Source organism: Aythya ferina (genome assembly GCF_964211825.1).
Source record: "Aythya ferina genome assembly, chromosome: 2".
Lineage (NCBI taxonomy): Eukaryota > Metazoa > Chordata > Aves > Anseriformes > Anatidae > Aythya > Aythya ferina.
The window spans coordinates 66,630,364-66,918,721 of NC_140297.1; the positions used below are offsets into that span (position 1 = coordinate 66,630,364).

Genomic DNA, 288,358 nt, shown 5'->3' on the forward strand with positions numbered 1-288,358 from the left:
AAGATTGTATACCTTTAAACACTGACAAGTATCTGTTCTTCTTCCTTTTCTCTGAGCTCCTCAGCAAACATTTCACATTGTCATCAAACATAACTGTGCTTACAAGCTGTGATTTTTTTTTACGTTTACTTTTGGTAATCACCCTACTCCCCTCCCCCTCCCTCCAGCTACAAGCTAACAGCTTGTGGTAAGAAAAGAAAAAAAAAAAAAGCCATTATTTTTTATAGGCCCTGAATAACAGGCTTTGCTGAGGTTGTACCAGCAAAAGTAAAGAAATTTGTAGTGCAGAAATGAATCTGCGCTGTTGATGCGGGAACCTTCTCCTGTGGATCTGCTCTCCCTGATCTGCTGTTTGTGCAAACACAGTGGGTTCCTGCTTCAGGAGCACAAACCTCAGCAGCCTGATGCAAAGGAAATCCGCAATGCTGCTGGGCAGGCTGTGGAGCAGCAGCAGTCCAAGCTGGCCCCTTGGAGAGCTCAGCTCCGAAGGAAATCATCTGGTTGTCTTTCTGTGGATGGAGGAAGGCTGTAACTGGAACCTTCATCAATTTTACCTCACTGCAAACAGTGAGGTAAAAACTTGTCAATGAGTCATCCTAAAAATCAGTATTTCTTTTGTAGGTTAGAGGAAATGATACAGGGAAGGTGGATGTCCAGCATATCTTTATCTGAGCATGTTCTATACTGGCCTGTTCCCCTGTGTCCTGGGGAAATGCACTTGTGCCTGACCCAGCAAAGCAGTTAGGCAAACTTCAGTGTTAGCACGCTTACCTATGTTGGCACTGTATATTAAAGGACATCTCTTAGACACAAAGTAAAGTTAGAAAACCAGGGAGAGAGTGATCATCTCCTTCTGGAACAAGAGCACAGGAAATGTGGTGAGTCAAATTACTGCTATATTAAGGAAAGACAGAGAACGTTGAGATTTCAGAACACCAGGTGGAGATTCACTGTCACGGTAAGCTGATTGAAGTGCAAGTTGCTGGCTAAAAATGACTGTTTTGAGAGTTATATGGGAAGACAGTTTTTGGCCAGACAGGTTCCTTGGGCTAGCTCACCATGTGGCTGCCCAAAGAGAGAGAAACATGACTGAGGAGGAACATAGTGACAACACCATTTGAATGCAACCTTCACCCAGGCTGACATCTCATTAGCAAGGAACTCCAAACCTCGGAGATATGGTGATGTTTTTACAATATGGTGTGTTCATGACAGTTGTCCCCCATCTTTTTTCATCCTTGGGTTCCATTTTGCTTAGCAGAGAGGAAACTTCACCAACAACTGCGCTTATCACTTGAATGAGGATCAGGATGACAGATCAATCATGGATTCATGATTAACTCTTGTGCTATTGTGTAAATCATCAAGTTCAAATCCCTACAGAGCTGAGGTATTTTAAGAATTATCATAAATATGGCCAGAGCATTGAGGATGTCTATTGTTTTTGTCACTTGCTCATGAACTACTATGGCACATGATTCACTAGTACTGCAAAGAATGAGCTCTGGAAGGACATTATGCTTTCTTTGCTGTCCTACAAATACAAAGGTCAAATTTTAATATGAAAGGTCTTGAAATTTCCTGTTGGAAAGGTTCTGTTTCAGACCAGTAGAGAGAGAAAGTAGGCCAAAGACATAAATAACTGGTTCTCATGAAGATTTATTGTGGAAAAAAAATCTAATTTATCCTCATAGTTAGAATGCAAGAACAGTTGCTCAGTTTACTGCTGGATCCTTTACTGATGTCCTTTATTATTTCATTTATTAAAAAAGTTAATGAATAGTAGGCATATATTTTCCTATCCTGAAAGGGTAAAAAGGATTATTTAATTTGAGGAGCAGACTTTTAGTAGTTGGTAGATGAAAAGTACACTTGAATATTCAGATAGGTGAAAATAAAGTATTTTTACGTATGAAATACTTGCTGCAGTTCAACCAAATTAATTCTCTGAATGGGTGTGTAAGATATAATGTCACAGGAAACCATTTTAAAATCTTCAAAATAATAAAACAATAATAAGCAAAATACTAAATGTAGTCACATAAAAATTTGGAAAGCAATTGGCTCATATTTCCCAATGAAGTTATTTTTGCTATGAAATCACTGGTCTCATCTATTATAGGTCTGGTACAGTATAGGCAGAGGGGTCTCACCAAAAATGACATGTGACTCCTGTGAAATGAGAGTTCACTGTTCACTTGTACTGCCAGCTCTTGAAAATGTCTTTAGAGTATTTTTTCTCCAAACATCTTCACAATTTTATCTTCCTTGTGTTCAGCTTCTCCTAGATAAGCTTATTTCAACAAGTACCTGAACCATGTTGCTGTTGCTTTGTCCTTGTATTGGTAAAGACAACCATTCACTTAACTTTTACTTTAAATAATAAATCTAAGTAATCCTATATATGAATAGTAGTCCTGCAAAGTAACAACAATCACAGCCACACAAAAGGAAGTCAGAAATGTATGAGTTTATTTTCTTACTTTGCTGTCTTCTCTCCCATCACTTACTATATAATCATAGAATCATTCAGGGTGGAAAAGACCTCTAAGATCATCTACTCCAATCTTTAACCTAGTACTAAAGTCCACCACTAAAGGTAGCATTATAAAGTACCGTCTCATAACATGTCCCTTTTCCCTTTTCCTGTGTTCCAGATACATCCTAGATTTGAGATATCAGCTTCCATGCATGTGTGTAGCTGCTTCTTTATAATTTTCTCTATAAGTAGGAAAGGATATTCAGGTACTATAGCTGACCAGAAAAGCTGGTACAAATGTCCTGTTCCTGAATTAGACTTTTTCAACAGGGTAAAGGAATTTTATTTTCGTTTTTCATACAGCTGGTAAAATCCTATGCTTTTCTGTCTTGCTCTTTATCAAGAATTCATCCTTATTCACACCACCTCTCATTCAGAGAACTCACTTCAAAGATGAAGCTGCATCTGGGAGCTACAGGGATCCTGAATATTCTCTGCCTGTCCCTTTGCATTCTCCTTTCACTTCTTCATTGTCAAAATATCCACTTTCATTAAGTGAAGAACCTCAGTAATACCATCAAGGATAGAGCACTTTTCATTTCTTGGTACTTGATCAGGATTTTTTTTTTGTTTGTTTATTTATGAATCCAGTAGAGGTAAGATTAAGTTGCAAGAAAGGGAAATATTGCTGTGAATGAAATGAATGAATATCAGATATAAAAGCTAATGTTTTAGAGCAACATTGAACTAACAACTTATTTGCTGTGCTGTTTATTTTTTTTTGTTAGTGTGTGAAAGAATTATAGCTTGCAGTAAAGCTATTGACATCAAGTACATCAACTGGGATGTGGTATTAAAACTGTAACTGAATCTATTCCTGTTAATGTTGTTTAATATAGACCAATGAATGGTTTAAAAGTAATGAAGTCACGTAATACTTGGGATCTACATTGGGTGACCACTAACAGTTGCTGTGGAAACCTTATTGTCTCTTCTTTTCTACCTTAGCAGTAGATAGTCATAGAGTTGGTTTTTATTTGTTTGTTTGTTTGTTTTCCCAATGATTACATTCCATAACAATTTCAAAGAAGAAGAAAAATTAATGACCTTCACCTAAGACAGCATAATTAAAGGAGAAAAAATTCCTCACTTATCTGCACTTGGGAACAGGAGAGTGGGGCTGTGTTTCAAATTGCATGTCAAGACAACTCCAGCTTCAGTATTCGGACATAAGTACATAGAAGTACAGAGCCAGGAGCACTGAAATCCAAAGGGATGAAGTTTCCAGTATGAGCTGTGTCCCATTTGCTGTTCCAGGAATTAAGCCATCAAGCAATTGAGCTGTAACAGCTTAATTGCTCATGCCCATGGAGGCCTGATCTGGATGGTTTTGCATTCAGGGAGGATCCAGACAACCATGGTTTTTCACTTATTGGGTGGTAGCAATGTGCAGCACATCATTGGTACTGATGCACGGAAAACACCCACCCAGGAAGGCCATTTGCAACAGGCTGCCATATATGGCCATACTACTGCCCATGTGTGTTTAAAGTAATCAGCACTGTTGTTTTTTGTTTGTTCATTTGTTTTGGGGTGGATTTTGTTTTTGTTTTTATTTTCTACACTGTCACGGTCCATGCTCTTTCTCCTAGGACAACCAGCTGTCAGTCCTGCTGTGCCCTGCTATGAGGAGTCACAGGCATCTTTCTGGTCCTTGAGTTGTCTCCTCAGCCAACAGCAAAGACATCTGAGTAATCCTTCATAAGGATGACCACAAGAAATCAGCTGAGGTCCTCCAAAGTAGAAGTCAGGAAAGAAAGGACGATTTTATCAGAAAGACCATTGGATTAAGACTTGGCTGCAGAGCCTTCTAGTCCTGACAGCATCACATGTGAAAAATGAGACAAACATTCTCCATTCTAGACCCTACCTCAGTACACATCATTTTGTATAATTTTTATTGAATTTATTAATACTGCACAGATATCTTATTTGTACTCTTTACTCAGTTTTCTTCATTACCCCATGGCATACAGTAGAGATGTCACTGAGGAGAACGGTAATTGGCACCCATAGGAAATTAAACTATTTGAGCTTTACAATTAGAGACCAGTCTCTCCCCTTAAATTCCTAATTAATTAATAGATGTGGGTATTTCAGATTTTAAAATCTCAGTGACTGTATTTGTATATATTCACCAGGAACTTGAACAAGGAAATGAAGTTCAGTATATAAATATTTGTCTAGAATGACACACCCTGTTAGCTTTAGAGCTGATCAGGGAAAGAGGGTATATTTGATTTGTTCCTGGGTGTACGGAAGTGTTCGTATACTTGTTTCCAAACTGGAAAGGTGGTTCTTATATGAATTATAAAAAATGAGAAACTCTTGAAATCTGTTTTGCAGTAAGATACTGTTAATTTTGGCAAAGTTAAAGGAGGAACAAACCTCGCAGAGAGATTTGTAGCCTTGCACAAGGATGTATTTGTGCCATGTCTGTAGCCCTCAATAAGGACTTAGCTAAGATGAAAAAAACTGGCATTGTCTTGTCAGACGCAATAACTAAAACAAGATGGGAAAGCATAACAGCTAATGTGAGGTCCCAAGGCAGGCAGAAAAACAGAAGAACCTCCTGTGGATCTAGGACAGTCCCAGGATGATCTGATTTGCATAAAACCACACAGTCATTTCAGCAGCTTGCAACAAATATAATCCTGCTCCAGTATGTCCCATGCTATTCTGGGGTTAAGTTAAGTAAGAAGAATTTTTTTTGTGTGAGAAAACACCAAGGAACAAACTGATTATACATAATCCAGCGAGGGGTATTAGAGCATTCATGGGGTAAGCTCTTTGAAACAAAAACAATGTATTTTCTATGGGTTTGTAAAGAGCACAGCACAAAGCATACTGAGAGCATAATCGGGGTATATGAGCAGTTGTGCAAGGGTATGTCAAACAATAGGCTTCACCAATGGGCTGCACCGATGGGCTGAGGTCAACTGCATGAAGTTTAACAAGGCCAAGTGCCGGGTCCTGCACCTGGGGCGCAATAACCCCAAGCAGAGCTACAGGCTGGGAGAGGAATGGTTGGAAAGCTGCCAGGCAGAGAAGGACCTGGGAGTGATGGTGGATAGTCGGCTGAATATGAGCCAGCAGTGTGCTCAGGTGGCCAAGAAGGCCAACGGCATCCTGGCTTGTATCAGGAACAGCGTGACCAGCAGGGCTAGGGAGGTGATCGTCCCCCTGTACTCAGCTCTGGTGAGGCCGCACCTCGAGTACTGTGTTCAGTTTTGGGCCCCTCACTACAAGAAGGACATCGAGGTGCTTGAGCGGGTGCAGAGAAGGGCAACGAAGCTGGTGAGGGGCCTGGAGAACAAGTCCTACGAGGAGCGGCTGAGGGAGCTGGGCTTGTTCAGCCTGGAGAAGAGGAGGCTCAGGGGTGACCTTATCGCTCTTTTTAGGTACCTCAAGGGAGGCTGTAGCGAGGTGGGGGTTGGCCTGTTCTCCCACATGCCTGGTGACAGGACGAGGGGGAATGGGCTTAAGTTGAGCCAGGGGAGTTTTAGGTTGGATGTTAGGAAGAACTTCTTCACTGAAAGGGTTGTGAGGCATTGGAACAGGCTGCCCAGGGAAGTGGTGGAGTCACCATCCCTGGAAGTCTTCAAAAGACGCTTAGATGTAGAGCTTAGGGATATGGTTTAGTGGAGGGCTGTTAGCGTTAGGTTGGAGGTTGGACTCGATGACCTTGAGGTCTCTTCCAACCTAGAAAATTCTGTGATTCTGTGATTCTGTGACAATAATGTCATTACATTACATGTGCTAGCACGTGACACATTTACTTTCATAATACTTTGACTCAATTCTTTTCTGCAAAGGGATTATGGCATGCAACCATCTTTTAATTGACATAACTATTGCTGCTATGTATTTGTCTCTAAACTTTGGGTTTGGTGACAAAGAAGCTAACTAAATGTAAAAGTAATCACAGAAATCATTTTTTCTTGATCATTTTTGTTTTAATAACTCTCTCTGATAGATGCTCTGTGAAGACAAGTTTCTCCGTAGCTGTTGTTAGTACAGCTGGGTAAATCTTACCTCTCAGTGCATCTAATTAATATAGTCTGTGTTCCTAGCTCAGCAACGTTCATAAACTAGACTGTGTTGTTCGAAAAAAGCTTGCCCCACTGTCACCAAGCATTTTTACTGTTTACCAAATCCATTTTCACCAACTACGTGGTAATAATTCTGAAAAGATGAATATCACAGAACACATATATAAGATAGGTACATAAAAGTTTTATAATTGTATAAATACTTGTGTGCATGAAAATGTACCTAATTTCATACAATGGCCTAATGGGAAAGAAAAAAATGAGCAAGGTCACCTTTTCTCTGCATCTGAGAAGTAGTTACATTCTATATAGCCCAAATAAAAGGTTGGAAAACTCTGCTCAGCTGGTTTTATTGACTCTATTCCCACACAGAATTTACTGTCAGGATTAGGCTTTATTTCACACAAGAATTTCTGAAAATTACTCAGCATGTACTAAAATCTAATAAATTAATATATTTTAATTTTCACTAATCTTGCTTAACAGAATTCACTGGTTTTGTACTGTTTAGGATTTTAAGACTGTTGATATGGATTTGGTACATTGCTGCATTGATTTTGCTTGTTAAATATAAACAGGGGATTATACAGTGTATAATCTTTGCATCTGTAGATAGATTGTATGGAGTTACTATATGGGGGAAGAAAATCCTCTAACACCACCACCTACATTTAGCAGCTTTAGCCAAAGGCTGTTGGGATCATGACAGCTTCTAGAATTTCAAATAATTTCAAATAATGAAAAAGCTCCACTTATTTGAATATGAAGAGCATTTAGTATGTCTTTCTACGAAAAATAACCTACTTGACTGTAGTCTGGCTTTGGGCATCAAAGGTGGAAAAAAAAATCTACACTTAAATCAAATGAGCAGTTTGACACTGCTAGAGAATTGAACCAGTAGTCTAGGCAGTCAGGCAAAGAGTTTTTAAATGTTTTTGTTTTGACCCAAAATGTTACAGCCACCTGTTGATTCTGCTACAAAGAAACAAAACAAAATGAAACAAACAAACAAAAAAGGTAGAAAGAAAATACCTATAAGCACAGGAGGAACAATGAGGAGGAACTAATACTGGCTCCCATTTAGTTATTGTTTGACTCTGTGAAGTCAAAGCTGATTTAAGACTTAAGATAAATACAAATATTTTACAAATATTCTCCTGGCTAGCTGAAGACTTTTTTTTTTTTTTCCTTATTCTTCTCCTGGCCACCATGCAGCTTTTTCTCTCTCTCTTTTAAATTGTAAACAAAACAACGCTGAATTGTACAAAAGATTCTACCACACCCTCAGCGCCACTTTGCACAGGCTATAAATTAAGCTCCAAAGAAAAACTTCAGTGGCCCTCTTCCCCTGTGCTGCTGCTTGTCCCTGCATTGATGAGCAAGAGGGAGTTACTGCAGGAAAGGTGGGACTAACTGAAGATAAGGATGAGTATAACAAACCCCTGTGGATGTAGGACACTTGCCTTGTGTATTTCAGCCACCATCACAAAATGAAGTGCATTCTTCAGGGAAATTAGAGAACCCAGCACAACTTTCTAAGAAATTTCTTTTTCAGTTGCAGAAATGTAAGAGCTGAATCTTGTCATCTCCCTTACGCTGGCAGACATAAGGGAAGAGCATTAATGGAGCCTTCATTTCACTGCATGCAACATGTTCCCTCAAGACACCTTCAAGATTTCATTTATACACTCCATATGAATGAGGAAATCTACTGTAACAAAGGTACCATCAGCATTCTGTTCTCTTCCAAAACCTTTTTTCCCATTCTGATTCTTCTTTCCTATAATCATGGGTAGCTCTTACCACCATTTTTGTTGCTCTGCCATCTCTCTTGCTAACTGTGGAGGAATGGTTAAGTGAAATAGGACATGTTGATGTTGGGCAGTTAAGAGGCAATGGGCTAGTGAAGTACCGTACTCAACTCACATGAGTCTGGCACGTACGCAGCTGGCTGAGAGCCAATCAGGATCAAGGACACGATGCCCTTGAGCGATTGGGAAAGTCCCTAAGGCGGGACGGTGGCTAAAAGAAGGAGGAACAAACTGAAAAGAGCGGGAAATGTTAGCCAATGCTGAGCTTAGTTTTTGCAATATGTATGAGTTGATTATGTTCGAACTAGATAAAAGGCGACTGAGCTATCCATTAAAGTTGAAGTTCATTGTTCACTCATATTGAGCGTCTGTGTCTTCCTCCCGTCGACAACAGCTAACTCCTATTCTTGTTGTTAAGTCTTAGCTGACCACAGAGAAAAAACAAAATGACACCATCAAAACCACTCACCTCTTTACACCACTGCTGATCACAACAAATCATTTTGCTCTGTCAGTTACAGCTTGTCTCTTTCTGTTCTCATCCCAGTTTTGAGACTCTGGTATACTTGTTTCTTTTCAAAGTGTTACCTTGCCTAAGTTCTGCTGCTGGTTCAATAGGAAAACTTCTTCAAGCTGTCTTCTTTACTAAAATATATAATTTTAATTCTGTCTTCTCTCATCTTTTCTTTTTCTCTGTTCACACTCACACTGTGAGACTCATAGGGCAGGGAACATGACTGTGGGCATCTCTGAAGAAAAGCCATGGCAAAGTGCCCTATGAAAGTGTATGCTGTATGTATTATGTATTTTTAAAAATTTGTCTATTATTCTAAGCTCTTTCACTTTTTTCCCTATTTGCCCATGGCTTTACTTAAGCCCATGGAATTACTTAACTGGTTTAATTGAATTATCCTAGTACACTGTGTTGCATACTTTATAAAATTATTTGTATTTATGCAGTTCTTAGATACCATAAAGTAAAAGGTTACAATGGTATCCAAGTTATTACTATCAAATTATTGCTCACTATGTTTTACGGAAATACTTTGAGGTCTTAACAGATCTGTTGTAAGCAAGAGTGGCTTAATTACTTATTATTTTATTTATATTCTGCCCTGAGATAGCAATGGGCTATCAAAAATTCATAATTGGTCCCTGTGGCTGACACAGTGACTTGTCCCTGTCTAACAGGTACTGTCCCAATTCCAGTTTCCTTACTCTGTTTGCATAAGAAAGTCTACCTTTGTCACAAAGGCTGGGGACACTCAGAAAGCAAACTTTGCAAGTTTGGGACCCTTTTTCTTATTAGAGATATGAACAATGCCAGGAAGGCCAAAAACCTGGCCCCTGTCTCACTGAAATAAATGCAAATCAGAAAGTTCCTCTGAGGTCAGTGGTCACATGCTGGGCCACAGGTCAGGGCCAGATGCCAATACAGTTCCCTTTCAGTCCCTGAGTTTTTTCATAGGGGACACACAGGAAGAAGACTTTGCTCTGCTCCCAGCTCTTCTCTTCGTGTGGGATGGGGCAAGCTCCTCTTCCTGAATCCAGGAACTGAAGTGCCTTTCCCCTCCAGTTTAGACACAGCCTTTTGGTTTTCAGAACTCTTTGTATGCAATTATTTTTTTTTTTTTTTAATAATAATTTTTTTTTTTTTTCAGAAAAGATACCTTCCTACATGCCTGGAGTATTCTGTGATTGTCAACAAAGTCCTTTATATAATGCAGCGTGAATGCATTTGCTAACACCGTCTTTTTGCATCCCACTGTATATCCTCTGAGTGATACCAGTGCAAATTTTATTCCCTCCTAACCCCATTTATTTGCAGGTTTTGTTATAATCGTATGCTGTTCAACAAAAGATGGACAGCCTGTTGCTCAGGCAGTGCAGCTTGGGGATAGGCTCAGGAATAGTGTGTTGGTCACTGTGGCCCCATGTCCATGTGTAGCTTATGCCAACACCAAACATAGTTCAGAGCTTTCCAAGGAAAAAACAACAGTTTATTTCAATCTACATTTGGATTCCTTTTTTTTTTTCCTTATAAAAAAAGTGTCTGACAGGAGAAACTCACCACCAATAAAATACTTATTTTCTTGTGCTGCACCCCATTATTACTAGATAAACTATTTTTTACAAGATTTTTCCATGCTACAGCTTATACAGATAGCACTGTTGTACTACAACAGTGGTTGTTGTACTACAGATGCATACTGGGGGCTTTGACCACTTCTTCAGTCCTCTCCTTATGGAGGTTATTGTCACTCAAAAGATTGCATGACCTGCAACATAACTCAGTTGTGAAGGTAAGGAGAACTGGGAATTTCAGAGCTATAGAAAGTGATATAAACATACAGTGCATTCCCCTTTCCCTGATGACCACCTCATTGTTTCTGGTATCCCTTGTACCCTTCTATGCCCTGCTCCTCTTTACAGAATTCCCTCTCCTTATCTTCATGTTCCTTCAGTCAGTCATTCTGGGTGCAAAGGGGTGAAACACATTTTGCTCACAGGGCAAAATTCCCCTACTATCACTTGGACCTCATCTTTGGTTTCAGAGATTCTCTTCCTTAGAATTCTGTTTATTTTGTGTCCTTATTTAGATACATATTCTAATTAGTTAATGGCTGCATCTTATATGACTCTAGCAAAAGTCTGGTTTGCTCAGTTTCACTCATCAAACCCTTATAAATTTTTTGTATAAAGGTGAAAAGGTAATTTTATTCAGCAGGTGTTTTTCTTTTTTAACATGACTGACATCTATCAGAAAATGCTTGCTACCAATGCAGAGAAGTTGCTTTCTTTTGAAGTGTGAGACATCAAAACCAGTTTATGAAGACAAACAGGACATCCAACAGGCAGACAAAGAGAGAGGTCCAGCATACCAACCTAAGACTATTACAGTATTCCTTCACTTATGCTTTGCTTTTCTCTTCCCCTTCTCTTAGCTGCATTCTGTCAGTTAACGACTGGTTAAGTGTGGTGTAAGTTAATAACTTCCCAATGGATTAATGTATGGAGTGCATAGAAAAAACCTACTGGTTACTATGCTAGTAGGGAATATATGATCCTCTATTCTAACACTTTGCCTCCAGTGCAGTAGAACATGAAATAGTACAAGTTATAAACTTGCATGTATCTAATTGTACAATACTGAGGCGAGGGTGAAACATTATTCTTGAACTCAACATTAATATTGGCTTACTAGCATGAGTGTGAGGAGTAGTCACAGAGTTTCTCCTGTTTGATCTAATGGTTATATAGTCATGGGCATTATATTTAATTGATGTTAATGGCTGTTTTTAAAACATAGCTATTTCAGTGATTCAGCTAGAAGTATAAGATTGTAGATGGATTTCTACCCAGATATTTTTTCAATTATTAAAAAATGCTTGGTGCATGTTATTGATTACTATTCTGAAAAAGGCAATGACTGACCTTTAGTTTTAGTCAGTTCCTGATTTGTTCCCATGTCATATTGCTCCTGAAAAATGTTATTGTTGAAGATGATTGTTTCCTTTTCTATCTTTTATTCAAAGAAGTAACATTTTTCGTTGTTGTTTTTCTGCTTGGGAAATACCCAAATATGTACTTATTACATTTATGTTTGTGAAATACAAAACACTATTTGATGCAGAACAATTCCTGACATATTTTTACAAGCACTTTTGAAAATGAACGTGGTGTCAGTCTCACAGAGTGGCACTCACTTTACTAACATAGAAGTGTAAGTTAACATAGAAATAAATGTTTGATAAAACAGTCTGTTTATAATACAATGAAATTAATATAAACAAAAATATTCTCCTAGAAAATATTTTCCTTGAAAAACTGCCAAGATTAATTGAATACGTCTTGACAAAGCGCTTCAACTGAGATCAAATAAAAATGTACCTCGCAGTGAACAGCTGCAGCTATTTTAAAATGAAGTTAAGCAAGCATGAAGAACAGGGGTGAAAAATAACACCACAGGAAAAGCAATCAGCCCAATGCAGTGCAATCTGCAGTGATACCAGATGTGTAAAATGCACGGTCGCACTACAGCAGTGACGCACTGATCACTTGAATGGATGACGATGGCATATCTTCATTAGGATTCTCCAGAGCACCGAATCCCTACGGCAGTGCCTCTGGTTTGTACCTCTGGCCTCATTTTCAGAAGATACCTCCACGCACGGCCTGCGTGCGGTACTCACAGAAAGGCTCAAACAAGAACCACCTGGCAGCATCTGCTTGCCTTCCCCTGCTTTATTTGGCGAAGGAGCTCTCTCGCTGCGGGCAAGCCGCCAAGATGACCCTCTGCGGTCATCTCGAACGCCTGTTTGTGGCAGGACAGGGCAAGGGTTGAGAGACCACGCTACGGCACGGCCAGGATCGCTGCTGATCCCTGGGCACACGCTGGAGCTAGAGGGAAGGAACCTTGAGCAACCTGGAAGGTGGGCGCGGTGCGCGGATCCCCCAGCGATGCGGCTCACCGACCCCAGCAGTGCTGCGGCACTTGCGGGGACCCTCCCTGCCCCTCACTCGCGGCCTCCATCCCTGAACCCGGCACCCAGCCCCTCCCTGCGGCGCCCGCTCCCCCCCCTTAGCCCGGTCCCCCCGCCTCCACCCCGCCTCCCGCCCGGCCCCCGCCCGGCCATTGGCGGCGGCGGCGGCCGGGCAGGTGTCGGTGAGCCGCGCGGCCGCACAGCAGCAGCGGCTGCGGCTTCTCCCCGGAGTGGAGTGCCCGTGCCCGTGCCCGTGCCCGTGCCCGTGCCCGTGCCCGTGCCCGGCGATTCCCCATACCCCCCTACAGGGGTCCGCAGCCCCACCGACGTGGCACTGTGCCCGTGTTCCATCTTGCTGCAGCCCCCGGGTGAGTACCGCGGGGCCGGACGCCACCCCAGGGGTCTTTGCCACCGCCCTCCCTTCCTGCGGGCACCGGCGCTCGGGGATGCGCGTACAGGGAAGGAGCCGGCTCGATTGCATCGCCAGCCGGCTGTCCGCGGCGCTCTGCCGGCGGAACGGCTGCTGGAGCGCGGCGTTGTTGTTTTTGTTAACGGGGGATTTTACTCTTCGTTAACTTCTCCGGGAGCACCGACGGTGTGGGTGCGGCGCGGCGGGGGCGCTGTCCCTGCCTCCCCTCCCTGCCGGAGCATCGCGGGACTCCGCGCTGGTAATGTATGCCTCGGGGTGAAGAGCATGCGTTTTCCTAGTATCAAGGTCAGTTTATCGTAACTCCCGAGGAAAATACCATATGGCTTAGGCTGACTGTTTGTGGGGAATCTAATTAAGTAGGGCTACGTGGTATGCTGTGGTTTGTGTTGGGTTTCAGTTTAATGTAACCATGTTCGATCATAAAATGCCTTGGAATGCGCGTGCATCCCTCCTGAAGCATGTTCCCGGGAATGTTAGCCATGTCTGGCGATATATATGTTGACAGATGGTGGGTTTTAGCCTTATATGTACTGTTCCACTGTTTCCTGCTTTTCTGAAGATGTGGGTAGCTGTCATGCTCTGGAGCCTGGAGTTCTTTAGAATAGGCACAGCGAGGATTTGGGAATAAAGGGTTTTACTCATTCCTCTGATAACCCTTTTCTGGAAGGCTAGAGAGAGAAAGGAGGGAAAGATTGCTTGTTTCTTGTATTACCAGACGTTTCTCTGACTTTGAGGGAGCAGTCATCAGGCTAGACAGGTGTTTTGTTTTTTTCCACTCGCTTATTAATGGTGGTAGCGGTTCACTGTGAGTTGCATTGAAACCACTGACTCTGTCCCTGTGGCTAACTGTCAAACCATAGTGCTTGCTGGTCCCTTCTAGCTCTTCACGTAGCTCTGTTACAGCATCATCTGCTTGAGAAGGTTATCTTCTACCGGGTCTTTCAGCCTCCTGCTTTACCCATCATCACTCAGGTACCAGATTGAACACTCAGGCTTAAGGCATCAGTACATGTGTGCTGATACAAAAATGTATGCAGCAATTCCATAGCCTTCCTGTGGAATTTGTTAGATAGCTTGGCACAACGCATGCAGCAGACACAAACAGTAGAGTATCATTTTCAACAGCTGCAATACATGAATTGCCTGTGAGAACTCTCAGAAGTTGATTCCACCCCAGTTGCCCCCATGACGAGAGATGCTTCATGAAGAGCTCTGCCTCTGTTACAGGACTTGCATCTTGAAGCTGCTTCCGATTCATGTGACACAATACCACTCTAGAGCAAGACAAAAGCAAAACTAAAACTTCTATTTATTTTCCTGAGTTCGTTTCCTGCTTCCAGCCTAACCTGAAGAATATAGCTGAGTGTATTGACAGTTGATTACTCAACCAGGCTTTTTGGTTTTATAGGGTGTACCCAACTTTATGAGCATGGTAAGAATTCATCTTTCTGACTTCATAGTCGCAGTAAACAGAACACTTGAAGAACTTGTACTTAAACAAATAAAAAAGTCCCGAACAATGCTTGGCTGATGCTGAAGAAAGGCTGTATATACCAAAAGGGCTATTGTTCATAAACAGCACAACTGTATGACAATGTGACTCCTTTGTGTTGCTGCCAACATTAGCATGACCTATTGTTATCAGATTAGAAACTGCAATTTGGCAGTATAAACTGCCTTAACTTGCCCTCAGAGAGTTGGATAAGTAGAAAGAAACAAGTCAAGCAGAGATCCATTAAAACCATAGGGACAATTTTTCTCTTCAGGAAAACCCACTGATTGAGTGAACGAACTCAACTTTATGTAGAGTGCTGTATTTGCTTTTGTTTTGGGTCCACGTAGGTTAATTACTAAATAAATATGTAGAGATGATAAAGGCTTCCGGCTTACTACTGAACCGCTGAGACAGAAAATAAACCACCCTCAGCCTCAAGCTTTTTATATTTATAGATTTGGAACAGTGTACTTTCAGAAGAAGCTTATTGGACTTGAGGAGGATGGTAACTGCTGCATTGCAATGTGGAGGGAAGCACACTGCATTGTTGCTCAAATTATCAAGGAAATTTGACCTATATATAGTATAAACAGGAAATTTTGTAGAAGGGCTAAAGAAGATTTCAAGCCATGGTCTCATTTTATGCATATCTTTGTGAGATTGGGCAAAGATACATATCTCCAAACTTTATTGAGAGGAGACCTCAATTTGACACCTTGTATGTGACACCCACGCTATTAGGATCTGTCATTCATGTGATGTAAACTGGTGATTATGACCTGTTTGCTAGTTAACTTTCAGTAGAAATTTGTGTTACCATGTTTCTTTGTTTTTTAAGAATGCTTAAAAAAAAAAAAAAAAAAGACAGCATAGTATTTTTCTGTAACTTTATTTTCAGTAAATAAAGTTCTTCAAATTTCTATGTCCTGAAAACAAATGAATAAACACTGTAGTGGAAAGCAGCAATGAATCACCTAACAGCATTAGTGTAGTATTAGTAGAGTATAAGGACCATAATGTCTTGACTGGTCATAGCCTAACTTCAGCATTATTGTAAGCACAGGCTTTTAAATTCTTATAAATATTATTCTAGGAACACATTAATTTTCTGGGCCAATATGCATTACATTTCAACAGCAGGGCAATTCTGATTTCTTTATTTCTTATTTTTAAAATTTATTTCTGAAGAATGTTATGCTAACAAAAACCTTTGTTGTGCAAATTTGTACTGACCCACTAGCTCCTGAGCAAGTTCAAGGAAACAAGACTTCCTTTTACTTCCTATTACCTGTGTGCTTTTTTTTTTTTTTTTTTTTTTTTAACCTATTGATGGTCATAAAAGAAAAACTAACATTGATGTTTGGTGTTCAGATTATTGCAGTTATCTCCTGGTTGTTTTAAGATAAAATATTACTGCAAGAAATTAATTTTGGATTGTCCAATGCAAAGTACACCTTGAAATAAAATATTGCCTACTGAAGTGGATGAAAAAAACACTGTGGAGATTAATCTTTCAAATGAGATGTTTTCATTGGCATTGTCTGAAGTTGACTCATGGTAATCAATTAAGTAGTCTTTTTGACTTCTGCTGATGTTGGCTGGCAGGCAGGGAGGCTCTAGCTTGCCCTACCTGCTGAAGACCCAAGCTCAAGTTGTGCTGCACAGAACTTTTAGAACAGCAGTTCCAAAAAAATCTTCTGTTGCAGGGTAGCATCCAGAAACAAATATTGCTTGTTGATGGAGACAAATAAGCAGGTAACTGACTCGATCCAGAAACTGGCTGCATTAAGTCTGTTCAAAGGGTGCTGAGGTAGTTTACTGTAGGAAATGAGACATGAGTCTCTTGTTGTTGCAGTCTGAAATGTAGAGCCTTGTGCAAAGGTTGTTGAAGTCCATTACGTTCCTACTGGTTTGAATAAGTCCTGAAGCCAGGAAAACACCTGAAATCGTTGTATGCTTTTCTTCTTTAATAACAAAACACTCCCTTACCAACACTGTCAGCCCTCTTGCATGCAGAATATGTAGATCTGCTGTTGTAATCTAACTTTCTGTTCCTGGAGAAGACAGGACATAATCTGTTGTTTTTCTTCTGGAAGGAAAAGAAAGCAAAACATGTTTACAGCTTGAGGAGTAAATTATCTGTTCTGCTCTTGCAATGAGGTGTTTTATCATCTCTGAAACTAATACAAGAAGAACTTCTTTGCTTATTAGGCATTACCTCTGATACAGAAGGTCACTTTAACACAATTTTCTTCTCTCCCTTTTTGGGCTGTGTGAACAGGATGCTGTGGCACAATGCAGTTCAAATAGAAAAGTGCTGGTGGGTTGTGCCATTATTGCTAATTGCTGTGGTATGGATGCTCAGCATATGATTTAAGTGCTGTTGACAGACATATAGGTAATACTGTCCTGGAATACCTCAAGTTGCACAGCATGTGTTCTTTTCTAACCATTGTAAATCTTGCAAGAGGTTTATTCCATGCCCCTCTGCCAAGAGAACCGATCCCTCCCCCCTTCACTGGTCATCCCCAAGACTGCTTAGCGTGCCATTCTTTCAACACTGACAACTAGCAGTCCTAAGTGCTTTGACATCTGTATGACAGACCACAAGTAGGCTTTAAGTTAAAAACTCTTGTGGATGAATTGGAACAACACCAGATTTTAAAAGCAATTGAAAGAGCTTTCAGGAGGATTCTAAAAGATATACTTTGGCTTCTACAATCTATTTCAGGTTTGATCTAAAAGTCAGTGCCAAAACTTGTCTGTATGTTGATTAACAAAAGAATAAAAGTAATAGATTGAGTCCCAAATCATGAAGAAACCAATTCAGCTCTAGAGGAAGGTCAGGCTGATTATCCTTCCACCTTCCCCTTTCTATTCTAACATTTAATGATGAGGCTTTAGATTCCTCTTCCAAGTTAGTAGTTAATATCACAGTTCAAAAAGAGGGCAATCAATGGAGGAAATACTGTGGGCTTGGATTTTATGTGTGATTAAGTGGTCTGCACCTCTTTTGTAGAAATATGCTATGTAGTTGTGGTAGCTGAAAAATACCTAAGAATATGCTTTCAATTGGAAAACTGGTGTCAATGTTTTATCAAGGTCCATAAGACCCATGAAGGATACTGGATAACCTAAAAATTTGGAGAAGCTAACATAGGGGACTAGAAACTGTAATTTTCTAGGTATTTGAAAAGCTGGTGCTCATGTAGAAGTATGCTTTTTCAGTGTACTGGTAATGCTGCTTACAATTTTGAGAGTAGACCTTGATAAAGGGAAAAATAAAAAAAAAAAAAGGGAGGGGTGGGGGGAGTAAAAGAGAAAAAAAGCAATTTAATTGGGTATAGAGGTATCCCAGCTTGCCCCTAAAGGTGGTGGCTTAATAATGTGATTGTTAAGTTGACCAGATAATAGTCACTGTGACACCCAAGAAGGATGGAATAAAGGTGTCTATGTGCTGTCTGGTTGATTCTCTAAGCATGTAAGAGGATGAACACTTTTGGTTCCCTAATCTAAAGAAACAGCATGGCTACTCCAGTTTGGAGTCAAATATGAGTGAGCCAGAAGTCAAAACATGACTGTGAAGTTGGTCTTTGACTCCAGCAAATGCCTGACTGGGTCTTATACTTGAATGTAAATGTTCTTTGTTTGTATAAACTTGAGAAGTTCGGGCTTGTACTTTCTGGCCAGACAACAGGGTAATTCCACATTGTGCCATGTTAATGTGTAAGAGTAGCCAAGCTCACGTCCAAAGCCAATGTCTCTTCTACTCCACGCTGTGCTTAGGTCCCAGTGTCAAATCTGTGGTGACAAACTAAACCATTAATGCTCCCACCTGAAAGATTAACCCAGCCTCCAGTTCAGTTTTCAGAGGCTCTTTACAGCTCTGGTTTTATTTTACTCTTGTTTTATATCTCTTAACAAATGTTTATCTAAAAAATTCAAAGACAGCCTGCTTCTGAAAACCTTTTTTCCACGTGTGGTGCATAAGTTATGTGTCGACCAACTGCAGCTCATCACCAAGTCTCAGTGAACTGGGACATGTGGCTTTACAGATGTCACTCTTTGCTCTGCCATAACTCTTAGCATTCTTGTTTGCTCTAGCATAAATCAGGGCTAGAAGCACTTTGCAGGTGTCAGGGTGAATGCAGAAGGCACAGCCTTATGATGTGTTTTTTTGTTGTTGTTATTTTTTTACTTTGTTCATTTACTTGCTAATCTGTAAAATGCAGTAATTTGCAGTGGGTTTTCCTGTTAGTGGTTTGAATTAGTCATGATTTACTGTATTAAATTTGTTTTCACATCTGGCACTATTAGAGAACACCGTATTACTGTGGCAGCTGCTGCTGGAAGTATTTTCTTACCCCTGAAAACCCAAATTTCTGATTCCAGTCCTACAAAAAGATTCTCTCAGTCAAAGATCAGTTCTTGGTTAAAATTTAAGGATATTCAAATGAATGATATTTAGTAAGAGGGGTGTAAGGTGTCAGTTAAAATAACATATGGTGTGGGGGCAAAATCCATTTTATCATGTAGGATATTCATAGTATACCTGTGGTGTGTTTATTGGTTGGTCTAGATATTTTGGTAGTGAACAATACACTTAATTGTTTACTTTTGTAACTTATATAGGTTTCAAGTTATGATGAGATTCATAATTTATTATAATGATGTTCCTGTTTTATTAAAATGCAAAATTAAATTCCTATGCAGATATGAAATGTGTGGTGCTTCCAGAGCTGTTTGAGGTCTTACAAAAGCTTCACTTTTCCTTTCAGTGTTTCCTTCCCTAGATTAAAGTTATGAATAAATCAGATCAGAGATCTTACCACTGCCTTATATAGTAACGATGGTTTGGTATCTTGAACTTACAAGAATTGCCTTCATGGATCTATGCTTTCTTGGCTAGCTTATTGATTTTTTTTTCTGTAGGTTGCTCGTCTGTATCTGTTTTTTGAAATAGTGATTTCTGTGGTACTAGAGAAAGTGTTTAACTTTAAATTATGTTTTTCACGTGCCACTCTCCAGCTTATATGGTATTGGACCTTCTTTATCATTCAGTTTCCTTAGGCCTTCCAGAAGATGGGATGTTAGCATCTGAAACACGGATCTGCACGGGGATATTCTGACTTGTGTTCTCTCATATGCCTTTCTTCATGAATGAATTTTATATTACTTTTTGCAGAGTTAAAAGCATACAAGGTGGCAAATGCTTCTGTTTAACCTCTCAAGATTAGATATTTATTTCCCTCCCTGTGGAAGAGTATCTATTTGAACATTCCTTGGCTCAATGTGGCATTGAACCTGAGCCTTTTTCCACGTATTACTGTCACACAGATAAGGCAAATTCTCGCATCTTCTCTGTCTGTCTTTTAAAACAAGATACAAACTCCCATCAGTTCTCTGAAGGAACAAAGGAGGATCTACTCTTTCTTTCATCTCCCTGCGATCTCTGTAGCTCACTGCATGGCCATTGATTGTGTGATGCTGAGACTGACAGGTGTCATGGGAGGAGGTTGTGGCATGCATGGTGCAACCCAGGTGGGTAAGTGCATTTCTGCAGTCCTCACTCTAATGCTAATGCTCAGGAGAGAGACAGGAATGTAAATGAGCTGTTTGTTTAGTATTTTTCTCTTGTTAGGTCAAGCTTAGAAAGTGCAGTGTGAAGAGCTGTGTGCTGGTTGTGTTTGTGTGTGCGTGCCCTCATGTGGGTTTTGGTGGGAGGGTAGAAGAAAGGAAACAGCCCCGTTGAGCAGCCTGCTGTTCTCTGTGCAGGGAGCTTAGGGTCCCACTGTGTGGGTCAGGCACCCAGCAGGAAGCTCTTGCTGTCTCCTGCGTAGAGCTGTACAAACATCTAAATGTGTTGGGCTCTTTGAGACCAGTTGCATGCCCTACCTAACTCCGCATGCTGGCTTTCTCCCAGACCTGTGGTTATTCACCTGGGGCTTGTTGACAGTCCGTTAGGGTAATGAGCTGCATTCCATGCTTTGCATGGAAGGCATGAGGAAGAGAGGCCAATCATCTAAGGAACAATTGTGTCTCAGCGCATTACTGCTCCAATTTTGTCTTTCTTGCTAAGCTGTCTTCCTCGTTTTGGGAAAAGTAACAATCTGTCTCTCACAGTCAGAATGCTGACAGACTGATCATCACTACTACACACTCTTTCATAAGACAGTTGCTGCTAACTAGAGAAAATAAGGCTGAATGTTGTTTGCCTAAATTTAACATAAACAGTGGAAGATGAGACTGAAGTGAAATGAGAGTATACAGGAACTAGAAAGCAAATGACAGTGAAATACATGCTAAAAATATATGCCAGGAGAGCTGTGTCTTTCTCAAGTGTAGGGCCACATCTTGGATCAGTCTCTCCTTTAGAAGTTCACTGTTGCCAGTGAGAAGATTATTCTGGTCAAGGAATTTGGCTGTTATATCACATTTGAATTTCCACTGGTGTTTATGCTTGTGTATCAGCTGTAGGCTTGGTTCATAGGTATAAAATGACCATGATTTATTATGAAGATTATCTTTTTTGTAATGGCATTCATCTTTTCTTTTAATCCGTTGAATGTAGATGACAGAAATGAAGTCATCCAATTTAATATTTGGTCTTCATCTTGTAAAAACATTTCTTTACTATTTAAACAAAGTAGTTTTCTAGTTTTTAGAAACAGTTTAATATGCTGTGTTCTGCCTTTGTCTGGCTCTTGCCTACAGGTGAGAGATGCCAGTCTTTTTAAAATAAAATGTGATTTTAGTAGACCTTTTGTACTTCATATTCAGTACTTAAGCTAATGTAAGATACGGGAGCAAGAAGAATATGAAACTCCTATTTATTTCGTAAAAAGGTTGACATATAGAAACACACAGTGCTAACCTTTGACCTTTAAGATTTACTATTTCCCTTACTATAGTATGTTCCAGTACTCTTAAACAAATTACACACAGTTATAGTGATAACTTGCATTAATAGGGAACACTTCTAGGAGGAAACAAAAGAACTTCGTGGTTCTTTTCAAAACCTGCTGCTTTACCCCTATCCCCAGTGAAACAAACCTAACATTGCTCAGGGACTTGCAAGTTCTTCAGTCATCTAAATAATCTCATGTAAGATTACTGCAAGGCTGAAAGGAAGATAATTTTTTAGCTTGGTTATAGACCAGGAAATACGTGCAGTAAATCTGAGTTAAAATCATTTTGGACATAAAGAATAACATCCTCTTTCATGAGATCTTTGTTTTATGTCTGATTTAAGCTGTGGCACACCAGATACAAGTCCTCATGTTGAAGTCAGCTTGACCATACTTTATTTTTCAGCTGAAGAGGTGGCTTTGTATTTCCAATGAGTTTGTTTTCCCATCTCATTATTTTGGGACATTAGTTTGTTTCCAGTGAAAAGGAAAGAATATTCCTAGTGCTGTTTACTGCAGCATCTAGACTTTATTGGAGTCTTAAAAAATTAAGAAATTTCTGATCAATTCTGATTATGCCTCATCTTAGGTTTAATGATGTACTAGCTGTTGTTGAAGTGACTTTGGACAGTAGTGTTCTTTAAATGATTTCTTTTGGATAAAGTCTGTTTTGCTCAATTGTGTTGAGATAATTCCAAAACCAAGAACTTCCTTACACTTTCAACACCTGGGGCTTATTTTTGTCAGCAAATAAAGTGTGTGCCATAATATGCTTTAGATGTTATATATTGTAGGACATTTACATTGTCAGCAAAAGGTTATTATACTACATTTGTTTCAATGTTATTACTTCTTTGGGACGTACATTAAACAAAACTTTTAATATGATTATTTTAAATATGGACTAAAGTGAAGGATCTCTGCTGTGTAGAAAGTGCTTGTCTTCTGTCTTGTACATGTTAAATGGTCAAAATCTTCACCTTTAGGGTTAGAAAAAAGATTTCTTATGGTTCTAGAAGGCTTCTGCAGAAACTGACATAATGCCCAACTATAATGACAAGACAGATTGAGTAGGATTACTTAAGTCCCAACAGTCTACTGTTGTCAGGACTCATAAAGATGTGTCGATTGGTGACAGAGTCAAAGATATAATTGCTAGCATGCAACTTCACAATTTTCTACCTAGAAAAATACCTGAAGTAGTAAAGTAGCTGAGCAAAGTAGGAAAGCTCTAGTGTTCAGTTTGGTGAACTCTAAAACTGAGAACAGGCGAGGGAAAGGTATTTTATGTGAAATACTTCAGTTGCAAGTAGCTGGGTTGAATGAGTTTATGAGATTGGCTCCTCCAGTATCACATTTTATTAATGCATAGGAACAACATCTCAAATCAAAAAGGATACTGCATTGTCAAATTGCTTGAAATCTCAATGCAAATTTGCTCGTAAGTGGAATATGTAGGGCATTCTTGTCTGCAGTGCCAGGGTATTGGAGGGATGTCTTCCAGATGCACACTGTAAGCCCCCTTGAAACATCTCTTCTCCAGGCTGAACAGTCCTGGCACTCCAACCTCTCCTCTCATGTAGGGTGCTTCAGCCCTTCACCGTCTCTGCGGCTATGTGCTGAGTTTGTGCCAATAAGTCCCTATCTTGCTTGTGCTTGGAAGCCCAGAAGTGAACACAGTGTCCAGCTGCAGCCTTGCTAGTGTGGATTTCTTCACTGCAGCATTAAAGTAAAACAGGTATCTCTGTTCTACAATAATCACTATGGCCATTTGTATAATTAACTTTGTAATTTGTCTCTCTGCCATACATAGGATCTGTTTAAAAAAAAAAAGGGGGGGGGGGGAAGGTGGTTTGTGGGTTTTTCCTCCCACCCTCATGTAATGCTAATCTTCTGCTGACTGCAACCCCAAGCAATTTAGCTCTCATATAAGTGACTAGGAAATGTGTTACTTGTCTTCATTTCTTGTGTTGATGCCCTTGTCTGTCTTAAAATGCAGAAATGTTATTTGCACTTCTTAAAAACATTTTATTTTTATTTTATTGTTTGTTTAGAAGGGGATAATTTCAAGAAATGTTTTCAATGTGGAAGTTTTAATTAGATTTAAACCAGACTGTAAGTAGTATTGAGTTTAGAGTATAATACAAACAATACACAATCAAGTATTGTAAGCCTAGGCTTTTTTGTTACAATGTGTTAATTTGTTGAGAAGAAGTTTTCTAGGGAATTATATTATTCACTGTAATTTCTCTGAGTTTTGAACTTTTGAATTCAAACTGATATTTAGTAAAGAAGTACTAGTAATGAAGGCAAACATCTGAACAGCCTCATTCAAGTAATTTCAATTAAGACTAGAAGTTATTTTAGGCTGAGAAACTATTTGGTGGGACTTGTTTTCCTGGTAACTCTTTCTATAGAGAGTTTGCCATTGTATATTTCCATTGCATAATCTGGATCTACTGAAAAAGATATTTGAGCATTGTTTATAAATATTTATATACTCCTGTGATACTCCTAGATTAGAGGTGATTTGACAATGTGAAGAAAAATAATTTCCTGGAGGAAACAAAACAAAGCAAAAAACAAGTTCTTTAGAGGTTAATGGCATATTGGGATGCAGACTGAGTCTTCTATTTACATACTGATTTTCATGTGTTTTATTTATAGTATCTGATAATTCTAAATAGACTTGAGATCAAGTCCTCGCCAACCCATAGAAATCAGAGGTAGAGGGGCTGCACATGTATCGCAGAACTTAGGTGTAAATTTTCCCCATCTAATATATGTTGGCAGTCAGCAGTGACAGGTAAATCAAAGACTGCTAGTCTGTACCAGTAGACTATATTTTGTATATATCACTTTATTATTTGGAACACTTACTTGATGCTAAGTAATATTTACCTCTTTGGTACAGTATAAGAACTTTTATATTTAATTATTATATATATTATATTGTGAGGAACTCATAAAAGAACTATGAAAACTGTGCTGTTTCTGAAACTGTAACTTAATGTGGAGATGGATACCTTTATGATTACTCAAATAACTCTATAAATCAAATTGTAGAAATTAATTCTTAGAGCTGAATTTACTAATTTTCAACACAATTAGATCATGAGAAAATAAATTAGAACAAATTGATGATAATTCATTAATTCATAAATGGACTAAAGCTCTAATTAAAATTTCGTAATACCTTCTATTCACACATAACATTGACCACTATTTTATCCAGTTGCCTTTCACAGGAAGGGGAAATAATGATACTATGGTGCTAGGTACATCTAAATCTTTCCAGTAGCTCTGGGAAAAGTGTTTGAAATATCTACACTTACTCTTTTTTTTTTTTTTTTTTTTTTTTTATGGTGTTTTAAAATAATTCCTGATCCTTGGTAGTACAAAACACTTGTGATTGCTATAGAATAATTTGTTCTTGGTTCATGCGCAGCTTCAGGGGTTGCATTTTGCAAACAGTTTTGCAAACTGCTGACATAAAATCTTAAGAAATTTCTAAACCTAATTTCAGTTCAGTCATTTTAATGTATTTCTCATTGAGGGCAATATTACAGTCTTCTTTCAATATTTAATATCACAAATAATAGATCTCTTGCATTTCATTTTAAAGTTGAGGGTGATTACTTTCAACACATGGGATGTTAAAAAAAAAAAAAAACAGTTCTGCAGTGAATCATTTTCTTCTCTAATATTTATGGCAGAAACTTTGTGTTGCACAAAGTTGTACCTGTGATTTTAACACACTCGGGAAAAATATCAGTACTTTCAATTTATGTTGTGTTTTGTTGCTGGTTTTGTTTTCAGATATTCCTCATAGTTGTTCACATCCAGTGCAGAGTATATAATGGGGAGAAAACTGGATCTTTCTGGCTTGACTGATGAAGAAGCTGAGCATGTGCTGCAGGTGGTTCAGCGAGATTTTAGCCTTCGTAAGAAAGAAGAAGAAAGGCTGAGGTAAGATTTAAAACATGGTTAGAATTATTAGTTGTTCTGGACCATTACAACCTGTTCTGTGGAGAAGCTGGAGAACATAGCTGTTTTGGCATGCTTTTCTTCTATTCAGATACTTTGTCTATATGCAAACATCTGAAGGTGAAGAAACTCAACCCATCTCTTTCCCCAGAAATAAACAGTAGGGTGCTATCCATTATACTGATAACTTAACTTTGCTTTCAGTAAACACAAAAGGATTGCAAGCAGAAACAACCCAAAAGAAAGTAAATGAAACTTATTGCAAGGTAGCTTTTTAGGCCCTGGAACTTCAGTGCGTGACAAAGGGGGCTACTGGCGGAGACAGGAATTGGATGCATTACTTTTCCTGTAGTTTCAACAATATATTCTTGAATTCTCTTTTTTGTTTAATACCTTCTTTGAACACATCGTGGTATTCTATATTTTAGTTAGCAAATACACATTCTCTAATACTACTAATCACAGATACCTGCTTCTTTATTATATACCACCATTCTGAAGTCAGCAGAGCAGGAAGATGACTGAAATTAATGTGAAACTAGGTGAATATGTTATGTGCAATGGTGAATTGAGGGAAATCCTCTCTTTGTTATGTATTTTCTATTATTTTCTGAAACTACTTGGTACATCAGTAACAAGAGAAGACTTGCATCATAGGCCTGATTAATTTTCAGTGTGCTGTAAGACTTCTTGCTTGGATTGGTAGTGCAAGCTTGCTGCTGGGAAGAAAGACTGGATGAAGAAGGCATTCAGAAGGGTTTTCTTGTCTGTTTTGTCATGGGTTGTACTTATTTATTTATTTATTTAAAATTTATGTATTTATTTTTTAGTCCTTCACAATAAAGCAGAGAGATATTATAGAGACAGGTTAAGGAGAGTGAGTACAGGGGCTTTCTCTTGCCTCATTTGTGTGACTTTTTTATCTTACCGGGAGCAAGCATACAGCAGCTAGCAAGCACTGGGCATCTTTCCTATTTTATACAACTAGATCCTCTAGTGAGAGAAGGACAGGGGAGGATGTAAGGCATGCCCACAGAAAGTTGATCAGAAAGCCTTGATAGATGGTCTTGCTTTGCTAGCAGGAGCTGAAGAGTCAAATAACATGCCACAGGAACTGAAGTTTATCTTTACTCCCAGCAGGTGCTTTTAAGGCAGCTGTTTCAGAGCTAGACACCAACGTCTTCTACAGCATTGCAATTGGTTACATGTTCATTTATTTTTATGTATTCTATAAACAAAATGATATAATGAATGTGTGGAGACAATTGCATATTTCTGTCTGAGTACTTTCATAGATGTGCTGCTAATCAAATTTGTGATCTTCCTAAAGCATAGGTAGTAGTTCAGAGCCTGGGGAAGTTTGACTTTATACATCTTTTGAGAAGAACTGAAGCAACACTGCAACTTCATGAGAGTTGAGTTTGAGGGGAGTCAAAGGCCTTTCTTGATTGTTTTTTTTGTTTGTTTGTTTGTTTGTTTTGGTCTTGTTTTTATATTTTTATGAATAAAACCTGTGCACACTGAAGTTCTCCTCCCAGTAATACAGTAATATAAATTTTGTCATCCTTCACATGGGTGCTATGTAAATACTGAAATGAAATAAAACATGCAAGAAGACACACTCATCATTTGCATTTTCTGCTGCAAAGCTGAGTTGTCTCTACAGTGAGAAATTTTAGTAGTGGTTCTCTAATTTAAATATTTCTCCTCACTTTGTGTTGGTGTTACCAGACTGGCTCCTGTATATTTTGTGGAGTAAAAAAAGTAAAAATAGTAAGATAACAATAAGATAACTGCATATAGTTAGTGATTAGTGTGGTTGATTTGTTATGCCTTGCTGTTTTCTGTCAGTGCAAGGTGGGTTTTTTTTGTTTGTTTGTTTTTTCTTTTGTTTTGTTTGTTTTGTTTTGTTTTATCCCCTGTGGCTCTCAGCCTGATATCAGATCAATAATATTTACTATTCTTTGTTGCTTGTTCACCCATAATCTTTCTATTTCAATTGTGATGGTTCTGTTCTTTGGCAGTAGTGCTATGTTTTTATTTACTTCAGTGTTGGTGTAATCATCCACAGTCACTGAGGCTAAAATTATAACACAGTCTTGTAAATAGATGGTCCTGGTTTTCTGTGAATCAGAAGTAGGCAAACCAGGCAGATCTGGCAAAATTAGGTGGGTGATCAGTTGGAGTTGCTTGGCATACATGCTCTTTACTGGGTTGTGGTAGTACAGCTTTGTGTACTTCACCTCTACCGTAGAAGCTCTACAGGCTACTACAGTTGGCTACTGGGATACTAATTATTATAATTTGCTTTTAGAGTAAATTTGCTGCACATGCTAGTGGTTTGTTTTCTCATGGACAATCTATTTTTAATCTTGTATTTCAGACTTCATGTATCTGAGTGAGCAAAGAGGAAGATTGGACTGTTATGAGGGTTGAACCTTTAATGTTTTGCTCTGTATGATTTCTGTGTCATGTCTGCAGTTTGCTTTTTGAAAAGAAACAGCACAGGAGAGCTTATTAGAGCTTAGAAAGCCAAATGTTTGTTTGTGAGATAGGCCTCTTTACACAAACAGTTGTGTAAATGAGATTGAATGCACTAGCAGTAAATGGAAACAAAAAGCAACAATCTTCCAGATCATCCAGGTGCACTATGGTCTCCTCCACTGTGGGCAAAATATATTCCCACATTGGTTTTGTTTTTACAGTACTGTTATATTTATCAATGTGCTAGCCCATTTGTTCCAGGTCAGGACTGCTGTGAAGTAAGAATGTTTTTAAAAGTAAAATAATAATTTACAAGAAAAAAGTGATGGATTTTCTTACTGCTTGGAGCAGTTCCTAACTTGTTATGTTTTGTCCATGTGGACAGATTGAAGGATAGGTGCTGCGCTGATACTGAATTTACTATTCAGAAGAACTGTAAAGGGGGAAAAAAGAAGGGTGGGAAAGCGGGCAGGGGTTGAAAGGGTTCAGTGAGGCAGGAAACTCAGTGCTGATACTCTACCTACTTTGCTTCAGAAGGCCATGGGCTAAGCCACATAAGCAGTATTTCTATAAACATTTAATGACAGAAGTTCCCATCCCCATATTGAATACTAAATCAGCTATGTGTGGGGTGGTATTTTCATGGTAAACTATGGAAACTTGCATGGGGCAGGGGTGGAAAATGTTTCTGTGGGGATGAGGGCATGGGTCTGCCTGGTTTAAACAACTGGTCTTAATCATCTGGGAAAACAGAATTACAAGGAAAAATTACTGACCTTCTGGTACCACATGGACATGTCGTCATGAGCATGTTAAGCAACTAGTACGTTACGTGGGGTCACCAGGACAGCATGAGAGGAGTGTTGTCAGTTGAATGTCACTCACAGGCAGAACACAGTGCCATGTTGTGCCTGATACTGTATGTCATAGCTAGCTGGTGAAAATCAGCTTTGCTGTTACAATGCAGTTACATTTTCAGCTGTGGTAAAGATGAATTTCACTAATCCATGATCAAATCTCCAGTATTGCTTTATTTGCAGAAAACATTACACATATGTGCTTACTGGAAGGCCTTCTATATTCTGGTTGTTCTGATCTCCTTTTACCCATAATTGGTAAGGGCCTAGAATAGAGCCTTGTGTGGAAGAAGATGAAACCTTTTAAATCAGGTGTTGCTTTTTTTTACATACTTTTTCCTCTCTGTCCCTTTCACACTGTAGCTCATTGGAGCATGAGTAGGGCTGTGAAGAGGCTTCTTAGGGTACAGATTCTCATACCTGACAAAACTGAGAAACCAGTTCGATGCTTTTTCTTGTGAGACTACAGTAGGCTTCAGTGTATGCACAGTATGTGTCATGGGTCTTGTAGTGGATAAAATATTATACTCCTCCTAACCTCTGTTAATAGAAATATTGTCCATATGAGTCATATCAAACAGGCAAAATACCAAGTTTGACATTTGGGTAGCTATCTGTTGATTCGGCTTATCAGTTCTTGTTCCTTCTTCCTGTGGCAGATCATCAAATACCTGAATAAAAACAAAACAAAGCTATCCTTCTTCCCTCCTCCCCTCCAGTCCAAACAAAGCCATTTTAAAGCTGTTTTCCTGGGGAGAGGGGAGTAGGAGATTGGTCTCGTCTTCTCCACAGGCTTCAGAGTTCCAGCAAGTGGACTGCTGATCAATACCTGTTGTCAGAAGGGATTTTCTAAGGTCAGTCTGCCTGCCCTTTGCCCCAGTGAACAGCATGGGCAGACCACAAAAAGCATTCCTGTCCAGAATTCTGATATTTTGTAGCAGGTAGTCACAGTTCTGCTTCCTGTGCCTGCTCATTAACTCCTCAAGGGATCTGGTGAAGGAGGCTGTAACATACCACTTCATATCTGTTTCTTCCCATTAGCTCCAAGAGCAAGGCCCCATGCAGTGCTAAGGAAAATGGTTAGCACTTATTTGTGGGCTGTCCTGACAAATGTGTTCTCTACTTATGGTTAAAAAAAAAAAGCTTGGAACAATTTAGTCCTTTGAGGAAGGATGATGATCTTTGCTATTCTCAAGTTAACACAGCTGCACACTTCTCCAATGCAAGGCTGTACTGAGCTGTCACAAGCTTAGCACTCATCTATCTAAATTTATTTTTGAGCACAATGAATGATTCATCAGAATTGTAGCTGCAACTTAATATGTTATTTTGCTACTGCTTTGGCTTTTAAGACAAAATTAAATATATCTAGGGTAGTACCACTGTTTCATGGACGTAAAGGTTCAGTAACGAGATTAAGAGCAAGACATTTTTATTTATAGATTATCACTAAATTTGCTACATAATGTTCCAAAATGCAAAGAAACCTTTTTTCTGAGGTAATGCAGGTTGACAGAGTCATCATTGACTTCATCTGTTTACTAGATGCTATATACTGTTATTTTGTAGCCCTCTCTAAACAGTGATACTTCATGTTTTAACAGAAATCCCTTAACAGTATTCTTGGGTCAGGATAAGTTGCTTATCAAGAAATAGTTAATGACCTGGATGAATTCTGAATAAAAGACAGATAATGGATAATGGTTGCGTTGGCTGCAATGTCAGTAAGGACTTTAAAATGCATTTAGAAACTGGCACTTGTCATTAATTTCAAGAAACATTGATCCCATGTGCTGCTTGCAGTCAAATTATGCTGTATTTGGAATTATGCAAGGAAGTAGGTATCTCAGCAGTGATACAACATGGCTGTTAATGTGCAGTGCAGCGGTGTTGAGTTGGGATTCTGCAGCTCTTCTTTCTGTGGTTTGCTCTAACAAAGCTCTAGCAGCTCCCTGCTCTAACAGCTGATGGTCCTAGTTCAAAGAGCAGATTGGTTCCGCTGGCTCAGCAATGGTACCTGCTCCACCTACAATCAGAGAATGTGACTGCAGCTGACTGCAGGGTAGGATCTAGCCTGTGCTTTACTGAAGAGAAATCAGGGCTCTGGAAAGAGTCTAGAATTAGTAGCAAAGAGCTTTTAGTTGCTGAAGTTACAGGTTTAGGCCCATATTTATGTAGCCTAATTAAGAATTAAATACCACTGTATTTCTAAAAAGAGCAGCTTATGCATAAGTATCTCTAAAAGCAGCTTTGTACCACTCACTTGGACATGCTCACTTGTGCTCTCCATTGCTCTTGACTGTAGTGGTAGCCCACAATGTCTGTTGTTGTTATTTGAATGCCATTTGGTTGCACTAGGGAATGTGTGGCCAGAACTGCTCAACAAGCTGGCAAATACAGGACCTCATTCCCCAAGCTGTCTTTCTTGAATTTTGTGCCAAGTGTTTTAATACAGACAATTCCAAATGGGAATTTTGTATTCTGTTTTAATTGTGTTTACAAATGCAACTTTGTCTGAGAGGAAATGCTAGTGAACAAAGGGTGAATAAATATGAGATGATCTTTATGAAATGGTGCAAAAAGGAAGAAGCCTAATTTTAGTGAATTTTAGAGATGCTTGTTCGATCTGTGCCAAATTTGAATGGTCTGTTGGCATGCATTTAATAAAAAGAGAGTTTTTGCCAAGAGTTTATAAAATTTATTGCAAGCTTTTTGTGGTAATTTGGTCATTGTCACAGGTGATGACTAGTCAAATTAACAGCCATAGTTTAGCTAAAAGGAGTGAGCATGCCTAGTGGTAATGAATGGCAATAATGTAAAACCAATATTTAATCTTCAGTATCTTCTGTATGAGGAGTCTAAGGTGTTAAATGTAACTTAACATTAGGATTAATCTCTCACCTGAGCAGCCCTGCACTGGCAGGCAGGGATGTTCTCTTGAGTATGGAGTATTGTCTATATAATTTCTATACAATCTAATCATGGTGAAAATAGTTGTTGAAAATATTATATATTGTCTTTTGCAGAGAAAGTGTTTCAGGTTTTTTTTCTTAAGAAACAAGATTATTAATCTTTTTTATATGCTACTCAGCTTTTATTTATTGGAAACTTATTTATTAGAGCTCATTGTTAGTTCATGGGATAAATGCACAAATGTTCATGAGATAGTATATGGAATCTGATGAGGGAAGAGGTTGTTGAAGAAGTCACATAATCAGTGTTAAAGGTTTTAAGGATGGGTTATTCAAGGCTCTATCTGAATACCATCAGTTTCTAGATCCCGCTTTGGGCATGAAGATGAACCTTCTGGACCTCTTGAGTTCTGTCTCCCATTGTCCCCTGAACTCCAACCTTTTGATCCCATGGAGGTCTTTAAAAGATGTTTAGATGTAGATCTTAGTGATATGTTTTAGTGGAAGACCGGTTAGTGTTAGGTCAGAGGTTGGACTCGGTGATCTGGGAGGTCTCTTCCAACCTAGATGATTTGGTGATTCTGTGATCCTTTAGAGGTTACCTGGATCTGGGCAAACATTGTGTTGAAAGTTGAGCTTGTCTGCTGTGGGTTTGTCATCTGTTTATCTCTATACTGGAACAAAATGCTAATATGTGAACCAAAAATTATAATTTTCTAGTCTCCACTCAGCACTGCTGGGTGGATAATTTTCCTAAGAGAGGGAAAAACCCATCTTCTAGCATGTAATCACTGGGAACATTCAGCCTTTTGGTAAAGGAAACTTGTTTTCTTAGTAGAAAGATGGAAAGGTTGTCTGACCTCATGGACACTAAATGAAGCAGACTGCTGGAGAATAATTCTTCCAGTGAGATGCCTAATTTTTTTTGAGCAACCAGGGAGGTTATTAGAGAGATGCACCAAATAGCTTGATTAGTGTATGTGTTGGGCTATCTAAAGTAGTAAATAAGGTTTTATGAAAGGGAAATAAGTCACTTATACAGAATCTGATGTTCCTGAAGATGAAAACTGAAAAAGATAGTACTTGCAAAGATGACCTTCTGGGAAATCAGTTGTTACAGTGCTGGGGAGAATGTTGAAGAGCACATGTGTCAGGTCCCAGACAGCTGAATTTCAGGGCTTTTTTCCAGAGGAGGAAGTTCTGGACAAGGCATCTGCACTTTGGAAGGGTGATTAGATCCAAAGCTGGAAAAGCCAAATAAATACTGTGGAGTGGGGATCCAGCTACTGGATCCTCGTAACTTCATGGGCTTGTTTTTTATGATGTCTAATAACTGTTACTGTAGTGCATGAAATAAAATAGAGATTGCTGCTGCAATTACAGAAGTGATTAAAAGGCCTATATCTGGTGTAATGCATCAAGGTTCAGTGGATACATTGTATGAAACCTATGGTTTTTTTGAAGGAGTGTTTTTATCTAGTTCGGGGATAAAACCTGGATTTAAAAAAAAAAAAAAAAAAAGCTTTATGGGTCAAAGTCTTGTTCAACTTACAGTACTTATTTACACGGGACCTAAGTCTACTTTATTTGTTGGTTTCTCTATTCAGGTGTTACTATAGTAATAAAACTTTCAATATTTACTTAAGTTACAGTAAAATATAAATAAACATGAAAACAAGTGACACATATTGTAACTGATTACTTAATCTCCTTACTAGAATTCTTGATACATAAATGCTCAAAATCCATTTCCATGAAATGTTCACCAACTGGAAGCAGCAAGTACCAAGTTTAGTTGTGGAAGAAGTGGTATATTTAAAATGCATTTTTTTTGATGCTAGATGGGACTTTTTTTTTTTTTATGAGTTTCTATAGCAACATGTTGTAGACCTGTCCTGTGGCACATTAATCTGTTTATGGATCTGTCTGAAGCTGTATGGCTTCCTATCTTAAATATACTTGCCTTTGGTTTTCAAGAAAATCAGAAAGTGCTCATCATTATGAAGTTTGTCAATTTGAAATATTTATGAAACCATCATATCTGGAAAAGTAAAAGACTTCCCTCTACCTACAAAACAGTAACCATTCTTAAAAAGTACTTCCATATTTTAGAGATAATATATTTAAGGAAAGTAATATTGTCCTTAAAATGTATTCACTGATGTTTCAGTTCAGAGCAACTACTGTGGTGAATCAAGGGACAATCATTGCCTTTGTTAACTTTTATTTTTTGCAACAATTTGAACTTTTATTATTTTGTGATAAGACTCAAAGAATCTCCATTCTGTTGTTCATAGAAAAGCCCTGGTCTTTTCTTGTGGCCCATTCTTCTGCCTTTGGTTGACAGCAGAACCAAGAACACATGTAAGTAGTCGCCCAGGGAGATGTCAGAGTGGAAGAGACATGATGTTGAGTTGCTTTCATGCACTCAAATCAGAGTAGGGCTGTCTCCTCTTGACAGTGGTCTTAGCTGTGAAAAGATGAATTTTGAATATTTCTTAACATATCCTTTCCAAAGCCTATGAGTAACTGAAAGCCTGTCAGAATGTGCATGGCAAATAAATGAGTAGGGTGTAGAAGAAACACCTAAAGAAGGTAAAAACAGTGTATTAGAATGAGCGAAACAAGTGATTTATATCACTGTTCACTATGCTGAAGATTAGGGAGAGTGTGACAGGATCTTCCCCAAGGTATTGATCAGTGGAGGTGAAAGTGAATTTTAACAAATTTGACATGGTGACTTTGTTTTTGCCTAACACTTCATCCTTCAAGTTCTTTACAACTTTTAGTTGTCACATGCAGCTTCTTACTTAATGCTCTGTGTTAGAAATGAGCTTTGGAATGAATGGAACACCAGTTCTTAGAAACCTGTCCTGATTCTAGGAACCTATGTCATGAGAAGTTCATGGAAAGACAGCTGCTTTGGAAGTTAAAGTTTGATAGAACTGATCGATTCTTCACCATTCTACCACATTTCAAAATGAACTGTTACAAGCTGTGATCTGCTTGCTTTCCAGAAATCTCACAACATTTAGTTATGGGGAAGCTCAATTTTTATTGTTTGTAAACATGTTCTGTGTTTATGTGAGTTTGAAGGACTGCTAGACAACTTTGGGAACAGTACAGAGCTGACCAGAGTAAGGGGTATATTAAAGGGAGATTATCTTTTTTTTTTACAAATGGCAAAATTCTCAGCATTTTCTTTCTAAACAAAATTGGTGAATATTTTTGCCTAAATGAAAAATGTGGCATACATGTTTTGACATTTGTGATTTTCCCACACACTTCAACGCTTTCAAAATGTTGTTTCAGAAATGTCTTCAGAGATGCTTTGTTACTGTAGGTACATTTGTTGGTTGAACACATGAAATAAAATGTATTGGCTTTTGATACCTTTGTGAAAATTATTTTTTTTAAATAGCATAAACTAACACTTTGATCTACACACTTGTAGTATTTTAGACATGCAAACATCAGCTGTTGTATCAGCTGAGGATGGTATGAAAATTAATGTATCACAAAACATTGTTGTAATGGGTACTACCTGAGTATATGTTTCTACCCCATGATAAATGTAAGGTAATTGTAATTTACCCATGAGGGATAAGGTATGGAGCTTCATGTTTACTTTGGGGTAGGAGTATGCATATGGACAGTTACTATAGATTAATACTTCTCATTGTAATTGAACTTAGAGTAATTTGTTAATATACTATTAATCATATTTGCAGATGGTGTGGAACCACAGATGTGGTAACCTCTGTGTCTGAGGCTACAAAAAGTCTTCGAACTGCATATCAAATAAGATTGTGAAACGGCCTGTTCCTTTATATTTGACTGGAATTAATTATTACTGGTCAATATATTTGCTTATGTTTCTGTCTTTATTACTTTCATTCTTTGATTCTCCTGTTAGTTATGACTTATCTGCTTTCAGGAAAACTTTGTGAACTCAAATGGGCTTTATTTTTCTGTTTCCTTTATGGTACTTACTAAAATTTAAAATACTAAAATAATCTTACTATTTTTACTCTTGACTACTATCCAAATTCAATGAAGAAAAATACATAAATCTCTATACAAATAAAAGCAAAAAAATGTATAAAGTCAAAAAGAACATAGCAGAGAAGCTTGTTAGAGGTGGCAGAGATTTAAGCAAACTTTCTGCTGTTCAGAAACACTTTGAGTGAGATGAAACAACAATCTCTATCACTTGGCTTCTGTAACATTGTCAATGATGTTTGCTGATGACATGCCAATGGCATGTTCTCTTCTCCCCCTACACCCGTTATTTTTCATGAATGCATCAAGACTTTTGGGTTTTGCTCTGAGCATAACACTAGAAAGTATGGAACCATTGCATATCAATAGAATGCCTGTTCATTAACAGGAGGGTGGTTCTGTACTATTGCCACTATCATAGTTTTTACGGTTTTGAATCTGCACGAAGTGATGAGTTTCTGATCTCCCTCTTTTTTTCTTACTTTTCTTTATAACTATAATTAAAAAAAAAAAAGTGTGCTTTGAGAAGGAATTTTGAAAATATGTTTAATTTTAAGGTCTTTGTAACTGCATCTAGGCTGTAAAGCATCCTGGAAGGAAACCTGTGGCTATCTTTCTTGGTCACACAGAAGAATGAAACTGTCTTTGGAATTAATGTTGCTTCATTTGATGGGAAGATGTTAACTGTGATTATACATCTTGAAAACTTCATTTTAATGGGTTATGAACTAATAGGAAAACAGACAAATACTTCTATGACAGACGCATAGTATCTCATTAGATAGGAGGCTGTAATCTAAATGATACTGTCACTAGTGAAGAAATCTATTTCAAGCTGTAAGATATCATTTGAAGTTTCTATATGCCTCATAAATATTTAATGTTGCTTTTTGACTATTCTGCTATTACAGGTAGAGGCACTTAGTCGGAGTAGAATGTAAGTTTACATTTCAAGTATAGTTAATTAGACATCTAGATGAAGACAAATTTCATTTTACCATTAATTAAAATTACTGTGAATTTATCATAGTTTCCCCTTTCATATTTTACCCATTCCTGCTCTTGAAAACATTTCTTTAATGATAACATAAAACCTAGTTACCCAGTGAACAGCTTTGTTCTGTGATAGACAGTTAAGTCTGTGTGAAAGCAAGAGTGGATTTAAGTTCAAAACAGAACTCTTAAGCAGTTTATATATCAGTCTAGAGCTAGTGGATTGTCTGTGCTTTACCAGGCACAGTACAGTAGCCTAATGGTTGGTTTTCCTTCTGCTATCTGGACTTTCATTTCTTTTGCCATTTAAAATTTCATTGCTAGTTTTATATCTAACTTTGTATAATCAGCACAACAACACTGTCAAAGTGCCTTCACAACAACACTGTCAGCTAGGGCCTTCAGAGTGCTACAACAGGTAAGAAAATGGAAGAGGACAGACAGCCTTGGGAATAAGAGATTTATAGCAAGTCAAACGTGCACCTTGTTTTGTGTAAACATAGGCTTGACTTTGCATCTTTGGAGAGCTAAAACTTGAAATTTGAAAAACTACTTCAGAGTCTCTCAAGCAGCTCACTTTCAGACAGACATTTAGATTGAGTTAATGTTAGTACACTTAGAATAGTGTAAAATAGTCTTTTGGATGGCACATCGGTGAGCCAGCTATAACAGGTTTTCCTGGCTTAGAGTAATCTAGTAGTCTGTAAGTAACTTCTGGAAAATGTACTTCTAATGTTTTGTATTGGGTTTAAGCAGGAACAATCTTTAAATTCTTCACATTTTCAGTACACTTAATTCAGTTGCAGACTGTTAGTTTTATTTTGTTGTGTTCAGAATATAAATAAGTATGGAAAAGGTGAAAATTGGGTGAGAATTAAGGGCTGGGCTGGAATGGGGGACACTGTTGGGGGGGTGTATTACGGGTCACCAGATCAGGAGGAGGAGGTCGATGAGGCCTTCTACAAGCAGCTGGTAGTAGCCTCACGATCACGAGCACTGGTTCTCACGAGGGACTTCAATTTTCCAGATGTTTGTTGGGTTAGCAACTCGGCCAGGCATGCGCAGTCCAAACAGTTCCTACAATTCATTGAAGATGATTTTCTGACACAGGTGGTGGAGGAGCCAACGAGGCAGGGCGTGCTCCTGGACCTTGTCCTTACTAACAGGGATGGGCTTGTTAGGGATGTGAAGGTTGGGGGCAGCTTGGGATGCAGCAACCATGAGATGGTGGAGTTCAAGATAGAACTTGGTGGAAGAAGTAAGGCTAAAAGCAGGATTGCAACCCTGGACTTTTGGAGAGCCAACTTTGACCTCTTCCAGAACCTGCTTGGGAGTTGCAGGTTCTGGAAGGTTCTTGGGAGAACCTGCATGGGTTAGGTTGCTAGAAAGCAAGGGTGCATGTGAGAGCTGGGCTACATTTAAGCAGCACTTCTTCCAAGCCCAGGATAGGTGCATCCCTAAGAGTAGGAAGTTGGGGAAGGGGGGCAGAAAACCTGCATGGATGAGCAAGGAGCTCATTGATAAGATCAAAAGAAGAGGAAGGTCTATGAAATGTGGAAAAAGGGGCTGTCCTCTTGGGAGGAGTATAGAAATGTTGTCAGGGCCTGCAGGGACACGACAAGGAAAGCTAAAGAGCCCACCTAGAGATGTGGCTTGCAAAAGAGATAAAAGATGATAAGAAGGTTTTTTTAAAGTATGTAAACAGTAAAAGGAAGACTAGGGATAATGTGGGTCCCTTGCTGAACGAGGTGGGTGTCCTGGTAATGGGAGATGCTGAGAAGGCGGAAATGCTGAATGCTTTCTTTGCTTCAGTCTTTGGTTCAAGGACTTCCCCCCGGGACTTCTCGACCCTGGAGGGAGGAGAAAGACTCTGGAAAGTGGAGATATCCCCCCTTGTTGACAAGGGAGTGGTTTGGGAGCATCTGAGTGGGCACAATGCACACAAATGGGTCCCGATGGGATGCATCCACGTGTGCTAAGGGAGTTGGCAGAGGTGATCACTCAACCACTCTCTATCATCTTTGAAAGGTCCTGGAGAACAGGAGAGGTGCCTGAAGATTGGAGGAGAGCCAAGATTGAAGATTGGAGGAGAGCCAAAAAGTCTTCAAGAAGGGCAAGAAGGAGGATCCGAGAAACTACAGAACAGTCAGTCTCACCTCTGTCCCTGGAAAGGTATTGGAACAGCTTGTTCTGGATGCCATCTCCAAGCAATTGGAAGAGAAGAAGGTTATGAGGAGTAGTCAGCATGGATTTACCAAGGGGAAGTCGTGCTCAACCAACCTCGTTGCCTTCTATGATGGCATCTCCAGCTGTGTAGATGGGGGGAGAGTGGTAGATGTCATCTACCTTGACTTTAGCAAGGCTTTTGATACTGTCTCCCATGACATCCTGCTAGCAAAGCTGAGAAAGTGTGGGATAGACAAGTGGACAGCAAGGTGGGTTGAGAACTGGCTGACTAGCCGAGCTCAGAGGGTGGTGATCAGCGGCTCAGAGTCCGGCTGGAGACTTGTGACTAGCGGTATTCCCCAGGGGTTGGTGCTGGGTCCAGTCTTGTTCAACATCTTCATCGACGACCTTGATGAGGGAATAGTGTCTGCCCTCAGCAAGTATACGCCGACGACACAAAACTGGGAGGAGTGGCTGACATGCCAGAAGGCTGTGCTGCCATTCAGCGAGACCTGGACCGGCTGGAGAGATGGGCAGGAAGAAACCAAATGAGATTTAATATGAGCAAGTATAGAGTCCTGCATCTGGGAAGGAACAACCACATGTATCAGTACAGGCTGGGGGACGACCTGCTGGAGAGGAGCTCTGCGGAGAAGGACCTGGGGGTCCTGGTGGACAACAGGTTGACCATGAGCCAGCAGTGTGCCCTGGTGGCCAAGAGGGCTAATGGGATCCTGGCGTGCATTAAAAGGAGCGTGGCCAGCAGGTCAAGGGAAGTGATCCTCCCCCTCTACTCTGCCCTGGTCAGGCCTCACCTGGAGTACTGTGTCCAATTCTGGGCTCCCTGGTACAAGAAAGACTGGCTTCTCCTGGAAAGAGTCCAGCGGAGGGCCACAAAGATGATATGGGGCCTCGAGCATCTTTCTTATGAGGAAATGCTGAGAGACCTGGATCTGTTCAGCCTGGAGAAAAGAAGACTGAGATGGGATCTCAACGTGTATAAATACCTGAGGTGTGGGAGACAGAGGGATTTGGCCAACCTCTTTTCAGTGGTTTGTGGGGACAGGACAAGGAGTAATGGCTGCAAGATAGAGCACAGGAAGTTCCGCACCAACATGCGAAAGAACTTCTTCATGGTGAGAGTGATGGAGCACTGGAACAGGCTGCCCAGGGAGGTTGTGGAGTCTCCTTCTCTGGAGATATTCAAGGCCCATCTGGATGCCTAGCTGGGTAGCCTGCTCTAAGGAACCTGCTTTGGCAGGGGGGTTGGACCCAGTGATTTTTTGAGGTCCCTTCCAACCTCTTCAGTGCTGTGATTTTGTGAAAATACATATTTTGTTTCTTTCAAAAAAACAAACAAACAAAAAACCCCCACACTATTCTAGTTCTTAGCACAGTCCATGAGGCTCTAAGAGCGTTCACCTGGTCAGCAATTCTCTCAAATTTCATTTGTCTTTAATCAGTTGAGGAAGCAGCTCAAGCACTCTAAAGACTTTCTGCCCTTTGGTTATGTAAAAACATGCAGAAGCTTATTTAATCAATTTAGGACTCAGTTTGAAGAAGAAGACAGCAACTGTATCATCATCTGATAAGAGAAATTCACTTTGTTTACTTTTTTTGTAGTGCTTTATTTTGATCTACTTGTCCCTGATTAAGTTGATAGCATTGGCACATTGTATGACATGTATGTTGCTTGAAAATTCCCCCCACTCCCAGGCATGATGTATCTGTGTTAAGTAAGGTGTGCCTCAGAGGCAGTACTGACCTCTACTGGGAATGACAATTGAAGCTGTTGGGGTTCAGCAGTTGTGTTGTCTTGCAGTAGACCACTTAGCAACAACAGCCCAACACCACCTTTGAATAAATCAGCAGAGAGGGCAGTGTTGCAGGAGGAGAATGTGACTGTCTGGTATCATCCCTTTCAGCAGAAATGATGATCTTTGTATGATCAGAAATGATATCTCAGTATTGCAGAGATTGATGTTTTAGCATCAGTAATTAACATGAGCATTAAGTACTACTAGCATGTTGAGCAATGCATAATTGTAGCATGTGTGAACAGGGAGGTATTTTGGAAAAAGCTATGATGCTTTTTTGATTCAGAGGGGGGAAAAAGTCTAATCCCAGTATTTACCAAATGCCGCAGAAGAGTAACTTCAGAAATTTATCAGAACATTTCAGTGTGTCTTTGTCTCCATATTTAACACTGTCAATACGGTAGTGTTTACCCTTGATTTGTAAAATTCTGAAGCAAACAACACTTTCTAATGGTAATTGAGATTATCTGAAACAACGAAGATTAGGAAAAGAGAGGGAATCCTGCAGTAAGAAAGAATGTCACAGAAGCTACTGTTATCCAGTGAAATCAGAGGCTGATGTGCATTTTTTCTTATGTTTTCATGATTTTGCTGCTTCTAGTATGACTTATGAATCTAGCTCAGTTAGCCTTGCATGGATAAAACTTCTCTTCAGTATTATACATTTTTTCTTCACTTATAAGCAAACACCTTCAACTTTAGGTAGCAGCGGATAGCACAGAGGACTTAAAGTCAAGGCTTAGCCTCTGTCTTCTGAATAGTAAAAACTAAATAATGAAGCCCTAAGTCTTCCGCATTTTGGGAACCTGGTCATATTTCCCATCCTACATTGTACATGTGTCATGTAGTAAACCAGATTGACACAGTTTGTTGTTGAGATGCTAATGGATATTAGCTTTTGTGAAGCTGTCAGAAATCATGTGACAGAAATCACAAGCACTGTTTTTTTTTTTTTATTATTTTTTATTTTTTGGTATGCTTCCAATCTTGGAAAAACAAACAGGTTCTCCACAGATAATCTGCAGCTAGAAAATGTGTCACAGATTACCAGCAGTTAAATTTGAATGGTGCCATGTTCTGAGTAAAACATCACCAGATATCTTATGTTTGAATATGTTAAAACCATTTATGATTATGGCTTTTGGGGGGATTCGGGAAGTCAGAAGAAAAGCTTGAGGATACAAAGAGCTTCACAGGCCTCTCTTTTTCTATTTGAGTGATTTTTCTTAGGGGACAGATAAATTCTTGACCTTTATTGTTAGTGAGGGGTCTGGTCTTCCCTGAAAACGTGAAATTTAATAAAGGGTTGAGTAAATAATACCTTTGTTCCTTTACATCTCTTAATAGTTGCCAGTAGAGCTCCTTGGCTATAGATCAAAAACTATGAAACCTATTTCAGAAGGACCCACATTACTTGCACATTTTCTAATGAGTTGTACTGACTTCAGAGGTAACTGTCTGGTAACAGTGGAGCACAGACTTTTTCTGTGTTAATAATAAGCCTGTGACTACATAATAAATTTTACTGGTTCATTTGAACCATTACTTCCATTTAAAATACTCTCTGTAGCAGAGAGAGGAACCTAAATTAGAAAGCTGAGTTAAAAATAAATAAGCATGAAACAGGGAATCATAATGGGATGGTTTGCCTATCCTCTCTCATTGTATAGAGTCATGTAGATCTCAAAATCAAGGTACAGTGGTACATGTCATAAATGTCTTGGAAGATTTTGACTTTAGGGATCTTAGTTCTCTATAGAAGATTTCAGAGGAAGCCTTATCTATTCAAGTGTTGAATAGATGTATGTCCTGATACGTACATGGGTATACATACTGTAACAATTCTCTCTTTTTCAACTCCTTTTGTTTTAAAGTATTTCACTGCTTTGCAAAGCTTTAAACTGTGGTAACATTTTCTTACCTGGCTTGTGAGCTGTTATTGACTAATTTGTATTCATCGCACATAATAGCCTTCCTGGAAAAATATTTAAGGTTTGCTTTAATGGGTAAGCAAATATTTAGAAGATTGTACATACTGTTACAATTTTAGAGCTGGAGACAGTAAATAATCTATTTCTATGGCCATAATAAACCACAGCATTGTTCATTACAGAACATTTGAGTTATATAATTACTGTCTCTGTTATTGATCTCAGAAAAGGCAATGTAAATACATTTTTAAACAAAGCTCACACTTGGCACTGATAGTATGTTAATAAAAGCTGATTGGATTCCTGGCGGGAATCATTTGGTGGAGTGTCTATTTGTTCTCATGATTTTGTGAAAAAAACGCCCTGGAATGGGAACCTGGCACAGTGCACTCCACGAGGAAACAACAACAACAAACACAAAAAACAGAATTCCTGTGTCGGCACCAGCCTCTGAGCCTCTGAGCCACATGTTTATCAAGTGGGTTTTCTGGGTCCTCTCTGTACCTCTCCCTGTACCTCTCCCTGCCACTGTATGCATGGACGAAAATACCACCTGTACTCCCATTCCATCTACTATTCATCCCAGTCCCCTGAAGTCCCGTTTGATAGCCTCCAGGCTTCTCTCTTCAATATCATCTCTGCCAGCCTGGACTATCAAAAGAGGACAGTAGTCAGAGGAGCAAACCAGGTTGAGAAGCTTTCTGGCAATGTCCCTAACCCTGGCCCCAGGGAGGCAGCAGACTTCCGTACGGGTAGGGTCAGGCCCTCTGTTCCCCAGAGAAGGGAGTTCCCACAATGATCACCCTTCGTTCTTTCTTAGTGGAGGCAGTCTTGAGCCATGGAGTTGACTTCGTTGCCCCAGGCATCCTCCTGGGTAGACTTTTCACTTCATCCCTACCCACCAGTCTCTCAAGCTCCAGGTCCTCAAACCTGTTGTGTCAGGGCACCTGAGAAGGCAGGGCTGGTAGGGAGGTGGGTTGCCTGCAACGCCACCTGCTTCCATTCCTTATTTCCTAGGTCCCCTCCCTTTGCTTGACAGGGCAGGGGGTCCACCCCTGTTTGGGGTGTCTCACCCCAGTGTCCTTCCTTCAGGCCTTGCAGGGAATTTCTCCACCAGTCTGTTGCCTACTCACATTCCCTGACGGCCCTCAATCTCTCCACCTCCTCGAGCTCTGCCACCAGGCTGAGCAGGTCATCCACCTGCTCACACCTCACACACGCGGTACCTCTGCCGTCCTCAGATGGCAGCAACAGGCTCAGACACTCCGTGCATCCAGAGATCTGAACTGCCACATTTTTGAGCTAGAACTCCATCTGGGTCACCACAGACTTTCTAGAAAGAGCTCTCCGCCTAGTGGAGACCATGGCAGTTTACCTATAGGTAGACAGCCAGTAGATGAGTTGTTCATGTGAGCAGGGTGGAATGCTCTGCCCTGCCTGAGCGAACTGCCCTGCCATGCCCTGACTGATCCACCATGCCCTGTTTGCCCGCCCTTGTCGCTGCGCTCCACAGGGGCTGCCTTTGTACGTCAGGGAAAGGGGCACTGCTGGCTCTGCCCACACCTCTTCAGCCTCCCTTGCGAGGGCTGCTGGGCCCTGGTGGCTCCCTCGGCTGCCTCGAGTGGCCTCAGTGCCGCAAAAAAGCACTGCCCATGTCGATCACCCACTCTGCTACAGTACACGTCTGCCCCGGAGCCGACTGCCTCAGTAAAATATTTGTTTGCACACTGTGTAATAAATTGCAGTAGAGAAAGTTACAAATGGTGACTTATAGCAGCCTTCTAGTACCTAAAGGGGACCTACAGGAGTGTAACGATTGGACAAGGGATAATGGCTTTAAACTAAAAATGGCTGGTTTAAATTAGATATGAGGGAGAAATTCTTCACTGTGCAGGCAATGAGGCGCTGGAACAGGTTGCCAAGAGAAACTGTGGATGCCCCATCCCTGGAGGTGTTCAAGGCCTGGCTGGATGGGGCTTTGAGCAACGTGGTCTGGTGGGACGTATCCCTGCCTGTGGCAGGGGGGTTGGAATTATACGATCTTTAAGGTCCCATCTAGCCCAAACCATTCTACAATTCTATGACTTGTGGTTGAAAGTGTCTCAATTTATTTACTGTATGAATTTCTCATTTGATCATATATTTTACTTTATGATTAAATTTAGGCTATAAAATAATTCATTTTCCCTTATTTAAGGTTAAGTAGTAAGAGATGGAGGAAGTGCCATGTTTTCATCTTTTTCCTGTTTTTGTAGACCAAAAGAGAATGTTCTTCCTCCTTCCTTTTTCTTCCCACTCCCTTTCTGATATGGAAGGATGGTAGTATTACCTTCCCACTGTTTGCAGTTGAAGGCTTCCTATATTCATGCTTTGGATAAATGTAATGTTTATGTCTCCAGAGTAAACCTCTGACTATTCCAGGAAAAACAAAACAAAACAAAACAAAACAAAAACAAAACAAAACAAAACAAAAAAAAAACTTATTTACCCATAGCAATGCATTATAGTTACTGTATCAGCATCTGGCAGTAAGGCCATGGTTCAACATTCTGTGTAGCTGTTGTCCCCTGTAAATAGATGTCAGTGTACTTACCTGTCTAGGGGATAATATTGTCAAAGCTATATTGCTCATCTATAGAGAGAGAATGTGAAGGAAACTTTAGGAGGCTGAAGTCTTTGTCCTTAACCACAAATAATGTTTGAAGAAGTTTATCTTCTTATATAAAGAAATGGTTCATAACTCAGTACATGGTAGCTAATGTCTCCTTACTGCTCTGGCAGTGCACAAGCATCCACCTGAGTGTTCTTGAAGCATTGCCAGGGCCAATTTTCCATCCTAACAGAAACAGGAGATGGACCAACCTCCTACCCCAAGACACTGTTCCAGAGAGAAATCACAGACCCATCTACTCAAACACATCTTCCTGTAGTTCAAGCCAGTTGATCTGGCATTGGTTCATTAAACCTGAACTCTAAAGAGAACAAAAAATCATAAACAATTTGGGAAAGTAATTCCTAGTAACGAAGATATGGGAGAGTCTGCTTATCTCCTACCTGTCTCTTCCTAGTGACAGCAAGTTGAGAACACTTGCAAAAGAGAGGTTTGCATTAGTTGCCAGATGCTCAGATGTCCTTCCAAGGCTTTTGTTTTTCCTTACAGATCAATACAGATCATCGTCGCTCTGTTGCAGCTGCCTCTCCCTTCGGTGCTTGTAACCTGCTTACATAGAACCTGACCATGGTATCAACCAGGCAGAAAACCGTGGCCTCCGCATCTCGTGCGGCATCTCCAGCCACGGTCGCCAGTGTGGCTACTCAGACGGAGGGCTCGGGGAAACACGCAGCTGTCCAGGTCCTGGGCTGCAGAGTGTGCCCCAGCCTTCTGTCGGTTTCCGACAGCAGTGGTGGGTGTGCCTGTGGGAGGTGTGCCCAGGTTGAAGAACTGCTCAGCCAGGTAGCGGAGCTCTGGGAGGAGGTGAACAGGCTCAGGAGCATCAGGGAATCAGAGAGGGAAATTGACTGGTGGAGGTGCGCTCTACCCTCTCTGAGGCAGGCTCACGAGACTGCCACGGCACAGGCGTCTCCTGTTACGCAGAAGACGGAGGTTCCCTCCTCCTGCCAGGCAGCGGGAGGAGACCTAGATCAAGGGGGGGAATGGAGGCAGGTGCCTATTCGGGGTGGTAGGCGAGCCCTCTCTCTGCCCACCTCACCTTCTCATCTACCCTTAAATAATCGATATGAAGGACTAGAGCAAGACAATCTAAATGACAAAGTAGACAAAAACCCGTCCCAGTTGGAGGGGGCGCCTAAGACAATGCGACCTACACGTCGCATTGCCACATCATCCTTCAAAAAAGAAAGAAGGGCTATTGTTATGGGGGGCTCCCTCCTGAAAGGGACAGAGGGACCGATATGCCGACCGGACCCAACCCGCAGAGAAGTCTGTTGCCTCCCTGGGGCTCAGGTGAGGGACTTTGCCAAGAAAGTCAAGCGCCTGGTACGGCCCACTGACTACTACCCACTACTGGTCTTTCAGGCTGGTAGCGATGAAGTAGCAATGAGAAGTCCGAAGGCGATCAAAAGAGACTTTAGGGATTTGGGGCGACTACTTAGAGGATCAGGGGCGCAGGTGGTGTTTGCCTCTGTCCTTCCGATAGGGGGGATCGAAGCTGAAAGGCGTGCTGTTCACATAAACTCGTGGCTTCGAGACTGGTGTGACCGGCAGAATTTCGGTTTCTTTGATCACGGGAAGGTCTACGCTACACCGGGCCTGATGGCACCGGATGGGATGCGCCTCTCTCGGAGAGGGGTAAGGATCTGTGGTCAGGAGTTGGCAGGGCTGATAGATAGGGCTTTAAACTAGAGTCGAAGGGGGAAGGGGCTAAAACCAGGCACGCCGGTGAAGACCTAAGGGATGGTATGTTAGAATCAGAGGGGCTGTGTGCCAGTGAGGTCCTTCGGTCAGATCCACAAGGTGCTGAGTGTAAGGAGACGCACTTGAAATGCTTTTACACAAACGCACGCAGTATGAGGAATAAAATAGATGAGCTAGAAGTCCTGGCCCAGTCCCGCAACTACGACATCATCGGCATAAGCGAAACCTGGTGGGATGAGTCCTGTGACTGGGGTGTTGCGATAGATGGTTACAGGCTCTTCAGGAGGGACAGGCAGGGTAGGCGAGGTGGTGGGGTGGCGATGTATGTGAAGCAGGGGCTGGACTGTGTGGAACTTCAGGTCGGCGATGGCAAAGTTGAGAGCCTCTGGGTAAGGATCAAGGGACGAACGAATAAAGGGGATGTCGTTGTGGGAGTCTATTACAGACCGCCTGGCCAGGACGATAGCGCCGATAAATTATTCTTTACAGAACTAAGAGAGGCCTCGAGATTAACTCCCCTTGTCCTTATGGGGGACTTCAACTTGCCGGACGTTAACTGGGAGTGCCACACGGCTGACACGAGCAGGTCCAGGAGGTTCATGAAGCACCTAGATGATAACTTCTTGGTGCAGGTGCTAACGGAGCCAACTAGGAAAGGTGTCCTCCTAGACCTGTTGCTAGAAAACAGAGAGGGTCTGGTGGGAGATGTGGTGATTGGTGGCCGCCTTGGTCATAGCGACCATGAAGTGGTTGAGTTCAAAATTTATGGTGACAGAAGGAAAAGTGCCACCAAAACCTCATCCCTAGATATGGGGAAAGCGGACTTCAGGCTGCTCAGGGAACTAGTCAGCAAGGTCCCCTGGGAAACTGCTCTTGAAGGCCTCGATGTCCACCAGTGCTGGTCACTCTTTAAGCGATGCCTCCTAGAAGCACAAGATAAGGCAATTCCAAAATATCGCAAGTCAGGCAGGCGGGGCAGGAGGCCGGCGTGGCTGACCAGGAACGTTCTAATGGAGATTAGGCGGAAACAGAGAGTGTTTCGCTACTGGAAGGAGGGTCAGGCGTCATGGAAAGAATACAGGGATGCTGTTCGTGTTTGTAGGGAGAAAGTTCGTGTGGCCAAAGCACAGCTAGAGCTGAAGCTGGCTGTGTCTGTGAGAGAAAATAAAAAGGTTTTTTTTAGATATGTAAATGGAAAAAGGAGAACTAAAGTATACATAGGGCCGCTCCTTGATAGGGAAGGTCTCCTCACAGACGATGACGTAGGCAAAGCAGAGACGCTTAACGCCTTCTTTGCCTCTGTCTTCAATGCCGATGATGGGCTTCGGGACCCAGGGTGCTCTGAGCTGGAGGACCGGGACGGTGGGGATGACAAACTCCCAGCTGACCCTGAACGTGTGCGGGATTTGCTACTCCACCTGGATCCCTACAAGTCCATGGGTCCGGATGGGATTCATCCCCGGGTGCTGAAAGAGCTGGCGGACGTCATCGCGGAACCTCTTTCAATTATTTTTCAACGATCCTGGGAATTTGGAGAGGTCCCGATAGACTGGAAGCTGGCAAATGTTGTGCCAATTTTCAAGAAGGGTCAGAAAGAAGACCCTAGCAATTACAGGCCTGTCAGTCTCACATCAGTGCCTGGTAAAATCATGGAGAAGTTGGTTCTCGGACTTATTGAGGCGCACCTGGGGGATAAAGCAGTCATTGGTCCCAGCCAGCATGGGTTTGTGAAGGGTAGGTCCTGCCTAACTAACCTGATTTCCTTTTATGATAAGATCACCCGTATGGTGGACCAAGGGAAACCAGCTGATGTGATTTTTTTGGACTTCAGCAAGGCTTTTGACACGGTTTCCCATAGGATCCTACTGGACAAAATGTCCACCATACAGCTAAATAAAAACATCATACGATGGGTGAGCAATTGGCTAACGGGCAGGGCCCAAAGGGTTATGGTAAATGGGGCTGCGTCAGGCTGGCGGGCGGTCACCAGTGGGGTCCCTCAAGGCTCCATTTTAGGGCCGGTACTTTTCAATATTTTTATAAACGATCTGGATGTAGGAATAGAGGGTATTTTGAGCAAGTTTGCTGATGACACCAAACTTGGAGGAGTTGTGGACTCAAATGAGGGCATAAAGGCCTTACAGAGGGATCTGGATAGGTTGGAGAGCTGGGCGATCACCAACCGCATGAAGTTCAATAAGAACAAGTGCCGGGTCCTGCACCTGGGACGGGGAAACCCTGGCTGCATGTACAGACTGGGCGATGAGACGCTGGAGAGCAGCCTAGAAGAGAGGGATCTGGGGGTCGTGGTAGACAGCAAGTTGAATATGAGCCAGCAGTGTGCCCTGGCAGCCAGGAGGGCCAATCGTGTCCTGGGGTGCATCAAGCACGGCATCGCTAGTAGGTCAAGGGAGGTGATTGTCCCGCTCTACTCTGCGCTGGTGCGGCCTCACCTCGAGTACTGTGTGCAGTTCTGGGCACCACAGTATAAAAAGGACATGAAACTGTTGGAAAGTGTCCAGAGGAGGGCTACGAAGATGGTGAAAGGCCTTGAGGGGAAGACGTACGAGGAACGGCTGAGGTCACTGGGCCTGTTCAGCCTGGAGAAGAGGAGGCTGAGGGGAGACCTCATCACAGTCTACAACTTCCTCGTAAGGGGGTGTCGAGAGGCAGGAGACCTTTTCTCCATTAACACTAGTGACAGGACCCGCGGGAACGGGGTTAAGCTGAGGCAGGGGAAATTTAGGCTGGACGTCAGGAGGGGGTTCTTCACAGAGAGGGTGGTTGCACACTGGAACAGGCTCCCCAGGGAAGTGGTCACTGCACCGAGCCTGTCTGAATTTAAGAAGAGATTGGACTGTGCACTTAGGCACATGGTCTGAACTTTTGGGTAGACCTGTGCGGTGTCAAGAGTTGGACTTGATGATCCTTAAGGGTCCCTTCCAACTCAGGATATTCTATGATCCTATGATTCTAATTAATAGTTGCACTGAGTGGAAGATGTGGGTGGTATTAGCTCAGCTAGGCAGCATACTTTGTTGCTCTTGTTTGGGGGAATTCCTCCTCTGGGCACTGAAGCTAGCTGAGCCATGCTGTCAGTAAGGCTGTGCAGTAGTACCAGGCCCTACTGAGTGACATATAGACTCAAGGATGAAAGGAGTATATCTGTCCTCATGGGGCAGTACAAATGTGACTCTATTGATTCTGGAGGTGAGCAGATCTGTTGTTGTATTTTACTGTGCTCCAGAATAGATGCAGTCCTGTCAAGAGCATGTGGAAAGAACTTTAAGAAAGGGGCTTGCAGCTGAGAACCAAACACTTCTGTGTAAATGATGCTTCCCTATAGCTGTTTGGAAGGGAGAAATTCAATCACACATTATTGTCAGCCCAGGTTTTAGAAATATAGCCTGCCCTTCAGTGAATAATTTTTCAAATGCTTCTGGTTAAAATGATAAATACAAACTTCATTTTATTTGTTTTCTGGAAGGCAAGAGTTATTAATCTTTTTCTTTAATTCATATGGTAGCATTCTCTACCCTGTATGTAAAAACCGTGTTACTTGTCCCTTGGACTATTTGGAGCTGTACTTATTGGACATGTCTTTAGGCAAGTCGGCCTGCTTCTTAGGAGTCTTTCTTTCATCTTTAATCTTCATATAAAGCAAGTTTTCCGTCTTGTTATTTGTATTATCTTGTTCTTATGTAAGTAGAAATGTGTCACAATTTTAAGTAACCTAGTCCTGACTTAATCAAAGTGGACATGGGTTTTCTGAATATAAATGGTAAAACATAGCTGATGGTTTTTCAAAATGTTTATCGTTGCAAGCAGTGTATACAAAATTCTGTTGATTAATATAACTAACTCTGACAGCTGTACTCATCTTCTACTCATTCACCTGGAGGGACAAACCTCTGCATTGTATCAGGAAAGTCTTTTAATTTGGTGGACTATGGTTTTACCCCAAGATAATGCAGTGATAAATGGGGTCTAGTGTGTTATAGTAGCCTTTTTTTGTTTGGTTTTGGTTTTTGTTTTTGTTTTGTTTTCAAATGTGCATCACATGTACCTGGCAGGGATAAATTTTTCAGGGTTACATAAGATCTGTAAAATCCCCTGTAATGGGTTTAATACTACTTGAGGGACCACAGGGTACAGAGGCACTAATCTGACAGAATTAAAAAAGGTTACTTTGTTTGGGGGCAATAAGCGTAATCAGAGTTGTGTGATATTTGTTTTCCCCATTCCCCACAACTGATTTTTAAATCAGATTTCTGACAGCATCCCTTCCTATAAAAATCATTCTGGGAGAGTTTTGTACTTGCTGCGGTATAGTATTTCACAAAAAAACGCAACCTGCACACTTTAAAGATGTCAGCATAATTGCTTTTATTTCCATGGAACATTTCTGATTGTTACTACAGCACTACCACTTTGTCTTTATGTCTTTGGATGCTCAGAAGTTCTTCAGAAAAATCATATTTGATTCATATGTCTCACTGTTAGCTGTTTCTGATTAATCTGTGTGTGCTGTTGGTCCGTGCCCCCCTCCTGCTTGCTTTGGGTTTGCAGCTTTTCTTTCTGGTGCTTTTTGGCGTGAGTCAAGGAGCAGAAAGAAAGAGGGCTGAACATGTATCCATGAGCAAGGTGTCCCTTTCTTACTGTAGTGCAAGAGCAGCTCTAATACAGTCTAAAGGGAGTGTTGCACTTCAGTGTGAAGTTGGCTGTTCTGTTAGTTTTCATGTTTTTTGCACCAGTCCAGCATGGTTTGTTTTTGAGGGTCTTTGGTCACGCTCTGATAGTGGCAACTCTGTCTGGCTCTGAACTATGCCGTTCCTTGGAGGTTGCCCATCCAGTTACCTACCCTTCATACAGGAATTTGAAGGTGGACAAGTTTGCAGTAGATTGTGGAGAAGCTGAGAGCCAATTTAAGCACCCTGGGAAATAAAGCTGATCCTTTTCTAATAGACTTGCAAACTTAGCCGAGTGCATACTTGATCTGAGGAAAGCACTGTGATTCGTTCTGTGGGTACAAAGACCGTAGAGGGCAAAGACCTCTGCTTAGAAAGGATTAGCTGTGTACAGTGACCTGATCTCCAGCCTCAGCCTTCCTGAGAGTGTTTCTTTAGCTTCATGGATTTGAGTTGGAATACTGGCATTTCTTGAAATAATCTTGTGTATCTGCTTTAACAAAGGTTTGTTCTTCCATTTGCTGTTTGTAGTATTAATAAAAGCCAGAAGTTTAAGACATGCATTCTCTGGAACCATGTACCCATGGAGATTTGTCAGCTTTAATCCTATATGGACCCCCTCAGCAGAGCACAAGAAGGCTAGTATTGCTGCCTTGGCTCATGCTGTTTTCATGTTACAACAGTGGGCCTAATGCTTTTAAACTTCGTGTTTCTCTTTTATGTGTTAAAGAAATATATGTCAATGAGCTATCAGCTCTATTTTTATTTTAATGAAGTAATACATAAAAAAGTATTTTCTGTGTTCATTGCCAACCTGGATATGCAGCTTAAAAAATAATAAAATCAGAATGGAGGTTACTGGTAGGAAGGGAGAACTTGTCAAGCCAGAACAGTTTCTCTGGGATAATGAGCACAGAAGGACAAATAAGTTTGGCTGTGTTAAGCTATGCAAGGAAAAAACAAGGCAGATCAGGTTAGTGTTGCATACAAATTTATCCCTCAGGAACATCCTGTGTGTCTAGCTTTGACATAGTACTGGTGCTAACAGCTAGAATTTGGGTCAAAAAGTGGGGGTAATACACATAAAGAGGTGTGAAAGTTTTGTGTGTGTGTTTTTTTGTTTTTTGTTTTTTTTTTTCTTTCAGTGTGGTAGTGGTGCTGAGACCAACTATGAACTGAAAGTCATTTTTTGTCTCTTTTGCTACCCTCTTCAGTTCCATCCTATTTTGCTATTGTGATGACTTCTTATATAATATCTTATTGAAAACCATGTATTTAGTTTTTTGATTTTTTTTTTCAGTTTAAACATTTACTGCATCAACATGCTTTCCTGTTTTCAAAATCATAAAGACAGTAAATGGAGCTGGTCTTGCATCATTTCCATTGCGTTATAAAGAAGTCTAAAATCCTAAGATGTCATATTTTGGGGGGTACTGTTCTTGTGTATGTGTACTTCTGATCTCAGTGAGGATTTTATCAGATTTGTCATAGCTCAAGTTGGTCACTGCATTGAACTTGCCGTTTTCCATCTGTCAATTGTGGTATCCTTTTCAAAAAGCAAGGCGTGTGTGTACGTAAATAAAATACATTTGAAGTTCATGTTATCTGTGCTCTGTTTAATGTGGTGTTACATTTTCCATATTGTTTCTAAGGTTTGAAGTTGGTTGCTGACACATACATACCTACAAGTTCACTCCCAACTGGGTTCTATTATTGTTTGCTCAGAAGCATTGATAAAATCTTCCAGAGCTACCTTATCTTCTGTGTTTGACAGACTCCACCCTCAACTAATGGCTTTCAAGTACAGTGTTCTCTGGGCTTGACATGTAGTGTTTCACTGATCCCTATGAACCTGAATCGTCCAGTCCCTGCTTTCAGAACAGATATATTATGAGTGACAGGCTGCCTATAAGTGTATATGTTGTTCTTTTTAAAATCTGCTTGGGACAGGTTCTATGCCTTGGTACAAGTACCTCTGTAAAAGGTAATTACAATTCAGAGCTAAATTAGAAGCTATTGCTGACCAACAGATGGAGGACATGAGTTCTGAGTTTGCTTCATAGCTCTTCCACTAAATTTTGAACCTTTTATTTTTACCATAATGTTTGAAACATGTTTTAAAGGATAGCAAAGACTGTCAGAATAATTTGTAGTCTTTCTAGTAAACTGAAGTGACTGCTGCAGTAATTCACAGCAGGCAGAGGTACAGTAATTTATTTGATGGGAATTTAACCTTCATATACTTCCAGTAGAACATTTATCCGGTCAGTTTGTTAAGCCCTGAGTTGAAAATGCAACCACAGCTCAGTCGGAGGTATAAATAGTTCCCAAGGTAGCTGCTTGGGCAGTAGCTGCCAACCACCTTTTCATAGAGTGGGTTTCATTCCACATTTGTTTCAAGTCTTGCGTTTCTTGTCTTCTTGGTTGTGTCTAGAGCTATTTTTACAGCTTAAGTTAAGGCTAGTTGTTTGTGTGTTCCTACGGTTCTCTCTGACTTGATTCACAGCATCCCTGACCTGTTGCTTCTGTGGTGTAGTAAGACCCAGGTGAAGGCCTGTTTGGGTACAGTGCTGCAGAAACCCTCCTGCCTTGTGCTTTTGAAGGAGTAGCTCTGGCAGCAGAAGCATATCACAGTGGCTTGTGCTGCTTCTTGGCAGTGTTGGCTCAACAAGAGTAGGTGATCTTTCTGGGGTAATCTTTAAATATATGAGCAAATGGCTATCTTTCTGACTGAAAGTATCAGGAAGCAGATCTGAGTACGGATGTGCCTTTTTTCCCTCCTAGAAGTCATTTTTTAGTGAGTAACTGTTCTTTTGTTCTGTCTGAAGCTGGCATGTATTATTCAATAAGGCTAGATTGGTTTTATTAAAGACAATTCTCATCAGATAACAGAAAAAAAAAAAATCTCACTTATTAGGTGCATGTTCCTGGGGCACTGGTCATAAACAATAACTCTGTTATTGCAGATTTTCTCTTTGTGTTGTGCTAAATGTTTTGTTTTGTTTTGTTTTGTTCTTTTCTTTTATTTTTTTTTTTAAACAAAAGCCTTTCCATCTTAAAAAATGTCTTTAGTCCTTCCACCTCCCAGATGCTGGGAAACACTCAAAGTTAAATGAAGGCAGCATGAGGTGGTTAGCCAGCTTGAGAGTTCCATTTTTTTTTTCTCAGGTCCTTGGAGGAGATCTTTAGTTCAGGCTCAAACTCTTCTCTTAAACTAATGAGTGTTGGGAACACTTCTGTTGTAAGCAAAACCGATAACTTAGTGGATATATGTATATATTACTAGGCTATGTAGTGGAATTTAGTCAAGACTTCTGATAGCAATAACTCCTGACAATAGCATGAAAAGTAAGGAAAACTTCATGCTAGAAGTATCTGCTTCAGGATTCAAAAATACCCTGAAGATAAGGACTCTGTATATCTGTGGGAGAACTTAAGAGTATGTTGAAGCCACAGCATGAGATAATGTAATAAAAAGCTGTCTCCTGATACAGTATTTACGACACGTTCTGTATGAATTCATTAGTTTCCTGACACTTGTTTAGCTGTGTAAGCATGACGTGCAAGCAATGCTGCTTTATTTTTTTATTTTTATTTTTTTTTCAATGAAATTCTCAGTCGTTTTGACTCGTGGAAAGCTGACTTCACAATCAGTATGATTGTAAAGTTAGGTATGTTTATTCAGTGCTGGGCAGCACGGGGGGCAGTCCCACCAAAGTTGTGCGCACCTAACGTGGCAACTTGCCATGGTTATATGCAGAAAAGAGTTACATATGCATGAAGTTTCCCAATACACCTATACATATGCATAACCTGTCCCCGCTTAGTATTAAAATTAGCTACAACAAGTCATTTCCATAAATTCCTCTTGTCTGCGCTTGCTCAGTGCCTTGCGGTGGTGGGCGCTGAGGGTCGTGGGGATGAAGTAAGATGTCTTCATCAGGGCTGAACTTTTCACTTCATCTCTTTGCACATGCTCTCTGAGGCGTTGTTCACAATCTGGGCCTTAAGGCTGTTTTGATCTGGTTCTTGGGGTCTGAGGGGCTCCTGTTATCTGGAGGCCTAAGCGCAGCACAGGCGCAGTACATCGCAAATATAGCACATATTCATTCTTAATCAATCACTCTCTAATTTTTAATCCCAATGATTCAGTTTTTAATTGGAAGTAAAAATAAATTTCATTGTCAGAAACAGTTTTCTCATCATCATCTTTTCCATGCATTATGCTCAATAAATGAAGCCAGGGATGCTACCTAGTGTTGAGAGTTGAAAACACACAGTGCCCGAACAACAGATCTGGTGTATGATACTAGCTCAGTGAAGAGAGAGATCCTGTAATTAAAAAAAAACATAAGTGTTGCATACAATCTGAGGCTTCAGAAATATTTCTAACTCTTTTTTTCCTAAAAAATCTTGGGCATTGTAATCAGAGAGCACTTGTAGAATAGTGTATCACATACAAATTGAGATAGATACTAAAGGGTTTGACTGTAAACATGTTTTGGGTGGTCAAACCAAATTTCTCATTAATTTCACATGAAGCCATCCACTAGACATGTTGTGGGGCTGCTCCAAAAGCTTTGATTGAATGCCTCAGAGCATCAGGGAAGATGCTTTGGTACACTTATTTTCAGATTTTTTCCCATAAAAGGTTAATAATTGATGACTTTAAATCAATCTGGAAAGAGCCTGGCTCTGCCTTCTTTGCACCCTCCTTTCAGGTATTTATAGACATTGATGATGTTATATATGGAGTGGTAATTTGTGTCAAGAAGATGGTTGATATTAATAAAGAAGGGGGAGATGTGGGAATGTGGCCATGGGGGTTGGCAAGCCCCGTGGTTAATGACAACATTAGACTCTTAACGATGAGGCCATGAGGAATGTAAAAGAGTTTAGAGGGAATGAAGGGTGATTCAGGAGACTCCATGCAGTCTTGGTTTCTTGTTCTCCAGCCATTAAGGCATGGAAGTTTCTGGGTGTTTGCTGTTGCTGTTATATGCAAAGTTGTTTGACCAATGAGAAATTGTTTTTGAAAAGGACTGCTGTGGAGAGAAGGGTATGAGAGGGGAGCCTGCCCTCAAGATGAAAAAAAAAAAAGACAACACGATGTGATGAAGTTATATCATCAGTAAAGAAGCAGAAAGAAGGAATGAAAAGGAACAAAGGATTTTTGGGAAAGGAACAAAGGATTTTTGCTGTTTCAAAAATCCCTCAACAATTCCCCCTTTTTCTTTTTGAGCAAACCAAGCCCAATGCAACAGTTTTGCAAGTAACCCTTTAACCACATTTATTACAATACAACACGCAATGATGATTAACACCACAACAAACAGAATCCTTAATCCCTCTTTGATTAATCCCAGTAACCATCTATGCATGGTTTCAAACAAATCAGTGAGCCATTGATTGAAAGGATTGATATCATATTGAATCTTTCTCATGTGCTCTTTCAGGAAAGTAATGGATTTGTGAATTGGCTCATTATGATCAGAAAGGTTCAAACAGCACATTCCCTCAAAGTCCTCACACCCATGCCCTTGAGCCAAGAGCAAGAAGTCAATAGCAGCTCAAGTCTGTAAAAGCACATGTAGCAGACTATTTTGATCTGGTAACATCTCCTCAAATATCTCTGTTGTGGCATGGGCTTGCTTCTTGGCCCAGCATACCAATTTTTCTAAGTTGTTAAGTGCGGCCGCAGATGCCACTCCTGGCACGAAAATTGCCAATGCCACTCTAGCTGCAACACCAAGCAATTCAACATTATCATTGCAATCCGATGCGAGCAATGCCCATTTCTTTCTGGTGATCACATGCAAGTGTGACAAGCTAGGAGCAAATATAGTGAGTTTATCTAAGTAACATGGACCTCCAATAGCATTTGCAGGGATACCTTGCCAGGCCCTATCCCCACAAATCAGAAAAACATCAGGAGGTAAGGCCATAGCTGTACGATTGTTCCAAATGCTATAGTTGTTACCCCTTGTCTCCGTGCCATAAGCCCCTAAACTGTGCCTAGCAGTGTCATTGTAATCAAAGGTGTTAATTGTATTTCTGTACCCATATGGCCCTTTCCAAGTTCCTGTAGCAGGATCTCAGTAATTCATTCTTATTTGTGGTAACACATTTGGTGCTGCTATATTTATTGTTTGAAAATGAATACTTGCAGGAGGGTCTTCTCGGTCCCTAGTAAAACATAAGTGATTCAAGACAACCAATGCCTCGGACAATTGCTCATCGCTGTTCTTGTTCTCTTTTAATCTCACTAATAGTTCCTTTAAAACATGATGTGATCGTTCAACCATCACTTGGCCCGTGGAGAATATGGAACACTCGTTTTTGGCTGAATCTGTAGGAAAATCCATTCCAGAACTCGAAAATGCTGCCCTATCATTCCACCCTTGCCATCACCTGTGTCACTTATACTACTCCTATTACCCGTGCTGTTAGTGTCAGTGCATCCTCCTGATACTGTTTCTTTGTCGCCCCTTACTCTCCCCCTTTTCTTTTTGCCACTGACCAATCACCACAAATGGATGAGACACATGATCACTAATTAGGAAAGAGAGTGCAACGTCTGCTATACGTCTGCAAGCAGTGCCAGCTGCAACCTTAGAACCTATTTGTGAAAGAGCCTGGCGTTGGTCATTTGTTAGTGTAATCTGCAGCTCTGCACTCCTGCACCACAATAAAGGTAGTAATATAGCTAAGTCGTCATTAGTAATCTGTACAATGTGGCAACCCCACTGAATATTATCCAGGAACATTCATACATTTATCAATTTATGTAATACCATAGTTATATCACCTGTCTGGGGACGAATAGTAGAGTCTGATATTTTCCATCCCAAGTATAACCATGGCTGTTTCTGTTGAACCTTCTCTGGGGCTATCTTCAACCCTTTTGCTTCCAAAGTATCCCAAATAAACTTTAAATCTGAAACCTGGAAGCATTCTGGCCTACCAAACCAAATGTTATCCATATAACGGTAAATAATTATGTCACACCATGTGTCCAAATTGGTTGTAGTGCCCAGGCCATATATAACTGACATAATGTCGGGGGACTCCTCATCCCCTGTAGAAGCACTAGCCGTTCATAGCGCTTTGCCAGGGCTTGTTTGTTAATGGAGGGTACCGTAAAAGCAAATCTTTGACAGTTCTGTTCCACCACATCTGGTTGCCTGGACTGATTGATAAATTTAGCATATGGTTCCCCAGGGGCCTGTTCTACAGATGTGAATGGAGGTGCTTTCTTTTCCCCCGGGAGACTAAGAAGAGCCCTCAGTGCGAGCAGCACAGCTGTTTGGTGAATAATCGCAGGGAACTGCAACTGAATCTGGGTATTGAGATAAGGACCCGTTCCCTTTTACATCTCTGCAGTAATCCCATACAGGGGGTCCCCCAGCTGATGCAGTTGACCCACTTCCCCCTGTGGTAACTGCAACCATTCCCTTTCAAACAATAACAATGGGGAAGGAGTTAACAATAAGTGCGCCAAGTTTTGATAGTCAAGTGGACACATTGGTTTTGCCTGAAAAATCCATTGAATTATCTGTTGAGCTGCCTGGGATTGTAATCCATAGTCCAAAAGCATTTTTCGAGCTTGTTGTAGAAGTTCGCAATCATGTGGCTGCCACAACCCAGTGCCTTGCACAGGGTCGATAATAGTAGGGCAGGCCAAGGATGTAGCATGCCTATGCCCCTCTATGAAAGCATCACATATGACATCGGAGCACCTGTCCCTCCTTGGACAGATGGAACCTGCTGTAACAGCCGACGTTGACATGGCCAGGGGTGGCCCAGCAGTCTGGAGGGTGCCCTCAAGCATGCTCATTATTTCTCCTGAGGAAGTGGAATCCAGGTGGTGGGAATGGAACCTGGCACTCAGATCATCAGAGGAGCCGGCTCCGTCCAAAGACATTTGTTGCAAGGTGCTCACAGTGCAATGGTTTCCCTCTAGTGAAGACCGGAAAGTCAAAGCCTCAAGGATTTTTGTGGGCTCAGCTGGAGGGTCCAGAGACACAGGATCAGAGCACCCTAACCTGTGTTCAGAGCTTATGGTTGAAAATATGTCTTTCTCTGCAGAGAGATTCCAGCTTGATGGGTCAGACATGAGCTTCAGTGTGTTCTGAGAAAGCAGAGATTTGTCCTCTCCATCCTCAGTGAAGGTTTCATTGGCAAGGACGATGCTTGTTGTAGAGAAGACATGTTTGGTAGGTCTTGTTTGACATAGCTGCCTGAAACCAGGTGCAAGAAGCATAGATTTCTGGTCTATCTTCTCAGGTAAAGAAGCCTGTGGTGCTCTGGACTTCAGACACAGCTCCAAAGAGATTTAAAGGGAGAAATGCTGGTCATACCTTGCAATGTATCCTGAAGGGCTTCAATTTGCTCCGTCAGCCTCTGATTACAGTTTTTCAGGTGGTAGTTTTCTAGCTCAAGCTCTCTCAGCTTAAATGTTACCCACATTTGGCAGCTTTCTCTTGAACAATTTTGACTTCCTCAGTCCTCACCTGTTTCTGTTTTGCTAGCTGAGTCTGCAGTCTGTTAATCAGGTCTTCTTTTCCTTGCACTGTACCCATCAGCTCCTTCAGTGAAGGTCGATTTTCGCAAGCTGCTGCTGCACCTCTCATTGGCGAAGCATCCTGAGTGGATTTATTGCTGCCTGGCAGCGGCACAGATGCTGGCAGCACAGCTTTATCAAGATTTTCCAGAGCGGGGGGTGGGGAGGACAGCCCCCACTTGCCATTAGCACTCTGCTCTGATAGTCCCTCACTTATTTCCGCCACTGATTGATTTATTGGAGAGGTCATACCCCGAACCGGGGTGTGTGCAGCAACCGACGATAAAAATTGTGTCAGCCGCGTTCCTGAGGTCTCAGGTTTCGTACTCAGCGGTCTGTCAGTCCCCGACGGTACTGAGAAAGCTTGCGTCGCTGCCATAGCCAACTGCCGTTCGGTTTTTATACCGCACAGCGTGTTAAGCACCACACGCCAGGTCATACATAGATCTTTATCAAACTTTCCACTTGTGATGGTTGTATCCCTTAAATGATCTTCTACGAGCCGCCACTCATCTGGGCTAAAAATTAGAAGGATTTCCTTTAGCAAACCCTCCTTCTGGGCCCAGTGTACCAAGGATTTGATCTTTTTTACATTGCAAGATACGCCTCTCTTAGAGAGAATGCTAGAGAGAAGCTGCACAGCCGCTTCCTCCTCTATGGTTACATCAGACGGGCTGCAGGGTCGTGATCTCCACCCCTCTGCTATATGCCAACTCGCCACACAGTGAGGGTTGTCTGCTGTTGTTCACTGACGCCTCTGGTCTCCCATAGCAACTCAATCCCAGATGCCCCGCATCTCACCGCGATTATGTCACTTTCCCGCATCTCACCACGATTCCTTTGTTCCCGTGTCTCACCGCGATCCGTATCAATTAGTCAATCTCCGCGTCTCACCGCAATCTCTATCAGTCAATCTCTGCATCTTACTGCAATTCCTTTGTTCCCACATCTCACTGCGATCTCTATCAATCAATCTCCGCGTTTTACCGTGATTCTGTCTGCGTCTCACCACGATTTCTCTCCGCGTCTCACCGCAATTATCTGTGTCTGGGTCGGTGCTTGGAGTTTCTCAGTGTCTCTTAGGTCTTTCAGCTTCTGTCAGGTCTCTCCATGTCTCTCAGGGCTCTCCATGTCTCTGAAGTCTCTCAGGTCTCTCAGCTTCTCTCAGGTCTCTCAGTGTCTCTCAGCCTCTGCGGGTCTCAGCCTGTTCGGGCACCATATGTTGCAGGAAGAACAGCCAAAAACACAACAGACACTAGTATGGTCAGATCATGCTCTTCTTCATTATTGCCCAAATAGTCTGACTTTTATAGCAAACTTAACAGGGGCGGATAGTGTCTCACCCAAGATTATTGGTCAAAAGCACTCAGACAAACAACTGCAAGAAAACAACCTCACCTGCAAGAAAACAACCCCCTTGTGATTAGCAGTCATGTAGAACTTGTCCTTGAAGCCAGCTGCTGGCAACAATATATTTCTAAATTCCTCATTTGGGCGATGTGGGAACACTGTCATGGGAACTTCTCATAGTTGTCCTGGTAGCTTGGTTTGCTCAGCTGCAGCAAGCCAAGGGATCTTTGCTGTTTCAAAAATTCCTCAACAGGTGTCATAAGAATGACCAGAGCTGTGAATTTCTGAAAAGCAAGTCACAGTGATGCAGCTCCTCAGTGAGGACACTAACTTTTCAGGATGATATGGGTAGACAGTCCTTGAGGAATGTTGCTGAGAGGAATTTTTCCTTGAGGAAAAATGTCTGAGAAAATGGAAAAGCTTCCAGACCTCAATTAACTCCTTTTCTTCTTTTATTAAGGACTTCATTTTAAAGAAAAATGTACCAAGAAGCGAGGGGGGGTGGGGGGGAGGAGAGCTTGGGACAGGGCAGACAGGCCTCAGGACACTGCAACATTTCTCCATTCTCCTAAAGTTTTTATATTTTAAGTTTAAGGGTATTAGACAAAAAACAAAAACAACAAAACAAAACAAAAAAGGCAGTCTTTCTGAAACAGCTTCTAGTAATAAACTTGCTAATAAAAACTATTTAGTCCTTTAAGTTAGGACCTTCCTGTTTGAGCAGTTTCTTGGAGAATAGTTCTGTTTTAGGCAGGGATGTTCTAGTGTGCTAAGGAGAGAAGTGTAAGAGGTATTGCACTGGCTCAATGTGCTCTGATATATGATGCACTGTTACAGGAGGATTAAATCAAGGGACCTCTTCGTAAGCACAGCACAAAAAGTCACAGTGAGCTGATGGCAAATATATAGTTCAGTAAATCTGTCTTTCTTTACTAGAAGGAGCTTTTCAGTAGTTGTATATCCTTTGGATTTGTTTTGTTATGCACTTTTTACATTTTTTAATTAAAAAAAATATATTTTCTAGAAAAGATTCCTGTTGCTGCATTCTGGAAAGTGAATGAAAAATATGCTCTTGTCTTTCCCATGAAAGCAGGATCAATGTTTCTTATAAAACCATCCACTCCTGATCGTGTCCAGCATGACATCATAATCCTCTGCATATGACGCTACAATTCTCTTCACAGCAGCTGGCTGTGAAAAATGTTCACATGATACAAAGCATTAATCTAAGTCGCTTTTAGGCCTAATTAATTCAGTGTTAGCAATTATATTTTTATTTATATGGAACAGAATTTTAAGATGTTAGACATCTTAAAATCTGGCAGCAGATCACCCTGAAATATGAATGCACAGTATGAGAAAGACATATTGCAAAAGCTATTATCTACAGAAAGTGAAAATAAGGAAAATGTAGTCCTTGAGTTTGGGTTGGATAGAGTTGTTTATTGTTCACTTTATTATTTCTTGGTCACTAAAAGCAGTTGGGTTCTACTGAGAGTGTCAGAGGAGCTGTCCTTTGGGAGCTATGTCTCCTATGATTTAACAGAACTATTTGTGCCGAACAAGTATTGGGAAGTTTATGGGGCAAGGCTGAGCCCTAGAGATCATAGAAGTAGTAGCAGTAAGAAGGGTGAAGTTTGACCTCAGTGCCAGGAAAGCTCATGGAGCAGATCCTCCTGAGAGTCATCATGCAGCACTTGAAGGGGAAGCAGGCGATCAGGCCCAGTCAGCATGGCTTTATGAAAGGCAGGTCATGCCTGACGAACCTGATCTCCTTCTATGACAGAGTGACGCGCTGGGTGGATGAGGGAAAGGCTGTGGATGTGGTCTACCTTGACTTCAGCAAGGCTTTTGACACCGTCTCCCACAGCATTCTCCTCAAGAAACTGGCTGCTCTTGGCTTGGACTGGCGCACGCTTCGTTGGGTTAGAAACTGGCTGGATAGCCGGGCCCAAAGAGTCGTGGTGAATGGAGCCAAGTCCAGTTGGAGGCCAGTCACTAGTGGCGTCCCCCAGGGCTCGGTGCTGGGGCCGGTCCTCTTTAATATCTTCATCGATGATCTGGACGAGGGCATCGAGTGCACCCTCAGTAAGTTTGCAGATGACACCAAGTTAGGTGCGTGTGTCGATCTGCTTGAGGGTAGGAAAGCTCTGCAGGAGGATCTGGATAGGCTGGACCGATGGGCTGAGGTCAACTGCATGAAGTTTAACAAGGCCAAGTGCCGGGTCCTGCACCTGGGGCGCAATAACCCCAAGCAGAGCTACAGGCTGGGAGAGGAATGGTTGGAAAGCTGCCAGGCAGAGAAGGACCTGGGAGTGATGGTGGACAGTCGGCTGAATATGAGCCAGCAGTGTGCTCAGGTGGCCAAGAAGGCCAACGGCATCCTGGCTTGTATCAGGAACAGCGTGACCAGCAGGGCTAGGGAGGTGATCGTCCCCCTGTACTCAGCTCTGGTGAGGCCGCACCTCGAGTACTGTGTTCAGTTTTGGGCCCCTCGCTACAAGAAGGACATCGAGGTGCTTGAGCGGGTGCAGAGAAGGGCGACGAAGCTGGTGAGGGGCCTGGAGAACAAGTCCTACGAGGAGCGGCTGAGGGAGCTGGGCTTGTTCAGCCTGGAGAAGAGGAGGCTCAGGGGTGACCTTATTGCTCTTTACAGATACCTTAAAGGAGGCTGTAGCGAGGTGGGGGTTGGCCTGTTCTCCCACGTGCCTGGTGACAGGACGAGGGGGAATGGGCTTAAGTTGAGCCAGGGGAGTTTTAGGTTAGATGTTAGGAAGAACTTCTTTACAGAAAGGGTTGTGAGGCATTGGAACAGGCTGCCCAGGGAAGTGGTGGAGTCACCATCCCTGGAAGTCTTCAAAAGACGCTTAGATGTAGAGCTTAGGGATATGGTTTAGTGGAGGGCTGTTAGCGTTAGGTTGGAGGTTGGACTCGATGACCTTGAGGTCTCTTCCAACCTAGAAAATTCTGTGATTCTGTGATTCTGTGATAAGCTGGAAGACTTGATGCAAATATGGAATTCAAAATGGTAAATTAAAGAGACACTGATATGTACATGGTCCCAAACCTTTAATAAATAAGTACAAATTTAGTGTGTAGAAAATGGTCCTCCTGTGTTTTACCTAATGAAGCAAAACACTACCAAGCCTACCTATGTTTGGCTTGCTTACTTGTTTGTTTTTTCTACACAATGACTTACAGTTAGCAATATTTTTTTTTTCAGGCTTTTCAAGGGATTTATTACCAAATTTAGCTACAGAGAAATATACATAATATACTTTTGAAAAGAAAATTGATGCTTGAAACTACCTGTATAATCTTTCTCATTTAGTTCTTAATTTCTTAGTTACATCAACAACTTAAGTGTCTCTGATTTTTACTATTTATTTTTTCCTAGATATCGTGCATCTTTTGCCAGAGACTGAATAATGATAGCTGCTGAACAGAAAGACCTCTTCTTGTTTGCAAAGCAATTTCAACAGAAGAGGTGGTGGCACTGTTGTATCTCTCTTTTGTTGTTTTTGTCTTGTTTTTTGTTTGTTTGTTTGTTTTTGTCTTGTATTCTAGTGTTTTGAAAGACAATAATTATTTTATGGTACAAAACAAAAAGAACAGCTAAAAGTGAAGACCCTTGGAGGCAGGATGAAAGCTATAGCTATATAAGTAAATATGTCCCATCAAGTAAAGGAAAGTCTGAAAAGACCAAAAAATTATTTTAAAAAAAAGGGGGGGGGGGGAGGGGAAGGGCAGAATGAAAGGCATCCTTCAAAAACTGACAGCCACATCCACTGAAGAAAATAAAAAGGAACTTTGCCATTATAAATATAGAAACACAACGATGAAAGCCAAACCAGATTTTTCAAGGCCAACTTTAAAAGTGCATAACAGGTAATACTAAAAACAAACAAACAAACAAAAATATATTCATTTATTTTAATCCATAATAAGCAAGAAGCACTACTGGAGGGCAATGTGATTGCAGCACAGCCATTTTGCCTGTAATATATTTCCATGTAACCTTATTTTTTACAAACTTATCTTCTAAGTCTTCCTTACATTGAACTGATAAGCTCTTCTTCCAGATAGGAAACTTAGTTATTGATGAAGTTTGCATGTTATTAGTATGAATAGCTGTAAAAGTTGTACAATTTCATATAGCTTGTACCAGATTCAGATCTGTATTTATGGCAAATTGTAATCTGGAAAAAGCAAAGATGCCTTCTGGTTATTTAGCATATTTTCTCTGAAAAGAGCTACAGTCAAGTCTGAAGTCTAGACTGTCTCCATTTGATATTGTTTTGGTTTCTGCATAGCATTACTTCATTTTTAAGTGTTCATTTTAGTTTCAAGTATCTTGGTTGATATTTACTGGAATGTTGTTAGATTGTAGTTGCTAAACTGGGGAGCTAAAGAGGAGAAGGAAATGGAAAGAAAGCCTAGTTGAGATGCCCATTTGAAAATACCAGAAGACTATTTTGGATGAGAATTAAAGGAGACATAGTAGTAAGTAGGGTTGTGTCCGAGCCTTTCTACTAGACATAAACTCTTAGTGCATTGAACAGCAGAAGGTTCATCATTGTACTGAATATATCCCTTTGTCCTAGTGTTTTGATGCCCTGTCAAATTTCACTTCGTTCTTGTATTTTTTCTTGGGTCTGTTCTAATCGATTCTGATTTATTTATTTATTTATTTATTTATGACCTTCTAGGCTGTTAATGTTTTCAGTTTTTCCCTTTAATGTTTTCAACTTTTTGACCTGTAGTTGTGTGTGGCTTTCCTTGTTTTGAATTGTACTGTTCTTGTGCTTTACGAGAACTGCTTCTGACTTCTGAAATGCTGTGCCTAAGCATTTCCTTCCTTTAATTGTTTCTTACCTCACTGAGAAGTAAAGAAAACTTCAACTAGAAAGTTATTCAACCCTTTTACTCAATCACAGATCATCATGGTTTAGTAATCAATATTAGGTTGGAATATGACAGCAGCAGTAATTCTTTGTTTACAAAATCATTATGAAGATTTGTCCATCCAGATTGAAACGTGAGTTATAAGCAGTTGGCAACAGTGTTTTGTTTTGTTTTTTTAATGCACTGAATCTTAAATAAACATTCTTATAATCTGAGATAATAAATTTGTGAATTTAACCTTTCTAGTGTAACTTCCCTCCTTGTAACATTGACTTCCTCTGTTCTGGTCTGCTTGCACCTTGAACTCTGCATGGACTGTGTTTTGGAGCAGGGGCTGGTTGAGTGGCAGTTATCACTGCAGGTAGAGACAGAGATCCAACAGCCATTCAGGAGGGTGATTCATGAGAATACAACAAATAACATGCACTGCATCAGGTCAGAAAAGCAAGGAGCAGAACAGGGAGTGTTTGAAGAACTGTTTGGGCATGCAGGCACAATGTTGAGAGCAGGTAGTTGGTTATCTAGTGGTGTGAAATCCATCTTTACAACTAATTCAGGTGGGCATAATTACTTAAAGGGAATTTAGTGTCATCCATTACTGATTAGAAAGAAGAATGAACCCCTCTGTGAGATGGGTACTGTCAGCCAGGATATGCACAACTACCAAGAAGACATGCAGTGTTGCCAGCATTCTCCTTTTCTTTGTGCACTGTGTATAGCCTCACTTTGGTGTTCAGTTACAAACATGTTTTGATTTAATGGCAGCCATAATGTGCTATTAGGGTGATAGGAAGTCAGTTACCTTTTTTCATGCCCAACATTCAGATGAGCTCCTGTTTCTTGATCTCAGGATGTGGATGGCCTCTTTAGAGATGACTGTTTGAATATGAAGATGCTTTAACTAAGGCCAAAAGGGATTCAAGCGGTATCATTGAAGCAATGACCACATTAGAAAAGGCAGGCTTATTTCAGCTGATGCTGTCAACTGAAATATGGGATACTCTAGTGTTTTGTTTAGTTTTCTTGTTACTTGCTTTCATTTCATCTGATTCTCACTTGGAGAGCAGACTGAGTGAAGAGCGAGGCTAAAAATCCTTCATGATTGCTGTGGCTTTGAATAGAGTGGGTTCAGGGTGTGACTTATGCTTGCAAAAGTGTTAGTTGGGGGCTTTCTCTCCTGCCTCTGCCACTGGTGTGGTTATTTCTTTCAGTATTTGGTACATTGAGAAGGTCAGATTATGCGTGTTGCACATCAAACAGCATGGATCTCATTGTAGTCACTTCTTACTCCATTGAACCCATGGGGAAAATGGTGAGTCTGTAATGTGTGAAGCATGAGAATAAGTGAGGAAGTTTCCTTAGCAAGGCACTGAAAGGATCAGTGAACAGCTAGAAATGGTAATGATGGGGGAAAATGTGTGTCTGTGCTCAGAGAGGGCATGGCAGGAGTGCCAGAATCATGTGCAGTGTCTTCAGAAAGCTAAGCCTGGTTGCTCCTTTCCCAAGAGGAGCAGGTGCCCAGTCCCTTCAGATCTGGGAGTGATCTGGGAAACCCACAGAGAGGTCTGAGGAGTTGAGCCCTGATCAGGAGCTAGAGACAACATCAGAGCAGTCCTGCCCAGCACAAAACTTGTCTCTGTGGTCTTTCGTATTTTTCCCCTGTTGTTGCTGCAGTATCCCAAATACAAGGGCTCTAGAGACAACATTTCCTTCAAAATGCTTCAAATTTTTCTTCAAACTGTCTTCTGGGAAATAGGGAACCATCTCTGTTGCTCTCAAAAAGTTGGGGTGTACAGCTGAGTGGAAATACTGGTCCCCAAGAAGATTGGAGATAAAAATACTAAGGCTAAGTGAGTCAGTGGGGAAAGAAGCAGCTAGCATCAGTTGACTACGGTCATATTATGGCCTCTCCCTGGTTATCTTTTCTCCTCCTGCTCCACTCTGTGTGCTTCCTGGGGGCTTCCTTTTTGCTCTCCAGTGCTGTACCCTACTTGGAGACCACTGGACACAAACTGGGTCTGGGAGTCCTAGCAGTCAGCATCACTGTGCAAAGGTTGTGAGGCGCTTGTTTCTAGTTTTATAGATACTATTGAATTGTTTGGGGTTTTTTTGTTTTGTTTTGTTTTTTAAATAAACTTTCAGATGTTACCGTATGATATTGAAAAACACAAGAAGTAACCAGAACACTATATTTAGTTTTAAACATTGGAATTATAAATAGACACAGTGGATGTGTTTAAATGATTGATTAAATATAAATAATGGAGTGGCTTTATTTTTTTCTAAAGGAGAAGAAACAAAGTGCACTAATGCTTGACTCAAATTTTAATTTGAAAAGACACTGTCAGTATGAGAACAACATATTCTACTCTTTATTATGCTACACCGTTATTTCAGGATCAGGATAATTTGTCTAGACTTGACTGGTGAATTCTGTTGGTCTTTAGCTGAATGTCCATAATGCTTCAAAATGTGAGTTATTTCAAAATGCTTTAGAGGTTGGCATGGCTCTGAATGTGGGGCAGCATTCTCTACCTCCCTGCCTCCAGAGACAGTAACCTTTCTGGCATCTTTTCCTGTCTTTTCTGTCTTTAGCAATCTGACCATCAGAGTACTGTCAATCTGAGATTTTTTCAGTCAACTGGAGTACAGCCCGCCAGATGTACCACACCTCCACGCATACACACACACACACACACACACACATACACCCTTCTGTGGATAATTTAAAGTTTCTCATTCTAATTTTACACTGTTGTACTGGTTATAGTGATGTAGTTCTGTATATTAGAAAGCACTGTTGTTGAGCAGTGCAAGGCAAAAAGTTTTAATGGTTTTCCAGTAAATTCATTCAGTGCCTATTCTCAAAGACTTCACCTTTGGGACTAGGTGGCATGATGTTGCACTGAATCCAAATGGAATGAATGGGATCCAAACAGGAAACCTTTCCTGTTAACAGTATTTCGTAGCTCTGCAAGATTTGTTAAATAAGATTCTGAGTACTGAGTCCCTACTCGATCACAAAGTAGCCAGGTGCTGACTGGGGAAAGAAGAAATCCGTGTAAGTGTTTTGTGTAAGAATACAGTTAATTACAGATTTTTTTTTGTTTGTGATAATGACATCTAGTTACTTCTGTATCATGTAAATAAAATGTCTGGGTTAAAATATTACAGGCACACTAACCAATGCTTAAGAAGAAAGAAGAAAAAAATCAGTCACTACGGGGCTAATGGGATGGGGTGGGCAACCACTGTTTTTGGAGCACCAACTTGCTCCCTTAAAAGCCTCACAAGAGGAACACGAGGAAAAGAAGGACAAAGGTAGGAAATGCTCCCATTTCTGCAGCTAATGAGCTAAAGGCAGATGCATGGCATGAGCTCTCTGTGGCCTCTGCCAAGACTTGGAAAGCTTATGTCAAGCTTACCCTGTGAGGAGAGAAAATTTCGGTGGCATTCCTCTGAGGTGTTACCAATAGACACTGTCTCATAACGTCAGGGTTTTTCTCAAGATCATTGGGGTAGGCAATGAATTTAGCTCTGGTAATCAGCGTTTTCCAAGCAAATACTTCTTGCATTCTGTCACAACTCTCATAAACATATGTGTATTTCCAGTAAAACAACTGTGAATCAGCTGTTTTAACTGTGATGTGCTGGTTTATGTACCTGCCTACACTAAACTGGTTTTCCATTATTCTTCCGGCCCAGCAATCAGTGCGTGATCTTCCTGTCATAGTGCTATTTGGAGGTTTAAGTGGTGCAGGCATAGCTGGGATAGCAGCTTATTTTTGGCACTTGGCAGATGGCATAAATTAGGGCATCTGAAATTATGGATATGAATGGAAATTGTGGAGAGGGAATAAGCGGAATGAATTATGTATTCTTGGAATTTATTTTAACCACATCTGTGTCATACATGATATGAAATAGCTAGGAGTATTTTCATGGAAAAAATACAGGCATGAATAGTAGAACACGCAATGAAAAGCCCTTTTGGATAAGAGTATCTTCTCTTAAATCTCTTAAATTAATTTAGTACTGCAACATGCAAAATGATGTTTACAAAAAAAAAAAACAAACTCTTTCTACAGTAATAGTGGGAATTTGTTAGTGTCAGTTTTGAAGAGTGGTTTTAGGATTTGCTTGGCAAATTCTGTGCTGGTTTCCATTTGTTTTGGAGTTAACAGGGAACACTTCTCCAAGGTTTTCAGTAACATATTCATTAATATTTTCATATTTAATGGATGCAAATTACATGTTTTCTGCAAAGTCCTGATATTTTCCATGGTTCTTACAAAAATCAAAGTTTCTGGTTTTGTTTCTTATTACTTACCTAGTTGAATCACACTGCCTTTGAACTTTTGCTGACTCAAAATAATTTTTTTTTGTATGTTTGTTTGCTTTTACTATGCAGTGTGCAGTGTAATGAATTATGTTATTTTTTCAAGGCTGCAGTTTTCACTGTGTTTAGGGTTAAGTGAGGTTACGCATTGAGGTTCATTCCTCAGTGCTTGAATCCAAAACACCGACCATGTGTCTCCTGTAGTGGAGTGAGTATGTGTGTGACTTGACATGACAGTCTGCAGCTTATAGAGGGTTGCTAACACTAACTAGTTTTTTATTTAATCTTATTTTGAGATTTGTAAACTTGCTTTTTTCCTTGGGATGAATGCTTCTTCAAGGGGAACAGTGTGTGGAGTTAGGAAATGGTAAGGAAACTCACAAAAAATGAGTTACTTTGTCTTGTGAATGCATGCATGGGGAAAATGATGCTTAGCTGAGGTGTTTGGTGCCTGGCTGTTTACTAGAGTATTTTAGACCATTGAGCTAGGAAAGGGAACATGTGCACATGTGTACACTGCGATGTATAATACATAGCGTATTATGCTGCTCTTAGCAGCAATAACCACTCTCTGCTTTGTGGCTGGGACCAGCATGGCGTTGGGAGAGCAGAACAGCAGCAATGCCTACTGCAGTGGAAGGCTATGGTGAATGTACTTTGGGGCAGAGTGCCCCATGGATACATCCTCTTACTCCAGTTCATTCAATATTAATTTGGATATGCAGCTAAAAATAGCATCAAAACAACTTCCCCTAGAATGACAAAGGAGTGTACAGAAAGTACTCTGTGAACAGAGGCAGCCTGTCCTCCATCCTGGTAAGTGCAGGTCCCTGCCAGTCTGCCTGTAGCCTGCGCTAGCATGTGCTTACTGCCTGGCCCGCCAATGTTATCAACCAGCTGCAGAATAGGCAAGCTGCAGAATAGGCAAGCTTTCCCTTTTAGCTGAAGAAAACTAATGCTCTCTCAGTGGGAGTCTAACTTTTTTCATCCCCAAACTGCAGCCTAACTCAATGCAATCTCATGATTTTTGCCAAGTCCTTACACTATCTTGAAATGGGCTAAAGCCACATTAAAAATATTGCAGTCTGTGAAAACTGTTTTGTACTGATCTAATAATTGCAGACAGATCCACGTTGTTTCTTATTAATAAGAGAATTCAAATAATCCCAAGACTGGGTGTGTCGAGAGTATGCTGTCTCTCTTGGGAACATTTGTGGATATTGATGCTTCATATCCCATAGCACATTGTTGCTTCTATTGGCAGAAGCTTAGTGGTCTCTTTGTTCTGATTTTACAAAGATAGTTTCTGAATTTTAAAATTAAGTAGGAACAAAGGCTAATTTTAGTATTCCATGCATATAGAAGAAATTTAATATGTATAGGTATAATTTATAGTTTGTGTCACTTGTTTTTGAACTGGAAGCAGTGACAGTGTATTCTTAGTTAATCATTGGACACATCAGACAACGTAATTTTTCTGTTTATCTGGGTGTAAGTGTGTAATGTTATGTTGCAAAGTAATAGATCATTAGCACAGAATCACAGAATTGTCTAGGTTGGAAGAGACCTCAAGATCATCGAGTCCAACCTCTGATCTAACACTAACCAGTCCTCCACTAAACCATATCACTAAGTTCAACATCTAAACATCTTCTAAAGACTTCCAGGGATGGTGACTCCACCACTTCCCTGGGCAGCCCATTCCAATGCCTAGCAACCCTTTCGATAAAGAAGTTCTTCCTAAGATCCAACCTAAAACACCCCTGGCCCAACTTTAGCCCATTCCCCCTTGTCCTGTCACCAGGCACGTGGGAGAATAGACCAACCCCCACCTCGCTACAGCCTCCTTCAATGTACCTATAGAGAGCAATAAGGTCACCCCTGAGCCTTCTCTTCTCCAGGCTGAACAATTCCAGTTCCCTCAGCCACTCCTCATAGGACTTTTTCTCCAGATCCCTCACCAGCTTCGTTGCCCTTCTCTGGACTTGCTTGAGCACCTCGATGTCCTTTTTGTAGTGAGGGGCCCAAAACTGAACACAGTACTCGAGGTGCGGCCTCACCAGAGCTGAGTACAGGGGGACAATCACTTCCCTAGACCTACTGGCCACACTGCTTCTTATACAAGCCAGGATGCCGTTGGCCTTCTTGGCCATCTGAGCACACTGCTGGCTCATATTCAGCTGACTGTCAACCAATACTCCCAGGTCCTTCTCCACCTGGCAGCTTTCCAAGCACTCATTTCCCACTGATGACCGTTCCATAAAGCATCCTGATGTTTTGATAGAAAAGAAAATTAATTAAGCATGGTGTTATATCATGGTGTTTATTCTTCAGTTCTGTTCAGCTGACAGGCTATTTATTTTTTTGTCAGAAGTAACTTGTATTAAATTCCTATGCATGGTCAAGATGACTCTGTAAGACTTCAAAATAATAGGCTCCATGTTTTTTAGAATTGCTGAACGGCTGATGTTGGAAGGGGCCACTAGAGATTGTTTTGTCCATCCCCCTTGTTCAAGCAGAGCCACCTACAGCTGGTGGCTCAAGACCACATCCAGGTGGCTTTTGAAGATCCCCAAGGAGGGAGAGCCCACCACGTCTTTGGGCAACCTGTGTCAGTGCTCCATCATCTACACAGTGAAGTAGTATTATCCTGTAATTGTGGTGTCTGTGGTAGTACCTAAAGGCAGCAGTGTCTTGCAAGGTAATTAGTAAGACTAGTAGACTAGTAAGTAAGTAATGATGCATCATAAGAAAAATATGCAACCCAGTGGAATTTTTTGAGGACCACTGTAGTAGAGGTCAAGCAGCAGTGTTAAATATCTACATGATGTTACACTCTAGATAAGTATCATGGGAAAGTACAAAATTAAAGAGTAGCATCCTATTTTGTAATGCTGTTGCATGTACCATGGTAGAATAAAAGACAGTAATTATACAGGGGGCTACATATGTACTTATGTTCCTTCATTCTGAGAACTGAGTTACATAAAACACGTAATTAAGAACACTGCTTATTAAAATTAATTGCAAAATATAGAAGTTTAGAATAATATAATTTTTCACTCTTTAAGAATGAAACTATTGACAAAACTAAATTGCCATTAATAAAGATATACAATGTTAAAAACAAAACAAAACAAAAACAAAAACACACAGCAATTAAGCAGGATTATACTCCATGATAATAAGTAAAATGAGACATATGTTCTCCTGTCTTGCAAGCCAAAAAAGATAGGTTGTGAACATCACCTGTATTACCCTAAGATGAGAGCAGTGGGTATCACAAGAATATTAACAACAGAGAAGCTGAATAGCTGAAAGGTACAACGTAGTGTGTTAGAAATGTCATGGCAAAGACTTCAGACTCCTTCCTCCATTTTTTTCCTCTGCCTATGTGATTTGCATTAGTGTTCCTGTGTTTAAAAAGCTAAATGATTTTAGGGCATTGCCAGGATATGAAGCTTTTTACCTTGAGATCACAAGTTCAAATTCAGATATAAAAGGCAATGACAAAGTAGTTGCTTTGTGCTCATGCAGTGACTTGCTGGTCTTAGCCTAGAGCCCTGTGGAAATGTGCCCATGTAGCAAATGGCATGGGAGTGATCAAGCTTGCCAGAGGATAAGAACTGAATGGGCATCTGGGCACTTAATTATTCTACAACTCCTACAGAGTATATTTGTTTTTGCAAATATGCAGTCAGAGAGTAGTCAAACCAAAATGGATTGCCTCTGAGCATTTTCTTTGCCCTGAGTTTTTCTGAAGCTGAGACATGATATGAACACAAGCTTAGATATCTGTGTGTGGTTGTTTATGTAATGTATATAGGGATTTATTAAGTTATAGTTTGGAAGGATTAATTTTTCATATGGATTACTTGAACAGAGCTTCTCCAGTGATGTCAACCATTAAGTTGGCCTGTCTCTTACTGTTCATAAATAAAATGTTCTGTTAATTAATATTCATAAATTAAAAACAAACAAACAAACAAACAACACACAGAAACAAATGGTTTCTTGGATTGGAAATAAGCTTTTCTTTTTCCTTTGTAAGAATTAATGAAGAGGTTTTTTGCTTTGGTCAACCCATTCCTGTAACTATTAGTTTGACTGAAATGCATTGCTGTAAATGTCCCTTATACCCCTTTTAATCTGATAAAAAATACTATTTAGCATGATTGAGATCCACAAGAAAAAAATAAATCAGTTTTAAAATGGCCTTTTAGTGCTACAATTAAATCTTTAAAAAGTGTGAGGGGGGGAGGGGAAGGAACAGAAGCATTATAGTGTTACCATTTTTGTGCCACCTTTTGCCTGCATTTCAAACTCTTTATTTGAAGAACAGAAGGTAGAAAGGTTCAAAGGTGTGGGTTCTAGTACGTGCAGGATTAATTGCTTTTTCTTTTTATTATTATAAGCAACACTGTTGCTATATAGTCATTACCTGTATTCTAGGGTTCCATTTTTTCTTGTGCATCCCAGAAGATCTGTTCCTGGATCTTTGATCTGATATGTCTTATTGGAGGATGGCTGTCTTTCTACTGGTAGTGAGTTGATTCATCCTACCCTAGATTTATCTCCTTCTTGGTACAAACTCAACCTCTAGCCTATCTCTCTCTCCCTTTCTCAAGCAAGGGGGATGGAGTTTGGGGGGGTGGTGGTGAAAAACATGGGACTCTTACTACCTATTTGTAGCTAAACTATTTCTCCTAAGCTTTGCTTACCTGGCTTTTTCCACTACCTTTTTCATTGCAGAGGATTAATTCATCATCCTGCCTGTCACTTTGACCCTGCAAGCCAAGTGTCATCCTTGACACCTACCTTTAGGGCCCAGTGACTGGGCTGTAACAAAAGATACAGGCACGTGATGCCACCTGATTGATTTGCCACACTGAATCTTTTTTGTCTATCTGCCTTCAGAACTGTAGTCCTTGCCTTGGTCATTGCATACAGTTTGATTTCAGTCTGTCTAATCTCAATACCTGAATCCTTGCATGCTTCAACCTTTAAGCTGCTCACTTGGCTTGTCACTTCCTTCATCAGTTTGATCTTCTGCAGTCACCTAAGTCAGATTCCTCGTCCTCCATTTTTCAAAGTTTCTAGTAATAGTGCCCCTTACTTACAGCTAACTAGGATTGATTCCTGTTGTAATTCTGCCAATTATGCCAGACTTCATTTCTTAAACTTTTTCTGTTCTGTAAAAAATGTGCTTCACATATCTTCCAAAAGCAGTCTGTCCTGCTGCTCTGAATCAAAGGTGTTGGATATTGCTTTTGCTTCTAAAAGGGTTTGAAATTCTCACACTTTGTTTGCTGATTGCGTTTCATGTCTATTGTATTAACCCCCTTCTTTTGGTCATCTCCAGGTCCGTTCCTGTTTTCTTTGTCTTGTCTTGTTTGGTTTTCCTCCCAGTGCTCTGTAGGATGTCTGGGGAGTGTGGGTAGCAGCTGGAAGGTTACGCATCCTCTGAGGGTGAAGGGGCACAGCTACACCATGTCCAGTTCGGGAGTATGCTGGTAGCCAGTCCTCATGTCAGGAGTGAATGCTTTCCTCTGTCTTCACTGGATTATTGTGAATTTATCACTTTTCTGTCCGCAGACCGGGTATGCTGCCAGTGTTGGATAGGAATCTGTTGCGCTAAATTTCCTGTAGTATATTTCCTTATAGTATGAATCCTTGATATGGATAATTTCTGCATTCTTTGACCTACTCATTCTGCCTTTTATGCTTCCTGATAAGGTCTAGAGGGTAGGTGCTTTTGTTACATGTAGCTTGTCATTCATGTTTTGTTGTGTTTTTGACTTAAGCTAAATGTCTGTTTCATGGCTGCTTATAATTTGATGATTTTTTACATTTACATCCCATTACAATATCTGTCACTGCAATACTCTTAATACTTTTTCTAAAATCTTATCATCAACTTATTTTAAAAAATTAAGATTTCCAATGATCAGATCCTTTCTTATAAACTGTAAACTTTATGTTCTGTTCACAAAAGCAAATTTAAAAGTCCTATGTTTCAGGACAAAGTCCCACCCACCTACCTCCTCACCCCGTTTTGTTGCTTTTCTCTTTAGGCAGCAGTTTCCAGTATATTCTTGTCTTGCATTGCAGACAAGTATGCAGGTACTGGAGAGAAGTGTCGTTCCAACCCCTTGAAATCAGTGTAGATATCAGTGTTCTTGTCTACTATAAATATTGATTTCAAAAGCCCCAGTAGATTGCACTACTCTTTTGTTTCAGATGGATGGATGCTTTTTTTTCTTTTTCTTTTTTTTGGTTATTAAATTTCTGGCAGTTGGAACTGGAGAAGAGAGGTCAGGACTGAAAATTAGCAGAAATTAAAAGTATCAAAGTTAGTTTTGCTTATACCATCAAGCCTCTAAGACACTGACAGCAATGGATAGAAGTTGGGTGTGTAGGGGATTACTTTATTAAGGGGAAGTTATGCTGGAATAAAGAAGTTCAAATGAAATAGCTTATTCAGTGGAGAAACTGATTATTGTGCACAAAAGCCAGAGCTACATAATGGATGTGCTTTAGTCCCTGTTATTTTCAAGGGAGATTTTCAGCATTGCTCATTAGAGAATAGTGCAAGAAAGATGAAATAGCAGAGACTTGTTATTGTATTGTGCTGAATTTTAATTTGATTTGTCAGGGCTGAGCCTAGACTGTTTTTATCTTAGAAGAGAGAAACATTTTAAGTTTACTGCTGGGTCTCAGTTGAATCATCTAATGAAATATGGTTATTTCATTACACTAACCAGGTTTATTTTTGATGGTAGTTAAACTTTGCAGATTTCAAAGACAAAAATACAACTGCATATACAAAATGCACCAAAATACAAATTTTCCAATACCATTATTCCAATGAAAATTAAAGACTAGTCTGACAATTTGATTTCACCTTTTATCTCACTTTTCAGTTATTATACTGAAATAGTTTGTTTTTCTCACAACTGTAACTCACACTAGGAGTAAATTATGCTTCATTTATGAAGTTGGGATAGCTTTTATTATCGCAAAGAGAAGAGTGACCAAGATGAAAGAAAATATTTCTAAACAGACAGGTTTCTGCAAACACATGATTATGTTAACTGCAGTAAACATTATTACAGCCATTTATACATTAGTGTGAAAGAATCTTAAGTGATGAGTCCAAGTCATGCTCGATGTCTTCCATATTTTGAAATCTGGAGGGGGTTCAGAATATAACCTTTAAAATAACTCTATATTATACCATCCTGGAATGTTATTTGAAATTGGTCAACCATATCTTCTGCCACTTCAGCATATTGACAACAAAGCCTCTGAAATGCAAGCAAAATACATTGAAATTATATACTGTGCCATCTGAAAAGCAGGGAAAATCATATGCCCAGTGTAAAGAAGACTGTGCTGCTATTACTTTGCGATGTGTCTGAATTATTAGTAGTGTGAAATGTAAGTAATAAACTTCTTATGTTGCCATTTCAAAAAAGTGGTTGCTTTTCAAATGTAAAAACAAATTTCATTGTTTTACTGTATTCGGTTTTTGTGAAGAACACCCAATGGTTGGTATTGCTGTTTAAAGGCAGCGAATTGAACAAAATTTACCAACCATTTCTGTTTATCTCAGTGTGAGACATTGCCTGTAGTAGTAAGATGATTTCTTTCCTATCTGCTCAATGTTTGTCGCTACTATGTAGTCACAATCCTAATGCTTGTTTGCGCAACTGTTTATTTTTGAAGTGAGATGAAGGCTTTACTTAGGTGCTTATTTTTGAATAGAGAAGAAAACCACTCAGGTGAAGAGGTCAGTGTATGACTGATGTGCTGTGAGGGGCAGAACCCTTCAGATACCTTAAGTCTGTGTATTGCTTGGTTCCTACCTTGCCTATAAAAAGATGAGGGAGCAGCTATATCTTTTTTCCACAATTCCATTTCTTTCACCTTAAAAATGATATACTTTCAGGATGTATGTGCTGAAGAAAAAAACAAAACAAAACAAAACAAAAAACATAGAAATGTTTGGATGTATAATGTTAATTCTGAAGAGCAGTGCTTTCAAAAGCAACAGACCTGTTCAATGAACCTGTTCAATGTTTGTTTCACAATAATGAAAGTTCTTACACTTTTTAAATACTTCTCAGCACATAGAGAAAGTATTATAGAAGTTCATCAGTAGGCCAGGGAATGAATGACAAAAATAAATAGCCTATTTGTGTTTGTCTTTTGTTTTTTGTTTGTTTGTTTGTTTTGTTTTTTTGTTTGTTTGTTTTTCCTACAGGTGACAGTACAGTCTTAAAATTTATAAACATATACACTTTTTTTAATTTTATTTTTATTTTTATTTTTTAATAAAGATGCCTAAACTATTATGGATTGAAGTTTCTTGAAAGAAATATCTGACTTGAGTGTAGTTTAAAATGAAAGCATCCCTTGCAGCGATAAGCAGATATTTCCCATTCACTTTATATTTAGTCAAGAGACATAAATTACAATGACTTAATCATGGAGTCAACTCAGAGCCAGCTAGTATGTAAGTTATTATAGATTGTCCAGATTTTAAAGCAGCAGTTAGTAATGTCAAGAAATATATGGAAGTCTTGGGTCCTTACTTGTTATTTTTGTAATCTTCTCCTAGGCAGCTGAATCTGCTTTTAGGAGGCTAATGAAATATGCATGATATATTTTGATATATACAGCAGAGAAGTTATCCTTTCAGCAGTACAAAACTGACCTGAAGCCAATGCATTTGTGCACTTAAGCATTCAGGCAAAGCCTGTAAAATCTCAGAGCACTTGTTGGACTCCTCTGGTTCATCAGATACCAAAAACTTTTAAGACTTGTTTCTTTTTTTTTTTTGTATCTCCAATTTTGCTGTAGTTACTCCCTGAATTTCATTCAGAGGGTCTCTAAAGGCATGTCGGGGGGCGTGGAGGCTGCTCATCATCTTGTTATAAACAAAGTCTCAACTCAATCTGAATTTAGTAATATTTATAAAAGACAAGTAAACAGCACTGGGTGTGCGGGGAGTCTATGCTCTACCAACACACACACACAAACATCGAACATTCTAAATATATAGAACATTGCTTTTACATACTAAACCCAAGTATGCCTATACATATGTACAATCAGAAAAGGCAACAAACAATCCTTTAAGTCTATTACTATCAATGTCCATGACTGGGAGCATAGTTGGCCTGTTTGAAGTGCTCCCATGTGTTCCATGAGTTATAACAGTCTCCATTTTCCATTCATTTTCCTGATCACAAACACCGGAGAATTCCAGGGCTAGTTGTGGGAACAATTGTCTTGCTCTAAGTTGTTAAGCAACTTGGGCCTTATATATGCTAATCTTCCCAGACCGAAGACAAACATATCTATCTCCCTTTCAAGGCCAATAGGGCCTGGGTCAAAAGGCATGTCCAGGTCAGCAGGGGACAGAACAGCAAAGGCCGCCAATGCAGCAGAGGGGCCGATGGCGTAGCAGTCAGATCAGTAAACAAGCTCGCAGCTCCCTCACTATCTGGCAAACCAGACATTTCTGACTGTGGTCCCACATGGCTCTTTAAGGCCTCAGAGATTGCTTGCCAGGTGCCGAGCAATCCCACTGCAACCTTGTCGTTTTTAGTTGCAGAGTCCCACACCTTGACCTCAGTTAGGTCCCATATTTCAGGCTCATAAACTGTCCGATTGTTAATAAGGAGAATAAGCTGTAAGGTTACCGGGACAGTCTTTGTTCCTAAGGATGTATGATTCCCCATAATGCGCAACTGCTGATCAGTGAGGGGCAGTTGTGTGCGCGGGTCCACTTCTCTCAGCTTGACCTTCTTCCCAGCTCCGGTGTGCCTATTTCCAGTGACATTCTGTATGAGCTTCTCTGAGCAGTTTGCTGATTCTGGCCGAACCTATCTTCATGAGGCGATCAAAGTGCCTGTTCCCGTCCTGGTCTCTGTTCTTCTAGCCTGTCCCTATTCATTCCTTCTTTCTACTTCTTTATTGATGATATAACTTCATGATATTGTGTTGCCTTTTTCATCTTGAGGACAGGCTCTGCTCTTATACCCTTCTCCCCACAGCAGTCCTTTTTAAAAACAACTTTTCATTGGTCAAACAACTTTGCATGTAACAGCAACAGCTAACACCCTGTGGTGGTTTTACCGTGCTGGGCAGCTAAACCCCACAACCGCTCTCTCACTCCCCCTCCTTTAGATAAGGAGGGGGAGAAGTAAAGCAAAGAACAACTCACGGGTTGAGATAAGGATAATTTAATTAAAGGGAAATAATTATAATAATTAAATAAAGACTACCATGAACTAAACAATTTAACTAAGGGGAAATAAAAGGGAAAGGGGAAAAAGGGAGGAAAACAAACAAACAAAATAAATGAAAGCTATATGGAAGTGCAGAGGAAAGAAATTACTCTCTACTTCCCACAAATGAGCGATGATTGACCACGTCCTTGAAGCAAGGCCTCAACGCACGCAGCCGGTGTTCGAGAGGAGGACCGACGTCTTCTCAACAAGAGCCCACCCCTCCCCTCTTCTTCCTGTTTCCACCTTTTATTGCTGAGTGTGACACCACATGGTATGGAATATCCCTTTGATTGGTTTAGGTCAGCTGCCCTAGTGATGTTTCTCTCCTCACTTTTTTGCCCACCCCCTAGGAGGGTTAGAGAAAGGCCCAATGCTGTGCCACTGCTGCTCAGCAGTAGACACAACACTGGTGTGATAACACTGCTGTTCCAGCTACAAGTACAGAGTACGGCACTGAATGGGCTGCTGCCGGGAAAGTTAACATTCCAGCCAGACCCAGTACACACCCAGAAACTTCCAAGCCTTAATGGCTGGAGAACAAGAAACCCAAGACTGCATGGCGTCTCCTGAATCACCGTTCTTCATTCCCTCTAAACTCTTTTACATTCCTCATGGCCTCATCATTAAGAGTCTGATGTTCTCATCAACCACGGGGTTTGCCGACCCCCATGGCCACATTCCCACATCTCCCCCTTCTTTATTAATATCAATCATCTTCTTGATACTAATTATTACTCCATACATCACAATCTCATGTAGTAATTGAAACAGGATTCTCTTAGTACTGATTTCAAGCTTGAGAGATGGAATGCTTCTTGCTATAGAATTAATACTGTCTGTGTTTTAGTAACTGCTCCTTTCCTTAAAGGAGCAGAATCCCCTGTAACTCACCATGCTCATTATACATTGCATTTTCTACCAAGTGATTGCAGCTCTTTTGACTTTGGAGCTAGATTCAAGACCTTCAGTACATTGAATGGTGTTGCCTAGCTGGGTATTCCTCTCTGTTTCAGAGCAAGTGACTTCCATATCCTTAAATCTAGGAGCATCCTCTGGGCTGATCAATGCATTAGAAGAATGAATCGCCTTTTGGTAGCTAGTAGATTGCTAGCAGCCTCATTCCAAGTTTGCATAATTTATAAAAGTCTGGAGTTTCTGTACATGTTGCCTGCAGCTGCAAGGAGGTGAACAGTCGATTTGTTCACCCTTTGCTCTTGCATCCTTCACTATAGCTTGGCCAAAATCCAAGCCTGGGGATCTTGCTTGAAAAATAACTCTTGTTATTTTTAATAACCCTGTACTTCCAGTGAGGCAATGGAGGTTGAAGGTGGTGCTTGAAGGGTTAAGAAGCCTTATTCCAACTGTTTCTTAGAAGGGTCATTGTGACCTCTGCAATTTATAAGAAGCCAGTGTAGCATTAAACATGCTACACTGTGCTGCTGTGCGCTGCAACGTTTAACTGCATGTCCAGAAACTGTGCAGCAATCAAATGCTGTGCAAAATATAATAACCATCTAACAAAGCTGGATGCTAAAGCCAAGTCAGATAATACCACTTTCAGGATTATCCAGACTGTTATCAGTTTCCCAGGTGGAATTCATTTTTGGAGCTGGGCTAGCCTTTTGGAGACCCTGGTAGTTTGTTGGTTAGGAGACCTCATTGGCGTGTATATATGCTGCTGCTAGCTCAGCTGATAGGAAAGAAGTTAATGTGAAAACATTCCCATTTAAAATAGGGAAAGGTTATTGACAGGTGACAGTCTCCATGAATCAAGAGCCTCCTTAATTTCCCTCATCTGCTTTGGTGGTTGGTTGTTGTGCTGCCCTCTCTCTGCAATCTACTTATTCAATGTTTATTCCCGTGTCTGCCTATCACTTTCAGCCTTTTAAAACGATCCCAAATGCAAATCGTGAGCTGTTCATTTAAAATAATAAGTGAACTCATAAAATGAACTAAATGGAACTACTTTAATGGTGCTTTAAGTAAACAATAGCTAAGGGTTCATTTCTGAGAGTTATAGTCTTTGACCAGATGCTATTGATTCTCTGCTAATTTGCATGGAAATTACAGCCTCTGCTGTTTGTCAGCCCCAAATAGTCAGACAACCAGGGTTAGAGTGTATTTTTATTTAAAGAAGACACTTTTAATGCAAGTACAGATTTTCAGAAAAAAATCTGTGTATGCTTGTGAGATATTTGATAAAGGAACACTGTAAAACTGTATCTGGGAGATTATTTATGCAAGCCCTAAGGCTTATTTTTTATTTGTTAAAAGTAAAATATCCTATTTCTTGAAAGTACATTCTCTTATTTTGGTGATGGTAGTGTTGTGGTTTAACCCGGCTGGCAGCTAAACACCATACCTCCACCCTCCCTCTCTGGGATGGGGGAGAGAAATGGGAAAGTGAAGCATGTGAGTTGAGATAAAGACAGTTTATTAAGACAGGAAAAAATAATAATAATAACAACGATAATTATGATAATAGTACTACTACTAATAATGTGTATGAAACAAGTGATGCACAATGCAATTGCTCACCACCCTCTGAAAAATGCCCAGCCTAACCCTGAGCAGCTGCCCCCCCCACCCCGGCTAGCGACTCCTATATATTGTTCAGCATGACATCAGGTGGCCCCTTTGGCCAGTTTGGGTCAGCTATCCTGGGTCTGTCCCCTCCCAGCTCCTGCTGCACCCCCAGCCTGCCCGCGGGCAGGATGGAGTGAGGAGCTGAAAAGTCATTGGCTTGGTGTAAACACTGTTCTGCAACAATTAAAACATCAGCATGTTATCAGCACTCTTCTCATCCTAATCCAAAACATAGCACCCTACCAGCTACTAGGAGGAAAATTAACTGTGTCCTAACTGAATCCAGTTAGGGCAGGTAGGAAGTCTATCCATGAAGTGCTTGTTGGTAGCAAAACAAGACTTGTTTTGCCCAAGCAATTTGAAAAGCAAGAAGTCAGAAGCTCACCAGAAACGCTTCATCTAAACAAATTTGAGAGATTTGTTCATTTCTTTATGACAAAACTGGTCTAGAGCTTCAACCTGGAGCTCCATGAGTCCTGAGTGCCTAGGGAAATAATGGATATGGGAAATAATACTGGATTCTCCAAAAGCAAAACAAACCAAACCTAAAGTCTTAAAGTTCCAAACTCTGCTGTTATTTAAGCAGTAATATTTTTACGCCGCTTCTAAGATGTGGTATTCTATTATATCATAATTAATTTTCCATATTTTGGGGGACTAGAAATCCATACAGCAGAAAAAAATGCAGTTAATTATATTACTGTTTTATCTGCTTCTTTTGACAGAGCAATATGACATTGTATCACATGTCCTTTACATACAAGGTAGAACTATATGTATTGTGTAGTCCTGTTCATTTTTCACTGTGGAACAGGTGATGTCTGAATGAATCTTGATTTTTTTTTTATCCCACTTTATTCACTGGCAGTCAGTATCATAAGACTCTCTTCATGTAGCTGGGCCAAAATGTTGAAAATAATGAACCATAAAATTCTGAAGTCAAATAAAACTTTGAGTATTTTTGTAACTTGCATAAAGGAGCTTATCAATTTAGTTTTCTGTTCAGATTTGTTTGACCCTCAAACTTTTCTAAGTATTCAGGTTTGTTAGAATTTTATGTGTACTGTTGTGTGCTTATGAATGCACTATGCGAATGTATGCTACTTACATGCTTTATTTTTGGATGAAAGTAGAAGAAATCAGTATCTTGAAATCAACCAGTCAGATTCTTTTCAATATAGTATTTAAATAAATCTGTGGCTTTCAAGTATATCCCTTTCATATATTATTTTTTGTTTCTTTGTTCTTTACTTCCAAAAGGTCTGAATTTCATATAGACATTTTCTTCTGTTATAGAAATGAATTCCACTGTATTGTAAAACTAGAAAATGATGAACATTTGTTAAAAATAGCTAGCAATCCTACTCTCACTTGTATATACAGATAAAATATTGAGAATTTTGCTTGAATTAAAAATGAAGATAAACAGAATGGGAAAAATAATAATTTCTTTGCAGATTTTCAACATTCTTGGCTTACTTTTGAACTAGAACTTGATGAAATATTTTGAGTGGGTTCCAACTAGAATGCAAATGTATGCAAAAATTCAATCAATTTAGGTTAACATGTCTTATTTTCATTCTTAATTATTACTTTCAGGTTCTTTAAATCCCCAAGGAGATCTTAGTTTATCCTGCTGAGTATTTTTTAAATTAATTAGGCCTTTATGATTTGACCTTATCTGTTGAAATTCACTTAACTGAAGCTGTCATGAGTAATTACATACCTAAGAAATGAAGGAAGAACACTTCATTTTTGAGAATTTATAGCCAGATGCTTTAGCTCAATTAAAAACAAAATATATTTTTGACTTATATTGTGTACGACAACAATTTACATGTAGGTAGCATTAAGACCATTAAGGCAAGTTTTATTCAAGCTCAGAAGACCAAGAGAGAATACAGGAAAACATGAATTACAAAGAATAAAAGATAAGTTTACTTCATACATCCAAGTGTTAAAGCCTAATTGCGTGTGGTGCAATACAAAACATCATGCTCCAGTTTCATCTGAAGCCATATTCAGGGCAGAAAAAATGGTCCCTCCACTAAAGGGATTTTGAGACTTCTCTTGAATGTAGTAACCTAATGTGGACACATCTTCATATTTTATTTTAATTAGTTAGGATATTACAGCTTTTCCTGAAAACTCTGATTACTTTGAATGAATAGGAATTAGCAGTTTTAGAGAGATCTTTAGCTACTATTTGTGATTATTTAAGACTGTTGATAGTTGTGAGGACTCCATTGCTCTAAGATGGATTTTACATCACTAACTTAAATTGTAATGATTTTGGTTATATCCATTTTCCTGACATTCTCTTCTGCATCAGATTTCAATAACTTGTGGTTGTTTTTACCCATTTTGTTAACCCTAAACTATTTTCTACTTAGATGAAAGCTTTCACATGTACCTGCTCTTTTACACTGAGTTTCTGCAACCTATCCTCTTACACAGCTGTGTTTTTTTTTCTTTCAGTTTGGATGAAATTGTTTCAGAATAATCCAATTTGTGTGATCTACTCAGGAAATGTTTTCATTCTGTGCTCAGAGGCTGATCAAATAAGTGAGTCAGGGGGGTGCATAATGCAAAATGGAAAGCAATACCCTCAGAGTACATAAAAACAGGACAAAGGCTAATTTCACGGTTGTGTAGTAGAATAGTAGAAGTAATGAAGTCTAGTTTTAGAAAGATTTATTGGATTTCAAATAATTTAAGTATTTCTTAATAGTGTAGAAGTATTACATGAATTTGTAGTAGACCATCTCATTTCTTTCTTAAAAAAAGATTAGCCTTGTTAATCTGGGGTTTGTATGTGTATAATATATCATAGAATCATAGAATCATAGAATATCCTGAGTTGGAAGGGACCCTTAAGGATCATCAAGTCCAACTCTTGACACCGCACAGGTCTACCCAAAAGTTCAGACCATGTGCCTAAGTTCACAGTCCAATCTCTTCTTAAATTCAGACAGGCTCGGTGCAGTGACCACTTCCCTGGGGAGCCTGTTCCAGTGTGCAACCACCCTCTCTGTGAAGAATCCCCTCCTGACGTCCAGCCTAAATTTCCCCTGCCTCAGCTTAACCCCGTTCCCGCGGGTCCTGTCACTAGTGTTAATGGAGAAAAGGTCTCCTGCCTCTTGACAACCCCTTACGAGGAAGTTGTAGACTGTGATGAGGTCTCCCCTCAGCCTCCTCTTCTCCAGGCTGAACAGGCCCAGTGACCTCAGCCGTTCCTCGTACGTCTTCCCCTCAAGGCCTTTCACCATCTTCGTAGCCCTCCTCTGGACACTTTCCAACAGTTTCATGTCCTTTTTATACTGTGGTGCCCAGAACTGCACACAGTACTCGAGGTGAGGCCGCACCAGCGCAGAGTAGAGCGGGACAATCACCTCCCTTGACCTACTAGCGATGCCGTGCTTGATGCACCCCAGGATACGATTGGCCCTCCTGGCTGCCAGGGCACACTGCTGGCTCATATTCAACTTGCTGTCTACCACAGCCCCCAGATCCCTCTCTTCTAGGCTGCTCTCCAGCGTCTCATCGCCCAGTCTGTACATGCAGCCAGGGTTTCCCCGTCCCAGGTGCAGGACCCGGCACTTGCTCTTATTGAACTTCATGCGGTTGGTGATCGCCCAGCTCTCCAACCTGTCCAGATCCCTCTGCAAGGCCTTTACGCCCTCATTTGAGTCCACAACTCCTCCAAGTTTGGTGTCATCAGCAAACTTGCTCAAAATACCCTCTATTCCTACATCCAGATCGTTTATAAAAATATTGAAAAGTACCGGCCCTAAAATGGAGCCTTGAGGGACCCCACCGGTGACCGCCCGCCAGCCTGACGCAGCTCCATTTACCATAACCCTTTGGGCCCTGCCCATTAGCCAATTGCTCACCCATCGTATGATGTTTTTATTTAGCTGTATGGTGGACATTTTGTCCAGTAGGATCCTATGGGAAACCGTGTCAAAAGCCTTGCTGAAGTCCAAAAAAATCACATCAGCTGGTTTCCCTTGGTCCACCATACGGGTGATCTTATCATAAAAGGAAATCAGGTTAGTTAGGCAGGACCTACCCTTCACAAACCCATGCTGGCTGGGACCAATGACTGCTTTGTCCCCCAGGTGCGCCTCAATAAGTCCGAGAACCAACTTCTCCATGATTTTACCAGGCACTGATGTGAGACTGACAGGCCTGTAATTGCTAGGGTCTTCTTTCTGACCCTTCTTGAAAATTGGCACAACATTTGCCAGCTTCCAGTCTACTGGGACCTCTCCAAATTCCCAGGATCGTTGAAAAATAATTGATAGAGGTTCCGCGATGACATCCGCCAGCTCTTTCAGCACCCGGGGATGAATCCCATCCGGACCCATGGACTTGTAGGGATCCAGGTGGAGTAGCAAATCCCGCACACGTTCAGGGTCAGTTGGGAGTTTGTCATCCCCACCGTCCCGGTCCTCCAGCTCAGGGCACCCTGGGTCCCGAAGCCCATCATCGGCATTGAAGACAGAGGCAAAGAAGGCGTTAAGCGTCTCTGCTTTGCCTACGTCATCGTCTGTGAGGAGACCTTCCCTATCAAGGAGCGGCCCTATGTATTCTTTAGTTCTCCTTTTTCCATTTACATATCTAAAAAAACCCTTTTTATTTTCTCTCACAGACACAGCCAGCTTCAGCTCTAGCTGTGCTTTGGCCACTCGAACTTTCTCCCTACAAACACGAACAGCATCCCTGTATTCTTTCCATGACGCCTGGCCCTCCTTCCAGTAGCGAAACACTCTCTGTTTCCGCCTAATCTCCATTAGAACATTCCTGGTTAGCCACGCCGGCCTCCTGCCCCGCCTGCCTGACTTGCGATATTTTGGAATTGCCTTATCTTGTGCTTCTAGGAGGCATCGCTTAAAGAGTGACCAGCACTGGTGGACATCGAGGCCTTCAAGAGCAGTTTCCCAGGGGACCTTACTGATTAGTTCCCTGAATATATGCTTGAGTCAAAAAGGTTAAATTGTCCTAATACCAACTACTAAATTGTCCTAATACCAACCACATTAAAATATTTATCATGTACTACTAGCCTTTGTATGGAAAATAAGTGGACTCATATTACTGTGTGTTTACCTTTCCACTGCAGACTTCAATAAGTGGGAGAAAGCCAGGGTGGCATGTTGTAAAGGGTGCATGCATTTTGGATCTAATTATAATTCTAACAGAAATATGGAAAGCACTTATAGTGTGTTAAGCTGGCCTGGGAAACTATCTTGTAAGACATATAAGCTGCTCCTTGCATGTGTCTATTTATTTATTTATTTTATTTATGTATTTTCAGTAGGTAAAAACTTGTTTTAGTTGGTACTTAGAATAAGTGTGAAAGGCTTGAACTTCTCAGAAAAGGATGAATGATCCATAACAGTCACATGAGAAACAGGTGGACTAATGAATGAAGGTCAAAGTCTGTTAAAATAGAAAACAAAGGTGTGTGTGGTCTTCCCATGTCCTCTTATGTGCTCCCCATTTGAAGATCTCTGATGTACTTTGAAAGGCGAGGAAGCTGTCATTCAATAAACATACAGCTCCTCTAGCTGTTATCCTAATCAGCTTATTGACCTGCATTGACAGAGAAACCTGAATTAGGTGAAATAAATATTGCATGCACTAAATTGTGGATTGAGTCTGGAACAGTTTGTAGATATTATACTTCAGAGTTTGGATAGACTAAATTGTACCATATACACTTAAAAAAATAAAAAGGTTTGTGTAAAAAGACAGGGGCTAAACTACTGGATATGAATTAATGGCTTTAAAATGGAGCAAGTGTAAATGTTGTAGAGCCCTTAAACCCTGAGGTAAGTGAGGCCCTGCAATGCTTACTCACAAAGACTGAAGGATCTCCATTTAAGAAAATGTTTTAAGAATAAGGAAGTATTTGCCAGAAGATATATAGATGTATGTCATTTTGCCTTGGGTGTGAAGTATGGTCTAAGTGATCTCATGTGGACCCTTCCCTGCCCAGTTTACCTTGGGTCATCATGTATTACCTAGGTTGTCTGGTCACCTCCATGAAACACATCCTAAAAATTAGAATTTTCTGTCACATGGAGCACTAAGAGAAATATCTCAGGTGTCCAGTTTTCTGCTTTAGTTGCCTGAAACACGTTTTAGTCACCTGGTCTCTTACTGGAACAAAAGACAAGAAGTAGGGCACTGAAGATTACTGAGAAAATTAGTATTAAAAAGTTGTTTTAAATTCTGTGCTTTGAATCTTGAATAAAATGTTTCTTCTAGTTAAAAATAATATATAAATAAATAAAAGTGGGTGAATACAAGGTGCTCAGCTACTGTTTGGCCATATTATCAAAGAAAAAACAATACCCCATTTTCACAACAACTACTTATTCTCTGTTTTTTGTTTTTTTTTTTTTTTTTTTTTTTTTTTTTTTTCTGTCAGCCACAAAGGTTTGGAGTTTAGTTTAATGAAATATGAAGAACTATGAACAAATTAGGAAACATTTAATTTAGTCTGTTTTGTTTCAAATTATCTTTTCATTCTTTGTGCAGCTGCAGCAGCCAAGGTTGCAGGAAATTGCAGCTAAGGCTTCAGTAATAAAATGTCTTGATATTGTAAATTAGCCAGGTGATACTTTGGGGTATCCAGCATGACATGAGTAACAATGTTTTCTCACTTAACCTGTGTTAGAAACAGAAGTATGTCCTGATATTTTCATAATGTTTGTTTAATCTGGGAAGTACAAGCAGTGTTTGCCTGTATTCTGAAACAAAATGATAGGATGTAAATCATGTTTGTTTCATGACAGAACTTCATAGTATCAGTGACTATTGGCCATTTATGTTAGTAATCTGTGGACTGGCCTTTCCCAGGCAGTTGGTCTGTCTAGTCAAAGCAAAGAGCTCACAAAAGTTGTTGTCAACTGACTCTTTATAGGTGCTTTCAACTGTGTTTACATATACCCACTGAATATCTTCACTGACTCACATTACTGAAAGCTCTTTTTTTCCCCCCAGATAAGCAACATTTTGAAAGTTAGAATTGTTCTGATGTTTAAAATATCATCTATTTTATATTAGTTCATATACGTATGTGTATATTAGACTATTTGGAAAAATTCTTATCATCTCATATTTTCCATTTTCTGTTTTCATGCAGAGTTGATACTGTATAAAATCATATTCTGAATCTGCTTGCAGTTTCATGCAAGATGTTATATGTTACAATTCCTCTTGGTCTTTGTGTGTGTGTGTGTGTGTTCTCTGCATTTAAGGATTGTAACTGAGGCCCTGTGCCAAATCCTATATATTTACAAATATTTGATCAGAGCAATTGCATGACTGAGAGCAAAGAAAAGGCATGTGTAAGCACCAAGTCACAACTTCACTGACAACATTTAACTGCAGGAGTTAATGGACACTTCAGTCTGTCCAGAGACTTGTGCTTTGTCCATTTGAATCACCTGTATCTTTCATGTTTGAAGTGAAAGGGAAAAAAGGATCAAGATACTGGTTGGAAATGGCATTAGTTTTTCTTCTCAGACACTGTTCTCTATGAGTTGGCTTTAGTATTTGTTGATGGGTGGTTACAATAATGTCTATCAATTTGTAATCCTGATGTCTGTTAAACACTGTTCTCTGCTGTTGGGAGGGAGATAGAAGAACAGCAACATAAGATACAAGGCCTTTGACAACTTGCATATTATGAGAGAGCATTTTTTTCTAATTCTGCTAGCCCTAGTTGCTCCACCTAAATAAGCAGTCAGTCCTGCCATGCTAGAACATGCCTGCCAACCCAAAGGAATACAGGGTTGAAAAGGTTCGAGCATAACCATAGAATCATGAAGAAGATGGAAGCAGTTTGACTTTTCCCTTCTCTTTAAAAGCTGCTCATCGCGCATCATCTGTTCATTTCCCCCCCTTGGTAAAAGTTGCACTGTATTCATTTGTGTTACATTGCAGGTTCACTCTGAAGGATGTGCGAAGGCTGAGTCTTCATGGGGATTCTGCTCTCTGGGGCTAGAGAAGAGCCTGAGGGCCATCACCTGTATAAACCTGCTTGAGATCTGCAAATGTAGTGAGCAAAATATGAGTGTTTCATTTCATTTCAACCAAGGCAGATGGGATTTCAAGTTAAGAGGGCAAAGAGTCCAGAGTGTTGCTTGTTAACAGTAATTCCTATTAGTCTAAAGTAGATCTTGGTTTCACTGGATGTTTTTCTACTAGCAGGAACCAAAGTGAGTTAGTAATGATTGGTCATCGTTCTCTTCATGCGAACATACTTGAGTTATAAGTGGACTGTGTGGAAAGTTTATCCTACTCAATTTTTCTGTATAATTGGAGTTGCTCTGAGGGTGTGCTTTTATTTAAACTCTTAACACTGCAGAAGATTATAAATAATATGGAAGAAGTGCAGGGAAAACTAACTCTTTCAATGAGTCACTCAGCTGAATTTTTAACTCAAACACACTACTGGCTCAAATTTCCATCTTGTGTGTGTATCAAAGCAGTGAATTTAATTTTCTTACTGCTTTCTAAAATATCCTCATAATATTTCTGAGGATTTGGGAAAAAAAGAGAGGAGTTGTGTTTTTCTGAATCAGGAATGATTCTCTTGTTGGGGAAACCTTGAAATTCACCCTGATGCTCCAGCGGACCTAACCTGAACATTTGATTAACCTGTACTCTGGCCCTTCTTAGGATGCATATCTAGATGCAGCCAGAGTGGTCTTCCCATGCTCAGGTGTTTTTCTTTTTTCTTTTTTTTTTTTTTTCCTTTAATTCTATATTTTATGTTGAATGTAGACTGTTAAATTGACACAAATGCATTGTTTAAAAAATGTTGAAGACAAAGACGTGACTTTGATTCTTAGCTGTGAACTTTTTTCTCTCCCTGGAAATTAATAAACTCAGGATTTTTAGGTATTAGGACATGGAGCCCTGGAGGCTTGGCACTGCTACAGCTACTGTTACTTTTTTCAGCACAATAACTTTCACTGTGTCTTCATAATAAAGATGCCAATAACAAAGTGAATTATTTTATACACATGTGTGTCCTTTCCCCCACATTTTTCTTATATTTTTCCATTTTTGAGAATGTTAGAAATATTCAGTTAATCATATTACAATATATGAGAATAAAAGCCCTTCATAGGTGTAAACACTAAATCTGTTTCAGACAGATAGCTTGTTCTTTGTCATAAAATTATATTAAAATCTCTCATAGAACACTAACTTGAATTCAGTGTGAAGGCACCTTTACTGAACTGCTTTATTGTACTGAGTAAAAGAGGGTATTACAGAAAATAGAGGAAATAATGTGATTTTAAGGATACTGTGTGAGTCAGACAGTTTCACTGACTTTTAGACACCTGGTGTTTTCTAGGATATTACAGGATTTTGTGGTTTACACCTGTTAAGAAATAAAGGATTTACCTGGCTCATCCATAAGAAAACAAATGTATTCAAATCAAGAGACAAGCAAAGCATGACTACTATTTTGTTTGAATTAATAACTTTCATTACAGTGATGCTAAAACTTGGATTTCATTTATCACACAGTTCAAAAGGCTGTAAGAGAGATTGACTAAACTTACTTGCTGGACATTGGTACAGTGTGCTGCCAGGTCTTGAGTGTTTTCTGATCCTCCTTTTCTAAAGGAGGACAGTTCATTTACTTAATCTACAGTAGTAGAGGCCATAGTTTAGATTCACAGCACATATTAAGGAAACTTAATCACATGTGCAGTGACTTGGAGATTTCCTGTGTAAGTATCAAACCATATCAGTGCAAATGTACAAATCCTGTTCTGCTTTTCCAAGAGCTGTTATTAAATTGCCTCTCTTTTATCTGAATTTGTTGAACTTTAGTCTTGCAGTGGTCAATGACATAAATATCAAGAGGCATATGTGAATAAATAACCGTAGCTTTTCTGTCTCGTTGGATGTGGAAAACAAAACAAGATAAAGCAGAAACGCCACACCTTCATTGCAGTTATATCATCTTAGGTGGTTCCTGAATTTAGAGCTAATTCAGGTACACCTGTTTGCAAGGTAGCAGAAACTACATGAAATTTACTCTAGGTGCACCAAAGCATTTACTGGTCTAGCTTCATGGGGGGCTTGAAGTCCTCTTGGTAGGTATTTTGTTGAATGCAAAACAAGTTGTGCAGCCTCCAGCTACCAGCACATTCAATGCTTTTGTGTCCCAGCTCTCTTCACAGGGGGTAAATAATGGCAGGTAAGGGATGTGCTGACATGGCAAGGTATAACATAAAGTGGGACAGTCCTTGTGGAAGTCTGAGGTGAAACTAGGCTTCATCCAGCCATGATTTTTGCTGCTGAGGAATGGTAAAAGTTGTAATATCTTTGAAATGGACACATTGCTCTGGGCTATCCTAGTAATTAAAGAAAAAAAATCCTTTGATACCAGGTATTTAATATAAATTCCTCCTTATAGAAGAAGTTTTTATACTTATTTTATACTGTTATATACTATATTTATGAAAAATGATAATCTGTATCTTGCAAATTTCTGTTTTTGAAAGCCCCTCTGGGCAGCTGTATGCTGCCAGTAGCCTCACATATCTGTCTGGCTAGTAGCCCTTGCTAAGTTAAGAAGGTGCTGCTAGTAGCCCTTGCTAAGTTAAGAAGGTGCTGCTTTTCTCTAGAAGGGTTAGGTTATACTGTTAGTTTACACATCCTCCTGTGTATATTAGAATATACTTCTACTGAGTGCGTGCTCCACAGTTACTCAGCCAAAGCTTGTAGTGCCATCTACTTGATACAGTAACAGATCCTAAATTTTGGAGTTAAAAGCAGAGTCTAGTCAGAGTGAGCCAGAAGTATCACTAGGATGAGGATCTTAGCAGATTCATTGCAGGTTTGCATTGTTAGCCATAAGCCTTGCATTCAAATTTGTCAGGTGACATTTACAAAAGCACTGGAAATCATGGTAAAGCAGTGTGACTAATGTTCTAACTTGAACGTTCAGGGGAAGACAGCAGGACTGTTTGAAAGAGAAGCCATATGCTGCTACGGTGACTTCTGCTCTGCACACCTCTCTTCTTTAACATCATCACTTTGGTGTAGCCCAGAGAAAGCAAATGAAGTTGGGTTGTTCTCAAATTCCTAGCACAACTCTTCCTACTAAAATAGGTGTTTTATGATCAGTTCCTGACAGTTGGCTGTCAAATGATCTAAAGTTTCTCTCAGCAAAGTTAACTTCAATGTAATTTATTTGAATCATCCTAGTTTTATATGGTTAAAAAAATCAACAAAACAAAACCAACAAACTGTCCAAACATTTTTATTTTCTGCATTTTTCTATCTTTAGTATGCAGTAATTGCAAAGAGATGGTGTTACTTACAAATCCAGGGTCATCATCCCACCCTAGGGTGATGGAGGTAAATGCTGCCAGTACACTGCCACAGAGCAGTCTCAAGATGATTACCAAGTAATCAGCCAGACAAGCTGTGCTCTTCTTTTTTTTTCTTGAACTTGTTAGCTCTGTTTCTTTTCTAAGATGCTAAAAGTCTGCTTCTTAGAGTAGAAGTTACAGGTGGTCTGTACTTGCAGAATTTGGATCATACGACTTCTGTCTGTCCTATAGAGGATATAAGTAGCATCTGGGTTAATTTTCTATATATTAAGTTACTGGTTATTTAATTTAACTTATTTATTTAAACACTGTTAAACAAACTGTTACTTTTGCTTACATGGAGAACCTGTAGACATATGAGGAGCAGCTGAGGTCACTGGGCCTGTTCAGCCTGGAGAAGAGGAGGCTGAGGAGGGACCTCATCATAGTCTACAGCTTCCTCATGAGGGGGAGTGGAGAGGCAGGTGACCTATTCTCTGTAAACACCAGTGATAGGACCCGTGGGAGCGATGTTAAGCTGAGGCAGGGGAAATTTAGGCTGGACATCAGGAAGAGGTTCTTCACCGAGAGGGTGGTTGCACACTGGAACAGGCCCCCGAGGGATGTAGTCACTGCACCAAGCCTGTCTGAATTTAAAAAGCAATTGGACTATGCACTTAGTCACATGGTCTAAACGTTTGGGTAGACCTGTGTGGTGCCAGGAGTTGGACTTGATCCTTATGATTACAATATCCCTTCCAACTCGGGATACTCTATGATTCCATGATTCTATGAACCTTTGAGGACTCTTACGAGTTACAAACCATAGTCTGGGGGCACAGTCTCAAAGATTATTTGTTATGTTTTAATGTGTACCACATACTGTAGGATTTGAATGTTTTTCTGATTCTTGAAAGAAAAGTGCATAATCTTTCCTTCTTTACCATTTCTAAGACTTACAGAATGGTTGAGGTTGGAAGGGACTTCTGGAAATCATGTTGTCCAACCTCCCTATTTATAACTGACTGAGTGAAACTCTCCTTGTAAACTATGGTTTGGTGTGAGTAAAAGTCTGACCAGTGCACCAAAAAAGCTGAGCTACACTGAGAGTGTAGGAACTGATGAATTTTTCGCTTTGTTGTGATAGGGTTTGGTACAGTGTTGTTTCTCATGTCATGCAGAAGATATGAGCTCAAGCTGCCTGTCTTTTCCTTTTTCTAGATACTCGCTATTGCACTCAAGAAGCTTACATGTTCAAAATTCAGGAAAAAAAATCTGCAACAGATTGTGTTAAGCTTTGATTTGGCCTAGGTAATGCTTTTCAGTGTTTTTCAGTTATATATATATATTTTTTCTTAATGGGAGAAAGATGGTGGCAGGAAGACACTGCTATTCTTGCAAGACGTCAAGAAAGGGGGACCTGCTGAGGAATGGCTCTCCTTTTTCTTTTGAGAGCTGTGTCAGGAGTGGAATGGGAGGGTCTGCTTCTCAGTGGGTTCCTTATGCTTTTTCTGGCTGGACCTTCAGCTGCGCAGAGGAGATCTGAAGAACTTCAAAGTGAGAAATTTCATGACTGCCTTTTCTCATTTTTGCTCTGATATTAAGGTTTTTCAGATGTAGCTCTTCGTTACAAAGGGACAGGTTAAAAGGTGGATTGTGAGAGGTCTCTTATAGTTCCTGCAGCCTGGGAAACAAAGATTTGGGAAATGTTTTTCTTGTTTCTGGGACAGTAGGTGGAGCTGTTTATTACACACTCAAAAACTCCTTGAAAAATGAAAAATTCAAAAATGTGTCTGAGAACCAGTTTTCATGTTCACTGAATGAGTGCAATGTCCTAGCTTCTCCAATATGCTAATTCTCTAAATGTGAGTCTGTTTAGAAATGAGTTGTCAACTGGTTTTGTAAAAATAAATTAATAATAATTTAAAAACTGCAGCCTTGTCCAACCCTTTTACTGGTATTCGTGTAATTTTCCATACTTCTGAAACGAAGCAGTTCTGTCCTGGTGTGCCACATATGACTTCTCAGTTTTTCTGCCTTCTTTTTGTGAGCTTACACAGACCTTTACAATTCAAACTTCTGTATTTCTAATTTGATTCACTTTGTCATCATATAAGAATTTTATGTCAGGTATGTCACAAGGGGATATCCTGCTATGGAGGATGGTCTGAGAGCTTTTATGTAGAACTCACATTGCTTGCAAAGACCTCCAACTTCCCTGTTTGACGAGCTGCTGTGTACACTGGGCACATACTGTACAAGGCTGCTGGAGCTCTGTAACTGCTCTGCTTGTAAATCTGTTCTAGCAACAATTTCTCAATCCCTCCAGGTGGTGAAGTTTCCTGTAGCATTATAGGAAATCAGTCCAAAATGTACCAGACTGGATTAATGGAAATTGATATTGTAACTGCATTTAAGCCCAAAACTTTAACAAATAAATTAAAAATAATTATGTTGCATGCTTGCAAGCTCAAAAAGCAGAGCAAATATTACTGAATTAAGTCATAGGATACTTAGTAATAATATATACACTTGCTGTTTTATTTTGCTAATTAAAGTCAATAAAACAGTAATTGCAGTATCTTTTGTCAAACTGTGCTTAATTATAACCTTTGATGTAAATAAACTTCTTTCATATAACAGCTTTCCAGTGTTGGCAGGTGAGAAAATTCATTTAGTAAGCACATAATTTAATTTTCTACAGTGGGTAATGTAGCAGAACATTACGGTACACAATCAAGAACACAAGCAAACTGTTGCTTGCAGTCTGTTTTCTTGGTGTTGTACAGGACCTCAGCTAATAAGGTTTATTGGTGAAATGATCAGGTTTAGAGGTGAAATAATAAAGAGCATTACATCATTTGCAGAACCACTGGGTTCTTGCTTAGTTAATTGTATACTCAGTAAAACTATTCTTGGAAACCAGAGGGATCTGTTTTTGCAGAATTGCATAACTACAGGCTGAAGTCAGGAGTCAGAGGCTTACAAAACAGTAGCAGCAGCTCAGCATCTCATTTTAAATAATCTGAAATTGTCTAATGGCTTCTAAAGTGAATTACTTTGTAATGAAAAAATAGCAGTGCAATGTTCAATATTGCTATTATTCATCAGTTCTGGAAGACTTTGGGATGTTTCATGAATACATGGTTGTGTTTTATTCCAGTCATTTGACAGCTCCTGAGTAGATGTCGTTCTGTAAATTAGCGATAGTAGATTCCTTCTTTCTGAAGTACTTTGGGCATTTTATTAGGACGTGAGTATTTTTGTATAAAAATTTCCTGCAGGTATGTCTCCTTCTGATTTTGAAAATCTGAGCAAAACATTTGGATGCTAGTTTAGTAGTTCATACTATCATGGGGAAAAAAAAAAATCTGACTGCATAATGGAAAAAGCTTTGGAAATCATGATTAGAACCTAACCAATTCAGTCATGTTTGCCTGATTTTGCAAAAAACAAAAGCTGAAATTATATTTTGGAGGTGTAAACTATTCCATTAATATCAATTCAGATGGCAGTGATGATATTATTAGTGTTAATGGTTTCTTTGATGAAGGGAATGTGCAGGGAAGAAGAGGAAGTAGCCTATTCTTAAGACTTTAAAAGAACGGGAAGCTTCATTGCAGAATGACTAGTAATCACATTTTGATCATTAGTTTTCTGTTACGTAAGTGACATAACTTGCCAGTGAATTAGGAGATCTAAAGCACATCATAAGGGTAGGGGCAAATAATTTAAAAAAGCAAGTAAAAATTTGTGCAAAGATATCAGAAGGAGGAAGCTTAATGGAGAGTCTTTGTTGGAGTCCTTTGTCTAAAGAGGATGATGGAAAATGAGCAATCCAGGAAGATGAAGTCTGTTAATGAATACAAAATAAATCTTTTGCATTGGCTCTTTTTGGAAGAGTTTAGGAGAGTTTCCTCATCAGTTTCTCACACTGTGAGGGCCTGCCTTAATTGGAAGTGTCAAGAATAAATTCTAGACTAAGTGAATAAAAGGAACAGAGATGAGTCTCTAAAACCAGAAAGCAATTACTCACAGGTTCCAAAGGAACTCAAAAATGATGTCTTTGAATTGTGATATGAAAACAGCCTCCTAAATTGTTCCTGGTACCAGGAGAATGGATGAATTTACTATGGTTTCTGGTTTCTGTAAAGGGAATGCAGTAACAGGGGAACTGCAGACTAGAAGGTTTGGTTTCTGCGACTGAATGAGTGTCAAAGACAATAAACAAAATAATTCTCACACCGGGAATGCTGGAGAGGAATCAATGTGATATTGGAGAGCTAAGGCACTCTTTACAAATGTGGTGGACAGCTATAACGGAGCCAAGAACCACGTGAATTAAGGCGATCAAGCTGCTGTACTGCACATGAGATTTAAAAGTCTCTCGACTTCCCTCACTGAAAGCTCAAGGATACAAACCTGTTGAGCACCAAGAGAATATATTTAATGGATTTATCACAGATTTAAAAAAAGAGGACATAGAAAAAAAAATAGAACAAAATGATTGCTTTCATTAGTGTGAGTTTATTAGTGGATTTCCCATAAAAAAACTATTACTACTATCCTGGCAGAAGAATAAGTAACAAAACAATTAAGTTTGAGTAAGTTGCAAAGAGGCTCCATATCCTTAGTGACAAGGCAGCACATGAGAATAAATATTGATAAGATTAGTTTTTTATACACACATGCACATATATATGCATAGAAATGCACACATATATATTTGCATATAAATGCAAACATGCCAATGTTAATATATGTAACATATGCAAAAATAAAAATGCAGCAGTAGGGTCTCTTGAGAAAAGAGACCTTAAACATCCTGAGAGATATATTTTTATGAAGATAAACTCAGTATTTGGTGGTGATTAAAATACAAGTTGAACATTTTAGTATTAGTGTGAAAGGATTGAGAAATAAGACTGCTGTGTTGCTTTAAGTTTATAGTGTCCCAGCATTTTGGATGGTGTGGGCAGTCCTGAGCAGCTATCTGGAAAAGAATGGTAGAACTGAGAAGGCACAAAGAAGGGTGGTGAATGTGATCAGCGATGCAGAATGGCTTTTGGCAGGGAGATAGAAACAGCACTTTTCAAACCATTTGCTGCGATTTGTAAAGGAGTAATAGAACAGTTTAAAGGTGTTGTGACACTTTATGCTGGCCTGAGAACAGTAAGCAGCGTGCCTTCTAGCAGTGAAGAGGAATCTTTACAGCTAGGCATGGAAATGCTTTCTCCTTTTCCACAGTGTCAGAAAACTCTCATGCTAGGAAGGCCCATCATCACACTGTTTGGATTAAATGCCTGGAAGTTTCCTGAACTGAAGAAGAAATGGGTCTGTGACAGGAGTCAGAAAATTTCCACTGTCTCAAGAGTGCTCATTCAGCTGTGTTAGTTAAACTAGCTGACCTGAAAGTGTCCTGATCTTTTTGTTAGGTTTAAACTGTCTTTTTTAGAAGTATCTGCAAGTCATTGACCTATATGGTGTAGTCATCTGAATTCTGCTTCACAGAGGAATTTCAGCATTTTGTGCTGTAATTTGGCAAAGTGCAGTAAATGTTCACCAGCAAGTCCTGCCTAATATTAGTCCAGTGCTCCATTATGCAGAATTCATAACTCCTTATTTGTGCCTGATGATGCTGATGTCCATCAGCCCTGGTTAGGCAACATGATTGAGCCAGGGATGGTTGATAATTTTAACCTCCATTTAACTGTGAAAAAAGGTTTATCTTACTCTCTATCATTTTGACATCTAATTAAACATGAAGGTAATGAAACTGTTCTGGCTTATACTGGTTGGAAAAGCACTTCAAATTACGTGTTACCCTGGTTATTAATACATGGTTTGGTTACTGCACCTTTACTACACTTCTAGTTTGCACTAAACAGACCTGGCCAGGGATTTTGGAGCATGCAGTCTGTATTAACAAAAGTAATTTTTCAGAGTCCTGATCTCCTGAAATACCGTCTTCCCCAATCCCTGTTCCTGCTCTTCTCTCTAGGCTTTAGTTCCATGATGAATGGTAACCACACTCAACTGTGTTATAAATGAAGTCTCATCTCAATCTGAATTTAGTAATATTTATAAAAGGTATAAAAGGTATAAAAGGCAAGTAAACAGCGCTGGGTGTGCAAGGAGTCTATGCTCCACCAACACGCACACATGAACATCAAACATCCTAAATATATATGTGAGAAACACTCCGTAGCCAATAACTTAGGCTCAGGCGAGGATCTCAGTGAAGTAGTAATTTATTCGCGATTGCAATGGCGGGTGCCCCACAAGCAGGAGAGAGCGCATCTACTAGTTCCAAAACACAGTTTATATACCTTTTGATGGCAGGACCCTCCCCTGTTTCCCCACTGAGTGGGTAATCCAGATTCACAATCTATCTGATGCTTCACAAACAATGCATGGCCTTCAGTCGCCGGCCTGTTAAATTTCAAATTTCTCTTGACATTTTTACTGCTTGAAGTGGTAATGTTTCTTCACTTATCTGACTTGACTTGACACCGTGATTTTCACCTAATTGTCCTAAGGAGTCTGATTGTCTGCATTTTACAAGGTCACCTGCTAAACTTTCTTATCACTGTAAGTATATCTCAGTACCACATTCCCTCCTTCTAAACAATGTAACTCTGCAAAAACAACATTTCTATTCCCACAATTCCCCCCTTTTCTTTTTTTTTATAAACTGTTGATTTTTGCAAAAACTCTTTTTATTTTTATTTATTTATTTATTTGTTTATTTTAAGCGTAATTTGGTAAATATCTTCCTCTTCTTCACTTTCTTTGCTCTCCATTTCCTCTAATATAATCATTTTATCTGAGTAGGGTGGTGGATCTATGGTCATTTTGTGAGAAACACTCCGTAGCCAATAACTTAGGCTCAGGCGAGGATCTCAGTGAAGTAGTAATTTATTCGCGATTGCAATGGCGGGCGCCCCACAAGCAGGAGAGAGCGCATCTACTAGTTCCAAAACACAGTTTATATACCTTTTGATGGCAGGACCCTCCCCTGTTTCCCCACTGAGTGGGTAATCCAGATTCACAATCTATCTGATGCTTCACAAACAATGCATGGCCTTCAGTCGCCGGCCTGTTAAATTTCAAATTTCTTTTGACATTTTTACTGCTTGAAGTGGTAATGTTTCTTCACTTATCTGACTTGACTTGACACCGTGATTTTCACCTAATTGTCCTAAGGAGTCTGATTGTCTGCATTTTACAAGGTCGCCTGCTAAACTTTCTTATCACTGTAAGCATATCTCAGTACCACATTCCCTCCTTCTAAACAATGTAACTCTGCAAAAACAACATTTCTATTCCCACAATTCCCCCCTTTTCTTTTTTTTATAAACTGTTGATTTTTGCAAAAACTCTTTTTATTTTTATTTATTTATTTATTTTAAGTGTAATTTGGTAAATATCTTCCTCTTCTTCACTTTCTTTGCTCTCCATTTCCTCTAATATCATTTTATCTGAGTAGGGTGGTGGATCTATGGTCATTTGTTTCTATAATGTGGTTTCAATTAACCGCTGGACAAGTCCCCTTACACAGGGGATAACGCAACAGCCAATAGCTGTCAAAACTCCTGCTACTATAATCAAGGATATAAATATGGACATTACCATCCCTTTCCATTTACCAAACCAAGATTTCAACCATCCTGTGATGGAAGTGTCTGCTCCCGAATTTTCTGCTAATTCATTGGCAAGGGTGGTAAGCCCTTGCAATGCTCTTGTTACTGTGCCATCCGGGGCAGTATTGTTACGGATAAAAGTACAATGGTTGCCCAGCATCACGCATACACCACCCTTCTCCACAAGTATCATATCTAATGCTATCCTGTTTTCCCAAGCCATTTTGCTGATGGCATCTAGTTGTTCAGCGATTCCTCTCATCACATCCTTGGTATAATTGATGAATCTCTGCTGATTATAATAGAAATAATTAATCCAATCCACATTTTTATTGATTGTTACCCACCAGAACAGTAACTCAAACCCTGCAGCAATTTAATTTCTGGCTTTATATTCATCCCGAACTCCTCTAGGTACCCCAACAGAATCTATGTATACTCTATCATCAAATGATATTCCTAAGCCTCCTTTACTTCTTCTGGGTATTTGTGATGTTTCTCTTTCAAATGCCAGGGTGAAGGGTATAACTGATTGAACAAGTGCACAAGTGCCTTCCCAATTAGATGGTAGGGTGGACCGTAAGATCTTCCCTCCACTGTACCACCAGAGATCTGCCCTGGGGATCTCTAGTCTTGAGCAGTTTCCCATCAAGTCCTTGGTAGCACAAGGCAAATTCTCCCAGATGCCAGGTAGCACTCACACCCTGCCGTGAGAGGCAAGCTGTATGGTTACCTATAGCTGTAGAGAACGCAGGGGGAACTGCGATATTGCTATCATGCAAGAAACAGCAAAGAGAGACTTACAGGCCTCATTTCCCCAGGCAGTCTTTTCTTGGTACAATGCAATCATACATCGCATCCCTTGGGAGTCTTTGGTCCACCCCCATGGGAAGGGCACTATCTGGGCAATCGGTCATCCCGAGGCACAAGCATAGCAGTAGCTACGATTGAGACTCTGGACAGTATATTTGACCCATTCTATCCAGGCATTCACGTCCCCATACCCTGTTTGAATCTCAAATGTTTGAACTGCCACATTTCAGAGGGCCTCCTGTTTACTCTCCTGTTTTCTCCTTGAGTTTCTCCCTTTCTCTGATGGCAATAGAGGATTGTTTCCATACAGCTATTCTCAATCTGGCTGTTGGGTCTCTCCCAGTTATTTGTTCTTTCTGTTCAATTGTCATTGGGCATTTAAATCTCCACAAGCTAACACCTCACAAGCATCAAACGTGGCGGCTTGTGGTTCATAACCCTCTGTCACAGTCACCCATATTTTGATGGGGTATCCCGTTTTTGCTATTATCTGGTCATGCCTTTTCCAAGTTACCAATTGACCAAGGCCTTCTCTGAGGCCTAGAATCACTAAAAACAAAATTAATAATCAATTTTCCCCTGTCATTATTTTTAAACCTTAGGTTTCCAAATAATTATCGATACAAAAATAAGATGTACACTACTACTATAACAACCCCCCCCTTGGGAGCACTGCAGTTCGCTATAGGTCTGTCCTTTCTCTCAATCACAAGTCACACTCGTTAGTTACCTGTGAAAATAAAAGGTTAGTTTACAATTGTAAGCTCTTATCCTGCTCAGAGTCCACTATGAGATTTTTCTCTTCAATTTCAACTTCCAACAAGTCTTTTGTAGGAACAGCTTCCCAGGTACTAGCGTCGACAGATGCTCGAGTATAGTGAGTCCAACCTTTTTCCGCAGTTCTTACGGCTGTTTCAGTGGTCAGTAATTGTCCTTCCCATTCAGGCCGGAGTTGACTCTTTCCAGGTCCGAATCAGGACCCAGTTTCCTGGATGATGGTGGTGAATGGGGAATTCCAAAGGTGGGGTTTGAGCCAACAACCCACAGGTCCTGAGAGATGACAAAGAAGAAGACAACCCCAGAATACAGTTCTTAAGGAAACTCTCTTATTTTGAATTGTGGTATCTCATCCCTTCTGCCCAGATAGGGCAATCTGAACAGCATCTCATATGGTGAAATTCCTATATCCTTTCTTGGTGCTGTTTAAACCTGTAGGAGTAAGCATTTTACCCAAGGAAGTTGGGTTTCTAACACTAGTTTAGTTAATTGCTTCTTTAATGTCTGATTCATTCGCTCCACCTTCCCAGCAGAGGAGGGGTGCCAGGGGCTGTGAAAATCCCACTCAATCTCTAAGGCCTGCTTTAACCCTTGCAGTAAAGCTTACACCCATCTAGTCACGTGGTCAATTAGGACAAACAAGTAACTCAGTAAAATTTACCTGTATACTTTGGAAAGGTCAAACCACTGGCTCCCGTCCCCCTCTAGATGGGTTACAGAACACCTTTTTATTTACCTTTTGACATATGGTACATCCTCTACATATGTGCTTCCCTAAAGTGTATATTCCTACACAGACATACTTTCTTAGCACAACATCACACATTGCTTGCACCTCCTAATGACTCTTCTGATGTAAAACAGTTAATATTTGCCTCATTATCACTTTATTCAGCATTTCTCTCCCATCAGGGAGTATCGATTTTCCTTCAGACTTCATGGCTCCTGATTCCTTAAAAAATATCTTTCTTTTAAAACTTTTTAGTTCTTTCTTAATTTTCAACAATTCCCTGAATCCTCTCTGCATTTATTCTGTTTTCCTTCAGACATTAGATGCCTTAAATACCTGACTTCTCTTTCTCCATATTGTAATTTATTTATTTATTTATTTATTAATACTCCCAAGCCCTGCTTTCCCAGAAAGTTGAATAGCTTGTTAGTAGCTTCCTTCACAACTCTTTTCTCCTGTCCTGACAATAGAAAACGATCCACATATTTGTTAACATTAATACCTCCTTGGGAGGTTGTAATTGCTCCAAAATCTCTTTTTTTTTTTTTTTTTTTTTCTTTTTTTTTTAGATCTTACCCAAATAGATAGGTGTCCCTGTAAACCCCTGAGGTAAAATTGTCCACCTATATTGTTGCTTCCGCCCCCATTTCAGGGTCTTTCCAGTCAGAGGTGAATATACATGTATGTTTGCTCTCAGGGCCAGAGAGCACTCCATTAATAACACTGTTATTCCAGTCTAACAATTTACTATTTGAATGCCCAATTTAATCATCAAATCCCTTCCCAACAAATTAGTCCTTGCCTTGGGTACATACAATAATTACCCAGTGATCATTTTATCCCCTAGTCTCAGCTTGGTATCCCCCCCAAAGTGGCACTGTTATCCCAGCCCCACTTTTTAGGGTTTCATTAGTTAATTTAATCCCTGATACTTTACAGGTCAGTAATGACCTAGCTGTTCCCCAGTGTATTGGGTTTGTTGGCAAGGTTCGGGGGCTGTGAGTAGGGGGGTGGGAAACTGCAGTGGCAGCCCTCGTGAGAAAAACCCAGAAGCCTCCCCGTGGCAGATAAGGGACAATTTCATCTGGCCCCAAAGGGGCCCACTGCTGCCCAGAGCCAAGCCATGAGCAACACAGTCCGTGCCTCTGTGAGAGCACATCCACGAAAACAAACAAACAAAGAAACAAACAAAAACCTGCTGCTCAACAGCAGTTGGGAGAGCGAGAAACCCCCCCGCAGACACCAAAGTCAGTGCAGAAGGAGGGGGAGGAGGCGCTCCAGGGGCTGGAGCCGAAGCGCCCCTGCGGCCGCTGGAGAGGCCCCTGGTGGAGCAGGCTGTTCCCCCCCACCGTCCCCCTCCCCGATGCTTGGGAAACTGAACAAACACCACAGCAAATATGCAAATATACCAAAACTTCTAGACTGTTACTTAGATAATGCCTACATCACCTTTCCCTGCTCATTCAACTTCAGACAGCTCTGTTAAATATTACATGCCACACCTTTAACACCTTCAGCAACCCTTTTAACACTTCCTTCATCTTTCTCCAGACTGTACTTTTCTAATACCAGCACCAAAGGCTCAGTCAGGGTCCAACTTAATTCCATACCTTTTCCCTCCAAGATACTGAAACAACATATCAATATAGCATATTTCATCCCATTTTCCTTCTTTCCTCCTTCTTCCACTCCAGATATTCCTATTCGAAGTGGCCAGCCTGGCCACACTTAAAACATCTTATCAAAGCCTGTCTCTGCTAGGACTCGGGCCACAACACAGGCAGCCTTCTTTGCCTGCCATTCCTTCATCTCTCTTCCTCTCCTTTCCATCCTGGCCCTGACTCCCCCTGAAGATTTTCTTCATCTTTCTCCAACCCTCTGCCTCACTACCCGCTGCACTGTCAATACCATTAGTTTCGCTCTCTGCTTTTCCTTCTCATCTCCCCTCCGGACACACACCTCCAGGGTCTCCCGCGGGAGGGTCCCCCAGTGACTGTTCACTACATCCCCCCACCTTCTGAAGCATTTTCTGCATATTTTGCCAGGCTTTACTCACACAATGAACTTTCAAGAGCCCTTGGGATACTGGGTCCTCAGGTCTCATCCCCAAGTACTTTCTCATTCTGACCCCAAGTCTCTCATATGATTTCTGTGTTGCACACTATTATTCCAGCCAGGATTGGCAAGTGGGTATTTCTGCCCTGCCGGTATTACCCCTGGTCCTGGAGGATGAGCTCTTTCCCATTCTTGTATAACAGCTCTCCTCCTGATCATTCCCATTTCTTTCCCTGTAAACAACATACTTATAGACATAATTCCCTCCCCCAAGAGTATAAATCAGGTCGTAGGAACTGGTCTAATTGTTCAACTAGGCTGTTGGGGTCCTCGAATAAAGACTTCCTCTTCTTCTTAAAAGTCCTAACCTCTCTGCTGGTAAGGAGAAGGGGGTAGTTCACCTAAGAGGATACACAGTTAGTGTTAGTACTGTTAGTATCAGGGAAGGCAAAATTCTCAACATATCTTCTACCTTGTTCTAATTCTTGCCAGAGCCTAGAGTACGATCCTTCTTTAGGGACAGTGTTAATTCCAGTCCCTGTCTCCCTTCCTGGAGTGACTGCTGCTGCCACCAGTTCAATATTAAGATTATAGGGAGCATAACTTGGCTCCTTCTCTGAAAAAGGAATCTTATTGTTTACACATAAATTTAAAGCCTGAATTTTCATCAGACCCATATTTTGGCCAAAATACTGCTGTTTCCTTAATTGTTTTTTTTGTCCAGACTGATACACAATATTTAATCCTTTTTTTTTTTTTTTTTTTAATTACTTTTCTTTTACAATCCCTCTAATTTTGGGATTATGTTTCCAATTTCTTATCATTCTTCAGGAAGAACTATTAGTAGGCACTCCCCCAGGGATATCCCTGTCCCCTGGAACTCATATTTTCCCATTTTTCCTAACCCTCGCCAGTATGTGCTACAGAAATTTCCCTTCTGCAGTGTACCACACACCAACGTACTGAAAGATGGGGGTGTACCGCCAAGCACTTCCCCGTGCCAGCGTTACTGCACACCTGAGTTTACCAGATTCCCTGGTGTACTTCCAAGCACTTCCCCGTGCAAGGATTACCGTACATCAGATTCCCCTGGTGTAGTGCCAGCACTTCCCCGTGCAAGGGCTTACCATACACCAGATCACCCGACCCCCAGGGCAATACTTAATATTTCTTACCTTGGTCTGTGCACAGAGTTACCGGATCGATTCTTAAAAAAAAACAGAGTGCCTACCTTCTTCCTTTCCCCACCACTTCACGGATCCTGCCTCTTTAACCAGTCTCGGGCCCTCTGTCAGCTTTCCGCAGAACCGCCACCGTCGATGCACAGGACTGCTGAAATCAGCGGGGCATGCCTTCCTGCTGCTGCGGCGGTGGGGCTCCCCAGTAGGTGACTGGATCCCGGACGAGCCCCCAAATTGTGAGAAACACTCCGTAGCCAATAACTTAGGCTCAGGCGAGGATCTCAGTGAAGTAGTAATTTATTCGCGATTGCAATGGCGGGCGCCCCACAAGCAGGAGAGAGTGCATCTACTAGTTCCAAAACACAGTTTATATACCTTTTGATGGCAGGACCCTCCCCTGTTTCCCCACTGAGTGGGTAATCCAGATTCACAATCTATCTGATGCTTCACAAACAATGCATGGCCTTCAGTCGCCGGCCTGTTAAACTTCAAATTTCTTTTGACATTTTTACTGCTTGAAGTGGTAATGTTTCTTCACTTATCTGACTTGACTTGACACCGTGATTTTCACCTAATTGTCCTAAGGAGTCTGATTGTCTGCATTTTACAAGGTCACCTGCTAAACTTTCTTATCACTGTAAGTATATCTCAGTACCACATTCCCTCCTTCTAAACAATGTAACTCTGCAAAAACAACATTTCTATTCCCACATATAGAACATTGCTTTTACATACTAAACGCGAGTATGCCTGTACATACGTACAATCAGAAAAGGTAACAAACAATCCTTTAAGTTATACAATCAGGAAAGGTAACAAACAATCCTTTAAGTTCCATGACTTAACAGTTTCCATTTTCCTGATTACAAACAACAGTCTTCATTTTCCGTAATTCCATGGCTAGTAGTGTGAACAATATGTCTCGCTTTAATTTGTCAAGCAACTCGGTCTTCAGGCCTTATGTATCCCGTTCTTCCCGGATCGAAGAAAAGCATATCCATCTCCTTTTCAAGGCCAATGAGGCCTGGGTCAAAAGGCACGTTCAGGTCAACAGAGGGCAGAACAGCAAAAGCCTTTGATGGCTGTAGCAGCAGAGGGGCCCATGGCATAGCAGTCGGATCAGTAAAGGAGCCCGCAACTCCCTCACTATCTGGCAAACCACACATTTCTGACTGTGGTCCCACATGGCTCTTTAAGGCCTCAGAGATTGCTTGCCAGGTGCCGAGCAATCCCACTGCAACCTTGTCGTTTTTAGTTGCAGAGTCCCACACCTTGACCTCAATTTGGTCCCATATTTCAGGATCATAAACTGTCTGATTGTTAATAAGGAGAATAAGCTGTATGGTTACCAGGACAGTCTGTTTCTGTTACCAGGACGGGAACAGGCACATTGATTGCCTCATGAAGATAGGTTTGGCCAGACTCAGCAAACTGCTCAGAGAAGCTCGTACACAAAGTCGCTGGAAATAGGTGCACCGGAGCTGGAAAGTAGCTCAAGCTGAGAGAAGCGGACCTGTGCACACAACTGCTTCTGCCTGGTAAGCAGCTGTGCATTATGGGGAATCATACGTCCTTAGGAACGAAGACTGTCCCAGTACAAAGAGCCATGTGGGACCACAGTCAGAAATGTCTGGTTTGCCAGATAGTGAGGGAGCTGCAGGCTCGTCCACCGATCCTTCTGCTACGCCATGGGCCCCTCTGCTGCTACAGCCATCAAAGGCTTTTGCTGTTCCACCCCCTGTTGACCTGGACATGCCTTTTGACCCAGGCCCTATTGGCCTTGAAAAGGAGATGGAAATGTTTCCCTTCAATCCATGAAGAATAGGATACATAAGGCCTGAAGGCCGAGTTGCTTAACAACTTAAAGCAAGACAATTGTCCCCATGACTAGTCCTGGAATTTTCTGGTGTTTGTAATCAAGAAAATGAATGGAAAATTGAGACTGTATATTATCTGAGAAAAATTAATGTAGTCATTTAGGATATGGGAGCACTTCAATCAGGATTACCAACTCCAACTATGCTCCCCCAGTAATGGACATTAATAGTATTAGACTTAAAGGATTGTTTGTTAAACACTTGCCAGAATTTGGAAAACTTTGCCATGTTTATGTTTCAATTGATATGTTACAATTGATACTTTTTCTGATTGTACATATGTATATGCATGCTTGGGTTTAGTATGTAAAAGCAGTGTTCTGTATATTTAGAAAGTTTGATGTTCATGGGTGTGTGTTGGTAGAGCATAGACTCCCCACGCTCCCAGCGCTGTTTACTTGCCTTTTATAAATATTACTAAATTCAGATTGAGTTGTATCTTCATTTATAACAGGTTGAATGAAGATTAGGTCTTTGGGTAAATACTGCTGTTACTATAGCAATACCTATGTTTTTTAAAGAACTACCTTAAATGCGTGTTTGAATGGTGAGGTGGGGGTGCTGTAGATATTTTCCTGCTCCTCTGCAGAGATTTGTTTGTTTTGTTGTAAAGGACACACTATTACTTCTATAAGGTGTTAATACTGCTACTGTAAAACACTCTGGGGTAATTTATGTTAAACGTAACTTGTTTTCTGTGAGAACAGATTCTTTTGTCTGCCAAAGTACTGTCTTGTGTACAATAGAGGTATATGGTAAATTTAAACTTGCAAGTCTTGGTCTTTAAAACAAATAAAACCCCACATGGCTGTTGCAGGCAATTCCTATACTCAATAAAATCATTATTTATAGGATTAAATTTACTAAAAAATATATATTTAAATTGCAGATCCTATGTAGAATATCTTGCTTTGAGGCTTTTCTTTCTTTTTCTTCTTTCTTTGTCACCTTACTTAGTATGAGCCTGGTGTGCTTCCTAGGACTGCATAGGAGTTTCACCTAAAGGAAATGCCTGCTGTCTGAATGGCCTAGAGCATTTAGTAACACCTGCTTTCTTCTTGTTGCATAGTACAGCTTCTGTGGCTCTTGCAGGAAGTGGAAAAATACTCTGTGGAGTTTTCTGTGGGTAAAACTGCATGGATTTGCCTGTGTTGCATTATGTGCTTCCCAGTGCTGGCAGAGAAAATGTCTCTTCCGGCTCCCATCCCACTAGGTTTCTGGAGTGGCCAGTGGTGCTCTCGGGAGAAGGCAGCAGTCATGATGGGCAGATTTGATCACCAGCCTCTTGAGGCAGAAGACTCCCACATATGAAGTATTACTCATCTCATCTGCATGTGATGTGGTCTTTGTGTTGTTTTCTAACACCACACACACAGCCCTCTGATGTTATCATTTCTCACACTGTAAAGCCTGCTTCTGTAGCAAGCTCTGCTGCTTATTCTGCTACATAGCCTTGTTTATTCTGCTGCACATTCCTTGGGAAGGGTCAAGGAGAACTCCCTTCATTTTCTGATGCAAAGAGCAGTAAATAATATTAACTCAGCAACAACACTGTTTCTAGCACAAATGTTAGTAGGTCTGTGTTGTTTGAAATCCCACCAGGAAAAAGGAATGAAGACTCACGGTGAATACTCTGAGTTTTTCAGAGATGTATGAATTACTGTCCCACTGTACACTAGCCAGGCTATGAATCAGATTTTGTAAGGTTGAACTGGATTACACTGTGAAAGGAGCACTGGAAGAAGAACTGTTTAATGTAGTAGGGGCCTTTCTGTTCTTAAAGAAAATGGTACAAGTGTGATACAGGCTTAAATATGGATGCATATCAAAGGTAGACTCACAGATGCCGTTAGAAATGCAGAGAAGGTATCATGTTTGTGATGGAAAAGTGTGTAAATTTTAATATTTTCATTAATTTTTCTTTGTTCTGTTTACACTGAACAATATTCCAGTCCTAAGAATGCTAGTCTGTATTTATTGTTCAGGTACAACCAAATGGGATACATGAAAGCCATTAACCTCAAATGACTTTCTACTGCAAGTCAGGAGCTGACAGGACAAACATGAAATTTCCTAGTGAGAGAGACAGGCAAGAGGCACAGAGTGACAAATGGCAGGGAGGAGTGTAGATAAATGCTACCACTGTAAAGTATTTGTTTTAATATTTACTTTCTTTTAGTGGTCATGAATACACAATGAAATACTTGAAGAAGGAGGAAGTTGGTCAACATGGTCAGAAATTCAGTTTTTATCCCTTTAAAATTAGATGCACCCAGGAATTAACTCTATTAAACTTTTTTTTTTTTTCCCCACTCAATTGCAACAAGGAGAAAAAAGTCAGTATTAGATATTTGACAAAATGCACTATCCTGACCTTTGAAATGGTAAATAGAGGCAGTGACTGATGTAGAAATAATGTATTTGAGAGGCTTTTAGACATTTGGTCTGCTTAATATGTAGGTTAACCCTTAATGGATGGTAGAGAAGGGATAGCTGCTAGACTGTGGAGTTTAGCAGGACAAATCAATAACTGCTTCCCAAAAGTAGTTTCTGCTGTTGATTGAGTGCAATTCCATAGACTTCTTGATATTTATGTATATGTTTCGCATTTCTAAAATTCTGCCATAATTACCTAAGATATGCAAGAAACATTGACATTCTAGTTATAGAAAGACACCACGTAGGCAGTGAGAAATACACTTTTAGGGAGAGCAAAATGACATTTATTGAGAGGAAATGAGATAGATGGGAATGTAGTAAATGCTTGTATAAATATGAATCACTATATAAGATGTTGGAACTATAAAAAAGAGTAGGAATTTGAGAAAGGTGGTAAAACTAATACAGTTTTGCTAGGTTGTTGACATTTTTCATGGGGTAGTACAATGTAGTGTTACATGTTTGTAATCTAACAGAAAGGTATCGCAAAATAATAAAATATTAATCAAAGCGTAAAGATTGGTAGTCAGATTGGGGAGAATATTATATACAAAGCAGAAATTACGAAATAGATAGATGAAAACTGGCTGGATGAGTAAGCTCAGATAGTAGTGGTCAGTGCCTAACTGGTTACAAGCATTACTTCTTGGGGACTGATAGTGGGATTAATTTGGTTTAATGCCTCCATTAATGTTCTGGGCTTTGAGATGCAGTCCACTTTCTTTAGGTGCACAGATGACACAGAGTTGGTTGGAAGGGTTGACATACTGGTAGATGGGGCTACTCCAGCTTTTCAAGGTCAATCTCGAGAGAAATGGGTTGCTGGGAACTTCCTGAAAAAGCAATACCAATCTAGCATTTTGCAGTAGAATGGGCTTGGGCCTGACTGTCCAGCGATCAGCTCTGCTGAAGGGAACCTTTTGATTCCTGATGGACAGTGAATTTAAAGCAGTCAGTCCTTGTAGCAGTGGTCAGTGGGTTGAGGCAAGTGATCATTCATTTAGTACTTTTGAGTCTGTATCTGGAGTAGTGTGTACAGCGTTAGGTGTCCCAGTACAAGTAAGGCATTGCCAAACTGGAGCATAAGCCTCACCACTATAACCACAGAGATGGTTAGGAACTGGAGCATATGACATGCACCAAAAGGCTGAGGGAGCTGTGTTTCTTCAATGTTATGAAGACTGAGGGAGAATCTACCGGCAGTCTAAAACTGCCTAATGGGTAATTAAGAGAAGATAAAGCCAAAGGGTAATAGACAACCAAACATAGTACTGCTTCTCTGAATACTCTAGGAATCTGCATACCAGGATTTTTCTAATCCAGAGAAGGTATCTCTGTATATATTAACTCAGGACACATTTTTCTTCTATTATTTTTTTCCAGTTGCTCTTTGGATCTGTGTTAACTTTTAACATTCACACTGCCCAGTGGTAAACATTGGTATGGATATAATATAAACCCAGGATTTAACCTGCAGAAGAAGTGCTTGTCCCAAATACTAATGAATCATTTCACCTCAGAACACCCCACCTGCCTGCAAAGCAGTCTCTTAACTGAGCTAGAAGGGCAGAATAGAAAGAAAAGTGAGAAAAAAGTGTTGAAACAGATTTATTTCCATGTGTTCCGTGTGGCAGTATTAGAACAGGAGGACAAAGCAGTCTGTACTCACAGCACTGCTTCTTGGAAAAGATAATTTCAACTTTCACACGGAGATATCTGATGTCATCAGAGCTCCCCAGAATATCTGCTCTGAAATTTCAGACCTGCTTCTCCCTCTCTGCTCCCCTTGCACACAGATTTCAAAGTCTAACAGTTAGATGAAGTACAGTCTGTGCTCCTGTGATATCCAATGTTACAAAAGAAAATGGGGTTAAATACAGTCTCTTGACAATTTACAGGTTTACAGGGTGAGAAAAATTTTTAAAAATACCAGTGTATTTATTTCATTTAACTACACTCTGATATGTCAAGTAATTTCCCATTGATGATAGACACTGATTGACAGCAACAGAAAAGGAAATCTTCCTTAAGAGCCCCTAGTACCGCATCTATAGAATAATAGAGGACAAATCCTTCATGTCCTGAAGTAAGAAAATTATTAACAGATTAGGATAGAGCCTGATACATGAAGCAAGGTATCAGTCCATGGCAAGTGAGCTACATCTGAACTTGGTGCTGATTGACTCTGTTCTCTATGTAGCAAGTTCATTGTCTGATACGTTTTTAAGACAAGGCTAAGTGTCAAGCATGTTGGCATTTTTCTGGTTCTATCAGCAGTGGAATTTGTTCAACTGTGACTAGTATTCAGTTTTCTCAGCTTGTTATTCACCACATTTATTTTATGGTATTTAATAAGAGATACAAAGGTGTTAAAGCAACTCTTTTCCCACTATCAGAACTGTTTGCAAATGTAAAACAAAACAAAACAAAAACAAAAAACAAAGACATTATCACCACAGTTGTGGATTTCTTTCTTTTTAGAAAGAAATTATCATCAGAATCCATGATACTTTTTCGTATAGGTAACCGATTATTTTTCACAATGCTATCCCAGACTGTAGAAGGATAACTTTATTCGTTAAAGGTGAAATATACATCTTTCTTTCAGTGAGAATTTGTTCAGCATCAGTCTAGGCAGGTGTGTATGTTGCTAGGGTAATACAGGATCCATTTAGACTCTACATGCTTGTTGCAAAGCCTTGTTCAAAATAATAATAGTAATGAAGTACTGAAATAGGTTTTTATTCGTGTACCTCACTTAGCCTTACCTATATATAAAAATAAGTTATCCTAAACTCCTAATACATCGTTATCTGATCAGACTGCTGATGGTAGTTGCATGCTACTTGGTTCACTTTACATGTGTCTAATTCTGATGCTATTTTCTTGGTGGTGTTCATACTGACGGTGGCCACATGGTGAGTGCTTCAGATGTAGTGGCTTTCATAGCAGGCTTGCTGTCAGTCAATATTAAAAATTGTTATTGATTTTAGGCAGAACATTGCTACATCAGTTCTGGATGCTTTTTAAAAATCTTATCTGTACGGCCCAATTCCCTCATCTCCCTATGTGTGCATGGATGCTGTTTCTACTTTTTCTAGTGTGCACATCACCCCTGCTATATCCATTCCTGCTTTATAACCATTTAAATAAGAGAAAAGTCAACACTGTTCCTTTTCAGTTTGAATGCACAGTAGTCACTGAATCTTTAACATTGATTTTTGAAGGCAACGCTGTCATTGTAGGCCTTTTGAAATAAGTGGCAAAGGCAAGGTTTGGACAACAATTTAAAACAATTTAATGGGACAATATCATCAGTTAATACATAGGCAGCACCATCTAGCTCTTAGTTTTGAAAAGAGAGGCCAAGAAAAACTACAAAGGAAGATCTGAGGCTATTTTTGTAGAAATGAGTAACTCAAGGGAAAAAAAAAAAAAGAACCTGAAAAATGCTCGTGAGATAGTACATAGAATACAACTACAGCTGCAGTAATTGGACTGTGAAATATTTGTCTTAATTTTTGATACAAGAAGTAGTTTACTCATAACAGTTTATGAGTCTCTTACTACTTGAATGCTGAGGTGTTTCCCCCAGCCTGCCAAAGCTTTGTGCTTTTCTGGTTTTGAGGGATTTTTAATGTTACTTTTTTTTCTTCTTCTTTTTTTCCTCTGATAGACTCCCTGCTGTCTAATTCTCCCTGAAACTCAGCTACTGCTGGTGGATCTATATCCCTGTGCAGATTGAAGGTGTTCTTCAAAGGGTCCCCAACTGCAAGCAGTATGTTTGCACATGTACTAACATGTTTTTGATGTTGTTGTTTTTTTTTTTTTGTTTTGTTTTGTTTTTAACAGCACTAATAATGTGTAGAATACTAATAGACATACTGAGTGTTAAATATACCACAAGGTACAATTGTGACTCATGTTGATAGGAGCCTAGAAAAAAGACACTTTCTAAGATTATGGTGTAACTTGGCATTTGCTCCAAAGGTACCCAGTACAATCCTGTGCTCCACTTTTTGAAAGAGAGGCAAATAGAGTTTCCTCAGGGACAATTTAGCAAAGATGTAAGGAGAAACAAAATGTCTGTAGCAATGGTGTAGCACTGCCTCTAACAAGGGATTTGTGTTAGATGCCCATCCTGATGGAGAAGAATAAACTACCTGAGAAGGAGGCAGCTAAAATAAATTAGTGCTGAATCCATAGAGGGAGGCATATGCCCGCTGGAAGAATTTGGTTCTTACTGTATATAGCAGGGGGAAAAATATATGACCCTGGCAGTATATAGCTTTACCTGTGTGTGCACAATACACTTCATGGTATAGAGACTATGGAACTGATGAAATGCTGAGGAGTTCTCCTTGGCATCTCTGTCTATTTAACTCCAGAGCAGATGTTGGTGAGTGGTGAGGGGCTATAAAACTTACAGTTAGTGTTTTCCCTAAATTTAGTGGCATTGCACTCACCTGGTTGTGCACTTCTAGGCAGAAAAAAAAAAAAAAAAAAAAGGTGAGAAAGCAAAAGCAGAGGTGGGGACCCCCTTTCAGTAATAACAATCTGGGACCTTGAACATCAAGTTCAAAAGGTGTGAATGGAAGAAAAGTTTCAGCAATCAGCCTGTGACTTCTCATGGTAGCCAAGGAGTAAGGGACCGTCAGGTTCTGCACAGATTAAAGGAGCATCTGATACACAGCTGGCAGGTCTACAATTATATTTGTCCATCACCTGAGGAAGTTACATGGAGTATGGCAACCTTACCAGCTGGACTTGGCCTTTTGTAGTGTGCCAGTTTGAAATATAGGCTGGTGTGAGGTGAGTGTCAGCTGGCTGCATCCCATCAGCTGAAGATGCTCCCCCAGAGAGGAGCAGAGGAACAGGTTTGGGGGAAACTGGCAGCAAAATTGTGCCAGGACTCTGTCCTGGAGCTTAACATCCCACATTGTAGTTGATACGTTTCATCTTTTTTAAAGGACTGCTACCAGGTTTCTGCTGGTAATTTTTTCCCTTGTTATACGGAAAGCAGATGGGTTTTTGTAGTTTTATATTTTAATAAAGCTGACTGGGGCCTTCAGCATTGCTGTTTCATGAACTCCTTCCAGAGCAGCTCCCAATGTAGAGGCCTGGAGTTGAATCATCCTAGACTTTTTTTTGTTTTGTTTTGTTTTAACCTGTTTCTCAATCATGTCCTAGTCTTCCCTCTACCTTGTTTTAAACTTCGCAATATGTATGGCGAGTTGCCAATGTGCATTGCTCTTAACTTTGCATTTAGCAGTTACAGCTCCACCTGCCCCCAACCCTTGAGTGTGTAATCACAGCATTACCTCTCGAGGAGAAGCAAGAAAAGTTTTACAGCTTTTTAGAAGGTTTTACAATCTGAACAGAAGTCATAAAGATTATTTACTTGAAACTCTGAAGAATATTTATTCAAGTTCAAGCAGGTGGGCCAAACCTTTATACTGGGGACAAACAACAGAAAAATACATCATTCTAAAGTTTTAAATTTATAATACCAGTATCTGGAATATGGTTAAATATGGCATACATGCAAGTTCAGAAATTACATGCTTTAGATCACTACTGTAATAGCCTTTTAGACTTGAGGTTTAGAATTGACTTGTCAGATTTTAATAAACAGGCTGTTTTTATTTCAAATTGTTCATCTGAGACAGAAATGGCAAATTAGAAGATGTGTAGCCTAGTAAAGTGAGTCTTTTTAACATTCCAGGATTGGCTCATAGCAATGCTTATAGGTTATCTTGGTTGAGTTTCTGAATAAGTATGCAACAAGAATATTCTTTTTTTTTTTTCTTTTTTTTCCTGTACCAAGATATTTAAGCATAAATTTAAATGCAAGTCACCGTGTCACGACTGTCTTCCTGCAGCTTAATCCACCTCTTATGGTACCTCTAGATTTTGTTGGTTTTTTTTTTTTTTATACTTTTCTGTTACTCTAGTCTTATAAGTGGTTCTAATCAGTGCTTAGAAATAATAAGTTAGCTACTACTAACTCAGAAAAACAGAAGAAAATGGATATATTTATAGTTACACTGTTGTTCTAGGCTTTTGCTAACATGTTTTTCATGAATGCTGTTTTCTTTTAATGCAGATACTAGTTGTAAATGCCAGAAACTATCCACTCACACAACTGTTCATTCTGACTTCTTCACTTTTTCATTACTCATATCATGTAATATATTGCTTAATTTGGAAAATATCAAAAGCGCTATAAAATGGGAGATAGCAAATTAATAAATACCACACATAAAATTGTTTTTTTTTTTTTCTTTTTTTTCTCTTTCTCTCTCTCTCTTTTTTTTTTTTTTTAAATAAATGAACTCTTTTGCTGAAATACAGAAAACTCTAGAGGTCTGCAATAGAGGTCTGCAAACCTTGTCACAGGCAGTTGGCAGTTGGCTCAGTATTGGTCCTGGTTTAGTTGTTTGTTTTTTTGTTTGTTTGTTTGTTTAAACTCTGGAAAGAAATGTTCTATTAGCTTCCTTGACTGAGCTCTTATGCATAATATGACTCCATGAATTAGAACTCAGAAAACGTAGCACTTTTGTTTTCAAAACTATTGAACAGAGGTTTTTTTTTTTTATTACTGTACACCAAGTCTTTTGACTTTCATAGCCTGGTTTTTGATTTGCGAAGTGCTCTGAAAGCGAATTGTGAGATGTCACAAGGGAGTGACAGCTGGAGTAGGTAAAGTAGTCTGGTGTTGCAGAGTGTTACTGGAGCTGTGTGAACCGAAATTGTTTGCTCTGACTCACAGCAGAGTTTACATGGACCAGTCACATGTGACTCCAGAGAATATAGGAGCTTTAGCTTCCCAATTCTGGATTTAGAATGTGCATTTCTGACATTTGTTTTACACCTGCAGAAGTTATTTAAATAGTATCACGTGAGCATATTGAAAGAGGAAAAAGGCAAAGAGATTTATATTTGTTCTTTTGTTTTTTGTTCCAGTGAAATGAAGCAGAAGTTGGATGAAGAGGGTAACAAATGCAACATCCTTTCCAAGCAGCAGAAGTTCAATGAGCACTGCTGTATTCGCTGCTGTTCCCCTTTCACCTTTCTTATCAACAGCAAGCGACAGTGCCAAGATTGCAAGTACAACATCTGCAAGAGCTGCAGCTCTTACCAGAAGAAGGAGAAGGCTTGGATTTGCAGTGTCTGCCAGCAAACAAGGTAGGGACCTATTGTTCAACAGCCTGTATAAAGCAGCTGTGGCCTGACCTATGCTTTTTGTCGGTAGGGGACACAAAGTATCTGTTCATGATGAGGTTGATTTGTTCCTGAGACGTGATGTACCTGTTTTTCTAGGGATTAATTTGTTCTAAGAATGTTTGGTTACCTGTTGCATTTCCCAGGTTTGTTTAGTTGATCTGATGAATCAGCAAGCACTAATTGGACTTAGCTTGTACATGTCTGTGATCTTGAATGTGAATGTCTAGGTAACTAACCTAACCTGAGTGTAGTTAGTAATTTTCCAGCAAATCCCGTTGATGGGTGGGGCATGGAAAGAAGAATATTGGTGACTAGACCATCCATCTGTGAATGTGTTTTGGAGTGCTTTTCCAAATGCTGGAATTCTTTGGGCTTACTTTTGCAAATAACTGTACAAAACAGCAGTGCAACCTGTTATAATTCTTAACATTTGTTAAGAATATGCTGTCAGGCCTCTGTTTACAGATGGTATCAGTGGTTTACTTGTTTCACTCTTTTGAGGATAATATAGCCAACACTTTTAAAGACAGCACCAGAAAACCAAAGCTACTCCAAGCAAACATAACAGTGGGAAAGGGAACACTCCTTGGAGGATGACTCTGATAGTCTTTCTTATCCGCTTTGTAGGCCAGGTACCAAAAGCAGCTTCAGCTGCAGTATCATAGTATCATCTCTGACTTCTTTACTTGGATGAGAAGCATAGATGAATTTGATCAATTCCTCATAGTTTAATTTTGAACATTGGTAAGTAAAACAGCTGAGCAAATATGACTGAGATGGCTGGAGCATCAAGGCAAGAGCTGTGTCCTTTTCCAATGTTGTACAATATTTCTGTGCTTACCAGCCACTCCTTCCTGCTTGCTTCTGATCAACACCCACTTGAATCTTAAGTTTTCACATCATATCTGTGAATGAAGTGTGTGCCCTTTTGCATAGGGCTTAAGATCATAGGGATCCCAGGTGAATGACTCTGTTTCCAAATGCCAGCCTTTGAGCTGAAAGGAGAATGTATTCCCCAGGAGCATCTGATCCTCCTCTGACATTTCCGTAGGGAAACCTACTCCAAGCAACCCCTGCCGAGGCAAGAGAAGAATGGCAGGAGTCTCTTTTCCAGCAGCACAGAGCGCTGCAGAGACAGTGTTCAATTCTGCTTTATTTATTTAACCATTTCATGACACCTCTTTCCTCCACTTCTCTCAATTGTAAAGTGTTTACAAACATTTTCCTCATTTATGAAACATGGGACTCAGTTTGAGTTATTTTTCAGTAAATAAATTAACTAACACTGATGCTAATAATTTTATGCCCTGGTTTACTGGACCATGTGACTTACACGTACCTGCAGGGGAAGCTGGGGCGAGAATTCCCTGGAAGCTGCTGAGGTGGTTTGGCTTGTTTTTTTTGTGTGTTTGGTTTATGTGAGGGGGTATTGTTTTGAACTACCACTCAGTATTTCTCCCAGGGAAAAACTTGGGGGGAAATGCCACACTTTGTTGTCAGTTTCAGTCCCTTTCTCAGTGACACAGAAGGAGGGAGCATGGACTATGCCCTCCTATTCCTCCAGATGTTCTCTTTTTCTTATGTCTTTTATTTTTTCCTATAATAAGATAACACTAGTAGTAAACATAGCTCTTTGTTTAGCTGCTACTTCTCTGAATGTCTTACTACACTATTAGATACTGAGCTAGAAACATCTCAGAGGACTGTGCTTTCAGGTTGTTCACTCTCCCCCCTCCTCCCCCCCCCCTATATTTCTTTAATTATGTAAGAATTAATCTCGTAATTCTCTGCTATGTAGAAAGGGCTTAGTTGAACTGGGAAAGTATGAACACTTTCAGTTCAGATTTTCCTTAATGACCTGCTTGTGCTCTTCTCTTCCACTCTAGAGCAGTGCTGGAATACCCTGAGTTTCACTTCTAGCTTTTATTTGGAATATGTCATACAGTTCTCTTATGTTGGAAGCAGTTTCTTACTGTACAAAAGGCTATAAATCATTCCTAGAAGTAATTGTTTTTTTAAAGATGGTTAACCTCATACATTAGAGCTTGAAACTCTAATTAGGTGAATTGAAAGCTGCTTTGTGTCTATATATACATGCAAAAAAAATCTTTAAAATTCCTTTATGATTTGGGAGCCAGGACCAAAGACTTGGGGATGTTTTTTGTTTGTTTTGTTTTATTTTGGAGAGTAATGCATTGCCTAAGAGTCACTTGGGTTTGAATTTAAAACACTTCTGAGAGCTGTGTCCTTACCTTTAGATCATCATTTTCTCTATAAGCTTCCTCTAAAAGAGTCGCATCAACTTCTGCAGGCTGTAAATACTTTACTGGTAGATTTCTACACAGGGGTGGTCTTGACACTGAAGAAAATCTGGTATGTTTAGTTAATCTCTCAAGGCATGACCCTACTGGAGCTACATGTTCGGTGGAAATTGGTATTCATCTTCCAAAATGGAGATCTACATTAAACATTTAGCAGAGAGCAAATAATGCAGGTCAGGATTTGAAACATAAAACATTTGTAGAAAATGGGGCCAGTCTTCGCTTCTTCTAAAGGCAGTAAGCTCATCTGTAAGCCAATGGGGGGTGAAAAAAAAAAAAAAAAAAAGTGTTTGTACTCTTTAAAGCGCATCTCTTCTTTTGATGCATCTTTTAGGTATTACAAAATTCGTCTCAGCATAGAATCTGAATACTTGGAAACGGCTTTCTAGCAATGTTGCTGTGAGGAACTGCAGAACCTTTCTTCATTTTCCCAGTTTTTCAGTTCTGCAACACTTTCTGCTAATACATTCTGGTTTAGATTTATCTCTGAAGGCCTTTATTAACATTCTAGTGTTTTGTTTTTTGTTTGTTTATTTGTTTTGCTCATGTGTATCTTTCTAATTTCTAAGTATGTTATGATAAAATTGTATACTATCGGTGTCAAGTTTTCAATTTGTGTGTAGTGCATTTCTGGTTCTTCAGAAGCTTTGTACAATGTCTTCTAGTTAGACACACATACAATGATGTGTTTGGGCAGCAGTCTGTACATACATGTATTATTAAGTGTTTGTGGCTAAGTAGATTCCAGACACAGTTGCTCTGCCCTCTGGATTAATACTTGGTGCCAGACAGTGGGGTTCTTTGCTCATTTATCAGTAATAGGACATTATTTCCATTTGTGTAGTTTCTATACTCATGGAGATTTATCCTGTTAACTATGAACAGCTAACCAATTATGTGTGGGTGCACTTAGAGCATTATAAATGCTGTGGTTTGCACAAGTTTTCTTTTCCTGGTGATAAAATTGGAAATTCTCCAGATTAGTAGCCACTGGGTCTGAGTGGCAATAATAAATGTGTCTTTTCCGTAGCTAGTGTGCTTTGCTATTAGGAACAGTATCTTAAAAGGTTCTTCTGTTACCAAAGAAGTTAACATGAAAATTTAATTTGTCATTTTTTAAAAGCTCAACGACACCGATAAGTAAATCCCTTATATGCTGTTATTCTTCAGACACACCTCTCACTTGAAATAGATACTCAAGCACATACCACTTATTATCTTCAATATGAATCTGTGAGACTAAGAAATTATGCATTTTGTAAGGCAGTAATTTATCCTGCTTCTGTGACCTAGGTGTAAAGAAAGGTGGAAAATGCAATTGCCATGTCTTTCTGCCAAAGACAAGGAGTGGTTACTAAACTTGTATGCAAAATTAAGTATATGGCTTTTTGTACTTTTTTTGTAGTAGCATATCTTTTCTGCAGTCAGGTGTTTCTAAGGTCTTTCTCCAGATACTGGGACAAGTGTATGGCTATTGGAGTTAATTATGTCTCTTGCATCTTCCACCCTATCTGCTTTCAAAATATGACCCTACAGTTGTTGTAGATGGTGAAATAAGTGGTTATGCCTGTCAAAAGTACCTGTATTGTAAACACGTTTCCTACTTTTTCCTGTTGCACGTAACATCTGCATCTTGTGCTACAGCTATTCAGGCAAACATCATTTTAGCTTAGCAATTAGTAGGCAACCCTTGTGTTTATTTTGGATCCACAAATAAAATAATTTTAATGTAGGGGGAAAACAATCTGTGACCTAAAGCTGTTCTTGAGTTTGCATCTGCCTTTATTTCAGGTCGTTGTATCTTTTTTTGCAGAAACTGCTTTAGAGATGAAGATCGGATATTGACAGAGTGCCTAAATAAAAGTTTTCTAAAAACAAGATACTTTTAAATCCGCTGTTTGATCATAGCAAAAGAAAGCTTCCTGTTCATTTCCATTTTACAGTGTGCTTAAGAACTTCCTTGATGAAATGTTTTCATCAGAAAACTTGTTAGTGAAAAATGGAAGTTCTTCACAGATGGCACACTTGTTTTGTCTGGAAAATTATGAGGTCCAACATGGAAATTTTACAAACGAACAGTCCCCTGAAACATGGGAGCTGAGATTAAAAGCTTTTCTCAGAATCAGGTGGATCAGTTAGTTTCCCAGTATTTAATAGTTTATTTTAAAATATGTCTTTTATTCTCCCCATAGTCCCCCAAAATATTTTAAACTGGTAACTTTCAGGGAATTAATGTGATATGGTTTTATGGTTTGACTTTTGTCTCTGGATTGTTGAATGCCAACAGCAAACTGCTGGCACATTTCTGGAGCTGTTTTAATTGTCCTGTTGTCTAGGGGATGTTCTGTGACCAAGAGATCTTGCTTATTTTGGGGAGGTAAACTTTGTAAGGTAATGAGATGGCCTTTGCTGCTCTGGTTGTAGTAGTGATTGCCCTTATCAATTTGATTTCAAATTTACTATGCAGCAAAGCTTGTTGGAATTTAGTGAGTGATGTCCTTTGGCAACAGCTACAAGCCAGATGTCCTCACTGATTCTTTTAGGTCTCATCTCTGCTTTTGCCCATTGATGTGCAGACTAACAGATACTTTCCAGGCCTCAGCTTGAGAGACACTTCCTTCTCTTTTCATTAGGCTTCCAGGAGATAATTAGCAGTGAATGAAAGAGTTAGTTCATTTAGTAAAGAAATATTCTGTTCCATCGTCTGCTGTAGTCTGAGGTTATACAGGTTAACAGGATAATGAAGACAGCATAGTTCACGCTGCCTTCAATTTGCTGATAACAAAATTGCTTTGTATTTGGTGTTTTGTTGTTGTTGTTGTTTTGTTTGTTTGTCTTAAACTCCATGAACTTTGTCAAAATGCCTGTTTGTGTTTTGCCTCTAGGATCAGAGGTCTGTTGGAAGTAATGGAATTTGAGGTTAATAATTTAGAATTTGTTGGCATTACCTTTGCTCCATGAACTAGTTTCTCAGAGTATAGAAACTAGACCTCTCACATGGAAAAGATACTTAACAAATGAGTTTGTTTCTCCTAAACATAGTGTGTGGCAATACATTTTCTTGTTTCTCATCAATAAAATTATTATTAGAGATTGAAAATTCTCAGGAAACACCAGGTTTCCAAACAGTCTTACGAAGATTTTGAGTAGTGAAGGCTGTTTTTCAGACCTGCAAAAGCATAGATCTCTTGTGTCTGTCCTGTGTAGTACATTTAAGTGCCATATTTTCCACTTTTGATGTTTTTTACTTGTTAACAAAAAGTGAAAAGTGAAAGGAGATTGATAGGATAAGTATGAGGAGGAGGTTGAGGGGAATAGTACAATTATAGTTTGAAAAATTAGTCATGTGATGTGTTGTCGTAATTCCCAACTTGCAATTAAACAGCACAAATCTCCATAAAAGATCAGTAACTCTGGAGAGCAATGTTCAGGATCCTGAACAACACTTCCAGTATATAATTTGCAAATTGTTTGACAGATACCTGCCTCACATGTGCTGTACACTAACATACTCCAATACTTACTATAAATACTTCCAGCAAAACCAGAACTCCAGTTGCATAGCTAGCTGGCTGTGATGATGCAATATGCCAGCTTCATGAATAGCTTAAAATAAAAATAAAAATTGGCGGATGGGGTGTAGCTAGCAGCTATCCAATCAGTATTTCCAATGTTTTCATGTGTTCTCTGCCTCTTGCCTATCCCTGGTCACCTCTGAGGAGAACTTGGTGCTGCCTTCTCCAAGCCCTCTTCTGAGGTTGTTGTGGGCAGCAGTTTGACACCCCAAGCCTTTGATACCCCAAGAGGCCACACAAACGCCTCTCCCCCAGCCTCTCTGAGGCATGATGCTGACTTGTGCTAAATTTGTTGTCCACCAGCATCCCCAAGCCCTTCAGTGCCCAGCCACATCAGTGCCCAACTTGTGCTGTTGCCTGGGTTGTTCCTCCTGAGATGCAAACCCTTGCTCCTGCTCTTCTTGAACAATATGATCTTCCAGTCAGTGCATTTCTCCAGCATGTCCAGGTCCCTCTGAATAGCAAGCCCTGCCATCCCACGTATTTACTGGTTTAGGTTTTGCCTGCAAACTGGCAGAGTGCACATCATCCCATCATTCAAATAAATAAAGACATTTAACATGGTTGGCCTAAATATGAGTCCATGGTAACTGGCTGCCATTTGGACCTTGTACTGCTGCTCACAATTCTTTGAACCCAGGGTTCTACTTGTGAAGTCAACTCACCAGTTTAGATACAGGGAGACTATGCGACGTGACTGGAGCCATATTCTTGGTCTGTCTGAGCTGGTAGCCTATGCCCTGTAGAAGACTGAAAGATGACCACAAACTCTGTGGTATTTAGTTAACTGTAAATGTCTGAAAGCTGGATACTCAAAAGTTATTTCATGCTTTTCTTTGCAAATGAGGATCTTAGGAAAAATGCAGAGATAAACCTGAAGCCATGCACTTTGCTGAGCTCACTGTAGTCATAGTATCACAGAATCACAGAATTTCTAGGTTGGAAGAGACCTCAAGATCATCGAGTCCAACCTCTGACCTAACGCTAACAATCCCCACTAAACCATATCCCTAAGCTCTACATCTAAACGTCTTTTAAAGACTTCCAGGGATGGTGACTCCACCACTTCCCTGGGCAGCCTGTTCCAGTGTCTAACAACCCTTTCGGTAAAGAAGTTCTTCCTAACATCTAACCTAAAACTCCCCTGGCGCAACTTTAGCCCATTCCCCCTCGTCCTGTCACCAGGCACGTGGGAGAACAGGCCAACCCCCACCTCACTACAGCCTCCTTTAAGGTATCTGTAGAGAGCAATAAGGTCGCCCCTGAGCCTCCTCTTCTCCAGGCTGAACAAGCCCAGCTCCCTCAGCTGTTCCTCGTAGGACTTGTTCTCCAGGCCCCTCACCAGCTTCGTCGCCCTTCTCTGGACTCACTCAAGCACCTCCATGTCCTTCTTGTAGCGAGGGGTCCAAATCTGAACACAGTACTCGAGGTGCGGCCTCATCAGAGCCGAGTACAGGGGGACGATCACCTCCCTAGCCCTGCTGGTCACGCTGTTTCTGATACAAGCCAGGATGCCGTTGGCCTTCTTGGCCACCTGAGCACACTGATGGCTCATATTCAGCCGACTATCCACCATCACTCCCAGGTCCTTCTCTGCCTGGCAGCTCTCCAACCACTCATCTCCCAGCCTGTAGCTCTGCTTGGGGTTATTGCGCCCCAGGTGCAGGACCCGGCACTTGGCCTTGTTGAACTTCATGCAGTTGACCTCAGCCCATCGGTGCAGCCTATCCAGATCCTCCTGCAGAGCTTTCCTACCCTCAAGCAGATTGACACACGCACCTAACTTGGTGTCATCTGCAAACTTACTGAGGGTGCAAACGATGCCCTCGTCCAGATCATCAATGAAGATATTAAAGAGGACCGGCCCCAGCACCGAGCCCTGGGGAACGCCACTAGTGACTGGCCTCCAACTGGACTTGACTCCATTTACCACGACTCTTTGGGCCCGGCTATCCAGCCGGTTTCTAACCCAATGAAGCGTGCGGCAGTCCAAGCCAAGAGCAGCCAGTATCACTTTTGTGATACTTGCTGTTAGTGATAGCTCACTTTTGATAGTGGAATTAATGGATACCAAGTGAACTTCTCAAGTGATCAGCCTGGACTAAGCTACAGTAGTAGGATTTCAGGATAGAAATCCTCTTTTATCTGAGGTAGCCAGGACTCTAGCCCTCCAGGCTCTTTGGGGGCTTTATTTAAATCTGCTGACTTCTAAAAGGGATACAGAGCATTATGTTAAATGAGCATATATGTAAATGTTAAATGAGCATATATGTAAACTTTTCAAGGCTTGTTCCAGGTTTGGCAGTGTTTGACATTTCAATTGCTCAGATGCACTTGATGATGCTAAGGAGTCAAATGATGTAATTACCACTTTGAAATTCTGCAAGCCCAGACTTAGCTCCCAGTTTTCCTTCAGACCATCTCTGTCTAAAGGCAGCTGTGTTAAACTTTGTATGCCCTAATTCTTTATTGGGGAAATATAATAGATAATGGTGGCAAATTCATTTATGTTTTAGTATAGAGATTCTCAGGGAAGAACCGCCTCTGAATCATGCCCAAATCTTGGGTACAGATGATGACTGCTACTAGAATCCAAGCAGAAATCAGCACCGTTTCTGAACTCTAGCTTCTTACAACTGTGTGCCTTTCAATACGTAGTTTAGCCTTTGCAAAACCTTAGTTAATTCTTGTCACACAAAGATTATGCTTTTTTCAGTTCAAATGTACTTTTCCATTTTTTAAAAGGACATAGATACACCATGCACACTTCTACCCTTTCTGTATCACAAAGAAAGTTGCTGTCCCAGCATTACTGAGGCTGAAAAGTGTTAGTTCTCAGAATTACTTTTTTTAAAATAGAAAGTGAATTTATGTAATCTTGATTGACAAAGCTTCAGGACTGTGCTGAATCTCGTGAGCTGTCTGATATTTGCACACTTTTCATTTAGGTTATAAAGGCATCATTGTGGCTTCCACAATTATTTGGACACTTCCATTTTGCTGGATAATTGCTGATGCTGATTCTGTGCATTTCAAATGTCTTTAAATAGTTTATGAAGGGCAGAAGAACTTCAAATTCAAAACACAGCTTTAGTGTATATATAAAGGTAGAAAATGAATTCAACAATTTTGCCACAGAGGAAAAGAGTGTTTCTTTCATGTCTTTCCATGTCTTATATAAAAGTCATATAGAAAGGCTTGCAGATTGTTGTTTGGGTTTTTTCTTTGTTTTTGTACAGTGTATAGAGGATTTTTTTTCTTCCTCTCTAGGTGCCTGAATTCATTAGGTGAAGAAGCAGGCAGTGGACCGAGAGCCTGCTTCCTACACATACCTTACTTGCTGCCTGGTGACCAGGCCAACCTGCCTTTGCCTTTTTGGCTTTATTTAGAGAGAGTAATCCCTACCTTGATACAATGTGTATAACCTTCGTATAACTATTGTTCAACTTGAGATTGTACAGACCCGGAGTGTCCAATTAAAACCATTCATGTGAGGGAACTGTATGGGAAACGGAGGTTCTGGAAGGATCTGATAATTTTATGGTGTGTTAGTAAGGAACCGCAGCTATGCCATCCAGACAACCAGGTGAGACTTTTCAAAATTTCTCCTTCTGAGCCCTCAGCAAGAATCAGTTCAGAGTCTCATCTATCAGAATGTAACAGTAAACTTTTCTTTGTTAGCTTTACTGTTTTCATGCTTGCTCTGCAGCCTGTGCAAGAATATGAATTTGAAGAAGGACTTTTCAGGTTAGAAGAGTGTAAGTTACTCAGTTTTGCTGGAGAACTGTGTAATCCCCCAGGTTCATACTGAATCAAAAAGGTAACAAAACGGTTAGAATTTGCTCCCATGTCTGCTGTAACAAGGGGAATCAGATCTGAGGTTTCTGCCATCAGATCCAAACTGGATTTTTACTACTTTTAATTACTGCTGTTACTGCAGTGGTGTTTTTTTCTATGGTCAAGGCAATGCAATTGAACACCAGAGTTCTGTAGGAAAAGCGGCATTTCCTGTCCAAATGATTTTCAAGTGAAATGTGAGGAGAGCTTGCTGGCAAATTCCCTTAGTTGCTAACATAACAGATGGAAAATGGGGTCTTGATCAGAAAGAAATAAAAATGAGCCTTGCATTTAGTGAAGAGGAACACTTCCTCCATACTGTCTTTAGATTCTAGATTTCACGGTTTTATTTTTTTATTTATTTTTAATAGTGAGAAAGAATCTAAACACAGTACTTCTCCTAGTTACCATGTAGACCAGAATTGACATTCATCCCAATTAACAGGCTGGTTAAGATCGGCATCTGATGCTAGCTGATTGGGTTGAAAATGGGCAGCTGATATATAAACTATAAGTATTTTCTTCTAATGAGATTTTCCATGATTAACCTTGTCCATAGAGATGTGATTTCTTAAATCACAGCAAATCCTGTTCATGGAATCAGCTGTGGGCATCCTAATACAAATAGCAGCATCTCCTCACCCTTCTCTGGGTCCAGCTGGAGAGTTTTTCAAGGATGATGATGCATCTGGGGGCAGGAGTAAGAACTTAGTATAAATGAGAACTGGGATTCTGAAAGTCCTTTACATTTAGTAGGAATTGTAGAAAAAAACTGCATGTTACAATTTTCACTGCTAGAAACCACGGAAGATAAAGTCAGTATGTAGCAAAATGAATGATGCCCTTCATTTGTAAGATCTGGATCATTCTGCAACAGTGCTCTGGCAATTGCTAGTTAAGCAGTATAGGCAGCACCTCCCACATTCAGTTATTTATTTATGGCAGAAAAGAAACAATATCTGGTGGGGAAAAAATCAGCTTCTTATGGGAATGCTCTTAACTGTGACTCTCTCCTTAGTAGTAAGAAGTTTCTGTGATGCCAGGCTGGAAAGCTGAACTGTCCTGCCATAGTTCTGTGAAGCTAAAAATGTCTTCTTCCTGCAGTAGCATACTGCAGCAAAACCAAAGAGGGTTGAGGTGGGGAACCAAATGCTAAATAGCATTATTACTGCCCCGTGATTTCTCCTAATCCCTGTAATTTATATGACAGGCAGAAAATCTTCACCTTTCTTCATTTAAAACAAGTAGTTTTGCTAGTGCACTGCCTTCTTAGAAGGAGTCAAATGCTCTGTGGAACCAATTCCAATATACCAAATCTTTAATGCCTCAGGTTGCAAGGCCCTGGCAGACCATCGTTTCCAGAGAGATTTCCCCTCAGATGCGAATCTCATAGGTCTGTTCTGCTTTTAATTCTTGCTAAATAATTGTCTCCAGATGCTTCGACAGATTTATCTCCAGTCTGAACACTGCTCTCAGAATAAATGTAGCAGTTACTGCCTCTGAGTGTCTTCAGAAAGCAAAATGATCTTGATGTTATCAAGTAAAATGATTTTGCCATTATCCCTACTGTTGGGATTTATTGAGAGTGCTGCTTTTATAACTAATAATAAAAAAAAAAAAAAATAAAATAATATAAAAAAAAAGAGCCTGCAGTTTCATGGAATGTTGTGCTGTTTGTGTGGTTTTGCAAAGGAAAAATTCTTTTTTTTTTCAAAGTGATAACAAACTCTTTGAACTCTTCCAGTGAGGGTGTGTTGCCTGGCTTTCTGCTGTTATGCCTTTATTACAATTTCTGAAATTTCTGGTTGTTTTGTCTCAACTTATTCTTGTTCTCATAAGTTTACACTGAAAGTTGGATTATACAATGCTTCCAGTCTTTTACATAGTTCAAAGTCTCTGGGAGAAGTCCTTGCAGGTTCTGCATTTCCTTTGATGCCATGAGTTCAATTGTGTGTAAAAGCTCCACATGTAAATGGCTTTTCTGTGTGTTTACAGACTGTTCGGCCTTGGTACAAAAAGTACACAAGAGATGCTAAATTGGAGTGTTTAAAAATCCACAGTGGTGCTGTCAGAGTCATGGAAAAACACTGAAACCAAATCTGACTTCTACAGTCACTATGCAGATATCTGGTGTTATCATGTGGCCCTGTTTTAGTTTATGTAAATAAATATTCACTAACATCATCTGTGAAATGTTACTTGATGTTATTATGCCAGTGCTATAATAACACTGGCATATTTTAATATTATTGCTTCCATAATTAATATTAAAATTAATTTAATATTTGAAGCAGAGCATCGTAAGAGGGATACTTCACAAGAAGGACACTTCATATTACTCCTAGGACTAACAAATATATTTAGGGATTGAAGTAAATATTCTGAATATTTTATGAGTATCTTGATTAATTTTAATTTAATCTAATTTCTAAATCATTTCTGTCCATAATATAAAGTAATAGCAGAACAAGGTAGGCTGTTTATACTTCCTATTACACTAAATCACTGAAACCATTTGCAGCTGAGTATATTTGGAGAATATACTCTTCAGTCATCGTTTTTCCACCATTCTCTATATCTGAAAGCTGCTTTCTCAACAGGGAATGAAAACATAATCTTTCAGTGTCACAAACTGTTTAAATTCCTTCCCTCTCTCAAGGTGACTTCCACTACTCTTCTGTTCAGCAGGACAGATGTCTTTTAAAAGGCATGTTACTGATCTCTTACAGGGGCTAAATCTTAGCCCTTTGTTGTGAAGACGGTGACCTTGCATTTAAACAATCCCTGAAGTGTGTAGTACAGACATGTTCATGTTGCATTCCCAAATGAACCATAACTTTTGCTGTGTCATAGTACAGTCTGAGTAGAAATGAAAAATGTTCTTTAAAAGTATTTAAAATCTAACCTGGAATTTGCGAACCTTGTGCATTCACCAGAGGTGTACACTTAGCACATGCAATGGTTATAGATTTTAATTGCTTGAGTAATCCTGCTTTGCAGTTGTGTAACTGCATCTATTAGAGATGGAAGTTAATGTCAGTTTTTCTTGTGATAGTTGGCACAAATTTGATTTTTTTGATTTTGTTATGATTTTTTTAGCATGAGTTTACTGCTACAGACTCTCAAATGCAATGTGAGACTAAGGCTGAAGAACTGTAACTATGTATTTAAATTATATCGGGGGAAAAAAAACAAAAACAAAAAACAAACAAACAAACAAACAAACAAAAAACTTCATTTATGGAGATGATTAGTCCTTACACTTGATACCTGCTATTTTAAACTTGAGCCATTTTTCTAGAGCCCTTTGGTGTCAAACATTTCCATGATAACATCACTTTTCTGCTTTCCTGTTTTCTACCTTTACCTTGAAATAAAAGAGGTGGCAATTATTGAGAAAATATACACTTCAGATAGATTGTAGTGGTCTTGGATATTTTTACTGGTGTTGTATTTTATCAGCTAATACAGTAGTTTTATTCTTTGCATTAAAGGTGAATTGGTTCTTCTTAGCTTTTCAGTTCTTTAAATATTTCTAACATTCTGTAAAAGCTTGAAGGCTACCAAAATAAAATAATTGGGATTATTTAAAGACAATCTGATGGTATAGTTACCACAGTGACACACACAGATATTTAAAGTGCATTTAAGTTGCAATGGTAAGCACATAAAAGTTTTGTGATGCAGTGATTAAAGAGACTGTGAAGTGATGGCTCAGACATGACCATTATACATTTCTTCAGTTTGTGATTTCTTACCAGTTTATCCACAGCACATCTGCCTTACTGTGGGAGTAAAAAAGAACTATCTAGTGGATGAAAATTAAACACTTGCTTCATTTGCCTCAGAAGCTGGCAGTAATGTGGTCAATAAGCTGGAGACACAGTTTACGTTCCTGCATGGGATTCCAACTCCAAGCTTCTGTACTCTTTCTGTCAATAAATAAACGAACAAACAAATAAATAAATAAAGTCTTCCCCATGTGCCATTGGACTGAGAGCTATGTGCATCTTTAGCAAGGCCAGCATCTTTCAGCAAATGCTGCATGTCTTTGGCACTCAAGGCAAGAGGAGTAGCAGGCTGTTATCCTTTGGAAGACTACGCGAGAGGGAAATGGGATGCTTTGTCAGTCTGTTTCACAGAGATCTATCAACAGCAAATGACTCAGGCTCCACTCCTGTCTTTGCTTTAGTGAGCATTTAATAAACATGTTTTTTAATTGAAAGTGTGTTCACAAATTGCCTGATTTTTCACTGGTGTAGTATATTCACACATGTAGGTGTGGAGGAGCATGGGGTATCTGAGGGCAGCTAAGTCACACAGCTCTGCTAAGTCTCCTGTAAACTTAACTATGATTTCACAAAATGACATACTTTTGCCAAATTTTGTGAATTTTCATGGTGAAGCACAGAATTCGTTGTGTCCATTTAAGATGTTATCCTCCACTGCATTCAAGTGCCAACCATCTCAAAGATCACAAGATTAATTTTTTCAGATATGTGGAAGGCATGTGATGCTGTTCTTTAGCCTCATTCTTAGAAACTGCAGAATTATTATGATTTTATTTTTTTCAAAATATTTAAACTAAGACAAGTCCATAGCACATGTAATTCAAAGGAGCTCAAGTTTATCCAACTAATGAGCAACAGATGGAGATGTGTCAGGTAATCATAACTGGAACAGCAAATGACAAGCCAGATTATGCTATACTTCAGATCTTGCCTGCCCACCTCCTGACAGTCATGTAATTAGATAACTTAATAGGAATACACTTGCTATCACTGATTAGTACTTCCAGTTATTTCTGTAGCTGATATTAATAAATCTTCTTCTGATCATTGTGCCTCTTTTGGGTTTAGAAGATAATTGCCGTACAGGGCATGCTCCTCTTCCCCTACATTTTAGCAGATTGTTTCAGCAAGTGAGACTCCATACAACTGTGTCTTACAGCCTTGCAGCCCTATCACTTTCTTTTGTAACTGTACCAGTTTTTGCAACACAGTTTCATCTGCTGAAAAGCATTAAGAAACTAGCAGATACTGGGAAACAGGAAGAAGCAAGAGTGTTACTTTAGTTCTGAGCTCTTTTTTTCCTTGTGTCCATTAACGTAGTGGAGATCATGGACCTGTTCCTATTGCACAGTTCCAGAGGAATAAGATGTACTCTACAAAAGCACTCATGTCTCTAATCTGTAAAGGAGTTGATCAGTGTGTGTATATATATTTATATAGATTTATATAGATATATTGAGTTTATGTGTGGATGTAATGTATAATCTCATCCCTGTAGTGCTGCTCTGTGTGGCAGGAAGACCTGCTGATTTTGCTAAAGCAAAGACTGCTCAGAAGTCTGGAGCATGTCACTGCCGTGCAGCCATTCATGTGCTCCATGTAAGAGCTATCCTTCAGTAGTTCAGCAAGCTTAACTTGTATCTCCTGGATTGTTCCCCATGCTGACAGACTGCTGGCTTTTCTGTGCAGAGGTATTTCCTCCTGCTGCTTTTTGTTGTGGGGCATGGTAGGGTCCTAACACTGACAGACCTGCTACAGAAGTCCTATAGGAGATGTGGCAGAAAAATGTGTTGCTGGTTTCCCTCATCTTTCTGGGGGAGTTTTCTTCCTCCCCACCCAGCCCCCAGTGGAATCTTTCTTCAGAGCCTGAAAAGCAAATTAAAGCCTTAATTAACACAGATCTGAGGATTATTTGACGGTGTGAACATGCTGTGGTTTTTCTTGTCATTGCAATCCAGGCTGAACTTAGAATTATTTTACTGCTCCTGATGATCAATTAAGAATTAATCATGCAAAGGAAAATTTAGTAGGGGGGAAGATTGTCTTTCTGACTTGAAAGGTGACATTGCGAACAGTGGACTATATTGAAGTTTTAATTAAAAGTACTGCTAACTTCTCTTTAAATTTTAGTGTCTATATGCTGCAATCATCTTTTTCTAAGGAAGTTTAATCAAAGAGCACAAGATCAATACTACCCTAACGTAAAATATATTGAGTTTTTTGTTTGTTTGTTTGTTTGTTTGTTATTTGTTTTTACAGAGAATTGCACTACATACGCTTCCTGAGTTTGAGGATTTTTTTTACTCTACTCTGACAACATTGTATTCTGAAATGTTGTTGTGCTGTGAGGAGTACAACAGGAAGCTGGTGTTGCCATAGCCACTGGTTTTAGAAGCTGACTATTGAACCAGTTTCTGTGCCAAAGTTCAGGGATGAATCTTAGCATATGGCTTGTAGATGTCAGTCTTAAATAGGTAATATCCAAACAAGAAATGAGAACTTATAACTGTTTGCATTGCCACGTTAATTGAAAGTCTCGCCCTTCTCCAGTCTATCTTAGTTTTCAAGCCCCATAGAGTTCTCTTTTAGAACTGTATTTCAAAACTATAGAGATTTAAAGTAGTTTTATAAGTACTGCTTTTTTGTCAGTAAGATTAATTTCTCTAAAACCACACTAAGTCCTTTGTATACATTTAGGAATTTTAATGTCTTTAATTTTAAAAAGTAAAGTCAAGTATTGCTCCAGAATTTGTATTAAACATTAAGAATGCAGTGCGTAGCTACAAATATAGGAAATTTATTTTTTCCAATGCAGCAAGTCTTTAAGCCTCTTTCTGATTTAAATTAGAAGAGAATTCTCATGAAAGAAGTTGCATCCAGAGATACTTATTCTACTATTGTTTTCTAAAAGCACCCATGAACTAAATAGTGTTATCCAAATATATGGAAAGACAGTTCTTCCTCAAAATACAGAAAAGCCTATGCACAGAGTTCTGTAAAACCTTTATCTGTAGCTTATTTTATTTGAGAAATTATAATAAATTCTATGCATAAGTATTTTGTATAATTGAATTTCTGACATCATTCTGTTTCTTCTTACATTATTGAAAAGAACTATATCCCAAGATACCTTTGGAAATGTGGTTATGTGTTGTTTTGTGGTTTTTTTTTTTGGTTGTTTTGTTTTGTTTTTTTCTGCCTTCTACCTTCAAAGATGTTTTATATTTAGTTATATCAGAAGTAGATTGAAATCCATGTTACAGACATCTGGAACTGCTAGTTTCTAAATTAAGTCATTCTAAGAATAATGAAAATTTTAATACATCAAAAAAGCAGATTTCCTATGCTTTTTTTTTTTTCCCAAGAGAAGAAAAATTGCAAAGGATCCATATTTAATTATGTGTTGAAATTTGTCTGCTTATTGCTTAAGAACATTACAATGTTTCTAACATTGCTAAACAAAATATTTATGTTATCTTCTTACCTTTACTTAAAGTATGGTGTTCTGACACATATCAGCATGTAAAACTCAGTCTTTCTGCTATTTATAGTAGACTGCAATTTCTTTTAAAATTGGTTTGTTTCATTCTCATTTTATTTTTTTATTCTGTCCAATGTGATTGTTAAAATAGTATCCTCTGTTTGTTATAATGAAGTCACGGTTGTGTACTTGCCTTCAATTTGAGTTCATTTCTACATTTTAACTGTCAGTGGTAATGAGGCAATTGAAGGTAGTTCATATGCCAAAAGATTGGAAGTGCTGGAATATGCACAGCAGTTGTATGAACGGTACAAGATATAATGGTGAATTACCATTGCTTATTAAGGAGTGAATTTAAGTCTTAAAAGTAGCATTAAATCCTTTAATTTGATGCGATCTGCTGCTAGCAGAAGGGGAAAAAAACACACCAAGAAGAGATGTTTCCATATTCTTACAGTCATTGTAGTTTGATCATTGCAAGCTAACTACTTTGTTTGTGTACTGACTGAAGCTTTGGCAAATCATGGAATCATTCAGATAGGAAGGAACCTCTTGAGATCATCTTGTCCAATGCCCCTGCTCATGCAGCTTCAACTACAGCAGGTTGCCCAGGACAGTGTCCAGTCAAGTTATGAGTATTCCCAGGGATGAAGACTCCACAACCTCTATAGACAGCCTGTGCTGGGGTTTGACCATTCTCAAAATGAAAAAAGAAAAAAAAAAAAAAAAAAAGTGTTTTTTTAGATCAGATGGAGTTCCACATGTTTTAATTTGTGCCCACTGCCTCTTGTCCTGTCACTGGGCATTACTGAGAAGAGTATGGCTCCACTGGGCATTACTGAGAAGAGTACGGCTCCCTATTTTTCATTTCTTCTCATCAGATATTTATACATACTGGTAAGATCTCCCATAAGCTTTCCATATCCAGGCTGAACAGCCCTCTCAGCTTCTCCTCATATGAAAGATGCTCTAGTGCTTTCATCTTGTTGACCAACTTACAGTTCCCTGTGTCCACCTCCTTGCCATTGTTGAAGAATGGAGTGACATTTGTCGACTTCCAGTTTGGAGGACTAAGGTCGTGCACAAAAGAAGCTGTGTGTTTAAAAAGATGCTTGGAAGAGTTCTCTGTGGTTTTGTTACAAAATGAGTGGGGTAAAATGTTGATGTACTCAGAATGAATTGTGCTTGTGATGAAACACAGGTTAAGTGATTTTTTCCTTCTGTTTCTCCTGCAGAGGCCTGCAAGCATTATGTTACATATTAGGGTTTTTTGAAAAACTGCTTTGGTTACACACTGGTAGAAGTCCTGTTTTGCATCTGTAATGCCTGAAGTAACACTGGTACAGCCTTTATAAACATAGATGTTAGTCTTATGGAAATCTTTGCCATGTTCTATGTTCCAAAAGTGCCATTTAAAGGATATGAAAACCTTGCAGTTGGGAGTGGTGTACAGAAGACACCAGGATCTTGATCAGTCACCTGCAATAGTCCAGGTTTGGCAGCACCAAGTTCTGCTCAGGAGCATTTACCTTGCCGGTTTGAGAGACACTTTAAAACATGCTTAAAATCCTAAATCCTTCCTGTTCTTTTAACCCTTCTGCAAGGCCAGATGCTTTCTAGGTTCCTAATGGTGTAGTGGGTTTATATGGCAAGGTTTTGGTAGCAGGGGGCCATAGGGGGGTGGCTTCTGTGAGAAGGATCTAGAAACTGCCCCATGTTAGGTAAGGGCCCCACTGCTGACCAGAGCTGAGTCAATAAGTGATGTTGATTTGCGCCTCTGTGAGAGCATATTTAAGACAGGGAAAAAAAAGCGCTGCGCCACACAGCAGCTGGGAGAATGAGAGGAGTGAGGAACAGCCTTGCAGGCACCAAGGTAGTGAACAAGGAGGGGGAGAGGTGCTCCAGGTGCTGCCTGGAGCACCACCCTGCAGCCTGTGGTGAGGACCATCGTGAAGCAGGCTGTCCCCCTGCAGCCCATGGAGTACCACGGTGGAGCAGGTGGACCTGCACCGATGGAAGCTGCAGCCTGTGGAAGACCCCTGCCGGAGCAGATTCCAGGCCGGACCTGTAGCCCATGGAAAGGAGACCACACAGGAGCTGCTGCCCATGGGGGACCCAGGTTGGAGCAGTTTGCTCCTGAGAAATGGACCCCATGGTACGGACCCGTATCTGGAGCAGTTCTTGAAGAGCTTATGCCTGTGGGAAGCCCACACCAGATCAGTTCAGCAAGGACTGCATCCCGTGGGAGGGACCCCACAGCACAGGGGACAAGAGTGACCAAGAAGGAGCGACAGAGAAGAAGCACTATAGACTGACCATAACCCACATTCCCTCATTCCTCTGCACCACCTGGGGGGAGGAGGTAGAAGAGGGTGGATGGGGGGAAGGTACTTTTGGTTTCTTTCCTTTGTTTCTCGCTTCTCCAGCTTGTTAGTAATAGGTAATAAATCTTACTATCTCCATATTCTGAGTCTGTTTTGCCCGTCATGATAATTACGGCGTGATCTCTCTGTCCTTATCTCGACCCTTGAGCCCTTTATCATCGTATTTTCTCCCCGTTTGTCTTTGAGGAGGGGAGTGAGAAAGCAATTGTGGTGGAGCTCGGCCACCAATCTGAGTAAAACCACGACAAATGGCATCTGCCCTTAGCTGCATTCATCAGCTGGACTTCTTGCCCAGGGTTTGCACTGGAAAAGTTATTGATGCCAAAAGCCTTCAAAACTGAAATTGCCCTTATACTTAACGGCAGAGGAGTAGTCGGTAATCAGGACATGTTTTCTAGACCCAGTGTCCAAGGGCCTTGCTTTCTTCTCTTAGCAAAAGTTCCTGGTGTTTTTGTTTTTAAATGTGCCTATGTGGCCTTGATTACAGCAACTCAGTACAGAGATGTTACCATCGTGATTTATTTTTTAAAATTACAGCAGTAAAATAGAAATACAAATTTAATGTCACATCCACCATAGGAGATTCAGTCTAGTGGAGAGGACAGTGGGATGACAATCAAGGGGTCAGCATCTATTTTTGGTTCACTCACTGGCTGGCTGACAGGCCTTGGGCAAATTGCTTTCACCTCTCTGTGCTTCTGCTCCCCCTCCAACTCTCTGTCTGTCATTTTCATTTAGATGATTAGCTCCCCTAGGCAAGGAATGCATCTTGTTTGTACAGTTCCCTGGGTTTCATCTGAAGCCTCAGGGTCTCCCATAATATAACAATAGTGATTCACATGAGTACTAAGACTTGTCTCTGATATAAAGATCCAAGGAACCTAATCTTCACAAAGAGATGGAAGTTCCTGGCCATTGTATTACTAATGTACAACAGGGAAATAGCTAAAACCTCCAGGCTCTTCTGTTTTTGATGTGCCAGACCCATTCTGTCCCCAGTGCTTTTACTAGAACTCATACAGGTGTTGTTCCTGCTCTGTAACACTGTTGTCACACATGCAGGAGTGTGGCATGACCTGTGCTTGTGTGGGTGGCCAAAGGGTAAGACGTGATCAGATAGCACATCAGCCAGTCAGCTGGCTCTGCCAGCCAGTCAGCCCTGCATATCTGCCGGATAAGCTCATGCAACAGCTTTCAACCACACAGAAAATTTCAAGGTACCTGTAGCCCTGGCTGGTGTGTCTGCATTGCCATGTGAAGTCTGGAAAAGCAAAAAGAGATTATATTTTGTCTGAGATCAAGATCTGCATGAGGTGAGAGAGAGAATATACAGTGTTGTCTTCTCTTTGCACTGGTTGGAGCTATGTCTTGGGTTTGCATGTAAAAGCAAACCAGGGTGCACATCATTAACTAGCTATTGGAGAGGTAAGTGATACAAAGTAATGATTTTTCATTTCCTGGCTTGTTAGAGGGCCTCTGCAGTCAGCCTTGAGGGAATGCTCTTGTTTTGAAAGTCTTTCAGTAACTGCATTTGCCTTTTTGACATGGTACTCACCAGAGCAGACACTTTCAGTGCAATACATAGGGCACTGCCACTTGGACTGACATTTGTGCCTCCCTCCCTGGCCAAGTACAAGCCACTTCCCCTTTCCCCTCCAGAAGTGTCACAACTGTACTCTGTTCACTAACACAACACTCACAATCTAGCTTGTGTTACTTGCTGTTCCTTCCTACTAAGTTGTCAATAGTTTGAGCTTAGTGACAACTTCATGTTAAGGGATTTCATCTTTGCATACTACATGAGGTTGCTGACAATCATCATTTTATTATGGATCTTGTCGTGATTTCCCTTAAAGCTTCAGTTTACACAGTGGTGGAAATCTGAGGTCTCCCTTTTAAAAATAGTTGCAATGCTCAGCTTTTTAGAGCAGAAAATATGAATCTTAAAGGAATATGGATATCTTATCATATTGAAATGATAAGTAAAAACACATCTGTTTATTCTGCTTCTTAAACTCTGAGTTTTTGAAAGGCTGGGATTGACAGTACTGATTACGTAATGTAGGAAAGAAATGATAACCTGCTGCCACCCACTGTCCATACCATTTTAGTAAACACCCACCCCCCAGAGTGGAGGATAGGGATCTGTCATGAGAGCATATCTCATTTCTCATCCTAGCAACTATGTGTGCTGCTCCCAGACAGGCTGGGACATGCTCTTTTCCCAAAGCGTTATATGAGTGTGATGATTTCACCAAATCCATGTACAATGTAGGCAAGTATTATAATAGGATGTGTCAGTGGGTTTTTAATCTGCGTAGGAATTATCATATATAAACCACATTGGGATGAAAATTCTCCTTGAGAGTAACTTCTCTGAGCTATTATTACTAGATTACAAAGTGTAGTCATTACTATATCATTGTGAATACTATTAGCAAAACAATGATTTTAAAAAATAATCATAAATAATGTTGGTTTTTTAAACAACATGGGTTGTGGGTGAGGGAGAACTGAGTTCATATTGCTTAGAGCTGATAATTAAAGTAAGCAAGGACAAGAGAGGCTGTAGTAATTTGAATTAGTTCCTTAAAAACAAACAAATAAACAAACAAATAAATAAACAAAACCCTTCTATCTCTAAGCAATATGTATATGAGACTTTCAGTTCCTGTGGTTTAATGCAAAAGGTGCCATTTGCAGAGCACTGGGGCTAACTGTGAGATTAGGTGTAGGGAACACCTAGGATTTGGCCCCAGAAAAGTGCCTCCTGGGGCCGGAGGTAAGCCGCAGTAGGGAACACCAGATGAATACCCCTGTTCCACAAAGAGGCTCAGCAGGTCTCTCGTACCCCAGTTGCATGATGATTGGATGAGCCTTGCATGGATCTGATAAAAAACTGTTTTTCTCTTTGTTTTTAGAATGTGTGCTGTGTAGATTTGTTGGTGGCTTGTACATACAAAATAGTTTTTTATCTCTATGGTCACCTCAGTTACCATCCAGCAATGGGCTGCAAACAGATCTAAGTGCCTTTGAGGTTTAATGTCTAAGTTGTTTATTCAGCATCAGAGAGAAAATACAGTGGGGAAAATGATATCTGTAAATTCAAACAAGAAAAACAGTGACAAATGAGTCTTGGGGAGGGGTACCAGAGCACAACTGATTCTACAACTAGATTTCAGGCCAAAGATATTATCTCACAATATTGCTGTTTGTCTTAAAATGTACATCACATTACAAGAGCTACAACAGGGAGGTGTTGATGTTGCTATTGGAAACCTACTATTTTGCATTTCCTAACCTTGGTTATTTTAGCTAGCTGTCTGCGTTAGATCTCACATAGTGTATCTCAGAGCCTTGAAATCTTTTGTGTGCCTATCCTCAGAAGACCCCAGGGACATGCAGCATGCCTGAGCTGTGAAGGGAGAAGCTGCTTCTTGAGCATTTTCTTTCCTTGCTTTCCCTCACACCCCCCTCCCTTGCTTACACTAGCACTTGAGAAATTCTCTTATTATTCTACTGCAGGCTGTTCCACTGCGAGTGAGCTGCATTTGCTGTGGAGAGAAGTGCTGCTGAGAGGAGCTGCATGCACTGCGCCTTCTCTTCAGCAGAATATTCCCGTCCACCTGCATCACGAGAGTTATTTTCAAGGGCTGGGAATGGAGGGATTTTTCTTCTCCCTCCCTCTGCCTTCCATCTAAAAACATTGCAGTTCTTCACTTAATGATGAGGAACACACATGTCATGAATAAAATATTAGTACAAAGCAGGAAATATACTTTAGGGGTGATTATCCTGAAAGGAGTATGAAACAGAGCAGAACTAGAACACAGTAACTACTCCAGGTAAATCTGCTTATTGCTTTATTTCTTATCATTTGTACTGATGATACACGTATCTTTGTCTTGCATGATATTAAAATGAGATGACTTCTTTCGTTGTGTTGTGCATCACTGTCTTTGCAATTCAATTATTTCAGTTCATAGCATTAATGCTTGATTTAATCACAGGTCTGAGAGTATCTTTCAATTTTGGAGACTGAGATGCAGAAAAATTTTAAAGTTTCAGTGTCTTGAACTTGTGACAAATGCATCTCTGCACAGCATTTACTGAATTAGCTAGGGGGAGCTTTGTTTTTCCTAAAGAGGTTTTGATTTATCATTACATTTGTAATGACTTTAAAAGATGTTTTGAAATAGCTTTGTCCCAAAATGCAGACTTAAAAAAAAAAAAAAAGGAAACAGAGAGGTATATGTGAATAAAATAATTTTACTTTTCAAATTAGTGAGTAAATACAAATGTATACTCAGTGTCTACTGGCACTGCTGAAATCCCAAGCAGTGCAGTGTTGTGAGGTTTGCACAGGGAAGTGGACACAATCACAGCAGTAGTTTTCTTGGCCAGATAGATATGCTGAGAGCTCTTAGATGCAAACAGCTGATGGATTTAATCATCCACTTTGATGATCAATGATATTCTTTGTAACAGAGATAGGACAGGTTTCCTTCAGCATTGCTTTTTTTTTTTTTTTCTTTTTGTCTTGACAGTGTTTTGACAAAGATTCTTTAGCACTTCTGGAGATGTTCTCTCTTAATGCCTTTTAAATGTATTCCAGAAAAGCAGCATTAACACTAAACACTGTTTTATGCTGCTGCAGTCATAACATGGGGTTTACAGGCATCAATGTGAAATCTTCCCAGATGCACCACAGCATCTGTGTTGTGATGATGGAGCAATGATATGTTATCCCACTAGCTTAGAGGGAATCATAACTTCTAAAGTGAGCAGAAGCTGAAGCATCGTTACACTGCATATACTTAAGTATAGGTATTGGGAGGATAGTTCTCCCTTCTGTGTTTTGCCTTGGCAGCCACAGCAGCTTCAAAATCTTGAATATTTATTTTTGTTATAGGATGGATAGGAAAAAAAAAGAAGTTAGTCATGCTCAAATAATCATCTCATTTGGGTCACTGTGAAGCATATTCCTGCTTGTCTATAAACACTTTCATAGTGGTGGCAGCTTTAAAGGATGCAATTGTCTCTCTTGCAAGTATAATCAAATAAAACTGATACAGAGCAATTACAAACTGTACTTTGAGCTCATTGCTGCAGAGTTGTTCCCATATTTGCTCTCTGTGTTTAGGAGATGATCTACTACTATCAGTCTTTCTCTATGCTGTTCATAGAAAATACAGCTGTATGAATAATTGGTCATTGTAATTCTAGAGGCAATTGAAAGCATAGCTGTGGCTGTCAGTAGGAGAATTAGTTGCAAAGATCTGATGATATTAAGGAGACCCTAGCCCTGAGATCCCATCTTTTTTAATAATAATGCTTGTGTGGAGCTCCATCCTTTGATCCAGTTTAGGGTTGTTTTCTGTCCTAAATTTCTCCTTTGCTAGGAGACTGGTGGGAATTTTCTCCAATGCCTGCTAATACTTCTGCAGTTAGAAGAGAAAGTCCTTACGATGGAAAAATACATATAAGCTGCTAAAGAGAGCACAGGAAGAATGCTAAGGGAGAGCCATAGAAACCAGACAAGTCTTTGTAGCTCCTGAAAGCCTGTAGTGCAGACAAGATCAAGGCAGGGCATGAGCAAGCCAGGTGCCTGTGTTAGCCACAGAGGGACTGCCCAACAGGGTGGGACAGCCACTTGCTTGTCCGTATGAAGCTTAGGTTGCTGGGTGGGAGCTGCAGGCAAGGTATGGCGGTTTGGAGCAACCTGCTCACCCTCTGGGCCAAGTTGTTGGTGAAGTAACACTTAGCACACCCGCCAGAGTATTGTTCTGATTTTGTAGCTCACACAGTTGGGTTTTCAGTCTCTTAAACAAGAAACTAAATATGATGATGTAGCAGAAGGCACGACTAAAATGTTGCCTTTGTCACACTTTTACAAGCAGTTCTGCAGGTGCAGGGTAACATGCGCCAGATTTCAGTTGTTTTAATTACATGCACTGACATACTTTCTGAATGTCTGAGTTGTCAGGTGAATGTTTGATGCAGGAAAGAACAAAAAGGGAGGCACAGTGGTACAGGGAGGAGGCTGCTAGACAAAGTTAAAGCAGCATATGGAAAACTAAGGTGTCAGATTCAGTTGCTGATGAGCTACAAACATTTATCCTGGAAATGTCTTGGGAGTTCCCTGCAGTGCAGGGTGTGGGCAGATGTCTTTGGGTTCAGGTCTGCCACTTCACACACTCTCACCTCTTCCCCTTTTAGTGTCTGTGTGGCTGTTCAGTGATTTTTAGGAATCTCTCCTTAGCGTTTGGTTACATGCAAGGCACAAGCACCCGTGGTTCAGCTCACTGTTAACATGCCATTCCCCACTGTCTTCTAAGGAGCAGCTGGACCTTACCCCCTTCTGCTCTATAAAGTTCTCCTTGCTGAGCCTTTGCTCTTGGGCTCTCTGCAGATCTCTTCACACTTCTGGGTATAACTTTGGGATTTTTTCTAGAGAAGTCTAGTGAGAAGAGGGAAAGACTACACAGCTTTCACTTGGAAATGCTGACAATTCCACATTGAGGTGGATCTGGTCTTCTGACCTTGGTTCTGCCCTAGCTGTAAGAGCAGGAGGTGGAAGTCCACAATTAGGTAACCCATTGCTCCAAGAAATTACTCATATAGATTAGTTTTCCTAATTAAAAAATATACATATATATTATTCAGTGAGCATAATATTATCAATGAATTATTATTACTATTATTATTATTATTAAAAATAATAAAGGTGGATTTGTGGCTTAAACATCATCAGGAAAAAAATATTTGAAACCAAAGAAAGAAGATCTGCTGGGAAATCTTAAAATTGATACAAAGTTACCCCAGCCTGGCATTGTATTTAAAGGACAATTACTGATACAAATAGTCCTTAACTACTAGTAAAATAGCAAGTGATGGAGATGCTTTAAAAATAAATAAATAAAAATGTTTGTACACTTTTCTGCTATCTACAAAGAAATATCAGAAATATTTCAGGCTTTCCTCATGCTCTCCCATTTAGGAAAGCACTGAACAACCAGAAATCTCTCTGGATAAAATCACAGAACACCATACCATAGTGTTTGCTTTTGTACACTGGTGGATTCTTGTCCAGAACAAAATGGTTACCTGATGGCATTTTAAAGTTTCTATTCTACTTTAGAGGGAGTTCCAGTATGTCTCCAACTGATAAAATAGTCTTTTCACTATGTACAAACAAGTTAAAAAAAATGCAAAAAGGATTATTTAATATATTAGATGATGCTTATTGTCTGCTGATACAACCAGCAGACTATTTGTTTGTGTTCATACAACAAAATACAAATCCTACCACCATGTACCTCTTTGTTTATTTGTATGTGAAAAAAGACATAAAAAGCAGTCGTTCTAATGGTGCAAGTGGTAGGAGAAAGACTCATCCAGCTGGCTACGTACAAAATCTTATTTCATACGTAATAGCCATTTCCCAATAGTTGACAAGATGAAAACCTGTTAATTAATTTCATTTGTAAGAGCTGGATAATAAATGTGAAGAAATGGAGAATAAGCAATCACTGAAGAACGATGCCAAGAATACAATTAGCTTTGTTGTACTGCTCCCGTTAAGTTCATGAATGATACGGAACACAAAGGTGCCTTCTGCACTGAGGTTAGGTGAGATATAACTCAATGATTAGTCACAAAGCCATTTTGATAGTGCCTTAATGTATTGCAATAGACAGTTTCACAGTGCAAGAAGAGTTAATCATAAATGAACGATCAAAAGCATTTCTATCATTTTATAAGTTACTGTTATGATGTGGCTGATGACAGACAGAAATGCGCCATTGTATATGACATTCTCATTAATGGCCTCATTTTACAATGTTAAACTCCATTGCAAAATTCCTACCACCTTCTGAAGTGCAAGTGTTTACTGTTTGCACCGCAAAGGGCTTGTTGAGGGCTGTATTCCAGCTGCAGCATGTGACTAGGTAGATGAAAAGGTAAAAATACATGCAAGAATAACATGTAAATAGATTTTCATTCTGCAATTTCAATGTCCCTACTGGCATTTCCTTCACTTTGGCAGAATAACTAGGCTGAATATTTTTAGACACTATGGTTCTAGTCACTCCAATCCCTCTAAAATGCTTTCCTTTGGTGAATAGGGGGATTTTTTATTTTTATTTTTTTTCCAGAAAGATTAGGGGTGAGCAGAAAATAACAATGAGTTGCTAATTTCCTTTAGACAATGAACAAATGAATTTTATAAGAATTAATGTCTTCTTTCACAAGCTTAGCTCGGAAGTATTTATTGCTACACAAGGCTCCTGTAATGGTAACATCTACCATATAATTGCATGGCCTCGATGTCCACTATATTAAGAAAATAATAATCACTTGCAACAAAAATGAAAAATCCATTCAATCTCCAAGGGAGAGTATAAAGTATCTGGGCAAAATATGACACTAATTATCATCATTCTTCAATGTTTCCTACATTCTCTGACCATAAAATATATGTAAAACTGTAGCAGTTAGAGAAAAATTCTCCATATATCTAATTAAAACAATTTGAGGATATTTGATTTTAGGGTTTGTTTGTTTGTGTTTTTTTAAAGAATTCAGCAAGATTAAAATTGTAGTTAAAATAAAATACAGAACGTTTTAGGAAGCAACTTGATAATGCTGATAAAAGGCTGTTAAGTGGTGTCTGTAATATTGCAGCTGTAAATCTTGCCTGGATCCACGTAGCCCCCTATGTCCTGGTTCCCCTTTCTAAAAACAGTTCATAGTATTTCCCCACTGCTGCAATGCAGGTTGAGCTTTCCTAGAAGAAATAATTGTTTAGAATTAGAGATAACATTGCTTTTTTTGTGTCTGATGCTGCCTATATGTAACTCAGGCTACTTTCCTTACACAAGCTTCATTAAACTCCTTAAATTGAACCTGATTTGTTCCCATTGAGATTCTGGTTGGTAATATCCGAAGTGGCAACTATTATTGCTTCATCCTACTTTTGAATGCAGCCTATGTTGTCCTGCCCCTTCCCTCCACCTTCAGTTTATCAACACAGAAAATTAAAATTTTATGAATTGTTTTTAACAAGAATTTAAAAAAAAAAAAAAAGTTACCTGTGTTTGTTAGATTTATCTATTTAATTGGAATTAATTAGAATTTAATTAGAATATCAATTTAATTAGAAGAGCTACATACATCTAATTACAATTATTGAATACTCCAGCCTCCTCTTTGGCCTACAAAATCTTAAACAAACCAACAGTAAGTGTATTATCTCTAAAAAGAATAAGTAACCCTGAAGTATATGTAAATGAAAAATCTCCTTTTGAGACATGCAGAGCTGAAAATATTACAGTGCTCAGATTTGGTCATTGTGCCTACTCTGCAAGGAAAACAAACAAACAAGCAAACAAAACCAACAAACTTTGGGGTTTTGCTTGTTTGTTTTTAAAGCAGACCAAATTCTGCAGTTGCCATTGGGCTGAGTGACCCAGGACAGCACATACATGTTGGGAGCAACCTAACCTCTGCAGTAGGTCAGTGTTTTTATGCTTTTTAGTTTAAGCTCTCATTCCTTTACCATGTTTGAAATGTAAGAGCCACAGCTCATGCCTTGACAAGAGGTTGCTGTTTTTTGGCAGAGCACCTTGACTCTTTCCTCAGTGGCTTTCAGCTTTTCCCCAGCAGAGCATAGTGCTGTAGCCCATCACAACTGCCGAGCCCTGCTGGCCTTCTCGGGGTCTCCTTCTCACAGCCTGTTAGAAAGGCCCGAAAGGAAGGGACTGAGCACCACCTTGTCAACAAACTCAACAAACAACACAGTTTCCAGTAAGTGGTGTAGAAGCACTTAGTTGGGTTTTGAGGATTTGGGGAAGTAATGCTTTGCTAGAAGTTAATTCAAGACTTGCATTACCAACAGCTCCCAGTTTTTCTGGATGCTTACAGAGGCCAGTGAACTCTACAGCATAATTCAAGGAAGGAAGAGTTTGTGACCAACAAAAGTGACTTATGTTCTGTGAAACAATTTATGAGTACATTGGCTTTCTGGTGAGAATAGATTAATAACATTTAAATATGCCTTGGAGTAAATCTTTCTAAAGAGATACAGAAATGATTAAAGATGAGGAATGAAGGAAGCATGGAGTGTAGCAATTGGAGCTTAAAGCTCCAATTATCAGGAATATTGCTTCAAATGCACTCAAGTTGCATGAAGCAGATCTGTATGGTATTTTGCAGTGCTGATAATAAGTTGTTTGGGTAATTCAGAAGAAATCCTGGCTTGCTTTATAGCGCTTCTTCTGTTGGTGAGTTAAGAGACCTGCCTGTAACTCCAGAACAGATCCAGTGTGGAAAACCTGTAACATAATGATTTAATTTAAAATGTGCATGGGAACTGGTGAGATATTTCTGTCCACTTTCCTGCCCAGCTTTCAGAAGTTGTCATTCTTCAAAAATTGTGGAGTTAATTATCTTACTTAATCCATGGAATTACAGTAGCTCAGTAACTTGACCATGCTGTAAGCATTACAAGAGCAAACAAGTGTTTTTAGGGAGAAGGCTGAAGCTGATTTTTTTGTGCTACTAATCACATCAGCTCCAAAGCCACATCACAAGAAGACTTGAATGGAAGTGGGAATACTGATTTTGTTTCAGATATTAGTATGGCCTCCTTGTATTTCATACCTCTTATGTAATTAGTGTAAGAGAAAAGAAGTATTCCTGTGTTGTTGTTTTAATTAAACCCAGATAAAAGAGGAAGAAGGGTCTAGGATCTCTATCTGCTGAGTCAGTCTATAAGCCTGTGGGTATTCAGATGGAGGGAGGAGTGTTGTTTTTAATATCACATGAGGGATGGACAAAAAAGATTTGCAGTTTCTAAGCAAATACAATTCTTCCATTAGACCAGAGAAAGTTTGTAACTTTCTTACATTTCTTAATGTTTGTAATGAGCTTGGCATACTTGTTGCCTTTTCAGTATCATTCAAGCTGCTGCTTTTGTCCTACTTTGGCTATCATCATATTTAATGAAAAGAAAAATCTCATCTCTGTGGGGGAAAAGTGGCTTTAGAAAAATGGTATGTCCTCTGTTTAGACACGTGAAATAACAAATTAATCACAAATCTCTTATGAAAAAGAGTCTCTATCAAAATCCATGAAGTCAAATGAGAAGAACATTTTAGTAAGTAGTCCATCAGATCTTATGTGTCATTTCTCTGATCTAGGTTACAATGATGAGATAAAAAGTCTCTCAGTTAGAGAATGCCTCTCAGTTAGAGGAGGTGTTCAGGTAGACAAAATAGAGTTCATAAAGTAAGTTTTCAGCAGTAACACAAGGTTTAACACTCCCATAAAGTGCCAAGAGATCCTTAATAGCTAGAAGTGGTGACGAACATTATCCAGAAAGTTGCCTTTTGGGGGAAAGATTAAGGCATTCATTTAGTATTATTTCATACTAGAAAGTTCTAAATCTACCGTTATTTTACCAGTGTAACACATAGTTCATTGGAAATTTTGTGTAATTCTTTCTGCAGTTGTCCCATGGAGGAGTTCACACAAAGTAAGCCAGGACAATGTGTGTGCTTAACCCTCTCTTCCTTCCTGACTTTCTGAGGGACAATCAAGCTAAGTGAAAGTAGCACCAATGGTTTCTGAAGAGGCTTCCATCCAGAGACAAAGTAGGTGCCCCAGATTTTATGTATGTCAGGGAAGCAAGCTGCTTCTGCTTCACAGGCCTTGTTCTGTTCCATGTTGGAAGATGGTGAGATTGCCTCTGCTCACCTACATAATCTTTTTTTCAATCTGAACTATTTATCATTTGTTCCTTATCTCTTGTAACTCAGTATGGTTTTCATATGACTACCATTAAAGCACTGCATTGTGTGCTTACCACTCTTGTATCCCATCTATAAAATGCAGATAAGATTTGGGATACTTGCTCATCAGGCTTCCAGATCTGCAGATAAAGAAGTGCCACAAAAGACATGAGTATAGTCAATTCTCCTGGTTTAGACCCTGGATGATGTGCTGGGATGTCAAACAGACCTTTAATTCTTGTGTTCTGTGTAATTACCTTGAGGTCTGTGGAAAGTACTAGCCTGGGTTTCAGTTGCTGGTCATGCCAGACCATGTCTGGCTGATAGAGAAAGGTGCTCCATGGTGGCAGGTGAAAGATACTTAGCTTTGAGAAGCTAGGCTTCCAGACAGCCTTTCAGTCACGCAGAAAACTTCTCCAGTTCTCCAGACAAATAAGCAGTGCGACTGAAGAATGAGCTCTGTTTGATAAGCTTTTAGCAATCCATTTTGTTTTCATGACTCTGGGGAGAAAAGTGCAAAAAACCTCAGCTTAGTCTGTTTCTCTTTCTTCCCCAGCTACCTCATGTCACTTTTTATCTATGGTTCAGACTTTCTCTGAAAACATCCTCTAAATTGTTTTGCAGAGTGCAAGATAGAAATCGTACATTGTCAATAGTCCTCAGTTCATTTGCTTCTTGCGTCACTGGGAAACGCAAGTCATATGAATGACTTCATCCAACAGTGTGTACTTTCATAAGCCCTATTATTCACTTGTTATTCTGAGTCATTTGATAACGACTCTGTCTGAGTCATTTTTAGTGGATTTGCTTGTGTGCCCCCTCCTTCTCCTGTTATGTCAGCAATATTACAGAGCTGGTGAATGACTTGGCTGGGCTCCTGCAAAGACAACACTGTGTGAGCCCATCTATGCAGGCACAATCTTCTCTACTTCTTCCCTTCTGTTAGCATCTGCCAGGCTACATTTTTTAGCAAATGTCAGATGATCAGGTAATAAATAGATGGAGTAAGGGGTCAAAGGAACCTGGGTTTCCTTCTTTCTGAGTGACCTGCTGTGTCACTATGGCTGGGGACGTGTTGTCCTGTTTGGTGCAGATGTGTGGATATGAGTGTTGACTCCACATCCCTTTCTGCTTTGCAACCACACTGTTACAAACCTATTAGGTCAGCAGTGTTAGAACAAATATATTTGTGCATGTCAGTGCAAGAAACTAAGATGAGATTAGCCATGCCAGGGCAGACTTCCCAGCTGTGCTGGTGTTTTCAATCTCGTAGAAAACCATGATCTGCTCTGAGTATCAATAGAATTATGGAAGAAGTGGGGTTCAGTTCATGGAAATCTGTCCCCTTTTGTGCATCATTGTTTGAGGACACTGATGAATACAAACCCAAACACTTACACTTTTCAACATCTCTGTCCTTTATATATTTCTGTAGGATTTCAGTGTGGTTCCTGAATGACACTGGCCATCTGGTCATGTTGATGCTGCTGAAGCATTATGCATGTCTTGGAAACTAAAAAAAGCTTGCAATTGATTTATGTGCTGCTTTACCTGGAAATCATGTGGTGTACCCGAGCTGTACTCCACGGTGCTCAGTGCAGCAGCATTTTTAACCCAGAATCTGTGTATGAATCTATGGGAACACTGAGTACCTGAGTGGTGATCCTGACTTCCACATGTCGTGCATCACCTGTGCTTACTGGGTGAATTTTCCTGAAGTCAGAGATGCCCTTTTATTTCTGCAGGCCTTAGGGTAGGTTGCTTCTTGCCTGGAGAAGTCCCATTATCCATGGAGCAGCTCTCTGTGCAGCCTCACTGTGGCATGGAGGTTGTGCACACAGGCTGGCCCCTAACTGTGGCCAACAAGGTTCCTGAGAGGAGCTCAGATCTAGCGGCTGTAAAAAAAAAAAAAAAAAAAAAAAAAAGAGAGAGAGAGAGAAGAACAGAGAACAGGCAAGCCTAAGAGCCTGAGGCTAAAAAGGAGAAGTGGTGTTCCTGAGCCTCTGAGAACAAGCGTCATTCTGGTAGAAAGGCAGATTCATTTGAAACAGCAATGTTATCTTCAAATGCTCCAACAGTCATGTCACTTAGCTTGTTCATAAATTGAAAATTAGTGTTAGTGTTAGTGTAGACTTTTAAATGGATGTTTCTGATAGGAAAAAAGAAGGTGGTGTGCTAAATGATAAAGAATTCATTAGGCCTTGTACTGAAAGCTAAGAATGCCCTTTACCCTTATTTCTGAGTTTACTGAGGTTACTGTAAACAGTAATAATAGTCATGTACCTCCAATGCAGATCTAAGTGCCTTTCTGAGTAGTTGCTGCCACCCCAGTGCAGATTTTAACATGTTTTCTGGAGAAAGTACCTCTCTCCAGAATTGCACTACTGGCAGCCTTTGGAATTTGTGGTGGTCACTTTTCCTTTTTGCACAACAGCTTTGGGTGTGTTATTACTTATCGAAGGCTCCAGTAAAAGTCTGAGAAGTGAATTTTACAGCTACAGCAGCATCTTCTTACAGCTGTCAATGCAGAGGAATGTTGTGCAGTTCTAGGAATCCAGTCGTAAGCATAACAACACCAAGAAAGATTTGAAATAGTGTCAGTGCTAACAAAGATGCTAATGTAAAGAGGGTAAACTGGCACATAACTTTTTTACCGGAGCATTTCTTCATCCAAATATTTTGTGTTACTTTCTAATGGGGAAAAATACCTGCTCATTTTGGGTATAAAACCTCAGGATTCTAGAAACTATTTCCAAAAATAAAGCTGACCCATCTACTTCAACTAGCCAAATTTTGTGAATAGCAAAGGATGAACAAATTGACAGTACAATAATAAGCAGTTTGACATTAAAAGTACCTTTTAATCAGAAGAGTTTAGAGATGTGATTCTTCTACAGAAATCTTGTAGGTTCTTTTTGGAATGCCTTTACTCTGATGCAGCAGAGATTTACACCTTTTGGAAGAAGTATCTACAGAACAAATGCTTGGAATTTTTTCTTCAGTAGTGCAGTCATCCTACTTAAAGTTCAATATTTCATTTTTGCCTGTATAAGTTCTGTAAACTGTCAAACTTAAATTCTGATTGCACTGAAAATCTAATAAGTGGAGTACAGAAAGATTAGTTAACATTAAGTTTTTTATTATACACCTCATAACATTTAGGTTAGTCCTCCGTATTTTTTTTCCTGAAGTTGATACTGAATTAATCTGAATAAGCATTCTAGGGCTAATTCAAATATGTGAGATGTAGGTGGGTGCAATCTTGTGATCACACTTCCTAATCCTAAGATACATGTTAAGAATAAAGCCCTTTAATATTATCTGTTACATGTGTTGTCTTGGTATCTTGGTATATGTCTTGGTGTCTGGGTCAGAGGGCCGTCTGTAACACAGAACATCCTTAGTCTTCTGTGCTGTATATTTATGACTCATTAACCTTCCTTGGACCTGCATATGAGCAAGAATCTTTACTTTTATCTTAAAGCCCAGCCAATGTAGCTTAGGTTTATCTGCTAATGATTAGTGAAACCACAAATGCCTGACAAATTATCCAAATGGTTCAGCGGAGAATTTAGGAATTAATTTCAGAAGCTGCTGCTACAAACCACTTCCTATCAAATATCATGAAATAATAATGGTCCTAATGCTATACTGAACTGCCTGACTGAACTTTGACATAAAGCACAGAAATGACATTTAACGTATTGGGGCAATCAATGACCTCTCTGACCTCTCATTGAACTGAACTGAAATGCATACTTTCTCACAATAGTTCTCTTCCTGCAAGTATTCTGAGATATGTCTTTATAAAGTGCTCCTCAAAGATGCTAATTCTATGTAGTTTCTCTCAAACCTTCTGAAACACCTTAATCCACATAAATCTGCAGGTTGTTTTTAACATTCTGTACTTGACAGAATCACTTCTGTAGCAAGTGCAGTCAATCCACCTTTCTCTAAAAAAATGAGGAAAAAATTGTTGCTGTCTTTTACTTTTACAGTTTTTCTGACCATTTTAACTTGGAACACCGTTGGACTACACTTACATAAAATCTATTTTGTTCTTTGTTACCTGCATTAGATGGTTGATAGTTTTTATTTGTTTTCTTCTGTGTTTCTGAAGGACACTACCAACACGCTGACACTGGAAGGCAATCTGGTCCAGCCAGCATATTAGGAGGTCTCACTTGAACAATAAGCAGCTGGTTTACTTGGTCACCCCTGGCTAATTCTCATGCCAGCATCCTAAGTGTGAACAAGAAGCTGCTGTCCAAGATCCTAAGTGGAAAAATTTAAGTAGGTCCTTAAGTGGAGAAACTATTTGGAAACAGATGATCTTCACATTTTTCTTTTTGCTTTGAAATTTAGTAGGTAAGGAGAGTATATGTAAACATAAAGCTAGAGCCAAGCAAACAGAGAAGATTCATGTGCTGAAGCCAAGGTGGGAGGCAGCATTTAATTATATGAGGTTTTGCTAAGCTTAAGGTGTTGGTGGGATAAAGTGCTGATGTGAAATTGGCATAGTGTGAGTTATGCAAAAAAATAAGACTTCATATAGGGATTTTGTTTTGAGGAAGAATTTGGGATTTTTGCATACCCCTCTCTGAGCTAGACTGCAAAAGAGTTGGACCAATGATGATGAGAGTATGAAGGAAGAAGTGCAGGTAACCCAGACCACCTCAGCCCTCAGACACTTCTCCAGATAAAGCATTATACTTTTACATCAATAACTTGCCATCAGTGTGGCCAAGTGAGTCTGTGTCAGGGCTAGAGCTAGGCTGAGGTGGAAGCATTAAACATTATGACTTTGTCATGTAAGGAAATCCCCAAAATTGCAGAAAATAATGCAGGTCTTTCAGAGTTTGTTTGTTTGTTTGTTTTTTGTTTTTTGTTTGTTTTTTTTTCATCCTTTGAGTCAGACTGTTAGGTCTCATCTCTTTTATGTAGTAAACGCATATTCTTTGCTATCTCCCTAGTGAAGCTAAGGTATTCACATATTAACAGAGCTTTTAAAACAGACACATACAGGCATGCAAATTTTTGCAAGTCTTAGGTGATTGTTAGTGACACTCACTGTGTTTTCTCCTCAAGGAAAGGGATTTTTTTTTTGTATGGTTTGTAGTATTCTCATCTTTTGCAATAGTTCTAGTACATTGCTGTAGCTTGTGGTGACACTGGCAAACTGTAAAAATGTACAGTCTTGGTTTGCCCTAAATTTTTCAGAGCAAAGATGCACAACAAGCAAAAGCAAGCTAGCTTGGTTTGGATCTGTCACTCTTCCTTGCATTTCTACCTCCAGTACTGCCTTATGCCCCCTGTCTTGTCCCCACCACAGGAACAAGCTCTTGCTGGATTTATAACCTCTGGCTAGCAGGCTCAGGAAGAGCAGTCACACGCTCTGGCTAACCTAGACTTGATGGCTAAAATGGGCAGCCTATCCATTTAGATAGACCATCTAATGGATGCTTGGTTGCTGTACACCAGCCAACCAGTGCCTGTCACTTGCTGGGCATGCCAGAGATCTGTGAGCTATCCCAGTAGGTAAAACCAGCAGATACACTAGACAGTGACTGTCTGGAGTACAAACATGCAACTCTTGACCTAACACGATTATTAGAAGAGGGTGAAGGGAAAGGTTAGGAGAAAAGAGAGGAACCCCTGCACACTATATTCATGTAGTGTCTTTAGTTGCTCTAGATTTGTGAGTGTTCTGTATCTAGTCCTACTGTCATCATGGAAATTTGAACATTTCAATACAAATATCATACACCTTGGGAACGCTTTCTTCTTGAAAGAGATACTAATGGCTTAGCAGCCAAATATTCATGCCTCACTGTCCTGAGTTACAGTTTCCAAATCAAATGTCATCTTTCACTAGGAACATACACTTTCAAAATACAGTCTTGATCAGTTACTATAAAGAGTATCATTAAACTTTGTATTACTTGTGCATTCTCAATGTTTTTAACATGCTAGTTAGTGCTGTGGGCGAATGCTCATGGCTGTTACTGACATTTTAATGGCAGTTCTTGCCAAAGCCATTGCAAGTCTTCAGCTCGCTCCTTCTCCATTTCTTTTGAAGGCAGCTGCTTAAGATATACTTGCTTTTGCTGAGAAAGAAATAATGAAAACTTGCTCCAGCAGGGATGAGTATCTTGTAGCCTCCTGTGCCACTCAAGTGCTCTGTACTCAGCCAGCAATAAAAGCTGTGATAGCAGCTGTCTTTACCAAAACCTAAGTTTTGAGAAAAGAGGAAAGGCAATGGTGGAAGTAGGGAAAGTTGTTCTATTTATATTTTTGCACGTGTAAGAGTAGACACTGCATTAAACAGGAAAGATGGTGGGAGGAAGGGCTGAAGGACATTGGCAAAGGTATAGATGTCAGTGCTGACCATAGTGAAGATAATCTCTTATGACTGATGTTGAAACCAAAGTGTTTTACCCATCTTTCTTTTGTGCATGGATTGCCACCCCACATCCCCATCATCTGCAAAGGGAAGAGTTTACAAAATGCCCTTCAAAAATATCTGAAAGAATTCCTTTTGCATTATCTCAAATGAGACGTTATCTGTGATACCTACAGGAGAGGAGAGTCTGCTTTCCTGGATACTGTTGCTTTGTAGCCAGAGCTCACCAAGCAAAGTGTTACCCAGATCTTCTACCTGAAGGCTCGAAGAGAGATGGGAGCATCCGTTGAGCTGTGAGAGATCGTGGAACTGTCTGCTACTCCCACAGCGAAACACTGCCTGATCTCAGAAGTCAGGCTTTGGAGAAAGCCCCAGGGGAAACATGTAGTCATAAGCCAAAAGTTCAATACATGAGAAGTAAAGGCCAGCTGAGGACTTTACATGTTTTTGGCTGTTTCTTCCCAGTCAGGCAAAACAAGCCATTTGCAGGCAGTATGAGTCCCTGCATCCAGCTTTATTGCTGAAGAGATGTGATGAACTATCAATTCTTTATCTGCAAGAAAAATTAATCTCTCCAGGTAGGATAAATTGGGCAAAAGGGACCAAAAGATGCATTTGCAAAGGAAAGGTTTAAAGATGGTATATAGGAAGCATCAGAAAAGATTACATCTGCCACTGCATTTTTTTGTCTAAGGATCTCTGAAAGGTGCCTGGGTGTGAGGGGAAGAAATAAAATATATGCACTTCTTGCCTTTTCTTTGCAGTAATCATCACAGTCTTCTCTTTTGCCTTTTATTTTTTTAAACCTCGAAAAATTGATCTGTCAATATCTGCGGGTTCTTAGGGATTTTTGGTGGAAATGCTTTGGTGGTTCATGTCAGAGAATATATCACACAAACAGGGTGGTTCCTATGAGAGAACATAGTGACTGTGCAGATATATTGGGGGTTTTACGGTTATTTGGTGTGTTGACACCACCAGTTTGTTACACTTATTACTAGAGAAAAAGCTGAAAATGTTCTTGTAAGTTTTTTAAGAGGACCAGATAACCTGCAACATGGTGAACTTGGATTTGATCTGTGTTTTAAGCCATGTTGAATAGCAAAACACCCAGGTCATTGCTATCAAGTTGAAACATAGAGCATAAGGGATATGAAGAAAAAACAACAACAACAACAAACAAACATGTATTTGTTGACATCTGCTTTTATCTGCTAGGCTGCATGTTGGAGTCCCCCCAAGAAATCACAAAGGATGCTTACACAGAAAGGAGAGCAAGCGTTTACTCAGCCGGTGTCAGATGTAATAGGGGCCACTTGTATGCATGATTGCTTATGAAGAAACAGCTGGATGTGACCATTGTTCAATGACAGTTAGAAAAATAATAATGAAAGAGTGTGTGTCCTGCTGTAGTAACTGGCACTGTGCTCTCAATTTTTTATTTTTCTTTTCTTCTTACTCTATTCTCAAATTGCTAATTAGAATCAACAAATTGTCTGTAGAATACAACAAGACATCCTGCAGTCTGCCAAAAGGAGTGGCTGGCATCCTTACAAATTGGGTTATGATGTGTTTGAAGACTTAATGTTGAAAAAAGCTTTCAATATTCTCCTCATCCTCCCTGTCCTTCTACTGAAATGACTCAATCCCAAAGGCAGCAACATACTACTCCATTGGTATCAGAGGTTTGGCTAACAGAAATGAGCTTCCCCATGAAGAAACATGTCCCTCTACAAATTAAGTTTCATCATTGTGCTAAGTAACCAGTAAATGCAGCCCCAGAGTGATAGGTAATTTGGACATAACCCAACTGAAACAGGTAATAATCACTGCAGTATCTTGGCTTGGCAGAGCTGTCTGGAATGCAAGACTTCTGTACCTCCAAAGCAGCCTCCATAGATCTATTGCAGTCCTAAGGTGCTGCATAAAATATGCCCTGTGACTGTATTGTCCCTCATTATGCCATATTACAGAATCACAGAATTGAAGCGGTTGGAAGGGACCTCAAGATCATCTGGTCCAACCCCCTTGCCAAAACAGGTTCCCTAGAGCAGGTTGCTCAGGTAGGCATCCAGATGGGCCTTGAATATCTCCAGAGAAGGAGTCTCAACAGCCTCCCTGGGCAGCCTGTTCCAGTGCTCCGTCACTCTCACCATGAAGAAGTTCTTTCACATGTTGGTGCGGAACTTCCTGTGACCCATTTTGTGGCCATTGCCCCTTGTCCTGTCCCCACAAACCACTGAAAAGAGGTTGACCAAATCCCTCAGTCCCCCACACCTCAGGTATTTATACACAGTGATGAGATCCCCTCTCAGTCTCCTTTTCTCAAGGCTGAACAGAGCCAGGTTTCTCAGCCTTTCCTCATAGGGAAGATGTTCCAGGCCCCGTATCATCTTTGTGGCCCTCCGCTGGACTCTTTCCAGGAGGTCCCTGTCTTTTTTGTACTGGGGAGCCCAGAACTGGACACAGTACTCCAGGTGAGGCCTGACCTGGGCAGAGTAGAGGGGGAGGATCACCTCCCTTGACCTGCTGGCCACGCTCCTTTTAATGCACGCCAGGATCCCATTAGCCCTCTTGGCCACCAGGACACACTGCTGGCTCATAGTCAACCTGTTGTCCACCAGGACCCCCAGGTCCTTCTCCGCAGAGCTCCTCTCCAGCAGGTCATCCCCCAGCCTGTACTGATACATGTGGTTGTTCCTTCCCAGGTACAGGACTCTACACTTGCTCATATTAAATCTCATTTGGTTTCTTCCTGCCCATCTCTCCAGTCGGTCCAGGTCTTGCTGAATGGTAGCACAGCCTTCTGGTGTGTCAGCCACTCCTCCCAGCTTTGTATCATTGGCGTACTTACTGAGGGTGGACACTATTCCCTCATCAAGGTCGTCGATGAAGATATCAAACAAGACTGGACCCAGCACCAACCCCTGGGGAACACCGCTAGTCACAGGCCTCCAGCCAGACTCTGCGCCACCGATCACCACCCTCTGAGCTTGGCCAGTCAGCCAGTTCTCAACCCACCTTGCTGTCCACTCGTCTATCCCACACTTTCTCAGCTTTGCTAGCAGGATGTCCTGGGAGACAGTATCAAAAGCCTTGCTAAAGTCAAGGTAGATGACATCCACTACTCTCCCCCCCATCTACCCAGCTGGAGATGCCATCATAGAAGGCAATGAAGTTGGTCAATCACAATTTTCCCTTGGTGAATCTATGCTGACTACTCCTCATAATCTTCTTCTCTTCCAATTGCTTAGAGATGGCATCCAGAACAAGCTGTTCCAACACCTTTCCAGGGACAGAGGTGAGACTGACTAGCCTGTAGTTTCCCAGATCCTCCTCCTTGCCCTTTTTGAAGACCAGAGTGACATTGGCTCTCCTCCAATCTTCAGGCAACTCTCCTCTTCTCCAAGACCTTTCAAAGATGATAGAGGTTCGTCAATCACCTCTATTAACTCCCTCAGCACATGCGAATGCATCCCATCGGGACCCATGGATTTGTGTGCACTGATCCCACTGAGACGCTCCTGAACCACTCCCTCATCAACAAGGGGGGAGATCTGCACTTCCTCTCTTCTCTCCTCTCCTCTCCTCTTCTTCTCCACTCTTTCTCCTCCAGTCCCGGGAGGGAAGGAAGGGGGGAGGATTCTTTGAAGCAAAGACCAAAGCAAAGAATGCATTCAGTATCTCTGCCTTCCCAGCGTCTCCCATTACCAGGACACCGGTAATGGATATGGGTGCATAGATATATAGCCATGGTATTATATAGCATGGGTTTGGGTGACAGAAAAATTTGGATTGACTAGAATGGAGGTTGATATTTGAAAGTGTCCTTGTTTTCAGTTAGGACAGAGTTAATTTTCTTCCTAGTAGCTGGTAGAATGTTATGTTTTGGCTTAGGATGAGAAGAGTGCTGATAACACCCCGATGTTTTAATTGTTGCAGAGCAGTGCTTACGCCAAGCCAAGGACATCTCAGCTTCTTGCTCTGTCCTGCCAACAGGCAGGCTGGGGGTACAGCAAGAGCTGGGAGGGGACAGACCCAGGACAGGTGACCCAAACTAGCCAAAGGGGTATTCCATACCATCTGACGTCATGCTAAACAATATATAGGGGTGGCTAGCCGGGGCAGGGAGGCCGGACTGTTCGGGGTTAGGCTGGGCATTGGTCAGCGGGTGGTGAGCAATTGCATTGTGCATCACTTGTTTGTACACATTATTATTAGTAGTACTATTATCATCATTGTTATTACTATTGTTGTTGTTGTTGTTATTATTTTTTTATTATTATTATTATTTTTCCTGGCTTAATAAAATGTCTTTATCTCAACTCACAGGCTTCACTTTCCCATTTCTCTCCCCCATCCCAGAGAGGGAGGGGGAAGGGTGAGCGAACAGCTGTGTGATGTTTAGCTGCCGGCCAGGTTAAACCATGACAGAAAGTTGTTCTGTACCGCTCTGCCTGGTACGACAGCATCTGTACCATCATTTGACTATACCTGGTGGTCCTGCTGTCCTCATGTCCTCATATCCCCATGTATAGACCACTGACTTACACTGACTGATTTGCACTGAATCTGCATTTGTGAACTTTAAATCAAAGTCCTGATGTTAATTTTCAAGGAAGGCTTTTTACTGGTATAGTGGAAGGTGCATTTGGCTTTCAAGGCTATTTGTACATTTGTGTTCTTATAGGAATAATACAAGACTGCTTTTTACCCAAACTAACATGCTACAGGTGAATTCAGAGGAGACATTGGATCTGAGGATGATGTCAGGTGAAGAAACAATTCCCTTTTCTCCTGCAATCTCCTACTTTGTGGAGCTTTCAGTTAGACTAGATTTCAATTGCTTTCAGTAAACCCAAACATAGAGAGATGATTTTTATTATAAAGGGAATAAAACTAAAAGCACTCAATTAAGTGGACCTGACTCCTGCTGCTGTGATGTCTCTGTGAATGCGGAGTATTTTTTATCACCTTGGCCAAAAATATTTTTACAAGTGTTGCCCTGTTGATAATTGGGCTCTTGAGCAATTACAGTCTTTTCTGAATGAGGAAGCATGAGAAACTGTGAAGAAGCCTGTAGGTGTGGGCATGTAGGTTTCTGTGCCATCCAAATTCCTCCAAGAATAAAGCCAGACAGTGTTTGGGCCACAGGGAGTGCAGAGTTGCACAAAGGAACCTGTACAGCAGGAGCTGGCTGAGATACATAATATATATTTGTGGATCCTTGCCTATAAAGTGTGAATGTGTTATTTCTTTGATAAGTTTCTGAGTAAAGAAATGTAGCTGTTGTAATAAAAATAGTGCTAAATAAGCTTAATGCACATGATCACTTTTCAAGTTTGTATCTGTCATTACATATACAGCCATTTATAGTTCTTGTCATATATCTTCACAAAACAATCTGCAAAATCCTTGGCTAAAGGCTGTTTCCAAATTCAGATATGCTAATTGTCTACTGGATTTGGAAGATGATTGCATGCGTTGTCACGCTGACTTACTCAACCCTTTGATCTTGTTCAGAGTTACTTAAGCCTAAAGATTTTGAGAGTGTTGGTTTCCTTTTCTCTTTGACACAAATATTTCATATAAAATATTTAATCCAAACAAATTGCAGATAAAAAAAGCAGAGCTTTTACACAAATTTTTACACCTCAGAGGGGAGATGGGTCAGCTTGAGTCAAAAACACCAGCTTTAGAGTCAGGTTATCTGAATTCCTTTCTAAACGTGCTAGATTTCCAAAGTAACTAGAAGCAAGTCTTTCAGTGCCTCTTTTTTTTTTTTTTACCTATAAACTGGCTTTAAAGGATATTTAGTCATTTCTTTTATTTACTTGCTGAGACTTAGTGGGTTTCCTTTCAAATATTTTAATTGCTCTCAGGTAGTTTCACTAATGTCCATGAGTAAATATGTTTTAGTAACTGTGATATATGGTATGTAGTGGATTATTGTAGAGAGTAATAAAATTCTAAATAAAAATGAAGCATGAAGCAGGATATATATCAAATATTTTTATTAGTTTCTTCACCAACTGTAGAATTGTGACACTTAGTTTCTTAAAAAATTATTTGTCCAAAGATTAGGAATTGGATCACAGAATTTAGTAGTTGGTTCTGATCCAAAAAATACGTTTGTTACTAGTAATTTAAGAAGTTCTTGTTTTTAATTCTCTTTCTGGACTTTTTTTTTTTTTCTGAAAAATCTTTTATGTTCCCTACATGTGGTCCTATTTTAGGTATACTCAGTAAATATTCCCATTGTTGCAACTAGTGGAGTATTTAATATTATCTCAGATTGTCTTATGTCACTAATATTGTAGATGGATTAGACATATAAAATCCAAATATTTTTTAACAGTAGTACTAAGCTGTCATCACTCATGGTATGATTCATTCTAGGAGTCAAGTGTCCGTGAATGTAGATCTTTCTATTATTTTCCTCAATATGCTGAAAGTAAATAGATTTTCCGACTGCTTTATATTGGTACAACCTCTTACTTTGGGGGGGAAGGAGAAAAGAAAGTTTTATATTTTTCATCTTGAAACTCAAGTCAGGATTGTTGTTTTGTTTTTTTCCTGATTTTTTTTTCTCATTTCCCACTGTTTCTACCCCTGTGGTCTCTACCTATTTTGGAAGAGAACTTCTGAAAAAAATAATGTGTTGTTGTTTTTTGTTGGTTGGTTGGTTGGTTTGGTTTGGTGTATGTGTGAAAGTTCATCATAAAAGATGAAGAAAGAAAACTTAGTGAGGGCAAACAACCTTGAGCAGACAATATATACATCTTTTGCTTCATAACTAGAAGAATCATTTTTGACACTCCGCTTTTCATTACACATATAGACTAATCTGTCATCTTGGATAATAATCTGTTCTGTATTTCACTTATATGACTCTTTTAATGTTTTTCTAGGTCCAAAGTAATTTTAAACTTATTTTGAGGAATAGAAGTTGTGTTAGTGAAAACATTTGTAGTATTTAAAGGTAGAAAGAGGTAGAGGTATTAGAGGTAGAAAGTCTACCCACAAGAATGCCTAGGGCGAGGAAGTCGACTCCATGCCTAAGGACTGCCTCCACCAAGACAGAAAGAAGGGTGATTGTTGTGGGCGACTCCCTTCTCAGGGGAACAGAGGAACCTGTTTGTCAGCCTGACCCTACCCGTAGGGAAGTCTGCTGCCTCCCTGGGGCCAGGGTCAGGGACACTGCCAGGAAGTTTCCCAACCTGGTTTGGCCCTCTGACTATCATCCTCTTTTAATAGTCCAGGCTGGCAGTGATGACACTGAAGAGAGAAGCCTGAAGACCATCAAAGGGGACTTTAGGGGACTGGGACCGTTAGTGGATGGAGCAGGAGTACAGGTGGTATTTTCGTCCATCCCTACAGTGGCAGGGAGGGGTACAGAGCGGACATGGAAAGCCCACCTGATAAACACATGGCTCAGAGGCTAGTGCCAACAGAGAAATTTTTTTTTTTTTGACCATGGGGTGCTTTACTTGGCACCCGGCCTGATGACCACAGACGGGTCCCTATCTCTAAGGGGAAAATGGATCCTAGGCCAGGAGCTGGCGAGGCTCATTGAGAGGGCTTTAAACTAGGTAAGAAGGGGGACGGCACTGAAACAAGGCTTGTTAGAGCTGTGCCAGGGGTAACAATGGCAAGGCTGGGAGAGAAAGCAATAGCCCAACTGAAGTGCATCTACACTAATGCATGCAGCATGGGTAACAAACAGAAGGAGCTGGAAGCCACCGGGCAGCAGGCAGGTTACGACATGGTTGCCATCATGGAAACATGGTGAGACCATTCTCATGACTGGAGTGCTGCAATGTCTGGCTACAAGCTCTTCAGAAAGGACAGGCAGCATGGAAGGGGTGGTGGGGTGGCTCTCTATATCAGAAAGAGTTGATGTTGTGGAACTTGAGACTGGGAATGATAAGATTGATTCCCTACGGGTTAGGATCAGCGGGAAGGCCAACAAGGGAAGCATCCTGGTGGGGGTCTGTTATAGACCGCCGAACCAGGATGAGGAGACTGATGAGGAATTCTACAGGCAGCTGACAAAAGTTGGAAAATCGTCAGCACTTGTTCTCGAGGGGGACTTCAACTTCCCAGATATAACCTGGAAGCACAACACAGCCCAGAGAAAGCAGTCTAGGAGGTTTCTGGAGAGTGTGGAAGATAGCTTCCTGACTCAGCTGGTTAGTGAGCCTACCCGGGGAGGTGCCCCACTAGACCTTCTGTTCACAAACAGGGAAGGACTGGTGGGAGATGTGGTGGTTGGAAACTGTCTTGGGCAGAGTGACCATGAAATGGTAGCGTTCTCCATTCTTGGAGAAGCCAGGAAGGGGACCAGTAAAACTGATGTATTGGACTTCCGGGGGTCCGACTTTGAGCTGTTCAGGACCCTGGTTGGTAGAGTCCCTTGGGGAGTGGTTCTGAAGGATAGATGAGTCCAGGAAGGCTGGGCACTCTTCAATTTTTCAGCCTGGAGAAAAGGAGGCTCAGGGGCGACCTTATCGCTCTTTATAAGTACATTAAAGGAGGCTGTAGCGAGGTGGGGGTTGGTCTGTTCTCCCACGTGCCTGGTGACAGGACAAGGGGGAACAGGCTAAAGTTGCACCACGGGTGTTTTAGGTTGGAAGAACTTCTTTTCTGAAAGGGTTGTGAGGCAGTGGAACGGGCTGCCCAGGGAAGTGGTTGAGTCACTATCCCTGGAAGTCTTTAAAAGATGTTTAGATGTTGAACTTAGCGATATGATTTAGTGGAGGACTTGTTAGTGTTAGGTCAGAGGTTGGTCTCGATGATCTTGAGGTCTCTTCCAAGCTAGACTATTCTGTGATTCTGTGATTTCTAAAACATGCCTGGGGAGGCATTGGTTGAAGTTTCTGGCCTTGGATAGCACAGCTCTGTATTTCTGATTCTTCTGATTTCTACTCTCCATTTATTGTGTCCTGATGTCGTGGTTTAACCCGGCTGGCAGCTAAACACCACGCAGCCGTTCGCTCACCCTCCCCCTCCCTCTCTGGGATGGGGGAGAGAAATGGAAAGTGAAGCCCGTGAGTTGAGATAAAGACAGTTTAATAAGACAGGAAAATAATAATAACAAAGTAATAATAACAATAATAATAATAATAATACAATGGTGATAATAGGAAAATAATAATAATATATATAAACAAGTGATGCACAATGCAATTGCTCACCACCCGCTGACCGATGCCCAGCCTAACCGAGCAGTCCGGCCCCCTCCCCCTGGCTAGCCACCCCTATATATTGTTTAGCATGACGTCAGATGGTATGGAATACCCCTTTGGCTAGTTTGGGTCACCTGTCCTGGGTCTGTCCCCTCCCAGCTCTTACTGCACCCCCAGCCTGCCTGTTGGCAGGACAGAGCAAAAGGCTGAGATGTCCTTGGCTTGGTATAAGCACTGCTCTGCAACAATTAAAACATCGGGCTGTTATCAGCACTCTTCTCATCCCAAGCCAAAACACAGCATTCCACCAGCTGCTAGGAAGAAAATTAATTCTGTTCTATCTGAAACTTCTGTTCTAACTGAAACCAGGACACCTGAGCAAGTAGTCATTTGTTTTTCATCATTTTAAAGGCAGGCTGTCTTTTGCCTTGGTTGAAAACAAATCACAATAGTCTATCTTTCTCAACTGTTCTGTTTCATGTCAAATAATTCTGTATCATGTAAGACTGGTATTCTCCAGCTTTTTCAGACCTGTTCTGCCTAGTATACCGAAAGCTGCAGGTGCTGTGGCTCCTGTCTCAATGCAATCCCACAAGTGTACATGCAAGTTCTTCCTGCACCATGAACCTTAGGCAGGATGCAAATAGGTAATCTACCAAGGTTGCAATGCTACCCCACAAATCTTTGTCCCTCTGTATCGTGTGACCAGCTTTCTGCCTGTCCCAGGATCCTATGTGCATGCATCTACCTCAAATCTTGTCTTTGTTGTGTGACCTGGCTAGCGCTCTCTTGTAAGGTGGGACAGAGGGAAGTTGAGAGGTCTCTCTACAAAGCTGTGCATCATTTGGATGAAAACATGCTTGCACTGTCCATAGCGCTATCCTTAAAAATTTGTCATTAAATGATTTTCCCATGGGTATGTATGTAATAGAATGCACTTCAGCATCTGCCCTGTCTTTCTAATAGGGCAAGTAAAGAATGACATCAATCATGTGATAATATTTTCACACTTTATATAATAGGCTTTTTCCTGTCCCTGGATGTGTTGCATAATGGCTGGTGATTTCTCTTATTCTCACCTCCTAAAATAAGGTCGGTACACTAATGGAGCAGCAGGTACACTGAAGATACCCCTAATGCACCACCTTGTACTGACTGACTGCCCCAGTACTCCCCAAATTTATCTTCAGCAATGCAAGTGAATCATTTGTCCCACCTTCATGTTTTCCTAAGGGAAAAAAAAAAAAAAAAAAAAAAAAAAAAAAAAAAAGAATGGAGAAAGAATTACAAGAAACTTTGTCTGAGAGCTTGAGAGTTACTCGACAGCCTTTTGACAGAAGAACTGTGCATGTGCAGAGAGAAATGATAGTTTAATTTATTCCTGTAAGGCTCCCGCCTTAGATGCACAGAAGGAGAGTCACACACACACCCCTCAGTGTCTGACCTTCTTGGGCTCGGCAGCCATTTGGCAGGCTGCACCACGAGCCACACCAGCAGGCAGCAGTTCCCAGTGCAATCAGATTGCTCAGCTGGAAATCCTAGTAGCAGGGATTGCTTCCCCAAAATGTGGTCAAGTTTCTTTTTTTTATGGGATGAGTTCAGCTTGAGAAGAGACCTATATTCTCTCCCCTTCGATGGGAGATGAGGGTAAGACAGGTAGCTTCTTTTGGCTCTGTCTCTTCCTGTGGCCACCACACACAGGATTCCTCCTTTTACTGCACTGAGACTTTCTCTGCTACTATCAGGTGAAACAACAGTGTCTTAATGCAAAAATGTATACTGTATGCAGCCTTGTATACAATGGATTGACAGTAAGTCCCTTTGTTTGTTTAGGCCATAAGCAGCATAGTTGGGAAAAAAAAATGCCACAAAAATTGCCTCATTGGCCTTTCCTTAGCAAAACATGAAAACCTCTTTTAATGAAACTAAAGCAAATAAGGCAAGAAGAGAAAGAAGAGAGATCTTGGTCAAATAACAGCCACTTTGGATGCATTTCCATCTCAGTGTTATGGGAACTCAACAATCCTTGGTGTGCTTTTTGAGCAAAATCCTTGTTGTAATTGCTCTTCTTGAATGAACACCATGGATCTAGCTGAGAAGGGCTGTGATTTTTGCGATCTACTCGCTGCCAGCAGTTGCAAGCCAGCACTATGGGACTTGACAATCCATTGCACATAGTCATCTTTGCTGCATGACTAGGTGGCTTTGCAGCCTCTACCTGCTTTAACCTCTCCTGTTCATATCCTTTCTTCTAGTTTCTTACATTTTTCTTGATGGCTCTTGATTAAACTTAAAACAAACATGCTGATATCACATACGCATTTCTGCATCTTATCAAAACTGGCTGGCCCTGTGAGGATACCGCCAGCCCTTGTGCAGAACAGCATAAGCTGGCCCTGTAGAAGACAGGAGGATTGTTTGGCCTTGAAGCTTTTTGATGGTTAAAAAAGCAAATTCTGCTCCAGAGAGCAGTTCAATATTACCCAAGAGCTCTGAGTGGGGCTGTTTTACAGAAACAGCTTTATTACTCTGACAGCATGGCTAATCTGTACTTATAGGACTGTTTTCTTTTAATCATTGTGATACAACTATTTAAAAAAATAGAGTTGTTTTTTTTTTTTCTTTTTCTATTTTTCATTATTCAAATAGCAGAAAATCCATATGAAAAGTATATTTGTATGTGTGCCCAGATGTTAGTGAGGCCAGCTGGGATTAAAGTCTCATTTGTATAATTTGTAAAGGCTTTGGAATTTTTCCTACAGTTTTCAGCTGTAAGATGGAATTTAGCTTTGTCAGACTGCTGGACAGCTTGCATAATAAAGCTTCCAACTAAAAATATTTTCTGTGCAACAGGGTAAAACACACAAGGGAAAAATGTTCATTTTAAATGTGGTGACTTGAGTTGGTTTGAAAAAAGAAATTATATTTAAAAAAAAAAAAATTGTCCTGTGTTTTTACATCTTAATCACAGAGCTCTACTCACAAGTAGCACAAAACAGAGAAAGCTAAAGGCAAAGAATGGTAAAAAGCTCAGTAGGCACACACTTTATGTTCAGGACGCTCACTGGCATGTGGAAGCAGACAGCACCATTGCACAGCATCTGATACCCTCACCTCAGTCTTGCCCAAGTCATGCTCTTGGTCCATGCTGGGAAGAGCTGCTGAGGTGCAGTTGGTGGCTGAGCTGTTCTTTCTAGGACTAACCAGCTATTCCCATCTAGCCCGTTTCCCACTGTAATTCAAGAAAATCTTTTTGCTTGAACTGTGCAGGATAACTATCCAAACTGTGTCTGGGTGCTTTGCTTTCTGGGGAGTGCAGCATCACTCCATCTCATTTTTCCTCCTTGCCATGGCTGGGTGGGTGGCAAGGAAATGCTTTCTTTATATCCCCCAGCTCAGGAGCTTGTGAGACTTGGATTTGGATGTGTTATGCTCCTGCTGTGAATATAATACATTATATATACTGATACATACATACATATATATATATATATATAAATGTATATATGTAAGAAAGCAGTGCCTCCAGTTGAACAGCATGTTTCTTAGCTGTAGTGTGGCTTGTGGAGTTGAAAAGCTACAAATACATGTAATCTCAGGGAGCAGGTGGTGGAGTCACTGTGCACTTAATTCCCAGAAGAAGGCTGTACAGCCTAGCTTAGCACAAGTTGGGCTTGCAGGGAGAGAGTACCATTACAAAAGATCGCAGAATCGCAGAATTGCATCTCTTCACTACCCATCAAAGTTTTAGGGTTTTTGGCTTATTTTATTTTTAAAATTTCTTTCTTTAAATAATCTTGAAATGAGCTCTGTTTTCTCTTTGAATTTACATGGTGATGTTTTTTCTCTTCTTTGCTGACATTTCACAGCAGCTTGTTCACAGCTTTCTCCCAACACAAGAGCAGAAACAGACCTTAAAGCAGAGGATTGTTGTCTTTTTGGTGTTCTTTAGCTCTATATTAAAAGCCCTGGGTATTTTTCTAATCAGGATTACAGAATTAATTTGCATGGTTTATCCTCTGGTATTTTTTTCTGATGGAGTGGAGTTTGTATCTTTTTTGTGAAAATTTTTATGCTGCATCGACCTCGCTTATTTTTTGTTCAGCTGTTTTTCAAGAATCTGTGGATTAAAAATGAAGTTTGCAGAAAGAAAATCCTTCACTTAGGTAATTTAGATAACTAATCAAAATTGCTTAGTGTTCTATAGTTTCATTTGGTATCTGTTATGTTTTAGTTGTTATATTTGGACTGAAAATAATTTCATTTCATTAGTATTAATGCAAAGTTCAATGACCAGATTTTCCTGAGAGTGTTTTGATGTTGCTCTCTGCATTCTGAAGTTTATTTATGATTTTTTTTTGTTTGAAATTTGCCTTACTTCAATGGATAGATACAGAGAATAAATTTGTAATGCTTGCTTTAGCATGTTGCATGCATATGAGTGTAATAAATTTGCTAATTATGCATATTGATTAATTCTTGTTATTTGCCTTAAAAATATCCAGTACAGGGGTGACCAGGATACAGAATTTCTCCCCTTTGAAAAAATGTTGAGATACTGAAGTGTATTTTACAGCAAAGTAAGATAAGGGAAAAACAAAAATACAGAATTTCGCCTGAAATGAAATTTCTAGGGGAAAATGCATTCCGATAAAGTGAAATCTGTCCTTTTGTTTATGGGGGAAGGTTTGTTTCAGTAGCAACATTTTTATTTGTATATTTGTGATTTCCACATCATAAAATAAATCCTGTAGATTATACACAAATAGAATGAATGTACCCTGTAATTTAAGATACCCTCATAAAAAGCTTTTTGAAGCTAAAAAGTCAAATGTTCCATCTTGGGAATATGAGCTTTCCAGCTTTAGGCAAGCATTGGATTTGAACTTCTTTCAATTTGGTTTCAAATATCCAGTGGCATCTTACTTAATTTTCATCAGGGCTGACTGGTAATATTAATCAGCTGTGTAAAGAGAAGCACTTTCTAATGAAAAGAAAGGGAAAACAGAAATAGGGCAATAGGTTTTCAATGTTAAGTTTGGGAAGGAAGTATCATAAAGGGTTAACAGCAGCATTTTGGGCTTCGTGTTTAGCAGGTGTCGTTCTTGAGGTGTGAACAAGCTGCCTTTCACAGACAGGGTATGTGCAAATATAAGATCCATCTTTGGAATGACAGGAGCTTGGCCTCAATCTGATGTCTAGAAGTTCATGTTCAGGACCTTGGGGGCTGAATTTTCTCAATTTATGTTTTTAAGTCTGATTTTCGGGGAACTAAGCATTGGCAGGATACTCATATGTGCTGTGCTTGTGTACTACAGTAATGGTCCATCCTGAAGGAAAAGAAAATGAAGTTGTATTCTTTACCCTGGCAGTATATTTGATTTTTAACCTAGAATTAAGTTTGATTTCACTGAAACTGAAAGAAACTGAAACACTTTAGTTCCAGTACATTATAAGCCCTAAAATATCAGCGCAAGGAAAAAAAAGTAAAAAGAAAGAAATATTGCTGTTGGCATAGAAAGAATACTACAGGATGCTGAGTTTGAAGCAAGTTTATTCTAAAACCGGTTAAATAAGAAGTGACAGGCTAAATCTTAATTGTTTCTCTGGGCCTCAGGCTGAGACCATGTAGTGCCTGGGAAATGGAAATGAGGATCTTGAGCTTCATTTCCTGAGTGAGGACAGTAGAAGGACAGAGTCGGTGTATGAGGTTCTGTGATTGCCATTTTAACTTTGATTGTTTTTTTTTGATTTGACATGGTTGCATTGCTATTGGAATTTCCCACAGAGCAGCAGTTCTGGTCTCTGGATAGTCCTGTTCTGTATTTCAAAGCTGGATTTGTTCGTGTTTGTTGGATTTTTTTATGGTTTGTTTCATTTTGTTTCAGTTTTGCCTTTTTTTAATTTTATTTTTTAGTTTTTATTACTTAATGTAAAAAAAAATAAAATACCATATCCACAAAAATGAAAATGTGCAAGACTTGTAAAGCAACTCCCTTCCTGACTGAATCCAGACCATTGCTAAACACAAGTCAGGAGAGATCTGACATTGTATATACTACATGGAGACCTCTGCTGTAAGTGGACACAGCACAAGAAGCACAGAGTAACAATTTTTAAAATCCTTCCCCCCATGTAGAAGTTATTTGAAGTTATTTTCAGCAGCTGTTTTATTTGGCTTCTTGTGAGCTTGATTTGGTGTGAGTTGATCATCAGCTGCCTGAGAAATTGCTGCGGTGTGTCTGTGTTTCTGGGCTGACCAGTGCCATATCTTCTATATGGCTGATATCACTTCCGTAGGTCTGCTGTTGGGTCCTTTTCATTATTTCTTTATTATTTTATGAAGTAAGAACCACAGGGAAAATTTCATCACAATGTTACAAGCCCTTGAAAATGGAGTTAATAATGAAAATCACAACAGTGCCCCCTAAATCTGTTACTAGTAAATGCAGTGCTGGACTAGTAAGGGGAGGGGAAGACTGAGCTAAACAAGAAGAAATTATTTGAAGGAACAATTTTTCCTGTCAAAAAGAGACAAGTTCTTCTGAATTACTTTGAGAGAAAACTTCTCACAAAGTTCATGGAAAAATGTCATTAAAAACTGCTTCCTTGTAGTTTATCTTGCATTATAAGTAGAGATTAAGGTCGTGAACATTACATTGGTACTACCTTTTAGAGAAAATCTACTGCAGAAGCTTCCTACAGCCTTCAGACCAGATAAAACCTCACATTTTAGAAGAAAAAAATAAAGTGGTAAATAAGTTGCTAAACAATATCGTCTGAATTGATTAGTGAATGCTTGTAATCACAAGTGGAGTCTTTCACATGATTTTCCTGTGATCACCACTAATAAGGACAGATATGGTTCATGTCTTCACTCCGCAGCACAGCTGGTGTACTCTTTTCCTCAGGAGAAGCCTAAAGAGTGGTTGAGAGCTGGAGGTGAGAAATGTATTGAAAACTTCATGGAATATTCCTGCTTATAAAAATTTTGCATGAGCTTATCTGTTACTCGTGTGGTGCTACTTGATTAAAGCAAACAAATTGCTACACTAAAAAAAAGGCTGGGGCTTTTAATACTCGTTCAAGTTTTTCTGTTATTAAAGCACAAGTGTCTGTTTAGCTTTCACACTTTCTAGTAAAGCAGAATTTTAAAATCACAGTATTCCCCACTGCAAAAAGTACGTCAAAATGTAACTCAGCTCTATGGTAATATTATATAACACAAAGACTGTCCTTAGCATTTCAGGGTATTTAAAAATAAAGACATAGCAGTCTTTGTGGCACAGAAATAAAGAGAAATAGCTTCAACTATTCCTGCTTCTTTAAAATGCATACAATTAATATCCTTTCTGTGTGAATTTGATTTTGTGGAGAGAACTTGCACACATTCTATTAGTGGTCATAAGGGAAGCGTTAAATTTTTACAATTTAATGCTAGTAGTGGCATAGTCTTTCATTACTCTGGCCTCATGGAACAGCCTTTGCTGTTCTTTTGCATTACGTTAAAATAGAGGTCAATATTAAAGGATTTTGAAACAAGGGTAAAACGCTCTTATTTTTCTTTTGAGTGGGCCCTTTATTTTAGTATCTATAACAAGAACTGCTCTGTTCTACAAATCCTTTCTCCCCAGGAAGAGTCAGCAGGCACATTGTGACTTACTTGAAAGTTAAGAGGCTGAAAAGCTTTAGAAGAGACCTTATAATCTCCTGTAAAATGTATGCAGGACAGAATCATAGATTTGGAGCTGTTGGTAGCTCTCCAACACATAAGAGAGAAGCATGAGATAATTAGATTACTCACAAAGTGTTAATCCTGCAGAAATGAGGAAGTTTAAAAAAATTCCCAACCCTGTTGTTTATACCAGATTAGCTAGTACAAAGAAGCAAGCATGTCTTCTTTCATTGTTTCTTTGAGATGTGTAATCTCTTATCAATTTTACTCTCCCAACGTTCATGTATGGAAAATGTTATTATTACAAATACAGAGCCTACCTTTAAATTGTGTTAGCTGCAAAGCACCATACCATCCTTTTAAGAAAACAGTGCTATTAGCTTTCTGTTCTTACAAAAACAGCATTGACAAGACCCAGGAAAACTTGGTAACATGGGGAAAAAATATGGGGCAGAAGAGCATTTTTCCTGGCTAATACCTCTTGCTAAGCCTCTTCCAGCCCAGTTATCCAAATTTAGTTATATCTATAGGAATGATTGTGACTCCATGATATTGACTGATATATTATGCTCCTAGCACATGCAGAAACTGAGTGGACAAAATGGAATTAAGTGGAATCAAATTCAGCAAGCAGAAGACAGTGTTTGTTCCTTTCTGGTACAGTTTACATGAAAGCACACAGTTCCTGCCAACAAAGGAGTTAGGCTCTCAAAACACCAAAGAACTGCAGAGCAACTTGCCTCCATTCATGGATTCATCGATGTCCCAGCTGCCAAGCCCTGCTCTGGACCTGATTCCTGATCATAATTGGTTCCTTGGTAGCAGAGTTGCAGGAATTCAGAAATCTTCCGCTTCACAGACAGACCTATGCATAGAATCATAGAATCATTTAGGTTGGAAAAGCCCTGTAAGATCATCATCAAACCATCACATAACAATACCAAGTCCACCACTAGACCATGTTCCTAAGCACCACAGGCACACATTTCTTATCACTGCTGTTGTTTGCTACTAAACACTTTCCAGTGGTGACAGAGGAATGGACTAGATCATGATGTTCTGCTTTACATGAAGCAGATATTCCTGTTTAACTATACTGACAATCAAAAAATCGAGAGATTGACTGGAAGCACTTACCTGAAACCTCTGCTCTGCATACTTGGTCTCTATTGAGCATCTCTTAAAGTTTAGTGCTGAGTAAGAACTACACTGTTAGTTTCACAAAAGGTGAGACTTTATTTCCTTGTGAAATGGCATATGTTAAACAAAAACTGTGGATTTTTATATGCTTTTCATTTTATAAAGAAAAGTCCGGAGTCCCTGAAGAAAAATCTAAAGGTTAGACTGGGTTTTGTGTTTTGCTTTTTTACCCAAGGCCCCAGATTTAATAAATGGAGTTAAATCATTGAATTTCTTCAAGTATGGAAGTGATGAGAGTCCAGCACTACTGACAGTAACATAATTTCTGTGGGGGTTAGCATATTGACACTGGTCACTAACCTTAGCATTTTGATTTCTAAGTTCTTCTGCGTCATTTCTGCTTAATTACATAACAAGCTCATGGGCTTTCTAGGTTTAAGACCTCTATTTTAGTAATTAGTACAAGGGGGGAATTGCCTTCATAGCTGTTGTGGTTTAACCCATCTGGCAGCTAAGCACCACATAGCCATTCACTCACCCTCCCCCCTCCCTCTCTGGGATGGGGGAGAGAAATGGGAAAGTGAGACCCAGGGGCTGAGATAGAGACAGTTTATTAAAGCAGGAAAATAATAATAACAATAATAATAATAAATAATAATAATAATAATAATAATAATGTGTACGAAACAAGTGATGCACAATGCAGTTGCTCACCACCCACTGACCAATGCCCAGCCTAACCCCAAGCAGCCGGCCCCCCCACCCTGGCTAGCCACCCCTATATATTGTTTAGCATGAGGTCACATGGTATGGAATACCCCTTTGGCCAGTTTGGGTCAGCTGTCCTGGGTCTGTCCTGTCCCAGCTCCAGCTGCACCCCTAGCCTGCCTGTTGGCAGGACAGAGCGAGAAGCTGAAAAGTCCTTGGCTTAGTGCAAGCACTGCTCTGCAACAATTAAAACATCAGCATGTTATTAGCACTCTTCTCATCCTAATCCAAAACATAGCACCCTACCAGCTACTAGGAGGAAAATTAACTCTATCCTAACTGAAACCAGGACAGTAGCCTGTACTGTTTTCATGTCATATCAAAATATCTTGGTTCCTGCACTTGTAAGTGCAGTAAATTAACGAAAAATAAACAACTGTGGCAGTATGCAGAGGAACAAATGGGCTCAGACAGGAAAGAGAATGCACAGAATTAACTCATATTTGCTGGCTCAAGCTTATTTCTCCTTCCTGCAGGCATCTGGGTAAATCAGCTTTAATTTACAGGTAGGACCTTAGAGCTTAGATGCTTAGGATCCATTGTCACCTTCTATAGGAAACAAATGGGTGTACTGTGGGTTTCCCTGCAGTAACCTGTGGTTATGTTTCCTGGGCATATGGCATATGCTCCACCACCAACCACTGAAGAGGTGAAGTGAGTGCCCTCTGCCAGGTAGAAAAGAATATGGAGCTGAACAGTATCTCATGGCTTTCTAAAAGTGTGTGAGCTCTGGGGACAGATCTAGTAGGTTAGGTTATTAACATCAGTGATGCTTATTGCTGGATGTAACAGACCAAACCACAGTTGTGAGAACAACCTCCCAAAAGTTGTCTGCCTGCTTCTCTTTCTCATTCTGCTTTGAGGTCCTCAATGTAGTGTTTTCAATAAATAAAAGCAGTGATATACTTTTAGGAAAAAAATATTTTTGAGTGTACTAGTGGGCTAATGTTCTTGCATTATGTCTCAATCTGTGGAAATAAAGGCTATTTTTAAAACCTTCCTGTGCAGTTCCAAAGCTTGTTTATGCTTTTCAAAAGGCTGTAGTGTTGGAATTGTAATGTAACAGGGGAGACCAACTGTTTTGATAATAGTCAAAACAAAACAAAACTTTGAGTAATGCCAAGCAGATATTTGCTCAGTAATTGCCTTTACTTTTTGTTCTAGTACCAGACACATAAAAGATACAAACTCTGAAGAACTATTCAGAAGTTAGTATTTTTATGCTCTAACACTGTAAGGATCTCTTTTGATATAAATGGATAGTAAACAGTTAGGTTTATTTATTGTAGAATCATTCCAAATATGTTGTTTATTTTTCGTTTTAGGCTCCTGAGGACCCAGTCTCTGGATTGGTACTATAATAATGTGAAGAGCCGCTTTAAGTGTTTTGGAAGTGCCAAAGTCCTGAAGAACTTATACAAGAAGCATAGACTGGAAAGCGGAGTTTGTCCTGATGTAATAGGTAAGAACAGCTGTGTTCATGTCTTATTAGTTTACCTACTTTAACACACGAGCTAAACCAATGAAAATTCTGAGATTATTTCAAAAAATAATAACTTAAATGTTATATTTTTTTCAGAAATATCATAGTAGAGAGAGAAAAAGAGGTGAAGTGCCTTAGAGAGTTGTTTTAATAATTCAAAGAATATTTAATTTTAATTATTCCACTGATAATTATGCCACTCCTTCTAACAGCAGAATTGTGATCTTCAGTCCATAAAGTAAATTGCAGTTTGCATTCTAGTCCATGTCCCAGAATTTATCGTAGTTCTGAGTAGGCAATTGATAAGAAAATAATATTGCATTCAACATTTGGCTTAAGAACATATTTCATGGCATTTGAAGCAAAATTTTGTTAACATTGGATACATTCTATATATGCAAGTTGACCAAAACGTAGATTGTCCTCACTTAAGGCTTTGCTTTCTTAAAGATTTCAAACAGGCCACATTTTATTTTAATTATGTTTGTAAATGGTTAAATGATGCTGTGTTGGTGACACCCTTTTAAATGAAGAGACACAATCCTTCCTGAACTATTGTGTTAAAAACCCTGTAATAGTAATTGAAGATGTAAAATAGATTAGAAGAAATGGTATTTTGTGTCAGAGTGGTAATTTTAGTGAATTAATCAAATCACAACTGGCTGAATGTTTGAGATTTCACTGGCTTTATTAGACCAGATACTTTTCTAATGTAATTCCTTCAAAATTTCTACAGCAACTGCAATTTTTATGTAGTATTTAATTTGTCTTTTTCTGAAGTTATATGATGGTAAGTGGACTCTCTAATCCTGAGTGAAAATTCTAGGTGTTTCTTATGAATATTGGCATAAAAACTTCTAGGAAGAAATGAGCAATGCATTAAATTCTGATATATTAGTCTTTCTGCTGTCTCTGCAATCAATTCATTTTTCTAGAGAAGATTCTTTAACAGCCAATACACAAATATGTGTAAAGGCAAGAATGCTCATACCAGTCAGAATGGAAATAGGACAGTGGACTTAAAAATTGTGGGGATGGATCCTTCAGAACTTTACTATAATGTGTTGTCTTCCCTCAAGCCATATTGTAAATGAATTTGTCTCTGAGTGGAACTGTGAACTATGCAATGGCGAGTTGGAGTGGCATGTGCTTGATCTATGAGACTTTTATGAGGAAGGCCTTTGAGTCTAAATGTCATTGATAACTTTCTTCTACTCTTCGTGTGACTGTTAGGTAAATCTTTTGTTCCATTTGAAGATATATGCCAGTATACATGTCTAGGTTTTAGCTTATTTATACAGTGTTGCCCTTTAAAATATATAATCAATTTCCACCCCAAATGCCATATTAAAAGCAAATTCCGCAAACTTAACTTTCACCATGTAAGTTTTATGTTCTAGTAGCTGCTTCTTCTCTCGTTTAAAGTACAATTAATTTTCTAGGGCTTTCACATAAAAGCAGTGTGGTGGGTTTTTTTTGGCAAAAATGGCTGCAATCATGCTTTATACAAAAAGGTAGGAGGAAATATCTGGTTATTCCTCTTTGTGTGTGGTGCCACTGTACCTTAAGAGAATATTCTAATCTAATAATATCTTTGCTGTGAATGGATATTTCTTATACTAACCATGAGTTAGTATATTTCTCATGGTTAGTATAAGAAATTTATTTTTTTTTTGAGCAGAAGGAGGTTTTCTTGAAGGGAGCTTTGAAAATGAAGGAAGCATTTGTGGCAGTGACTCTACATTCTACAGACAGACAGAAGGTACACTCCTAAAAACTCATTCAATTAAAACTCAGTCCTTACACTTTGACTTACTGGACAAATAGCCTAGAGTGTTGATAAGTCCTGTTTACAGATCCAGCAGTCTTTTAGCTAAAATGTTTAGCAAGATACTAAAAATCCTCTGTGTTCACATGAACCTTGCTCGGATTTCTTGCTTTTACTAGCCCAAATATTACATGCTTATTCTAACATGATTGTCTTAATGTTCATTATTTGCTACTTCTCTCTTCCTTTCCTATGATTATATTTTTTTCATTCTTTTTCTGATATCCTCTTGGTGTTTATAGGAAGCTTATGGATTTTTCTCCTATGACTTCCTCCTAACTATTTTTCTGGATTCTAAGATAAACAGCTTAGAAATACTGTGTTTTATCATGTTTAATATCTAAATTTAACAAGTTAAATAGAAATTGAGATATATTGCTCTCTCTTAAGGTGTTTATTTTGCTATGCGTGATTATGGATTGAGGAAATAAATTTAGCCATGAACAAACTGAGATTTGAAAATATGTCCAGAATATTGGTCTGAATTTTGCAGTTTTTTATGCAAAATATATGTATATAATGAACAAAGTGATTTCAATTTTTTCCTCACCTAGGACACAGCATGATGGATACCCTTGCTGTGGCCTTACGTGTTGCAGAGGAAGCAGTGGAAGAAGCTATTTCTAAGGCAGAGACCTACAGTGACAGTCTGGTAACATTTTCTAACACATTTTGTTAATTTAAACAGAGCAATCATGTTTTTAATTCTGGTAGTAGTATGAAAACAGGTAGATACAAAAGAGAAAAAGAAAAGTGACGATGTGTGCATCACCTGCAGAGTTAGGTATGAGTTTTACGAATTTGCATTCAAGATGTATGCTGTGTTTCAGGTGATGCATGATGTAAGTACCTGCAATTTCTTCCCACAGTGCCAATACAGCATATTACCCAATTTCTGATCTATACAAGTTCTGTGGAAAGGCCATTTTTATGTGATCTTAGCATCTACAGATAACTGTCTTCATGCAGGACAAGCAGAACGAGGCTTGCTACTTGCAAGAACACAAGGAGGACCTCATAGAAGAGCTGGCCACAACCATTGTGCAGAAGGTATGGCAGGCATTTTTTCCATAGCTTGTTCAGTAGCCAAAACATAGTTCTTTAGTCTGGTGAGCTGTGGTTCTGCTAACAGAGAAGATGATGACACCATTGTAGTAAGTACACAGTAAATGACAAGTTGCAACTTGAACTAGAACAATCTAGGCTTAATCAACTGTATCTGACAGAGAGATTAATCTATAAATAAGCTTAATCCAGTGCCTAAATTGATGGCCTACACCCTCAGAGCTGAGAGGTAAGACTCCTTCAGGTCTGTGATATGCTTGCTGGGAAAAGGAGGACACTCCTTACTAGGATTTTATGTATATACTTCAGTTCCCAAAAGGCACAAAGTTTTTCCACTATAAAGGAGCAGGCATTTGACTGTACCAACTCTACTGAACTCTGCATCTAGAAAACATAAGAAGAAAACATTAATCATTAAAGTACAATTCTGTGAAGGATTCTATGAGAGAGATGCAAAATACACAGAACCCTGATTTGTGTGGCATTTTTTGGGAAGCTTGGTCTTCTGACTGTAAAGCTGCAGTTGGCTCAGATGCAGGGCCAAAATGGAGTGCTAGTGGGAACAAATACCCCTTGAGTTTGTCTGGACAGGCTGGAGCAAGGCAAGACCAAACATGAACAGAGTGATTCTGAGTTTTAGGGATCAGTGAAGCAACCACTCTGCTTATTCAGTCTGGTTACATGTGAACTAAGCTCATTACCACATCCGTATATTCTCAGTGGGAAATGATCTGTCTTCTTTTTTAACAGGGATATTAGAAGATCCATTCTCCTTATCAGGAGATAGTCCAAATGTCCAAAGTCTATATCAGCTAAACTTGAATTGCTAACACTTTTATCAAAAGTTGCCTAACAAGATCTTTTATGCTGTAGAACAATATCCTGTATATGTTTTAAACAGGAGCCAGGAAAGTTGTGGAAATCAAATGTAGCAGGAAATAATCTGTCAGTGTAGGGTGGTAGGTAATTTATATGTCTCTCTCAAAACAGTGTAGATTTGCAAAAACAAAAATAGTGTCTAGACACCTAAAACCTCTTTGTTTTCAGTAGAAATATGTCTAGATGTCATGGGAGCCTTTGAAATTCCCCTCATATATTGTATTTTATGTTTCTTTGCAAGCATTCTTTATCTGAGAAAATACTTGACATCAGATGCTGCTAATGTTTAAAGTGTTACAGTAGCAACATTTTTCCATGCTTATTTAATTCACCTCTAATATTCCTACAGGCACTGATTATGATTTATTGTATTGTTGCTTATGTGCTTGCAAGCAGTGTGACATTAGATGAGAAACCTGCAAGCAGCTTGTCAGAATCATCCCTGCATGAACAGTGAAAAAAGCAAAGGGAAACTCCAGTGTTCTTTCTAGGTAGTTTGCCTTGACACAGAGTTAATATGATGTTCTAAAAATAAAAAAAAAAAAGTACTTTTTTTTCCCTCTCTCTCCGTCTCCTGTGCTCCCACCCCACCTACCCCAACCTTACAGATTATAAAGAAGCAGAAAAACAAAACTGAGCAGGCTGAAGCTGACTTTGAATGGCCACCATCCAGGAGCAGTGGCCTGGCATCCATTGCTGTTTCAGATCAGAGTATGTTGACTTTTCCAGGGAGTCGCAGGGGATCCTACACATTATGGGTGAGTGACTAAATACAAATATTGATGCTTTCTGATGCACAAAACTGGAATATTGAAATCCTGGATTACTATACTTACTGCCTCCTAGAAAGGGTACATATAGATCTGCAGAGAACAGCAAAACATATTGCTCAGTTGCATGATTTCCATAGCACATCATGGGCTATGGAAGTACATCAGAGACATTGTCTTGCATTGGTGAGTGTGTTAGGGAGAACTAAGATCATAATACAAGGGAGAACTAAGATCATAATACAAGCAGTCTTGCTGCTTGATTTGAAAGCTAACAGGATGCCATGCCTCAGTGTTTATTCCCTAAAAGTTTTTATGCTTACTTAGATTTAATTTAGATTTTTGCTGAATGTTATGTCTTCTTTTGTACAGTTTTAGATTTCTGTAAATCATATTTTGTACCTTAGCCATCTTAAAGAAAACAGTCAGTACCACAATAACAAAGAACTAAAAACTTTAGAGCACCATTTATGCCTTTCACTGAAGAGTGTTTCTTCCTCCTCTCACTTATTTCTCAGTACAGTGCCTTTAGTTCCTGCTTATAAAGCTGAAGAAAATCTGACAAGCTGCACTAGTAACATTTTAAGAAGAGCAGCAAGGGAAAAGAAGTGAAAATAAGCCATAGGCTTGGATAGGCTGTTTCACAATAGTAGAGCAAAGACAGTGACAGATGAGTTCCAGTGAATTTTGATACACTGGTTTAAGCTGCTGCTCCCAGACATCCTGCTATTGCGCTCATGTGTGCTTCCCCCCCAGCAAAGCCATCAGAATTGAATGTGCGTTGTGCCTTAGCTCCAGTTTAGTATGCTAGCTTATGCTGACAGTGAAAATAGATTTACACCAGAATCTAAGACTGTGAGCCAGAACTACTGAGATATGTAAGGGAGTATCTTTCCCCATCTATTTCTAAACTGGAGGAGTAATGCCTTTAAGCTACTGAGCTATCACAAGTCAGAGTAAGCATGTTTAAATGCTTTGCTCCTAGGCAACTTGCTTGTAGTACATGGGAGCCAGGAGAGGGAGAGTTGATTTTCTCTCTGACACAACCAAGCTTTCTTTCTGGAGTTTAAGGACTAGGGGAACACACTTTTCATATCCTCAGTTATTACATCAGAAGTCTGTTGCTGTTTTGAGTTTGGAGAGTTAACCTTGAACCCAACACGTTTTGAAATTCTGTTCTGAAATAACAAGTTTGAGTCCCAAATTTTCACCAGAGGGAGATTCTCCTTTCATTTGAGAAACTGTAAACTTTGTGGAGGTAGACATCCACAGGTAGACCTGTGGAAAATTTTCATGCTAAGGTGAGAACAGCTGCAAAGAACAGCTTCAAAACTTCTGCAGCTATCAGTCAATATGAGAGATTCAGGTGTGCTAAGTGGTTTATAAAAACTGTACCTCTGAAAAGTTTCTTTTTCCAGATTTGTCACATTTTGGTTTGTCTTCCATTAAGCCAAGTGCTCCAGATTCTGTAAACCCTTCCATAAATGCAGTTTCTACATTTTGCTTTGCTAGTGTTGCTTTATTGTTTGTTTTTGTCCTTTGAAGTATGCATGTGCTTATTTTTGCTTTGTTTTGAATAGAGAGGAATTAGTATAACTAGACATCCTCGGAAAACTAGAATAAGCCCAGTAGCTGATGTTGATGCAGTTATGTTAGCCTGCTAGGAAAGTGTACTGAAAGACAACTTGTACAGAGCAAGTGTAAAGCAGTTACTGCCTGTTTGATGTTCAGCAGCAGCAATGGAACAATCCAAATTCCTTTTTCTAAGCTTGCTTTCATTTCAACTTTGCCTTCATACAGCTATGAATGGTAAGCATGCATCTGTCAGATTTGGAGGACTGAATTGCATAAATTTCTCTTCTGTTTATCATTTGAGAAAGTTACCTTTTCTGTCAAAATTATTGCAATACTTTTCCTTTCCAAAACAAAAACTATTCTAGAGAAGCAGTTATAACTATGCCCAGATGCACTTCCCAGGAAAAGCTTCTTACAGCCTTGTAGGAGGATTTTGGAGCTCTTGAGTCCAAATGTGTGACAGAAAATCTTCATGGGCTCCACTACAACAAGTGAAGTTTTCACATTTCCTAACTGATGACACCAAATAATGCAAACCCTCAATTTTCATGTACACATCCTACCATTGAGCTGTATGTGTTTGTTGCCGTAGTTGAGCAGAGGTCAGCCACAACAACCCTAAGGGAAGAAAAATAAAAGTTTCTTTTTTCTTTCAAATCTACCCAAGTTTGCTGTTACAGAGGCTGGAGTTATTTACATTAACCTGTTTCCCCATAAGGATTATTTAAGTAGAGCTCTGTCTGTGTGAGGCTTTTTTTTGTAACTTGGCAAACAACTTATTACTTGAAGCAAGCAAAAGCAGTATAGATTAAACATAAGGGAAGAATAAATGAATAATAAAACAGAAAGACAGAAAGGCATGGGAAAGTGCCTTATTGCATTGCATTGTATTATCAGACACTTGCTAACAGTGTGGGGGGATCTGTAGTAATCCCAGATGACTAACAGTGTGGTTACAGCTGCCAAATAATTTTCTTCTAATCACAGCTATTTATATGCAGCTCATCCACATCAGCCAGAAAATTCCAGTGAGCTCTGGAAGCCCTGCATTACCTCTCTGCTCATTCAAAATCACTTGCTTTGAAATGGCCATTAGATAAGTTATTCTACCTCTTTGTAGTATGAAGTAGATACTGTATGCAGAAAACTTGAGCTTTGGAAGCTAGGAACATCACAGCGCCAGCAGACCAACTGTGTGAGACTTGCTTAATTAGAACAAAATCTATTGATCTTTGCATTAATGAGCTCACCCCCCCTTGTATCTCCCTGAAATGTATTATTGATTGATTAACTGCAGTACTGAAGTTGTCTTTTCCTTTTTTTATCTTTTCAATTTCTTTAAGATCCCTTCCCCATGCTAAAAAAAAAAAAAACTTTTTTTTTTTTTTTTTTTTAACACGGCTGAATGTTTTATAAGCAAAGGCTGTATAGTGTTGGGATAGGAGGAGCTTAATGCAATGAACAGATGATTCTGTGCTTTCTCACTCCATTTCTTCTCATACGTCACTGTCAGTGAGAGCAGATGAGCAGCTGGTGTATTGTATCCCGTTTAAACACTGATGGAGTGCAGGTATCCTGGTGTGCTTTAAGTTCTGTATTAGCAGTCTTTATTTTACAGCTAAAAGATTGCATAGATAAATAATATAATAGATAGATAAATTGCATAGATAAATAATATTATAATAGCTCATCCATAATTTATAGTATTTAAAACAGCTAGGGATATAGGGAAAAGGAGGATTTCATTAAATACACATTATGATGCCCCTCAAGGGAAGCAGAAATTTACTGGTTAACCTGATTATATATTTTCTCTGCACAGCCTATCACATAACGAGAAAGAACAATAAACTTTGAGATGGAAAAGCTCTTGGTACTTTAGAAATAATGGGTCTTTTTTTTATTCTTACTTATTTTGAGGCGATCCAGCTTTCTCTAAGTACTTTGCACTTTGCATGCTACAAAATATGCTGGTTTTGCAGGTGTAACACTATAGTCTCACTGAAAAAATGATCTGGAGTTACCTTACTATATGACACATCATGCATTTCAGATCAAGACAGTGTTGGCCATAGCAATCTTGTTAATTTCCCACCTTCCACTGTAGCAGAAGGGTAGGCTACAACAATCAAAGGATAGGCCTTAGCAATCCTCACTTGGCAGTTATTATCAGTTTTTAAGGTTTCAAGTGGCTAAACATACACTGCAAGTCTCAACAGCATTGTTCTTTTAAAGTAGTATTTGTAGAATTATTTTAAAGTAGAATTTGTTTGAGATGCAGCTTTTGCAGAAGATTACTCATTCTCAGTTGTATAGTACTATTCATGCACTTGACAAACATCCAAAAAAGACAGTTTTGGATGCTAGATATATGTTCAAGCCCATGCAGGCCTAAATGCATTATATTTACTGCCAGCAAGCCAAGATGGGTTTTAAGGCATGAAAGGGAATAGGAGAGGGACAGAGAAACATGGTCATTCTACAGAGTTATTTTCTGAAGAATATAGATTATATATGGTTCATTTGTTTATTTTTTTTTTAAAGATGCTATCCTAACACACTGTTGGGTATCACAAAGCTTTAATGTCTTATTTAAAACTTGTGATGCTCAGAGAGAGGCTGTCTGGCAAATCTTACTATATTTTTAGATGAAAACAGGATGTATATTGTCACAGAGAGAAGCAAATAAACATGGAACACTTAGGGCTTTCTCTGTCAAGGAGTTGTTTGACTAGGACATGCATTGATCCTCTGTGATGGGTGAGTGCTTTTTTGATCGCAACTTTGTAAATGAGGGTCAGAAAGGGACATGAAAGGTTGAGCAACCTAGAAATTAAAGAAAAAAAGATTAATTGTGTTCAGTAAAGTGTATTCCCTTGAAGAAAATGTGATTTTATGTGTGAGGCTGCAACTAGACTTGAGATGAAAATGCCGTTTCACCTATGCTTTTATACACATCCACTTTTACAGTGGAGTAGACTAGTACCAACTTATAATTATATTGCCCTACACCAGAACAGGTATCTGTCCTTTTCAGTTTCTCTACTTTCTCATCTGTAAATAATACAATGATACTGTCATCACAGGATGCTAACTAAGCTCTCAAGTGTCTTCAAATGAAGGGTATTATGTCACCAGGAAGTATCTGCACTGCTGGTTTTTTGTTTGTTTTCTTAAAGAGACATAATAGAACATTAAAAGTTCAGGAGTGAGCCACTGAAGAATCGGTGATAAGTAATAACAACTGACCTAAAAAAGGTACCTGCAAAGGTACTGTTTAGATTACAGTTGCATTGTTACATCTCTCTATTCCTATCAGAGCTTGTAGTAATTGATTTACCAGAAACTTCTACAGACTTGCTCACATACATCCATAACATTGATTGAACTATGCTATTTTAAGCAACCTACCACTTTCCCAAATTGTTAATTCCATAAGTACAAAAAAGAATGTCTATACTCATCTTATGGTACCAATATTTAAATATTCCTTACTACTAGCTTACAAATCCTTTGCACTAAAAGCAATAGAGTTTTCTTATTTGGAAAAAAAAAATCCATCAAACACCGGATTATACTTCTGTGTAATAATGTCTAGAGCTGCTTGCATACCCTGCATCAATGGGATTGTTGGGGAATAATTTCCTGTCTCTCTCCTTTATAATCTCCAGGTCCTCAAGGTCAGCTAATCTACGCTGAACCAAAATAAATGCACACCCGAATGTGGCTCTACATGTTCTTAAGCAGCTGTGCAATTTGTTTTGCTGATGGACCTATCCCTGATTAACTGAGCATTACTTTTGAACTCCTGTTATAGGAATGTTAAAGGGAGTATCTGTCTAAGCAGACAGTGAAAGGATGGAAAACCTACCTAACACGTAGCCAAGCTATGTCTCCTCTGTCATTAGCAAACAAGTCATCTTGGGCAGACCCTGGAGGGATGGATGCTCTGAGGCTTTTACAGGAGAGAGAGCAGTTTTGCTTTCTCCCAGTCTGTTATTCAAGGATTTGCCCTGATGGCTCAGGCACAAAGCTACTTCTTGAGGTGGCATTTCAGGATAGTATGATACCCTAAGCAGGGTTTGGAGCAAAGTATGAAGGGAGTTTTCTTTCAATTGAGTATGAAAATCTCCCCTTTGTCTGTCTGTTCTTGCCCCTTTTCAGAAGCCATAGAGTTGTTAGCAGGCACTTTGCCACATACAAGATTAACTAAGGAACAGATGCTTGAAACCCTTGGTATTTCACTCCCACTGCTAAATGTCTGGACTGCATACATTTGAGCAGAGATAAATATGCTGTGGCAGAGTGTCACAGGCTCATCCTGTCTTCCTGGTGTGGGAGTTTACTTACCAAAGGATGCATTAGCTGTTGATGTTTAAGGATTGCTACAGTATTTGCTCAGGTGGGTGGGACCTGCTGGTTCTGTCTATGCACTGACTGTATTTATAGAGCACAGATGAGAAGTGGGTGATAGTTTTTTGCTGCACCACTAACAGGTGTAGCTGTAAAATTTGCAGGTGAGGAGAGGGGATGGTTATATTTGTACCTAAGTCACCTGTGTTTGTGCTGTCAATTTTAGGCTTCACTGCTGAATAAAAACAGGAATTTCCAAAGCCCAACTTAACAGCTTCCCCACAGGCTGGAGCTTGCACAGCACACAGGGCTCTGCTGCTCAAATCCACGGGTGCCTTCACTGCTCTCAACCCCTGTGTTGATGCTTGCAAGGGCTCCCGTCACAGTGGCTCTGCAGCTGCCTGCAGCTCTGCAGCTCTGCAGCACCAGTGGTTTAAAACAGTCCTTTATCTACTGTAAATAAGTGCAGAATAAATTTAGGTTTTGCTAATTACACAAGACCAAAGAAATAGGGGGAAATGGGAGAGAAGTGAGGAGAAAAACATGCATGATCCAGAATATTCTTCGTAGAATTCAACCAATTGCTTTGGGGATCTATATTGTATTACTACTTTGGCTTCTGTTTAGAAGCAAAAGGAATTACCCACTGATGATACTTTTTCATCTTTTGGGGAAGAATGTAGAACAAAATAAGTATAAGTATATTATCTCAAAATAAGTATATTATAGTTTATTGTAAGAGTTGTTCAAGGTAAATAATCAATAGATTTCCATATTCACAAATGTATTTTATAAATAGTTGTTCTTCCCTTAGGTTACTTGTTCTGGTTTTATCAATCCAGTGGCCAGAAGCTTGTAAATTGTTCAGAAAATGAAATATTTATATTTGTTAAATAACAGAAGACTTCATATCTGGTTACTTTTTATCCAATCCTTCTCTGATCTTCAGGAATTACATAGGACAGCAGAGAAATGAGATTGTACATGCAAAAATTATTCCTTTTAGTGCTACCCCAATACAAAATGAAGGCTGAGTTCTCTCCATCAAGATGTTAAAACTACGCAGCAGAAATTGCCTGAAGAGGTAGGGTAGAAAAATAATGTGTTTGGAATTTCTTTTTTAAAAATAAACAAAATATCTCATGGTAGATGCCATTAGGCAGGATTCAGTGGGCAACTCATCTAACTAAAGTGTTGGAAAACGCCTATCAATACTGTAACTGTATTTTGCAAACTTTGCTGTACTGCACAGCAATCTGGTATGCAGCATGCATCTCCAAGAAGGAAACACATGCCAGGAGTATAGCAAACAACCTGTTTGGTTGCAGTGCCATCTCCTGATATACTAATTTATTGCAGGTACTAACAGTTGGACTTTAGTGTCTGACTGCAAACATAGAGGGCAGGGCAGCTTTGTAATTCATCACAAGTAAATACAACTAAAATACCATTTGGCTGACAAGTGTATGATTGTTTGTTTTTGGTTTTGTTTTTCTCTCTGAGGAACCAAAACTTCTGGTTAGAAAAAGTATCAGTGTTTTCAACTAGGAGGGAAGGGTCTGGACTTCATGTGTTTTTATAAATCAGGACCAGAGCTCCTACATTTTTGTCTCCTTTTGAAAATTGTATTTAGGTTACTGTATTATTTGTATGCTTCAGGCAAAAGCACTAGATTGGTTTGTCTGCTTGAGATCTTGTTTCTGTCCAAGTTTGTAGGTAATTGATAAAGATTCTAGGCTACGATTCCTCCATTCACTCAGTAAATGCCCTTTTTCCAATGCCAGCTGATCCAAGAGCCCATCAGTGTAGCTGGCATTACCTCTATCTCCTTTCTGCCTCCACATGCAGCTACATGAAGCACCAGGTAGGGTTCTCAGTCCTGTTCCCTCAAGTTTAATGCTTCCTATATGAAAAGCATCATATGTGGATCTACAGATGGGCTGTTATCTCCAGGAAGAAGGCAGGCACAAATGCAACATCGTAATATATACTTGTGCTGTCTGCCAGGAGTAAGCATAGCAGTGCAGTCAGCAGGCATCTACATGGGCCCACACAGAAGGCCATGCAATTATCGCTGTATGGCTGCTGAGTTAGCAGTGCCAACTGAGCTGAAGGTGATGCAGATGTGCCAACCAAGATTAGAGCTTTTCCTGTGTAACCTCAACCCAGATGACTAAATTTCTATTTTGTCTCTGCTCTTAATTATGAAAAAAACAAAAGGAGGTCTTGAGTCATTTGTTCTTCAAATACAGTCACCTGTCAGGCCAGTAATTCATTAGAGGTGAACTTCTAGACATTTTCTTTTGTGCTTTGAAAATAAATAAATAAATGAATGAATGAATAAATAAATCAATAAATAAAATGGCCATGTCTATGCCACTGTAGACCAATTTTTTCTCATGCCAAGACATGTTTCTGTCATATTCCTGCCCCAGTCTTGGGTATTGACTGTCCTTTTTTGTATAGTTATCAGGGTTACCTGTGGTTGTACCAGTCATTTGAACTGCTATCAGGAGTTAATATTTACACTTCCTCTCCACCCATATTTGTCTGAGTAAAACAATTCTATTATTTGTCCTTCCATCCTTACCTAAAACTGACTTTCAGAACAAGAGATAGCCCAGCCCTCTTCTTTTATTTACAACTCGATTGCAGCTTATTAGCAATTACAATTTCTGATCTTTTTAATCTCTCCAGATAAAACAACTACATGGAACTGCAAAAGTAGCAGTGAAAAGTGTTAGTTCAACAGCTTCCTCAGTAGCATCTTTTTACTCTTTTTCAGAATCTGAATGCTGGGATGCAGTCAGCTGTCATAACATGGCATTACTCTTCTTTCCTCAAGCCTTCTGTGACATTGAACCATCTTCAGTGAGAAGAGGTTGTACTTCTAGCAGAGCAATCCAAGACACATTTTATCAAAGATTCAGATAAGGCATAGAAAAGGATGAGGCAGGCTTCAAGCCAAGTCTTAGAGGCACCTTTTTTGCCCTTCTTGCATTTGGAGGAATTTTCCTGGGAATTAGCAATAGTTTGGCATATTGTTTCTGTGCTGTCCACAGTAAGTTCATAGAAACTGTGGACAACAGTTTCCCTCTGACCTGACCTGAAGGTTTCAGCACACAACTCAAAAGAATCAATTGGTCTTCTATAAGCATCCAGTGTATTTGAGGTCCTAGGCTCCATCACCACATGGGACAGTGTCTTTGCTGTGCTTCTGTCATTCAGTGCTTTTTGTCCATCAGGTCCCTCGTGATAGCCTTCTCCCTTTTAAAATCCTTCATGCTATTGTGTATTTTCTAATCCATCTGAAAGATGGATCTACCCCACAGTGCAGATGCCTCCAAGCTAGCTTTAAGTTGCTCAGGTTCCTTCTTTCAGTGATGCTGCAGAAGCAGAGGTCTTAGGGCAGGATTTGCTGAGTTCCTTCCATGGTATTTGCAGCCCATGCCAAGTTCTGCATTATCATAGTTAAGCTGTTAGCAGATCTCAAGATATCTGAGGGCTAAGTGCAAACAGTGCCATTGCCATGATGCAACCTTTACTGTGATGTTTATGAAATGTTGAGTAGGCAGGCGAGAAGCTGCCATTTAAACAAAACACCAGAAAAGTTATCAAACCTACAGATTTTACATAAATAAGAAAAAACATGTTGCTTTCATTATCTAAGCCCAGGTTATCATTACACAGACTACTTAAGGTTTTCATGACTTTTTTTCTCCTCCTTCTGATTCAGTTCTTTAAGTAATAAGGAAAAGAGATAATAGTGATTAAACTATTACTGTAGGGTATTCCTTCTGGGTTCTTCAGCAGTTCTTGTCCGTTCGTGTTTGCCACATAGGTGGCGAAAATATTCACTTAAGGGAATGTTCTTCATCCTGTGCAGATAGAGACAGACACAACCACTTGCTGCTCTCAGTACGTGACAACTTAAACACAAAAATATCAGAGTATATGACAGGCTTGAAGTGGACCTAATTGATTGTAAGAATGTGAAGTTTGGTAGTCCTTTTTTATAACTAAGTGAAGTCAGTCACAGCAAAGTTAAGCTTTATCATAGTTTAGGCAGCTACTTTGTGGAAGAATTATTTATATTGTCCATATATCCTGCTTTTCACCAAGCTGTATAACAGGACGAAAACAAAGTAAAAGGAGCAAATTCTATAGTGATATAGTTTATTTACCTGTCTATATTGTTACATTATTAACCCTTTTACAGGGTTAGAGAGGTTTTAGGTGATCTTGATTACTTATTTGGTTGGAGGTTTGTAACAGCCTGAATATATACCTGACTATAGGTGAAGTTTATGAAAGTAAAAGTGATTCACTTGAAAGACTCCACAATATAAAATTATACAGGACTGTGAGGTGATTCTTATTTGTTCATGTCACCAAATTTGAAAGCAAACATTCCTATGCATCACATTAGGAGCTGTCTTTGCATTGACAGGTTTCACCAAGATGTGTGGTCATTGTGTTTGTAAAATATTTGATTCTAGGACAATAATTCTGGCTTTTCCTTCAGAGTTCAGAAGCCCGACTAAACCCTAGTGCATGGCTATGTTTCATTTTACTGAATCTGTTATGAAATCATGCTGCTGAGCCAAAGATAACGGAAGATTTGCAGTTAATTAAATCTTCTGGCATGATGCATAGGTTCCATATAGGAGCATTTCAGATGGGAGGAGTTACAGCCAGAAGAGCGGTGTGTAAGTGTTGCTCTCAAGCCAGCAGGACTTGCAGCAATGCTTATGCTGACATGGGAGTAGAAAGGACTTGAAAATATCTCAAAGTCAAGCTATCCTTCTCCTCATCAGCAACAGTGCAGAGCAGAGCTCTGATGCAGGCAAAAACTGGCCCTTCTGAGAATAACAGTTTTAGTTAGTTATTTGTAATTTGAACATGAGTTAAAATGTATGAAGTTTTGAGAGTGCCAACGTGGCCTGTGTAAAGAAGCTGAGCTACTTGAAAGCATACTTCTTAATGAAACTCTAGTGTATACAGGCAATTTCAAATGACCTTGCAAGGAAGTCCTAGAAAGAGTTTTTGAGTGGTAAGAAGTTAAGGGGGGAAAGGCTAATTGACATTTCAAAAAGTGATCTCTTTTGCCTTACAAGATGCCTAAACATATAGTCATCAAAAGCAAAATTATTAATTAAAAATAAATAAATTGTGCTACAGCAAAATAGTACAGCAAAATACACAGATAATAAAACTTGAGTCAATCTGCTGTAGCCATGTCTCTAAAATTACATAGATGATATGACATGTAAGAGTGAATTCTCCTGAAATCAGTAGGGCACTGCCAGCTTTCACCATTTTTTAAAAACTGGCCAAATTTAAATATGACTTCTGTAACTGATCCCAAATCAAAAAAAAAATAATTAAAAAAAAAAAAAAAAAGAAAGAAAATTGATCCCTAAATCAAAACTAAAATATCTGATGTATCTATGTGGATCCAAAGGGAAACCCTTTATAGGGCCCTTTAATAGGGCTCATTAACCAATCACAACAGTATTTTACTTCATTTTTGCTTGAAATGTGACCTTACTGGAAATAGATGTGCAATTGTAGGCTATGTTGAATGCATTAGCAAGATTTTATAAAACTGTCCAGCATATAGTGTGATATGCATATCCTAGCAAACAAAATAATTTAGCTTTAAAATTAGTTGAGTTGAAATTTTATTTCTGGGGAACAGGCTGTTTGTTTGCTTTTTCTTCTTAATTTTTAACTTCTGAAAATTGTTACAACAGATGGCCTGTTGAGCCAACAATAGATCATCATGTCTCACCACAATGGGATCTCTTTCTGGATAGCTTGAATTGGGAACTGTTAGATATCAGCCCTCATCAAGCACATTCAGAACAGCTACACTTTAATTACTTCTTTCCATCTGGTCCCTTGTAGTACAAACAAGTTCCTGCCTCCTTGCATAACATCAGAAATGCACATAAGCATGCGATCTAGCACTGAAACTGTCATAGAAACATAAAATGGCTCAGGTTGGAAGGGACCTTAAAGATTATCAAGTTTCATTAAGTTCCACTTAAATTCCATTTCTGGATGCTAGCAGTCCCCACACTTCCATGCTCATAGTAATTGAAGAGTTAACTAAATATTTCTATCTTAAAATTATGCTCATTGATTTTTATTCCCACAGAGGTCTCAGTCTGCATTTTCCCTGGCTAGTGAAGATACGACCAGTAAAGGACTAGACCCTGCATCGTCTGTGTCTGAGGCTCTTTGGAGGCAGCAGAAAGGACAATTCAGGAAACAGAAGGAACGCAAGCTCTCTGCATTACCCAGCTGGAAAAGCGTGGACAGGCTAAATGAAACAAGTAAATATTTCTAGTACCTAGTACGAGTGAGAACCTAATGAACCTAGTACGAGTGAGAACCTTTTTTTGGTTCTCACACCCATATGGAGTAAGTAAGACTTAAAGCAAGAACTTTGCTCACAAAATTTCTGTTGACATCTGTGATTGCAGGTGTCACATATAAAAATGTCTGAGAATTTGGCGATGCTGTGTGTCATGGTGCATTGGGCCTATCCTACCATTGCATTTTTCCAAGGAAATTGTCAAAAATTGGGCATTTGGGAAGTTGATTTGGGAATTTTAGGAAACATTAGGTATCTAACTTGGATGTGTTTCAGAGCTTCTAAGACACAAGAGCTTAAGGGGCCTGCTTTTTTTTTTTTTTTTTTTTTTTTTTTGCCTAGTTACTTGTCCTCGGTTGAAGGAGTCTGCATATGCCCACAGTTTCCCTTCTGTTGCACAAGTTAATTGTTTTTGAGGTTACGTAGTGAACCAAACAGTGAAATAATTCAAGTTTGATTCCCCTTCACACCTTTATTTTCAGTCCTGATGAATTCACCAGCGCAGTGTGCTTTGCAGCCTTGAAAACAGCTGTTTCTGCACACGTTCAGGAAGCTGTACGGGTAGGAACTTCACAGACCGTCAGCTTCCCTAGACCAATGTCCTCTCTCTTTGTGTGCATTAGATACGTATGTGAATGTGGACAATGTATAGAGTAACATAATAAGTCAGCTCCGTTACTCAGCCAGCACCCTGGATTAGAATGCAGTTCCCTGCTTACTTCAAAATGCTGTTAAGTACAGGCTATCATTGAGAAAGCTAGTTCTTGCTCTTGGGGGGTCCAATTTCTTCTGCTTTTCCTGTTCTGGCTTTACTGTTCATGAAGCCACATTAGGCAACTGCTGCACAAAAGAGCTGGTTAGCTGTCATCCTCACCGGTGTGCTAATGATCATGTTGACACAATGGGAAACAATGAACTGCTCATTTTAGCAGCAGCCCCTGGCTCCAAGTGATGGGGAACAGCAGAGCTGACCTACCTCTTGTTATTGTTCTCCCATGACACAGGGTTGCTCATTCCTGTGCCCTTTCTTGTAGCAGCTGTAGAGACCATCTGATCCCTGCAATCCCTGACAAGGCTACCCATCAATTTGATTCATGTTGCTCTAATGTCAGTTGAGAGGTATTGCAGAACTTGGGAGGCTGGAAATTAGACAGCGTGAATAGTCTTCTCCCCCTGAAAATGAAGTGATAGTAAAGTAGTATTAAAATCTGACTAAACTAAGTATGCTTTACTTTGTGAACTCTTCATTCAACCTCCTGTCAGAAATGTTGTTCTGGGCATTTTAGCTGAAGACCTATTTTCACTAAACCAGGGTGCTTAAATTTAAGAACCCACTTAAATCCCATTGAATTCAACTGTTCAGCAATTTAGTACTTCACAGTTGCTTAATTATAGCAGAAAGGCAAATTGACCCAGTTTCAGGTGCTCTACTCAGAGGATTTGCTCTGCTTCTTTCTTACATTAAATAGCTGAGTGTGCTAATATGTGTAAATAAGATCTCTCCTATGCAGTAGTAAATAGCTCTGCATTAGGCTGCAGAAAATGCAAGAAGTCTCCACCAAGTGTCTGGAGTGGTAACGTTAGTGGGCATTTTTAGTCATGTAGCCTGTTCACAATTCGTTTTGATTACAATTTGCACTGGTTTAAATGATGACTCAAGAGCCAAATCCTGAATTGTGCTTTTTTTCTCCTTTAACAATAGTTTCACAATGAGACTTATTAAAATCTATTTTAATTTTCACATGTATAAATTGTAATGTATACCCAAAGAGCTGTGTACAAAATCCATTCTTTCAAATAAGTGACTTTGTTTTGAAAAATCAGGAAGGAACCTTTTGACATTAGTTGAAGTTGGGATAAAACTGAACCAGGTATTTTCAAACAAATTCTCAGCGGCTTGCTTTTCTGTCCTGCTTACGTTCTAAGATGTAATCAAGTCTTATCCTGTCCTTTCTTCAGTTAACTGACGATGTTAGACTGATTCTTATATGTAGCTGCTAAGCAAAATAAGGGGATGTGTTTTGGGAGAGAAAAAAAACATAACAGTATGGCCCTCCACTGCATGATGTTTGTGTAATGTACTGTAGCTGAATTCAATTTTTGTTGGAGATTTGTATCTTCCAAAGCTGGTTGCTTTGTTTGAAAGGAGAGATGTTTTTAAGGAAAGAAGGTCTTCTTTCTCTCAAGAGAATCCTTTACTGAGATTAGTGAGCATAGCTAGAAAACACAAGAAAGCTTCTCATGCAGGGGAAAGATTCTCATGCTTGATAGCAAGTCCTCTTTCTTCTTTTCTCTCCTATATCAGTTATTACAATAAAGAGTATGCCTCAGCTGGAACTGTTTTGATGTATTTAGTGACCTTCAGTGGATTCTTCCTGCATGTCCATAGCCATCTCCTTTTTATTGCAGATTAATTACCAGTATCTATAACACCCTTGGCAAGAAGCTCCACGCGTCTGGTACTCATTGCATCCCTCTTTTTGTTTCTTTTTTTTTTTCTTTTTTTTCTTTTTTTTTCCCTTTTTTTCTTGTGTTTGTTTTGATCCTAGATTTCACTAGTTTTACTTGATGGTTGTTCGATCGAAGGAGATTCCCCCATCTTTTCTAGCAAGAATCTTGGTCTTCTCTTCTCCAGATTTAATCATTCCTTAAAAGGAAGCTATTTCAGAACCTGGCTCACACTTTGTTGCTATTCTCAGATCCTTTTCTACCTTTCCTTTTCAAGATGGGGCACCAAAACTGCACACAGAATCAAAGACATATGCGAAGCATGGGATTTATGTGTATTGATGTTTCTTCATTCTTTCCTAAAAATTCTTTCAGAAAAAAAAGCCTTGTTCCAAACATTCTCACATTTGAAGTTGTCATCACCATGACTTTGAATGGTGACTTCTGAGTAAACATAGTAGCATAGCTCAGAGAATGAGAGAATTCATAGTAGCAACAGTGCATTCATGTGTTCATTAGTTTTGCCAACCTTCCAATTTGCAGCCAATTGATTGCAAATTGGCGAGCAGAGTGAGCTTTACACACTGTGATAACATAGTGGTAATTAAAGAGTTTGTTATTCTTTCATTTTCTTAGATCCTTCTCCTGTTTTACAAAGCACTGATGGAAACTGGGTGGCTTTGCAAAATGTTACTTTGCCTCGTCCTCGAATGCTCGCCAAACCAAAGAGTCAAGTATTTGAGGCTTTGGAGAATGAATCCAGTGTTGTGTCCGCATATGATGAGATGGGCTCAGACAGCGAGGATGACTATGACTGGAATGTGGCCTTGAACAAGCTGTGTCGAAGACCTCGGCAATTACCAGATGATTTCTATTATACCCATTCCCAGTATGATTCTGAGTGGGTTTATGGTAATGATCAGTACCAGGCAGTAACCTCACCTTCCTCTGGGTTATATACCAATACTGAGACACTGTTCTCTGATTCTGAAACATCTTCAGTAAACTCTTCCCAGGAAGCTAAAGGACCTAGCAAACTTCTCTGGTTACAAAGCAGAACTCAGAGTGATGTGCCCAGAACAGAAAAAAAGCATTTCCATGGAGAACTGGATGTAAATTTCAATCCACAGGCAACCAGCTTGGAATATTCGGATACCAGCGAGACTGAAGAAGACCACTATGATTTAGAAAAGAAATCAAGAAGGTGGAGGAAGAACAAAATATCTGAAGAGAAATGGGAAGCAAAAAAACACACAAAAGCCAACATGAAGAATTTAAGTCAGGTAATTGTGTTTGATCTTTCTGAATGCAATCTCAAAAATAGCAGGGCAAAACTAACCAAGCCATGCTGGCAATAGCATGTGAGTTGTGAGTGGAAGGTGCAGTGTTCTTGCAAGCTTTGTCCTCCTCATGCCTCATAACCAAGAAGAACCAAAGGTAAAGTATATCGTGAACAGGCTTTGTTTCTTTCTTAGATATGCCACTTCCATCTGATCAATGACATTGTTAATACTGTAAAATACGGTGTTTTTAAAAAAAAGTAAAAAGGCAGGATTTGCAAACAGCTAGCAAATATTGAGTAATTACCTGTTGACTTTTTCGTTTATTCTAACACCTTTGTTGTTGGAATAAGAAGTAATTCATATACCTGGGGATCTCTGGTAAGCTGTTGTCATAGTATGGGATAAAGATAATGAGCAGCAGAAATTCAGAAAGGAATGTTTTTGAAATATGGTCCAAATGATGTCTGCTTTTAATTGATCACTTGATTGTTTCAATTCTAAAGTGCTTTAGTGAGTGTTTACAAACTACTTTGATTTAAATAATTAGACAATTTATTTAAAAAAAAAAAAAAAAAAAGTGCTCAAATTTGGAAAAACTGACCATAGATGTTTAAGATAGCAAAGCAGTCCCCAAACATTTCTTTTAAACAACAATTATGAGATAACCAGAAAGTACATCTTCTTTACAAGGATTTTTCCAGGCAATGGACTGATAGTATGTAAGGGATCCAGTTGTCCCCCAAAATTTTTCAGCAGTGCAAACACACTTCTAACTCTGGGAGAACACTAAATACTTGTTCAATTCCATTTCCCGTATCTTACTCCTCTTACATCCTGTAGCTGGACCACTGCTGTAGTACAAAAACGTTGAACCTGAAGCAAGGAGCTAAATGTTGTCTTCTCCCTATGCCTCTGACTACAAGCAACCCGATCCAATCTTTAAAGTTGTCTAAGCGATTGTAGAATATCTGGAATTGTTACTCTTTGCTTGTGCTACTAGCCTATATCTCCCATTGAAAAACATCAGCACAGTTGATCATAAGTCAAGGTTAGGGGTACAGGATTCAAGCAGGTTTTTAATGCTGGGTAAACTATAGTTAATTCTGTATCTATTCCTTCTGCTTTTAGGAGACAGGTGTGGGTGTTCTATACTGACTCATTTATAGTCATGTCCTCATACATTTATGATCTACTGCTGTTGAGGGGGACTTAGATATGATACTGTGCTCCAACAACAAATCAGTGGCCATTAAAGACTTCTTAGAACATCAGACAGAGTAACAGAACTTTTCTGGGATTGTACAAAGACCATGTTTTGTACACAGAAATGTATTTCCATTTCTGGCTTTGTATATTTATGTATGTTCTGTATGTGTGTGCTTATATTCATATTGCAGCTTTCTACATACTACTGCTCTGCAGAGTACAGATGAGCATTGCTCACAGGTGTGGTGGTTTCACCCTGTTGGGCAGCTGAACTCCACCACAGTTCCTCTCTCACTCCCCCTCTTCAGAGAAAGAGGGGGAAAAAATACAATGGAAAGGGCCCAGGGGTTGAGATAAAGACAGGGAGATTGCTCAACAATTATTGTCATGGGCAAAGCAGACTCAACATAGGGAGATTAGTGTAATTCATTGCCTATCACTAACCGACTAGAGCAGTGAGAACTAGAAGCAAACTTCTAGCAAAATAACTAAAATATAAAATAAAATAAAATAAAATAAAATAAAATAAAATAAAATAAAATAAAATAAAATAAAATAAAATAAAATAAAATAAAATAAAATAAAATAAAATAAAATAAAATAAAATAAAATAAAATAATGGGGGGGAAAAAAGCCACAGGGGAACTTCTGCTCTGTGCCTAGAGCACCTCCTGCCTTCCTTCTGCACTAACCTTGGGGTCTGTTGAATTGTTTCGCTCATGTTTTCTCACTCCTCTCTCCTAGATACTATTGTGCAGCAGTTTTTTTCCCCTTTCTTAAGTTTGCTCTCCCAGAGGCCCAACGAACATCACTTCCTGGCTCAGCTCTGGCCAGCGGTGGGTTGCTTTCAGAGCCAGCTGGAGCTGGCTCTGATCTGACATGGGGAAGCTGCTGGGCTCTGCTCACAGAGAGCATCCCTGCAGGCCCCCGGAACCAAACCCCTTTCCACATAAGCCTACAACAGGTTAGGTCCCCTCCAGGAGAGAATAGAGAGGCAGGGTGCTTCCAGGCTGTGCCTGCACCCTTTAGCAGATCAGTGTATATTTCAAAGAGCAAGCTGGTGCAGAAAGTGATAGTTCTTTCCAACTCTCTTGTGAGTTGCTTTGTATCTTCAGTGCTGCTCAGACCTCTCTGTTGTGCTCAAAATGCAAGGCTTGGGATTCTGAGCCATTCTCCTTTATACCTTAGTCAAAAAGATACTGTTCCTGCTCTCCTGCTCCCTCAGCCACAGTGGAGCAGGCGGTGTCACTCTGGTTCCATGTTTTCAGAGCAATTAAATTCTCATTAGGAAGTTTATGTATAATAATATGTGTGGGTGTGCATGCATTTCATTTGTGTTTAGACGCACACACAGACCCCGGTGGCTGATGTGACACTTGGTGCCTGCCAGCAGCCATCTGTTCCTCCAGCCCCTGGTAGGGAAAGCACTGGTCGAAGCAGGAATGGACTGGTCAGTACAATTTATAGCAAGGATATTGCTAGGTGAGAAATTCTAGGAAGCAATTAAAATGATTAAGACCATAAGGAATGTGATTTGAGGTATGATTCTAAATTAAGCAGGCATAATTTGTATTGCTTAGAAAAAACGAGATTAAAGAGATGTCAGGATCTTGTGTAGTCCCCAAAGTAATGTATTAATCTAGGTAAAATGTAGACTGAAGCAGAGAGAGCCCTACATGTGAACAGTTTGCACAAAGTGATATCATACATGTGGTAAACTGCAGACTGTAAATTTAAGGAAGCTTCATTGTGTGACGTTAAGCCCATTGTAGATTTTCACATGCTGAGATTAGTAAGAATTTACTGAAACCACACAAAATGCTCTCCTAAACCATGTTGCATCAAGACATCAGACAATGAACAGCTGATCATATGTAAATGACAGTGAAGAAACTTATTTTTTCCTTACTTTACTGCATTATAATAATAACGGGATAACTTCTTAACCACTATGTTTTCATCAGCATTGTAGATTTCAGTTTAGCCATCTAAACATTGGGTTTTCTTTTATATTTTTTCAAATAGTGAAGATTGATTTTGTGATTGTGGCTCCCTGAGACACGCTAAAATGAAAGTGGGCCCTTTCCTCTCTCCCTGCTCCAAATCTGGAGAGATGTTAGCAGTAACATTCTGGAACAATCACAATCATTTCATAGCTCATAACTGAATTTCTATTAAAATGTATGTATATATATAGATAGATAGATTTAATCTAGATTTAGTACCTAGATTAGAAAAATGCTGTGGCATGTCTTAAGATGTGTTTCAGACTCAAAACAAGAATGTTGACTTTATGTATGACAGAAAATTTATAGTCTGAAGTCTGCAGTGTCTTAAAAAGGAAAACCTGAAAACAGATATCAAGATGCGCTGAGTTAGGGGAGACGATTTGCCGCTTTTTGATAGGTAAAAGAGCAACCTGATTTAGAGGGTTTTCTGTAGATAGGCTGTAAACACCATCATGAAGCAGGTAGAGCAGGACATTAAAAATGTCCTAATAAAAACAAAATCCTACAGTAGCAAGTTTCTGATTGCTTATGTAGCACAGGAAACAAATTCCTGGGGAACATAAATTGAGATGTGCAACCTTAAGACTACCTTCTCTGATTTTAATGATAATTGTTTTCCAAATTGTCATTTTTTACAAGAAATAGCCACTCAAACCATCAATCTCTGTCTGCTTTCATCATTACTATTGTTGTTTTATTGGCTTTCATTATATTTTCGAAAGCAGGATATGCTGCTTATTGTAGCTGTAATTTTTATATATCTGATGGAAAGTGGAGTCACTTAATTGCTTCCAGTGAAAGTGTCCTCGTTATGAGTTAGCTTCTTTTATCAGAAGACTCTACTTGTTAATTACAGCTGTCTTGCCCCTGCTGCCCTGCAGCCAGGTAAGGGGTGAGCGCTGCTGGACTGCCAGTCCCCACGGGATGGCGCTTTGTATTTATTTATTGAAAATAGCTGTCCTGAAATTACACTGACTCACTGAGAAACTGCCTGCAAACCTCACAATTTGTGTCATCTTCTAAAAACTGAAGTTTCTAATCTCTGTTTCCTGTTTCAGTTTGGAGCTTTCTGTCCATGATGTAGCAGAGACTTGTGTCTAGAGTAAACTAGCCAGTACTTTGCTTGCTTGGCTATTTTGAGGCTTTGAGTTCACTAAGATTACATTGAGTTATCAGCCATTTGTACACAAGGATTTGTCCAGTGTGCATTAGAAAAGGTGTATTTCATATCTCATTGCCTCCTGAAGGATTTAGGCTTGCATTAGAAACATTTGATTTACTTTTAGTGACTTTTGTGGCTGTATCAGTCTGCCATGTCCTCACTGAAGCTCTTTCCAGATAAACTAGTGTCCCTTTATTCTTGTTTTCAGGTGTTAGTGTTATTTGCTTCTGATAGATGCAAATGGGAATTTACACAATGATTTCTACAAACACAAGGATGTTGTTAATCTTAACAAATAGAGCAAAAGTGTGACCGGTAAAGAAACAGGAAGTTTAAGATAGCATCTATTAAATAAATAAAAATTAATTTCAATGTATTTATTATTTTTATTTATTGTCACAGCTTTTAATGCATTTTTTTAATCTGTTAATTCATCTCATCACAAACAGTTCATTGCCACCACCTGAAAATCTCAACACACAAGCCAAGCAGCCTACCCATAACTAAAACAGCAAAGTATAGCATTATAGGATATCATTACCTCTGCATGTAAGCAGGAACTAATAATTCTTGCAAATGTAACTACTACAAGCAGAAAGATGAATAATAAGACATATCTGAATCCAGCTGTAATAAAATAAATACCTTCAAGGTAAGTTCATCTCCCCCCCCCCTTTCCCACCTCCCTCCCCCAAGAAAAGATGTGTATTCAGTAACACACATTTAGCTAACACAGAACAAACCCAGGGATGACAAGGTAGCTCGTGACTTTCACTTGTGAAAATGTAGCAAAAATGTATCGTGAAAATATATCATCATAAAAATGTAGAGAAAAAAAAAAAAAAAAAGTAGCAAAAAGCTATTTCCCTTCTAATGAATTAGGAACATTCCTTTACATATGTTAAAACACAAGCTAGAACTGGAACGTATCAGTGACAGTGTCACCTGTTGATGCCCAAAGAAGAATCCCTGCTTTCCTGTCTGCCTTCCTGTCTTCCTTCCCCCTGTCTCCAGTATGGTCCAGTCTCTCTCCTACATCATCTGTAGCACACAGAGCCTTTTGCCCAGCCTTCATGACTTGTTACAACAGGGTGAAGGACAATTCTTTCAGCAGCATATGAGCTCCCCTTGCCTAGGAAATTATGTTTTTGATTTTACATCCTGCTGAAGCCTCACAGCTTAGCAATATTGTCCCATCAGGCCTTCACCCCATCAGGCCAGCTGGTAGACTCCAAGTGATTTTGCTGAACTTTGGGTAGAGGCAGTAAAGATCGACCTAACAGGTGCTGCCATGTGTGATCTGGGAGACAAGCATTTTTTTCAGGCCCCTAGAGGAACTGTGCACTTCTTGCATGGTACAGCAATGAGGTAGAAATATAAGAAAACCTACATCTCTAGACTGACAGCCTTCCTCACTGCTCTGCTAGTACCCAGCTTATTTAAACAAGATTATTAAACTTTTGTTTTTGCAAGTTTGATCTGCTCAAATGTCTGCATTGAATGATGGTGTTTGTTTGTTTAGTTTTGTTTTCTCTCCCTTGCAGACTCAGCCCCAAGGTGAACTCTTTCTGTCTAGACATTGCTAGAGGAAGCCCACATTCATGGTGCTGAGCTGTTAGAACTCACTAGCAAATCTCATAATCCTAAACCACATGACTTGGTAGATGGGAGAGTAGGTCTTTGGAGGTACCTATTAAATAAATGCAAGTACCTCATTTAAATAAAAGGGGATTCTAGTAATAAGCTGAGACCAGATAACTAATAATACATATCTCAACTTTAATACAATATATCTCCACTAAACTGTATTCTCTCCTAAAATACAAGTGCACCATTTAGCTGTGCTTTCTATCCTGTAAAGTCTCTAAGTTATGATTGTTTTTCTCCAAATTGATGGATATATGGATTCAGCAACAACTTTCAGATATTATTGTAATTTAGAAACATGTATGTTTCATTACCAAATTGTTGGAGGGGAGTGTAATGAATTGTTGTGTGAAATGCAAGATATATCTGAAAAAAAAAATATATTGATCCTATTTTTTTTTTACTAAAATGTTGAAAATATACCAGTCACGTAGTAGAAGTATATCATAACATATTATAAAACCAAAGTGGAAACTCACTGATTTGAAATCTTGTTCTTGATCTTACTCAAAGCAGTTTGGAAGTTCATTTGAAAGAAAAGGCCTTTTACTCAGCAAAAGCTGATTGTACAGGAAAAAAATAAATGATGACATGAGCCTGTGGTTCCCCTTTTAAAATGGCTTGCCATGTATTTTCAAATCCTGATTTTCTAAAAGGGCCTTCCACATTTTGAAAGTGAGCTATAAAGCTATAATCTAGTTGTGTAATTGATTTACAGATAACTGCAGAAAAAAATAGTCCAGAAATCTGTGAAAGTTCTAAACAATACAGGATAGTTTACTGTGTGAGAGATGAATGCTGACACTACAAACATGACGTGTCGATCCATTAAGAACACTTGAGCAGGTAGAGTTTCTGAGGAAGTTGTCAGTTAACATTTCCTGTGAGAATTGGAGGTAATTGTACTGTCCATAACTATGACTGCTGAGCCTGCAGAGAGAGTAGCTGTGCAAAGCAGATCTCCTGTTTATGTGTTTCCGAATGAATGATAAAGAAAACATAGCTTTTAGTCTCTCCAGACAAATCTGGTCCTGTCACAGTAGGAGAGCGTAAGACAAATAGGAATAATTTCCTGGCAAATAGGAATAATTTCTTATCCTAGAATTGCTTCAAATCACCATCTTAGACCTGCTGCAATGTGCCTGCCACTTCTGGGTCCTAGGCTGCATTCTTTACAGCCTCCTCCTGGGTGTTTTTGTCATGATTGCACTCTGTGTCAAAGAATTTGTCACTTCTGAAACCCATCCCATTCCACCTTACTTTATGCACTTGGTTGAAGCACTGAACAAAATGTCCAGTTATTCTGAGCTCTCTCTTAGCAGTCAGCAGAGGAAGAATAGCATTTCCAGAAAGCAGTTAATGTTATAGGCTATGTAGTTCTGGGAGATGCTCTCTCCCTCCATGAACTGTAGTGGGAAACTGTGTCCTAATCAGACAGCACAGATCCAGAAAATTAGTTGGTACATATCCAGACATTAGTTTTTGATATAGTCATCAGGCACTTTTAGATTTCCTGCAAGGAAAAAAAAAAAAAAAAAAAAACTTTTCCACATCATTAAATATTGGGCAGGCAACAGGCCAGACAGACTTGTAAAAGGATTTTGTTTTTCTTCTATTCGGCCTGCAAAGTAAAGGACTCGTCATGGTCAAATCTGTAGCACCAACCATATTTAACCAAGCATCTGAGTACTTCCCACCTTTAAGGATCCAAAAGTAAGAAAAGAAGGTGTTCCTGGAGATTGAACTTGTTCTAAGGAGGCTGGTGTTTGGAGAATAATTGTAGCTGTAGTGGATCCACCTATGTAAATGTTCACTGGGAAAGCTGAAAATCTGTCACTTAAAAAAGGAAAGATTTTTTAAAAACTTGTTTCTAGTAATCATAAGAAAATAAGGATAATGCTCAAGACCAGCTGGCAGGGAATTTAAGCACAGCTTTCAGCTGGAAAGTGGACACAACTGTCAGGTTGTCATGGATAAGTGATTTCATTCCCACACTTCAGTTTCTTTATATGCACCATAACTGAGAGTGATGGAAATGCAGTACTGAGAACAAGAATCGCCATTTATGCTTTTGTTTTGTTAGCTGCACACAGATACGTAATGATTTCGATAGTTCCTTTCTATATAATATAAAAGTAGCCAGGAATGATAAATATTATCCAACAGGTGTGGGTTTACTGGCCTTCTTCTATAAAGATGTGGTAACTTCTTATCAGCACACTTTGCTTTCTTTCCAGCTTCTCTTCAGTGATCTTATCTACCCTTTTCTAGGAAGCTGCTTGTTTTCCTGCTGTACCTATACAGTAATTATTACTGTTCTTCCAATTTCTTTGTAGGATTTAGATGATTTATCAGAAACAGATATAAGCAGTGAGGATCAGCATTGTAGTATCAAGCCTGACCTTATGGACGAGGAGCTTAAAACCAGGTTATTTCAGCTTGAAGCTAAAATGAGTGACAAGGAAACATCTTCTGGTGAAGAACAAGAGTCTGAACCTAGAACAGATCCCGAAAACCAAAAGGAGAGTTTGTCCTCAGAAGAAAATGACAAAAGTATCCAGGAAGAGTTAAAGAAGGTAAGTGGTCATTATAGGGGAGTGAGCTCAATACTGTAAAAGTCAGAATCCAGAAATAGTTGCTTGTGGTTAGAGAATAAAACATAGCTGATTAAAACAAAGTAGGTCCTTTAAACTGGGTCTGAGCCTGCAATACTTGTGCAAGTAAAACTTCAATTAAGGTGTGGGCTTCTTCCTTTGAGCCTACAGCATTAACTCTAAAGCAGTGAACTTAGTTTCTGTAATAAACATGTTAACTGATTGATACTAAAGAAACTATGTCTGTTTATACTAACTGTGAATGTACTTGTATATTTTTATTTAAAGGCATGTTCAGATCTCCTTTTTTTCTCCTTACTAATCAGCAAGCAAGGTTTAAGATTTTTGTTTTTGTTTTTGTTATTGTTTTTTATTTGCTCCCCTGTTTTTAGTATTTTTAGGTCATTCTGATGCTGTTTTCGTCCATCCGTACAGTGGCAGGGAGGGGTACCGAGAGGACACAAAGAGCCCACCTGATAAACATGTGTCTCAGAGGCTGGTGCCAACACAGAAATTTTGTTTTTTTTTGACCATGAGGCACTTTACTCGGCACCTGGCCTGATGGCTGCAGACGGGTCCCACCTATCTCTAAGGGGAAAATGGATCCTGCCCAGGAGCTGGCAGGGCTCATTGAGAGGGCTTTAAACTAGGTAAGAAGGGGGACAGGGCTGAAATAAGGCTTGTTGGAGGTGTGCCAGGGAGAACAATGGCAAGGCTGGGAGAGAAGGCAATGGTCCAGCTGAATGCACTAATGCACGCAGCATGGGTAACAAACAAGAGGAGCTGGAAGCCATCGTGCAGCAGGCAGGCTATGACTTGGTTGCCGTCATGGAAACATGGTGGGACCACTCCCATGACTGCAGTGCTGCAATGTCTGGCTATAGGCTCTTCAGAAGGGACAGGCAGCATGGAAGGGGTGGTGGTGTGGCTCTCTATATTAGAGTGTTTTGATGTTGTGGAACTCGAGACTGGGAATGATAAGGTTGATTCCCTACGGGTTAGGATCAGCGGGAAGGCTGACAAAGCAAGCATCCTGGTTGGGGGTCTGTAATACACCGCCAAACCAGGATGAGGAGACTGATGAGGAATTCTACAGGCAGCTGGCACAATTCGTGAAATCGTCAGCACTTGTTCTCGAGGGGGACTTCAACTTCCCAGATATATCCTGGAAGCACAACACAGCCCAGAGAAAACAGTATAGGAGATTTCTGGAAAGCATGGAAGATAAATTCCTGACTCAGCTAGTTAGTGAGCCTACCAGGGGAGATGCCCTGCTAGACCTTCTGTTCACAAACAGGGAAGGACTGGTGGGAGATGTGGTGGTCAGGAGCTGTCTTGGACAGAGTGACCACAAAATTGTAGAGTTCTCCATTCTTGGCAAAGTCAAGAAGGGGACCAGTAAAACTGCTGTCTTGGACTTCCGGAGGGCTGGCTTTGAGTTGTTCAGGACACTGGTTGATAGAGTCGCTTGGGAGGTGGTTCTGAAGGGCAGAGGAGTCCAGGAAGACTGGGCACTCTTCAAGAAGGAAATCTTAATGGCTCAGGAGCTGTCTGTCCTGACGTGCCTAAAGATGAGCCAGCACAGAATAAGACCAGCCTGGCTGAACAGAGAGTTGTGGCTTGAGCTTAGGAGAAAAAAAGAGGGTTTATAATCTTTGGAAAAGAGGATGGGCCACTCAGGAAGACTATAAGGATGTTGCGAGGCTGTGCAGGGACAAAATTAGAAAGGCCAAAGCTAATCTGGAGCTCAAACTGGCTACTGCTGTTAAAGATAACAGAAAATGTTTTTATAAATACATCAACACAAAAAAGAGGACTAAGGAGAATCTCCATCCTTTACTGGATGCAGAGGGAAACTTGGTGGCGAGAGATGAGGAAAAGGCGGAGGTGCTTAATGCCTTCTTTGCCTCAGTCTTTAGCAGCAAGAGTAGTTGTTCTGTGGTTACCCAGCACCCCAAGCTGGTAGAAGGGTATGGGGAGCAGAATGTAGTGGCCCTCATAACCCACTAGGAAATGGTTGGCGACCTGCTACAGCACTTGGATGTACAAAAGTCGATGAGGCTGGATGGGATCCACCCAAGGATACTAAGAGAACTGGCGGAGGAGCTAGCCAAGCCGCTTTCCATCATTTTATCGGCAGACCTGGCTATCAGGGGAGGTCCCGGTTTACTGGCAGATAGCAAACTTGATGCCCATCTACAAGAAGGGCTGGAGGGTAGACCCAGGGAAGCTCATGGAGCAGATATCTTGAGTGTCATCACGCAGCACTTGCAGGACAACCAGGCAATCAGGCCCAGACAGCATGGGTTTATGAAAGGCAGGTCCTGCTTGACGAACCTGATCTCCTTCTATGACAAAGTGACATGCTGGGTGAATGAGGGAAACGCTGAGGATGTGGTCTACCTTGACTTCAGTAAGGCCTTTGACACTGTTCCCCACAACATTCTCCTCAAGAAAGTGGCTGCTCTTGGCTTGGACTGGCATATGCTTCGTTGGGCTAAAAACTGGCTGTATAGCTGGGCCCAAAGAGTTGTGGTGAATGGAGTCAAATCCAGCTGGAGGCCGGTCACTAGTGGCGTCCCCCAGGGCTCAGTACTGGGGCCAGTCCTCCTTAATATCTTTCTTGATGATCTGGATGCGGAGATCGAGTGCACCCTCAGTAAGTTTGCAGATGATACCAAGTTAGGTGCGTGTGTTGATCTGCTCGAGGGTAGGAAGGCTCTGCAGGACGATCTGGATAGGCTGGACTGATGGGCTCAGGCCAACTGTATGAAGTTCAACAAGGCCAAGTGCCAGGTCCTGCACCTGGGGCACAACAACCCCAAGCAGAACTACAGGCTGGGAGATGAGTGGTTGGAAAGCTGCCAGGCGGAGAAGGACCTGGGAGTATTGGTTGATAGTCGGCTGAATGTGAGCCAGCGGTTTGCTCAGGTGGCCAAGAAAGCCAACAGCATCCTGGCTTGTATAAGAAACAGTGTGACCAGCAGGGCTAGGGAAGTGATTGTCCCCTTGTACTCGGCTCTGGTAAGGCCGCACCTCGAGTACTGTGTTCAGATTTGGACCCCTCACTACAAGAAGGACATGGAGGTGCTCGAGCGAGTCCAGAGAAGGGCGACGAAGCTGGTGAGGGGTCTGGAGAACAAGCCTTACAAGGAACGGTTGAGGGAACTGGAATTGTTCAGACTGGAAAAGAGAAGGCTCAGCGGCGACCTTATCGCTCTCCATAGGTACCTTAAAGGAGGCTGTAGCAAGGTGGGGATTGGTCTATTCTCCCACGTGCCTGGTGACAGGATGAGGGAGAATGGGCTAAAGTTGTGCCAGGGGAGTTTTAGGTTGGATGTTAGGAAGAAATTCTTTACTGAAAGGGTTATTAGGCATTGGAATGGGCTGCCCAGGGAAGTGGTGGAGTCACCATCCCTGGAGGTCTTTAAAAGACATTTAGATGTAGCACTTAGTGATATGGTTTAGTGGAGGACTTGTTAGTGTTAGGTCAGAGTTTGGACTCTATGATCTTGAGGTCTCTTCCAACCTAGATGATTTTGTGATTCTGTGATATCATAGATTCTTCTTTTGCTTCTCTGTTGGAATATTTTGTGCTTCCCTAAAACTTTATGGCCCTGTTACATTGTCAGCTAATAGGTTTCTGCCAGTAGTAATGTATTCTGATGAAACAGTAATCCAGTGTCAGTTGTGATAATGAATGAGATCTTCCATTCACACCATTTCACCCTACAGTAAGATGTCTGACTTAAAGTGTCACTCCACCTAACACTTGCTCTCTTCCTTTACTGCTTCTGAATTTCTCTTCATATCATATAGTGTACTGGAATGTGGTATTCAGCCATTTTTTGTGCTCATTTCACCATAGAGGAGAATTTCAGAAAGTCCTATTAAGTCTTTAGTTCTAGACTTTAATTGTATCATGTCATACTTAGCTAGCCTATGTATTTCTGAATAATTTGATATTGCTGGTCTGTCTTTGTAAACCAAAGATGAGCTAAATTTAATGTGTTTTATATAGAAGGAAATGATCTCTTCACCTGGTCTGTTGGATGCTGGTGGCCTTCTTTTCTACAGGGGCACATTCAACCTGGTGTCCACCAGGAACCCTGTTTCTTTTTCTGCCAAGCTGTTTCCCAGCCAGATAGTCTCTGGCATGTACTGGGATAATTCCTCCCCATGTGCAGAACTTTGCATTTCTTTTTGTTGAACTTTATGAGATTCCTATCAGCCCATTTCTCTAGCCTGTCGAGGTCCCTCTGCATGGGAACAAAACCATCTCAGGTATGAACCACTATTCTCAGTTTAGGATATACTCTGTCTCATTGCTTCCAAAAATGATGATGTTAAATAGTACTAGCCGCTGGGGTACATCACTAGTGACTGATCTCCAACTGGACTTCAAGCCTCTGATAACACTTTCAGACCACCAGTTCAGGAAATTTTAACCCACCTCACTGTCTACATATTCAGTCCCTACTTGCTCAATTCATCTATGCAGATGTTATGGAAGACAGCTTTGAAAGACTCATTAAAGACAAAATAAACAACATTCAGTGCTCTCCCCATGTCCAGTGAAGTAGTCATTTCATTATAGAAAGCTATCAGGTTGACTAGGCATGATGTCCCTTTCATAAGTCACCTTCTCATCTTTCTTATGTTTGGAAATGGCTTCAAGGAGTATTTGCTCCTAAATCAGCTCTCAGGAACCATCCCCAGATTGCCACAATCTTTAAAATCTTAAGCTAAAAAAAGTGGTCTCACTTAAACAGGGACCAGTTTCCACAGCTCTTGAGAGTGCATCCCTATCAGGTCCCAAGGACATGCACATGTCCCATTCATTAAAATGTTTGCTAGCCTGTTCTTCCTCTACTGAGGGTTAGTTTTAATTGCCCCAGACTTTCTCATGGGTTTCAGTGGCCTGGAATTCCTGAGAGCAAATCTTACGTATAAACTGAGATGAAGGTGACACTGAATAGCATAGTCTTTTCCTTGTCCTGCTTCACCAGGTCTCTGCAGTAATGGGTCAATTTTCCCTTATCTGCCTTTTGCTGGTGGTTTATCTGCAGAAGCCATTCTTCTTGCCCTTTGTGTTCCTCACCAGATTCAACTACAGGTGGCTTTTGACTTTTTTGGCACCATTCTTACCATTCTTACATGCTTGGACAGTGTCTCTGTAATACATCTGGGCCAGCTGATCCTGCTTCCACATCCTGGTGTATTAGTTCTTTATATCATTTGAATAAAATACTTTACCTTTCAAATGAATAGATTTCCTTTAGAAAGCTGTCCAACTCTTGTTCAAAGCTGAGCTTTGCAGTTGAGACCCCAAGAGTTGAGTGGTGTACACACAGCAGACAAGAACAAGCCTAAGTAGATCTGAGGCATAAGAGTGCTTGACTAGCAAGAGGCAGCACCGGGCTTCTTGTGTGGACATGTTGACCATCTCTGAATGAAATAAAAGCCCCTTTTGGGAGCAAGGTTTGAAACACAAATGACTTTCTTGCCCAAGGTTAATGTCCCATTTTCAGTAGGAAGGATGGAGAGTGCCTTCACCTAAGACAGTCTGTGGATGTGGCTTCAAGCCCTTTGCTCCTATGGACTGCCTCAAACCTATGCTTGTGTATATTCTTACCTACCATACACTCAAGGTAGCTGCTGTTCCATCTTCATTGTTTGGCCTAAAGTCTTCAGCTGTGTTTTCCATTTCTCTGAATGCAAGCAGTAGATTTTTGCCTTAAAACAACATGATGAAGTTCCCCAGTTATGTAATCGTCAGGAACAAAAGAAATGGCTAAACTGAGTAAATTGGCACTCGCTCTGCAGGTCTTTGGAAACTTTTGCCTCTGGTGACAGTATTAGAGATAAGCACTTATGTTACACAGATGAGATTTTCACATCCTATAGCCAGACCTCCAGGTATTTGTTAAGAAAAATACCAAGAAAAAGGTGTCAGGAGGAGATTGGCTGAAGTCCACTCAGATTCATGATCTAAAATGAATTGAGCAAGACATGCAAAATCTAAATTTATTCCTTGTCCATTGTCTGTGTTTTGTGGTGTATTTATTCATCCGCATGCATCTACAAAGTAATATTAGTTGCTTTTCCTCCTCTAATTTTATATAAATTCAACATTTGAAATAATGCAAAGCTTAATATATTTTTTCTTAATATAGTTTCCTTAAGTTTAAAAAAGAAAAGGCACACTATGTTCAGCAAAAAAAAGTGAATGCCTGGAGTTTTTAATTCTTTATTGGTTTTGGTTGGAAAAGAAAAAAAAAAGTCTTAGTCATTCCTAATTGCAGTATATATTCTTCTTGTCTATAATGAAGAAACCAAAATATCCCAGTACTATTCATGGCTTTAGAGGAATTGATAGCAGAAATTGCTTTGGATGTAGAGAAACAAACAGCCTGCTTTTGTTCTTAGCCCTGACAGTTGTCTTTAAAGGTGATTTAAATCTTCTGATGTGTGCCTTCTCTTTGGGAAGGTGGCTGTCCAGCATCTTACAATAAAATACTGAAGAAGGTGATGGTGTATAATACCAGGTGTGGCTATGGTAACCTAAAATATGAAGACATACCTAAATTCATTAGGATAGAGTAGAGTAGAACAGAACAGAACAGAATAGAGAACAGAAGAACAGAACAGAATAGAATCAAATCGAATCAAATCAAATTGAATCGGTCAGTTGGAAGGAACCTTCAAATATCATCTGGTACATTTGCCTGACCACTTCAGAACTAACCAAAAGTAAAATCATATATAAACATGCAATACCTTTAAAATGAGTGTATGACATATCTCAATGGAGACAAGCATAGAAAACTTCAGGGAACCAGTAATTTTAGATGCCTCAAAAAGCCAAATGTCCCAGTATGCTGTCTATTTAAAAAGCCCAATTTCTGAAGAATACATGTGTAGGGAATTGATCTTTCAGACTGGCATTTAACATTCTCAGACAGAGACACAGACTTCTGATAGGGGCATTGAGTTTCAAATTAAGTTTACAGAAGCTCTAATTCTGAGCAATTATAAGGAGAGCTCATTTGCCCACAGTCTGCTTTGAGCTCCTGAACACAGATTAAATACTGTATTTTAGCTATCCTGCTTGTATTTTAGCCATCCTGCTTATATTTTAGCAGTGCTGATTGTCTTTGTTAGCTGTTAGTTTTCTATTCTCTGGCTTTATACTGGAACACATTAGCAACCTTAAATCACAAAGAATTTTTTGTTACAATATACCTGACCACAGAATAAAAAATAATAAAAAAAAAAAAAAAAACCTCTTCCATTGAATCACTGAAAATAGGATACCTGTTGGTCATGAAGATCTGACTTCTACATGTCTGCACCTTTAAAAATCTATATTTGTGGTTTTCGGTGGAAAGTGGGCATCTCATGTAGTTGCACTGAGCTGATGCTTCTATAGGCTATATATTACATTAAGACTTTTATCAATGGGAAGAATTGGCATAGCTTGAGTCTTCAGTGGGGAGTTAGCTGAAATTGGGTTTTCAGTGTGAAGTTATGGGTTCTCAGTTCTCCCCTTAAGCCGAGTTTTTGAACTGTATAACTAAAAACTTGTTTGAGATAGAAGGTTGAAAATGTTTCCTTTGAGATATTTGTTTAGGTCATGTGGGATATTTGAGGATTTAGGCGGGTATTAACACCGATTAGTATTATGCTTTAGATGTAAACCCTTCTAGACCTTCAGCACAACCATCTTCAACATTTCTAAGCCTATGGTTGCCTAAAATGTTGTTCTGGAGATTCACAGCTCTCTAAACCAAATATAAGCCTACAGCAGGCTTGCTTTACAAATAATGTTTTATGCTTATTATGCTACAGAAGCAATTTGTGGTCTCTGAGGAGGTTGCAGATTCCTGAAAAGCCCACTTTTTCCAGCTGTGTAATGAAAGGCTATGGTGTCCTGAATGCTCAGGCTGGAGCAGGCTGGAGTTAGCTTGCAGCCTCTCTAGATTTCAGGTGTGAACAAACCATGTTCATGTTGTGCAACTATTCTATTAGTGAAGCAACTTGGACTAGCACAGTGATTTACATATTTTTTGTGCCTTGCTTTTTTTTTTTTTTCTTTTGCTTTTTTTTTCTCGTTAAAACACTAACCAAACACTTAAGGAAAAAAGAAAAATCTGAATCCTCTCAGCAGTATCTTAATGATACTAATCCTGAGAATGCCAAGCATAATAAATGGGGTATATTTAGCTCTTGCTCTCTCCTCTTTCCTTCTATTTTTTTAATGAAGATGAACAAGCCAGGTCTGTATTTCATGGTACACCACAGAATTACATTCTAGAAAACAATTTTAGCAAAGCCTACATAAATGTGGCATTTTGAATGCAGTCTATCACTGTGACTACTTTATTGGATACTAAGCCATAGATATTGCAGAAAGCATGGCCGAAAGCACGACAGACATCAGTAGAGTCAGATCATGCTCCATCTTATTGCCCAAATAGCCTAACTTTTATAGTGAACTTAACAGGGGCGGATAGTGTCTCACACAAGATTATTGGCCAAAACCACTCAGACAAACAACTACAAGAAAACAACCCCACCTGCACGAAAACAACCCCCTGGTGATTAGCAGTCACGTAGACCTTGTCCTTGAAGCCAGCTACTGGTAACAATATTTTTCTGAATTCCTCAATTGGGCGATGTGGGAACACTGTCATGGGAACTTCTCATAGTTGCCCTGGTAGCTTGGTTTGCTCAGCTACAGCAAGCCATGGGATTTTTGCTGTTTCAAAACATCCCTCAACACATAGAGATACTGTTTAAAAAACAGACTCGCTCTTGCAAATTTTACAAATTGTCCCATGTAGCATAAACACTGAAATAGTTGTTAAAACCTCACTTGGGCTTCTGGCTTTGGTTGCTTTCATTTTGTACTTCTTTCTTAAGGTACAAAAATTAGGAAGTTAAATTTTGGTACTAATGTTCAGTTTCTGTCCTTGTTGCACTAATTTGCTGCTCACAACTTGCTGTGTGCTTGAGGAATTTCCTTTAATCTATTTCTGCACTTACTTCTGCTCATAAAATCTTACAACCAAGGCTTAGGAACTTTTTGTTTAAATCCTGTGTTCTGTTGACATTATTACGTGACTAGGCACACAACTATTCTTTTCTCAACAGCAACCTGTGAGTAAGTTGGTTACGTAGCAGTGAGATCCTGCTCCCCAAGTGCTCCTTCAAGTGATCCTGCTCCTTCAAGTTTGTTGATCATATGAATAACAGCATAAATATTCTTCCCATACAATATTTATGCCTTCACTTTCTGGAAACATTTTGCTCATCTTAGGTTTTATAAAGTTTTATTTTTGATAAAGTATGAGCTACAAGCACCATCTTCATGTGTATTTGTGCCGGAGTCCCATGTTCTTTGTTTTGAGAGAGTACATCTTACATTTCTTCCCAGGCGAATTAGCACTTCTCAACTACCGGTATGATGAGATTGACATTTTCTAGAAAATCTGCCTGTCACCTCTCTCCAGCGTGAGGAATAGCCGGTAGCTGTGGATGTGAGTGCATGTTTCCACAGCAGAAAAGACAGCCAACTCCCTGAGGTGTGTGCTGGTGGCTATGCCTGGAATGCCCAGGGCTCACTGAGGGAGATTCAGTGAAAGAGAACTTATGGGACTTGGTTGCTGGAGAATATGCTCATGGTCTTGATGTAGCTGCAAAAGTGCTGTTTTTTTCCAAAGAATTGCAGGCTGTGGCAGGAGGAAACATTTGTTCTTGCAAGTGTGAGAGGTTTCACTCAACTGCAGTCTCATTTTCTATCTTTCAGGCAGGTTGCCTGTTAGGTAGAGGTCTGAAGCTGCTTGTTGGCTTTGGAAGTGCACCACATGGTGAATCCCTCCTGTGTACCACAGAGCTGTTGCAGCATAACAGTACAAGTGGCTGCAATGTTATAACAGTGGTGCTATAACAACGTGAGAGAGACTGCACCTTTTCTGGCTGGGTTTCCATGAATAGTTTACTCCAGTGCCTACACCATCCTCATAGAAGATAATGTAGTAGTTTTTGTGGTGGTTATCTTGCAGCTCTCTGAACTGAAAGCTTTCTGACAAACTGCTAGATGTCTTGGTTGGTTGGTTTGTCTGGGCAGGTTAACTGCCATCCAGCTTTGTATGCCTGAAAGCTTTGGAAATGATTGAGTAAAAATTCCCAAAGAAACAGAACTCTGTGGCTCACCTGATCAAGAAATTTAATAGCATAAGTATATTAGCTTTACTACATTGCTATTACTATGCTAATAAACCTGAGCAGTATAATGCAAGGCCATTGTCCTGGGCTGACAGAAGATGCTTGTGTATCTTCTCAGTATCTCAGTAGATGTTTGCTGTTTCACATATTTACATGCAAGATTCTCAAAATAAATCATGTATGTTGGTGGATGATAGCTTTTATTATGATGTTAATTATCTGGGCAGTATTCCAAAGTCTGGAATTGAAAACTGAAAACAGGCAGCATTGTAAAATATGATGGTTAAAGTTTATGAACTGCAACCAACCTACAAACATGATTTTGAATGACGGTAAAGATCTTTTTGCAAAACAATGTGAAACAGCGTTTTGGTGTGTTTTTTGTTTTTTTCTTCTAAAAGAGGCATGAGACGTCAATCTTCATATTAGTTTATGGATCTAAAGTTTTAAATTCTCAGTTCAACGAAGCAGTCAAAGATATGTTCTGTTTTGAGCTGGGGATTTGCTGACACAAATCCCATTCAAGAGATTTCTCCCAGATACTTGCTATTACTTATTGATCTTTACTATGGAAAATTAAATTGATCCTGAGTTTGTTTTGTCAGAATATGAGTCTGGTTTCAAGCAACATAGTTGCTTCAAGAGCATTTTTAATGGCTTTTATTTTAAAAGTTTTAAATCGTTGTTGGTGATGTTTGCATTCCTCCAACTCTGACACCTTCTGAGCTCAATGCAATTGTGCCACCTGAGATGTCCTAGTATATCCTACAGGGTGATAAGCTAGTAGTTCAGAGGAAACATTATCTTCTATGTACTGTACGTGTATCACATCCATCAGCTTTGTTTGAAAGTCCTCAGGTACTTTACGTTGTTTCAAATTGTACCTTGTCTGCCTGTGTTTAAGAATCTACCTGTAGGAGTGAAGAATATGTAAGATTTCAGTTGGCTTCACACAGGGATTGCAGCACTTTTGTAAACAGGATTCCCATAGTTTCAAATTTGATACTTATCTATGTGCATGCTTGCCCAAGCCAGCTTTGTCCAATATGCATGAAATGGGGATCTCATTCAGATGTCTGACTACCAAAGTCTTATTTACTTACCAAGAAAATCTAAAAGCCATTTTACAGGTACAGCCAGAAAATCAATGAAGATTATAAGCAGCCAAGAGACGTGGCAGTGACAGATGAGCTCTATCAGATATAGCTGGAAGACACTCAAGAAAATGCTACTATTCACTTAGGTGATACCTGTCACAGCACAGCCTATAATGCAACTGTAGTTGTGTCATTGCTTCGAGGCAAAACCACATGAGTTTAAATAGACTTAAGTTAGGGGGAGGTTAAGGTAAACCTACTGACTTGACACTGAAGAGTGGTAGTGTGAAGGATTTTGTTTGTTCATCTTGGGACAGTGAACTCCAGGTGAAGGACAGTAGCAAGCAATAGGAAGTGATTTGGCACAAGATATCTCAGTTCACCCAGGTGCTTCAGATGTAAGTATCTGGCACTAGTGAGGTACACACCATTTTGTAACTGGAAACACATGCAGCATCCAAAAATTGAAGGGATGGCTAGCTTTTCATTTTCTTAACACCACTGTAAAAGTTTCCTTCTGTTGCTAGTGCTGCTTTGTTTTGTCATGGTGGAAATCAGTTTTTCCCATCTGCTTCATTTTATGAAAAACAATGTATCATTTGCAAAACCTGCCTTAATGAGATTGGTTATTTTGAATCCTAAAAACAAAACTATAATAGGTATTGCTTTGTTTTAAATACCTTGGTAATAAAGCTAATATCTAAACTTTATGGTATTTTATATTTGATAGTTTCTTTATCCTTGCTGTTCATCCCAAACTTCTAAGTCTGAACCTATATAGATATTAACCTCTGTAGATGTTAACATAACTTTTCTGCCTTTTTGTTTAACTGCTTTTCCACTGTCAAGGAAAAACAAAAGACTTTTGATCTTCATTTAAAGCTGCAGTTTTTATCCACTGTATTGCAGCAGGTGAGAGCATTTTATTTTGTCTGTGTCTTTTGACATCTCTAACATAGTAAGAGATCTTGTAAATTGATATTGATGGTTTCCACATTTCCCAAGCAAAATTCTCAAACTCAAATTATTTTCCTAGCAATGTCAGGCCTGAAAAACCAAACCTCTTGGCCAGATTCAATAAGCATTACAGAAAATGATTTTCTCATCAAGGCCAGACCTTAATGCCAGACTTTATGCCAGAGCATAAAGTGGAGCACACTGGTTCTCTTATTTGGATTCGTTATGATAATTTGTATTGATCAATTAAGAAGAACAGAAGATAAATATATGGTATATGGTCTTCATATTCTGATGTACTGACCTATATTAAGAGATTTGGAAGGAAAAAAAATATTTCAGCAATATGTCTTTAGCAGTTTCTGACCATGGTGGTCTCCAAAGCTCTTTGTTAACTCCCGATTTAAAAAATGAACAAAACCCTTGAACAAAACAAAACCCTTAATTCATTGTAGAGGTTTTTGACAGTGCATAGGTACTTTCTCACATTGCTGATAGTGTCTATTGCTTATCATTCTTCTTGGTGGGATGAGGTTTCATATTCTGTGCTATTTGAGTCTTAGCTTATTGGAATCCGGTTTTTAGAACAGGTTTTCATTTTATTTACTGAGCAAATATATGCTTACCTTGTATTTTAAAATGCATGCTATTTTAGTATCTCTTATGTAGTACTAAGCAAATTAATTTTGTAGCATTCTCTCAGCCATAAAAAAAGGAATCACTTTTTTTGTGTCCAAGGTTGATGCTTAATTCAGCAAAACGCATAACCCCCTCAGTTTTTTCTTTTTTCCATAATCTTAGAGTCAAGTTCTGTCCTGTAAGTTTTAATTGCCTCTTAGATCTTTTATTTTTTTTCTTTAGTAAAAATATCAAAGATGATTTTAAAGAAAAAATATTTTTCCGTTTGTGCAACATCATCATCCTGTAGATACTCTTACAGAATCCTGTGCAGATTTTAAGACTTGAATATTTCCATTTCCAACTTGGACCATAATATTATAACCACTGGAAAATAATTTTCTTCCTCACAAGTATGGGAACCTTGGTTTTATAAACAAGACATTGCAAATTATTAAAATTAGCATCTGTAACTATATTAACACAGTGGACTGAATTCATTAGTTAAAATGTAGTATTGAGAATTACCTGCCACAACCAAAAAGACAGAATAATACCTGATAAGGTAATTTGGCTGTGAGGTAATTTAACTTTCATTTTCTAAATGAGGACACATAAATGAAGTTATTGACGTTAAAGTCAAGGCAAGAAAACTTACGCCTGTGAGTCATTTTGTAATAGCATGTCTTTTCATAGTACACTTTTCTTCAATCAATTATCAAAGGAAATTTTAGCTTTCTTTCCCAGTCTTTGTGGTATTGATTAGCTAGGACATACTTTTAGGCCAAATGATCTTTAGAAGTTCAGGCTTGATGACTGCAGTTGATGGTCGAGAATTGATGGCTTTGTTCGTCCCATGCTGTGACTTGACCAGTGTCCCATATCTTGCTTGCCTGTACAGAAGATGGACTTACGGTGGGCTTTTCAGGGCCTTCTCAAGGCTGTACTGTGAACTCCCACAGGTGCTGGGAGAAGGGGAAAGGCGGGGTTATGTTTTGGTTCTGGTTTTTTGTCAATTCTGGACTCAGTCCAGTTACTCTGAAAAGATGAATCAACCAAAGGCAAAGCAGAGCTTCTCCCCAGTCCCTCTCAATTCCTCATGCAAGGATGAGGGCTATTGACTGAGAAACAGGCACACAACTGAGAGCATGACAGAGCAGTTTGAGACTGGAGCTGAAAATGACTGCACTAGAGGTCACCAAGTGTCGTGGTTTAACCCGACCGGCAGCTAAACACCACGCAGCCGTTCGCTCACCCTCCCCCCTCCCTCTCTGGGACGGGGGAGAGAAATGGAAAGTGAAGCCCGTGAGTTGAGATAAAGACAGTTTAATAAGACAGGAAAAAAAAATAACAAAATAATAATAACAATAATAATAATGATGATACAATGGTGATAATACGAAAGTAATAATAGTATGTACAAACAAGTGATGCACAATGCAATTGCTCACCACCCGCTGACCGATGCCCAGCCTAACCCCGAGCAGTCCGGCCCCCTCCCCCCGGCTAGCCACCCCTATATATTGTTTAGCATGACGTCAGATGGTATGGAATACCCCTTTGGCTAGTTTGGGTCACCTGTCCTGGGTCTGTCCCCTCCCAGCTCTTACTGCACCCCCCAGCCTGCCCGTTGGCAGGACAGAGCAAAGGCTGAGATGTCCTTGGCTTAGTATAAGCACTGCTCTGCAACAATTAAAGCATCGGGGTGTTATCAGCACTCTTCTCATTCTAAGCCAAAACACAGCATTCCACCAGCTACTAGGAAGAAAATTAATTCTGTGCTAACTGAAACCAGGACATCTATCCACCCCTTATTCCATACCATTTATGTCATGCTCAGGTTACACTCTTTTCCATACATTCTAGTTAGTCACCTATAGTAATCATGGTAGTGATAACATACAGTATAATATACTATTTAACATGGTGCAATTCAGTTCATGGGCTATTCTCACCCAGTATTAAATCTCCTTGAGGTACACACCGGACCTCTCCGTTCTTTTGCATCACCCACCAAGTATATCCAGGTCCCTGAGCGAAAACAATTCCACGAATAGGTTTGCCTTTTCCTGAGGCAGGAGTAGCCCAGACTGTTTTACCCAGCATATTTTTTACATGCACTACAGGAACTTTATCCCCATCTACAGTACGTAACAGGTTTGATTGGGCAGGTCCAGCTCGGTTGGTAGATCCCCTAGTATTGACTAACCAGGTGGCCTTTGCCAAATGCGTATCCCAGTTTTTGAACGTCCCAGCGCCCATTGCTTTCAAGGTAGTTTTTAACAGGCCATTGTATCGTTCAACTTTCCCGGAGGCTGGTGCATGATAGGGGATGTGATACACCCATTCAATACCATGTTCTTTGGCCCAAGTGTCTATAAGGTTGTTTCGGAAGTGAGTCCCATTGTCTGATTCTATTCTTTCTGGGGTGCCATGTCGCCATAGGACTTGCTTTTCAAGGCCCAGGATGGTGTTCCGGGCGGTAGCATGAGGCACAGGATATGTTTCCAGCCATCCGGTGGTTGCTTCCACCATTGTAAGTACGTGGCGCTTGCCATTGCGAGTTTGAGGGAGTGTGATGTAATCAATCTGCCAGGCCTCTCCATACTTATATTTCAGCCATCGTCCTCCATACCAAAGAGGCTTTGACCGTTTGGCTTGCTTGATTGCAGCACATGTTTCACAGTCATGAATAACCTGTGCTATAGCATCCATGGTCAAGTCCACCCCTCGATCACGAGCCCATCTGTATGTTGCATCTCTACCTTGATGGCCTGAGGTGTCATGGGCCCATCGGGCTATAAATAATTCACCTTTATGCTGCCAATCCAGGTCCACCTGAGCTACTTCAATCTTAGCAGCCTGATCCACCTGCTGGTTGTTTTGATGTTCTTCAGTAGCCCGATTCTTGGGCACATGAGCATCTACGTGGCGTACTTTCACAGCCAGGTTCTCTACCCGAGCAGCAATATCTTGCCACAATGCAGCAGCCCAGATAGGTTTGCCCCTACGCTGCCAGTTGTTTTGCTTCCATTGCTGTAACCATCCCCACAGGGCATTTGCTACCATCCATGAATCGGTGTAGAGATAGAGAACTGGCCATTTTTCTCGTTCAGCAATGTCTAAAGCCAGCTGAATGGCTTTCACTTCTGCAAACTGACTCGATTCACCTTCTCCCTCAGCAGCTTCTGCAACTCGTCGCGTAGGACTCCATACAGCAGCCTTCCATCTCCGATGCTTCCCCACAATACGACAGGACCCATCAGTGAACAGGGCATATTTCTTTTCATTCTCTGGCAACTGGTTGTACAGTGGGGCTTCTTCAGCACGACCCACCTCCTCCTCTGATGATATCCCAAAGTATTTGCCTTCTGGCCAGTCCATGATCACTTCCAATATTCCTGGGCGACTGGGGTTTCCTATTCGAGCCCGCTGAGTAATCAGTGCAACCCACTTGCTCCATGTAGCATCAGTTGCATGATGCGTAGAGGGGACCCTTCCCTTGAACATCCAGCCTAGTACCGGTAATCGGGGTGCTAGGAGGAGCTGCGCTTCAGTACCGACCACCTCCGAAGCAGATCGAACTCCTTCATATGCTGCCAATATCTCCTTTTCAGTTGGAGTATAGCGGGCCTCAGATCCTCTGTATCCCCGACTCCAAAACCCCAGAGGCCGACCTCAAGTTTCCCCAGGTTCTTTCTGCCAGAGGCTCCAGGTGGGGCCGTTCTCCCCGGCTGCAGTGTAGAGCACATTCTTTACATCTGGTCCTGTTCGAACTGGCCCAAGGGCTACTGCATGGACTATTTCCTGCTTGATTTGTTCAAAGGCTTGTCGTTGTTCAGGGCCCCATTCAAACTCATTCTTCTTACGAGTTACTTGGTAGAGTGGGTTTACAATCAGACTGTAATTTGGGATGTGCATTCTCCAAAACCCCACAACACCTAGGAAAGTCTGTGTTTCTTTTTTGTTAGTTGGTGGAGACATAGCTGTTATTTTGTTGATCACATCCATTGGGATTTGACGACGTCCATCTTGCCATTTTATTCCTAAAAACTGGATCTCCCGTGCAGGTCCTTTGACTTTATTTTGTTTTATGGCAAAACCGGCTTTCAGAAGGATTTGGACTATTTTCTTCCCTTTCTCGAAAACTTCCTCTGCTGTGTCACCCCACACAATAATGTCATCGATGTACTGCAGGTGTTCAGGAGCTTCCCCCTGCTCTAGTGCAGACTGGATCAGCCCATGGCAAATGGTAGGGCTGTGTTTCCACCCCTGGGGCAGCCTATTCCAAGTATATTGGACTCCCCTCCAAGTGAAGGCAAATTGTGGCCTGCACTCTGCTGCTAGAGGGATGGAGAAAAATGCATTAGCGATATCAATTGTGGCGTACCACTTGGCTGCCTTCGATTCAAGTTCATACTGAAGTTCCAGCATGTCCGGCACTGCAGCACTCAGTGGTGGCGTGACTTCGTTCAGGCCGCGATAGTCCACTGTTAGTCTCCACTCGCCATTAGACTTTCGCACTGGCCATATGGGACTATTGAAAGGTGAATGAGTCTTGCTGATCACTCCTTGGCTCTCCAATTGACGAATTAGCTTATGGATGGGAATCAGGGAGTCTCGGTTGGTGCGATATTGCCGCCGGTGCACAGTTGTGGTAGCAATTGGCACTTGCTGTTCTTCGACCCTCAGCAACCCCACAACAGAGGGGTCCTCTGAGAGACCAGGCAAGGTAGATAATTGTTTAATGCCCTCTGTCTCTAAGGCAGCAATACCAAAAGCCCACCGGAACCCTTTTGGGTCCTTGCAGTATCCTCTTCTAAGATAGTCTATGCCAAGGATACATGGAGCATCCGGACCAGTCACAATGCGGTGCTTTTCCCACTCATTCCCAGTCAGACTCACTTCAGCCTCCAATACAGTCAACTGCTGAGATCCCCCTGTCACTCCACAAATATAGATGGGCTCTGGTCCTTTATAGCTCGATGGCATTATAGTACATTGTGCACCGGTGTCTACTAAAGCCTTATACTTCTGTGCGCGTGATGTGCCAGGCCATCGAATCCACACAGTCCAATAAACTCGATTGTCCCTTTCCTCCCCCTGGCTGGAGGCAGGGCCCCCCTAATCCTGGTCAGAATCTTCCTCGTTTCTGTGTTTGAAGGACTGTCTGCTGGAAGTTGGAGCAGCAAACTTTTCGGAGAATCCCTTTTTCCTGATTGTTTTCTTTTGCAACTCACGTACCCGTGCCTCTAGGGTCGCGGTAGATTTTCCATCCCACTTTCTCATGTCCTCTCCATGGTCTCGTAAGTAAAACCACAGGGTGGCACGGGGTGAGTACCCACCATATCGTCTTCCTTGTGTGGGTGAACGCCTACCCCTGACAGCTGAGACACTGCTTTGTACAGGTGCGAAGGAGAATAATCTCTCTTCAAGTTGGTGAACCTTTTCAGAAAGTTTCTCCCAAGTGTTCTCCTTTGGTCGGTGGGCACTGGTTGGTTCAGGTGGGGAGGACAATAGATTCTCTTCAAGTTGGTGAACCTTTTCAGAAAGTTTCTCCACAGCTGAGACGCAGGCCTGTAAGGAAGAGGAGAGACTTTCTTCGTACTGCCGGAGTTGTTTAGCCGCTTCACCCACTGTGGGTTCCTCATCCTCTTTCCAGGCCATTATTGCCAATGAGCTGGCATATGATGATGGTGCACTCCGTACAAACTTCCGCCACATGGGTCGTGTACACTTGACTTCATCTGGATCTGTGGATGTTTGTTTGAGGTCTGGATCCTCATAAATCACTTCCCGTACGGCTAATTCCCTCAGGTACTGGATTCCCTTCTCCATAGTGGTCCACTTGCCTGGTAGACATAAAATATCTTCCTTGAAGGGATACCTTTCCCTCACAGCTGAGAGGAGACGCCTCCAGAGGCTGGTGGGTCGTGCTCCATCTGCAATTGCTTTGTCAATGCCGGCGTCTCGAGCAAGGGATCCCAGCCGCTTGGCTTCCCTGCCGTCTAATTCCACACAATTGGCTCCAGAGTCCCAGCACCGGAGCAGCCAGGTGACAAGCTGCTCACCTATACAGCGACCAAAATCTTTTCGCACATCTCGTAGCTCGCGCTCGTTTAGGCTTCGGGTAGTTACTGTTGCTCTTTCGGCATCCTCATCTTCCTCCTCCTGAATCCTTGACGGCCCAGCGTCGTCATCATCTTCGTCATCTCTATACTTAGTTTTGGCAGAAGCCTTACCTGGATTGGCAGAAGACTCTCTGCGTTCTAAACGACTTGAATTTCTATACCATATTTTCACCTTCTCTACAGGGGCAGCTTGCACTGCTACTGCTCGTTTCTCTGACTTTGTTACAGGGTCTGCCACAGGGGTTGGAATGCCCTCTGCAGGGTCAACTTGCACTGCTACAGCTCGTTTCTCTGACACGGCCACAGGAGCTGGAGCGGCTACAGGAGCTGGAGTTGGAGCTGGAGCAGTTGCAGGAGCTGGGACTGGAGCAGCAGTAGGAGCTGGAGCTGGAGCGGCTTCAGGAGCTGGAGCTGGAGCGGCTTCAGGAGCTGGGACTGGAGCAGTTGCAGGAACTGGGACTGGAGTAGCGGCCGGAGCTGGAACTGGAGCGACTGCAGGAACTGGGACTGGAGCAGCTGCAGGAGCTGGAGCTGGAGCAGCTTCAGGAGCTGGGACTGGAGCAGTTGCAGGAGCTGGAGCTGGAGCGGCTGCAGGAGCTGGGACTGGAGAGGCTGCAGGAGCTGGGACTGGAGCGGCTGCAGGAGCTGGGACTGGAGCGGCTGCAGGAGCTGGGACTGGAGCGGCTGCAGGAGCTGGGACTGGAGCGGCTGCAGGAACTGGGACTGGAGCAGCTGCAGGAGCTGGAGCTGGAGCAGCTTCAGGAGCTGGGACTGGAGCAGTTGCAGGAGCTGGAGCTGGAGCGGCTGCAGGAGCTGGGACTGGAGCGGCTGCAGGAGCTGGGACTGGAGCGGCTGCAGGAGCTGGGACTGGAGCGGCTGCAGGAGCTGGGACTGGAGCGGCTGCAGGAGCTGGGACTGGAGCGGCTGCAGAATCCACCGTAGGGGTCACAGTGGCCGTTGGATCTGTCACAGGGTTTGGAGTGGCCGCAGGGTCTGTCACTAAGTTGACAGCAGTATCAATGGCAGCTCGATAGGCATGAGCCAGGCCCCAGCACGTTACAATGATTTGTGTTACTTCGGAACTGCCAGAATCATTACACCTTTTTTTCAAGCATTCTGCCAGTTTTTGAGGATTTTGCCATTGTTCAGGGGTGAATTTCCAACACACTGGGGGTGCCAACTGCTCTAGATGCCTGCCCATATCCACCCATACTCCCTGCCACCCACAACTATACTGCCTCCGGGCAGATCTCCGGATGAGCTTCATAAGTAGTTGTTTAACTTTAAGCAGAATCTGAAGTGCATTCATGAGGCAGAACAACAAGACTATGGTATTCTGAGTATTCCAGAAATATTCAATATCTTGGAGAGCTATTGTGACAAGCTCAGGGGATAAGAGGGTGGTGAAGGAGGAAGGCAGAGTGACCCAGGAGGATACAGGGGTGGTGAAGGAGAAAGGGAAAGTAAGCAAGTAAGGAAAAATATCCTCCCCTTTCCCCTCCACAGATTGACTCTCTAATGGAGAAAAACAATAGGTATAATTGCTAATAGTTCCCAAGATGCTGTTTCCAAAGTACAGAGTCCACGATGTTACTGAGTATAAATACCAAGTTAGAGTCATGACCAGATATTTTATCGTCTCATAAGCCATTGCTATAACACTTAGTACCATAATGGTCTGAAACCAGGGCCCGGAGAGGAGAAACAACACTACAGAGAGCAAATACGGAAAATAATGTACTATAATACTCAATTTGGAAAACAGGCGCAGCAGAGTTGTGATTAAAGCAATCAGCATCATGACAAGTGACTATTAAGCAGGTCTAATCCTTACACCAATTTTAGTTTAACACACTCTGATCAGATCTGCCGTTATCTCAACCTTTCGGGCCCCACGTTGGGCGCCAAAAAGACTGTCGTGGTTTAACCCGACCGGCAGCTAAACACCACGCAGCCGTTCGCTCACCCTCCCCCCTCCCTCTCTGGGACGGGGGAGAGAAATGGAAAGTGAAGCCCGTGAGTTGAGATAAAGACAGTTTAATAAGACAGGAAAAAAAAATAACAAAATAATAATAACAATAATAATAATGATGATACAATGGTGATAATACGAAAGTAATAATAGTATGTACAAACAAGTGATGCACAATGCAATTGCTCACCACCCGCTGACCGATGCCCAGCCTAACCCCGAGCAGTCCGGCCCCCTCCCCCCGGCTAGCCACCCCTATATATTGTTTAGCATGACGTCAGATGGTATGGAATACCCCTTTGGCTAGTTTGGGTCACCTGTCCTGGGTCTGTCCCCTCCCAGCTCTTACTGCACCCCCCAGCCTGCCCGTTGGCAGGACAGAGCAAAGGCTGAGATGTCCTTGGCTTAGTATAAGCACTGCTCTGCAACAATTAAAGCATCGGGGTGTTATCAGCACTCTTCTCATTCTAAGCCAAAACACAGCATTCCACCAGCTACTAGGAAGAAAATTAATTCTGTGCTAACTGAAACCAGGACACCAAGGACATGGTCGGTACTGCCAGGGCTGTTAGTGATGGAAAGCTTCCCTTGCTCAGTTTCTGGAACTAACTGTTGATATCAGCTGTTCTCTATTGAACAGTAAAGTAAATAATCTTCATGCAAAAGAAATGATGTGGAGATGTCATAGGCTTCTGAGTTACATACACGTACTTAATGTTCACCTACTCTTGGCAGTTTGGACACTTATGTTGCTTCAGGATTATAAATCTGCTTTACTTCCATTGCTCATCATCCTTTGCACAATAATGCAAATACTGTTGTAAAAAAAACACTTTCCAGTGTAGCATCCCTAATTAAAAAACAAATACGTTCTGGCAGCATAATCAGGGAAAAGAGAGACAGCATCAGAGAGGGAAAGTGGCTAAAGGTCAGTGATAGGTAGTTTAGAACACTGAAACATTCTCTTAAGCAAAACAGGAATCCTTTCCATTTGTCCAACCACACATAGAAATGACAGTAAAGATGTTTTATAAGATGCTGTTTGTTGTATTCAATGTATACAGGCACACATGTATGTATATGTGTTTGCACACACACATACTTTTTTAGTATTTCCTCGTTTTTAAAACTGTTCCAACAAGAACTCAGGAACCTGAATTTCTCATTTTGATCGTGTCTAATGTATTTGTAAGTCTGGTTAGGAATTATCATTAGATATACATATATATGTTTTATTCATTCCATTAAACTCTTTATCTCAAATTCAGTAGAAAATAAATTCTCATAATCAGTATATACATTCAATTTTGGATCAACTGCATCAATTTAATTTGAGCAGCATGGTAGCACAGATGAAATCAGGATGCATCCCAGTGTTTCAAGAACAATGGCTGTGCTTTTTCTGTGATAGCTATTTGTAACAGAGATTGCTTTCTGTGTCCCCCATTCATATTAGTTCGTTGCTTGACGAGATGGATGGGAGAGACTTAATCATGGCATGTCAGCTGTCTCTTTGAATCCCTTATAGGTGTTAAGAGTGACCTTTCTTGCAAAGGCAAAATCAAATTATACAGCCAAAGGTCTTTATAGCAATTTGAAATGTCCACCTACCAGCATGATATTGTGTGCACGTTTGTGAATTTTAGGTTGTTTTCACAAAACCTTCTAACTTCTTAGTTTGACGTGGGTGTCTGGGGAGGGGAGAGGATTGTGAAAGACTAAAACTCCAGGATAACACTTTTTTTTCTCTTTCTCTATTTCTCTTTACATATCTCAAATAATTATCTCTAGATTACCCCACTAGGTTTGCAAAGTGGCCATTTTGGAATATAAGCAGTTTGAGCAGCTTTTGACATTTGCTGAAGAGATAGAAATGTATGAGACAAAAACATTAATCGAGTAGCTTTTTTGTTTGTGTGTTTTTTCATTTTGAAAACCCCTGAACTCTTTGTCTCCCTCAGGCAGTCCTTAATCTCATTTCACTTCTATAAGTATGCAGCCCAAAGTAAAACTGATTTCCAAATATCTTTTAGTAGAAAACTTTCACAAAGTTTGAATTTAAATAATTCCAAGATACTTCTTGTACTCTTCAGTTTTGTGAGATGTACTCTTCAGATGTACTCTAAGGAAAATCACTTCTTCTGGCCATTTATTTTCTTTTTTACAGTGGTTAGTGCCATATCTTTGTTATGCTATAAAAGCAGATGTTTCACAAGCGTAAAAAAAAGCTTTAACTCTTTGACTCCTGTGTCTAAATACCTGCAGACTAGAATCAAGGTGTTTTCACAGAGACAAACATTTTATGAGCGTTTATATAGCTGCCGTGCACAACATCTGATGTGAAGCAAATCTTAATATTCAGTTTTAAAAACCAAGCAGCATCTGCCACTAAGAACTTAGTAGAAATCTAGAAAAGCTAAAAATAACATTTCTTACTTGCTGAACTTTTGTTTCTCTGTCCATTACGTACTAAGAAGGAAGGGTATTTTACTCAAAATCTTGATTTAATAAAACTTCCTGTCGCAGAACACTTTACCAGGAAAACAATAACTGTGTTCAGCAGTAATTGGTCTCTAAAACTAGGTAGGAAGGGGGATGAGGATGAAATAAGTCTCATTAGAGGTGTGCCGGGGGAACAATGTCAGGGTTGGGGGAGACGGCAATGGCCCAGCTGAAGTGCACCTACACTAATGCACTCACCATGGGCAACAAACAGGAGGAGCTGGAAGCCATCGTGCAGCAGGCAGGCTATGACTTGGTTGCCGTCATGGAAACATGGTGGGACCACTCCCATGACTGGAGTGCTGCAATGTCTGGCTACAGGCTCTTCAGAAGGGACAGGCAGCATGGAAGGTGTGGCAGTGTGGCTCTCTATATTAGAGTGTTTTAATGTTGTGGAACTCAAAACTGAGACTGGGAATGATAAGGTTGATTCCCTACGGGTTAGGATCAGCAGCAAGGCCGACAAGGCAAGCACTCTGGTGGGGGTCTATTATAGACCGCCAAACCAAGATGAGGAGACGGATGAGGAATTCTATAGGTAGCTGGCAAAAGTTGCAAAATTGTCAGTTCTTGTCCTCGTGGAAGACTTCAACTTCACAGACATATCCTGGAAATGCAATACTGCTCGGAAGAAGCAGGCTAGGAGGTTTCTGGAGAGAGTGGAAGTTTCCTGACTCAGCTAGTTAGCAAGCCTACCAGGGGAGGTGCCCCACTAGACCTGTTCACAAACAGGGAAGGGCTGGTGGGAGATGTGGTGGTCAGGAGCTGTCTTGGGCAGAGTGACCATGAAATGGTAGAGTTCTCTACTCTTGGCAAAGTCAGGAGGGGGACCAGTAGAACTGCTGTCTTGGACTTCCGGAGGGCAGACTTTGAGCTGTTCAGGACTCTGGTTGGTAGAGTCCCTTGGGAGGCAGTTCTGAAGGGCAGAAAAGTCCAGGAAGGCTGGCCACTCTTTTGGGCCCCTCGCTACAAGAAGAATATAGAGGTGTTTGAGCGAGTCCAGAGAAAGGCAACAAAGCTGTAGAGGGGTCTGGAGAACAAGTCTTGTGAGGAACGGCTGAGAAAGCTGGAATTGTTCAGACTGGAAAAGAGGAGGCTCAGGGGCAACCTTATCGCACTCTATAGATTCCTTAAAGAAGGCTGTAGCGAGGTGGGGGTTGGTCTGTTCTCCTACATGCCTGGTGACAGGACAAGGGAGAATGGGCTAAAGTTGGGCCAGGGGAGGTTTAGGTTGGATATTAGGAAGAACTTTTTTTACTGAAAGGGTTGTGAGGCATTGGAATAGGCTGCCCAGGAAAGTGGTGGAGTCACCATCCCTGGAGGTCTTTAAAAGACGTTTAGATGTAGCACTTAGTGATATGGTTTAGTGGAGGACTTGTTAGTGTTAGGTCAGAGAGTGGACTCGGTGATCTTGGAGGTCTCTTCCAACCTAGATGAATCTGTGATTCTGTAATAAATGCCAGTATGGATTCTTATAGTCTGCTGTAAGAAAAACTTTTTCTAATTTAATTTAATCTTCCTTGGAAATCCATCATTAGCTACAAAAAATAATAATAATAAAGTTAAATGTAATAAACACTGAACTGGGGCTGCAGTTCTTGAAATGGAGAACATACATCAACAAAAATAATGAAGGAAATGTACATGATGAAAATGTAGTGTCTGGCCTTTATCCTTTTTTTGTTTACTACTGATAGAATAGAATAAGAATTAGGCACTTGTAAAAGCAAATAATAAAACAAAGTAACATTGATTTCCTCCTCCATCCTATAAAATTATTGATCTGTTTTTAACCTAATTGGCACTTGTGAAAATAAATGGAAAAAACAGTAGTCTATTTGTGGGATTCAAGTATTTGTTCTCCTTAAGAGAGCCCTAGGCTTCCTTGTTCAGATCTGTGTCAGCTGTCCTAACAAGCTAAATATCTGTATGCAGTAGCATACTGTATTTGCTTTGTTCTCATTCTCTTTAATCTCATGTATCTAATTATGTCTTGTAATACAGAGAAATAACAGTGCTAAAGATGCCTTAATGTACTGATATACAACAATTGAGCACACACTGCTAAAGAAGTAGTTTTTCAGTAAAAGTCTTATCTAACATTAAAATGAACAGAAAACTAAAGGAAATACATAATACAAGAGGTTTTCCAGTTAAATCCAGTAGAGTCTGTATGAAGGAATGGAATGTTATTTCTCCTATATCCTGCTAGGAAAGCCAGCTGGGATATTGATAAATATATTTATGTGATGTGCATTTGTAGTTAAAGACATATTTCACCAGTTACACTTTTCCATACTGTATGATTTACTGTGTAGAATACAAACACTGTTTCCTCATTTTTGATTCTACAGATATTTTGTTTTGGGGAAAATATACAGATGGGTGGATCCCTCAGTCACATGCATAAGTATTTGCATGTTTGAGGAATTAATTAAATTTTGGTCTGAACTTCCCACACTTTCTTTTAGGGAAAGCAACATTGAAAGTGTTGCACATAAATTCTGTAAGTGTTTGTTTTGACTTCAACAGGCTCTGGCTTGATCTCAAAGCTGTATAGTTCAGATGTTGAAATTGATGCTTGAGGGAACATCAGGTAAAATTTTACTGCCCTCAAAGGGGTTGTCCTGAAAGCTAAAGCTCTGTAAGAATCATCAGAATTCGGATAGATAGTAACAAATCGCAGTTTGATTAAAAATTGCACATTGATTAAAAAAACAGAAGTCTTACAGTTGTGTTGTTGGGGTATTTTGTGTGTTGTTTTTTTTTGTTGTTGTTGTTTGTTTGTTTTTTTAACATGGATAAAACTGCATGCTCTTTCTTGGTACTTGATGTAAGTTATTTCATAAATACTTTTAAATACTGGTTAATTGATTTTTTTAAAAAATGGGATGCAAATGTGTACATGCCTATATCTCAACCTTTCGTTTTTGAGGCCATCATATAATTCCTCAAAATCTTCTATGTAAACTGCTGTCCTCACGGGGCTTCTAAAAGTCTGAAGATTTATCTGCCTTGTACACAGCTGCAATGTGATAGCTCCTGTATGGAGACAGGTGATTTCACATCTGTTTGGCAGGACCCCAAAAAGATTAATGTGGTGAAAAAAACTGTCTAAAAGCTATTGCAAAGATACCTGTATCTAGCTCACTTGGGTTTTAAAGCTGGATATGTGTAGGTTCCTTTGACATAAGTTTTGGACCAGCCCTCTAGTAGAACTAACTAGTGTTGTGGAATAATTGTGTGTGTATGTTATTTTGTATGCTGTATCAGTGTGCATGTGTTGAAAAGGGAGGGAGAAAAAGTAGATTCCTCAGCAACTAGCCAACTGTAATACGTTAGCACTTTTAAAGCTACAGCTTTAAGCTAAGCCATGTTGCATAATACCTCTCTGTGCTAATTTAATGTTGTTTTCTCTGCTCTTGTAACAAAACAGAAGTACTCTGCTGTCTCGCTCTGCAACATATCTACAGAGGTCCTGAAAGTCATCAACGCCACGGAGGAACTGATTGCAGAATCCACCAGTCCCTGTGATTTCCCAGATGATTCTCAGGACAAGGGAAGAGGGACATTCCTACTGGGGACAGACCCCATCAGGCTTGATGAGCAGCTCACTACACTGGAAGAAAACGTAAGAATGTGAATCCATGTGTGTCTGCGTGTGTGTGTGTGTGTGTGAAACAATTGAAAAGAGAGAGTGCTCAGGTAGGTATCATCAGTGTGTGCTGAGAATGGATCCCATGTTATTAATTCAATACACAGAGAGAACAAAAGATCTTATTTCAAAGAGGTGCTCAGCTGCTTGATATTTTGCTGTGGTTTTGTTTTTTTGTTTTAATGTGTACTTTAAAATATTTGAAGGAGGAGAAGAGTTGTATGTGCTGAATTTTAGAACTTATTTCAGAACCCCTACCTTAAAAATTAATTTAAGCCCTCTGAATCCATGTGGCTGTGCTGGTGTGCCATGCCTTGCTGAAACCACGTCTCCAAGTCCTAGCACAGCCTGATTATTTTAAGGGCAGGTAGGGAAAGCATTTTCCAAATCACCTGGAGAAGAAATGGAGGACCTCTTCCTCCACCCATGATTTCCCAGTATAATGAGATGAGTACCCAGGGAGCCAGAGCTGCCCACTGTGCTATTAAAAACAGCAGGCTAGAGAAGCTAGGTTAAACATTTCTGTTCAGCCACATCTGAATCTTCTGTCCTTTTTCATGAGTACCTGTCATCTGCAGGGAAAAGTGTAATGCTGAATCAGAGAGGGAAGCCACTACTCATTGTAAATTTTCATGCATCCACTTAATGGAGTTGGTACACTTGTAACTTCTGATTTTCTTCTCTTCCCACATTGAACTGATTACATTTCTGTGATTTTTCTCTTTGTTAGGAACTTTTAAAAATCTACAAGAATCCAGGCTGTCCTATTATAACATCCTGATCAATTCAAGAAAATAGATCATGTTTGTCTTTAGTCCCTAGAAAATTTTCAAAGACAGAATCTTCTCTTAGGGGATAAAACCAGTTTCCTTCACAAAAACCCACTCCCACAACAGCCTGGATTCCTCAGAAAGAAAGCAATTTGCAGAGAGGTTCTACCACATTTTATTTTTTTCTGTGGAGAACTGTGTTGCAAATTATCTGATGTGCGTTTTTTCCGCACTTAAGCTCCAGCAATCCTTTGTGTCTTTGTGACTATTTGACGTCTATGGTGCTGTGACCCCTAGTTGTTCATTTGGGCCAAGCATTCCTCACTGGTCACTGATGCAGAGCATTTCTTTCTGTGGTGTTTCCCTGCTTGCAGCATATAGCTGATTTATCTTCTCTCAGTGGCCTGCATAATTCATAAGGCATCCAGTTGGATCAGCCTTGTTGTGTCCCCACACTATATCTTTCTCCACACAAATCCACACAGGATTTGAAGTACATGACAAAACTGCATGGTTTCATGATTTCATCACCACAGTCAATGTGTAAATTTAAAAAGCCTTTAGAAATCGAGGAATCCATATTTTTTCCCAATGCAGATTGGGGCATACCTGCATGCAGTGCATCTTCTTTGCAGCAACTTGTGAAAGAGAATCTGGGTGCACATGTAGACAGACACCTTACTGCGTTCATTCTTGTTCTCAGTGTTTTGTTGATTGTACATGCATCAGTGGGGAGAATGTAGGGGCCACCTGTCCCAGCACTAGGTCTGGTGGGTGTTAGTAGAAGCTATGCATACCTAAATGTTGGTAAAATAAGTCTCCTGAATCTGATTGTTAATGGGTGTAATTCAAAAGGGTGTAATTTCGTGGAGACCTGCAAGTACACCATTGCTGCTTGAACTGCAATGATTGTTCAGGTAAAGAGAATCTTAAGAAAAACCTTCTGTTTAAATCTAGATGGAAAATGTTCAGTTAAACCAAAATGTAACAAATATGGGGGTTCTTAAGTTACAAAAATATTGTTCACCTCTTGCCACATTTTTTATTGTTCTGTTTTATTTATTTATTTATTTTTGCTTGTGAAATATCCAAATTATTGTGAAGAGAATTTTGGCATAGCATTTAAATGCATCTTTCGTTCAACTTCCTAGAGGTTTCTGATCATAATGCTCTTCTTTCTTCTTTCTCTGACATTTAGATATGATAGAGAAATCAAAAAAGAACCTTCACTGATGTGAATGGAAAGAATAATTTAAACCCACAAAGTAGGAACGTTTCTATTTAAATCAGAATGTTAACTACCTGTGTCTCCAAGTACTTCAGCAAAGATGTTAAACCAAATGATTTATTTGTCCTAGGTACACTTTTCAAGAATTTCATGCTTGAAGTTATGTTGTCATCTAACAAGATGCAGTTCATACAAGACATAGTGAATTTGCTTCTTAGCAAAGTCATGTACAGGAACAAAATGTATATACCTTGTGTATATATATATGCCCTGAAACCAGTAATACAAATAAGAAAAACAAAAAACACACAAAACCAACCAAACAAAAAACCTATTGCAAGCAATTAAACATCAATAAAGCAATAAAAATAATAGTAATTCTCTACCACTTTTGATCCATGAAGTTACAGCATGGCCAGAAATTATTTGAACACTTGTTACCAGTGGATTGCAGGGGCTAGGAATTATGGGCAGATATGATGACTTGAGTGGAAAACATATGAAGTGAAGGTATGTGCTCAAGGATCTAGTTCAGATCCTGTTTTCTTGCCCCTTGACCCATAAAGTCTGCCACAGAGTATTCATGGTAGTTTTGTAGCACTGCAGCCTTTATTGGTATTGGAGTAAGTGATGCTGCCAGTGGGGAAAATCAGAATGTAGATTTATTTCTACTGTCCTGTTACCAGCTTCATGGAAACAGTCTCTTGACAATCTTGTAAACAGGCAGAAGGTGCAGTATTTTCACATAAGTAGCAAAATTTTAAACACAGTTATCAAAAGATAATATTTGAAATTGGGCCCCTCACAAGAAGGACATTGAGGTGCTCGAGCATGTCCAGAGAAGGGCAGTGAAGCTGGTGAGAGGTCTGGAGAACAAGTCTTATGAGGAGTGGCTGAAGGATCTGGGGTTGTTCAGCCTGGAGAAGAGGAGGCTCAGTGGTGTTCAGCCTGGAGAAGAGGAGGCTCAGGGGCGACCTTATTGCTCTCTACAGGTACCTTAAAGAAGGCTGTAATGAAGTGGGGTTTGGTCTTTTCTCCCACATGCCTGGTAATAGGACAAGGGGGAATGGGCTAAAGTTGCACCAGGGGAGGTTTAGGTTGGATATTAGGAAGAACTTCTTTACTGAAAGGGTTGTTAGGCATTGGAATAGGCTGCCCAGGGAAGTGGTGGAGTCACCATCCCTGGAGGTCTTTAAAAGACGTTTAGATGTAGCACTTAGTGATATTGTTCAGTGGAGGACTTGTTAGTGTTAGGTCAGAGTGGACTCAGTGATCTTGGAGGTCTCTTCCAACCTAGATGATTCTGTGATTCTGTGTGAAAATTAGCATTTTCTATAAACTAGGGACCTTCATCCAGCTGTGTCTTAGATTTCTTTGTGAAATAAAAGAAACACATAAAACACAATTTATCATGAATTATTGCTGAGTAGCTGAATGTGAAATGAAACCTTCACCCACAGTGATCAGAGGTATTGCAGATGGGTTGAGATATTCTTTAATTTCAGAGAAGATCTCTAAATTATACAGTCTGTTATTCTTATGCGGCCCAAATAAGCCTATTGACCCTCCACAGATTCACTCCAAAGGGCCAGGAGATGTAAAGGATTTCGGCTGCTGTAGAATTGGGTGAGTGCAGGATGCGATGGAAAACTCCATTGTGCATACAATAAGCACAGGTATAGTGTAAGAAGTTTGTATCAATATGCTGATGAGCAGTTATTCTCACAGATTTTTTGATTGACCGGAGGCCTTGAGTGTGCTTGCACACAGTGTGACAGTCTTTAATTGCAGTATTTATGTTATGAAATTGAATACCAAAAAAAAAAGAAAAAAAAAGGTAACTTTTCAGCATTCTTTTTTTTTTTTTAATTTTCTGGTGTATATGGAATAATTCTGTTTTGTGGTGAGGTGACATGGACAATGCAGTCTGCTCAAACCTCCATGCTCACAAAACAGAAATCACTGACAGCTCTCCCTCCTGGGCCCTGCAGGTGTATCTGACAGCTGTCACGGTGTATGGGCTGGAGGGGCAGCTGACCAGCCTGGAGGACGCGGCACGCAAGATCAACAGCATTACAGCAGAGTCAGAGCTGGCCGAGCTGGAGGATCAGGTGGCCACAGCAGCTGCCCAGGTTCATCACGCAGAGCTTCAGGTGAGGACGGCAGCTCCTCCCCACCTGCAGTTTCACACTGACTTCCCTTGTGCTTACCTTTTGTCTGTGCATGCTTAGTTGTAATATTCTTTTGTATCTCAGCAAACTCATGATCCAAGGATACACAGCTGCATCACAGGAGCTGAGCAAAGCATAACTGAGATGTGTCACTCAGTACAGCCAGATGTACTGCAATTGTTTCTTCCCCCAGCTAGTTTTCAGACAACAGCATGTTACTGTAGTACTAATACTGTACCTGTTCCTTGTTCCCAGGCAGCTTGCATGGTGTGCTCTGTTGTGTGTATGCCTGTTGTCTGACTGCAGATATGGTCTTAGGTAGTTCTTCTACTCAGCAGACTGTAGAGGCAAAAGAAGCCAGTGTCAGTACCAATCTACCAAAAAAGACCAAAGGCAGAACCCAGAACTTGCAAGTCTGCCTTGGGATTTAGCTGCTGAGCAGTACACATCCCAGCCAAAAGGCAGTTGCTCATGTGTGCTGTGGTCTAGTTTCTCCCTAGTAGGCTCCAGAAAGTCTGGGGCTCTGAACAGAACTTCATGACCTGGTGCAGGAAGCTGAATGAGGTAAGGCTGTCAGACTGCAAGGGAATAATGACCTCCACATATGGCTAGCAGCAGTGGCTTACTGACCAGTCTGTACCACATGATGCACTCTGACATGCCTGTGCCAGGCATTAACAGGGATGTACCTGTTTATTTTTTTCAGTGACAGCATATTCAAACTAGGATTGAGCAAAGATCTGAAAGTCTGACACCTTCCTGATGTCAGAAGTGCATTGATGAAATAGATGGCAACCTGGCAGCAGCATCTTGTTGGCCTTGGTCACTAATTTACATTACATATATTAATGGAGATGAGAAATGAGGAGGGGAGAGACCTGACCTATGAGAGTAGGGTGACAAAGAAGGTAACATGCAACTGATACATCTGCAGCGTGACCAGCTTCAGGTGTCGTCGTGAATCAGGAGTCTGATTATATGTGCAGCTGAAGTCTGACTTCTCTGACACTTCTTTCCCTTTTGGTGACACTTCTATCTGCTAGTCTCTGCCTCAGTATAGCTTCTCCCCAGCTGTTTGTTTCCTTGGCCTTTTGTTTTTTCTAGCAACTTGTTTTTCTTTGAGTGTTTTTACACAGTGAGTACTTGCATGTCTGTGTTTGTTTGACGTACATGTACATTCAAATTATAACAAATATTCAAGATCAAACATTTGGATTTTGAGACAGAGGATGTACCTTGTTTGTGCATGAAATTAATTTTGAATTAGGAAATGTGTTCCACAAAGTAATTGCTTAAATGTAGCCTTTGAAAAACACATGCTTGAATGAACATCGAATTACATAGCTAGTAGTTACTGGGAGATGGCAGGCAGGGGGTTCTCTGCTTTCTTTGTTTCCTCACAAGGAACAAAATGCCTCTTCATTGGAGTCATATGGTAGGTTGGAATGTTCTTGTACTTCATCTTTACTAACGAATTAACCCCTCTTTGACATTAGGACTAAAGAATAGAGAGCAAAGGAGAGCAAAGTGTCAGAATTGATGAAGGAATCAGCTATCTGTTTATGTTTTTTTAATTAAAGAAGATTTGAGTGGGGGGAAGGATATGTTTTAGTAGTGGCATCCATAGTAATTTTAAAACTTCTTTTTCCCCCTCCCCATCTGTCTGTCTCTGTCTCTTATTTTCTTTGAAGATTTCAGATATTGAGAGCAGAATATCAGCTCTCACTGTTGCAGGCTTGAATGTGGCTCCATGTGTTCGCCTGACAAGGAAACGGGATCAAAAGCAAACAAACCAGGTGCCAGAACATTATGTAGTATTCAAAAATACATTGGGGAAATCTTGCCTCTTTTTCTGTAATGGAGTTGAGTAATGCATATGTGTTGTTTACAGATGCATACAATAGACACATCAAGACAGCAGAGGAGGAAACTTCCGGCTCCACCAATAAAAGGTGCACTTGTTACATATGATAAATTTATAGTCTCTCTTCATAAGTTTCAATGCAATGTACAGTTCAACAGAGTAGGGGAATGATGAAGTTATAAAATGAACAGATGTGTCTAGCTTTCTCATTTCCCATTGCATTTGCAAAAACAAAACATACATTTGGCACGTAAAACATCACCACTTCCTATTTTAGTGGAAAATGTGACAGTGGCAAATTAACAGAAACAGAACAGAAGGTTGGGAAAAGCAAATGAGGACTGCTAAATGCTTGTCCTGTAAAAGTTAGGCCACTGCTGAGGTGTGGCCAGGTTTAGGCTGCAAGGGCCAAGCAGTCACAGTGCTAACTATGACTAGGCACTTGCCACTCTCCACAGCCCACAGCTGCTTTCTTAAAGACTATGCCTACTGAATTCAGTCCATGTTATCTGGCTCAGTAATGTTGCTGGTATGTTAGGGTATGGCATGAGTTGTGAGTTGTTTGTGTGTGTGTGTGTTTTGTTTTTTTTTTAAATACAGTTTTCCTTTTCCTTTTCCTTTTCATTTTCTTTTTCTTTTTTCTTTTCTAAACCTTCAGTGCATTATCTGTGACAATTCTGGGGCCTGCTTCACCTTGTTTTACTCTTGTGTAATTCTAAAGATTGACACGACCTCAAACTTTAGTAAACTTCAAGGTGCACAGCCTGCTGTTTTTCATTTAACTTAAAATGAGCTTGTCTTACATGTCTGAGGGGAAGTTTTTTCTCTCCAGAAGCTGTGACTTTTCAAGAATATTATTACATTCGCTTCAATCTGTTAGGTGAAAAATCTCGTTTTTTGTATTTTTTGCAGGTGAAAAAAAAGATGGTTCTCCAATTACCACTGTCAGAACATTTAATAGAAACTTCATGCTTCAAGGATCTCTAACGCAAAGGACTAAAGAGAGGAAAAGCACTGCCAAGGACTTAATGGTAAAATCATAATAAATGTTTTCAAAAATGCTGTTAAAAGCAGTAAGTAGAAATATAGAGGTATCAGCGTATGCAGATATGTTTCAGCATCTTCACAAAATTTCTCTTAGTAGGTGGAGGAAAAAGAATAGAGACTGTTGAGGTAACTTTGAACAAATGTATCCAGTGTCCTGGCAGCTGTCTGACTATAGCAGCATGTAGCAGCTGTGTGTTCCAGAATGTTAGCCTGTAGTAATGTATCACAGCTGCCAGGTCTACAGGCATGTGCTATCCTTATTTAAAACTAAGAAATAAATGAGTGGACCTGCAGTTCAGACCCTCCCAGTACCAATTTCACAGCATAATTCTGCAGGTGAGATTCACCTCGAATCTTAGTGATTGTTGAGAAAAGTTTAAAGCTAGCATAAGTGAAATTTAAGGAGGAGACAGGCTACAGGTTGACCCAGAAGGATTTGAACAAGTAGGTTTCACTGTACAGCTGTCAATCACTTCTTCTAGAGCAGATGTAGACGCATAAGAAGAAAAGATGACTAAGTGGTGTACCACCAGATATGTGTAAAACATGCAGGGAGGTGAGAAAGGGAAGGATCTGGCTCCCTTCAGCAACCTTGTTTTGTGTTTGACTCATGTTTCTTTCTTTCCTGTCCCTCTCTGTTTTAGGAACCTGCTATAGGATCTGCTGTGATGTACTAAACTTACACTTCTCTACTGCCAATAACACACTGCCTAAGGCTGTACACTAGAGTGCCTTTACTTAACAGCCATTGTGTAAGTCCAGCTGAAAATGGATCCTCAAGAACCCACAATGCCTCAGTTATAGGGCTTCGTTCGGATACCTCACTGAGAAAGCTGTCCAAGTCTTCAGCATTGTGGTCTGCTAAAGGAAACTCTGCCTTAAAGTTCTCACAAGACTCTAGAAAGGATGCTGAGTTTCAAAAGCAAGGCTCCACATTTTAAGATGCACTTTTTCTCCCCATTGATTGTACTAAAGTATGTAGTCTTTAAATTACAGTATGTTTTTGTACTCTCAATCATAATTATAGGCCAATATTTCATTCAAAAAGAATGAACAAAGCAGACCTGTGATCCACATTTTCTGGCCTCTTGATGTTCATGTAGGCATCTGTCTTGTCGAGCAATAAGAACAACTCTGTGCAGTGTGTGCTGCTTTTCAGCTACTTGGTGGGAATGGAGAATCTGTGTACCTAGCTCTACTCTCCAGGAGCCGGTGGAAGTTTTGACAAGGTTGGTAGGAGGAGATGTGATATGCAAAGACTTCTCTGTTCCCTAAAAATAATTTGGCAGAGTTAATGTTCTAGCTCCAGAGCTAGGTATTTTACAGTTGGTGGCAGGGGGGAATGTGGATGTCATGCTGAGCCATGAATTGTTTGTAAGCAGCACATGTGGACCAGATGTCTGTTGAGTTACAATCCCAGCATCTGGATGCATCTGAACACTGTTGTGACACCTTTGCCTCATTCTTCTTGGTATCATTGTCCCCTTGATGGCATCTAACCATGTTGTAGTTGAGAATAAATTCTGACCAAATCTTTAAGATTGGGAAAAGAAAGTAAAAGCATTGTGGATGAGATCTCTGCTGACTGGCTGATGGCTGCAGGGTGGCTGCAAACTATAAGAGATTCCCTTTGGCTGCTTCCTTTTCTGAGGAGGGGACAAATGTAGCCTAGAAGTCTTTTCCTTTACTAGTCTGTAGCCATCGTAGAGTAGCTGGGGCTTGTCACTGGTGCCATGTGCACCCCACTACCACTGGACCACTCTGAATCAGATTGTGAACAGTGAAATTTCTTCTTTCATTTCCGGAGACCCTCAAAAGGGGAGCCAAACCCTGGAAGGCCCTTGATCAAATGCCCAGGAGCGAAGATGCCATTTACAGAGTGTTCCTCTGACCCTTTTGGGGGAGGGCCTTGCCAATTTGTGGTACCTTTTGCTCTGGGGAATACAAAGGAGGTAGTTTGAGGAGGTGATTTTGATATTCTACATCAAACGCAGTGCGAGTACCCAAATACATTCTGGACTGATGTGAAATCATGCTGTGAAGGAGGGCACGAGCTGGTAAGTTCCTGTCAGCACTAAGGAGTCTTGGGCCAGAGAACAACTCCCTTCTGTGAGATGTTTTATCTTTTGCTGGTACTAGATAGGGGGCTCTGAGATTGCACCTGGCTGACTTCATGGCTTTTTTTTTTTTTTTTTAATTGCTGTTAAAGCATACAGAGAGCTCAAGACAGGAAACACTGGAAAAAAAAAATGAGACTGGTCTCAGTTTGTTCCAAATTTTCAGTCCACTCAGAAGACAGTAATCTGATTTTCAGAGCTGGCAATGAGCTTTCTCAAGAGCAGCGGGTACCAGGAGAGGAGAAGAGCTGCTTCTTTCCCCAGGTTCGCAGCTAGCAGAGCACCCACGTTACTTGCCAACAGGCAGGAACATGGTCCCCTGGGACCCTGGGACATGACATGCTAGTGCTTGGGCAAGTATGAGCAAAACTCGGCAAATCTCCTGACTACACTGGGGCTTGGGGGTCAGGTGGGGTTGGTAAAGGATAGCAGGATGGTATGGTTGGGAAAACAGTTCCAGTTACAAATCCGTCACCTATATTTGAAGCCAAGTTTGTCAGTATGCTGATGTCCAGCTGTATGTAAGGAACTGTCAGAAAATATACAGCCATCTTCTCACCTAGAAGACACAAGTCTCACTCTATCTCTTTGATGAATTTCCATCTGCCGAAGGTCTGACTCGATATGTTCTGGGTGAAATTATGCCTTCTCTTACTCTCACACAATACTACTTCTCTGGAACTGGTTTGCACAGATGTGAGGGCAGAATTTGGCCCGCTCTGTTTAATATATAAATATATATATATATATATAAGATAGATTTTATTTATTTATACAATCCAGTAAAGGAGATTAAACAGAGTAGGATGCTTAGGAATTTTCTTTTATTCAGTCTCCTCCTCCTCCCTTGACTGTTCTTGTGTATGTACACAATACATTCCCAGGTTCTGGTTTATGCAGGTATGCGTGTTATGAAATGTCATTAATGGTGGTTGGTCTACATATTCATCTAATAATAATAACTAATGTTGTGTATGTAATATCAATGCAGAAATTACTAATTTTAATAGAATAACTCTTTGGCTTTTGTTCTGTTAGTGTGATTTAAATAAGCCAACAAAGTTTGGAATAGGTTGTTTTCCTTAAGAGGCATGAAAAGCAACTATTATCATGTTACAATGTTAAAATATTCAGTCTTCTTTGACAGAAAAATGTGTACTGTGTAGGCATTGCAAAAAGAAAACAGAAAAAAGAAAAAAAATCCTACCTGCTATAAGGCATTTGAATTTTTACAAACATTTATTGTGCCAAATATGTGCAAAGATATAATTTACTGTTTAAAAAATCATAAAAACATATAGCACACAAAGAATTATTTTGTCATCAAGTGATTTCAATCTTTAGTGTTAATATTTATATTTAGATTAATTTTTATAAATGAAAATATTTTAATGGGTAAAATGAAGACTATATGATCTATTTGATTAAGTCTGAGTGAATATTAAGTTTGCCTTGTTGTTGTTATCAGCATACTCACCAAGAATTATTGTTAAGAAAATTATAAAAGAGTAAAAGCAATTTATGAAAAGAATGCCTTTTTCAAGGACTTAATTCATAAAGAAAACACAGACGTTCTCCTCTGTGGTGTGGATTTATGTGCCCTTTTGGTCAAGAAACATGCTGACTATGCTGCTGCACACAGCTCTTCAGGTAGTGCCACATCACAAACCACCCATTCTCTGTTAAACATGGGAGATGGGCAACTCCAGAGGCACCTGGTTCAGTTGAGAGGAGGAATATGCATTAACACACTTGGTTCAGGTTGTTTTTGACTGGGTTGGGGCAAGAGGGATCCTGCTAAGAATATTTGATGGTGTCTTCTCCAAACCGTCATGCCTGTGGGGTGAAATACAATCTCAAGCAAGCAGAAATTCTGTAACTCACTGGGATTGCTACCAAAGGATAAACTGAGCAACAGCCCTGCCAATAATCTTAGTCTGGTATTTTCAGAGCCTCATAAGACAAGTGATAATGTATATATTTTTATCAGCTTAATTTCTACGCCATGAGGGTGTTCATTTAAACTAATGTTTTTTAAGTAAGTAACACTTTGGGTAAGCAGATATATTGTATTATAAATAGTAATAACTACCTTATTATATAAAAATCCACTCCTTGTTGACAGACCACTCACAAACAGAAAAAAAAAGGGGTTGAATTATCTGTTATAATTAATTCAACCACTAGCAAATTTTAGTAGTAGTTGTAGCAAAGCACAACTAGAAATGCAAGTTCATTCTAATTTGCATTATGATTCATGGCCTGGATTTAACCATCATTCATTAGCTAAATTGTAAGCTATCTTTTTGGATATAAGCCATAGATTAAACTGCATTTGAATATTCTTGCTGGTAGTAGTAATCAATCAAGACTAAACATATTGCAAATAACACTTCTTATAAAATGAGTATAACAAAGTTAATTACTGTGGCAAATACGACAGTTAAGCCACAACCCAAGGCTTATTGATGTGGACTAATGTGGTAGTTTGTACATTGCTTGTGATCCTCAACGAGTGGCTTCAGCTTGATCAGATAGTGTACTTAAAAACAGCAACGTTGTTTTAAAGGGCATCAGATAGTTTAGGCCCTTAACCATTTTGGATAATGATACACAATTACATGCAGTAAGCACAAAATGACTCTGAAGAGTTTAATTAGCCAATTTTTTTCCTCATTTTCTGACATTCAGCAGGGCGAAAATACTTATCTCTGACAGAAGCTCCTTTTTATTCATTAACGTATCTCTCCAGAAGCATGGGAAGAATCATAAAAGGCCAATGGGTTGCTTAGGGCTGCATTCCTGGAAGTGGATGTTAACAATCTCTATAACATCTACATACAGAGCACCAGCTTTTCATGCCATTAATGAAGGTACATTAAAAATTAGTGAGAGTCTTTTTTCTTTCTTCCAACTATTGTTTTTTATTTTTACATACCAATAGCCATTGACTGTGAAATGTGACAGGAAGGTTTCATGATATGTTTAACGCTGCAGAGTTTAAATCCCAACACAGAAGCTGTTTGTTTTTTGGTTAAACCTAATGTTACAGTGCTTAGCATCATTACAGCTCAGGAAAGGGACTGGTGAGGATGTAAGAGGGAAGAAGCCCTTTTAAAAGCTATGTTTGCATTCAGTGCTAGTGTCAACACATTGTCTTTTACCTGCACCCCAAATGTGTTTCTTTTTGAAGGAATTTGCACAAGAAGCAGAAAGAGGAAAAGCATGGGATTGCTAGACAAAAGCAGAACTAGAGGTCTGATGTGCAGGGGAGGGGCAATTCAGAGAGCAGAAGTTAGGCCACCACCTCAAGACACGGACATCACCAGTCACTGTCCTCTGCATCCAACACTTTTTGTTCCCACAAGGTGTTCAAGATGAAATCCAGGTGCCTGTTCATGGGCCTCAAGCTGCCACGGCTGCTTCTCAGCTGCCTCTTCCCAAACCGACCGATGGGGCGAACACCACGACCCACATACCAAAAAGGATCAATCTGGGGACCTGGAATTCAAAGCACTGGGGTGAAGCATCTACTACTGTATGTAAAGGCAGCACTTCCTGAACACCTCAAGGGTGTTAAACAGTTTATTAGTAGCCCAGGAGAAAAGCCAAGGGGAAAGGCTGCAGCCAGACACAACTTTCTGGTGCCTGTGAGGGTCACTTGCCAAATGTTGAACCTCAAGAAAGAGCATTCAGATGCAAAAATAATTTTCATCTGTCTGGTCTGCATGACCTGCAATTCTGGAAGAGGTTACAAAGCAGCCTACATCCAGGAACACCAGAGCAGTTCCCTGGTCTGCCACTTTTAAACTGTCCCCTCTAAGGTGCCCAAAATCCTGAAGGTCCTACTTTGCAGCATCCATTTCTGCTCTATGTACCATCTCTAAAGACTAACAACTCCATTGGATTGCAAGGAGGGTTCCTGTGCTAGAGGTACACATACAAACCTAATTCTCCTTCAATTGTTTTCATGGATGACTTTTTTTCCTTTTAATGCATACGAAATATACTCATACTTGGTTTATTTTACAGCCTGGTGTAATTCTACAGCAGGTGTGGAAAGGGTATAGCTGTATTAGAAGACTAAGATATAGTGGCAGGAAAAATATGCAAAGGTGAAGCTTCCCCAAGGAAAGCCAAATCATTCCAAAGCCAATGGGATGTCAGGAATAGGAAATAGATCTCAATTTAAGTGCATCATACAGTATCCAAGTCACACGAAAGTCTCAAGCAAGGCAGCAGTATTTTCACCTGGGCATATCCCTGCTTTAACACGGAAAACAAAACAAAACAAAAAATCCACTTCAGTTGTAAATTTCTCCATACACCCTGTAAATGTTTCAGCACAGTGTTTAACATCCCACTGCCCACCAAAACCTAAGCCATTTCATATTTTTCACTCAAGTACCTAAACCAAGGCTCCCCACATCTCTAATTGTCTTTGGAAGGGGAAAGATGTGCCACTGAGAACCCACGTGCCTTACTCCCCACACCCAACTCTCTCCCACTCCATGTTCAATCATCACCCATTGCTCCTTGGAGGGAAGGTGAGATATCATGATCCAGATTCTCTCAAAAATACTTTGTATTGTGTGTTAACATTTCCTTAGGACATACAAAATTATCCTCCATCTGGGCAAGTGCCATTCTTCACAGTATATCTCAATGAGTACTTGTATTTTGACTTTCAGACAACTTGTAATTCCAGACAGACATGAAGATCCCTGTAAAGCAATTTAAGCTAATGGCACATGCTGCTTTGTTACTTCTTAGAAGTAGCCATGACCTGCCACAGATCTGCAGAACATAGCTGAAAATTAGATGCTTAAATAGTCTTAAATAGTCTTAAATGTGTACTGCTTTGCATTTTCTTTGTCAGTCTTTTGTAAATTGGTGTCTCCTACGGTATTTATAAAAAATTGCAGTATTTTCCTTGGCAAATTAAGTGTCATGAGGTGGAGATTAAGTTAATGTAAATTGAAGAACAGGATTCCACACCACCCTTTATCCATCCATCATCATGGAAACACCCATGTGGATTTGCTGCTGATCTTTGCCTGACAGTGTGACCCTGATCCCTTGATGCAACAGAGGCCACGAGGTCATCATATAGGGGTCCATCACATTACGTCAGGTGAGACTCATACTTACTTCTGTTGTCTATCTGATGTTTAAATGGCCTGCTGTGTCCTGAAGCAAAGCTGAGAGATACCAAGAGCACCAGCATGTAGACAGTGACCAACTTTAAGTGCTTTGGTGACCACTGGGTGCGTGGTGTCCACGAGATCAGATGCCACATGGTGGAGTGGTGGTAGGAAGGCTGTGAAGAGAAAAATGGGCATAGGGAACACAAATGAGTTAAAGCCCTCAAGGTGAAGGAAGGTGTTAATTGTAACAGTGTGTTCCTATCAGAGCCATTTCATGACTTAAGTCCTCTGAAACCCAGACACTGGGAATGTCCTGGGTATTTCTGTTTAAAGGCAAAGACCGTACAGTGAAACATCTATTGAGGTAAGTTTTGCAACTTGAGCTTTTCCCCCATCATCCATAAAAACCTACGGCACAGCTTTACATGACACTTGAATCCTGGCCCTAAGGTTGCTGTTTGCTGACTTTCTGTGTGCCCCTCTGTACAGCCATGGGCATTGGCCATCAGAGTGTGTTTTAGCCATTATCTCTATCATCCTTTCCACAGTTGGAAATACATTTAACATTTGCAATTTACACAATCTCTTTAAAACTAAGTGCATTAGAAAGAAAGATTTACTGAAAATGAATGTTTCTCTCCTGTCAGCTCATCCTTTCACAGACAGCATGCAAAAGTATGATTTCCCGTTATGATTTCCACTGTTAGATGTCCCAGTCCTGTTAATGCATCCAGATACAACCAGATGAGAAATCCCCAAGAGAGGACTGTGTCTAGTCAAGCAAACAGCATCCAGGAAGTAAAGGATCCTGGGCTCTGGTTATCACCACATCCTGTCTATGTGACATTTTGGGCAAGCTACATCCCAGCTGTAATGCTAGGAGTCTACCTTGTAATGTAGAAAATCTGGCCATATTTTACAGTCTGGAGCCTCTGCATACAGAAGTCAGTAGAAGCCCTGCTTGCTTAAGTATTAGCTTAAGAGTAGATATACAGGCAAAGAGCTACAGGAAGTACTTTTGACTATACCCACACAGAAGCTGCACCCTGTGTAAGAGCGGGATTTTTCCCCCGTTGTTGCCTGACCATTGTAATGCTAAAATTTTAGCTCTCTTTCAGTGTGGGCATAGCAGGAATGAGAATCTTTCGATGGAAGATGCTCCCAAGAACACAGCAATAGCAACTAAAGAGCACATGAAAAATCTGTCTATATCTTTCATTAAAATGCAGTCTAAAAGCTCTTTAAGCCCTAGTATTCAGTGAAGGTGGGTTTTTTTTTGGTTGGTTGATTGGTTGTGTTGGTTTTTTTTCCTTCCCCACACTGGCAGTTACTTAGTAGGCAGCTAGGTGGAAAGTGATTTCAACTAGTAATTTTAACTGAACTGTAAATTATTTTTTTTTTTATTTAATATCTCAAAGCAATCGGTACTAAATGGTCTTAGCGTGTAAAACCACATGGGATGCATTCTGGCTTCAGTTTCAGTTTTCTCTTTTTGCTCCATGTTTAGCAATGCTTTAAACTCAGTGAGACAAAATTAAGATTTTTGAGGAATTTCACCTGTGTCCTTAGATGGCTGTAGACAGGATTTCCAGATTACTTGCTGTATGGTTTTGTCTAGCTTTTCTGGGAACTGAGTGATTGAATGGAAGACCTGATGTTGAGCTCACTGGTAATAAAAGACAAAAATTTCCTAAGCAATGCTGTGTCTCAGTCTCCGTCAGGGGGTCCTGTGCCTAAATCAGTCATTCAGGCCACTTACTAGAGTGCTGTTGTTTATCAAACTTTTTGTTCAGCTCCTTGACCTGGCTGGGGTTTCAGTGAAGCACATAGTGCTCACTGCTCTTCACTAAGTAACGTGTCATGCCATAATCAGGGGACTCGGTACCTCTTATCCTCCCTATTTTTCCTCTTCCTAATTGTTCTACCCCTGCTTGTATGGGGAGAAACATAGGCACAGATGCTGCCACAAACTTGACCCCAAATGATGCTGAGCATCTCCAACTCCAGCTCCACCCTGTCAGTAGGCATGAAGGAGAAGTACAAAACTCTGGTTACCTGTTCACAGGCCTTTGCATTGCCCCTGAGAAGCAACAGGGCTGGGAGATGGTCTCTGATCTCCTCAGATCCAGACCTGCCTGAGCCCACAGCTCACCAGCTTTCTTCTAAAGGGAAAATTGGAAAACTAAGACCTTGTGTAGTCTTTTTGCCTGTTCTCCCTTTCCAACCATTAAATAATCACCAAAAAAAGTTTTAAAAATTTACCAGTTTCAACAAAACTTGACACAATGAAAAGGTTAAGGAACAATTTTGTTCATGGAGTGCAGCATGAAGTTAGCACCACTGCCAACTCAGTCAGCTTGCTGGTTCTGGTTGGTCCCTGTTCAGAAAGAGCCTTTAAACTTTGGCTGAGCAATAACTGTGACAGCAGTCCAGTAACTTCAATCAACATCAGAGAAAGTTACAGCTTGTTTAAGTAACCAGCAAAGTTACAGTGAAACAACTCATTTGTATTTCCAGCTAAGCCATTAAGGAAGTCATTGCATCTAGGTCCTGTTTGTCAGCTCTGACCATGCTATTCCCAGCTGAAGATATCAAAGAAATGTTGCTTTCCAGCAGCCTTGGAGTACAGCAAGTATCTCCAGCACCTCTGGCCCTGTCAGCATCATAACTTGCTGTGGATATGCCCCACACAGGCAGTGGGAGGCAGCCTGGCCCTCCCTCTGAGCACACTGGCTCAAAGCACGCTGAACTTGAGTTGTACTACAGGTCCATCTGGTCTAAACCTACAGTGGATATCCTCAGAAGACAAGGTGCTATTAACTCTGTAAACCCTAAAATAGCATCTTACTCAAGACCAGCAACTGTGTTACACTTTTCCTGTGCAAAGCCAACTGGTCTTCAGGTTTGAAAGCAGTGTTGGAAACCTCCACAAGAGCTCAAACCTAGGGTGACTCCAGGCCTGGGATCAGGCTCACATCACCACTGTGCTGCAGGCTCCAGCCTGTGCTCTCCCTGCAGAGGCACAAAATTGCCCACAGGTTTCCTCGGCACTGCCTCCTTCACTGCCAAAACTGGGGAAAAGTGCATGGGACTGAGCACAGAGCACAGCTATGTACATTAATGTAGAGAAGCAAAAGCAAAAAATAAAAATTAAAACAAGGAAATCCAGCAGGAAAGAGCTAGGACAAGTGCCAAAGCAGCTAGCTGTCACTCACCTGTTTGCACCAAGGCAGTTCCTCAGGTAGCCGCTGCTCTGAGCAGAAGCAGGGTGGCTGCTGGGGGCTCATGGCTTTTATAGTGCAGAGAAGTGGGCTTGAAGGCGGGGGGAGTCAAGAGGTGGGCCAGGAGGACGTCAGCAGTGCTAGTGAGAAAAAATTAAATTCACAAAGGGAGGGGAAGAGAAGTGAGGCTCCCTTAGAAAGCTATTGATCAGGGCAGGGAGCAAGAGCTGAGGGCGGCACCACAGGGAGGCGGGGGCCTGGAAGGACACCTCGCTGAGGCCCCCCAGCACACCAAGATGAGAGCGGAGGGCAGGGGGCCACAGGCAGGCTGGGGCAGTGCTGGCTGCCACACTCAGCACAGGGCAGAACCTGTCTCCCTGCCCATGCTTCTCTGGCTGCTGTCCCACCTCCCCTTTTTGTGTGAGTCCTCAGCTCTCATCCTGACCCGCAGCTGGGGCCAGCTCACCCCTGTGCACATGTGAGGCCCTTCAGCAACAAAGCACCCAAGCAACTGATCCACCCAAGCAACTGATCAAACACCATCAGGCTCAGCTTTGTGTCCAAGCACATGCTTACAAGAGTTGTGGCAAAGTTTCAACGGCATGAGGCTAATATCGCAAGCCATACTGCATTTCTACTCTTAGTTCTCGCTGTTACAGATCCCGCAGCTTTAACAGCTATGACTGTATTTACTGTGAGGTTTTGTAGAAGAGCAGCATTCACCCTGGCAGGTATTTCACTCCTCTGTTGCAACTCTGTGGAGAGGCTAAAATGTGAACGGCCATGGGGCTGTCTGGAGACCGCGGGCTCTGTTGCAGATTCAGGGTCATGCTCAGCTCCTAATGAGAATGAACACCTGAAGAAACAGTTTGTAAAGCTGTGCTTAAAAGACTTGGCCCTGAGACATGACTCAGTCCATAAACTGAGACCAAGTAGGAGATGCTGCAATGCCAACAGAACAAAGTGGGAGTTCAATAGCAGATCTGTCATTTAGTTTTCCTACAAAGACACCTCCAGCTGAGGAAACCTCAAAGTATAAATGACACTTTTTAACTGCAACCACCTCCCAAAAGAAATGAGTGATTTTTTATTTTTTATTCATTTGTGGGGCAAGGAGAATGTAATCTGTGAGCTACTTGTACAAGGAAGCATGACTGAAATTCTGTTTTGCCCTGATCTTACTCAGTATCAAGGCATCAAGGTGACCCCACCACCACCATCCAGGGGAGGGGGTGATCACTAATATAGGAGTTAAAATAAATTTCTCCCTTACGTGTAGTAGTTTTCTCTACAGCCCTGTGTATGAATACACACAGTAAAGAAGCTTAAGAAATACTCTTTTCTCCAAATTCTACTTAGTAACAGCTAAAAGAAGTGTCTCCCTTATCCAAGTTTTCAAGAGTTTACTCAGACTACTTAGGATCACAATAGCAACATATGAAGAGCACTTCAAGTCCATGACAGCACAAGAGGTCTTTCTACAGCTAACACAATCAATATACATTCTTTCTTCAGCAACCTCCTTTTAGCATGTTCCCTTTGAACCTTGCAAACACTCGCTACTTAAAAAAATCAATCTGCATCCAAGAACCAGTCCATAGCCATGCCTCCATTGTGCTAATTTTGTGTGCATGCATGGAGGGGCTATATTCTTAAGTAAAAACCTTCATTGTTTTGCATCGTAGCTCTTTTCCCTTATGACTCTACATGTTTATTTGGACCAGAAAATGTAGGTATCCTTTCTTGATCTCTCGTGGGCAATTGCTGGAGTGAGTTTTTTCTCTTCAGGATGTGTAGCATCTGTTCTTGTTTTGCTAAGTGATTATATCATCTTAAAACAGAAGTAAAAGGCAAACTCATCCCTTTTACTCTTTCTAGTCTTGCTACCATTGTGACATGAGACTTTCAATAGCACTAATAATCTTTACTGATTGATGCCTACATGACCATGTAAAATAAAATCTTCATGTAAATAAGATATGCTTATTGGTAAATGATGCCTGAAAAATAATATGCCATACAAAGAAAAATCATTATTAGAAGAGCCAGCATTTAAAATGCTCTAATATGCCCAGCTGCTTTCACTCAGGCCCAAGGTTCATCTGCTGCAGTATCTGGCTTTTGATGGTGGCCCACAGAGAACATCTAGGGAAGACTCTGCAAACAAGGCAGTATATTTTGATGTTCCCCACAAGAACACGCTCCCAGGCCACAGAGATTTGTGATTCAGAGACTTCCTAAACCTAATATGTTTTTGTAGCAGGTAGCCCTTAATGGATTACTTTATCTTTCAGAGTTGCCTCTTGAAGCCATGTTAATTCTCAGTATCCACATCATGTGCCAGGGATTTCACAGCTCTCTCCCTGCTACAAGAAGGATCAAATCCATGCATCTATTCTGGATGCACCGCTTGCCAGTTTCAAGCATTTATTTTTCATTTTTGCTTTTGGTCATTCTGCCTTCATGAAAGGTTACTGTATGTTCTGGGCAACGAAGATCCACTGTCCCCAGCTATGAGACAGTCTATTTAAATGAGATTCATCAGGCATTTCTCTTACCAAAGTACTATTTTACTCCGTCTTCATTGACTGTAAGTTGTCATCTCTTTCCAGCAGGCCACAACCAAACTATCTTAGTGCTATGTATGGCACTGAGAAGCTTCAAATAAATCATCCTGACTTCTCAGAGTCTTTTCAGGAAGTTGTGTTCTTATTTTATTTAGATATGCTGTTCATAGCAAGACGTATGCTTTGGCTCAGGAAAGCAAGACAGCACAGAAATGCAAAAGACATTCATAATTAGGAGGAACTGGGAAAGAATGATCAAGGGAAAGGAGGTGATGAAAGCATGAACTGGGAAGATCATCTAGAGGACAGTGAAGGGGCATGCAGTGAAGGGGCAGAGTTGTTACTACCTCCTTCTTTCTTCTGTGTTTACTGAGAAGTTGGGCACATGCACACAAACTAAACGTGAAAACCACCACAGCAAAGGTATTTAATGCAGTTGGATAAAGAAACACAAACTTTTTTTTTTTCAGCCCACCACTCTCATTGTTTCACATACCAGCACGAGAATAGTTCAAAAATACCACAATGTTGAACTTCTACATGAATCTGCCCAGCCTTCATACTGAGGTAGAAAATTACTTCTGTGTTTGGAATGAAGTGATAAAATATGGCCATTCTGATCTTGCTTATATTTGAATGAGAGGGAGAGATTTGAGACTTGTGCTGTCTGGAGCTGGGAATTCTTACCTGACTAACCAGGAAATATTTTATCAGTGATTGCACTAATTGAGTTTGGAGGATTCATGGAAAGTTGTATTCAGTCTATTCTGAAAACCATGTCAAGTCAAACAACAAGGAGTGACCATTAATTATGTCTGGATTTACACTGAAGTTCTTCTCTTCTAACATTATTCAGGATTAGAGAAAAGCCAAGACTGGCTTTATTTTGGAGCAATTTTTTTCTTTGAGAAACAGGACCATCTACTGGTTAAGACAGAAATTAGCCTTTTGCTCATCACAGAGCAAGAAATGAACCTCCACTAGGTTCATACAAAAGCATGTGTATCTCAAGATCATATAAGCCAGCTCTCTAACAAGTTGGAGTGCATATCCAAGTGTTTACCACCACCACAGTGCCAGCTTTGCACAGTTCTCCCAGCTATCACAGGCTTACTGGAACAACTGTCAGCAGCTGGGCAGCTCAGGCATGGGCTACAGATCAGGGCATCGATCAAGCTCCCTAAGCCCTTCCTTAGCACACTGTGGAGGCTTTGTATCAGTTTTAGAGTGCAGATGGAAAAATTCAAGCCAGATTTGGCATGGTTACAGCCACTTTCAAAACCACATTGCTGACAGTGTAGATAGAGGGAAGATTTCTTCTGAAACTTTTTCTATTCTTCCTCTCTGCTAGAAGCATTACACAACCTTCAGCATAGCACTTAGATATGCATGACTGACAAATGTGGCTGGCTATAGTAGGTAGACCCATGTAGCAGGAGCAAGGAAGAGTACAGTTCAAGAAATAAAGGATGGAAGTAATTTGGCCTGTCTTGAGGGATCCAGCACTGTATTCCAGCATTTGGTCATTATTTTCAGATTATCAACATTAGGCCAGAACAGGCATACTTCTGGTACTGGAGTAGAGCTGAATTTATGTATAAAGTAGTTGCATTGATGGAATACAGGATAAGTGCTGCTATCTGCTATTTGCACATTCCATGCACAATTGCTTTGTCAGGCAACTTAAACTGATGTTTGAACACTGCATACTTCAAGCAATAATTGTCTGGGTTTTCAGGCTGTAGCAAAAGGACAGTCAGCACAGGGTCTGCTATGGCCTGGTAAGGCAGAACACAGGACCATGTCCAGGGGATCTGCCTACATGAGCAATCCCTGGTTAAATTAACAGACCTTTTGGCTTTGTAAAGGCTCCTAAGGAATAAAAAAATCAGTATTAGGGTGCTGCACATGAAAGTGTATATATATATATATGTGTGCACATATATACACAAACAAACAAAAACCCGAGTGTTGTTCATTCCACTTATTACAGAGATGATTGAAGGGAGCTTAAGGTAAGGGCATCCTTATGTGTACACATGCCATGACAGATATCATTCAGAATCGTACTTAAAGCAAGGCTTTAGCCCTTACCACTTGGTTTACTTCTTTCCTGACACATAGCTCTTGTGCTATTTCAGGCTCAAATTTCCAACACAACAATTCTCTGGAAGAATTATATTTCTCCCAACTGTCTGGGTTACTTGTTACTCCTGAAGGGCAGCTGAAGTACTTCTGGGGGTACTCAGTAAAGGTGGGGTTTTGAATTACCATGGCATTGTGTGCAAAAGTGTACTTGATGGCTCCATTGTGTCGTATTTTTCACCTGCATGCCAGTGAGCCCCTGGATTTCATCCTTGCAGCTGATCCAGTCATAAATAACCTTCAGTGATTCACATACCATTTGACAGATGAACTGCAATACTGTCAAAGGAAAGCTCTAATTGCTATTAATAACCACGTCTTGCAACCATTACACTCAAATAGCTTGAAGCCATGATCAGGATAATTAGAAAAGATGTTCTTCTTTTTCTGCAGAATAGTTACCAAGTTCTATATTAGTCATGGAATAGCAAGAGTATTGGTCCAAGACCATTGCTTAAGCACTGATATCAAATAGATATTAGTGAACGGGATTAACTCCAGTCTTGTATCTAGAAAAATTAGCTGCAATCTGAAGTTTAACCCTAAGCAACAATGCCTCCACAGCCAGATGCAGCTGGAAGCCTTCACTACCAAGATTTTCACAGCCACAGCAGTGGCTGCTCAAGGCCATGGAGAGGACTCAGTGAAGGCAAGGGACCTCAGGACAGCTGCCAAGGGGGCAAAAGCAGGACAAGCAGCACATCTCCAGCAGGATGTCACCTGTCTCTACCCACAGTGACCAAAACCTGGTGCAAGGTGGTGGCAAAGACAATGTTTGTGTCAGATCTAAGTGATGGATATGACATAGAGACCTGCAGCTCCCTCTAAGGAAGGCAGCTGAGAGAGAGCTCTTTGCATTGGCACAACCTTGCAGAGACCGCACACCAAAGCACATGGATGCTAAGGCTGGCTGCCAAGGGAACAATAAGAATGCCTGACATGGCCCTTGTTTTAATTGTCACCCACTGCATGCCAAGATGCAATCAGGATTTGTTTCCGTTCCCTCTGTAGCTGTCAAGGTTTGCACTTAAGAACTGGTCTGATTTTGTCAGGACAACGAAGTCACACCTTCTTGGCTTATAAAGCAGCTTTTTTGTTTCCCAGACACCAAATCTCTCATTTGTAAACTGTACAATAAATCTCACAGATGCACCATGAGCCCATGGGCCTGGGTTAACCCTACTAAGAACTACAAGTACAAAACTATTTAAAATGTATAAAGGTTCAAAGTACAAGGACTTCTGCAGTGAGCAAAGAACTCACCTAAGCCTGCACACTTAGGCTTTCGTTTTGTGTCTGAAGATCCACTGTCCTCTCATCCATAGCCTGTCCCAGCCTCCGTCCTCTTTGGTTGTCCCAGCAGAACTGCTGCAGTATTATGCAAGTGAAGTGGAGTTCACGTTCTAAACTTTGAGTTTGTTTTTATAACCCCAATCAGTTTGCTGATCTATTTCATCATGATGCCTTACAGAGACGGTGGTAGTTGTCCAGACAAGGTAAAGAAACTATGGGCTGGAAGAAAAACGGAAAAAAAGGAAAAAAAGGAAGAGCAAAACAGGATGCCTGCTTTGCTGCTGGGAAGAAGTTTCATCATGTTATGTTTCAACATGTTATGATGAAAAAGTTTTCATCATGTATGAAGTGGTAATTCATGTCGAGAAGATGGTTGATATTAATAAAGAAGGGGGAGATTTGGGAGCGTGGCCAGAGTTGCTTGACAACTTAACATTGCTTTTACATACTAAACCCGAGTATGCCTATATATACGTACAATCAGGAAAGGTAACAAACAATCCTTTAAGTTACATGACTTAACAGTCTCCAATTTCCATTCCAATTCTTGATTACAAAAAACAGTCTCCATTTTCCAATCCTTTTGAACAATACGTCTTGCTTTAAGTTGTCAAGCAACTCAGTCTTCAGGCCTTATGTATCCCGTTCTTCCCGGATCGAAGAAAAGCATATCCATCTCCTTTTCAAGGCCAATAGGGCCTAGGACAAAAGGCACGTCCAGGTCACCAGGGGGCAGAACAGCAAAGGCCTTCGATGGCTGTAGCAGCAGAGGGGCCCATGGCATAGCAGTCGGATCAGTAAAGGAGCCCGCAGCTCCCTCACTGTCTGGTAAACCACACGTTTCTGACTGTGGTCCCACATGGCTCTTTAAGGCCTCAGAGATTGCTTGCCAGGTGCCGAGCAATCCCACTGCAACCTTGTCGTTTTTAGTTGCAGAGTCCCACACCTTGACCTCAATTTGGTCCCATATTTCAGGATCATAAACTGTCCAATTGTTAATAAGGAGAATAATGTGTAAGGTTACCAGGACAGTCTTAGTTTCTAAGGACGTATGATTCCCCATAATGCGCAACTGCTTACCAGCGAGGGACAGTTGTGTGCACAGGTCCGCTTCTCTCAGCTCGAGCTTCTTCCCAGCTCCAGTACGCCTATTTCCAGCGACTTTCTGTACAAGCTTTTCTGAGCAGTTTGCTGATTTTGGCCGAACCTATCTTCATGAGGCAATCAATGTGCCTGTTCCCGTCCTGGTCTCCATTCTGCCAGCCTGTTTCTCTTCACTCCTTTTTCCTGCTTCTTTATTGATGACGTGACTTCATCATGTTGCCTTTTTTTTTTATCTTGAGGGCAGGCTCCCCTCTTATACCCTTTTCCCCCGGCAGTCCTTTTCAAAAACAACTTTTCATTGGTCAAACAACTTTGCATATAACAACAGCAAACACCCAAAAACTTCCATGCCTTAAGGCCTGGAGAACAAGAAACCCAAGACTGCATGGAGTCTCCTGAATCACCCTTCTTTGTTCCCTCTAAACTCTTTTACATTCCTGATGGCCTCATCGTTAAGAGTCTGATGTTCTCATCAACCACAGGGTTTTCCGACCCCCATGGACATGCTCCCAAATCTCCCCCTTCTTTCTTAATATCAACCATCTTCTCGACACGAATTACCACTCCATATATAACAGGTGTCTTGAGCTTGGTCAATCTGCCCAGAAGGTCTCTCTGTGACTAGTTTGGCATCCTCAATCCACATACACTGTTCAAATTTGTAGCACACCTCTGTGACTGAAGCAGGCACCACAAGCCTTGTAATTAGCATCTCCCCATCCTCCCATTGCTGTCCCCATAATGCCCTTTGCAGCCACCTGGGTAAGACTTAGACAACCCTTCTCTGCAAGCCATATTGCAGTGAAAGGCTTCACTGATGGCAGCACAAGGTAGGTAGAGGGTTTGATCCGTGACAAATCATCCTGCTTCCCCCAGGGGAAAGAGGAAAACCTCCCTACAAAATGCAGGGAGGGAGGGAGAGATGGAGGGAGGGAGGAAGGGAGAAATATCCTGGCAGACATGCCAATGGAACTAGGTTATTGTACATCTGCAAAGCCATTAATCACCTCCTGAAGACTAGCAAGCTTTGTAATGCAAGCAATTTTTTTCAAGGCAGAGGTTTAAATGCAAGCTTTTACCACTGCAGTCCCAACAAGGGAAGAAGCACGTGAGGAGACACTGGTGCTTTGTGTGGTGCTGACTGTCTCCCCCAACACACCCCTGGCATTGAACATATCACAGAATCACAGAATCACAGAATTTCTAGGTTGGAAGAGACCTCAAGATCATCAAGTCCAACCTCGGACCTAACGCTAACAGTCCCCACTAAACCATATCCCTAAGCTCTACATCTAAACGTCTTTTAAAGACTTCCAGGGATGGTGACTCCACCACTTCCCTGGGCAGCCTGTTCCAATGTCTAACAACCCTTTTGGTAAAGAAGTTTTTCCTAAGATCTAACCTAAAACTCCCCTGGCGCAACTTAAGCCCATTCCCCCTCATCCTGTCACCAGGCACGTGGGAAAACAGACCAACCCCCACCTCTCTACAGCCTCCTTTAAGGTACCTGTAGAGAGCAATAAGGTCGCCCCTGAGCCTCCTTTTCTCCAGGCTAAACAAGCCCAGCTCCCTCAGCCGCTCCTCGTAGCACTTGTTCTCCAGGCCCCTCACCAGCTTTGTCGCCCTTCTCTGGACCCGCTCAAGCACCTCGATGTCCTCCTTGTAGCGAGGGGCCCAAAACAGAACACAGTACTCGAGGTGCGGCCTCACCAGAGCCGAGTACAGGGGGACGATCACCTCCCTAGCCCTGCTGGTCACACTGTTTCTTATGCAAGCCAGGATGCTGTTGGCTTTCTTGGCCACCTGAGCATACTGCTGGCTCATATTCAGCTGACTATCAACCATCACTCCCAGGTCCTTCTCTGCCTGGCAGCTCTCCGACCACTCATCTCCCAGCCTGTAGCTCTGCTTGGGGTTATTGCATCGCAGGTGCAGGACCCGGCACTTGGGCTTGTTAAACTTCATGCAGTTGGCCTCAGCCCATCGGTGCAGCCTATCCAGATCGTCCTGCAGAGCCTTCCTACCCTCAAGCAGATCAACACACGCACCTAGCTTGGTGTCATCTGCAAACTTACTGAGGGTGCACTCAATGCCCTCGTCCAGATCATCGATGAAAATATTAAAGAGGACCGGCCCCAGCACCGAGCCCTGGGGAACGCCACTAGTGACCGGCCTCCAACTGGACTTGACTCCATTTACCACGACTCTTTGGGCCTGGCTATCCAGCCAGTTTTTAACCCAACGAAGCGTGCGGCACTCCAAGCCAAGAGCAGCCAGTTTCTTGAGGAGAATGCTGTGGGAGACGGTGTCAAAAGCCTTGCTGAAGTCAAGGTAGACCACATCCACAGCCTTTCCCTCATCCACTAAGCGCGTCACTTTGTCATAGAAGGAGATCAGGTTCATCAAGCAGGACCTGCCTTTCATAAACCCATGCTGACTGGGCCTGATCGCCTGCTTGCCCTGCAAGTGCTGTGTGATGACTCTCAAGAGGATCTGCTCCATGAGCTTCCCTGGCACTGAGGTCAAACTGACAGGCCTGTAGTTTCCCGGGTCTGCCCTCCGGCCCTTCTTGTAGATGGGCGTCACGTTTGCTAGCCGCCAGTCAACTGGGACCTCCCCCGATAGCCAGGACTGCTGATAAATGATGGATAGTGGCTTGGCCAGCTCCTCTGCCAGTTCTCTCGGTACCCTTGGGTGGATCCCATCCGGCCCCATCGACTTGTGCACATCCAAGTGCCGTACCAGGTCACCAACCAGTTCTTCGTGGATAGTGAGGGCCACATCCTGCTCCCCATCCCCTTCCACCAGCTCAGGGTACTGGGTATCCAGAGAACAACCGGTATTGCTGCTAAAGACTGAGGCAAAGAAGGCATTAAGCACCTCCGCCTTTTCCTCATCTCTCGTCACCAAGTTTCCCCCCGCATCCAGTAAAGGATGGAGATTCTCCTTAGTCCTCCTTTTTGTGTTGACATATTTATAAAAATGTTTTTTGTTATCTTTAACAGCAGTAGCCAGATTGAGCTCCAGATGAGCTTTGGCCTTTCTAATTTTGTCCCTGCACAGCCTCGCAACAGCCTTATAGTCCTCCTGAGTGTCCCACCCTCTTTTCCAAAGATCGTAAACCCTCTTTTTTCTCCTACGCTTAAGCCACAACTCTCTGTTGAGCCAGGCTGTTCTTCTTCCCCGCCAGCTCGTCTTTGGGCACGTGGGGACAGACCGTTCCTGTGCCATTAAGATTTCCCTCTTGAAGAGCGCCCAGCCTTCCTGGACTCCTCTGCCCTTCAGAACCGCCTCCCAAGGGACTCTGCCAACCAGTGGCCTGAGCAGCTCAAAGTCAGCCCTCCGGAAGTCTAATACAGCGGTTTTACTGGTCCCCTTCCTGGCCTTGCCAAGAATAGAGAACTCCACCATTTCGTGGTCACTGTGCCCAAGACAGCTCCCGACAATCACATCCTCCACCAGTCCACATCTTTTTGTCCAGGAAGATATACCTGAAGAAGAGGTTTTATTCCCAAATTGTCTGAATGGGGAGTGGTAAGGTGAAAGAAAAAACACCCCGATTCGAGGACAGCTTGGAAGGTCAGCCCAGCTTGGAAACACAGAAACAGCAGCACCCAAACCAGAGGCAACCCGACAGCAAAGGGAACCCCATGGGGGCACCCCAAAAGTTAGCCTCAATAATGAGAAGCTTCTGTGACCAGGGGCTTATACTGTGGGGAAGTGAGTGTCCAGGCAAGTTATTTCCAGGTGCCCGTGGTCTCAGGAGGAGACGCGGCGGCTGCTGCCCCTTGACCATGCTGTGGGGCGGTGTGCTATGGGCAGGCGGCTCTCACCACTCCTCTCCTCCTAGCTCTCGCATTTAGTCCTCCCCCCCCTTCGCCTCCCTCACAGATGCGTTACCCCTCCCTTTCCTCTCGCTGCTCCTCCCCTCCTCGCTCCTCACCTCCGGCGGCGCTGCGGAGCTGGAGCCGTGACGGGAACGGAGTCAGCCGCGGCCTTTTCCACGGTGCGCCAGCCTCCCGCCGCAGAATCGCATGTCCTCTATCCAGAACCTCCAGTCCTTCGGTAAGGGGAGCCTACGCCGCCCCGCTCCTGTTCCCCGGCCCGTCGCTTGCCTGGGTGTGTGGGAGCACCCCGAGCAGGACTCGCTGATGGCTGCAGCCCCCAAGGTCTTAACGTCTAGGTGGGCAGAGGGAGGCCGGGTATGGTGTCAGGGAAGGGGATTTTCTGCTTACTGCCTCCGCTCCAATTAAAAAAGCGCCTTGCTTTACTGCAAGACTGCCTTTTCCTTGCTAATGCCCCAAAACCTGATATGCCCTACCTATGATACTATTTGCACAGATTGAGCTGTATGGGTGGTAGGTTATTTCTCTTGTATTAGTATGGAAGTTTACCTTACTGGGCTGTGGTTCTCCAACTTCCTCATCTATAGATAACAAAAGCAAGCAAAAAAATACTTTGTAAGATAATGTTGTCAAGCTTTTAGTGTTTTAACTCTGTCTTTGTGCACATAGGAGACATATTAGGAGGTTATGTAAATCATCATTTGGGAGATAGCCCACAGGATTTCTTTTAAGTTATCCAGTGTAAACACCTACAGTGTTGGCTCATCTCCAACCTAAGCTTAGACTCTGCCAAGCCACCTTTGTGTCAAGGCTCCCTTTTTCTTCTACCTTTTCTTTGAAATATTAATTCCGTTCCTTTTTTTGCTGAAGTTGTATTCTTTTGGTATGTTTGTTTTAAGTGGATGGCAAAACTTGATTGGTGTTTTTAGATTTGTGTTTTGGATGGAAGTTTAGGAAGTCATAACTTGCACAAATGTTGAACCTATGTTTCCTGTAATGAGGCTCTTCAATATGGTTCTGACTAGTATCCAAAAGTTATTGGGTATGTTAATACCAAGTTAAACAAAACAAAAATCCAACAACTTAAAGCAGTTCTTTCTTCAAGGTTTATTTGGAGGACCTACAGATTAGGAAACTTCTAGGTAGAATAGCGTCAGTATTAAATAAGCTTTTGCGGAGAACAAGAAGCATAACCTGGAAACCTTTCTTTTTCAATGCCTTCGAGTTTTAAATGTTAGGTATATTTAAGCTTGGAAGCATTTGAGAACAGACCTTTCTGTAGTTGAAGTATAAGTGAACTGTGTTACACTTATGGCCTAAAACTACTGACTGACTGAACAGTGCTGGTTTAGAAACAGCTGTAGTCATCTATTAATGTCTGTTGCTGTGTTTTGTTTAGGTTATGAGTTTAAGCTGGTAGTGTGGTAGCTGTCAAGAGTGTAAGATTCCTGAACTTGATTCCTGAACTGAGTGTGTTTGCAAGAGCTCTTTTATTTTTCTAAACCAATTATCTGATAAAAGATATGACCTCTCCCTGCAAACTGTATTTTACTTAAAAGTATATGGCTGTCTAAAACATTATGTGCACTTAACGTTCTTTAAAAACCATTTTTCAGGTGTAGAGCTTCATGATTCATGGCTTACAAGAAATAGTGCAGTCAATCAATACTGTAGCTGGCAATTGTCCATATTCAGGAAGGTATTAAAGAAGTTAGATGCATGAGAGCACTGTGGTGAGTTAGTAGGCTAGGTAAGGGATAATACAGATGTAGAAGAAAGTAGAATGTATTTTAAAATGGGAGAAAATGGCAAAGTTACCCCCTAAAGACCAACCTTTGGGAGGTGAGGAACTTGAACTTGTCTGATAGTTTTTGAGCTTGAGTTTATCTTGCATGGGAATTAAAAAAAATAAATAAATAAAATTAAAAAAAAAACTTTTTCTTTTTGCAGACCCCTTTGCTGATGCAACAAAGGGTGACGACTTACTCCCAGCAGGGACTGAGGATTACATTCATATAAGGATCCAACAGCGAAACGGAAGAAAGACACTGACAACTGTTCAGGGAATTGCAGATGACTATGACAAGAAGAAACTTGTGAAAGCCTTCAAAAAGGTGAAGTTCTTGATTTGATTTTAAGAATAAAGGTACTATATAAAGGAGAATGATAGTTATTAATGCTAAATAACAGAACAGTTGTTTTATCTCATTCTTGCCAGTGCACATCACTTCCATATTCAGCTTAATCCCTTTCTCTGTCTTTCTCAAAACTCCTCTTGGTGTCCAGTGACATTGCTTCATGCTAAAACGCTAAAGATTTCTATCCTATAAAGAATTAAGTAAAAAATATTCTGGGCGTTGATGTGAGGTATAAGATCAGTTCAAAGTAGAACTATTTTTGCATTCCTGCTTCTTTCATTGTTGGGTTACTGCTGAAGTAGAGATCATTCTTGTAGTAGTATGAAAATATTTTAAAGTAATGCAGAGTTGAAAGACTGTATCTTAAGCCTTTGTTTTTCATTCTTGTAATGAGCATTGGCTAGTTCCTCCTTCATGGTGGCTAATCCCATCTTTACTTGAATTTACCATCAGCAGCTTGGTTAGTCTCTGTAAGCATTACCAAACATACTCCATTTACTCTCAAAACTAGTGTAGACCAGATCATGCCTTTGCCTTGCTTGACATCAGTATTTAGCAAGCAGCTTCTGTGACAAGATTCAGAAAAAGAAAAGCAGAAAAGACTTTCTAAGCAAAATCATAATGTACATTCAGTGTCTTAAAACATGAATGTCTCTTTCTAGAAATTTGCTTGTAATGGTACTGTGATTGAACATCCTGAATACGGTGAAGTTATCCAGCTTCAAGGTGACCAGAGGAAGAACATTTGCCAATTCCTTTTGGAGGTGAGAGAGTAAAGATAATCATTTTGCAATATTCTGAACCTGTGTGGAAGCAATGGTGTAACAGCTGACAAAAGATGTTAATTAAGCAGATGTCCACTCTTCCTTTATGCTTGCAGCCAAAAAGTAAATTGACACTTGAATCACTTATTGGAGGTTTACTCTCATCCTACAAGAATCAAAGTGCCTTAGAGTGCATTTACCGCACTACAACATACAACTTGTTTTCTCGAAGTACAATTCAGGTTCTTTATTTGTAAAATGAAGTGTTTGCAAACAGTAATTTTGAGACTGAAACTACTACAGAGGAAAGAGGCAATCGCCACTCGCTTACTGGTGTAAACCATGGTGGAGAGTTTCTAAACTGCCAAAGAGTAATTGCTAGGACTACAGAACAAATGCAGTATCTAAGAAAATTTTATTTTTTGAATAGTAAATTCTTCTGTGTGACCCAGAAATGTTTTGGAAACAGAACGCTGCTTTCTTGAGGATATACTGTATTTCAATTTCTTTGATCAAAGTACAAGATTGTGGTAATTTGATATCACAACACTATAAACATGTAAGCTTTACTGAAATATGTTGCTTTTTTCCTTTAGATTGGCATTGTCAAGGAAGAACAACTGAAAGTTCATGGTTTCTAAAATACCTGTACTCCTGTGAAGAATCCTGCAATATTTGGTCTTACCTAGCGTGGCTTTTCTGTGAAAAATGAATCTTTGCAGTGAATGGACTTCCCTGTTACCTGAATGTTTAAAGTCTGGTTCAGATTTGTATGACTGTGTGAAATGTGTGGTATGTAGACTAGAAACACATAAGAAAACTTCAGTAAGGTGGTAATGAAGACAATTGTGAACTTCAGCACATTTCCAATGGAAATGTTTTAGTGATGATTGTTCAGTTTTACTCTTCATCTGACTTACCTGCGTGGGTTGTCTTAAAATAGTATGTATTGCTTAAAAAATATAAGTTTATTCATATATTTTCTGGAATATCTTGAAATGCTTGAGCTTAAGGTTTAAACTAGTATAGTAGCCTTGCTACAGAATGTCTAAAACTGATTTGTGGCAAGTACATCTCACTGCTTATTGAATAAATTGGCAAATCTATGTGATGAAGTATAAGCTAATTAGTAGACTAGCTTGATGCGATCATATGCTGTAGCGGTAGGACTAGAGCTTTAAGTCTCTTGTGTAGGCATATCTAGGTAGCAGTGTAGTAAGACATTGTTTGCTGAGTAACTGAGTCTTCTTTCCAAAACTTACTACAGTGACTGTGTAGTAGTAGTGTTAAGTATAATAGGACTAACATAAGCTGAAATACTTACAGCTGCTGTTACTGAGAGCATGTTAAACATCTAGGTCTTAGATGCTACTGCCAAAAGATTTGAAGGAAGTACATAGAATTTTATATCTCTTCTGCTAGTGAGTGAAGGAGAAGAATCTTGAATTGGCTTCTGCAATGACTGAGCATTTAATGTTGGCAAGTACAATACTTTAATTAGCTGGTAGTGTTAGTTGCAGAAGTAAAGGAGGGAACAGGCTCTACACTAAAGTTTTTTCCAAGTTTGAAAAGCCTTACTGTGATTAATGGTTAACATGGAGATTTATTGCTGTGGGGTTTGGGTGTTATTACAGAAAGATGATTTGGGCTACTTTTCTAGCAAGTAATTAATTTGGTGTTATTTGAAGTTATAATACTTTTTAAACCAAGCTCCTCATCTAATTTTAGTTAGCTGTCAGTGTTTGGTATTCTGCTTGCAAGATAAGACTCTTAACAGAATGAAATGATTTTACCTGGTCAAACATGAGGCTCCTTTCTTCATTGTGAGGTAGACATGGAACTTTTCTCTGAAACAGCTGAAACAACACTGAGCTGGCAAACCGTAATAGTGGGGAGTTGGTTTTTTTTTTTTTTAATTAAAAAAAAAAAAAAGCCTTGTAGTGTCATGTATTCCTTGTAAAGGAAGAAAGATTTCTTTACTACTGAAACTTATTAGCAGCTTATTCAGGAAAAATGTGACTACCTAAATAGTCAGGAAATGTGCAAAACATTAGTTTTTACTGCCTGTATCCATACTCTTTCAAGTTCAGAGACTTGCCTTTCTAGACAAATGCTAAATTTTAACTCATTTTAATTCATTTAGATTAATTTAGATATGAAATTTTATGTCGCTAACAACAATTAGGGAACCATTATAGAGCATTCATATGACAACTTTGTACTCTTGTCTAGGTAATTATACTTGTAAGAATCCAGTGTCCAGTCACTCCACAATCTTTTCCTGGTGTTACAGTTTGTACTGTTCCAGAAGTGGGGTGTTTGAGAAAACAGTAAACTCTTAAGGTATAATGTACTCAGGATGAGGAAGGAAAGCAAAACAAAATGTCAGCACACACAACTGAAATCCAAAGAATAAGTCTTATGCTAGTCTAACACATTAGTAGAATAAAGTCATTTTACCACAGGTTTGCCTAGTCCTGATTCATGAGTGTTAAAATGATTAATCCTTTGGGGATACATAGCACTTAATGATCTCCACTTTATAAAATACCAGAAAGACACTTAAAGCTTGTTCTCCTGCCCAATAGGAAAAAAAAAAAAAAGCACTAGTCTGCTATTTCAGTGTTACTACATGAATACTTCTACTGGGTTTTTGAGCTGGAGATTAACGAATTATTAACGAGTCTCACATGTTACCAAGTCAGTCTTCATTTCAGATGATGTTCCATTAACTTTTACTGCTGAAGCTTGAGTCATTTCTCTGTACTCATTCTACTTGAAATAAGAAAAAAAAAAAAAACTAACTTCATTTGAAAGTCCTTTCTGATAGGAGGAATCTTGAGTTGATAGGGAGCTTGATTTTTGTGCTGTAGTAGTAGGGTTTTGTGTTTTGACTTTGAAGGTCAAAATTGAGAGAACAAGCAGTACATTTTGAGTTTAAATAGATGGGATTTGTGGCAGTGAACAAAACCTCATCTTTTAGAGGGGGAAAGAGAAACTTGTATGTTTTTAAAATAAGAATAGTGTCTTGAGATTGGGCTCAAGGTTAGCTATAAATCTCTGCATTTTACAGAGAAAAAGCCTCTACAGTTTCATATTCTATTGTGTAATACTAAAAATTCTTTCTCAGAGCTCAGCCTATTTGAAATACAGGCTGATGTTTCAAGAATGCTGAAAAACATGGGACTTCAGAAAAGAATTAATGCAACATGTGTTTCCACGGTGAAGGCGGTTTTCAAACTTTTCACATATTTCAAAATAAGTTAGAAAATAGTGTGTCACCCATAATATTTGAGACAGGAAAAGGGAGCTAGTAATGTGGTAAGGATTGAAAGTGTGCAAGCTTGGATGACAAATGGTTGTTTCTTTTTGTTGGCATATGTACTCCAGATCTCCAGCACTGCCTGAGTGATATTTAGGCTTAATCACCAGCTCTGGTTGTGTGAATGGACTGTTGTTTCAAATTCATAGCCTTGATTTACATAGGTATGTTAGGCTTTTGCAGCTGGCTTTCAGCTAATAAACTGGAGTAAGCTGTTGCATCAATTTGAATTGTCTTTTTAGAGCCTATTTAATGCAGCTGTGAGCAATGAGACAATTGCTTCTCAAACTGGCAGCAGTCAGTACTTGTAGAAGATGAGATGTGGTGACTTAAGTATGTAAACTTTCTACTTGTGTAAATTATCAGAGACTTGACCTTCACCTGCGGTCTGCCAAATTGTACATGTTCTTTGAACAGCCTAAACAAAAAGCATTTTATTCTGGAGAACTCCTGGGGGCAGGGGCTGGGGGGAGGTGGGGGAGAAGACTGAAAAAACTCATTAGGACTTAAGTTTGTCTTAAATCACAGAATTTTCTAGGTTGGAAGAGACCTCAAGATCATCAAGTCCAACCTCTGACCTAACACTAGCAGTCCCCACTAAACCAAATCTCTAAGCTCTACATCTAAATGTCTTTTAAAGACTTCCAGGGATGGTGACTCCACCACTTCCCTGGGCAGCCTGTTCCAATGTCTAACAACCCTTTTGGTAAAGAAGTTCTTCCTAAGACCCAACCTAAAACTCCCCTGGCGCAACTTAAGCCCGTTCCCCCTCATCCTGTCACCAGGCACGTGGGAGAACAGACCAACCCCCACCTCTCTAACCTCTCTACAGCCTCCTTTAAGGTACCTGTAGAGAGCAATAAGGTCGCCCCTGAGCCTCCTTTTCTCCAGGCTAAACAAGCCCAGCTCCCTCAGCCGCTCCTCGTAGGACTTGTTCTCCAGGCCCCTCACCAGCTTTGTCGCCCTTCTCTGGACCCGCTCAAGCACCTCGATGTCCTCCTTGTAGCGAGGGGCCCAAAACAGAACACAGTACTCGAGGTGCGGCCTCACCAGAGCCGAGTACAGGGGGACGATCACCTCCCTAGCCCTGCTGGTCACACTGTTTCTTATGCAAGCCAGGATGCTGTTGGCTTTCTTGGCCACCTGAGCATACTGCTGGCTCATATTCAGCTGACTATCAACCATCACTCCCAGGTCCTTCTCTGCCTGGCAGCTCTCCGACCACTCATCTCCCAGCCTGTAGCTCTGCTTGGGGTTATTGCATCGCAGGTGCAGGACCCGGCACTTGGGCTTCTTAAACTTCATGCAGTTGGCCTCAGCCCATCGGTGCAGCCTATCCAGATCGTCCTGCAGAGCCTTCCTACCCTCAAGCAGATCAACACACGCACCTAGCTTGGTGTCATCTGCAAACTTACTGAGGGTGCACTCAATGCCCTCGTCCAGATCATCGATGAAAATATTAAAGAGGACCGGCCCCAGCACCGAGCCCTGGGGAGTGCCACTAGTGACCGGCCTCCAACTGGACTTGACTCCATTTACCACGACTCTTTGGGCCCGGCTATCCAGCCAGTTTTTAACCCAACGAAGCGTGCGGCACTCCAAGCCAAGAGCAGCCAGTTTCTTGAGGAGAATGCTGTGGGAGACGGTGTCAAAAGCCTTGCTGAAGTCAAGGTAGACCACATCCACAGCCTTTCCCTCATCCACTAAGCGCGTCACTTTGTCATAGAAGGAGATCAGGTTCGTCAAGCAGGATCTGCCTTTCATAAACCCGTGCTGACTGGGCCTGATCACCTGCTTGCCCTGCAAGTGCTGTGTGATGACTCTCAAGAGAATCTGCTCCATGAGCTTCCCTGGCACTGAGGTCAAACTGACAGGCCTGTAGTTTCCGGGTCTGCCCTCCGGCCCTTCTTGTAGATGGGCGTCACGTTTGCTAGCCGCCAGTCAACTGGGACCTGCTTTATTAAACTGCTTTAATTTAAATTTAAACTTAAATTAAAATTAATTTAAAATTAAAATTTAAAATTAAAATTTAATTTAATTTTAAATTAAAAATTAAATTAAATTAAACTACTAAATCTGCTTTATTAAGTTAGATTCTCCTGGACTGAATGACCACTAACATTGCCATTCCTGTTTGGGTATCTTTAAAAGCCGTAATTAAACTTCCTTGAGAGCTTGGTTCTAAATTTATCTAAGCCCATTATAAAACTTGAAATCATGAACCCTTGTTGAAGCTTAAGTTTTAAATATTAAACAAAAATCAGTTCTGCATTTATCCTATTCTGTCAACCTGATTATAATCAGTTTGCAGTTGCCCTAAAGATGCATAATGTACTCAGAAACTTTCCATTAAGGAGAGATTATGTAGGCAGCGTACACTGCTGTAAAACCATACCCTGTTTATAGCCTGTGTAAGAGCTTACCTAATGTGCTGCAATGTTACAGACTGTACTATTCTAATCTTACAGTATAGGGCAGAAGAGATTATTTGAGTTTTAGTCAGCAATTCTTTCCCTTAATCCTCCTGGATGGCTTTAGTTTATAGGACTTGTGTGACACCCTTGGTTAAAGTGGCTCAGTGGCATTATGTGGAAGTGTGCATGAGATTGGTATTTAGCAAGTTAAAGAACATGACGGGTCTTTTATAGATTAATTTGGGGAACAGTTCGGACTACTGTTGCTTTTCATGTGTTTGGGGTTGATTTACAGGGTCACTCAATGTTGCTCTACTGTGCTGCTGTTGCTAGGAAAACGGAAATGTTCTTAGAGGGTAATGTGTATTATTGCAGTAAGGATCTGCCATCCTCCAAAGACTCCATACATCTTTATTTGGTGTAGTCAGGAGCATGTCCCAAATGCACAGCAACATAGAAGTTGACAGACCAAAAATTCTTAAGAGGAATATTTTCTTGTTTACTTCCAGATGCTCCATGCCTACTGTTTTCCAGTTGATACGAAAAAATATCAAACCAGGATTTATACTTTTTGGCATGCATTAATTTTTGTTACATGCCTGTGATAGATCTCTTTATGAACAAGTCTTGTGGGCATAGAAATGTTTTTGCAGAGTTACATTGTTTAGAAGGAGGGAATGTGGTACTGAGATATGCTTACAGTGATAAGAAAGTTTAGCAGGCGACCTTGTAAAATGCAGACAATCAGACTCCTTAGGACAATTAGGTGAAAATCACGGTGTCAAGTCAAGTCAGATAAGTGAAGAAACATTACCACTTCAAGCAGTAAAAATGTCAAAAGAAATTTGAAATTTAACAGGCCGGCGACTGAAGGCCATGCATTGTTTGTGAAGCATCAGATAGATTGTGAATCTGGATTATCCACTCAGTGGGGAAACGGGAGGGTCCTGCCATCAAAAGGTATATAAACTGTGTTTTGGAACTAGTAGATGCGCTCTCTCCTGCTTGTGGGGTGCCCGCCATTGCAATCGCGAATAAATTACTACTTCAATGAGATCCTCGCCTGAGCCTAAGTTATTGGCTATGGAGTGTTTCTCACAGTCTTAAACTGTATTGCTAGAGAGTTGATACAACAGTCTTTTGAAATAAAATATACCAACGTTGTTTTATGTATGTTTTTCTAAAGCAAATGTAATTTTATGCTAAGAAGTTCTGTGTTGTTTGTTTTTTTTTTGGTGGTAGTTAGAAGTGTAACTTAATGGTGATGTATGTGATCCTCTTGTAATTAACCATCTGATTACTTCAAGAGATATTATTTCTTCTTTTAAATTTCTGCCATAAGCCATGTTAACTGACTTAATAAATACTGTGACTTGTTCTGGGATGATCATGACTCTAAAACAAGATGACAGCTGTTGGCTTGAGGTCTAAAATTGTAGGTAGAAGAGGATCATGCATTTTCTTAAATAAGCAAAATGCACAATGTTTTAAAATGAAACCAGTAATGTGTGCTCAAATTTGGTCTGTTATTTTAGAATGCCTTTCATCTGTGAAATGTGACATCACAGTTCTGAAATTCATTCAGGGATTGATAAAAAAATATTTTGGTTTATTTTAAACCATCATTGCTGTGATTATGCAGAACAAAACAAAAACAAACAAACAAAAAAAAAACAATCTAGGCTCAATTCTCCAAGCTTAGATTAGCTCAATTCTGCCGCTATGGTTGCAGGAAGACTGGCCATGCACCTCAAAGAGGGGATTTAGTTGTAGCTGTTTTTGTGGTCCCTCTCCCAGTCAGGGAAACATCACTGTTCGTACAGTATGGAAGGACAAGTCTTTGATATCGCAATGGAACATTGAACTCCATGAAAGAGGAGGCACTACACTTGTGTTGGTACCTGTCCACCATGTGAACTAGGAGGTTGTTCTTTTAGATGGACCCAGCAAATAACATTAATAGATTCTCTGATCTTTGCATCAATATTTAAGTAGCAAGAAAGGTTAAAAAATGGTCCATACCCAGGAATCCTGAAAAAATTGACTAGTGGACAACCCCTGTTCTAGAGGAGTTAGTCTCAGCCTCTCTCTGGAAGAGAGCTACTCAAGTGGTGGGGTTTATTCCAGATGAATGACAGGCTGCACTTCAATAAATACTGTAACACATCTGTATTTGGTAACACTGGTGAAAAAGATGGCCCTGCAAACTGATACTTGTTTGTCCTGCAACAACTACCAGTCAGAGCAGAGATCTGGATTAGAACTTGAAGCCAGAACAAAACCACTCTATGGGTTCCTTTAGCAACTAGTAGCCTGTAAATCAATTAATAAATTATTCAAGAGAATTTGAGAAGTAAGTATGAAAAAGGTCATGGAATACAGGGAAGAGTATTTTTTTCCTTAACTACTTTTTCTTTAGGTAAGAATTTGCAGTGTTATAGAAAAGCTTGTCTGCTAGTGGTTTTACTTAATAAAGAAATTCTGTCAACGGTGCTCTGTTTGAAAGTAGATGAGCACTGGATTCCTCACCCATCATTGCTTTACTTGAGTTGTTTGCTGAGCTACTTTTGAAAGACACATGGGCCACTAGGGGGAGGGATGTCTCTTGGGGTCTTCAAAATGTCTTCCTGTTAATAAAGTGAATTCCAGTGCTGGCTTAGAACAGTCAGGATGAAAACATTATTGTTGAGTAATGCTGTGGAAGATAGAGGGCATAATAAAAACAGCATGTGTTTCTGCAGACAGAGAAGGAAGGTGGTGCCTGTACCTTGTTTCCAAGCAAGGCAGTGCAGAGCCCTTCAGGTTGCCCCCAAACTGAATCCCACAGCATCTGCTGCCTTGTGTTCTGCACTGCATGGGAGCAGCCATGTGTTTTCCAGGCCTTAACTGCTTTTGTTAGTAGTCAGCCTGATATATGGCTGTCTCTGGCAATAACTCTAAAGTACCAGAGTACACTGGTGAGGGCATGTGATACCATCATGCAAAGTAGAACCGCTACTGCGTGTAAGTCACTGTAGTCCTTTAATTACTTGTTGTCTTCCTGATAAAGAGCATGTCCTAACTTCAGGACAATGCCCTCTGAACAGGGAAACTTCTCAATTGTCCACTGTGGAGATTTGTGGGGGATAAGGGGGAGAACTGCAAAACCAGAAATCAGCAAGGACAACATCCATAAACAGCAAACAAGAATCTCAGGACATAAATTTATATGCAAAAGCAGTCTGTTGCTAGCAGCTGCCTATTGCTGGATGAGGCTGCAGGCAGTGGAAATGCAAAGGAAATCTGCTTATCCTGTTAAAGTAGCAATACGACTTAGCTGTCTAAAGGCTCTACAGGCTATTAAGAGAAGGTGATGTGTTGCTTGGAAACTGTTGTGTCTAGACTGTATCCTTGGCTCTGTTTACTCAGTGGATTCCATCTCCCCGCTCATCTAAATTGCAGGAGATGATCTCTAATCTCTGATTAGTTTCCAGTATCTTACAAGCTTTATCTAAGTTGATTTTAGACTGCTAACACTCATTAAGGTATGTTTTCAGGAGGAAGGCACTAAGGATACTTTAAGGGAAGCTTAGGTAAAAAAATTGAATATAAAGAGGCAATGTGTGAATCCTCCCAGTGCATGATTTGTGGGGCTACATTTCTGCAAACCAGCTATAAGGGACATTTCCTGCTCAGAGAAGTACTTGTGTTTATTTCAGTGCCCTAGATCATCCCCTAAGCAGCACTTTCTTACAGGTCAAAATCACAGAATTGAAAGGGTTGGAAGAGACCTCGAAAGATCTTTGGGTCCAACCCCCCTGCCAAAGCAAGTTCCTTAGAGCAGGCTGCACAGGTAGGCGTCCAGATGGGCCTTGAATATCTCCAGAGAAGGAGACTCCACAACCTCCCTGGGCAGCCTGTTCCAGTGCTCCGTCACCCTCACCATGAAGAAGTTCTTTCGCATGTCAGTGCGGAACTTCCTGTGACCCATTTTGTGGCCATTGCCCCTTGTCCTGTCCCCACAAACCACTGAAAAAAGGTTGGCCAAATCCCTCAGTCCCCCACACCTCAGGTATTTATACACATTGATGAGATCCCCTCTCAGTCTTCTTTTCTCAAGGCTGAACAGAGCCTGGTTTCTCAGCCTTTTCTTATAAGGAAGATGCTCCAGGCCCTGTACCATCTTTGTGGCCCTCCACTGGACTCTTTCCAGGAGATCCCTGTCTTTTTTGTACTGGGGAGCCCAGAACTGGACACAGTACTCCAGGTGAGGCCTGACCTGGGCAGAGCAGAGGGGGAGGATTGCCTCCCTTGACCTGCTGGCCACACTCCTTTTAATGCACACCAGGATCCCATTGGCTGCCTTGGCCACCAGGGCACAGTGCTGGCTCATGGTCACCCTGTCACCCACCAGGACCCTCCAGGTCCTTCTCCTCAGAACTCTCCAGCAGGTCGTCCCCCAGCCTGTACTGATACATGTGGTTGTTCCTTCCCAGGTACAGGACTCTACTCCTGCTCTTATTAAACCTCATTTGGTTTCTTCCTGCCCATCTCTCCAGCCGGTCCAGGTCTCGCTGAATGGCAGCACAGCCTTCTGGCATGTCAGCCACTCCTCCCAGCTTTGTGTCATTGGCATACTTGCTGAGGGCAGACACTATTCCCTCATCAAGGTCGTTGATGAAGATGTCAAACAAGACTGGACCCAGCATCAACCCCTGGGGAACACCGCTAGTCACATATTCCTTCCTCATCACCTGACCCTCCTTCCAGCAGCCATACACTTCCTTTTTCCATCTAAGCTCCAGTAGAAGATCCCTGGTCAGCCAGGACGGCCTTCTGCCCCACCTGCCTGACTTCCCGTATTTTGGAATCGCCCAATCTTGTGCTTTTAGGAGGCAGTGCTTAGAGACTGACCAGCACTGATGGATGCCAGTGCCTTCAAAAGCAGTTTCCCAGGGCACCTTGCTGACTAGTTCCCTGAGCAGCCTGAAGTCTGCTTTCCCCATATCCAGGGCTGAAGTTTTGGTGGCAGTTTTCCTTCTGTCACCATAAATTCTAAACTCAACCACTTCATGGTCACTATGACAGAGACGGATGCCAATTGCCACGTCTCCCACAAGACCCTCTCTGTTTTCCAGCAGCAGTTCTGGGAGGGCACTTTTCCTAGTTGGCTCCCTCAGTACCTGCACCAAGAAGTTATCATCTAGGTGCTTTATGAACCTCCTGGACTTGCTTGTGTTGGCCATGTGGTGATCCCAGTTGATGTCTGGCAAGCTGAAATCTCCCATAAGGACTGGGGGAGTTGATCTTGAGGCATCTCTTAGTTCTGCAAAGAATAATTCATCGGTGTTGTCGTCCTGGCCGGGTGGTCTGTAATAGATTCCCACGACATCCCCTTTATTTGTTCGTCCCTTAATCCTTACCCAGAGGCTCTCAACTTTGCCATCCCCAACTTGAAGTTCCATGCAGTCCAGCCCATGCTTCACATACATCACCACCCCGCCACCTCGCCTACCCTGCCTGTCCCTCCTGAAGAGCCTGTAACCATCTATTGCAGCACACCAGCCACAGGACTCATCCCACCAGATTTTGCTTATGCTGATGATGTCGTAGCTGTGGGACTGGGCCAAGACTTCTAGCTTGTCCATGTTATTCCTCATACTGCGTGCGTTTGTGTAGAAGCACTTCAAATGCGCTTCCCTACACACAGCACCTTGTGGAGCCAACTGAAGGACCTCACTGGCACACAGTCCCTCTGATTCTAGCACACCATCCCTTAGCTCATCACCGGCATGCCTCGTCTTATCCCCTTCTCCTTTCGACTCTAGTTTAAAGCCCTGTCTATCAGCCCTGACAACTCCTGAGCAAAAATCCTTACCCCTCTCTGAGAGGCGCATCCCATCTGGTGCCAGCAGGCCCGGTGTCGCGTAGACCTTCCCATGATCTTCTCCGCAGCAGGAGGCACCTGTGCTGCAGCAGGCTCCTGAGTCTGTCTCAGAGAGGGCAGAGTACACCTCCACCAGTCAATTTCCCTCTCTGACTCCCTGATGCTCCTGAGCCTGCTCACCCCCTCCTGAAGGTCCACAACCTAGCTGAGCAGCTCTTCGAGCTGGGCACACCTCCCACAGGCCTACCCCTTGCTGCTGCTGTCGGATACGGACAGGAGACTCAGGCACACCCTGCAACCCAAGACCTGGACGGTGCTGTGTTTCCCGGAGCCCTCCATCTGAGCAGCCACATTGGTGACTGTGGCTGGAGAGGCCGCAAGAGATACGGAGGCCATGGTTTTCTGCCTGGTTGATACCATGGCCAGGTTTCTCGCAAGCAGGCTACCAGTACCAGTACCGAAGGCAGAGACCGTTGCAGAGGATTGGCGAGCAGACAGAGGAGTTGCCCTGTCTGCTCGCCCTACCTGCGCGAACCGCCGCGCCCCGCCCTGTTTGCATTCCCTGTTCGCCCCGCTCCCCAGGGGCAGCTTTTGAATGGCCGGGGAGGGGGCGCTGCTGGCTCCACCCGTACTTCATCAGCCTCCCTCGCGAGGGCTGCCGGGCCCTGGCGGCTCCCTCGGCTGCCTCGAGTGTCCTCGATGCCGAAAAAAAAGCCTTGCCCGCCTCGATCTCCCGCTCCGCTGCAGCACGAGTCTGCCCGGAGCTGATCGCCTCGGCAAGTGGCCAAGAAGTTTGCTATTAGCCCATAAATGCTACGTTAAAATTAAACCAGGAGCACCGTAACACAAAGAAACGGTTTGAAATGGCCATGATTGGCAGGGAGGACAAGGACAAAGCTGATGAGAAGAACAGTAGATGGCGCCACAGCTCTGCTGATGAGAGTTTCCCCAAGAGTCAGGGATGTGCTGCTATTTCTATGTGCAGTTCCCTATGCTAGTGACTTTACAAGAACAATTCCTTGCATAAAAGAATTGCTTGAAGCCCTGAGATGCAGCTTCAGCTATTTTTCAGGGCTCCAATCAAGTAGGAACAAACCAGAAATAAATGGCACCTGGAGCAGATTGCTACTACACCTTTGTCCACATCCCTTTGCCATTCCTTTTTCCCAGGGCAATTTCTGAGCAAGGTAAACCTCGCCTGAGTGAAGATCACTTGGAAATTGGGAGCATTTCCCACTGGAAGGGCCTCAAGTGATGTTGCTGATGGCCTAAAACACTCTTGGATGGGGACTGGGGTAAGCGCATGCAGGAATTTAGGGGCATCTCACTGGACGACTTCACTAGGGACTTCATCCTCATGGATGAAGTACCTTCTCCAACACAATTTCTTTGCCCTAGTGGAAAGGCACTTGAGGAGGCTTAAAGCTGGGTTAGTATGTTATGCACCACAGAAGTATCAGAACTGACTAAAATTTGACAGGCACATGTCAACCAGCAGCTCCAGAGACCCTTTCCAGTAAGTCTTTGCTTTATTCTAGTCCTTCTTCCCCTTGGGATCCTTTGTTAGGAAATAGACAGCAGTCATCTGATTTTTCTGAAGGGAGCCCTCATTTGAATCATTAAGGATCATCATTACTTGGTCTGTTTTTTGGTTCCTTATTGATCCCACTGACAGTCCCCACTTTCCAGAGCCTTGTGGTAGCTCACATATCAGGAGGCCACAATGCAAGAGAAGGACAAATTACAAGCTACAATAAAGACAACAATCAACACACAGGCTAGAGTTTACAGATCTAGACAGATTAAAAAAAAAAAAAAAAAAAAAAAAAAAAGCAACTGGAAGCAGTGGCATACACTTTTTTTACACAAGGCTAAAGGAGTGAAGTATCTGCAGAGTCACCTTAAGTTCTCACTATCCCTGTATTCACCCTTGCTCTCCCTGTGGGAAGGACCCTCTGCCTTGAGCTTGCTCCACTATTTCTTCTGCCCATCTCTATCATCAATGCATTCTTTTAATTTCCACCACAGGTGGCATAATCAAACTCCATCAGACTTAAAAGCCATTCATGATCAATTAGGACACCACACTCTAGCAACTAGAGTCAGTGATGAACAAGTACAGAGCAGGAAAAATATATTTATGAAAAGTAAGGAAGTCACTAGGTCCTGCTGGTGGAAGAAATGTCAATTTTTCCATTTGTTTTTGTTTTATTTGTCTGTTCTTATTGAGAAAATAAGAACCTATGGATGTTAAATTAACTACAAATGTTTCACCAAGTTCATGAAAAGCATAGGAATATCTTGTTAATCACAAAGATGAGCGATAAGTTCCAGTGAAAACCAGTAACAGTTGTTCAGCCCTACTTTTTGTTCCTATCAGTTTTATTTCTGCACCCTGAGAGGTTTTGCCTGCTATTAAAAAGTGAACTGAATATTACTTAAGTTCTCTATACTGCTTGTCTTGAAGAGAACTAGCAGTGAAACAACTTTCACCTGGCAATGGCAGAGTGCCTGGGTCTTATAAACATAGAAAGGAGATTACTGTGGCAACTGTGCAAGTATTGCTTTAGTCCTGATCCTATGCAAGTACTTTGTATTTTGTAACTAGCTTCTGTTGTAAGTACTGCCCAAGGACATGGCAGGAAGGAGTGTGAAGGTATCTGTTGTGTAGATGTTTAGAGCAGTTTGTTAATAAGCTTTTGAAGACTACCAACAACTACAGTATTTGAGTCTTGGAGGCACTACCACACAGCAAACAGAAAACTGACTTTTTGCCAAAATGCCATAATTCCTTCGTATCTAAACTCATTATAATGAACATTAAAGAAACTGGCCTGGGGAAACCTCTGCTATTCATTGCTGCCTTGTCTTTAATTATGTGTTTATTTATTGGTGGGGAGCAGCCTTTAACTGAAACACCATGGCAATGTCTGGGAAAAAAAAATATATATCTCAGGTATCAACTATTCCTCAGACTTGGAAACAGTGCAAATATGTCATCTTCCTGTAGAAATAGCTTGGGAACATTTCTTTGATCACTGAACAAGACAAAGAAAGATCCTTATGTTATCATTTCACTTTTAAAAATGCAACTCTTGCTTTGCCTTAGTGATTTTTATTTTAAGTAAAATTCAGCATACACAATGGTTGTTTCTGTAATGCTTAAGGTTTAAAGTTTCAGGTTTTTTTTGTGAGGAGTTCTGAATATAGCAGCTTTGCTATCACAGAACAGGGAAAGAAAGCAAATTAGGTTGAAAGCAAATTTGTTGAAAACAAATTTGATTGTTTCCAAACACTGGATACAAACAGTGGAATAAATAGGACAAGACCACGGGGGGGGGAATAAAGAATGTAGGGAAATGCAACTTACTACCATTACGCAAATAAAATAGTCATGACCATCTAAGACCTAAATCTTCTGTTTCCTAAAACTTCTTCAGCACAAGCAGCTGTCTTAGCCAAAGGGAATTCATCTGTTCAAAACATTTGAAATAAATTATGAACAAACCACCTGGGAAAAGAATATAGATGATGGATGTCTCTAGAACTAAGAAATTATTTCATTTTCTGCATCTAATTCTCTTATCAGATTGCTTCAGTTTTAATCAGGCACAGTAAGTTCAGAATAAACTGAAAATCACTAGGCAGATAACTGCACAATGAATAGGTGACACAAGCTTTTTGCTAACAAGAATGGATTGGCACTATAGATACGCAAACTGTGATTCAAATTCACCTGAATTGCAAGGGCATGGCCCAAGGCCTGACCAGGCAAGAAGGGGTTGGCCAGCTGATGGAGAGGACTGTTTGCTGAGAAGGAGAATCTCCATCCTTTACTGGATGCGGGGGGAAACTTAGTTACAAGAGATGAGGAAAAGGCGGAGGTGCTCAATGCCTTCTTTGCCTCAGTCTTTAGCGGCAATACCGGATGTTCTCTGGATACCCAGTACTCTGAGCTGGTGGAAGGGGATGGGGAGCAGGATGTGGCCCTCATTATCCATGAAGAACTGGTTGGTGACCTGGTACGGCACTTAGATGTGCACAAGTCGATGGGGCCAGATGGGATCCACCCAAGGGTACTGAGGCAACTGGCAGAGGAGCTGGCCAAGCCACTGTCCATCATTTATCAACAGTCCTGGCTATCGGGGGAGGTCCCAATTGACTGGCGGCTAGCAAATGTGACGCCCATCTACAAGAAGGGCCGGAGGGCAGACCCAGGAAACTACAGGCCTGTCAGTTTGACCTCAGTGCCAGGAAAGCTCATGGAGCAGATCCTCCTGAGAGTCATCATGCAGCACTTGAAGGGGAAGCAGGCGATCAGGCCCAGTCAGCATGGCTTTATGAAAGGCAGGTCATGCCTGACGAACCTGATCTCCTTCTATGACAGAGTGACGCGCTGGGTGGATGAGGGAAAGGCTGTGGATGTGGTCTACCTTGACTTCAGCAAGGCTTTTGACACCGTCTCCCACAGCATTCTCCTCGAGAAACTGGCTGCTCTTGGCTTGGACTGGCGCACGCTTCGTTGGGTTAGAAACTGGCTGGATAGCCGGGCCCAAAGAGTCGTGGTGAATGGAGCCAAGTCCAGTTGGCGGCCAGTCACTAGTGGCGTCCCCCAGGGCTCGGTGCTGGGGCCGGTCCTCTTTAATATCTTCATCGATGATCTGGACGAGGGCATCGAGTGCACCCTCAGTAAGTTCGCAGATGACACCAAGTTAGGTGCGTGTGTCGATCTGCTTGAGGGTAGGAAAGCTCTGCAGGAGGATCTGGATAGGCTGGACCGATGGGCTGAGGTCAACTGCATGAAGTTTAACAAGGCCAAGTGCCGGGTCCTGCACCTGGGGCGCAATAACCCCAAGCAGAGCTACAGGCTGGGAGAGGAATGGTTGGAAAGCTGCCAGGCAGAGAAGGACCTGGGAGTGATGGTGGATAGTCGGCTGAATATGAGCCAGCAGTGTGCTCAGGTGGCCAAGAAGGCCAACGGCATCCTGGCTTGTATTAGGAACAGCGTGACCAGCAGGGCTAGGGAGGTGATCGTCCCCCTGTACTCAGCTCTGGTGAGGCCGCACCTCGAGTACTGTGTTCAGTTTTGGGCCCCTCGCTACAAGAAGGACATCGAGGTGCTTGAGCGGGTGCAGAGAAGGGCGACGAAGCTGGTGAGGGGCCTGGAGAACAAGTCCTACGAGGAGCGGCTGAGGGAGCTGGGCTTGTTCAGCCTGGAGAAGAGGAGGCTCAGGGGCGACCTTATCGCTCTTTTTAGGTACCTCAAGGGAGGCTGTAGCGAGGTGGGGGTTGGCCTGTTCTCCCACGTGCCTGGTGACAGGACGAGGGGGAATGGGTTTAAGTTGAGCCAGGGGAGTTTTAGGCTAGATGTTAGGAAGAACTTCTTCACTGAAAGGGTTGTGAGGCACTGGAACAGGCTGCCCAGGGAAGTGGTGGAGTCACCATCCTTGGAAGTCTTCAAAAGACGTTTAGATGTAGAGCTTAGGGATATGGTTTAGTGGAGGGCTGTTAGCGTTAGGTTGGAGGTTGGACTCGATGACCTTGAGGTCTCTTCCAACCTAGAAAATTCTGTGATTCTGTGATTGTGCACTGTGGCAGCCTGGATCAAAAGACTGATCTATCTTTAGTTTATCTTTAGTCACAGTCATATGCCTCTTTCCTGAGACAACCTCTTCTCTAACACACACTTCTATGATTCATGTACCATGGCCAATACAGATAACATAGGGAATAGATGGTGCTTTGTTGTATCAGTGGTGAGTGCCTCACAGTAGCAGCATCTAGCTCACAGATTAGACTCACAGATCTATCTCCAGTCCTTCCATTGGCGAGACTTGTGTGCAACCTGCAAGATGGCAAGTTAAAAATAAGACTTTCCATAAAAGCAGGGAGTGGCTGAAATCATCTTTTGGCAAGAAGCAGGGTTTTTACTATTTGGGTTGTTCTGCTTTTAGTTTTTATTAAGTTCCCCTCTTTTGGTTCTAATTTGTGCCCTTATAAAGGACTAGCCACCTCTTAGTCAGGCTAATCAGATTTGGTCCATATCTCTGTGCTCTTGTGATTTTTTTGGCCAGCGCCACATACCTGATACCACCTAGTAAAGAGGTAAAACCTCTTATTTCTTCTCCCCCTTTCCTTCCAACCTGTTGGTTTACAGCAACATCCTCTGTCTCTGAGATCCCTTCCCCCTTTCCTCTTAAGCTCATGGTCTTCTGCCATCCCTTTTTTTTATTTTTTGCCAGGCTCTTCTGTGAAAAAAAAGACATCCTGCCAAATTGGCAGGGAACCTCAGAGCTCCCCATCTATGGATTAGTTATATTTAAGACTTTTCATGCTCCTCTCTCTCCAAGATGCTGAAGACCCTTCACTCAAAACACATTTCATTCATTTTCTGCATCATTTCATTTGATCAGAGATTTCTTCCCTTTTCTTCATATTTTCTACAGTTTTACTAGTAAGTTCTCAAAGGAACTTTTTTCATCAACAGAGCATCAGGTATTTCAGGGTACAATTTCATCCTTTTAATTTTCATGAACTGGCAGATGTTTTTTTTAGCTTCATTACCTAGAGTTCACAAATCCTAAGTAGACACAACCTCTCTTCTCTTTTTGTGGCTATGCGTTCCTTTTTCTGAAGTCACACTTTCTAAAAAATCTCCTTACAAAGACAGCCCTTCCCATTTGCTGAGGGAACATGAAGTGCACTGATATGGTATGCTTCTGCAACATTACTGATGCTTTCAAGACACTGCGATCCAGCCATACCTCCCCACCCCACCAGAGCAACAGAAGTGTGCTCTGACAAGGAGCCTTTGCTGCCCAGTGCCTCTGGTGGTGGTGTCCCAGCTTCCCATCCATGACAGGTACAGAAAGATGCATTCAGCTGGTTCAGAAGCATTTGCTACTTGAAAGTCTTTCGGCCAAGGGAGGGCTGGGGTAAAAGTAGTATGCTAGATAGGTCCTTTCTTCTGTCCAGTGCTATATGAATTATGCTAAATTTGCACTGATAAGACTGCAGACTTGGTCTCTGCTAACATTACAATTGAAAGATCAGAAGCATATCTGATATGTGGCATGAACACTAAGGACAGGCAGACAGACCTCAGAAGGCTGCTAGTGATAGGAAATCATCCCATTCAGTTCTATTCACTGCTTCATCTGGACACAAGGAAAATCAGCACCGATGAAATTCAAAGGAGATGACCAGACTGTTGGAGTAGAAAATAATGACTAGGACAAGACAGGCATATAGACGAGTGGTGGTTATTGAGGCAAAAGCATTGCAGCTAAAACTAAGGAAGGGCGATACCTACAGAGCAATGAGGTGTTTTTTCCTGAAAAGCATATGCTTAAAAGGAGGTTTCATGTCACTGTTACTGCGGACAAATGGCTTAACTTATGCCCCTTGTGTAACAACATGTCAAAGAGATTAATGAGGCCCTGCAGGGACAAAAGAGCAGCAAGAGGAACAGCTTCTAGTTTCTGTGAACAGAGCTGATGAAACTGGTGTCATAGTGTTGCCTGCTCATCTGATGTCCACATCTTTAAAGAACTGTCAGCAAACTGAAGAGAAGACATACATGATCTGCAGAGCAATAACCTGGTGATCTCACAATGACCTATTTAAAACTCTCCACAAATGCATTCTTGAAAGATGACTGAGAAGCTACTTCCCATATGAGTTTTTTATTCTGGCGAACAAGAAACCAGTAGATCCCACAGTTCACATTGTCTTCACATCAAGCTTTTCTGGAGGAAACAATTCAGCCAAATACAAGCTAGTGGGCAGAGTAACAATGTCAGAGGCATATAGGATAGCAGCAAATAGCAAAACTGAGCATAAAGCTATATCTGTGTTCAGAATGACACAGGAGATTGATCTAGAAGATATATCTTATCTCCTGTTTAGGATCTATTATTTTCCCTCCCTCCTACTCATCTCCTGTATTTTTCTTGTTTGTACTTCTCAAAGTGACTCTTCAGTTTCTCCTGCTAACAAGCAAGCAGCCTCCCCTGTCAAGAAATGGTTTTTACTTCTGCTTGGCCAGCCTCTTTTAGGACACAGGGGAGAGCAGCATTTGCCAGCTGCAAGCATAGCTGTTCTGCCAGAGGGATTCAAAACCATCCCATTTGACCAGCACGTCCTCTGTGATCATCCCCCTTCCCTGGTTCCCCAGAAAGAGAGACAGGTCTCAGCATCTTCTCAGGAGAAATTTGTAGAAACTGATAGGCTTCCTGCTGTGATAAAAACCATGAGGAAACCCCCAGCCCTTACACCACACACACCCTACATCTTACACATCCGACATCCTACATCTTATTTGATAGTTTTTGAGAGTTTAACCATTAGCACCATTTGCATCAGGTCTTTAGTAGTTTTGCCATATATAAAACCATATATAAAATGGGAGACATCAAGCAAAAAGGCATTGTGAATTTGCATGCCCTCATTTCTTTTCTTAGCAAGATAAGCAGGGGTTAGGAAAATCAAAAAATAAATAAAAGGAGAGTTCCCTACACTAAATCTATACAGCTCTTTATTACCACAGTTACATGGTATAACTGGCAAAATCAGTTATCCCACATAGAGGGACTAGAAACACACCTTCCACACACCCATCAAGTGCATCCCTCTTCCCTGCTCACTGCAGATGATCCTTTAATTATTTTTTCTGAGTTTGAGATGCGTTTTACAACCCATGAGAAAGAGCAGTTTCTGTTGAATGAGAGCTACTTATTGACATCTGCTTTTAACAATTTTGGGTAAGATGAAGGGGCTTTAACTCAGCAATCAGGCTCTCACTGGGAACTTTGTATTTCCTTACGCACCATAGGACACTTTTAATTTCTTTTCTACATTTAAAGGAACTTTTCTGGTGAGCACTAAGGAGAGAAACACTTGTGATACGATCTGTAAGGAAGTACACAGCTTCCGTTGACAGACACAGCTACCTTGTGACATCTGCTTTTTGCAGCTGCTGGGTATCGCAGTGTAGGCAGCATCTCACTGACGGAGTTACCTGGCCACAAGCAAGTGATTCCACTCCACTAGAACCAAGACTCTTCCTCACATCATTTGAGAAGAAAAGGAGAGAAAAGGTAACATTTATAAAATTTAGTTTTAGAAAGAGTTGTCTATGTTATATGCTCATCACATATGTGACTGTAATGCTTTTTCATTTATCTTTTGCTGCCACTCAGGTCATTTTTACAGCAATTTTCAGAAATTCTGAATCAACAGGATTAATAATCAGGATTAAGTGTCTGTGCGTTATTTGAGTATTTGTTTTCAGTTTTAAATGCTCAAGTAGAATAGCCATGTGGAATGTAGATTAGATGCAGGTGCGACTAGGTGCTAGTGTTGCAGAGCTGTCATCTCTAGGACATTGGTGTTGAACAGTTCTGTCCGTGTGACTCGTAATTCAGATTAAATTCCTCTTTGTGTATAACAGAACAGAACTGTAGACAGGGAAGTTGTGACTGAGATTACACACAGTAGGGTTCAGGTTAACGATAGTCAATACTTGCTGCATTGTAGTAGCACTATAGTCTGAAGATAAATAGAGCAATGATACTCACTTTTCCTCTACTTCCCATTCATAAAAATAAAGACAAAGGGGAAAGACATAACAGAAGCTTGCAAAAATTCTAGTAAATTAGGCTTAGAAACGACACTTGCTGTGATGTGAAAAACATATAATACATCAACAGTGTATTTGTATTGCATCCATTATGTGATCTGGTCAACCTCAAAGTAACATCACTTAAAACTCTTTATCTATTAGAAAAGAACATACATATAATGACAAATTCATGTTATTCACTTTACCACTGAAGACAGCACTTACTGAAAATTGATGTCACCTTTCACTGTCTTCTTTCAGTGATGTTTGCCTGAGTGAAAAGATGGGTAAAATCCTGAACTCCTATGAACAGTGGCTTCACTTTTTACTTCACACCACACAGGATTATCCCTCTCTGACTTGAGATATATAGTCTGTTATCTTTCATCCCTATTTGCTTTCCTCTCTGCAGTTTGAATAGTGTTCAGTCTGACACGTCTGATTTGCACCATGTTGGAAGGACTGAGCACATGCATGCCAAGGACAGTACTTTACAAGTGCGCATATAAGCACCCCATATTATTTGAATATTGTTTGATACTCTGTAATGAGAAGTGCATTGGAACTGCAAGTCAGTCTTTGTGTGTTGCAGTCTTTCCAACATGATTCAGGCTTGTGGAGTAACCACATGGTCATCATGAAGAGAAAGTCACTGACATTTTTATATTCTTTCATTCTCAGGAATCTGGGAAAAAAATATGAGTTCTTCAAGTACAGAGTCCTTTGAAGTTGACACCTCAACCTTATATGACTATTACGATAATTATAATGATGCCCCAAAACCATGCAGTAAGGAAAGTGTCAAGAGGTTTGCAGCCTCCTTCCTACCTGTTCTATATACCCTAGTATTCCTGGTTGGGCTAATGGGAAACATTCTGGTCATAGTGGTCCTCTTCAAATACAAGAGACTGAAGAGCATGACTGATGTGTACCTGCTAAATCTCGCCGTCTCAGATTTGCTCTTTGTTTTTTCCCTGCCGTTCTGGTCTTATTTTGCGATAGACCAATGGGTTTTTGGAACTCCCTGGTGTAAAATCATTTCATGGATCTATCTGGTTGGGTTTTACAGTGGGATATTTTTTATTATGCTTATGAGCATAGACAGATACCTGGCAATTGTTCGTGCAGTATTTTCCTTGAAAGCAAGAACTACTTTCCATGGCCTGATTACCAGTGTTATTGTGTGGCTGGTGGCTCTTTCAGCCTCAGTTCCAGAACTTGTATTTAGAGAATCTTTCCATGAGCAAAATTATACTACCTGCAAGCACAGATATCCAGGAAATTTTACAACATGGAAACTCTTTTCCACTTTGGAAATCAATGTTTTAGGGCTTCTAATCCCTTTCATAGTTATGGCATTTTGCTACTCCATGATCATCAAAACATTAGTCCACTGTAGAAATGAGAAAAAGAATAAGGCTGTGAGGATGATCTT

The 288,358-nt window shown here is 40.6% G+C and overlaps 4 protein-coding genes and 1 long non-coding RNA gene across 10 annotated transcripts in view; 3 read left to right on the forward strand and 2 right to left on the reverse strand.

Annotated features, from left to right (window-relative positions):
- The first annotated feature begins 10,456 nt into the window (after window positions 1-10,456).
- MYRIP (myosin VIIA and Rab interacting protein) lies at window positions 10,457-242,419 on the forward strand. Of its 4 annotated transcripts, XM_084511564.1 has the most exons (19): window positions 10,457-10,705; window positions 12,211-12,532; window positions 25,539-25,688; window positions 119,814-120,035; window positions 177,758-177,894; window positions 179,597-179,677; window positions 180,298-180,395; window positions 180,713-180,793; window positions 182,296-182,445; window positions 194,549-194,726; window positions 197,852-198,498; window positions 206,859-207,098; window positions 219,293-219,355; window positions 234,060-234,254; window positions 238,268-238,429; window positions 240,139-240,243; window positions 240,339-240,399; window positions 241,224-241,342; window positions 242,003-242,419. In XM_084511564.1, exons 3-19 carry the CDS (start codon window positions 25,579-25,581, stop codon window positions 242,033-242,035), a joined length of 2,682 nt encoding a protein of 893 aa, XP_084367690.1. In that variant the 5' UTR covers window positions 10,457-10,705; window positions 12,211-12,532; window positions 25,539-25,578; the 3' UTR covers window positions 242,036-242,419. The 4 variants fall into 4 exon arrangements, with proteins under 4 accessions (XP_084367690.1, XP_084367693.1, XP_084367691.1 ...); XM_084511567.1 differs by lacking the exons at window positions 10,457-10,705; window positions 12,211-12,532 and adding an exon at window positions 12,571-12,835; XM_084511565.1 differs by lacking the exons at window positions 10,457-10,705; window positions 12,211-12,532 and adding an exon at window positions 13,092-13,254.
- Window positions 172,387-181,733, reverse strand: LOC311432962. Of its 2 annotated transcripts, XR_014690445.1 has the most exons (5): window positions 181,277-181,733; window positions 181,094-181,192; window positions 176,483-176,609; window positions 175,265-175,389; window positions 172,387-173,767 (listed from the first exon to the last, which is right to left on the reverse strand). It is a non-coding gene; the product is annotated as an uncharacterized lncRNA (long non-coding RNA). The 2 variants fall into 2 exon arrangements; XR_014690446.1 differs by lacking the exon at window positions 176,483-176,609 and adding an exon at window positions 180,294-180,868 and having other exon boundaries at window positions 181,094-181,733.
- Window positions 242,420-246,097: 3,678 nt separating the features above from the next.
- Window positions 246,098-257,956, reverse strand: LOC311432958 (uncharacterized protein). 2 transcript variants are annotated; one of them, XM_084511616.1, is made up of 4 exons: window positions 257,819-257,956; window positions 251,838-251,983; window positions 248,627-248,795; window positions 246,098-246,976 (listed from the first exon to the last, which is right to left on the reverse strand). In XM_084511616.1, the coding sequence occupies exons 2-4, from the start codon at window positions 251,907-251,909 to the stop codon at window positions 246,798-246,800; spliced, it is 420 nt and encodes a 139-aa protein (XP_084367742.1). In that variant the 5' UTR covers window positions 251,910-251,983; window positions 257,819-257,956; the 3' UTR covers window positions 246,098-246,797. The 2 variants fall into 2 exon arrangements, with proteins under 2 accessions (XP_084367742.1, XP_084367741.1); XM_084511615.1 differs by lacking the exon at window positions 257,819-257,956 and having other exon boundaries at window positions 251,838-252,236.
- Window positions 257,957-262,837: 4,881 nt separating this feature from the next.
- On the forward strand, window positions 262,838-269,245 carry EIF1B (eukaryotic translation initiation factor 1B). The gene is made up of 4 exons (XM_084511619.1): window positions 262,838-263,017; window positions 264,748-264,911; window positions 265,598-265,699; window positions 266,296-269,245. Exons 1-4 carry the CDS (start codon window positions 262,987-262,989, stop codon window positions 266,338-266,340), a joined length of 342 nt encoding a protein of 113 aa, XP_084367745.1. The 5' UTR covers window positions 262,838-262,986; the 3' UTR covers window positions 266,341-269,245.
- A 14,143-nt stretch (window positions 269,246-283,388) lies between these two features.
- CCR4 (C-C motif chemokine receptor 4) overlaps window positions 283,389-288,358 on the forward strand; it is a 5,875-nt gene continuing 905 nt past the window's right edge. The window contains exons 1-3 of the mRNA XM_084511595.1: window positions 283,389-283,406; window positions 286,276-286,399; window positions 287,605-288,358. The exon at window positions 287,605-288,358 is cut by the window's right edge and continues 905 nt beyond it. Coding sequence (XP_084367721.1) covers window positions 287,622-288,358 — 737 coding nt within the window. The 5' untranslated portion in view covers window positions 283,389-283,406; window positions 286,276-286,399; window positions 287,605-287,621. The remainder of the gene's footprint in view (window positions 283,407-286,275; window positions 286,400-287,604) is intronic.

Bases quoted from the DNA above. Each gene is read 5' to 3' on its own strand.
- LOC311432958 (XM_084511616.1), bottom strand. From the start codon at position 251,909: ATGAGCCCCCAGCAGCCACCCTGCTTCTGCTCAGAGCAGCGGCTACCT. The intron at 248,796-251,837 runs GTGAGTGACAGC...TTCTCTTCACAG, and splicing joins AACTGCCTTGGTGCAAACAG to CCTTCCTACCACCACTCCAC. The intron at 246,977-248,626 runs GTAAGTATGAGT...TTTGAATTCCAG, and splicing joins ACATCAGATAGACAACAGAA to GTCCCCAGATTGATCCTTTT.
- MYRIP (XM_084511564.1), top strand. From the start codon at position 25,579: ATGGGGAGAAAACTGGATCTTTCTGGCTTGACTGATGAAGAAGCTGAG. The intron at 25,689-119,813 runs GTAAGATTTAAA...TTTTTGTTCCAG, and splicing joins AAAGAAGAAGAAAGGCTGAG to TGAAATGAAGCAGAAGTTGG. The intron at 240,400-241,223 runs GTGCACTTGTTA...TATTTTTTGCAG, and splicing joins TCCGGCTCCACCAATAAAAG to GTGAAAAAAAAGATGGTTCT.
- EIF1B (XM_084511619.1), top strand. From the start codon at position 262,987: ATGTCCTCTATCCAGAACCTCCAGTCCTTCG. The intron at 264,912-265,597 runs GTGAAGTTCTTG...GTCTCTTTCTAG, and splicing joins TTGTGAAAGCCTTCAAAAAG to AAATTTGCTTGTAATGGTAC. The intron at 265,700-266,295 runs GTGAGAGAGTAA...TTTTTCCTTTAG, and splicing joins TTTGCCAATTCCTTTTGGAG to ATTGGCATTGTCAAGGAAGA.